This window comes from Netta rufina (assembly GCF_964035555.1).
Source record: "Netta rufina genome assembly, chromosome: 7".
NCBI classification, from domain to species: Eukaryota; Metazoa; Chordata; class Aves; order Anseriformes; family Anatidae; genus Netta; species Netta rufina.
Genome location: NC_140130.1, coordinates 5,894,554 through 6,181,353, shown reverse-complemented (window position 1 = coordinate 6,181,353; position 286,800 = coordinate 5,894,554). Strand labels below are relative to the sequence as shown.

Genomic DNA, 286,800 nt, shown 5'->3' with positions numbered 1-286,800 from the left:
CTCGGCATAAGGAGATAGTAAGATTTATTGCCTACAACTAACAAGCGAGAGAAGTGAGAAAACAAAGGAAAAAAAAACAAAAGCACCTTCCCCCCATCCACCCTCTTCCACCTCCTCCCCCCGAGCGGCGCAGGGGAACGGGGAATGGGGGTTATGGTCAGTCTACAGCACTTCTTCTCTGCCGCTCCTTCTCGGTCACTCTCGTCCCCTGTGCTGTGGGGTCCCACCCACGGGATGCAGTCCTTGATGAACTGATCCGGCGTGGGCTTCCCACAGGCAGCAGCTCTTCCAGAACTGCCCCAGATATGGGTCCGTACCACGGGGTCCATCCCTCAGGAGAAAACTGCTCCAACCTGGCTCCCCTACGGGCAGCAGCTCCTGCCGGGTCACCTGCTCCTGCGTGGGCTCCTCTCCACGGGCTACAGGTCCTGCCCGGAATCTGCTCCGGCAGGGGTCTTCCACAGGCGGCAGCCTCCGTCGGTGCAGGGCCACCTGCTCCACCGTGGTCTCCTCCACGGGCTGCAGCGTGGAACCCTGCTCCACCGTGGTACTCCATGGGCTGCAGGGGGACATCCTGCTTCACCATGGTCCTCACCACAGGCCGCAGGGGACTTCTGCTCCGGCGCCTGGAGCACCTCTCCCCCTCCTTCTACACTGACCTTGGCGCAAGGCTGTTCCTCACTCCCGGCTGCTGTGTGGCGCAGCGTTTTTTCCCTGTCTTAAATATGCTCTCACAGAGGCGAAAAACAACATCGCTTATTGGCTCGGATCTGGAAAACAATGGGGCCCTTCCCAAACATGGGGCAGCTTCTAGATCTTTCTCACAGAAACCACCCCTATGGCTCCCTGCTACCAAAACCTTGCCACGTAAACCCACTACAACATGTCAGATTTTTCTGTAGTCACTCGTTCCATAACATATTTTGGGGTGGGTCTTCTCAGGATTATTATGGAGGGACACCATCAGGGTCACTGGAGGCTAAAAAAGAAAGGTGGATGAGAGCCTTTGGTCCTTCTCCACTCATGAACATCTCCAAAGAAGCAGGCAGAGCTGCTGGCTGCTGGAGACCTCCTAACTGCCTTAAACTACTCCATGCTGGCCAAAACTAGGCCAGTGCTGGAAAATAGCTGAAGACTCAGGCTATTTGCAGTGCTGCCACAACCATGAATTCGACCGGCAGAGACAAAAAGTTTCCATCCATCTCTTGCACGTCCTAGGGCACAGCTATTGCATTTCTGAGAGCAATCACATCATTGGTGTCATTAGGATCTGGAACAAGAGCCGCATTCTCCCCTAGCTCCCTCCAAAATGAAATCACTGGCACACCAGCAGCTGCCCCAGAGCCAAAAACCCCAGCAGATGAAGCTCCGGCTCAGCATGAGCCAGAAGCACGGGGGCATCCAAAGCTGCCTGAGATCCAGGCGGGCTGAGGGGAGCCCCAAACCTTCCAGCAGCACCTCCAGCACACCGAGCATCGCGTCTGCCAGCAGCATGCACTGCCCCTGCTCGCCCTCTGTCCAGGAAAACAGCTCCCGAGTCAGAAGAGATTATGTGAGCTTTAGGAAGGTTGCCTGCTAGCTCCTGACATTTTCATTGTGCCATTTTATCTTTAAACCCAAACATCGTTTTTTCTGACTCAATTCTCCTCCAATTCTTAAATAGACTGTAATTTTTCTCAGTCATGTTCCTCCAGACTATCTTCCTAAATTAACATGTCATCTGTACAATTTTCAAATTAGTGCAATTTACCATTTCTTGATTCCATTCACTTTGTTCCTCAGGAATTTTCTGCTGCAAAGTGTGACGGCAGTATCTGAGCTGTATATTAAAAGCACAGAACTTCTTCCTCCAGCTTCAATTACCCAAACTCGCGTGTGATCCAAACACATGCTAATGCAGGAGAAAACCATCCACTCCTCTTACGTTCTTGTACAGTGCTGCTATAGGATCTGAACAACTGTATTTTAAAAATGTCTGGATTTTTTTTAGTCCCGAATTTTGTACTAAGCAAGTCAGAACGACCTCTGGAAATATCAGATGTGCTGCCTTTTTCAGTTTTCAACAGTTTGAAGCGCTAGCAATAGGATGCCTTGACAGAAGGGTGATAAATGTCACAGTAATACCTACAAATTAAAATAAACAGGCAATTATTAAAAATACCTTTGAATCTAACGACGAGCAAGTGGCATGATAATTAAATGCAAAACATCAGGGAATTACAATACAATTAAGCAATGCCCATATATAAGGTCACCCAACTTGAAGTGAGTGTTCTTCACAGCAAGCTGCTATGAGCAAAATGAAATTTCAACCTATATAAGCTACTGATTACAGTCGTACAGGTCTTATTACATCTAACACTGCAGCACTCTAGAGCGGTTATGCAGATATATTTTTGAGCAGTCTGTAGTCCAAACCAGGCAGTAGCATGCCATTTTGTTCAGTCGTTAACCCTTCTTTCCAAGCTGCTGTTCTCAACATCCTGCTTTTGTTATATTATGAAGTTATGCTAGAAATGTTTCTTCAACCTTGAGATTGGTTGAAAATGTTTCCTCATTCCCCTGGAGAATGTATCATACAAACCGGCTGGTAGTAATTTTAACATTGGATTTCATTTCTTCTTCACCTGTGGGTATTTTATTAAAATTCAAAGGTCGTCTTTTTATTTATGCCTTTTACAAGACGTTTTTCTCCTAAGTGATGCCTAGCATCAGAAGATCCCTAAAGGTTTAAAGATTTGTGTTTAAAAGAAATTTAATCCTAGAACTTTTACTTTGCAAGTATTTTCAAGCCACATTATCTCCATTTTTTTGAATTCTCGACCTATTTATTATAAATCCCAAGTTCTGGAGATTTTGTTTTTCCCAATTATTTTGTGCCTGCAACTGAACTTATTCACATATTGTGTAAACTTCACTAATTGCTTGAAAACTGACTTGTTTTAATACTTCTTCTATTCTTTTTAGAAAGTATTGGTTGCTTTGCCACTCACATTAAGTTCTTTTTTGAGACTGTCCCTGCTTTCAGTCTGGCTGCTTGTTTTTCAACACCTACCTTGACTCTCTCTGTGCCTGAAAAGACCTCTGTTGAATAACCGTATCTTTGTTGTTACAAGTATCAAGCCAACAATTCAGATTTAATATTATCTCAAAATATGAGTTCCCAAAATACAGAAGATATAAAACAAACATTAAAATCCAAGCTAATTTATGCCTTCACATAAAGTTTTTTATCAAAACATTTCTAAATCCTTAGACCTATTCTAACTCACAACAATGAATCACTCTGAATATCCTTTACAATCTGTTGATTTTGTACATTGAAATATAGGAATGTAGAGTTTTATTCATGACTGCATATTTTAAAACTTCCAGTTCCAGTATTCTTGAAAAAACATTTAATATATTGCCTTGGATTTCTCTTTTTTTTTTTCCATAAGCCGCTGTCCCTTCTTGACATCAAAAACATTTTAATTGCACCCCATCGTCATCCTTTTCTTTCATATGAAGAATACCTGGAACACTGTAGCAGAGGCGGTTGATTTCAGAGTTGAGAGTTTCCTTTGAATTTTCATATTATATATAATGCTGAGATCATTAGTAGGGCTTCGAGTATCCATTTACAAAATTTGCATTTCAGCTCTAAAACAGCACGTAGCTGCTCCATCCATCTTTAAAACCCATTGCACCACAAACAAAGTCCTTAAGTACTGCGGACTCCCCTTCCCTAGGGCACTCTGCTGGTAACTGGAGCTACACTGCAAAATGCCCAGGGAGCCTTCCAGCCATGCAGTACGATACCCCTTCCTTAGTGAGAATAAGCTGGAGGTCAAAAAGATATGACAGAGGGGGAAAAATGCAATATTCGTTTGGGGTTTGAGCACTCAGCATTTATAGTCTTGGTGAGAGGAAGAAATGCCGTGCTGAGCTGCTAAAAGAAAAGGGACATAAAAGACCAATGCTGGCTTTATTTTGGTGAGCATCCACAAGTGGCCACGAGTGGAGGCTTAGAGAACCAAGGTGACAATAGGGCAGATGCAGGGTGATATATTCCCCGTCACTAACTTCCCAGGGGAAGGCGCAAGCAAGCCCTTACTCTGATCCCTAAAAGAAGCTGAAAGCACATGCAGTGAATAGTCATTAGCATGCAGTTAATTAGCATTACTAGTGTTGTTATATTTCTATCATCTCCGCACTGAGGTGCCCCATTGTGCTGTGCCCTGCGCAAAATCTGAGCAAACTGAGCACTTTCCTCCCCAAAAGCTTACAATGCAAGCAAGAAAGCAGCAAAAATGAAGGAGAGGCAGGAGGGAAGCGATGGGGAAGCCTCAGCCAGGAGGCTCCCACCTCCTCCCCAGGCATGGCAGACACAAAGGGCTCCATGAATTTGTTCAAGTAAAGAAAATAAGGTGGCGTGGTCCTAAATGAGACATTTAGTTAAAAAAAATAAAATAAACTGGTGAAACCAAGCTTGCTGCGGGGATCTATATTGTCCATGAGATTTCCACCTGGGCTTCCCTGGGAGGGGAGGACACACGGGCACCAGGCGCTGGGGAAAGAAAGAGAGGGAAAAGAGACCAACATTGGGGAAAAATGGGGGAACATTGAAAACTGATTCTTGTAACTGTTCGAAATTACTCTACAATACACAGCTTGTATCAAACCTTTGGCCAAAGTGCAGTTTTTTCAAACCACTTTGAACTGAGCACATTTGGCACTCTAGTCCAGGTGTTCCTCCCTGGGCTTCCTTTTAGGACTACCCAGTACAAAAGGCAGTAGCACTACCCTGTATTTGGGTTGCCTTCTCCTCCAGCCTGAATTAGCCATAGTTTCTGCTGACACTTTGCTCCTAAAGGAGGTTTTAGACTTTCAAAATCGTGTAAAATCGGTGAGAGCAGGAAGTCGCAATGGCACAGGTTAGAGATCCCTGGCGCGCTCTGGGGCAGGCCAAAGGCACACATACTGCTTGTAGTTTTGGCTAAGTACCTCCAAGTTGCAATGTGGTTATGTCAGATGTAAAAAAGTCACTCGAATCTTTTCTACCACCTGAACTGCTGTGGTGAAAATTAAAATAATAAATCATCCTTTGACAGGAAGCAATTTTAAAAAGCAGTTTTAGATTTGGACTCTGACGACCATCGTGAGCTTTATGCACACCTTTCACCGCACAATTTAGTCAAATGACACTTGGTATAAACAGCAGAAAAATTAAGGGGGTTGAGGTGTGCTAGTTCCAATCCGGACGAAGAGACCAGTGTAGTTACTAAGATTTTAAAACATATCAGCTTGTCTGTTTCTGCTGAATTAACTACAAAAGCAGAAGTGCTTTTCATCACAAACATACCTCTGTGGACTAGCTGGAAAATTGAGCCTATTGATAGCTTGAAATGCGCCCACTGAAATACAGATAGCCTGATTAGTAAGCAGGAAGCCAAGGCACTATCCAATTTGCAGCTATTATAACTAAGCACATTACAGATGCTCTTATTTACATATCAGTACAATACTAATAAACTTGGCTCGCAGCTTCTGTGCCGCATTATGGGACACCAAACAAAAGAAAATACCAAACCTTGGCACGGTTGTGTGTTCCTGGCAAGTGAGTCATGCTGGGTTTTGAGCCTATTTCCAGACAGCGAGCCAACTTATGAAAGAGCTCAGAAAACACTATCTCTGTGCCCTTGTGAAAAGTGGCTTTAGTTTCAGGAAAAACCTGCACCCCTAGAAAGGAAACACTTTCTCAAACTGCAGAGAGCAGGGCTTCACTGCGCATCAGTGGCTTACAGAAGCTGTGCTGCAATATTTGCAGATGGGCACACCCCCAGTCTGCAGCAGACCCAAAATATTCGGTTTCATTTACCCCAAGAACAGGTTTAGATTAAATTAAGCAACCGCAGTATATGACAGAGGCACATAGCTACAGGTCAACCTAAAAGGGATAAATCGATGATACATCTGATCACCTTTGTAAAATCCAGATATTATGGTACAGAAGAAAGGACTTCGGGAGTTAACATCCCAAACCAGGAAAGTGTCTGGACTCACTCAAGAGACAGCAGTGTGCCATGTCCTGGCACCTGGTTCAGATTTTGGTTTCAGCCACAGCCTTACCGTGCAGGTTGTCAGAGGATGTCAAGTCTGGTGCTGAGCCCTGACCTCACTGACAGATGTCACGTAACCAACAAAGCTGTAGGAGAGACCTTTCAATCTCACTGAGGCAGAAAGCACCAGTCCTGCTCTAGTAAAGGTGTGTTTAAATCTGTATGGAGACGAAGCAACTCCTGCTCTGATAAAAAGCAGGCTGTCTGCACTTAAAAGGACAATAGAGATAAAAGATTAAACCTGTCAAGACCCTGGAGGACCCTGAAGTGATCCTTCTGTGAGAGCAGGGCAAGAGAAGCCTTTCTGATTAAGTGACTCTTTTGCAGAGACCCCCCAGCCTGGAGGGGTGAGCTGCAAGCAGAGCAGGGAGCCAGGCGAGGCAGGGCTGGATGGCTGCAGGAGAAAAGCTGCCCAGGGAGCAGAGGGGTTTGCTGTGATCCCAAAAACCACTGAGGCAACTGGCCACAAGTCTGGAAACTGGCAGAGAGCTGCAAGGACACCGTGGAGAAGAGGAGAGTATGAATCTTTTGTATTGTTCTGTCTTGTCTAGTCAACTCTGCTTCAAAAGAGCAGTTTATTCTAATGAGCAATCTAATGAAAACTGGCTTTTTTAAGTTAAAAAGCCTTTTAAGTCTTCTCCAAAAGCTCTGAGTACATCTGACTCAAAGGTTTGGCTAGCTGAGGGGTTTGTCACAAATCCTGAAGTACAATATAAAACAAAATTTGGGAGAAAACACTTCATTCATTGGGCTCCTACGATTTTACATTCCTTATCCTCAGCTACAATCGTTTCAGGACATTTCCCTTAATAAGGGCTCTTAATATGCTCCATTTACAGCCTCTAACTCACTGGTTTTATTCTGCCACGAGTAAGGAAACATTTACATAAACATTATAAAACTGTCAGCAACATCAGCTCTTCTTTCACCTCAAACATTTTAAAAGTTTATGGATTGGAGGTTTCTGCATGTTAGAAGTAGAGTTAAAGATTTACTACTGAAATCGTCTCGGATATTGCCCAGTGTCCCTCAGCCAGTTTGGTACGGTAACTAATGGCTGTACAAACTTGAGTTACATCCCAGGAAAATCTCTATGCTCGACACAAGAAGAGAGCCACAACTCTGAGAATAATGCAGACGTGAATAAAGAAAAGGCAGGAGAGGAAACCTACAAATCATTATTATGAATAACCAGGACAAAAGAGCAATGAGATTATCCCGCACACCTCACACACAGTACTCGACAGCACTCTCAGAAACAACTGCAATTTTCACAGGTTTTAGCAGAACACTAGCTGCTGCCTCAGTAATATGGTAAAATCACCAAGAGCAGAAAAGGCCCGCAACATATGCGCCCTGCTAGAAATATCTACCTGCATATTCCATGTCGGATATGTATCCATCCATTTGGACATATTACACTTGCATGTGCTTGCGGCCTCAGGTGCAGGTGAACTGCGCACCACAGGATTCAAGGGATGTTCTCTTATCCCATGCCCTTCATTTCTTTGATGTTTACGGGCCAAATTCATGCATAAGGTCTGGTTGCTGTGCTCCACTCCGGTGACGCAAAGCAATTGTAAACCTTGCTCAACTACTCGGTTAAATTGGATTTATGGCACCTTTGAATCTCCAGAGCATGAAGAAGCAGCTGGAGCCTGCCAGTGAGGCTGGCCCTCTGCTTCCCATAAAAGGAGGATGTGCACCAGAGGCGATCTGCTTACCCCGAACGCTGGGCTCCTGCTGCATCTCTTCTCTCTCTGGCTGCCTTTGTTAAAATGCTTTCACACTCTCTGAGCAGTATTTTACTCATCATTCAAGTGAAATCTTCTCTCTCATTTTTGCTTCATCTGGAAATCTTTCATTTTATGACAAATAATATTTGTGAACTGGTAGACAAACCTGTGGCTACGAGTACTTGGTGAAACACCCCAGGGTGTACCACCTGGCAGCTCTTTAAATTATTACAATTATATTACAACTCCGAGCAGAACTACCTTGTGGGGAGAACTCGGTTTTTGAGGGAGAATCAGACAGCAACAGCTAAAGCTGGGCTGTACCTGTGAATTCCAGTATGTTTTACTGGAAATTCACTGTTTGCTACAGTTAACCTCGGCTGTAACCAGAAGGGCAATAAAAGCTTCAGTATTTAGCAGGGCAACATCCCATGCCCTTTATCCCTTGCTCTCTTCTGCAAGTCACTTCACTGTGTCTGTGCCCTTATGATGCAGAGGACTTGAGCACCCACTGAGCCTTGCACAAACATAGTGGGATGCAGCAGCACTCCTGTCCCCAGACACGTTAGATCCAGACCTCCAAAGCACACAGCCCAGACAGCTGCAGCCTTATACAAACTTCCCTTACCCCCTGGCAGTTCCTCCCAATGCAGATGTTGATGAGCCTGAAGCACGATCAATATTTGAGCATGCTCCAACAGTTGTCAAAAATTTCAAGCAGCAGCATTCATACATTTTGCTGCCTTTTTTTTTTTTTTTTTTTTTTTTTTTTTGGATATTTTGGTCTCTTGAGGACCTTTAAATTGATCGTTTTCATCCAACAAACCTTTCTCCTACTCCCTGCGAAGATGTTTAGTGAGAACACTACATAAATTACCCAACACCATGAAGAGATAGTAGCTCAAGCTGTGAATGAGGAGGGTGGCCACACATTATGCCAGCCTTCTCTAGGCGCTGACATTTCACATTTAAGGTGTAAAGCTTTTTCGGTCACACCACTTCAGTGATTTTTACAAAATTAAACTACTACTTCCACTCATTTCAGTACTGAGCTGTAACTGCCCAGCACCACCGTATTTAGCTCTTACAAAATGTTTTCACAGGCAAGAGTCTCCCCCGCTTAAAAATGGCACCACTTAAAATGTCATCAGCCTCTACAGCTTCATACTAAACATTACGAATAAAGGAACTGGCACTGAAATACAATGCTTATGCTCAGCAGCTTACAGGTGAGGACTGGAACAATAACTCAGGAGAAAGTCCTTATCCTTTAATTGAGAGCTTCGCCGCCAGCCCAGAAGAGGATGTTCAAATGAGTGTCAACAACCCCATTGCTTACACACTCAGATGAAGAAGAACAAAAGAGGAAGCTGTGGAAAGGAACAAGGTGAGTCGAACGGCAGAGCGATCTTGCAATCTGAAGTAATGGTCCTTGAGAAGACCCACTTTTAAGAGCTTGGGTAGCAAAGCACTCCACTGACTTTTATTTTCTTTAAACGATCCACACACTTTCAAGCATAGCACTCGATGCAAGACAGAAGAAGGGTGTCAAGACCATGCAGAATTAGAAAATGATAGTGGCTAGGCCTACGTGATAAAAGGAAGAATACTTGGAAGAAACTTGATCTGCACCTGAAGTCACTGCAGGAATATTTGGAAGCATATAACCTTGCCTCACAAACCAGGCACCTGCCTGGAAGCGAAATCCCGATGAGTCACTTTCCATGCAAAAAGGGTGCCACTGGCACTACAGCGATGAATATCCTTGCCAGGTAAGAGGCTCACTCTCTCTCTGCCCATCTCCTCATCATCTAAAGAAGCAGACTGCTATTAATAGTACCAAATAATTGTTCAAGTCACTGGTGAATGCTTTTGTTTATAGCTTTACGATGAACTGTTTTAGCAGAGTAGCAATACGCAGCACTTCACTTAATACCACAAGATCCTGAGCGTCTGCACAGCCTTTAACTGCCCAACAGGCTGTACTTCAAAATATTTGTTGGTTTGGTTTAGCATCCTTCTCTTTCTAGCTGCCAAAAAGTTCTGAATAGATCAACTTACCAGCTCTGCTGCCCCTGCCAGCCAGAACACAGCTCCCTCCAGGTCACACCACGTGGCTCCATTTCACCATTTTGAAATAATGAGTTCCCCAATTAAAAAGGTGCCTTTGAGCGATGAATAGGTGGTATAAAACAGTCAGTACCCGTACAGAAGAAAAATGAGATTTGCTGCAATGAAAACCGTTATTTTTTGCTGCTCATTTAGAGAAATTAAAGCCAAGGAAGGCAAAGTAGAAAGGGATGATGCTGCTGGACCCACTTCAAATGTGTAAGAGTATAACAACATATCACATTTGGTTAAGGCTTGCTCTACATCATTTTATAGCATCCTCAGTAACTCTTGTCCCAGATGGAATAAATATTTACACACAACCTACACTGGCATACAGAGCTTCTAGATATATATCAGCTATGATATTAATTTAAAAGCAAATTTTTATTTCATTACTTTATGCACTGAAATACAGTATTTTCTGGAAGAAATAAAAGGCTCAGTCTTTGCTTTGGCACTCTGCAGTTGCATTCAGTAGGAACCTTACAACTGACAGAGAATGCTTCCCAGTATCTGGGGACAGGCATTATTTTTGGAGACATGGAGTCCCTGAATTCATTGCAGACCATGCTGAGCCAGCTTCAGAGCGCAACACGAGACTCATCTACCCTCATCAGGCTGAGGAGCATCTTGGGGAACAGAACGAGCTTGTAACAGCATTCAGCACCAGGAATGTGCTCCAAATTAAATGCTATCGCACACCTCCCTAATGCTCTTTGTATCCTCCTATTATCACAGACACTGAAGCATAAAATGATCAAGCTAATTTATTTATTTTTTTTTTTTTTGCTTTACATCATGCTATACCTTATACTGCTTTTTACAAGAACTGTTCAGAGGTTACAATCAGTGCCCTGTGTAAAATCACACCTTCCCAAATGTTCCTGTTGTCTGTTCAATCAACTCTAGCTCTACTTCTGCTCTGCCCACAGCCCCAGCCAACCACACAGTACTGATTTCCCAACATCCTTGATGTACTTCAAACACACTGGTCCCATCACCTCCAAGTTTCTTCTCAGAAATAAGTAACTCCAGGCTTGTAAATGCATTCATGTTTACCCATCTTCATACCATATTCACACACCTCCCTAAGCCAAAAATAAATATATTTATAATCAGAAATTTAAAAATAAGTCAAAATTTTGAGAGACTTGCTTCCTGTGCTGAGGAATTGGGTACAATGGCAGTGTTAGCTACACTGCCACGTTTACCTTCTTAAATCAAAGATACAGAGATAGATCACAGAATCACCTAGGTTGGAAGAGACCTCCAAGATCACCTAGCCCAACCTCTGACCTAACACTACCAAGTCCCCCACTAAACCAGATCACTGAGCTCTACATCTGAACGTCTTTTCAAGACCTCCAGGGATGGTGACTCCACCACTTCCCTGGGCAGCCCATCCCAATGCCTCACAACCCTTTCGGTAAAGAAGTTTTTCCTAATATCCAACCTAAACGTCCCCTGGGGCCACTTTAGCCTGTTCCCCCTCGTCCTGTCACCAGGCACGTGGGAGAACAGACCAACCCCCACCTCGCTACAGCCTCCTTTAAGGTACCTGTAGAGAGCAATAAGGTAGCCCCCTCACCAGCTTCGTTGCCCTTCTCTGGACTAGCTCAAGATATAGATATACTGCCCTCTGCCTCGTCCCTACAGCTGATCAGTGGCTGTATTTACACACTTAAAATTCACCTCAGTATTTAAAAAATAAGCATAAAGAATTCAGCTCAACTAGTTTTGTATTAAGGACACAGTGAGGGCCTACTGCCCAGCCTTTTTTATCAGTACAAATCTTAACAAATGTGAATTTCTAACTCCTGGAAATGCAAATTCTAACACAAGACAGTAATGCCTTCAAATATATACAAAATACCAGTGCAGACATTTGGAAATGTCGCCATACCCAGTACACCTTAGCAAGTATTACAGATAGGGCACCTCATCAGCTGAATGAAACCCTGCTGGCACCACGAGGTGCCTTCACAGAACTCAATTAATACAAGCTGCTTCCATATGCAGCTGCAATTTAGATTAGTGAATTAAAATCCAACCTTTTTCACTTGTAAATGTTTGGTAGAACATATTTGTTATACACCACATCAATGTCACATTGTGGGGACACTGCATAAAAATGTCTTTTTTGAAGATTTCAAAAAACTTTAGGCAGCAGCACTGCTCCTCAAGGATGGCAATGGGTTCACAGCCACATATGCGTCAGATACTTGAATTTCTCAAGTGAGAACAGCACAAACCAAACCTTCTGTGCTGACCTCAAAGTGACAGCAAAGCCCTGCCCCATGGATTTTTGTATGCACTGGAAATTTGTTTTCCACAATAAACAGCTCAGTAAAACAAGTATTAGGCGATGGCTGTCTCTGACATTTGACCTATTATCATCAGCTTGTTTCTACAGCAAGTAGCAGACTCCTACTTGGGAAATTCTTGGCTTATTCCAGCAGCTCCCCTGAAGTCACCGTGGTGCTTTTAGCATGCATCGCAGCTGCAGCGTTACACTGCATAGCTTTAAAGAAGTGGGGAAAGAGGCAGGGAAATCACAAACTGAACAAAAAGATGCATGTTTTTCAGCAAGCAAATGGAGGGAACATGCAAAAAGCAGAATCATCATGGTCAATCTAATAGTGTATGACAACTTCTTCACATTGATTTGTAACATTTTGAGTTCAGCCAAAAAGCTGAATACTCATTTTTCCTCCGTGTTTTAGCTGATGACAGTCTTTTTATTGAAATTGGGCACATACTCCTTTATCTTCCTCTAAATCCTCTCCTAACACTCACCACTTCTCCAGCATGTATACAACCCTTTTTTGATGGCAAGTAATGGGCCCAGCTGATCTCCATCAGTAGCCTCAGCTCCCTTTCCCCTTAGCCTGTGCTAAGGTCTGAGCAGCTTCCAGCATCCCGCTGCTCCTTCCACAATCAGCAGCATCTTCCCCAAACCAGGCTAGTCTTTTGGGGATCCTCTGCTGTCCAACCCTGCTGTAAAAACACTTGCAGAGCCCAGGCAAGAGGCAGAGCTCCTGGACACAGCACACACAGCTCCAGTGCCAGCCAACATGTGCAATGGGACACTAAAACGTAGAAAATACATGAATAGTTTTGTCTGTGTAACAGAACATGGACAGCTTACAACAAGCAGCTTGGCAGGTGGCAGGGAGGTGCACACCTCTGTAGCTTGACAATCCCCCATTTTGGAGAATGACATTCAAGAATTGTTGCTGGGTTTGTTATGTGCCTTTTTTTTTTTTTTTTTTTTAAATAAGCATATTCAAAATGTTGTAACCTATGCAAATTCCCTACTCCAAATGTGTCGTTTCATTTACGCAATAGTTGTGTGTGCCAGTTCCCAAGAACCTATAGCATTTGAAATACCACTTGTAGGTAAATTCAGCTCCATTTACACCAATCTGACTTTTCTGAAAGTGGCGATAAAGATGACAAAACCCGAGGGACTTGGGAGGATGTTAGACAGAAGCTACTTTGAATAATTTACATTCTCCCCTTTTAAACTCACCACTGCACAGGCGGAAGCCTAGGAACACAGTTTTAGTTACAGTTAAAAATCCACATCTTCTGCAGGTCCACAAGTCTTGTGAAAACTAACAGACATTTTACGTCTTCCAATGGGGAATGAACACTTTGCAGGCACTCACCTCACCATTTCCACCCAAACACAGCAATAAATGACATGCGGTTTGGTTCCATTTCCCATGTCATGATGGGGACAAACCCCTCAAGAAGGAAGCTTCAATTGGCCACACCTAGGACAAACATATTTGCTTTAATTCAATTAAAACGTCACTGATTTAGCGATGCAGCATCCAGTGTCCTTCCCCTCTCTTCATTAGTAAAAGAGCTTCTTGTCAGCATATGTTACTGCTACTTCGCCTCTAATCTAAAGCACGGATTTTGAGAAATACAAACTTTGTAACTTTAACTTTCCTTTTACCCCCGAATCCAGGAGGTGATTTAGAGCAGCAAATCACTGTAATTGCATCTGCTACTGTTGCATTTTTCTTCTTCAAAGCTGATTTCAGCATTTTTTGATGGCACAGGGTATAACGTTTTATTGACCAACAAAGAAACATCCTGAAATGCATTTCCATCTCCCTCCTATTGATTTAAGTCGAGCCTGGCAATCATTTAAAATCAAACACTTTACGGTCTGCAAGAACAACACGAAACGCATGAGAAAAAATTGTTTTGTGCACACATGGATGTGTCAGAAGCACTTGAAAAACCCTAAAACAACAGGTCAGACCCTTTACTTCAAACTCAATACGTGGAGTCTCACCCCTGAAGCATCGAATCCCTGCGATCTGTCAAAGCCCAACAATGAGTCAAAGGCTGGAAGACATGCCTTAGACTCTAAATGTAAGGAAATCAAGCTGTTTAGTTTATCGACAATAGATACACCTTTTTTTGGTTGTTGTTACCGTTCTTTGGGGACTGGATGTAATATTTAGACCTACAAGGGGTGGCACAGATCGCTGGAGAAAAAAATCCTTGATCTTTATTGAGTACCAGTTTATGAAGAGAAAGCCAATGCAAGGTAGGTGTTGGTGCCAACACCATGAGACTTCAAGTGACCCCATAGCATCTTCTCAGTCCTACACAGCATACCCTGATCTGTGTCCCTCCGCTGAACTGTGCAGTATCACACGAGCAGTTCTGCATCAGGAGGAGCTGCCAGAAAGAGCAAGATGACAGAGACATCTTCTCCAGAGACAAACCAGTCTCCGGGGATAATAAACACCTCAACAGCACTTTGGAGAGACCGGAGACTGCAGTGATGACTGAAAAACACTTTGCCACACGTACAGGTTTACTGTCAGACCAACACAGGAGGAACTGCTGGAAATCCCTTCCTAGGAAGAGTCAGAAAGAGCAAGATGCGCAGGAGGAGAAGGAGCAGGGTACAGATTCCCAACAGAAGGTCCCAGGTTTGCCAAGAAGTAGTAACACTCCATAAGATGAGGTACTTGCATATTTTCTCACTTACGCAAATGTTCTTCCCTGCTTGATTTGTACCCTGTATGATCTACCTCTCCCACTCCTGCTTTTACCGAATCGTAAAGAATACACCAGGGAAACACCACGAATTAAAATTTCTGTCATTCTTGTAAGTGAAGCCACAAAGAAAAACGTCTTGCATGTTAATCATTTTTGAAGCCTCGTAATTGTTTTCCAATGAAAGCCGATGATGGTGTGATAGCTCTCTGAGGACATATATTCAGTCAAATGACTTTTTGCCATAGTCTTATACATAAACTATAAGCCTGATGAACAGCCCCATACTCTAATAGCTGCTTTTCCACGCTACAGCCCTAAAAATGAAATTTATATCACACAAAGCTCTAAGCATCAAACAAACACACTCAAAGCTACACAGTAAAGGGCAAACCCCTTAACACCTCCCATTAAAAATCAGCCCATGGTGATGGAGATGGGGTTGGGCTCGCCTTTATAGGCATCGCGTACATGCAACCAGCAACGTGCTATCACCAACCACGTGAAGATAGGGGTTATTTATAATGAAGACGTTTCGCAGTAACAACTTTTTTCTTCAAGAAACCACTTCTATATTTACAAATTTTGTCCAATATGTGTTATTTTCTCTAACAGAAATCAGAATCGTATACACAAAACTGAAGCAAGTATCTAAAGCTTTACTTTAACTTAGGAAAGTTTCATGGAGTAGCAACAATTACCACAATACAACAATGCTGCTGTAATTGCTGAATGATATGGCTTTAATTGCTTTTGACATCAAATGCCACAAGCCCATCCTTGTGAGGCCAGGATATGTCACCAAATGCTTTGCAAATTTCATTCTCATCTGTGCCAAGTTGCTGTTAAAATTAGCATGTGTGTAACTAATGCAGTAGGAGAAGGCATGTTAAGTATAAGCACTCTGCCAAGGTAGAGGGAACACAACCTGTATCTGAATTGGATAATTTTTACAGCCAGGTTTCAATGTGAGGGTTTTGTTCACTTACAGAAGCAGGTTCTTGTAAGATTTCTGCTGGTATTACCTGGTTTCTGCTATGCCAAACGGACGTTCACAGTCTGTGAGACAGTGCCTCCACAGCACCATGGGTTGCATCGCACCAGCAGGAGAGGAGCCAGGAGATCCCGGCACCAGCCCTTCAGCAGAAGAGCTAACACCCAACCCCATTTTGCCAGCAACTGCTGAAATGCCAAGACCACATAACAGCAAGCAATGGAGTAAGAATATCCTCAGAACGCCATTTTGTGCTGCATCGAAATAAAATGGACTGAAAAGTGACAGGAGCAGGGGACAACCACAAGATCTGCCACATGTATCACATTAGAGGCTACCCCAGAATCCCAAGCCCCAAATGTCTCCAGAGCCACCATCTCCCCAGCTCTGGCAGGTCCAGACCTCTTGGGAAAGGACATTTAATATCCCAAAATTCTGATATCCTAGGGCACGGCCTCTCTTCTGATGTATGTGTCTGGACACCAGGCTGCAGCAGCACTACAAAATGAAGCTCCAGCAGAGCCACCTTCTGCAAGAGGAACTGATGGTGACTGCCTCCTCCTCCTCCTCGCTGCCACGGCTGCTGGGGCCCTGCTTCTCAGATCACCCCAGGCGAGACGATGGCCAATACACACGCATCAGCAAATTGGTATTAATGACTGTAACGTGCAGTGATGTTGACGCCATGATGCCAGATGGTGCTTTGAAAATGGTGCTGACTCACAGAAGAAAGAGCAATAATGAGATACTAAGCTACTAATAATTTAGCTTGACTCTAAATCCCAGAGTGCCATTGTCTTCCAGTAAATATCCCATAATACCCATCAAGGAAAGAACCAGACGGCATATAGCTGAGCAGCACAAAAATGCATCATGACTACCTAATGTTTTGTGCTTTTATATTGAAGGGACATCTCGCGTAGCAGATGTGGGGAGGAAGGAAGCAATCTTGCCAGAAATGAGAGAGAAACATTGGTGATCCTCTGGGGACTGCCCAGAACCGCGGGCACATCTCAGCTGGGCATCGTGTGGCATTTTGTGGTAGGTTGCAGCATTTTGGTAACCCACGTCTCTGACTCCCTCCTCCACAGTCACCGGCTCAGGCTTCTACATAAAACATTTTTAGTAATACATCCCATATAAGTAGGTGTGTTTTCAGGGTTAAGATTTGTTTTTCAGCCTCTATAAATCACCCGATTTGCTGTGCTGCTGATGATGATCCTGTATTTCCAAAGTTACAGGACGCCCATTAACACATTTTTACTACTAGCTGTGAAATTAAGTTCAGCTGCAGCAGCACGGGTTGCGTTTTCCTTCCAGCAGCTTTCAACACCCCAAGAATGACACTGTTTCCTATCTAAAGCCACATCCAATTTAAATGAGTGATTTATGACAATTAATGCAAATGGCTTAAAGAAGATTTAAACTACTATTAAGTGTCTATGGTAAATCAAATGTACTAATTATTTGAAGACAATCTAATCATTTTGACATGCAAATAAACGTTTGTGAACATATATAGACTCAAGAAATTGAAAATCATCTTCCAGATACAAACAAGTACTTAATGGTATTCCAGAGCAGCCTGTTCAGTTTGAGAAAAATTAAACTATTAAAAATTAAACAGATTTCTATTTAAATCTCAATTTCACTCCCTGATGGACTACATTATCAAAGAAATTGCTCATATTAACAATAAAGAAAGCATTTAGAGCAAAGAAGTACTCATTGGACAATTAGTAAATGCAATGATAGGCTCAGTCTTGTAGAAAGCTAAGAGGGAAATCTGCCTAAGGACGCCCAGGTTAGGCACAAGATATTTAATACAGCTGCCTCCTCTGCTGGTGTAAATCCAAAGACACCCCAAAGTCAGCTCACTGTCTGTTTCTGTATGGCAATTGCTCTGAAGGAGAGCAGAGGACAGTGAGAGGAGGCAAAATTGGCTAAAGCGGAGATTTTGGATACATCCACTACAGTTCGATGCAGGGAAGGAGAGGAGTCTAGGAAGAGGGTTGTTGTGTTCAGTGAGGTTGTTTTCTCAAGACAGAGACTCAAAGAAATTGTAAAGGCCCAAGAGCTCTCTCAACCTCGTGATGACAGATTTCCGACAGTCCCATTAAGAATGCAGTTAAGTGCCTTGAAAAGTAATGAGCTCCCATCTGTAAAGTCCTCCAAAGACGTACTAAGTCTGGAAAACCATTACTCTGTTATGCAAGAGCAGTCTCTTCTGCAAGGGCAGGTATGCATCACTTTTGAGGAAGTTTGGGAATCATCCTTACCAGTGTTGTCCTACTTCTTCAGTCAACTTTCACCATCAATAACATCTTGACAGCAAGGAACACATGGCAAGGCAGGCAAATTGCCTTTACCCAGAAGTCTCCCAAGCAAGGAAAAACAAAAATCTGTCTAGTTTTAAGAGTGATCAAACACTGACATCAAGTGGTGGAATAAATCCCCTTCCCTATTCCCTGTAGGGTTTCTCTTGGTCTGAAACTGCAGCTATTTGTGCCAGCTCTCCAGCTTTGAGGGACCTCTGAAGGTAATGGCCACTTACCGAGTAATTCACCCAGCTCTCCTCTGCAGAAAGCTTCACAGCTTGCTCTAACTGGGGGGGAAATGCAAATAAAAGGGTTAATTTTATGCATTTACTGGGAGAATTGTGCTCATTCCAGTGACAGACATCCATCATGACTCCTAATAACAACCAGAGTAGTAGATGATGTGTGTTTTTCTTCCTTAGCTTAGTGATTAGCTCTGCTCATTAACAACATGAGCATGGCTAATCAACACGAGTGGCTAATCAACCTGACTCAAATTAGGGATATTACATTTAGGAGCCTATCAAAGTGAAAGCTTCCAGGAAATAATAGCTGCTGGGCTGTCTTTTCCCAACACGTTTCCATTTACATCACGGGTCTTGAATGGGGGCCATTCATGAGGCTCTTAATTACTTGACAAAGCTCTAAAACAAAAAAATCTCCAAAGCACTTGCTAAATATGCTGAAGAGCTCTCTTTACGGTATCAACCACAGCCAATAGTCACCACTAAAACACTCTTGAATTGTGCTAGGATTTCAAAACCCAGATTTATATTCAGAAACCCAAATGGTGCATCTCTTCTGCACACACTGACAGGCACACCTCCCTCCAGCCTGCAGATAGTGATGTACACAAATATACAGCCATCTGAACAGAGATCCAGATTTCTAGAAAAATAGCTAGCCTTGTTAACTCCCTGGACCTTCACCGTTAAAATACACATCTTGCATCAGAAAGGGATTGCTCTAATTCACACTACTGAGGCCAAATCTGGATTACCATATCCAGATTTCTGCTCCTCAGCTTGGGAAAGACATTAATGCACAAGAATGAGTCTAGGGAGGGTTACCAAGGTAGCCAAGGGCTGCCATGGCACACACCAGGAGAGGCTGAGACCTGGGTTTGTTCAACCATCACAAGAGGAGGCTTGGGATCTTAATGCTCTCAGCCACCACAAATGAACAAGAAGTTCGTGGTAAGGGTTTGTCAAGACACTGAACGCCAACCAGTTGTGAAATCCCCATCCCTAGAGATGCTCAAAGCTCAACTGGACAAGGCCCTGAGTAACCTGATTGATTTGGATGCTGGAGCAAACTTTGAAGCTGGCTGAGTGTTGAGTGTGATGTAGGACCAGACAAGCTCCTGTTATCTGGGAGACAAACAGGTTGTTGTGATAATTTAACACACTTAGCAGCTACATTTCTACCGCAGGTGCTTCCCTACAGAAAAACAGTCTAATGCATAAATAAACAAACAACCTGAAAATTGGCAATTTTAGGTAATATATTAGTATTATGATTAGACCCCAGAGCCTCCAAAATGAAGGAAAAATATTCAACTGAAGTGGAAGGAAATGCTGAAAATGCAGTCCTCTTGCAAACATAAGCTGCATTGCCTGGCACCGAGTCTGGCTTTTGCGCATCTTAACTCCCTTCTTCCTCTATGCTTATACCACAGCTATAGATAAATATGCTGCTAACATATCTCAGAGCCATTTCACAAAAGCTTTACACAGAATTCAAACTAACGCCTGGCACTGTCTCCTTGGCATAACAACAAAAGGGATGAATATAACCCAAGCATACACAACTGCTGCAAAGCCAGGAGAAGCTCCCTCGATTTTAAGCTCTCTACTCCCAGTTTTTTCTTACCAGCCTCCAGTCGTGGGACTGCAGGTTCATTTACTGCATTTTGCCAGAGCTCTCATCATTTCATGTGTTTTCAAGGTGATGTTCTGTGGACTGCAGGATCTACCTGCCCTGAATTTCAGCTTTCACTCCAAGTTCAGCTGGCAAATTCTTGTTCTCTGCTACCTGCACCACCTCAGCCATGCTGAGTTCTTGCAAAAGAATCAACAAAGACTGTTTCAGTGAAAAGGACTTGAAAAGCCACAACTAGCCATTTCATGGTTGGAGCCACGGACACACACTGCCCGCTCTGAAAAAGCATGATTTACCAATAGCTATATAATTACAATGGGCAGAGACAAAACACTTTAACACTGTGGATGCTACTATGGTCTTTGGTATGAGTGCTGACTCTGTAAAACGAGGAGTACTTCTCAATACACAATTGGTAATGCAAATAATGGTGCGATTATATGCAGAAAATCTTTTCAGCATAATAAAAATGTTCTCTCATGTTCCCAGTGTAACAGATGTCCTGTTTAATTGCACTTGAAATGTGAAAATATTTAACATTTTGCATAATAATCAAAATAGGAAGTTGTATAAGCAGCAAAGTAAATGCCATCTTCCAGAAACAAGAAAAACAACACTGCAACGCTTTGTACCACGGTATGAAATAACTTAATTTTTCTAGTGATCATGAACAATAAAATGCATTACGTGCTAATAAAGTAATCTGCATGTCAGCATTTGTGAAGAAAACCAGCAATATATTATGCAAAAATTTCATGTTGTTACTTTCCCAATTCTCCCTCCACACAAAATAATAATTACGACTACTAATACCTCTTTATCTGGCTTCTTAGGCTGTTCGCATAAAGTTTCAAGACAATCAGCTCACTTTTCCTGGGTGGTTCTGCTGTATACACAGGCACACAGCACTGCAGGCATAGAAAATCCCAGAAAAAGGAAATCAGGGCACTGAGATTTTAATCTCCAAATCTACCAAAGATAGCCAACATTTAGCCAACTTGTGGTTCAGGTGCTTCCAAAGGCAGGCTGTGCTTTACTCACATTTCTTTAGGATCCCTGTCACCACCGCTTCTCCTGGCTGTCTACTCATAGCCACACTTCATTCACAAGGGATTAATCTGCGTTTAGCAGAACAACGGGGAGAGGATCCAGTCTTAAACCAATACATAGTCATTTAGGGATAAAACTCCTGGGCGTATCAGGCGTTAATTACACAGATCTCTGTGCACACACAAAAAATGAAAACTTCTGAACCCTGCCAGAGGAATCCCAATTCACAGAGCGGAAGAATGAAGCTTACACTGGAGGTAAGAAGTGCGTGGGGGAATGGTTATCATCCTCTTAAAGATGCTCTGAAAACTGCCTTCAGGAGTGATTAGCTCTTCCTATGCACGGAAGGAAACCGCTAGAAGGGGCTGGAGGAAATACGAAGATTAACAAATTAGACTTGATCAAAGCGTTTTCACAGCACGAAACCAAAATTCTGAAGAACACCCTTATCAGATTTTTTCCTCGGGACTCTTTAAAAATAGATAGTTAAAAGCAACCCTGGAAAAACTCAACCAGTTGGGAACAAACTGGTATTTCAGGAACTACTCTTGCCAGTCGAGGCGGTAATGCTGCTCTTAGTGCCTGAACACAAGCACCTGACTACTACTCTTTCACGGAATCACGGCACGTCCTGGGTTGGAAGGGACCCACGAGGATCTGCAAGTCCAACTTCTGGAAGGCTGCTGAGGTACCTGGTGGCCTTCCCTGCAAAACTTGCACCACAAAAAGGCTGCAAGGACCCCAGCCCTTCCTGTGTTTTCTGCTAGCAGTCTTTCTCCCTCATTCATGTGTGGACACAGTTTCCTTGAATTTCCTTGCGCTACTGGCATACCTGTGTAATCACCTCTTGCTGCTTTTTGTGGCCTTCATTTTAGCTCCAGCTGGTCTATGGCCTTGCTGGTTTTCTCTGTTACAGCCTGAGAAATGCTCTGAACTCTCCTGTTGCATATTATCATTTCCATTTTGTGTGTGCTCTCTTTTTGCCATTTACTTCATAGCAAAGCTCCTTGCTTAGCCAGACCTGCTGGTATTCCCAGCCGTCCTGCAAAACAACCGCTCTCAACCAGTTTTCTCTAAAAAAAAATCTGCTTTCTTGAAACTAACTGCTCTGAATCCTGCTGCTCACCTTCCCAGCCTGCCTCCACGTCCTGGATCCAGCCATCACCTCCTGGTCACTGCAGCTCCACGTGCCTACAGCCACTTGTTTCCACCTCTTTGGCCTGCGAGCAGCGGGTCAAGGTGAGCACTGCCCCTGGTTTACGCTTCCATTTGAAATTTGTCACACATGCTTGGGAATATAACTCCACAGACACATGAGGAAAGCCGCTTAACACTCTCCCTTGTAAGTGGGAATATGCAGCTTTCACCCTCATCCCCACCATCTGCAGTTCTCTCTCTGAGGGAATCTGGACCCAAGAAACACTGTTTGAACAGCAAAAGCTATTTTCCTTTGTAAGAAGACCACAAGTTTCCAGTTTCCTTTATTTCTGAAGCATCAGGTTGAACTGGAACCCCACAACCGTTCCCATATATGACTATCAGCATGCAAAGTGAAAACAGATCAGCACTAAAAGAAGATGTGAGTTCTCCCTTGCTCCACCAAGAGTTGCAGTAGCTCCCACTGCATTGCATCTATCAGACAAAATCTCCCCATTTCACAGCTTCCACTCCCCTTGACTACAGCACACCAATCCAGTATGTTCTGTATTAAATACAAAAGGGTAGAATTGAAACAGTAGTTGGACTCTGGACTAAGAAGATTTAAAGTTAAAGGTTTGTTCCACTTCTTCCCCTTCTTCAAATTCAAGTGGACTCCTTCACAGAAGGAATCAGATCCAGGCACATCAGGAATCTGGGAGACTTGGGCTGCTGAATCATTCTTCTGATGGATAATGCACATTAAAAAGCAGTTAAACACTTGTATACAAAATAGATTTTCTCATTATATAAAGAAAGATACTGGAAGCATATTATATCTTTTTTTTTTTTTTTTTTTTTTTTTTTTTTTTTTGCTAATCAGAAGAGTCTCTAAAATTGGTTTAAAAAGTCTGCAGTTCACCCCCGAGGTTATTTGTATGCCATGTAGCAGCCTGAATAAATTTGCACAACCGCTCATCTTTCAGAAAGGTAGGTTTAAACATAAATGGTGGCAGTATTTTTAACTGCAGCAGAGGTTTAATTATGAAGGATTTCAAGTAGCGCCAGAATGGGAGTTCATGAACTAAAGCACTTTTAAAATGTTAATGGAAAAACTTGACTTTTCTTTGTTATGACCAAACATAGCATGTTAGAGATCAGGAAGTACCAGGGACCTTTTTTAATTGGCAACGATCACATACAAAATCTTCATCCTGGTCTACAGTAATTGGGCCCAAATTCCCTTTAAGCTACTACCAAAAATGGTGTTTTTCGTGGTTTCTTACAGAATACAACACTTTCTTTTTTACCAGAAGCTTCAGTGGTGCTCTGCAGGGGGAGCAAAATAGAGAAGATTCTAATTTAAACCCAATTAAAGATCAGTCACTCCATGTGATCAATAATTGCGCTCGTTGAGGTGGCATTTGTTTCCCAACCTCACACAATGTCATGAATATGGAAAAGCTTCAAATTATACTTTGGTGTAATGATAGGGTTTCTGCTACAGGTATGCAAATGAAGCGATGTGATATACAAATCATGATTGTCAAATAGCTTTTTAATACCTTTGAGCAGCCCCAAGTTACGTAGGTTTCCAAAAGCTAAAGCACCTTGACAACCAGCAGAAAAATCACAAGTCACTTCGCCTTCTCCCTCTACGTTACAAAATGTCAGGCCTGGATCAGCTGAAAAAGAAAGATTTACCCTTCCCACCCCCAAAGTAACAGGATTTTAAAAGGGAAAAAAAATATCTCCACAGGTTCCAAGCTAATTAAACATTTACAACCATCTTGCTTAGCCTCCATGTTGTAGGAAAAGCTCTGAAATCTCAGGCTGTGCTCCTCCTTACGGACACCACCCTTCTCTTTCCTTTGTCCCAGCACACTCCGAAACAGTAAAAGTCTCATGAAGAGAGACTGAGGTGAATTGCAATGGATCAGCTACATTACACCACACAGCATCTTGAACCACCAAACTCCAAGACAATGAGATCCAACTGGGCCAATGGTCAGGGCAAATCCCCGGCTGGGAGTAGGATCTCTGGTGCTGGACTCCTTGTCTCACTCCTGCACATCTCAGGGTCTCCCATCGGACAAAGGGGCACAGCACAACTTCTCTTGCTGGCAGACAGGTTAGAAGGATAAACATGTTCCTACCCGTGTTGTACCTTGATGTGGAGATCGGGATGTTGCATGGGACTGTGCCTTACAGAAGTCCAGGCAGATGACATCAGTTGGTCTCCCCTTGCCAACTGAGGCAGTCACTCCATCACAGAAGGCCACCAGAATGTGTTCGTACATTAATAAATCAGACCAGAAAAGATTGGAGAAGTAAAACGAGGTCTCTCATCCTAAAAGCCCATGTATCAGTTGTCTCTGGGAAGACAACAACAGCCAATACATCTAAAAATTATTCCAGCTCAAGTTAATGACAAAACAGAACTTAGATACATATCCCACAAACACATAGGGGTAAAACACCAGACAAGTCACCCCACCTCCTTTTGAAATACCGGACAGACACTTTTCCATCAAAATCTGATAAAGGCAACGCCTCAATTTTTGATGGTACAGATAACAAGATAATCTCCCTCACTAGATTTAAACCTCTGAAACAAAAGCCAGAATCACACAGAATCACGGCAGAAGCAGCAATCTGAAACGACCTTGGCTGAAAAAAGAAATGCATTACAACACCAAGTCAGCTCAGCTACCAATTGAGGAAAAAAAGTAAACTGAAGTGGATTTATTTCTCATTTCTGTTGAACTGGGGATGTATTTTACTCTATCGTTGTATTATTTTATTTTCCAATAGTTTTATGCATTAGAAAAAGGTGTAGGGCTATTATTCCTACGCCCGTCCCTCTGTGCATAAGGCATTACACCTACACATGACTCACAAAGGCTCACAAATGCAATCATCAGTGCCACCGTGCATCACTACTTCCCAAGACAACAAGGGACACTAGAAACTACATCAGAGTAGATGATCACAGAGCTCCCTTTGGCCTTAAAAATAATAGTACTCATGCAATTTTTCACAGCAAGTCTTTTGGTAAATGCATAAAACACTACGGATGGATCCCAAGCAAGAAACCAAGAATTTGCAACAAAACAAGGCTAGCTTCTGTAGCTCCTATCCAGAGCCCCGATCCAAATAAAAGTCTGCAAAATGTGCACTGGATGAATCCTGGTGCGGTGACACTGCAGAACCCAACAGAACAGGGAAGCCTACCTTACAGCTTGCTCTCTTCCCGGTGTCCTCAGTAAGCCATGGGGACACACCGTGCTTGCTAGCACAAGTGCGCTAGCAATGTCTCACTTTATCTGGACAGGAAATTTTATGCCTGCTTTGATATAACAACTGCTCTGGGAGTAGGTTAAGTAACAGTCAAACGGGGATGAATTTGCTAAGATATCTTGGCCACCAACTAGATTTTGCTATCACTGACAGTACAAAAAACTTGCTGTCTGCAGCCTGAAATACCACTCAGGCTTTCTTTTTGAAATTTGCAGACAGAACTCTCAAGAGAGCTCAGTAATTTTCTTTTTTTCTTTTTCTTTTTTTTTTTTTTTTTTAAACACATCTGGGGCAAAAATATATGACTTTCCTTTTAATACTTTTTTCAAGTAGTTCACTTTTGCCTCCTGCAAACGCTTTTACTTTTTACTCTCACTGCCGATTTTTTCCTTTCTTTTTCCTCCTTTGGGTTAAAGCAATTAATAATAAAAGTTGCATGAAAGGCAGAACTACAGAGGAAAACCCCATGGCCTAAAGACTACGCTTGGAAAACACGTTCTTCAGCTGGACAGCATGTGGAGGCCCAGGGAGAAGACAGCAGTTAAAAATAACCAAATCTCTCAGCATCTGCAGAGACAAAGAGGAGTGCCGCTGCTTTACAGGCGCTGGGAATCAGCGTGGCTACCCCCACAGGAAACACCCACCCTGGTGGTATATCCTCGCGGGCCTTTCATCGCCTTTTGGAGGTACCTTTTCACAGTACTTACTAAGGCTGTTCTTTTCCAGGCATGTCTTAAAGCCCAATCAGAGGAAGGAGCAGCTCCAGAGGCCTCCCCATCCTGAAGGAGAGGCTTCGTGCCCACGCCGCATCCCTCAACCACCAGCACCTAGGGCAGCACACACACCCCTTCGAGCACAGCGACGGTCCTTTGGCTTCTTTTGCTCCTGGTTATTCCCAATTCAGAGGCACGGAGCTCTCTGCTCATGTCTGGCGCTCCGCTTCTGGTTCTGCATTCCTACTGTTGGCATCTGTAATAATTCAGGTGGTTTTTGCATTTCACAAATATTAAATAACTAATTAGCAGTGTTAATAAAACGGACCTTCTGCTTTCTGCTTCTGCTAATGACTGGGTACATGAGCTTGGCATTAGGTAAGAATTTACACACAAAGTCCAACTCCTGCTGTATGCCCGATTTAAGTTATAGCTGGAGGGTTAATTGAATACCCCAGTCCAACCTCCCTGCACAGGCACTGCATCGGGCTACAAGTAGCACTGCATCAGCATTTTGACTGCAGTTTATTCTTTAAGCAACTGCTATAAAAAGACTGATGGCAAAAAGGAAAACAGCATTGGGGGAAATATTTAAAAACAATGGCCCTGTTGAGATCACCAAGAAAGCTTCTATTTTAAAAGGCTCGAGAATATTTTCACACGCAGTGTGCATTTTTACCCAGCTACTGAATTTATTGGCAATCCTTGTCCAGCAAAGCACACCAACATCACGGCCCATGATGATACAGAAAAATTAACTGATTTAGATTAGGCTAGATCCGCCAATTTGATGACTTGGTTTTAGAAGCCATATTTTATCACACATCATGTTACTGAACAAATACCTGTTCATGCTTCCTATTCATGCCTAGAATCCTACAGGTCTGCAGAGTGAATAATTAGATGAATTTCATTTTTTTCCCCCCCACTGAATACAGACACTATTGTATTACCAGTACTCTCACAAACCCTCACGTATTATCAGCTTTATTTTTGCTGGTATTTCCACTGATACCTGATTGCTTGACACATACCAAAAAAAATATCTATTTTTACAAGAGTGACATAATTTTTGATTAAGAAGTGCCCTGATTCAAATTCAGCCAAACCTAAACCACATCAAACAAGTCAAACTCGAAGACTTGTCCATTCTGACAGATAATCAAGCTATGGAAGTCAGCTTTGACCTAGATGTCATCCTCTCAGGCTACTTGGGCTGTTATTGGGCATCTTGGCAATTGCTGCCCCGCGCAGACAGGAGAAAAGCTGCATCTTGCACTTAAGAAACCTGACCACACAACAAGATACAGGAGTCTTCCTCACCGAGGTGCAAGACCAGGGCAGTCCCTTCAGATGGTCATGCTGAAAGACAAACCAGCAGGATGCTCCAAAGAGGCTGACCCATGGCTCTAGCTGCCTATACCGGCTGTGCCAACAGGCCATGAACAACTATTAGAGAATTACACAATTTTAGCAATTCTCTGAACAAGTATGTCCCTTTTTATTATTTTTTTTAATTTCTCCTAAGCTTTTTGACTGTAAGCTTTCAAAACCCTCTTAATCCTTAGTAAACTACTAGCCTATTTTCAATGCAAAATGCATCAGAACTGTAAGTGTGTAAGAAGGAAGGAACTGATCCATGGAGGAGCGGTGTGAGGAACCGCAGCCTCAGATGACAAAGCAGGCATCTCCAAGCAGGGGAGTGATGAGGACAAAGCACTCAAACCCTTCTCACTCCACTCCCTGAAAGCAGCACGCCAGAGACAACATCAGCCTCGCTTTGCTGGGTTTCAAGAACGACAAGAGTTTAACAGAGCCAAAAGAAATCTATTTCTTCAGGCAGGGACATGCAGTGGCATCCAAATGGGAAGGCAATGGTTAGTGGTGACACATCTCTGTGCTGCTGGAGGGTTAGAAACTTGCCATTAACAAAGGGGACTGGCACAGCAAAATTTAGGCATCAGCTTCCTTCCTTAATGCCCACAGACCATAGTCAGGGGGAATATTAAAGACTCACCGATCATTGCTCCTTTTTGGTTTGTACTCAGTCCCCGATACATTCCCTTTAATGAGCATAATCACCTGTGCAGATGAACTCATCCAAGACCTACTGCAAGCAAATAAAGGCTGCAGAAGTCACCTGGCAGGAAAGCTGTATTGAAAAGTTGAAATTTTCTAAGTATTTTCTGATACAATTAATGCATTCAACAAGCATTTCTTGACCCAAGCGTGCAAAATCTAATATGGATTAGACAAGTTGAAGTAACTTCTCACCAAAAGGTATTCTGCATGCTACATAATAATTAAACTACTTAAAATACAATAGAAGTATAATTAAAACCAACCGCTTAAAATTCAAGGAGCTGAAGCCAACAGCAAGGTCAAATTTTGCAAGGAGAAATAAAAAAAAAAAACAAATGAGGAAGTCAGCCAGGATGGCTCCAGAATGATTTTGTAAACACCCTCTATTGATGAAGACCTAAAAAAACACATGAACAGAGAAGGACCTCAGGACGGAGCCATTTCTGTCCCCTGGGTGCTTGTTGGGATCCCAAATCAGCAGGGAGGCTGCAAATTAGTGATATGGTTTAGTGGAGGACTTGGTAGTGTTGGGTCAGAGGTTGGACTAGGTGATCTTGGAGGTCTCTTCCAACCTAGGTGATTCTGTGAAATACAAATACAATTTGTATTTAATTTGTATTAAACACATTCAATTTTACATATTGAAAGTGTGAACTTTTTCATTTAATAACATACGGAAAAAGTAACAAAGAAAAGTGAAATATTAATGCAGAGTGAAACTCAGACCCATGCAACTTCACAAGGGCTCCAAAGAACTAAAGCAAAACACCAAAATGAAAAACCAACAAGTTTCAGTGACTTCCCTAAATTGTTTTTTAAAAGACCCTTATTCTTCTTTGATTCAGACTGTCCCAAATTCAGCAAACAAGGAGTGTTCCTATACTGATGAGTCCCTCTAGTGCCTTCCCTCGCCAAGAAAAGAGCTTTTTAAATAAAAGGGGAAAAAAAAAAAAAAGAAACAAGCAGGAGATCATCAGCAACACCATTCCTTCAGCACCACATCAGTGCGTATGGACGATTAAGCTTAGCCTGTAGCTTAGCACAAGCTCCCAGCAGCCTTCAGCTGTGGGTCACAAATTACATATCTAAGCACAAGCATTGATTTCCAGACTAAATACACCAACTGTAAATTGAATTACAGCTGTAGGACAAATATCAGTAAGCCACTCTGCAGAAATTTGTATAATGTCACTCAGCCATTTAGCAGCTGAATCTGAAAGCTGTCTTGCATGCTTTTACTGCAGCAAGAACAGCTCAGACGAATTGTTTCTAAGCCCTTTAAAAATGCCAGCAAAACAGTACAAGGAAACAAAGAGAAACATCAGATCGAAGCATGTTTTTCATTGTTGCTTTTATGGGACGTTTGACAACCCAAGTTCTTGCATGGGATATTCGTTTGGTACAGTTGGAGATTGATAAAGGATCCCAATCCTGTGTCTGACACGCCATCTCCTCGGCTATATTGAGTTTTGAAGGTTTTCAGGAGCTGAAAAATGACTCCACCTGCCAACAGCATGTTATATTTATCAACTGACTGTCTTTGGGAAAATGAACTTGCCATTCTGTCAGAAATTGTCTGCTTTGGGAGGTGTGATTAGACTTTAACCACTGGCGTAGAAATGACATTCTTTCTTCCAGTTCATTGCTTTCCAGCCCAAAGGTTTATTCATGGACTACAGATTATATAATAGCTTAAAATGAATTGTGGGTGTAGCAACCACATATAAAAAAAATCAAATCTGATTGCATGTTTTGAATAAAAACTCACTTTTGCATGAAGGTCTGTGTTATGATGAATCTTTATCTCACTCGAACCTTAAAAGGAGTACATGGCTGGTGAATAGCAAATGAATTGAGCCTCTTGGTTTGCATTTTTATAAGGTATAAGAAGTTTGCAATGTATATGAAAGTCTATAGAGATGCCAGAGCAGCAGAAACTACACAAACACGAGCAAGAGACAAGGCCCAAGCGGGAAAAGAGGGTTTCTGTGCTCTCCTTTTTAAACAGGTCTCAGACTAGGAGAGAAAGGTAGGCTTTAAAGTTCAAAGATCTCTATTCGTACCTGCTCATTCTGCATAAAAGTTAAGACCCAAGGCCAGCTTAAAGGTCAAGGTGAGCCCTTCCTCAAGAACAGCCGAGAGCAGCAAATAAAAGAACATTTGAAACCACTTAACATTTAAGATTGCCCCATAATGTCTATTTCTTACTCCAGCTGGCAAAAGCGAGCTCCACATCCCTCCTAGACATTTTATCAACTGGAGGAGTCAACTGCAGAGAGAGAGACTCAGCAAACAGCTAGAGGCCAGACCTGGCGGAGCAACAGAGACCACGAGAGGCTGAGCACCTCTGCTGCTGCTTGGGGAGCTCCTTTGGGGTCACCTCTCACAGAGTTCCACGGCCCCATCAGCCTGTCTGGGGCCACCCCAGCCCTGCTTGGGCATCTGAGAGGGAACCACCATGAAGAACACATGCTCCCAGCAAGGTCACACACACCTTACAGGAGTACGTTCTTGCTGGGTTTTGCTGACATCTAAGCAGAGATTTGCAATTCTTGACTATTTGGCTGCCACAAGCTCTGGGAGGAGTTGTCACCATGCTTTTTGCCAGGGGTAGCAAGTGTCACTTCTGAACTCCGACTTCTGAGGCATCCCACCAGTCTCCAGTAGAGCAGATTCTCCACCAGTGGTCAGGCATGCTTCACTCCTTGGCCTCCTTTGTGGAAAAAGAAAATATACACGTATAGACAGATAGATAGATATTAGATACATAAGTATCAGCATATGCTCCCTATTGTATGGAAAGTCCTAAGAAATAAAAATTCTCTGCAGCTCTGGAGAGTGCAGATCCCAGTTATGATGATGCCCGTCTCAAATAACCAAGGAACACAATATAAAAAGGCTGCAGTTATTAATCCGTCACACACTGTGTGACAGCTTTGAAGATACTGCAGCATAACTCATTTCCCATCACAACAGCTAATCTTTCATAAGGCTAATACCTAAACACTAATGTTTTTGTTAGGTAAAAAAAAAAGACCGAGCCCTACATGTAGTACATAATCTCTACCTTGGGATGAAAGCAATGTGATTGTTTTCATTAACCTTTCATTCTTATAAAAGGGCAAAAATCAATAACAAATTTATTCAGGCAAGTGAAAGGCAATTTCAAGCAATTTCACAAGGGATTTCATTTCCATTGCTTTTTTCCTCCCACAAATTCTAATAAAAAATAATATGATCTGTCCAAATGTAAGACAAATACAAAAGCCAAGATACTGTCAGCGCCTCAAAGACACAGAATGAAACTGCCTCTTTACAGCTGGATAATTGTCTTGCTAAAAATATTGCTTTCTTTTGAATCCTAAGCAAGTCTGCGAGGCAGTGTCTTATTGACAACCCGTGAAACACTTTGTTGCACAGTACTGAGCTGCTCTCTTTTAAATAAAGTAGCTACGATACAGATTTCTTCCGATGACAAATTAAGCAATTTCTTTCTGGTGCACTTTGCCCTTTCGTGCTATGAACAGAGACTTAAATTACATGGATGTTGATGCACTTTCCAACTTTGCTATTTCTGTCATATATTCCGCAGCATTTCACCTCTTCAAGAGCTGCCTTTGAATTCCTGTTCCGAAATGCCTGACAAAAGCAATGATAAAAACCACAAAGTAACTCGTCGCCAGCTCCGTTTCCCACAGAAGGCAAAAACGCTGAGAAAGCACAATATATTATTAATAACTGCTTAAATTAATCTGCGACTTCACCTCTTTCCAGGAGTCCTCCGTGCATCCCTTCAGCATTTCCTGGGGTGCTGCCACGAGGGCCAGGGGATGCTCTCGCTGCCGGAGCAGCCCCAGCTTGGGGCATCGAAAACCATGGGGAAAGGGGACCAGGGGGGTCAATCAGTGCCACCAACCCCACTGGTTCCCCCACAGCCCCAAAATTCCCAACATGGTGTCTCTGTTTGTTACAGCATGCTTTTCAAACCCATCAAAAAGTAGAAACGATTTCAAGAAGCACCATCGTTCCACAGGGGCATCACTCGTCTTGTCGAGATTTTGTCTCCTTTGCCCTCTGTGATGCCAGAGGACAGTCACAGCTCATTTTAAAAGTCTAGCTGGGAAACTGTGAATTATTTACACTATTAAAAAAAAAAAAAAAAAAAAAAAAAAAAAAAAAAAGTATTATTGCATAAAGTTAAGCAGAATTTGACTACCAAACTACCATGCATCACCAGAGGTGTTTAGGATAAGTGAGACCAGCTCATTCTGGTGCTGCTCATCCTTACCCAGTTTCTTCAGAGGGAGACAACATCTAACTTCCAGTGCCTGAAATCAGAGATGCTGAATCCACCCAGCTGGCTTCCAAAAACTCTCTGCCTCCTCTGAGCAGTGCCACTTGAGCACACATTTCCATACAGCTGTGCCCAAGAAAAAAAGACAGCAACATACTTTCTAATACAGGAGGAGGAAATCCAGAGAAAGACCACTCAAACTCAAGTAAGAAGTACAAAAGATTCATGAAATTCTCCCAGAATGTCCCTAGGCCTTTGTGGTTTATGTTACACAGCTACGTGGGCAGCAACTCTGCACAAAACTGCCAGCAGGAAACCTTTGAGAATACTTTATGTAAGATAATGACGACCTTGGCATGGCAGCAGTATTAGAGAACCACTAAAAATGCAAGCAATTCAGTTTGCATCGGAGCTCAAAAAAAAAAGCCCATAATCAGTATTTGGGTTTATTTGCTGTAAATTCAACACACAAGATAATGAAAGAAATATTAGAGGGAACAAAAAGCTGCCATTTAAAGGGATCTAATTCTAGTAAATGTCTCCTTTCATCAAAAATCATTACTGTATTATTATACCACCATGTTATTAGGATGCTACGCAATTCACCCTCACCTAGAAGCAGGAAAAAAGTAGACAGCGACAAAACATTCTGGGGAAAACTGTCAAGGCTGTGTTGTTTTTCACTGGACTAAAAAAGGGCACAAAAAGCAAATACCTGAAGGTACAGGATGACTTCCTTAAAAGGTCTCACTTCTGTCTACAAGGGATTAAGAGTTTGCAGGCACGAGGAACCTGCCTTTGAGAGGTCAGTGGTCTACAAGAATGAGTCTACTGTTAACTACGGTTGGATAGGTTCATGATAGATTTTTTTTTTTTCTGATTTCAGTTATTTACTGAATACCTTCACAGAAGCATGGCAAGACTCTCAAAGAGTGACACTTTTTAAATAGTTACAAATAGCTGCTCCTGGGCTTAGATAAGTTGAAGGTGTGGTCATGCTGATTTTCCCACAAGACGAAACAACCCATTTCCTAGACCAGTCAAAGATCTCAGCAGTCTGTGCACCAGTGAGGTAAGCGACCTCGTGTCTTCATCCTACATAAAGCAAGAAGCAGAGGTTAGCAGGAGAGCTGCCAGACGGGTGAGAAACCAGCAAACACATGTACCTCTGGTGTGGACGTTGGCTGGGGATTTCTAAAACAGGTAATGCACCCCCCACAAAGACTCGGGGCACTAATCCTGTCACCCCAACACTATAGAGGTGTTTAACAGCAGCTGCTGCTACCCAAGCTCATCCCAGAAAGACAGCTTGAGACGGCAGCAGGCTGTACTACTTGGGAGCACCGTGGGCCTGGGGATGGGTGGAAGCTTCCAGCAGCAGCCGAGCCAGCAGCCAACCGCTCAGCAGTCCGACCCTCATACCACCTCAATCAGACAGCAACTTTTGAACCCAGCTTTGTTGAAGTAACAGAAATATACACCTTTTACCACCTAGTCTATCCTTAAAGAAGTTCAGAGTGCTGGAAACACTACGTTTTTGCATGCCAGTCTATTCTAATCCCTAATTTGCCATACAGCCAAAAAAAAAAAAAAAAAAATTCCATAAAGGCAATTATGTCTAGTTAAAGTTCTTTACCTGCCTGCAGCACCCACCTTGACAGAGGAGAACCATCAGTATTTATGGCCTTTCCAAACCATTCAGTGGCATCCAACCAGATCCCTCCTCCCTCGATCATATTAACCACCAAACTCTGTGTACAAATCACCTGCTTTCCTCCTCAGACGCAAGACAAGTTTTAAATTCCAGAGGTAAATTCCACATTTCTGGGAGGTGCCAATGCTCTTCCTGGCCCAAAATCAGAAACTCTGTCAAGATCAATGGATCTCTGCTCCTGTTCTGGGCTTACATCCTGCTGCGTTATCCAAATCCTGACGTTTCCAGTCTTCCACGTATCCTCCAGCTGGCTCAGCTGTGCATTCAAGTGTCCGACTTTCATTCTGCTTCATGGTGCATTGAATACATTACAGAATTTAGATTTTTAGGTCCTCGGGATATTGCTGTGGCTAATTTCAGATTACCCAATTTCGGAAATTCCTCTATCAAGCACAAAACCTTCCCGTGAGTAGCATCGAAGCTGCTGCCAGTCCCACCACTCCAAGCTCCACAGATGGGCTGAAGGACATCAGAAACACCCCAGCGACTCCGTGTCCCCTTGGCCACAGCAGCTGAGCATAGGGCAGAGCGTAAGCAGCAGACCTCACGGACCGTGGTCTTCCCAGGCAAGCCCCCAGCACTGCTGGCCATCTTTCCTGTGATTCACTGACACAAAGGGCCACACTGAAAACTTCAATTTTCAACAAAATTCAACAAAAAACTTTGTTTAGACTAAATACAATGTGTTTATATATACTCTTTCCAATGGAAAGCAAGGCGCACAAATAAGCTGATTATTGCTCCCCTAGTTGCACCTAGAGGATAAAGTTACTTTGCTTACAGTGTAGTCAGTTGAAGACATGGCTTCTTTTCCAAAATACAGACAGCAATTAAATTATTTCATGAACAGAGCATGAGCTGGGCTTCTTTTTTCATGACTAAACAAGCAATAGCTGGCATCCAGAATTAATTATTCCTCTTCTTGCACTTGTTATTCCATTTAGGTGTTTTTTTTAATTCCTTTTTGGGAGAAGCTAAGCTCTTCAAACATCCCTTTTGTCATGTCCAGAAGCAAAACAAGAACTACAGTTTTGCACAGGTGATTTAACAGTGGCATCCCCTAAGAGGTGGACACAAAGGAGAGAAAAGAGCAGGAGGCCACATAAACCTCCCTTAGCTCCATGGCCATGGGCACTTTTCAGTAAGCAGACCCAGAACACAGTGCCTGAGCTCTCTCCAAACTCCTCTGCATGAAAACATCATCGATTAGAGGCCCAGTGTGTAAGCAACAAGGTGCCACTCGCTGTCAGATACCCGACTTTTGGCTTTCCTACTAAACCAAGGCATGTGGGGCTTCTTTTGGGCTGGGGGAAAAGCTTCAGAAGATGGTGCTGCATTTAGGCACTTCTGGGACTTCTTGTGGATGAAGCATCTAAACTTTCTCTTAGGATCTAAATTTCTGTCCATCTCTACTTCCCATTTCTTGGATTAAAGCTTCCTCTGATCCAAACATGGCACAAAAAAAGCAGAAGTTGGGGCCTGTGTCATTTTAAACTGTGTAACAAATATACTCGTATAAAACATATGAGCACATTATGCAATAAACATATTCATAATGCTGAATTATACACCTCCTGTGCACAAATGTGTACAAAATCCTTGCAGATGTAAGGATAAAATACACTGACTACAATGTCATTTTGTGCAAGTATTCAGAAGAATGAATGTATTCCGGAGCTAACACCATGTAAGCAAAGCCTACTCAAGAAGGATTTGGAGGACATTTATGCACATCCTGATCCAACTGAAAGGAAGCAGCAGTAAGCACAGAGTGCTCCTTGACACAGGTGAGGATGGTTTTCTCCTATAGCTGAAGCAGGAACAGGACAGAGGATGGGCACCGTGCAGGCCATGTCAACCAAACCCCATATTTTCATCCTGAAGATACCAGGATTCAATCCATTCTCTAAACTGACAGCCAAAAAAAAGACCTTCTGGGTGCCCAAATGCTCAATAGCTGAGAAAACATTTGTTCATTTGTCAATATTTTCCACGTCTTTCTCATTTTCTCGCATCACAGTGTCTGTTCTTGTGGGAAATTCACTGGGAGATTAATCTTCTACGGAAATGTGCCTAAGATGGCCCTTAATTAACTTCCAAATTATTTATTCCATTATCTACAACACTACACAGTGTGTGCTTCTGAATAATAGCAGGCACAGCCCAACCATGCTAAGTCCCACATGTAACACAACATACGTGCTAAACTGAGAAAGAAACCTTTATTTCTGAATGTAGGTATGCTGCACAACGTAGCAGAGGACCTCCTTCTGATTTGCCTTTCCACCTTGCATCAATGGCCCTGCCACACAGCATCCTTACATTTATAATCACTTAACTGCCCACCTTCCACTGGTGGAGCTTGGCTGTCCATGCATCGCACACAATAAGCTTGTTACAGCCCAAAAACATACCTGAACTGTCTCCATGTCTCCACGGGCATATCCCATATGCCTTATATTTGTAGGCTTATTCTAAGACACACTTTGAAATTGGCAGCGATACACACACAATAAATGCTTAGCCAAAAAGCCCTGACGTTTATCCCATTCTATCTGCTCAAAGTGCTAAAAGGAGCTTCCTAATCCAGGATATTTTTAATAAAATGTTATTAAAAGATGACAGGAGGCATAGAAATATGCAGGAGTCCTTTTTAAAAATCAAAAGAGATTTTGTCCTCCCCTTGAGGAAGTTTGACTCTTTTACATCGTGTAGATTTACATACTGAATAGACCCTATCAGTTACACATCTCTCTTCAGTGCTCGAAACAGGTCATTAACTTGCTTTTTTTCCTTTTAATTATGAAGTCAGACAAATTTATTTTCTGCCTGCGTTGAACAGGGAAAAGACAAGTTACCAATTAACTCAGCATTCAAACTACATCACTGTCACCGAGCTTGAACTTTTCCAGGCAGAAGGTTGAGGCACGAGTGGCCTTCCCATTTACAGACCTGGCTGCGCCTGCTCAGCTGAAGGCACCCAAGTGTCCTGGAATGGGCATCCCCATGCACAGACTCTTCAGCTTTTTTTCCCTATGAAAAGCCAGCATTTCTGTTCTGCAAGGGACACGGGATCATTTCTACTGCGCTGAGCTACTCGGCACACAGTCGCTCTATTTCCAAAGCAGAGATTTACTGCAATTGCCAGGAGAAGCCAGTTTCTTCAGACTAGAATAATTATTTCCGCTGTATTTTTTCATCTGACACCCCGCTAACCACATTTGAGCTGCTTCTGCTCTTCATTCATCCGTTATGTGAAATGTGAGCTTCCCATATCATCACTGGAGAAAAAAAATAGAAAAAGAGCAACATCATGCAGCACTAATTCCCTTCCTTTCCTTCTCATGCTATTTTTGATCTTTGCATCATAAAAATACTTGGTGAATTTGCTAAATTAAAGAAGTGTTCATCTGGATGGGTATCAGGTTCGAATACTGATGTGCCTTCCCCCAAATTTTAAGCAACCTGAATGCTATCAGCTGTTTCATCTCCAAAGAGGGGTGGGCAGCCCCTCTCCCGAGGGTTTTTCTTGCCACCCAGCCCTGAACCAGCGGGTTATCTGGATGAAAGGGAAGGCTCACCAGCACTGGAGTACCTCAATTTTGACTCCTGCTGACTAGTGGCATGTGAGCTCAAAGGCTCCCAGCATAGCCTGAGCATTTTCCAGGGGGACTTGTTACAAGGAGCAGCTTAGCCAGCTCATCTGCCAGCCTCGCTCAGAAACAACTTAATATTCCCAGGAAATTTTCTGTAATTCTTTTTGATACGGAAGCGTAACACCAAAGATCTCACATCAAGGTTGGGTGATGCGTTGCTCCTCAGGAGCTGGAAAACAAAGCTGTTTTAAAGTGATCACAGAGCATCGGGTTTGAACATCGATGCTTGCTTGCAGGCTCACCATGGGACCATGCAAGGCTGGGGCTCCGCTGTTTCTGCTGATAGCAGCGGATCTCTGGGGAAGCCTGGGGGGGCTGTTCTGGATCCTGTTAAATTTACAGCAAAAAATAAAGCGGATTCTATCCCACCACAGCACTAAGAGAAAAATGTTTTCATCAGAAAAAGGAACAGGCCTTCAACCTCAGCTGGGTTTTGAAGTCCCGTCCCTCTGGTCAGCTCCAGACACCAAATCCAGCTGCCAGAGTTAAGAAATTCTCAAGTGACCCTGGCAATGCATAACAACAATGAGCTGCAATAGCAAAATTTGAGAAAAGACAGGACAAACAACCACGTTAAAGCTTCAGAACTGACAGCCACTTAACCAAAAAGATCAACACTTCTCCACGTGATTCAGAGGGTTTGTTCTCCAGGTCAGTGCTGCTTTGCTTTAGCTGACATACACCAAGCGTTACCTGAGCTTCACATCTTCCATCTCTGCCAGAAGAAATACTCTTTGCTGAAAGCTTGCTAGGAAATACAGGTGTGCTTTTACTACTATCCCAGACAGGTTTCTTTACTTAGTGGGGAATACAGCTCAACAGGCTTCTTGTAGAAGAAGGGATTTCTGACAGATACACCTAGATGGTTTAGACATTAGATACAAAACTCTGACGCCAAGTTGTGGGTTGCTTTTATTTTGTTTTTGTTTTGTATTTTGTTTTGTTATTGTTGTTTTTTTGACATTCAGCTAATGGGTGTGTAAGAATTTGCTTGCACTGGAGGCAAGTTAGGAACGAAATACGTCCAGAAAAGAAACCCACATCTTCTGTTCCCCACTCGCTGCTTTTTCCTTAAAAGAAATGTCACACTGTTGTTTGGATTGTGCTCAGTACTTAATCAATTACTCCTCGTAAGAGTGAATTAAAGCAGGGTGTCAGACACTTAAACAACCAGCCATCAATTAGTACTTTAAAAATGTAGGCCAGGTGTGCTCATTTCTCAGCACCAAGGAATCCAGGTCAGCTGATGCTGCTGTCCCCTGCCAGTAACGCTGATGGCTCTAGTTAGTCCTCACAGCCACGGTGAATACTCAGCTATTGCTCCTAAGGGCTGGCGAGGGAGAGCATGCCAATCCCTACAGACTTCAGTACATGAAGTACTACTCTATCTGCTTCTGATAGAGACTGTTTAAAACAAAAAGCAGGTATGTGAAAAGGGGGAAACCACCCAAACACCCCTCATGTTCCCTGTGCTGTCACACACAAGAAACGTTTCAAGTCTAGTATGAAAATCACATCTTGTGTCTCAGACGATGTCATAACCTGCTTTAAAGTGCCTTCAGAGATCTCAAGCTGAGATATATGAAAGCATGCAATGCTGACTGGAAATACATGACCAGAAGAAAAAAAAAAAAAAAAAAAAACTTACCTAGTGATAAATCCAACTCTACGCAGATGCAACACGCCACAGGTCACTCAGGGAAGCAGCCTTAAACCTGTGCTCCCAGGTCATGCAAAGTAAGCCCCCAGCTGCCCATCACAGCACCTTGAGTGATGAAGGGCTGTGTCTCTGGGGATACTGACCAGGGAGCAAGTGTCACTGGGGTTCACAGCAGGAGATCTTGTCCTCTGGAGACCAGGGATAACCAAGGAGTTTTCCAGGGCAAGCATGAAGATACCCAATGTGCAGTTATCTCGAGGGTGTGTGTGATACCCCTGAGCCCAGGTCATTATTTCTTGCAAGTTCAGCCTTTTGCTGGGCTTTGACTGACCTGTAATTCATTATCAGCATCATAAGTACTGAAGAAGGCAAGGTATTTTAACTGCATCCTGTATAAGCCCCCAGAAAATCAAGTCAGAGTGCTATCTCCTGACCATCTCGCTGTGAAAATTGTCCTTTAATGACCTACTCCTTTTGCATCAGCTCATGAGTGACATCGCTGTAAGAGCAAGCACCAAAAGTATGCCTGTGCTTGCGTGTTTACAATGCATGAGCCCAAGAGCTTAATTAATGATGACAGAGTTCAGAAGGCTACATGTAAGCAATGGACAATTTAATGCCATTTCTATTAAAGAAATATTAATTTCAGCCCAAACTTATCACTGGATTCGATACTGTTGTGCAAGGGAAACACTGCACACATCAAAACGCATGTCACACAGCACACCACAGCACATTACAGCAAGGGCCCACGGTGGGAAACGGGCAGCATTTGGGATATTCCCCAGTTGTTAGCTAGGAAAACAACAGGTGAACGTGCAGGACACGAGCCTAAGCGTGCCTGATGAAATACCACTTTTTCACATTCAATGACAAAAAAAAAGTCTATAACTTAACTGTCAATGCTTTTAGAGATATATCTGTCTTCTCCCTCATTCCAATCCATAAATTCTCCATAAATTTTATCATTTGACCTCCTTGTGGAGGATTTGTGGCATTTGAACAATAAATCAATAGTGTGTTATAAAACACTGGCTCACTGCGGAGGTTCACTGAAATGACACATTCAAGAGAAATTGGATTTGCTAGAAAGACTCTCTATTTTCCCTTCTGGGATAGATAGCATCTGACATTCAGCATCACTTCCAGTTTAACCGGAGCAAAGAAACTATCTGAACTCTCAATGACCACCACAGCAAAGCTGAATCAGAAGGGGAAGCTAAAAAAAAAAAAAAAAAAAAAAAAAAAAAAAAAGACAAGAAAAAAAGTGAAAATGTAAAGAAATGCACTTGGACTCTAAAATATAGAGCTTGGTCCCTGCTGTTGCTGCCTAAGACATCTTGCTGGAGGCTGAACAAGCCATTTACCTGTCCCATGTCTCTGCTTGGCTCAGTGCAGAAGGACACCCTCATTTCCTCTCCCCCCTCATTTTGGGCTGTAAAATTGATTAAAACGTAATCTTTCTTTATAAAGCAAAGTCTTTTTGTATTAGTAGCAAAAGGTATTACAAATACAGGGTAGCTCATGAGAAAGCATCTGATAAGACCATTTCTAATTATCTATAGCAAAAGCTGAGCGTAATCTTTTATCCTCATACTTCCTTCCTGCAAGCACCACGCTTGATATTCAAATACCCAGATGAAAAAAGTTTCAGTCAACTTTCCACTTAAGAAAGCTGAAAATCTGTCATTACCTGGTACTAGGAGTGGTGAGATGTCCTACAGGAGACAAATTAGCAGCAGCAGCACAGCCAAGAGCTCTCACAGTTCTCATTAGCAGATATACTTGTTAAAAGACTTCTCAGAGCAGCTAAATACCCAGTAGGCACCAAGTTTTTAATGGTCCAAGAAGGCAGCTGGCCAGGTTTGCAATATGCTGGAGGTGACCTGAGGGTGCAGTAATGTCAAAGTTGACTCCACTTTACTTCAGTAAACAACAGCCTGCCAGCAACTCAGCACCTTTCACGAGCAGTAAAGAAAAAAATGAAGAACCAGGTTAACAATGCCACTGGAGAGCTCATTAAAGTGTCTTTGCTTGGCCTTTTTTCATGGAATAAAAAATATGTAACTGAAGGGAAGGCTCCGGTTTATGGATCAATAATTGTTGCTTTGAGAGGGAGATTGGGAGAATGTGAATTGCAAGAGACTGTTTTGTACTCATTGCAACTGGCAGATTTGCATTGCAGGCTTTGCAACTAGACAATTAATATCAAAAACTCATTTGTTCAACAAAACAGTATGGTTAAAATTAGGTTTTAATAAAGACTGCTGCTGCTATATGACAGCACTACAGCTTCAGAACGGAGTTTGTCTTCTGCATTCAGTCACCAAAATCATTGCCCAATGGTTCCCTTTTGCTTTCAGCTGTGGAAAATGGAGATGGGCTTCATCTAAAGAGATGAACTTTCTCTACAACAAGCAGCAGGAAAAACAATTCTGCTGGAGAGAGGGAGCAAACCAACCAAGGAAAGCCAAACTGCTTTCCCCGTTTGCCCTGCCAGACAAACGGTATTGCTTTGAGCCAAATGGCAGACCCCTAACTCCCCAAAGAATATTCCTCGGACAGCAGTGGAGGAACTTCTGCTTCCAAATTTCCTCCCCAGCCTGGTTCCTTCCCTGTTACCACTAGCAGCACGGGTCATCTTTGCCCCACCTCCAAGCCTTCTTCCATTATTTGCCCTCTGAATTCATGTCAGGAGCTCTCCAGACTTGATTTCACCAAAAACGTCCATGCAATTAATATGCTGTAGCATGGGTCTTGCCACTACTGCCAACCAAGCAAGCGAGAAGAAACATTTCCAACACGTAAGGAGTTTGGAGAGAGCAGTCCTCGATACAAGGCTCCTCTCACCAAGCCTTTACGATACCAAGCTGTTGCTTCCTCTTCCGTCTTTCACACTCCTCAAGATATGATGCACCCGTAACTCATCTTCCTTTCCATCCCTGTCTTTTTTTTATCCTGACCTTCATCTGTCTGTAATCTTCTCTTCTTCCAGTGCCATTATGCTTTCCTTGAGTTGTCAGTCCTGCTGCAGAGACAGCTGCCACAGCAACTCCCCCAGTTGCTCTCAGCCGTAACTGAAAAGCCTCTTTTTAATTGAATAATAATGAAAAAATAACATATCCTATTATTTTAGCTGTGGTGACTTAGTTTTATTTCCTGGGGAATAAAACCTTGAGCAAGCATCCTCTGAGAGCTTATTGGTATTGTGCCATACCAATAGGATGTCCTGTACTGATCTCTATGGTATAATATAAGCACATCTTCCAGTAATATGTAGCCTGAATAGAAAACCATGAACTTCACTAAGAAACGTAAACCCACAGAGAATTTAAACGCTATTTTACGGCGGCCCACTATTTTTGTTTTAAAGAAGCCATTGCTTCCATCAGACCTCATCTCCCTGCACAAGATACTTGCAGCAGGACCACCCCAGCAAAGTGCTGCTCGTGTTGCACGCTGCTGCTCAGCGCTGGAGCACTGCCCTAACAGCCCACCAGCAGTTACTCGCCACAGCAACGTGCTAAATCTGCTGCTGGGGGCTGTAGTACCAGCTGGCAAACCTGCAACTCCACGTGCCAGCCCTCCGTTATTGATCTTTCTTAGGAATCTTTAAATAAGTTTGTTTATTTTCACATGTGGAGGGTTTTACTAGGAAAGCATTCATAGAAGGGCTCCAAAAATCCCACTTTCTTCCTGGGAGGAGGATGCCAACGCTGGCCTGAGCTCGATGCGTGTTTCTGGCATAGCAGGGGAAGGAGAGCAAGCCAAGCAAAGCCTGAGCCACCGCGAACATGCTGGCACCCATTCCTGGCAGTCGCGTGAAGCTCGTGCATGACTGCTGGATCCCCCTTTCCATGTGCCTACCGTCAAGTACAACAGGCTCTGGGTTTGCTTTCCCCTCCCTGACTTGGCACCGAGAGTCAAGTCAGGCTTCAGAGCCGGGGCACAGCGTGCCAGCTCTTGCAGACAAGTTGTAGGAGAGCGTGCAGCTCTAATGAGCACCTTGCGAGCTCAGTGCTGGTAAAGGCACACTGCTGCCCAGGGATTGTCTCTTTTTAACAGGGGTGTGTTTTAACAGGCAGACCTGCCACGCTCATCGAGCCACCGTCCCCCTCTATCATTTGTAGAGGGCTTTTACGTGGCAAGGGTTGGGTAGTGGGGCTGAGGGTCTGCCTCGTGTCAGGGTAGAGCCAGCTCTGCTCCAACAGGGCTCCGATGCTGATAGTAGGGAAAAATGCTGAGCAACAGCAGCTGGGAGAGAGAGAAGTGAGAGAAAATCCCACAGCCACCAGTCAGTGAAGCAGGAGGTCCCCACAGCCATGGAGAGGCGCACAGAGGAGCAGGGGAAGGGAGCTAGAGACTCCTGTGATAAGGAAGGAGGGTGAGGAAGTGGGGCTGACACCCCACGGCAGCACTGTGCCCCCAGAGAAGAGCTGCAGAAGCCCACACAAAGGCAAGCTGCCTGTTTCCAACACACAGCCAACAGCAGCAGAGTTCAGCAGCCAGCCACCACCAGGGTGGAGAGCGGCTCTTGTGTCAAGCTCTCCCCACAAGGAGGGCAGTGCTGGTGCCAGCCAGAAAGAGCTGGCACAGCCACAGCACCAGCCTTTCCTGAAGAACATTCGCCTCAGCAACTGTCTCCTCTGCACAAAAAACAGCCCATGGACTGTTCAAACCGGGCACGTGTCTGTATAACACGCTGGAAAATACAAGCCCTGTGCCTACCTGCACTTCTCTGGGAAAGAATTCAGTGCAAGAAACAAAACACGTGCCAGGTACACGCACCAGGGCTCGGCTGAGCGCCTCACGCTTTGGAAGAAGGACCAGGCTGTTGGGGGCACGAACCACATGTGTTTGTTATTTGTGGGTTGCCTGAGAATCCTTTTTTGGACTGGACTGCAGTTTTAAATTAACTTTATATCCCATGTTAATTTGTGTGGTTTCAGTAAATAAGAACTTGCATAAACTCAAGGGGCAAAAAACCATTTTCCTGCTATTTACTCATTCTGGTTCACTTATCTGCAGGATGTAAAAATTAAAAACAGCTACAAGAAAAAACAGCTAAAGGCCATTTCTTGGCAGAACACAGTCTGCATTCTCATTTGCTGCCAAGGAAGAGATTCAGGTGCAAGCCTACGAGCCAGCAGCATCCCTCACTCCCACTACTCGTAAGATGCAGGGAAACTTCCCTCAGATCTAAAATCTCTTGCAGAAAATAACTCAGTTCTCATGCTTTTCCCTCTGACCCCAGTGAAAGCACAGAGCTCGAGACAATCTCAACCCCAGGAAGGGTGCCTATCACAGGAACACGGATGGGGCTGGAAGGGATCAAAAGAGCTCACCTGGTTCATCATCCTGAGCTGACCTGACTGGCCAGGCAGTTCCAGGTAGTGCAGGGGGGATCACCTGTTTTAACACTGACTCCTTGGGAAGGCAACTTCATGTTATCTGTTAATGCCAAGTGTTAACAGATGTTTTGCTGCCTCTCAAAGAAAATGCTCTCATGTCTAAAGCAGAACCTTTGCAATGATTTGTCCTGACTACTTGAGATAGTACAGGAGATATGGTTTCACCTAACATGAATGACCAGGACTAAAATGTATATAAAATGTTCTACCCCACTTTCAGCCCTCGGAGCACGGTTCTAGTTAGCATCTGCTTCCAGCCACGCTGTGACGTTACAGCAGCCTGGCTCTCAGTGCCTGACGCTTTCACCTCCTCTTCACCTCATTTTAAGATAACACGTGGGTACAACTACTGGAGGTTGCAGCACCATACTACCGGTTGCAGACAGATCATCATTCTCTCCCTGAGCCAAGAAAGGGATCATCCAAGAGGCTGATGTTGTGAAATTAGTGCCTCCCAAGAGCTATCACTGCAAATACAAAAGAAAACGAGAATGCCAGCATTCTGGCTTGTTCCAGGCTTTGAGATGGTTTTCCCTGAGCTATCTCCCCCATACTGAGCTCCCCATCATGTTTCATTTGAATGAAAAACCACAGCAATCTTTTTTTAAACAGAAAACTCAAAGCAAACACAAAACAGCAACAAGATTTATATGCAAGCCTCCTCTTGCCCGCTGCATCCTAGTAGGTGGGTTCAAGGAGCCGAACAACTCAGAGAATGGCACAAACTCCTGGGTCCTTGTGGGCTCCTCTGAGGCCAGGCTGGCTGCTCCCAGCTGGTGGCTGTGATCTCCTCTCCATCACATCCCATCGCCGCTCAAACTTCCCCTGACAAATAGGAACGGGGCTTGGTTATGAACAGAAAGGAAGAAAACAGGAGGAGGAACAACAGATGCCGTATGCCATACCGAACATCAAGGCTCCAGAGCAAGGATGGAAAAATTCATTGCTAGCAGGCCCCAAAGCTTCAATATAAAGCAAAGAAGCTCAGGCATTTACCTGCTCAGCTCCCCAGGCCATACCTGCCCTCACTGCCCACTAACTGGCCTGTTCACTGGGGCCATGCACAGGCAGAAACACGAACACAGAGCTGAACCCCAGGGAGCTGCTGCCCCAAAGCACTGAGAGGAGAGTGGGGCCTGGCCGTGGTGCAGTACTGAACTGAAACAAAGCCAATCAACGAGGCTGTGAGCTTGGCAGACACTGTAAAAACTTTCATGAATTTTGCAGTTATCTTCTCATAAAACATTGTCTTGTCAAGTTGAAATATTTGGGGAAAAGAGCTTCTTCCATGAATATAAATAATAAAAGCGAGGCATGTAGGTATGTCAAGATAAAGCCGAGCACTTGGCCTCAACCCCAGCTCTGCTTCTTTCAAAGTCATCGGTGGGCCCCACTCCTCTCAACACATCCCAGCTTTATCGCCTGAATGTATCCAGAAGGAATCCAGGCCAAAACAGAAAAAGCTTGCTGAGTTTGTTTTAGCATTGTACCTGCTTCATTTATTTAAAAGACTGGGGGGGGGGGGGGGGGGGCGGGAAGAAAACCACAAAAAAAAACCCTGATCCCAGCCCTGCTCTGGTTTCCCATCTCTGCTCAGCCATAGGGCCGGTTTCCTTCCTCATTTCTATCAGAGAAGCCCCACTAAAAATGATAAATTTGCCACACTGCAAGGAAGGGAAAGCTCCTGTTTGCATAATCCTTATTACTAAGATGAGTCATTTAAAAACTTGCTTTCGAGAGGGTAAATGAAACAGAACAAAATACAGCAGAGAAATTACTGTAGCACAAAACTCTCCCTGGTGCCTCCTATTTGAGAGGAACGACGCTTCTGAACAAAACTGCTTCTTTTCCTGATTACAAAACATATTTCTTCACATGACTCCTCCTCGGGGAGGAAAACTTATTCTGGAAATCTCAGGCATTATGATCTGTTCCCTGAAGAATTAAGTTTGAAATCAACGCCAAAATATACCCCTGAGGACAATCCCTATTGATACTGCAGCAGATATTGAGGAAGAGCTCCTACTTCTTGGTCCCAAAGTACCGCTTTTTCCATTTATTTTTATTGCAGTTTGGAATTCCTTGTTCCAAAAAGGAGTTAGTGCAGAGGAGACAACTTAAACCTCTCGTGCCTGGTGCAGAAACCTTTTGGAAAGCCAGGAACTGCAAAGAGCAGCAAGACAGAGCACCCGCGGCTCTCGCTGCTCAGACCCACCTTCCCCCAGAGACGGGCACGCTTCCACGCCACCCACCAGCTCTTCCAGGGACAGTCACCTCAGGCGCAGTCCTAACACAGAGAGAAAGTGACCCCCGAACTGCACAATTCCTATTGCCAATGAAAGCTGCTGGGAAAGAAAAAAACACAATCAAGATCAAATCTATTATCATTACATACTTATTACACTAAGCTACACCATGACGCTTCAGACATCATAAAAACTGCTCCAGGAAAGAAACTCCTTTATGAAACCTGACCAACAATGCCCAGGCTCTTCACCAGCTTCTGCCTTGCTCCAGTTTAAGGCCATGATGCAAAGTTTGAGAGGCCTGAACTTACATCGTGATGCCAAGCTGTTGGGATCTAAAGACTACGACCTGCTTACAGTGCTGCTGCTTCAGAGAAACTGGGATTGCAGATTTCTGCACAGAGCCGAACATCCAGCTTGAGCCTTAAATGAGGAAAATGCTGCACTCAATACAATCCTTCCTAAAACTACACAAACAACGTGTATTATGACCGACGGCAACGTGTACGCTCTGCTTTGCTGTCTGAAAACGCTCTGTAGTTTTGCAGGGCAGCTCAGGGAGAGCAGTAATGGGGAAGATGAAGCTTTATAACCCTCTGAAAGTTTTGTTTGGTTGCAATCAGGAAAACATAAAACAACACATTAAGGTTTGGCCCACAAAGAATATCAATTCACACACTATAGCTGTTTGCACTGCTGAAAAGTTGCAATCCTTTTAAATGAAGTGTAACAGCAGTAATTGTGTTTCTCTGACTGAGCTAAGAGGCAAATGGCGCATGAATCAATAATGATGTGGCTTGTACACCATTTATCTCTTTGCGTGATCCACAGGAAATCCAATTGCATAATTACATTATTCACAGTCTGTCGAGAGCACAAAATAACTGGATCTTGTTAGAGTGTGCATTCCCCCCTGGCTGCAAAGGGCAGGTGCCCGCAAAGGGAGACCTGGCCGGCCACAAGCCAGTGCTTCCACTAATAACAGGATCATACTCCCCAAAATTACCAGTGCTGCCACAGGGACTGCATTTCTATAAATAGCTTCAGCACTCAGAAATTTGAGAGCCTCTAAGACTTCAGCTGCTCCAGAGCTGTTACTATGAGCATTACCAGTAGGTGTGTCCACTCCAGAAATCGTTTTGCTAGGCAGGAATTGGGACACACAGACACAGCTATTTTAACATGGTTATAAACCTCAAATTTAGACTCCCGAGAAAGCGGCAGGTATAGCAGGAAATTTGCAAACCCAAATTCTAAAACAACCATTAAATACTGCTGCTGAAAATAGACTACAATGAGCTGCTGGCCCAACCACACAGCCCCTTCCTCCAGGCCCTGCTGTAGATGTTCATTTCCCCACAGGCTAATTTATCTTCCCCCAGAACTGATACGAAACCACAAGGACCGACTCTGCTGACCCACTTAATTTAATAACCTGCAAGTTGCTGCACATCTCCTGTTGATACGGAGAGCAGTGAGCCCTGGCAAACGTGGCTGAGGCACGAGGAAACGGCTGCAATATCGAAGTTGAGCTCTTTGAGCTCAAGAAGTCTGCATTTCAGCTGGCTGCTTCTCACAAGAAAAGAATAATATCAAGAGAAAGAGAGAACACCAAACCATAAATGATTTAGGAATTAAAATTACCGCACGCTGCAGTTATACTGTTTGTTTTCTCTACAAATTGCCCACTTTGCCACAATCTGACCCAAACGGGGCCGTTACTGCCAGATGTACCTGAAACTCCCAGAGGGTTTCTTAGCCACGAGGGATGCTGAGCACTCTGCCAGGCTGCCCGCCCTCTCCCCCAAAGAACTTTCCCAACCCTGCAGTCGGATTTTCAGAGGGCATCTGCAGTTCAAGCCTCCTCGCTGCGCTCTGCTACCTGCTGTTCCTTCGCTGCGTCGGAATCAAATAAAAAGTAAGCCTGAAAATTTCATCGCAAATTATTTCCTTTCTTCGTCACAGAATAAGAGTATTCCCCGAGAAGCTGCTGTACCACAGACGAGTAAATGTCTCCTCGAGGCATAAACAGATGGGTTACAGGTCTCCATGTTTATGAAACGGGGAGAAATTTATTGCCTCATACATCCTGTTCTGCCATGGGATTATCACTTCAATAGTTGACCTGTTTAAAAAGTGATGCTGCAGTTTGCTGTGGCTAAAGGTGGTTACTTTTATCAAGAGGATGGATTAGAGTTACACGATATGAAAGCAGGATAAGAGCCAAGCCTTATGCTGTGACATTAACTTGGTTTTATTACTAGCCCTAAAGGAAAAATAGAAAATGGAAAAATTTAAATGTTGGAAAAAAAACATCTACAAGTGTTGAAGGATGAAGACTTGAAAAATTTAAAAGCAGAAGACAGGAATTTTGGGGGGAAGACAAATCCATTTATATCAATATTTTAATATATTCCTAGCTTTACCATAGTCGTTACTTGCAAAAGAGGAGTCGAACTGCTTTCCTATTCAGGATTCACGCCGTAAATCAGACCCGACCCAGGAGCCTGGCATCACAAGCCTGCACAGAGCTGATGGAGGGAACAGGAATTTTGTTCTGCGGCCATATCAACAATCCCATCCAAGAGATGGTTTCCCACACGAGGCCCCGTTTCAAGATGAACTATACCATGAAACACAGCAAGTTCGGTGAACACTGATCCACTGATAACCATGCCAAGACGCCGCCACTCGCTGCTCTCTCAGAACAAAACCCACGATAACCTCTGCGAGGAGGATGCGGAGGGCAGCAGGAGGCACACACACACCACCTTTCTTTGTTGCAGCCAGCAGAAGCGACACGAAGACAAAGGGAAGAGTATTAACGGGCAGCATCTTACACCAGCAAGAATTTTCATTAGTGTCCATTGAGGTTAGAAAATAAAGTTGGAGACAAAAATATCAAGTACGGTCTGCGCTCAACTCAGCCGAAAACACTTTTTTTTTTTTTAAAGAAATAACCCAGTTGCCTTTTTGCCAGCCATGAATGATAGCAAAGATACTATCACGTCTTTTATGCAGCTTTCTTGAAACATTAGATTTCATCCTAGTGTACTGCAACATTCGAGGTGATCTGGATTAAGGAGTCCAAAAGTTCATACAGGAAATCAAAAGCCGACAAAATTCTGTATGAAAAGTTATTTATGGAATCTGTCACTTTTTGTAGAAGAATGCATGTTTCTCAGGAGCACCCTCTCCGCATAAGGAAGTCTGCAAACAGGCATTTCACAAGCTACAGAAGAAGGGTGATACATGGCCTAACACCTGGCTGTGGGCACGCTCATCCTTCCCAGCGTAACTTGAAAAGCTGTTTTCCCCAAAATACTCATCTGAGAGGAAAATGAGCAATTCCTCTTGTCTGGCCTGAGAGCGAGCCTGCTGCTCAGACCAACATTACAAAACCTCAGCTTCAAAGAGCCCCAGGCCCTCCCCATTCACCGCAGGTGGCAGGGCTCCAGCATTCACCAGGCACAGAGCAACAGGCAAAAACCCTTGTCCAGGAGCTGGGTCCTCTATGACAAAAGAAAATTAAAAACTCATGAAGAAATGGAGACCAAGAAATAACTGCCACTTCAGAAAGGAGACCAGAAAGACCAACCTGCAATCTGTCTAAGAGGAAGACAAGCAAAGATGCACGGTGAATTCTGTCCGGGATTCATTTGTAATACTCTGTATTTTACCATAATAAGTACAATCATGATAGCTCTTGCTACATTTGCAGTGTTGCTCTGGGTAGCATTAGTATTTAAAATAATGCCTTGACAGATGGCCATTACAAAAGCTGCAATTCAATCGCAGGCTTCCATGGCACTTTGAGAGCAAAAGTTTGCTAGATTTATTCATGTCATCATAGCTCCACTATTAAATTTCAGGCACAGATTCAACTTTGGCCAAAGCACGCTTATAATGCTTATGACATCAAAATTCAGAACTCAAACAAGGTGAACACAAACGTATAGAGAACCTACCACCTATCAGAGGCACTGGGGTGTATAATACACAACGGTGAGGTAACTTCTCAGCACAGAGAGCTGAGGGAGAGCATGGAAAGGAGGCGCTCCCCAAGCTGGGGTGTGTGAAGTGAACATCAACGGGCTGCCACGCTGCTCCCTCTTCGGGATGAAAGACTCAATGGGTGCAGAGTGCTACTGGTGTGAAGGCACTCGGGGGCCACTCGAGACAGAAACCAGACACGAATTCTGCATGCAAAAGCAACCCTCTGCTCTACTTTGTAAACTTCTGCCATGTAGTCTTCTCAGCAATGTTTAGAGCTGAGAAAAGATGAAGCAAGAAAAGATGTAGAATAATTCACAGACCCCTCAGAAGTGGAAGATGGTCCTTGCACCACAGCACAAGGCACCTGGCCAGCACAAATGCAACAGTTCCCATAACCTTGGAAGTCCACGAGCTCCCAGTTGCTCCCGGCTGCTATCAGGGGCAGGACACGAGATGAGGTGGGCTTCTGCTCCGAGCCAGCACGGTCCTCCTTAAGTTGTTCTGTATTCCAAGCAGAGGACGTTGACATATGTAGGTCTTGACTGCAAGTACACAGAAGATGGCATCGCTCAAGGCAAAAAGCTAATGCTGATATAACTTACTTGTGTGCGCATGTTGCAAAATCTGTGCTGTGCCAATCCCCTCGTGCTGGAAATTGTTACAGCCCATGGCTACAGAGCGTGGGCTGTGCAGCACCAGCTCCAGCAGCGTGCCGTTTTTCAGGTTATGGAAAACCCAGCTCGGCTACTGGGTCATTTGTATGTGGGCCTAAACGCAATGAGGCTCAGCTAGTTGCTCAGGGCTAGAGACCTGTGGGAAAGATAACATTTTAAATTATTCAAATCAATGCGGAGGAAGGCTTAGAAGCGCCTGACAAAGAGTTACAAACAGCACATGTCCAACCTAGTTTGACTTAGCATGTCTGAAATCAGTGTGGAATAGAACAAACAAAGCAGCCCAAGTGAAAGCTGCAAACTTTGGGTACTGTGAGTAGTTCCAGCTGGAGACAAACAGGGACTTTACCGGGGGAGGCCCCACAGCCAGCCTGGTACCTCCGGGACAAGCAATTCCTTGAGTCTTCTGAGCTCCCAGCTCGTGTTTTCTTCATCAGAAGCATCACACTGCCCACGGACGAGTGTGCTCAAAGGACCCTTCCTTGTTCTCAGAGTATATAGACTCCACAGGGACACAGCTAAAGCAGAGTCCTTCTGTTTTAAAATCTTCCGTAAATCCCCCATTCAATTTTCTTGGGCATCAGCCAAGAAGCAATCGGCGCACACACACACAAAAAAAAAAAAAAAAAGGTGAAGAGAGAATTTCCCTTAATAAAAATTGTATCAGAAATTCCCTTTAAAACATTCTCACGCTACATTTTTGACTTCATCTCGCACAGCACAATTCCTCCCAATGTTAGAAATCCCTGTTCACCTATACCAGGATAAATGACACTGCAAGATGCAGGGGCTGTTAGCTTCTGGCACTGTTTTAAGCCAGCCTATTTAAATCCCATGGACAGCTGGCAATCCACTGAGATCAAACTCTTGCCTTTACCAGCACCAATGGGACAGTGCTGCCACATCTGCTACGGATTTTGCAAAATTCCTCTAGCTGGAGGAAAACAGAAGAACCCATTTTGTGTGCGGTTATATTCAGGGAACTTTACAGAAAAATTGCATTCTGGGCACACAGCGCTCAGCTATTCAAGTAGAAAGTTGGTTAACCAGACAAGTACAAGAAAAGATATCCTGGAAAAAGACAAAGTAAAGGAGAAAGGGAAATAAATATGGCATCCTGCCTTTTTTAAACCTGCACGCCTTTCCATCTTTCATGAGTTTAACCACAAGTTTTCCCCATGAACTCAGTGGTCCCCACCTGACGACCTCACACATACCTGGGCTGGAGACCTAGCCGGGAGAAGAGCTCTCGATTAACCACAGCACTGAAAGTGATGGAAAAAAGTGACAGCCCCTGAAGTCAATTACTTAGCAGAATGTAGCAAAGCACGAAATTGCTCTTCGGTGGAAAAATCCCAGCATTACACTGCATAATAGTGTTTTGTGCTGAAGAAGGTATTGCATTCTGTTTTCATTATTAACATCTGATAGGTATTTAAGGGATTTGAAAAACTTGAGAGCTCCTTGAAAAATAGGATGGTATTTTGCTGCTCAGCGTTATAATCAAATGCTGAACATCAAGCACCAAAAAAAGGCATACTCTGTTAGAGATATCCGAACAAACTATTAATCTTCCTATCCGTCTTGTGACAAAGCAGGAAATAAGTTGTCTTTTACCCATCCAAGCCGCAGCAGAGTAAGGAGGGAGGTGTGGGTTTGTTTTTCCCTAAATACCTGGGCAGTTCGTGTTGAGAAGTCCTTTCGTCACCAGTGGATAGTTTGCCCAGAGTACAAGGAAAAGCCCAAAGCAGAGTAGAAACTAATCTATTTGGAAGAGATAATCAGGGCTTTGTACATTTCCATGCCTCTCTTCATTATCACATCTTCCTTTGGCTTTTGTTCCCCGTGCAGCAAATCTGTATGCTACGCACAGCTCTTCAGGCAGCACAGATGCAGGGGTTACTGGTGCCAGGCGAAAAATGAAGTTCAATTCATAATAAAAAATGCTTTAAACTTTTTAAGCACGTGTCTGTGTGCCAGTTAACAATAAGCCCAATCTACCAAGGCCCTTCCAAAACTGACTTCAGCACCCCCTGGGGGTCAGTGCCCAGCCACCCCCCGACGCAGGCAGGAGCTGGATTCCCCCCTTGGCACAAAATGAGCCCAGGGGCTCCACCTCGCCTACCACAGCTACTGCAAAAAGCGCTCCCAAGTCCCCCACTGCCCACAGATGCTGTCATTTCTGCAGTACAAAGCCCCAGCAGCTTCCATCCCAGCACGTTAAGCTCAAGATGTGAGCTGAACTCACCATAACACTCCATGCTGCAGACCACTGCGAGGCCATTTCCACAATGAAGACGTGAGCTGTGGGCTTGCGTGGCAGAAGGGCACCTTCAAGCCATCCATGAGCTCTTACCCCAAAAACTGGCTGCGTTCACACGTTAAAGCTGATTTGGGACTCCATGTTACAGTATTTGGGTTTCTGTCAGTTTGGCTTACAGGTTTCCCTGCGTGCCCACAACCACCTTCTGACTGTGAGTTACTGGTCACACGTGCTGATGTCAATACCTTCATCTGCACTGATTTTTAATTGCATGCCTCAAATTGCCTAATCTCAGTTACCACTTACAAAAACACATAAAACTTTAACTCAAGTGGAAAGCAGAAGAAGCTTTGCATCCCTGTTTTTATTTTTACTTTAGCCTCTTAGGGCCAAATTGTATTTGAGATTAGAGGACAGGATTCATTTACATTATCATCTTTTAAGAGAAGTTCTGTGACATTATGCTATTCTACTTTTAGCAAATTATCTTCCAGAAATCTGCTTAACTGTCATGCTGCTTTAGCTTCTGTTACTTTTTCTCTAGGATGTTGTGGATGCTGCTTATGGGGACTTAGGATGAAGCCACCGAGGCCTGTAGACAAGAAATCCACGAGGGTTACAAAACAGGTTACAAAACTGAATTTCCTCTGATCCTCCTCAGCTGCCTCACACTGAGCGCCGTGGAGGCATCGCAGTTTTGTGGAAGGGAGGCTGAATCTATTTCACATATCATTGAGGCAATTGTTAATTAAGACTGAGCTGCAGCTGTTACTTGGGATCGTACACAGGAGGAGAAAAAAAGCCACAGACCAGGAAAAGAAAGTTCAGCTACATTCCCAGTAAATAGATTCACCTAGATTAACTGAGGAAGTGACTTGGGTACAGAGAGTAATGCTGCAAAGGTGGATCCCTGGGTTCAAATACGTCAACAGAAATTCACTCGTGACACCCCCGTGCCAAGAAGAGCTCCCATGGGCTGTGCTGATGTACACAGGAACAAGTGCAGGCAGCACCAGTGCTCAGGTGTTAAGTGCAAGTCTGTATTACCGCTCAGTTCTGCGCTGCAACCTTTCAAAGGGATCACTGCTGCCGAGTCAGAGGTTAAACATTTTACTGATATTACATTAAAAACACTTGGTAAGCTTGGGTACCTTGGGGACCGTTAATAGGTGATAGCAGCAAGCCCCTGGAAGGTCCACGTGGGCTTGACGTGCAGGTCTCCCTCCTGAGAAGTGCTGGGCTTTGCAAAGACCTGCTCAGGGTATGCAGCACGGAGATGATCAAAGGAAGGGGAGCAGACCGCCTCTGCAGACCACCCTTATGTGACTGACTCCTGTATTTGATGTTTGCTTCTGATCTCTCTCTCCTGACTGCTTGTGAAAGGACACATTATGCACCATCAAAGAGAGGAGTGAGATTTCTCCTTCAGCTCTCACCACTCAGGGAAAGCAAACAACTCTGAAATCCCCGTGCGTCAGCCTTGCACAAGCCCATTACTGAAACCAAAGACACAGGCTAAAGTAAGTGGGGCACCTTCCTTCGGGAAGGGTTTGCACTGCCTGCTGCAGGCATTCAGTTTGGGTGCAATTCAGGAGCCATCAACAGGGAGCCCAAATACTCCTCATGCTTTGAAATAAGAGGCAAAGGAGACTGATTCAACACAGCTAAGTGGGAAGAAAGTAGCTGAAAGCTACCGAAACCTGTGCTGAGATGAGTGCTCTCATCTCAAGAAGCTTACAGTTCAGATGTTAAAAAGTTATATGGATGCTTAAAAGCCAGTAACAACATTTACAGCAAACATATTAGGAGCAAGGTCAACACAGCCATTACTTCTATTGCAGACCATAAGGCACATTTCTCCTAGAGAAAATAGCTAGAAATCCAACAGTCAAAGGTGAGCACCAAACTGGGAGGCATTAGGGTGGGCAGTAATGCCTGCCAGAAGCCCCTCCATAATCCTGTGAATTACAGCGTGCACAGGGAGAAGAGGAACACAGCAGGGTAGATGCACGTATCCTGGTGTACAAACCTCCGACCTAGGGAGACTCCTGCGGAAACAAGGGTTAACCCAGCTCATGCCCTGGCAGATATTTGTCTGCCTCCGATAACCCCCCGTTACTTCTCAAAATCACCTCCTGATTCCTGCAATTGCAAATTCGGAGCAGTTTTTTATTGGGTAAGAGCGTTTGCCCAGAAGCTGCTTACATTTTGTTTACTTTCTCCTTTTCTTCAAGGACGTCAACATGAAAGATAAATACAATCTTTAGGCAGCGTTTGGGAAAAAGCACATTAGGAGGGTAAAATATCTGTGGACCTTCCACAGTGCCAAATATTTGTCACACTGCCTGAATCAACAATGGGGAACAGAAAATTGCTGATAATGTTGCACCCAGCTTCACCCAGACCTCTGAAGAGTAATCACCACAAACAAGCTAGAAGAAAAGTCAGCCTCAAATTTAAAAAAAAAAAAACATAGTCCACAGGCTGTTCATCAGGGTAGGGGGAGGAAGAGTGAGACATGCAGGATAATCACAAAATGTACATTTGCAAGCAAGAAAGAGAGAGGGCAAGTAATCTTTCCCAAACTCCCACTACTAGCTTGCACTTCAAAAAGCTTTATGCATATAAATTGAGAATAAAAACTAAAACTGATTCCAGTGTTTATTACCTGTTTCTAACACATTGCATGGATCTTTTAAGAAAACTTATTTCTCAGGAAAATCTCATTATAAGTTGTTCCATCTTCCCCATTTATTTCCCAGATAAATCGAGTGCCATCAGCGACACATTGCTGGTGGGAGAAGTTGATGCTCTGGGTTAGCGCCACAGCTGTTCAGGTGTAGGAAACACCGAGTTAAACCCAAAGGAGAAATTTATAGTTGTGTTTGACAGGCACTAAAGTGACAATAGATGCATATTAAGTGCATACAGACAGAGTAGGTGTCCTTAAATGTCGACGGTTTGCTCTGTTCCTTGCTCCAGCTATGCAGCCCAGCTGTGAAATGGAGGAGAGCCACTGATGTTTCCAGGGGCTGCTTGTACTGATGCAGCCATCCAGGCGCGTTACAACAGTGCCTGAGCTCACCAGCCCATTTTTACACAGGCCTCCAGGCAGCCATCTGATCATAAGGACATGCACTCAAACACTAATGACCTCAGTCCATAACATTTCAGTTGCCATCCCAGCGAGCAGGCTATGCAGTCAGAAGCAGGAGTTTTTTAAGTGCCTGTGCCACTCGGTCCCTGGTTTCATAAACCTGATGAGGGACATTCCAAGTCACAGCAGCAGAGCAGGCTGCTCAGCCTCAGGCAATAGTCAAGAACATGAATTTTCCCTAAAATTTTGCTGAAACGTCTTAAATTTTAGGCAGTCCTAGAGGGGAACATAGTTGTGGTTATGTTTTTGTTTGGTCTGGGTTTGTTTTCAGAAGCTCAGAAGCACTTGAAATCTCAGAAGTTACCAGAACACAGAAGTTATCTGAACATTTTGTTTCAGAAACTTCTTATGAAAAATATATTCGATATATCCCTGAAGACATTTGCTAGGCAAATATTCATGTCAGTTTTCAAAGACACTTCAGGCTATCAAATTTACTTTTTACTAGTATTTCATGTCCTCCTACCTGTTGAAGTAAATTCACTTCCATTTCCCAAGACCAGGTATTTACTTTATGCATGAAAAATAGACTGCAATTATTGTTAATTAATATTGTATGGATAAACAACCTCATAACCTATCTGCTGCTGTATGTGGGGTTATTATAGATTTTGTGACCTTTCAGCTCACGTCCCAGTGACTCTAAAACAAATGAAATCCGATGAATGCAATAAAATAATTCACCTTGCATGTATGGCTAGAGCTATTTTAAGGATTTAGGCAGTACCAGAGCAACTGAGCCCAAGGGCTGACATGCAAGGGCACTAAGCACATGAAAACCCTGCTCTGATAAAAGCAATGGCAAAAATCACCCAAAGTACCTAAGGAATGTGTAAAGAACGGATCTGGAAGGAAAAAATCATTTTTCACCAACTGGAATATACTACAAAGTCCTAGAAGTTGGGCCAAAGGACAGGGTTTAGCAGTGGCGCACTGTGTGGGGCTGCTCGTTGCACATCATTGCCCTGCCTCTGAAAAGAGGAAAACAACGGCTTGAGCTATTTGCAGCACGAAGAGAAAAATTACATTTTTAAAAATAAGTGCCAGAAGGACACAGCACTCCCCCAAGATCTCTATCCTGACATTTGCCAAGTTTTATATAACAATTCAGCTCTAATAACTAAGAGATTGACAGGTGAGTAAATTGCAAACAGTACTTTTAGGAACCTGGAAAGTCACACCATGCCCAAATTGCAAGTTGGTGGCTCCACAAAAGTTAGAGGACGAAGATCATTGAGAATACGTGTTCAGTGGCAAGAAAATAAGACAATTTCTTGGAGTAGTCAGGCAGTTGCATTGCACGTCAGGCATCAAGGGCTCCTTTTGAAAGATTTATATGCATGTTCCTGTATTTTCAGGGACAATGTATCCTGAGCTGAGGAACTCGGAAGCCCCTAGATCTCCGTTATTTGCCATACCAATGTTTTTCAGACACAAACTTCCTAGCAAGCAGTAACGCTGTCATGTACTGGGTGCCAGAGCTCTCACACAAAGCTAGTTTTGCCTTGATTCTCTCTGTGGCCTGTCATCAAGCACAAGTGATAATTTCAGACCCAACAAAGCACAAGCTGATATTCATCTTATGACTACACAGATTTTTTTCTTTCATCACATTTCAAGGTGAATAACAAATAACAGGAGTTAACTGCACATGCTTTATTAATGGCTTCTCCGTGGATAGCACAGGTTTCCTTCAGTGCAGAACGTCAGCAATAAGCTTCCAGCACTGTGACATATTTAGCTGCTGTTTTATTCAGGTTATGCCAGGCCCTTATTGTACAAAACCAGAAGCAATCGGGCCAAACAAAATAAAATTACACAACTTAAAAGGCTTAATAGTCTTTGTCAGAGAGCGTCTGAGAAAGCCATGGGCTTTGGAGGAGCTTGTTCAGCACTATTGGCATATTAATTGCTAAGAGGCATGGATGGTTCGGGGAGACTTGTCTGTAGGAATCATTTCAAAAGCCACTTGTTTCAGATTCGACTCAAAGGGGATTTTTAATAAACAACCTGACTGTTTAATAACCACAAAAACAAAGAATGATACTCAATCCTACCATTGTCTGTTCATTTTGTGTTCCCTCAGTTCCTCGGTGGCGTCTGGTCACTGTGGGAGGAAAAAGGAAAGAATAAGAATTAAGCAAGCTTTAAACCTGAGGCCATATCCTGCTTCTGCACTGGTCAAAATCCACAACAGCCCCAATGAGATCAGCAACATGCATACAAAAAAGATTAATGCTGGATGCTTTCAGACAGATTTAATGCTGTTCTAGGTGCGTAGAGGTTTTCATTTGCATAATATTTTCTTTATCTAGCCTTAGAGCAAAGAATGCAACCATAAACAAGGTGGTGATTGGGATGAAAACGCATTTGAACTTTTTGACACATAACCGAAAATAATAAAGGCCTAATTACAATTTAACAGCTTTTGTGAGAATCAAGACACGTCACATTTTAACTACACTACTAAATAACTACAGTCATTAACATGCACTGTAAGTCCCACCCCTCTTCCTTTCATTTTGGAATCTGAAAACAACAAATTAGAGATGGTAACGAGAAAAATGTTTATGGGGTTTTTACTAAATCTACTAGGCATTTCAAATTATATTTGGGCTCAGGATTCGTGTGTGATTCTGTTACTTACTCACCCTTACTTGGTGGCTTCCTGAAAGATTCCTGGGTTTAAGGTTATTTTTTTAAAAGCCCATGCCTGGTTTAAGAGTTTAACACAGACACGCTCCCCAGTTGAGCTGAAGGTTTGCTCAGAAGCAGACTTACCGCAGCCCTCAGCAGCCTGAGGCTTGCACCTCAGCTCAAGGGAGCCCATGTCAGGGCGGTGGCACGGTGTAGCTCCAAGTACACTCGCAGGCAACTCTTCTCCACTGAAGTTAATGAAGGCAAGCCACAATCTTTTTAGATTCTGTAAGAGTAAAGACTAAACAGCAGTGCAAAACAAAGAGCCCTGTTACCACGCAATATCCAGTCTCCAAAGCTTCTTGTTTATTCTGCATCAGTCCAAACTAAATCACTCACCCTTGGGCTTCTCTACATAGCCCAAGAACATATTTATTCCTACACAGCGTGCAGATTAATAATTGTATGCACTATGTGAACTCCCACTTATGCTAGGAAAAAATAATAGCATCCTAGCACTGCGAGTTGTTTGACCTAGTAGTTTATTTTGCACATTGTAATGATTTTGGAAATTATTTACTTAACTCTGTGGCTGCCATGCCCACAGAAGGGTATGTTAGTTTGCTTGGCATCAGCATGAGTTTAAGACAGAAGATGCTGTTTTCCTAAAAGCAAAATACTGAAGGAAAGACAAAGCATAAACCAAAGCACATTAAGTCTATCCTCCTCAAGAACCATCCCCTTGACTTTCTGTTAAAATGGCTCCACGCACCCTCCAGAAGCTCCGTGGGACTGCATGAAAATGAGAAGCTTCGCCTTGACTTCATCCTGTTTGAAGGCCCAGCCTCCCCAGGCCACCTCTTACAAGGCTGTCAACTCTTCTCCCCATTAACCACCCCAAATACCAGAACTGCCCCATCCCCCTCACCACCCCCGATTCACTGCGCTCCCACCGCAATGAGCAGGCATGTTTTGCCTCCCCCTCCCACCCATTTCTTTTCTGACCCGCTGTGCAAAGCGTTACAGAGCTATTAAATGTGCATTCCTCCCAATTACAACAACGATACGACACCGCAAGCAACAAAACTGATTTTTTTTCTTGTAATTGTCTTTCTGCTAACCAGTTATTTAGGCAAGCACTCAAGTAGGGACCTTTAATGCAATTTGTTGGTGGCCTCAAGTCATCTTACAGCTAAAGCAGGAGAGCCACAGGATCTGCATGCAGCCAGCATTTCCCTGCCTTCATGGCAGTGACCTATCCTGCAACCTCCATGGGCAGGCAGTTTTATTTCAGCTTTCATTAACACAAAATTAAAACAGAATGGACGTGGGAGTTCAGTGTTAAAGACAGCATTTTGGGGGCACACACCATTTAATGTCAAAGATTAAAGTCTTCCACAAATTAAACAAACATCACTTACCCATCCCTCACCAACACTGAGCATCCTTCTCTCCCAAAACAACCACAATAGAGCCCTTTAAAGAGCTCTATTTCACACAGTGGAAAGCTCAGGAAAAACATCTGATATGTTTTCATCTTCCAAACCTTCAGCTATCAACATAGCTGTCTACTGATGCTAAAACGAGTCCAACCACTAATGTGCAGGAATTGAGCCTCAGATTAATCCTTCCAGTTACGTTCATTAACTCAGGCTCGATTCTGTCTTTTTGCTAGCTTAGCAAAAACCTCCACCTCCAGACATAAAGGCCCAATCAATCCAACTTTGACAACGAGTATCTTTGTTTCAGCCTTGTCTTTTTTCTTTTTTTTTTTTTTTTTTTTTTTTTAATTCTACAATTCCCAGATTTGTAACACTTCTAAAGTTCTGCCTGTTGGAACAGGACTCGAGCACCAAGTTCAGCCTGCCACCTCCCAGCAGCTTTCCTCCACAAATCCCCCCGGGGCTTCCACAAATCTCCAATTAATTCCCAGCCTCCCTTGCCCTGTTAGCATCGATATGACCCCTGGGGGCTCCTAAAACTGCATTGGATTTTTAACAGGCGATTGATGGTTTCAGGAGAAGTGGAGTTGAACTGTTTGAATTCAGCCCGATGATAACCCATCACTCTGAACTTCCCCCAAAGCCTCATTTTCAAAATGATGGCAGCGGGTAGCTGAGCATGCCAGGATGAAAGCTAGACAACGACGTTTCCTCAGGGCTCACCCAGTTTGGTGCTCAGCCCAAACTGCTCTCAGTGCTATAACTGCCAGACCCGTCCTGAGGCATCCCACAGCACCAGCGGGGTCACAGGACAAGAAGATTTTGGGGGGTGCCCCATACTTTCCGTACCTTTAGAGGATGGGCGACACAGTGGATTTTGCCACACAGTTTTTGTCCTCGTTTGGTCAAGCAGAACTGAATGTAGACATTCCTGCTCCATTCGTGAGTACCAGGGGAAAGGACTCCAACCTCACCTCCCACCCAGCTGAGTGGGCTTTGCACCAGGCTCTGCAGAGATGGCTTTCCTTCCTACAGAAGTGAGTGGCCAAGAAGACAGTTAGGGCTGCAACCTCAGTAACGACGCTTCTCAGCAGCATCGGGACAACTGGATTGCTAGAAAATCCTGGTGATACAGATTTTGAAATTCTGAAATTCCATAGCCAACAACAACAAAAATGTATCAATAGGTCCATGCAGTTTCATCTGCCTTAATGCTGAACTCAAGGAATCACCTGCAGTTTCTGCTCAGCACATAATCCAGGATGCCACTCACGACTTCCCTCTTCCAGAAGCCAGAAACAATGATCTCATTCTGATTAGATGTAGTGTAAGAAACAGCTGAAAGTGAACAACAGGCTTTTCTGACATGCTAGAGCAAGGCAGAGGCTTCCACATACACCACCCAGAAGAGCTCAGCACCACCCCCAGGACAGTCTGGAGCCTCTCTACAAGGACCAAGGCACATACAACCTGACCTGCCCCCGTTGGACAAGGGGCTAGGGCATCAGGGTGGCATCGAGCCTCTTCCTCCACCTTCCCAATCTGAGAACAGCAAAGCCATAGGCTCAAAGCTGACACTGCCATGCTCACACCAGTGCAAAGATCCTGAGATCTCAGTCACTTTCACAGAATCACAGAATTTCTAGGTTGGAAGAGACCTCAAGATCATCGAGTCCAACCTCTGACCTAACGCTAGCAGTCCCCACTAAACCATACCCCTAAGCTCTACATCTAAACGTCTTTTAAAGACTTCCAGGGATGGTGACTCCACCACTTCCCTGGGCAGCCTGTTCCAATGCCTCACAACCCTTTCAGTAAAGAAGTTCTTCCTAACATCCAACCTAAAACTCCCCTGGCTCAACTTAAGCCCATTCCCCCTCGTCCTGTCACCAGGCACGTGGGAGAACAGGCCAACCCCCACCTCGCTACAGCCTCCCTTGAGGTACCTGTAGAGAGCGATAAGGTCACCCCTGAGCCTCCTCTTCTCCAGGCTGAACAAGCCCAGCTCCCTCAGCCGCTCCTCGTAGGACTTGTTCTCCAGGCCCCTCACCAGCTTCGTCGCCCTTCTCTGCACCCACTCAAGCACCTCCATGTCCTTCTTGTAGCGAGGGGCCCAAAACTGAACACAGTACTCGAGGTGCGGCCTCACCAGAGCCAAGTACAGGGGGACGATCACCTCCCTAGCCCTGCTGGTCACACTGTTCCTGATACAAGCCAGGATGCCGTTGGCCTTCTTGGCCACCTGAGCACACTGCTGGCTCATATTCAGCCGATGGTGGCTTTGCCACCATCAGGAGGCTGCTCAAGTGGAAAAGGAGCTCACAGTCTTGACGAAGGGAAAGCACTCACAGGATCAGAGCTGAAGTGTATTTAGGCTGAGTAAAACTTGGAGTTGACCAAGTGGTTCCTGAAAAATGCATGTTTGAACACACAGAATATTTGTTTCAACGCTGACTTTTTTTTCCTTTTTCCTCTGACTTCATACACATTTCCTCTGATTATACACGTCAAAGCATAGGAATCATACCTTGAAAATGACTGAAAGCTGAATTCTGCTTCTGTTCTGAGATCTCCACATGCAAAGAGGAAGACACAAATACATGAAAAATCATTTTAAAAAGGTGCTGTAAAGTTATTTTTACTAAAACCAACGGAACAAAGTACCTGAAAAACGTGATCGTGCTGAAATAGGAAAAAAAAAAACTGCAAAACAGCTGCAAACATCTGGAGGGTAACAGACCGAAGAAAAAGCACAGGCTCAGAGAACTAATCTTGCCAGAGAGCATATTCTATTTACTAGAGTTATAAAACTAAGGGCTGAAGGGAAAACTCATATTTACCTACATTGAATAGTCTCAAGAAGTCATACTTGAAAATTAATTCAAGCTGATGGTGAAACATGGTTATCAGTCCAAAAGCTACACAGAAAACTACAAAGTGTTGTAATACACAAAAAATGCATAAAAATTAAAATGTTCACGCTCTTGTGGTTTTGTTTTCTTGTTTGTTTCAATAAACTTAATCACCTGAAAAAGAAGCAATGGAACTTGATGTTAAATTAGTAGGCACTGCAAGGTTAGGCAAAGGAGGGAGAAGAAAGGGACCTAGAAATAGAAACACTGGCCGAAATGAAATAAAGCCATCACTGGAACAAAGGAAAAATGCTTTTTCTCTGAAATCAATGTCAATTTGCCAGGATCGAGATTATGTCAGTACAGAGAAGACAATAGTTTGTTGTGACTTTGCAGTGTTGCACACTTTAGATATGAAAGTAAGCTGATCAGGCTGAGTCTGTACAGGGACTGAAGAGCATCCAAAAGAGATAGCCCTGTCACGCCGATCCAGTACAGCCAAACCAAGTCTCTCTTGTAATTCTTCACACTGTATCCAGGATCACAATGCCAGCATACCAAAAGCTGCAACATAAGCAATACAAAGCTTGGTGTAAGAAACGTCTTGGAGAGCTCTCTTCAGTTTGACTCTGCTCTGGAGGCCAATGATCACAGCAGAGACAATGCATCCACTAACACCTGACAGGTTTTGTTGCTTCGTGGTTTATTAATATCATTTTAGGGGCCATTGGATGAAGAAAACACAGGAACCATTTGGGACTCCAGGGAAAGCTTCGTGATTGTGTCATCTATCAGGCAACAGGCCAGTCTCACGAGTAAAGCTACTCAAGCCCTAACACTTATTTTCTGTTCCAGCAGTTTCAAATGCTGCAAGAAAGGAAAAAGCACACTCTCATTTTTCTTAGAGGCCGTTGGCCCAAGTACACTCAAGTGTCCTTCTACATCTTTAATTCGTAAAATTCTTCAAGAAGAGGCAGCTGGGAGGATGCAGGAAGGGTGGGGACAGGGGAGAGGAAAAAGTAAAGAACAAACTAAATTCAAGGAAAGGAAAATTGAATGGCTGGTTAAAAGCCAGACCAGCATCTATCCCACAGCACTGCGCCACCATTTGCTGCACGGCTGAATCATGTGCTGCATGGTGCTCTACGTTCAGAGACCTTTCCTGCACAAACAACTGTGGCTTTGAAGCATTTTTGAGAATTGCCTTGAAAATTTATGATGCACTCAGCAGTTTGTCTGAATCTGTGAGATGAAAGCTTGGGGACAGAGAGGGGACTTCACTGAACTCGGTGTCACGAGGCAGATGTTTGTCTAGGGGGTAAAGAGAGTTCCTAACTGGTAGCACCACATTTGGATGTGCAGAGCATACCTTACAGGAACAAAAAGCAGCCTGGACTGCTGCATTTTTCACGACGGCAGTGATGCCGAGAGCAATTCCTTTTCTCTTTGTCTTGAGCACCTCGGAATAAGGAGAGCTAAAATAGAAACAGAAATTTTATCCAGAGTTATGAAACCAAACTAATTGTAACAAAAAGCGATGCTGCAAGGGGATTTTAAGATGCAGCAGAACATGCTTAGAAGCAGGAAGAGAATTAAGTGCTCTTTACCATCGTGAGTGTCGTGGCTAGCATCTCCTTGAAGGATGCACAGCTGGAAACCCACCAGCTCACAGGTACCATCCTGCAGAGCTGTCCACCTCCCGCTTGTCCCATGGGCACAGATTTTGGCACTGGAGAATGCAGCGAGTCGGATCAGTGAACGCAACTGACCAGCTATATGTGCCTCCCCCAAGGCAAAGTTCTAGCCAGAGAAAGAAAAAGAGGTCCCACAGAAAAAAAGAGCTCCTATCAAACTTGAAAGGCAGTTGTTGGCTGAGACACCCGGCCAGGTGAACTTCTCAGTCAATTATCTTCAAGCTCAAGTGAGAAAGACAGCACGATCTTCTCATCTGACACGCTGCACGTTGGGTTTCCCAGAATTAAATCTGGTTTGAGTTAGAACATCTTACAGAAAAACAGGGCAATTAGTTACTCAAAAACACTGATAGAAAGCCCTCTACAATGAAGAGAGTTGTGCCAAATCTTAATTATTCACCCAGCGGGGGGAAAAAAATCACCAAGCCTTATCTACTGAACCATCAAAAATCTGTTCCCTTGGAGACAGTTCCAGACCTTTACCCAGTCACCCTTGGAGTCCCCTTTTGTTAACTCCAGACTGAGCTGCTCAGGCTTTTTAAGGCAGCCCTGACTGCTCCCAGCTCCCCGGTTCCCCCACTGAGCAGGGCTCAGGGCACACCAAAGTCTTCCCACGCCATGTCCTGCCACGGGTCACACCAGCTCATCTTTTCCTCACCTCACTTCAGCCCTACTGCAAGGCACACTACGGCCGATTTGCCAAAGCACCCGGCCTGCTCTCACCAATGATGTGATCTCCTCGATATTTATCGCTTCAATTTTCTGCCAGATTAGAAGCTTACAGATGGCAATTATCGGTGCCATCTGAAAATTGCTATTGCTAATGATCCTACCAGCATTGCTTCCTCTTCAAATCACTGATGTAACCACAAAATAGCACGGAGGCAAGGCAGGAGCTACACGAAACCCTGCCAGGAAAACCAGCCCAAGCTTACAGGTTGATGACGATCGCATCTAATCACACCCTCTGCAGTCCCACCGGCCCCCACCAAAATGGTTTTGATGCATTTGGTGTTGGCTGGTTGGTTTCTTAATCAGAATCTCATGCCATTAACATCCCATAGGTAAGCGTGCTGTATCATCATCATCAGCTTTATCATCTGTGATCGGTTCTGTGGGTTTTATATGTTGGTTTTTTAATGCATTTTCTACCCCTCCGTGTCATACAAGCCACCGCTGCTATCTAATAACAGAACAAGGAGTTCTGTTACAGGAGCCTTCTCCAAACACACGTAACTACAGTCACTAGTGTTGAAAATAATTTACCTCCCATCTCCCTTTTCTTCCTTGACCGACATCAGTTTGTCTTCTGATAAAGATCTCTTACTCCCCACTTTCCTTTGCTGTTTTGGATATTTGGAAATTTGACTGTCACAGTATGCTTTACGCAAATTATCAGTGCATTTATTTCACTAGTAGAGCATACAGTGACTCTTAGGCAGTTCCAAAATATTTTTCTATCTGCGCACCCTCCTAGGTGGTTGACTAGTAGTCTTTGCAGCTCTGAATGAGCCTTTCAAAGCACTAAAAATGTACTTGGTTGGGTTTTATTCTATGAACACCACACAAATAATCAAGTTATGATCATTGTATCTCACCTACTTTCTCACCTACTTGGAATTTGCAATTCCACATTCCATTTGTAGCCTGTCAGAGCAGGGTCTAAATGTAGGTTTCAGACTTGTAAGACGTAAGAGAAAGTTTTCCAGCTCCCTTTTATTTTTTTTAAGAAGGCTCCTGTTTTGCCCAAAAAAGTGTCACCAGGCTCTTTGGGAGAGCTGGGCACTGCAGGTCCTGCCTCCCTACAAGGGACCAGTCCCTAAACCCAGCTCAGCCTCTTGTCAAAGAGAGGTATCCTGGCTTCTTCTGGGCTCCTGCCACCAGGGGAACAACAAACACTCCCAGACCCACTTCCAAAAGGCTGCAGGCCCCTCCTTAGCTGTTCAAGCTAAGGATGTATTTCTGATCAGAGCCTGAGACACGGTGATACCTTTCCTTGCAATGGCACTCATCGCTCGGGGTGATTCATTCCAACTCTGCAACCCAGGGGTTTTATATTCTTTATATTCTAACCATGCAGATGTCACTGTCAGGTTTCGGCAACACAGCAGAGCCGTAGCTGTGCCCAGACACGTGTTATCCCAGCCCCTCTCGTCTGTTGTTCCAGGCTCACAGCACTGATGTGTAGATGATTAAAGTTTTTCTTCTCCCTTTTGTGTCTTGACTAATTTTGTTCACAACATCTCAATTTTGCACTGGGTGAACACTCATTAGTTCCATTTCATCCACTTCTGTGCAAGTTTTAATACTCTCCTGTCTATTCCCTGCCTCACTGTAGAAAGCTGCTTGCCAACATGAGCTGAAGGCCAGCTGGATTCACCATCATCTTCCAGCAGTAACCGGTAACCACAGCATCAATCCCTCCTGCAAACTAGCACGCTCCTGGTCTGAAATCTGCAAATATTTCTCACCGAAACTGCTGATACATCCCAGGGTTCTGACAGCAGCACACAGAGCAGCTCCGCAGTAGCTGTCCTCAAGAGCAGAAGGAAAATCCTGAGCTTCATGAACTCATGCAACTTCTGAACTTCATAAAGCACTTTTCACTTATTTACACCCACAGCAGATAAATTCACAGCTTTAGATTGGATCCAACACGGTTTTTATTGAAGGTTAGCTGAGAATTGGAGCACTCTGACTGAGGCACCTTCCCTCGGATGGGCGCTTGCCACACTCAGCACCCTGCTTCAGCATCTGGTCAGGAGCAGAGGATTTCCCTTTGAAGTCATGACTGATCTTTCCTAAAAGAGCGATCTGTGAGAAACATCAACCTGAGTTTCAAAACAGACCTGATCTTTTCCAAATACAGAGGATTTTTGGATCAAGAAAACACAACTGCTCTACATGCAATTCGCCACAAAGGGAGCTAAAACAGTCGCAGAGCACTGTACAGAGCTGCATCTTTGTTAGCATTCATCGTTATTCCACAATACACCTGGGAAAAGGTCACAGAAGCCTTTCTGCACAGCATACTTCAGAAGTGGTTTATGTAACCGGGTCTTACTCTTCACCTACCTTGCTTAGAACAACAACAATTGAACTCTGGTAATGTCCACAGCATTACAAAACAAAATGGGAACAGTGGGCAGCACTTCGTCCCCTGGCAGGATGCTGTCCAGATGTAACTGGTGCAGGGAGCAAAGCAGTGCACCTCAGGGGGCTCCGACTTCACGTCTGCCTTGCTAGGTGGTGGGAAAGCTGTACAAGAAAAGGTAGAATTAGATCTAAACAAACAGACAAATGCCTGAGGGTGCCCTCAGGTAGCCTGGCCAGCTAGCTCCAAACCACGGGCGGAGCAGAGGGATCCCAAGCCACCTCTCCTGATGCGTTTTGGACAAGGGCTCAATCTGCCCCACTGCTAGGAAGTTTCCAGCTCCATACAAAGGTTTGTTGTCCAGTAGGGCCTTATGCAAGCTGAAAAACTGGGAAATGCCAAATTCTTGCTTGAAGTTTGATTTAACTCACTTCCAGGAGTCCTAGCTGAGGCTTTCACATCCTAGCACAGAAATAAAGGGGTGGCCCCAGCATCACAGGAACAGCAACTCACGCACACGCAGAGCTAAGCATGCACCGCACACTGACAGCAAACAGGAGCTGCCCACATTTGCCCACACTCCCATTCTGCATTGGTATATAAACTAAAAACTTACTGGTGACCACATAGATATGAGAAAAAAGTTACAGGCTAGCAAAAGCAACAACAATGTAGAAATACAACAGCAATCTTGTCTCAGAGCTGAACATATATAGAGTGAAAATAAACCGAAGGGCTCTGCTAAAAGTGACAGTCTAGAGATGAAAAGGTAAAACAGGAACGGGAACAAAGACAAAGGGATTTACTGCACATCTAGCACTGTACTGTTACTTCTTTACTGCAGCATACCAGGGGACTGAAGGAAGATGAACTGTGTGTGAGGAGGCAAAGTAACATTTCTGATGTCACTGACACCACAACAAGAAAATAGGAAGAGTTTCAGTGAAGACAATAGATAGAAAACAAAAATAAAATAAAATTAGTAACAAGCACAGGGTTAGCTTTTTTCTTACAGTAGCAGAAAACCAATCTGCTCTCAGCGCCTAAAGACATCATTGAACAGAACTTACAGGGACGTGCAGGTGAAAAAAATTAACTCAGCTGCTGCAGTTCAGCTCCCCTCCTTCCATGCTCCGACACACTCCGAGCCGCCAGAGACCGGCAGACTCCCCCGGCTCAGGGAATTAAAGCCAGGTTTGATGAAAGGCCTGAGCGTCGTTAGAAGCTGCCACCGAGACTGACAGATTACTTCGTGGTTGCTGAACTTAAACCAGCAGCAGCTGGAGCAGCCAGGCTCACCGAGCTGCCTCTCGCAGGCTGCTGCGCTCCACGCGGCGCGGGGGCACAGAGCCAGCCCTTGCTCGCTGAGCTGTCCCGCCGTGCTAATTAGAAAGCACAATAAAAGTTAAATTGCTTGTGTATTACACTGCTATGTGAGTTTGGGGAGGAAGATGTCTTCCGTTTAAGAAAACGGGGAGGGAAGAGGCAAAGTTAAGTGTTTTTTTTTTTAAGCCTTGTGTTAAAACAGTCTGCGGGTTTGAATTAATAATGCGTATGGAAATCGGGCTTCATGATTTCTCATTGCATTAACCTGCCACTATGTTGCTGGGACCGAATTCAGAGCATTCGTTTTGCTCTGAGCTTCATTACTGGCTTTGTAAGGGCACATCCATTTTTATCAGGGAGAAATCCAGCCCATTGTTCAGCAGAAGAGTAAAATTTATTTTAGTCTCCACATGAGCCATATTAGAACAGACTCATTTATTTCCTCGGTGCCCACTGAAAGCCCGCAAGCACTTCACATCTTGTTTGGAACAGGACAGATTTAGCACCCAGTTCTTGCTACACTTTCCTGCCCATCTTCTGACCCTCTTCTGAATTGCAATCACAGGATGAAGACACAACACTCAAATGCTACTGACACCACAGAACGCTTCTGGGGAAAAAATAACAGTAACTTTAAAAAAAAAAATCAGCATTAAGGTCTCGGGAAACTTAATCACTACTACTTTTATTACCTAGAGCAGCAGTCTGTAAGCTTTTCAAGCGTAAGAGCCATCTAGGTGGTTTGTTTTGTTGTTGCTGCTGGTTTTTTTGTTTGTTTGTTTAAGTTATTATATTTTTGAGGAGGGAGACAAACTAGCATTTTCATGGGGTAGCCAAACTGATTCCTCACCGGCAGGAGGTTAAAGCTTTAGGTGAAACTTGGCGCCTGCTACATTTATTGCTTCCAGTATAGTTTATGTTCTTGCTTAACATGCGTGAGAACAAGTAAAGGGGAATAAGGTATGAACCTTTTTTTCCTACAGTTTTGTGGTTTGCATTGTGCTGTCCTCCTGCCTGATGCTGGCACCTGATTCATCAGGCAGAAGAGCAGTCAGGATTAAGATGGGAATTGATTCCTAACTCGAATTAATCCGGACTAAGCTGACCCTCTCACTGTTGCTGAGCAGAGCTTCTCAAAGTTTGTGATCCTCTAGACCCCAGATAGAAACTTAATAGCTTTCCCAGCCTAAACTTGCATAAAAGTTTTGTTTTAAAACAAGGAGGTAATAAAACATAGGAAAGAAAACTTAAGACAGTTGATCCCCTTGATCCCAGGGAAAGCAGAGCAAAGCTGGGAAGGGCACGGCCTGGGAGGAGCTGCTCCGTCCAGCTCTCGGGAACAGGAGACATCCACCCTGGTCCGTCTTGCAGACTAAGTTGATGGGATTTAGAGAATAACTCAGGCTGCAGGAAGAACTGGGACAGTTTCACAGCAATTCAAACCGATAATTGCTGGCTGCCCCTTTCCATCTCACTTGCCACGCTGCCGCCTGTGCCCACCAATTAACACCTGAGGAAGCCCATCACAACAAACCTCTTCAAAGCATTTACACCGTTACAACTTCACCGCACAAGGCCAGCTCTGTAGTTTTGTTTGTCAGACCACTGTTCTTGCTGAAGATTCGGCTAAAGAAGCAAAGAAGCCAGAGGGGCACAGGAGAAGTGTGCGAGGCAGATTGTTGATGGCAAACAGGAGAGGTGCTCCCCCTGCCTCCCTGGCTGATTGCTGACTTGATTGCAGGTTGGAGTTAGCAGGGGGGGCTTGTCAGGGCCCAAGCATCAGCAAGAGGCAGAGGCTTTTTAGCTGACTGCATGACAGGCTTTGCTTTTAATCACTGCCAGATGACAGCCAACTGCTAAGCCTCATCACGAGCCCAGCCTCGGCTAAAAGCTTTGAGAGCCCGAGGAACCAGACAGCATGAGAAGAGGAGACAACACTGGGGCCTTTAAGTCCACGTTTTGGGAACTTACCATTGGGACCCGGGACAAAACAGGAGAGGGGCCTTACAATGTGGGCAACAAGGGAGGTGGCCAGGAAGAGCTGAGGTGATAAACAGCAATTTGTGTTTCCAGACAGAAGTGAGGGGTCCGTGTGACTTGCTAGTAGGTACTTACGTATATGTCCAAAGAGGGGAAAAGACAGGAGCGGCCGAGAGGGTGCCCTGGGAGACCTGAGAGCCACAGTGCAAGCCCTGCACGCTGATACACCAGGTTCAAACCTGTATCATCTGGGTAACTTCTAAACAATTAAGTGATGTGTGTTAAAATGAACATTAAAGTGCAGAGGAAAGATTTTTCTGACGCAAACAGAAGGGCCTTGTCCTTATTATATGTCTTTTACTAGTATTATACCAGTCTAATGGAACAGGCAACACCAAAACCAGGACTTACAACACTTCACAGGTATTTCCAGGCAGCTGCCAAGCCTCCCTCAGCCACTTGGATATCCACATTTTGTCCATCCCTTTTCTCATCTCAAGGCGTCAGTTCCAGGGCTCACATTTTCTACACCAGCACAGAGCTCTATCCCACAGCTCTGCCTTCAAGAAAACATGCACATTTTCTTATTTGCTACAACAAATGGTTTGGCATTGCAAAATAAATGACTGACAATACAAGCAACGCTGTTCCCACTCCACTTCAAATGCCAGCTGAAACCTGTGTTTTATTGTTTGCTCCCACATACAATACCTGGAGAAAATTAACACTTCCAACAACAGTTAGCTACCTTGAGGCAAAGCAGAAGTGCAAAATAAATACAAGTGTCATTCAAAAAATGGCAAATACTAGCTTTAGAAAGACTGGTTGCTAGCTCCTTTGTACTTTTCCTTACCTCTTAAAAAACAGCATAGAAGGTCTCCAATACTGTGGGTCAAATTACCGCCTGCAACATCACTGCAACTTGGACACAATCGTTCAAACACACAACGAAAAGGTACAACACTTGCCCTTAGAGTAAATTCAGGGTAAGGTTTCCAGCCACAGCAGACACGAGGAGCCTGGGTTGCTGCCACACAACACTGGGGCATGTGCCCAAGCCACTTCCCTGGGGCCAGAAAGGGTTGGGAACCTGGCTCAGTCACCTGCTGGGAGAGCGTCACGGGAACCAGAGCATGCCTGGTTTTCCCAAGGATAACCAGCATCACTAAGATAACTGCACTGCTACAGAAAGCAAGAGAATTCACACACCCAGATATTGATTCACAGCATGCAAGCCTCAGAGACCCACCTGCAGAAACCACCTGAAGTACAGCTTTCTCCTTTTTTTTTTTTGGTCAGCAAACAGTGATTCCATTTGATATGGGCTACATATAGTGATAAGACTGTATTTGATGCCATAATTTCTTAAACCGAGCCATAGTGAGGCCTTATTAACAAGATTTTATTTGTTTTCCATGAGGATCTCAAAAGTTTATCAGAAAGTCAGCATTACTGCAAAAAGAGAACCCACAGCAGCTCCCAAATAGGCCCAAAACTTGCAGGCTACTGGGGGAAAAAAAGATGAAGTCTTTGAGGGTTTTTTTGTTTGTTTGTTTGTTTTTTGTTTTTCTTCCAGTTGCCATTTCTTATGCTTTTTAGGAGTTAAGCACCAGCTTTTACTGGACAAGTTTTTATCTAGTTTAAGACAATCATTTGTTATTCAGTTTTGGTTTTTTTGTTTGCTTGTTTTAAAGCAGTGCTTGAAGGCTGTGGTCAGATAAGATAGAGAAATACTTATCTCAGTTATGGCTATGAGTGCAAGAGGTCACTGAGCTCTGGGAAATGCAGATTTCAAAATACCTGCTGTAAGCCCTTAAAGCCAGGAGCCCTCCTGGGTAATGGGGTATCACTAGCATGAGGGAAATGTGCAGAAAGCCAGAGGTAATATCATGGTAAACACAAGGATGGGACAAAGATGGCCAGAGAAATCCTGTTACTGGCCTTTTCAGCACACCAAGATACACACACACCAGAGCAAGGCTTCTTCATGTGCAGCTGAAGAAAGCAAAACCCTGGTTTAGCCTGATTTTTGCATCAGATTTTTTTTTTCTTGTCTGCTAATAAACTCATCAAGAACAAAGTTCTGGGACTGAACTCAACCATTTGACTTAAGCCAGTAAATTTGCCTGCTGGATTTCAGTGGATTTAGAGGAAACACCACTGCCTACTTGTATTTCTTTTATAGCTGCACGATGCTGCAAAGGTTTCCTCAAACTGGTTCTCCACAGTGTAGCAGACTTCTGATGGAGGAGGCTGAAGCTCACTGTGACACAACGAGTTTCATTACAGAGCAGCCAAAGACAGCTCTTGCTAACCCTCTCCAGGAAGCTGCCGCCTTGCACAAAGTCTGCCTTCCTTTACTTTTTCTTTACTCCAATACTTAAAGACACCAAAACCAGGCTGATAATCTGAAGTTCCTTCCTTCTCTAGAGATACCACAGAAACATTACTACAAACAGAGGGAAAATGCTATGAAGACAAAACTCAGATTTTAACAAACAGCCCCCCAAAATAGCTAAAATTTTTGCTCAAAACCTTGTAATGAATTGCAGCCCTTCAGCAGCAGCCCCCTTGATCCTGCACGTGGTTTCCTGCTGTGCACAGGATATGGACGGGTGCCTCAGCAGTGCTCTGGTAACGTCCTCATGTCCCCATGGACAAATGACTGAAGAGAGCAGGGGTGATTTTGCACAGCCTGGAAGAATTTCCTTTGCCTTTCTGGGTAAGAGTCTCAAGCACGGCAGATTTGCTTGTGTGCTCCCATAGAAAGCCCACCAAAATCCTTTAAAAAGGCAGAGCAGGAATAGAGGTTAGAGACCAGAATTTTCCATTTCTGTTTCTCCTACGATGCACAGAAGTAAAATGGCACAACATTTCCTCTAACAACATTGCCTTTAACGGGGATAATACAGTGACGAATTCAGACCAGACTCCAGCATGTTAATAATTGGACCCTAGCAAATAGATATTAGTTCTGCCAATCAAAAAGTACAACAGATATCTCCAGAAACTCGTGTTTTCTCATTAGTCCCTTATCTACCAAGCTGATCAGCTGACAGAGAAACATCCCTTTAAGACAACCACTTCCAAACAGCGAGGACTTCTTCTGAATCCTATTAAAAAATACTAAGTCTAGCTTGACTTATCTTGGTATCTTTAACCTTGAATTATAAAGGTTCTCAAAACTATCGGCTAAAGGATGTTTTATTACAGCAGGAGACATTATTACTACACAATATCCTGGCCACCATTACAAATGAGTAAAGTCTCATTATTTTTGAACGTTAACCTTTCTAAATGCATTTCTAGGCAGCATCGGCACAGACTGAAGATGAAGACATTGATAATAAAGGTTTTGAAAAATGGGGTAGAAAAAAAACTTCTCTGCTTCCATTTATTGCAAGTCATTTGGATAAAGCCATATCATGAAACGGCAAGAGATAATTCTGTTTAGAAAGGCAGAGTGAAATATTTTGCTATCAAAAACCACCAAAGTCAGCATGTCCCTAGCTGCGGATCACTGACAGAAGGGGCAGAGGGAGAGAGCCACATGTGGGCGGCCCCGCTCACACCGCAGGAGCATTGGGAGCCCTGCCTTGACACGGGGGTGGACAGCAAAAGGCAGCAGGGACCACGAGCTGTAAGATCCTCTCCTTAAAGGTGCTTTTCCCACATGGATCTGCGTTGTTCCTGACTGCAGTTGAAGCTTGTCTCCCCTCAAAGCCCTCCCTCCGAAATGCTTGAAACTTCCCAGCACGTTCCCACTCCTGCAGCACGTGGCAGGACACTTTCAGGAAAACCCTTACCCCTGCCGTACAGAGGAGTTTTGGGGTTGTTTTTAATAAGCTGCTTTTTAAAAAGCAATTTGAAATGCAGGATGAAGCAAGCACTGCAGAAGCAGCTGATGCACATCCCAGCTCTTTGGGCTACCCGGTAGATAAGTGGATACAGCACCACCACCACCTGAGTTAAGTTTCCAAAATGGATTTTCAAAGTGTATCCTGCCCATGAAGCTGCAAATCACACTCCAATTTGATGCTAAGTAAACAGGAGCACACAAATACCACAGATAACTTTTCACCCCAGGTATAATTGATGAAATGCCACTATGCACAGATAGGTTTATATAGGGCATTTTTTTTAAATAAGCCATACATGAAAGATTATTCAAAATATTTCAGCTAAAGTGTACTTTTTCCCTCTGGAGATCTTTAAAATATCACACAGGAGAAGAGCTGGCATAATTTGGCTTTGCTCAGCCCCAAGAAGAGAGGATGAAGGTAGAACAAAAGGGCAGGCTACAAAAAGGCGGCTGTACAAAGGCAGGGAATGCTCTGTTCTGCGCCCTCGTGGGCAGGGGCAGAGACAACCGAACTCAGCTGGGGCCAAGAAAATCCAAGTCAGGTATAAAGTGAAACTTTTGGAGACTAAGGGCAGGGCAGGACTGGACTGGGCTGCCTCATTTCCTCACCTGACAGTTCCCTGCTGTCTCCGAGTACCTCTCCCTCCCGAGGATGAAGGTGGTGGCTCGACGCCTTCGCAGGACAAGCCGCTGCAGCCAGGCCTGCCGTTTGCCATCGCCCCTTTTACATTTAACATGTTCTATGATCGTGTTCAGTTTAGGAGACTGCATCATCGTCCCCCACAGCTGCCTCTCAACAGTTTAATAAACATAGTACCAGAAGTCCCTTTTTTATAGATCCTTTAGCAAGGACAGAGAAATCCAGGCTGATTCACAGGAGTTGTGGTGCTGTAATTATTTTTCGTTCGATAAAGCTTTCATAGGTAGTAACAAATCTCCAGGAGCTAAATATAACGGATTGCCAGATTCCTTCCATCTTTTTTTGGCTCCCACAGTCCACAATCAGTAACAGCAGTGCTGTAGTTTGAACTCTTACATTACATTGAAAATAGCTATCAGAAATTTAAAGTCAATCCAAATTGTGCATCTCCCACACATCCCTTTTGCTAAGAAAAAAGAGAAAGAAAATAATTGAAGCATACGATGGTACAAAAGAACATCTAAATTGCCCCTAACAAGGGATTTAGAGCTTAGCTAACAGTGGAAGTCCCAAGCAGAAGTGAGGGACTGCTTGTGGAAGATGTGCAGCACGACAGTAACAGAGAGACAGCTGAAAAATGAAGATTTTGGAAAGAAATGCCTGGGGCAGGAAGACTGGCACAGCTCTAACCCACTTAAGAACACCATCTGGAGCTTGAGACGTCAGTCCATCCCCGTCAGTGCAATGCCTGGGACAGGAAAAAAAAGCAACAGACCCCACAATGAAGGGATTCTCCCAAGGTCTAGCAGAGGAAGAAACAGCAAAGAGCAGCTGATGCCAGATGATTCCCACACCTGGTACGTTGCCCCAAGTACCCTGAGAAAACCAGAGAGGCTATCGGCACACATCCAGCTCTCCCCTGTGGGCTGGCTGCCTCCACGTTCAGCACTATTGCATTTTGCTACTGAAACTGTATCATGGGGGGCGAAGGGTGAAGAAGGTCTAAAGAGACTGCATCATGTAGATACTGTACCTAGAGACACCCACCCCCACTTCTGGGGCACACAGAGCATGTCCTCGTTGCCTGTCACTTCACGTTTCCTTTTCAGATACCAGTAGCCACTTTCTTCTGTGATATTTTACATTTCACATGGGGAACTCCACATACATACATGTATACATATTTTAATGCACCCATCCCGAGTCCTTGATGTCAGCTGCACCACTGCCATCTTGGAGTATAAAAGCAGGAATGGGGCAGAGCTGACGAGTGGCAGCTCACTATTTGTTCTCTTCCGAAGTGATCCTGTTCAAGTTTTAAGATGCGCTATCATAACAGCTGCAATTTACAAAGTTAAAACTTAAAGAAAGCTCCATCTGATCCCTAAGATTGTTGCACATTTAGAAAGGATGCATTACAATTTGTTTTTGTTAGATAAGGCTTGGAAAGTTTAATTCATTTCCAGATTAGATTTTAAAAAACTGATCTATTAAATCTCTAACACCTAACCGTAATGGTCTGAGAAACTGAATTTCCACTTTTGCTCTTCTGCTTCTGTCTTCAACGAGTGCAGAACACCAAATAGCATCCTGCACGGATGCTCTTTCCTTCCCTCGCTGTAAGCAAAATGCTTTAACTGGATAATGACTTAAAATCTTACACCATAAATATTCTTAATTTACAAAATTTGACCCAGATATTGTACAGAAAATTCAAGTCTAATGATTATACCCAGCAACTTGCTTGAACACAGGGCTTTTACTCCTTCCGAATGACTCAACAAAACACACAAATGCTAAAAACACTGTAATGGAAGTGTAAAGCGTGCTGTCTAAAATATACTGTCCCCAGTAAGTTCATGCTATGACTCACATTTGTTACCCTTGTTAATGTAAAATAATGATAACAAGTAACCTCGTCTTTCCAGCGCGGAACAGCGATTCTAACTATAACCTTGTTGCTTTTCTCCAGCAGACAACTCACTCACTTATATTGGATTTATAGGAGAGAGCTGAACTCTGAAGAAATAAAGGACGTTTTTCAAAGTAGGAAGCAAGACAGAAGAGAATGTTATCTTCCATCAACGAACGTTATTAAACGTATTACCTGGCACTGAACACGAAGACAGTCACTGTGCTTCTGGGGGTATAAATCAGACATTTGTTTTGCTTCTGTAATTCCAAGATCCACGCGTTGAGGTGCTGAAGCAGACTATGTAATTTAACGTGAGCAGCTCTTTATTATATAACACAAGAACCTGAACCACATACGCAAGGGGTTGCATCCCTGCCATGCCTCCAAACCCAGAGGCTCCCTGGCTCGGTCTACACGTGGCAGATGACACTGGAGCAACCTGAAGGTAATGCCTGGTGAAAGCCAGCAGGTTTGCATGAAACACAGAGCAGCTCATGGCTATTTTGGTTAATACACACAATGCCAGCAGCATGCAAACCCCTTCCGTGACTGGTTTGTAGAGGGGAGTTTTCCATCCAAGGCACTTTCAGAGGAAAGGAGGACGAGACAAAAGCTCACCTGCAATGCATTCCTCTATGAACAGCGTAACATTCGTGTGCATTTCTCACCTGGTTGTGTGCACAGGTATTTCATCTGGGCACCAAACGAGGCTTGGCACGCACCCTTTCTCATTGTTCAGGCAGCTGAAAGCAGGACTCACACACACGTGTCACATTTCTGCTACAGGGCTGTTTTTCTTCCAAAATTCACTGTCCTCTATTCTTCTGCAAACGATCTCAGAGCCCCCTCACCACACCTCTCTGCTTCAAAGCAATTATCCAAGCTTATTTTACCAGCACGACCTGACATCCTTAAGCATGAAGAATTTCCATCTAAGCTGTAATGCGTTGATGGGCCCCATGGCTATAAAACGATGCTGGCACCACACCGCACATCCCCAGCAAGAGCACTGTCCTCTGGTACCGTGCCATCATTTTCTTTCCCTGAATTACGACAGGCCTCATCGAAAATGTAATGCATACAAATTGCTAGCGTTGCCATTTCCGCGCTAATGCCTCTTATTATATTTATCACCACCAGCTAATGATTCCCTGGCACCATTTACATGTTTATTTCTTTTTCAACAGGCTTTCAATGAAGCTGCAAAGGTTTCTCTTTTGTTGGGTAATAGAAATAATCGTCTCTTCTTTCCCATTGCTCGCGAAATTAATGGAATTTATTGCTGGTAACTCACTGTCACACGTACACAAGTATAATTCCATTGTTTGTTTTCTTTCCTGATTTTTTTTTTTGCCAGATACTAATTATATATTAATAAACTTAAGTATTTACACTGAGTAAATCAGCAAATGATTCCCTCGTCTTTTTTCCTAATTCACAGAGCAACTGCTTCACCTACTCCATCCACTTCTCCCTCTGAGCCTCTGCCACCCCAGGCAGCGACTTCTCCTTCCCTCCCCATCTGCAGTAACTCCTCTGAACAAGTTTGTGCATCCTCCCTTGAAGACCACCACTACCCTGGTGGGCTACGGAGAGATCAGCCTGGACCCCAACTTACTCCCTTCCTATGGGTCCAGAAACAGCTGCCCCAGCTCAGGTGCCCAGGAACAGGGGTGCTCGAGCCCAGTGCTGATCCAGAGGTGCCTCTAAAGATCCTTCTTGTCGAACGTCACACCACAACGCGAGACGAGAAGACACCAGCCAGAGCCAGCACCTCCAGCACCCTGAGCTTAAAAGGAGCACAAACAGCAAAGTGGCTCCCTGCCAGTATAACAAACCCAAACAAGCACTACTTATCTTCTTCTTCTTTTTTTAATTTTCAAAAGGCATATGGTGAAGAAACAAAAGAGCAAGACAGAGAACCTGCTCGCTGTCAGTTCGCAGGGGACCATCTGCTCTTCAGGAGATAGGCTAGATGCACAATAAATTGCAATTTAAGTTTCTGACACAGTTAAAAGAAAAACAACGTCGACACCTCTCTCTTTCAAGCACCTTTGGCACCAGCATACTAAATACTGGATTTCTGGGACAAGTCTGCCATACATTTATATCAAAAGGCTGCCAGCTCCCTTTTCCCCACTTACCTTTAGAGGGGATTATCAACAACACTTGATACCAGCAATAAACGGTGGAATTGGAGAGATGAGGGCTGCTGATAAGCACTAAGTCAGAGCCCTCAAAAAACATTTCTGTGCAACTAAAATCAGAGAAGGCTGCCTGGTCTTGCTTCCCAGCAGCCTTCTCATGGCTGTGGAATTACAGGTCATTAGCACACAACGCCAAAGATGCTGCACAGACATATGTGGATGTTTACCCTTATTAAATCATCCAGAACCATAAAAATCAGGCAAGGAGAGGTCTTAGAGGTTTAAAATCCCTAATAAAGGCAAAATACCACTATCTTGGCCCATTTCCTTCCCTCCTGGCATAGCGAGGCAACCTCCCTGCATGGCCTGACCCAGCTAGCTCACACGCAGGGACTGGAAGCGTTTTTCATGGGACACACACATCCCGTTCCCAGATTCATCCAGCAGGAGGCGAAGGCAGCCCCCTTAATACTGAGCTTGCTTAAAGCCACCTCAACCTCAAGTTACATGCTACGAGGTCCCAACCAGGCAGGGCCACCACAAGACCTGTATCTTCCATGAAGATATAAATAAAGGGGGAAATAAGCCTAATTTATGGTTGATTCAGACATTTCTTTACCCCACATCACTTTACCAGGCAGGTTTTCTGTAAGGTTTCCCTTGGGGGAGATTCTTACCTCGAATCTTCTCTCCTCTCAGCCCTTGGGCTACAGGCTGAAGCTCTGAGAGCATTTCATTTTGGCTCCACACTACATTTTGGAGCCAAACTCCCCCTGATCTAGGGAGGCTGGAGAGATCACATCCCTTCTACTGCCTCTTATCCAGAGGAGGACAGGATTTTTCCCCAAGATAAGCAGGGGCACAAAGCCTCCTTGTTAAACCAAGTGCCACCTGCAGCGCTAGGCAGCCCAACGGGACAGTGAGGGAGCAGTTTGCTCCTGTGCCTGGATTTCAAGCCAAAGTCTTTAGCTAAACCTTTCTGTTCTGCGTCAGCTTGTGCATGAGCAAGCCCTACAGACAGGTATCTGAACAGGCTCGATGTTTTTGGCTCATTACCTGCATCAAAGTAAGTTGGACACAGTGGTATGTAACCACCTTGTGGTGGCAATGCTTCTAGGGGTGACTCAATCCCTTGCCCATCTCTTCTAAATATGGGTAATAAAACCCTAACCACAAGCTAGAGAAGTGCTCAAAATTACTTCAGGATTTACTGTGTCTATATCCCTCACGTCCTCCTGTCATTTAAACAACAAACTGAGCAGGCAGGCTCCAACCTGAGCTCTTTTTTGTTCCCTTTCAAATTAGTATTCAAAAGCAGGTCACGTTTAGTAGATGCAGTGAAGATTATATTAGACTGTACTTCCGAGTCCTGCCTGAGCCACTATTATTATTCTTAGAATATGAGAAGGGCAGACTATTTTTATTCTATTTTAATACATCATGCAAGACCAAGTTTACCCAGGAGAGAGCAGTGCCTGAAACATTACTACGAGCAAGACACCTTTAACTTACACAGACTGCTACTGATCCATGACACCACCTTGCAATGTACCCTACAATACAACATACCTGGAGCAAGGCAGAACCGCTCTGGAACCATCATCTTCCTCCTCCTCTCCGTAACCACTCCACCATTCACTGGGGATGCTGAACCAAAGTCACTCCACCTGCTGCCCTGCTCTCCCCCAGACGTTGAGGTGCGGAGGTTAAGCAGCTTACAGAACGGAGAGCCTAGTGCTGCTTGAGTTCACTGCTCAGTAATGAGAATTTATGTACTGATTTAATTGGGGGAGGGAGGATACGAACTGAAATGCTTTGGTGACAAAAAGGATTGAATATTGAGTCTGTTCCCTTATGAAGAACTGCTGTGGCACTGCGCGTGCTGTGCGCTGCCCACCTGTAAGCTGGCTGCTCTGGTCTGAGCCACCGGGTCTCACCTTACAGATTAATGACAGCAGCAGTAAGAAGCCCTACAGCACAGAGCTACTGTGCTTGCTCAGCAGTTCCTTTGTAACTTCTGCATCTGTACTGTTTTATCTGAAGAGTACAGCAAGCACCTAAAAAAGCAGGGCGTATCTGTTTCGCTGTTCATCTGCTTGAACAGCTTTGCTCCTGGGTTCCCAGCAAGCCAGCTGCATTTCCATAGGCAAGGGGCTTGGAAGCAGCATACAACACCAACGGGACCCTGCTGCACCAAGTTTTCCTGGTCCCAAAGAAGCCCAATAAGAATCTTTCACTCCTGGGAGCAAACCTGCAATCATGCAGAGACCATTTCACCACAGGTTAAATTCATAAAGTCAGCGGGCCTGCAGCGATACGGGATTTTAATCTATTCCTAATATTTTATTTGTTGATAAGTCAATAAAACTGTCAATTCAAAGATAAAAGCTAAATGCCACGACTTCGCATAACACGTTTAGTCTTAATGGCTGTATTCAATCTCCTGTTGATTTTGGACCACACTTGGTAGAATAAGTGCTTTCTAATAAGTTGGTTCCAGCCATTAAAACATCGTTATAACACTAATGCATAACAGTTTACGCCATTAATTCTTCTCTTAAATGTAGAAATTAATTTTACTACATGGCAATTGAAACAAGCATCACTGACAGTGCTATTTGAGCTGGTAATGATTCATTTCCGTGCTCTTTTCAGAAACTATTTTGCAGTCGTTTCTTCTTGTTTTTTTCCCCACCTATGCGAAAACAACACATACTTTGTACTGTCCAGAGGTGGTAGAAGTAATCATTGCCAAAGCAGCAATTAATTGACTCAAAATAGTGAGGTGCTCTCCCTCCCTGAGGGCAGGAGGAGCTGAGCTGCACACAGTATCAAGATGACAAATATTTAAAGAATTTCATCAGTATCTATGCAGCAAAACACCATCCTGAGTCCACGCTCAGGCACAGTAAAATATTTGACTTGATCCAATTCGCAGAGAGATGAGCGTAACATTTTGATCAAATCCTTACTGATGGAATCAGGTCAGCTGAATTTTATTCACCCAAGCTGTGCTGTATTATTTTGGGGTTTAACTTCAATTGTTCGAGAAAAGAGACTGGACTGTAGAAGTTGGAGCCTGAGGTTTTTAAAACCATATCTGAATATCTTTTATTTGTAAAGCTATTCAGTGGGAACGTCTGGCTAGGCAACATACTTCTGCCTTCATTGCAGACTGCGCCTCACCTCAAACTTTTAAAGTAGAATTATTTTTCCTTCCTTTCCAGGTGATTCTCACTGCAGCCTGGGACTTGCTTGCTCCTGACTTGCCAAACCCAGCGGCCCCATTTATTCACAGCATCCTCCTGACACGTGGCCCTTCCCGCCCCACTCGCAGGGTTTTCCCTCGCTGCCCTGCGGTCACTGCCACCCCTCCCTGCGGCCCCGACGGAGGTACTGACCTCCATCGACCGCCTCGAAGAGGGCTTGATCTTATCCCAGCTCATTTCAACAACAAAATTACCAACACCACTTCCCGCCAGACATTTGATATTCTGTCTACCCTTCCACCTTCCTGATTTTATTCATTACCAGTGTTGGCAGCCGCCTGACCTTCTCCTTGGCATTTCTTAATTCTCCCTCAACTAGAGAGGGACATTTTTCTTTGTGTTTGCCATGAGAGGCATCAGACAGGCGATGCATGAAACAGCGCTGAAGCAAAGTCTGAAGTTTCAAACAAGGAACTAGATTATTCATTGCACATTAAATTAGAAATTTCACATCTGCTCTGAAGATATAGCATCAAAGTTTTCAATGAGAATGTTTTCTTATTAGCCTCTAAGTAAAATTTTTATCCTGCATTATCACAGCGAGTGGCTGAAACCAAAAGAACTTAATAAGCACCTCCCAACTGCAGGTCAGGCTCCTCGCTGAGCCCTTAATTGGAACGGAGTAGATCCTACAGATGAGCAGGCTCTACACCCAGGACGTATGCATTTTGCCACTTCTGCCTTCATCAGGGGTGAGTCGTGTCAAACAGTTTCAAATTTATTTGTTCCTGAATATCTGGAAGACTTTTTCAGGAAAAAAAAAAAAAAAAAAAAAAACACCTCACCTCCTCCCAGATTCGTTAAAGCATCTCTCCTTTCTTATGCAAGTCTAGTGCACCTTATGTGAACAAAACCAAATGCACAGCAACGCAATGAATACTTTTGAAGGAGTTTCTCCTGTGAGTTCTCACCTACAAAGCTGCAGGATTTGCTTTCTGAAATACAAACCTGAAAGCAGCTTGTGTTTGAAAGCAACTGGCTGAGAAAGCAGTGGTGCCACGGGCAATGTCCTGCTTGGTCCCGTCATCTCTTACCCCTTCAGTTGCAGGAAGGGCTTCTCCAGCTCCTGAAACCCAGGAAAAAGGCCCAGGGAGATCCTTCCCCAACACAATGTGGGTAGGAGACAACTTCTGACACTGCTGAGTCTTCATGTGCCCAAGTCATCCCTTGGAGCGTAACACCCCTTCTGAGTAAATTCAGAGAGTCAAAAATAACCACTCCGGGGTCCCACAGAAAAAAAAATAAATAAATAAAATAAAATAAAATAAAATAAAATAAAATAAAATAAAATAAAATAAATCCCACTGTTCATCAAAATGTGCAAGTTCCAGGGAAAGTAAGACCCAGCCAGAACAACTCAACTCTGGTAGTGAACCAGCCACACCTAAATTCTCTTAAAGCAGAAAAAGAGAAAGAATTGAGGAAATGAGCAAACATGACTGATTTTACTTCCCAAAAGAAGGAAAAATGTTCCCAGGGAAAGCAATCAATCCTAATTTCAGAATTAGCCTCCCCTTCAGGAGCATGTTACAGAAGCACAAGGCAGCACTACAAGCCTACTTGTTCAGCTCATAGCTGGGGCTCGCATCACCACAGTTATAGGGGAAAAAAATGGGGACAAGAGAAGCAAAGCCACCCCAGCTCTGGCCCCCTCGCTGCGTAGAAGAGAGCTCACACTCCAACAGCACTCGCAGGACATTTGGAGGACTGCATTTAAGGCTTCCTTTCTGTGAAATATACCCCAAGGAGCCCATATGGCAGCATCTTAGCTAGCGTTCCCTCAAGTACTTCTCTGGCAAAAGTGCCTATAGCTCAGGATTGAAAAGTAAATATTGACAAAACGACTTTTCTGCACTGAATTAATAGCCAGGAAAAAAAAGGAATCGCGCTCCTGCAGCTTCTAAGACAAAGTTCAGATAACAGCAGAACCTCCCCCTTTTATCAAGGCTGCACATCACAAAGGAAGATGCACACTGCCGTCCTCATTTCGCCCCGAGCAACAAACTTGTCATCCCATGGCACTGGATCACTGCGGGCAGCTGCGGCCAAGGAGGCTGAAGCTAACACAGCGCTTTCTCCCTAGGTTGCCTCGCAAAGGAGGCACTGCATGCGGTGTTTTCTTTCTGCTGACCCTATTTCTGCATTATCTGGGCTTCACACACCTGGATTTTTCTCCACCTCATTTGGAACACGTGCAGACAGTCATTATTCTGGGATGGGGCTTGCTGAATTAATTCAGCTGTACCTAGGCTTTTTACATTTACTTACTGAATGCTGACAGCACACCATGTTTGTTATTCACTCTTTGTTCCTGCAGCTGACTTGCCTTTCATGCTGTGCCGTGCACTAAGTTTTTAATCCTTATTTTTAAGGCCCCAACAGGTAACAGGGACACAAACAGGTCTTACTGTATGCAGCTTCTGAGCCACACTCTTTTTGGCACTTAGCAACCTTTTTCTATTTGTGTAAGGCAGCAGCTCCAGGGCTTTACTTTCTGGACCTGGATTAGCTATTCATTAACATGGCAGAGTCCGAGTCGTTCAGCACAAAGAAGTTCTTTTTATTTCATGTGTCAAACCGAGAAGAAATCACTCCCGCATTGCAGAGGTTCTCTCAAAACAGCGCCGCTGAATAACCGCTAAATCACAGCTAATCGGGGCTTTACAGGAAGCATTGCTGCACATGAAAGCAACTCTGAAGGGTAATGGACCTCCACTGAACTAGCAAATTCTGCACAGGTTAGAGAGACGCTTTACCAAGGCAGACCTGAGAGCTGCCCAAACATCTTTTTTGAAGGGAAAAGGATAGAAGGAACCTTGTTAATGCAGCACGGAGACCAGAGCATTGCGGGGATCCTTGGCGTGACAGAGGATGAGCCAGCAGTGAGGATGAGTCCCCCACATCGCTACGGCAGCCAGGGATGTTTTCCATCCCTGCTGGGGTCTTGCCGGAGAGCAACACGGCCAACACCAAGCGCCAACCAGATTCCCCTGCTTGCTGCCTCCTTGCAAAAGGTGGAGACACCCCGGTGAGCGCGCTGTGCACCTAACAGACAGCTTGAACATTTTTATGTCAGCGAAGGAAACAACGTCTCCCCCTATTACTTTAGCCAAGCTGTGCTCTGCTGGGCCTGGGGCTGGAAGGAGAGAACTCTGAAGAGACCGTAGGCATGCAGAAGAGGGAACTTGCAATCAAGCTGAATTGGATGTTAATTATAGGCATAGTTTTAATAACACAATGTTTAACAGCATGAAACAAGAGCCAATGCAAAATGGCTTTGAGCAGTGAGGACTCCAGAAAATAACCTTACACGTTCACCTTGACACGATTCAGTAACGTACGTGTAGCCCTGAACTGCCATTTCTGATCTTTGCTAATCTGAATTTGTGCTAGGTAGAAATCACAATCTTTCTAGTTAAGTTAGAGACCAACATGACAGAGCAAAGAGGGACACAAACTTTTACTACATGGCCCAGTATCCCACACTGCCCAACACTGAAGTACTCGGGTTAAAAAGCTGTTAGTGGCAACCTTGGGTATATACCGTGCCAAGAAAACGGCATTTTCAGTACCGCATTTGCGTAACTGCAGCCTTTTGTGGCCGGTGCCTCCCCGTGAGGAGCTGCACAAGACCACGTTACTGGTGCCGTAAGGAGGGAGCATGTGCTAAGGGAGGGCTGCAGGCTCAGGGTTTTGCTCAATTTCAGCAACAGAGCACAAAGCATTAGCCACATCGAGCCTGCGCAATATGATTAGATGCATCCAGCAACTGGAGCTGGGCAGAAAGCTGCTGAAATTCCCCACAAAGCGTTCACTAGCAGAGTGAGAGGAGTACCAATCAGCCCTAAAAGCAGTAATGACTGCCCCCCAGGTGTCAAAAGCAGGAGCGATTTCCTCCATTATAGGTTTATTCCATCGGTTTGCTTTCCTATAGCTCCCATGAAGGCTGAGTCACACTGTGCTAATTGCTGGGCAGAAATCTCAGTGAGGAAAATGCAGCCCCTCTTCCAAACAAGTCCTATTCTCGATTGACTTGAGCAGTACTAGTTACCCACACCACCTGTCCAGGGGCTGGACAGATCCATAATATCACTTGGAAAGTGTCAGCACCGCAGTATACAAAATACTGCCATGATTTTCATGGAATCAGTGGCCTTATCAAGTCAGAAGCCTCAGAACGACCCTGCTATCTTCTGGCTTTATGTTGTTACCTAAGGTCTGATTAGTCAAGAATAAAAACATCATGGCTGCTACATTCCCCTTCAAGCAGAGGCCTTGGGGAAAAAAAAAAAAAAAAAAAAAAAAAAAACACACTTCTGAAAATGCAGAAAAAGCAGGAAAAATGAAATCATTTCCCATGCAAACATTCTTTTTCCCTTAGCAGAAAGTGATGTTGTTTTGCAGATATCTTCTTTTATGGAGCAGGCAGAAGACCCATTCGATAATCTTCAAGACAGTAAGAGACAGCAGCAGCTGTCTTTTTTGACGCAAGGCAAAAATTCAGTAGAGATGGAATTAATCTGCTGCTATGACAGTCCGTCTGCTCCTTGGAAGAAAGGCAACAAATGAAAAAGTCAGAAGGAAAGGAACTTTCTGTTCGTAAGGCAAGTCGCTGACTTGCAGCCTTCTCTCCAGAGGACAGCAGGACCAACACCTGGGCTTAAAACCCACTCTGAAACGTGGGCAGCTTGTACTGAACAGGACCATCGGGGGCATAGATTCAGCTGCCTGTTTGATCCCAATCCCACAGCTGTGTTAAAAGCAGCCGTCTGAGGGTTTTTGCAAGGAATCAGAACAGGCAATGAAGCAAAAAAGAAATCAGGTGGAAGAGGATGAGGAGGTAGAATGAAGTCAGAGGATGAGAGGCTGCTTGTCTCAAGCAAGCTCCCTGCTGCTGAGTAACCCTGCACAAACCAAACATCGCGGCCACATAGGAAGAGAAGATAAAAGGCAGGAGATTGCAGAAGAGTTAGAGAAGAAGCAATAGGATTAAGAAGCAGCTTATATATCCAGAGGACACAAGCGACCCACATGTTGCCTGCCTGAATGACAGGTAAGATAGCAGCACTGTCGGCTGTGCCAGGGAGCAGGAGGGAGGTTCGGGTGGTCGGCCTTATCTGTGTCAAATGTAATCTGACAGGGAAGTGTCCGAGGAGAAACATCAACAGCAGAGATGGGTAACCCAGTGGAAGAGGACAGGCAAGAAATGGAGAAGTGTAAATAAACCCTTCTCTGGAGGTCAGAAGCCACCACACTATCTATTCCTCTATCCTCACCCCCAGAAACATCTTCCTGACACTTGCCCTTAGTGGCTCTTTCTGTAGCACGAACTCACTCTTCTCTCAAAAGCCGCTTCCCGTGCCTTGTCCCCATGCTCCTGCTCTCTTATGTGCTGAGGAAGGGCTGGCCAGCTCTGCTGGTGAGCACAGGCACCCACACCGTCTGGTGATGTCTGCAAGCCACACAAGTGAGTCCAAACTGTGCTCTGACTGCAGCTTTACACTAAATAGTAACAGCTACAGCCAAAAAAGCTCTGTTTCACAACTCCACGAGGAGCTTCCAGCTGCCACAAGGCAACAGGGCCAGTACAGTCCCACTAACATCACAGCTTCTCACAGCCTTCAACTCTTCTCACCACTAATTTGTGTACCCATCCCAGTGTCATTAAGATAGTTTTTGAGCTTGATTTTCTTTATATTAAATGATGTGAAACGATCTAGTGATATGAAACCACAGTGCAAATCTGTGCTGAAATTATCATCCTGCATCCTATTGCATTGCAGTCATTGGGTTAGCACAGCCTGCAAAGAGTCACTCAAACAGCACAGTGGAATTTCCACTTGTAACACAGCTGCGATGACACTGGAACAGGATGTCCATATATCTGCACTGAAACTGGACTGATCCAGTAATCACCATTCATCAAGTCATTTACACTAAGTCTCCACAGCCTTGCACAGAAAAATTTACCACTGAACTCCAGTGCCATGCTGCTTTATAAAGCCATTTTTCATTCTGTGGTCCTTTTCAGCTTGTATCTATTCCCTCACCATAATCTCACATGGAAATCTGGACAGAACTGTTAAAGACAGAAATTATGGCTTCAGCTCAACTAGCAAGGAAATGTATGTAGCAAAATAATCATAACAAGGCCGCTGCATTTCTCACCTGCTCGTTAGAACTTCACCTTTTATCTCTCTCAACACCTCCAAGCTCTATCTCCTACACTGTTAGCCTCCAAGAAGCTTTCAATAGTATTGAAGTCACTTTATAACAAGGAGCTGGGGAAGAAAACAGATCTATGAAGCATTTGATACAGTATGCTTGGTAACTTGTGCTGTTCATTTACCCAAAAATTCCACTTAAAAAAATGTTAAGCTGGAGCAGCAGCACATGCTGACCCCTGCATTGGAAATATGCAACATGCACCTTTTTGGGATAATAACGTGCTATGAGCAAGTGCATCAGACTCCAAAGTGTCATTAGCAGATGGGAAGCATCTTAAGGGCAGTCATCTAGGCAAACTCAAACAGATGATTGCTCTGAACTGCCAAAAGAATGAATTCTGAGTCAAGCTCACCCGCTGCGGCACCTCCACCCCAGTCATGCAGCCACAAGAGGTGCTCAGTGGGTCCCAGACAGGCATCCAAGTGCTGTGGCTCTAAGGCAGTGGGTCTGGACACAGCCCCACTTGGGAGGGGTCAGCAGAAACAATCCTCTGCGGCCTGAGAGCGAGCTCTGGCACCTTCAGAGACCAGGGAAGTGGGCATTCAGAGGGAGCCCAGCAGCACCAGGGAGTCCTCCTTTACCTGTCACAGCTTGCTCTGCGTTACCACAGGGTGGGCAACAAGCTCCAATACAAGAAAAAGCAATGAGAGATTGCTGGTGGAGAGAAAGGGAAATCTGGGGATCCCCTGCTCGTGGGTGCTGCCAGGTACAACCAGACTGCAGGTCCCAGCCATTAAATCAGGGACTGCACAGCTATATCCAGCTAGCGCCAAGAAACATGATAGTCACACCTAGGCTAACACATTCATCACTATGAACAATGATTTCCCTTAATTTCTTTGCCAGCACCCAGATCTAGTGCTATTTACAAAAACCTGGAGTGAAATGAATCATTACCTAAGCGACAGAAGGGAAGTGCACACCAGCACTACTGGGTTGGATTCCCAGCCCTGTCGCTGCCTCGCCGCGTGACTTCCAGCAGTCAATAAATCTAGCGGTGCTTTAATCATCCATAAAGTGGATATATCGTTCACTTAGCTTCACTGTCACCCAACGCGGCCAGTTAATATTCAAAAAGTACTTTAAGACTCCCAGATAATAGGATAGACTTCGAGTGGTCTCATTTGAGTCTTTAAGCTGGAATCCTACCAATGATATTTTCCAGAATAGCAAACCCTGTCCTACCTGATCAGGACTAAACCCAACAGAGATTAAGAGCCTTAAAGACTGCCAAAGGAATTAGCAGGAGCAGCACGAGCGCTCTGACGCCCGCGTGGGTACGGAGCACCACCTAGTGCTGCACAGAGCCCCTCTTCCTGCTCCCGTGTCCCTGCAGAGCAGCACCGCTCCTCTCTTACCTCATGGTGACAGCTATAAAGGCAGGGAAGAACCTGAGCGTTTCAGGTGCTTGGCCAACACGTAACAAATGTCTTTCTTGATGGCAACACCAGCTTCTTCCTGCAGTAGGAAAGGAAGGTGCCTGGCCTGCTGGCAGCAGGCACAGAGTTGAAACAGCGCTGGTGTGTTCACATCTGTCCTTCCTAGAGCAAGGCCAGCTGCCCGCTTCCCCCTGGTGCTTGCAAGGCAATGGGAAGTGTATGGTGGGGGCAAGTGAGGGCTCCCAAATGCCCTAATGATAGAGGCAACAAGTCGGTAGAAGCAGCAGGAGGAAGCAAGCAAGAAGTTATTCAACAGCTCTCACAGTCTCAAAGCTAAGATACTAATGGACCAAAAACCTTCAGCTGTCAAAAAGGTTAGCTAAGCTATCAAACGAGTGACTTGATTACAGCCTGTTTGTACTTTGCAGGAAAATACTGGGTACCGAGTTAATCTACAAGAAAGTCTGACAATCAATAGGTAAGAGCTGAAAACAGATTTAAAGGCAGGCAACATATTTTAAAACAACTTTAGCAATTAGTCACCGGGGCCAGGGGCGAACTGTCCAAGGAATTGCTATGTTCTCTGCCTCTGTGGCCTAAACCAGCAAATTATTTCTTTTTAATATGCTTTTGTCCAACATTTCTCCCTGAGGCTCAGAGCAGACGGTACCTGGGTTAAATGCAGGGCCCTGTGCTCATGCAACAGGACAATGGGATGAACTGGGAGCTCCCCCATAGCAGCACCAATCAATCCTCAAAATAATTAGCTAGGCTAACAGTGAAGTGCCAGTTTGCTCTTCACCTGGTGACTTGCTTCTTAATTCTGTGGCCCAGAAACGCTCTCAAAGCACACCCGGCACCTCGTCCATCTCTCCTGACTGCCATCCCCTCTGCTCCAGCTCGGGCAGCACTTCTGCCGAGCTAACCACAAAATACTTGGAGGAAAGCAAGCTGAAACAGACACGGTTTGCCTCTTAAGATAAAGAGGATCATATATTGTTTAGTTGAAGCACAACGTTAATAAGCTCAGCATGTTGAATTTGACAAGGATTTTCAATTGACATTTCATATTGTTTTAATAGAGCCCCTTCTTTCATATAGATCACAAAAACTAGTGATCGGCAGGAATCTGTGCTTCCAGGGAGATCATAACTTCTATTTTTCTATATATATATTTTTTTTTTAAACAGGCTCTGATAAAAGCTAGCAAAACAAGAAGAGACGGTACCCAGGGTCTGCTGGCATGACAGCACCTCCACGCACCCGTCCTGTGCTCAGACGGACGCACGGTACCTGTTTGACACAAGCACCGCCTTTTCCAAGCCAGCCCCTTGACGTGTCCCAGCAGCAGCACCAAAGTGCCTGTCCCCGTCACTGCCACCCCTTCACCAACCAATTTTTCTGTGGGGCATCAGCTGTATCTGGGGACCTGGCTGCACACCCCTTGCCATGCAGAGCTCCCAATTACCCGAGCAGAGCCCACAAGCAGCAGAACCGCAGCAAGAGGAGCTCCAGCCATGCACGGAGCCCGACCACAGGGCAATGAAATTAAACACACCCAGCAACAAGGCCTGAGTTCAGCAGCTGTAGCCAAGGCAACTTGCTTCCAGCACGCTGTCCTCTGCCCAAAACTGGTCGGTCAATTCTGACACGGTTTTCAAAAGCTGGGGTAAGCAACAGCACAGGCAGGAGTACTAACTTGTCCTCTTTATCCATGCCTGAGATGCACTTCACATCATCCATATGCCTATAAGGGTTGTGCAAGTGGCAGCGTGAGGAATCAGGGAGATCATCCTGTACACATGCACAGAGCAGGGAAAGCAGGATGTGGGGGTAAAAGTCCCACATCTTTCCACCTGAGGCTCCTTCCACAGCCACCACAGAAAGAAACTACAAGAATGGGCCTGCCTGCCACCCCCACCTACAAAGCCGGTCACACAAGTATTATTTTCAATATTATTCATGAAAATACTCACTGAAGAAAAAAAATCGAGTGAGCTGCGGTGCACTATAGTGCTACAGCCTCAAGTCTTACCTTTCAGCACTCCAGCAAAAGAAACTGTTTCTAAAACCCAATCTGCTCTGAGAGCAGGATCCTCAATTCATGAGATGAGATCAAATGTCAACAGGTCCTACAAGGAAGGATCCTACAAATGAAAGCTCTGTCTTAATGCCAGAAGGAGCAAATAAATATTTAGTACTCAATGTCAGATGAAACAAAGAAGTGAAAAAATAGTCAGTGACTCTTGCTCCAGCCTCTGTAACACATTTAGCTCTTGAATTCCTTCTCTACTTTTTTAACCCAGCAGATGTATAGTATTCTTCAAACAGGACAATTTTTAGCATATTGTAATGAATTTGGATGGTCTGGTTCAAGCTCGGAAAGCATCTTATTTGCACATGTATTTCGGTTAATAGTCAAATATTAATCATTTTGCCTCTGTACCACACGAAGGACTAAAAGGAAAAACAAAAAACTTGTCATGAATTGATAATACATCAGAGATGTTTATGAGCAGAACAGGCACAAAGATGGTTTGAATCAGCAAACTGTCTTGCACTGAGTCCCTAATACACAAAGCATTAAAAAATACATGTTTTCCTGGATCAGACCACAACACTCAGTAAATTGTCAGGCTCTGTCTGTATGAATGGATGATGCACATCAAGCCCAACGACAAATTCATTTGATGATCTTAAAGCCATGTTCAAGTCAAGGCCACTGACACTTTTCCCACTTAAGTGTGTAGATACTTGAAATAATCCTTTTTAAGTCAATGTGCTTAAATTTGGGCTTATAACTTATATGCTTAACTAGATCAAAGAATAATTGTAAAAAGAAACTCTTCAGTTTGTTTAATTTAAGATCATTCTCTGTGATAGGAATGCTAGTGGGAAAAAAAAAAAAAAAAAAAAAAAACAGTAAAAGGGATTTAAAATATCATAAACTGTCTCCTTTCAGTTAGATGTTTTGTTTGTTTGTTTTTTCCCATTGAACAGGTATCCTTTGCTGGTATTCCTTTGCTTCTTCCTCATATTCCTTGTTGAAAGTGAAGTTCAATGTGTTTAACTGTAAGATGCTTTACATTCTTTGTTTTCTGGTGGAAAAACATCTTTCCATTTACCATTCACTGAATTTTTTGGGTAGACCTTTGTGGTGCCAGGAGTTGGACTCAATGATCCTTATGGGTCCCTTCCAACTTGGGATATTCTATGAGTCTATGACTTCTGAATTTATGAGTTAGTCTCAGCAAGAGCTAGTGGTCAATGAAATAAAGTGCAGCCAGGAAATAGGCACTGCACTGTACAGAAGCATACAAAAAGGCAACACTGCTCAAAGATTACAGAAATGTGCTGTGACAACATCGCCAAATTGCATGGACTTGGGTGCACTGGAGCTGGAGGGTACAGACTATTTTCAGTAAAAGGCTGAGATCTCTATGACACACAGCAAAGTGGCACACAAAAAAAATGGCTTTCTTGGGCAATTTAGGGGGCTTTTTTTAAAAAAAAAAAAAAAATCATCTTCAAAGCAGCGATGGATCAATGGACCTGATCTCAAGCCAACTGGTGCCATTTTATTTTGTCACAGTAATGTTGCAATGTGTTGCCTGCTGTCTTACCAGCCTTAGCTGCACATGGTTTGCATACATCCAGCACTGCTGAAATATGAAATCAGAATCTGGCCAGCTCAGAACTGACTGGCATTTATATGTTCTCGTTACTGATGTATAGTCATTTAGGGGTACTCTCATTAGCAAGCCCTGTCTGGTGGGAAAAACGGTTTAATTCGCTTGTTTTAAGGCAGGTCAGCAGAAATTAGCATTTCAAGAGATTCATAATGAGGCCATACATGTTTCAGATAAAGTATAATAAGGACAGAAGCATCCATGACACACATGTGTGGCTCCTAAGCACGAAGCCAATGCAAACTCTCAGCCTGGTACTGGCCCTTCGAGGGCATGCTTCAAATAACACAAATATGCAGTGCTCCTGCAACGAGTCGCAGCACTGAAGAAGAGGAGCACACGTGCACTGCACGCATGTTGAGGTAGCAGGGCATCCCTCAAAACACACTTCCAAACACTCGAGCCAGAAACACAAGGTCCCACTGCCACGAGCACAAGCACCCAGCTCTTTCTGCAGCAGCACAGCCTGCAGCACGGTCCTTCCAGCACCTTAACTCAGGAATTTGTCCAAGATGTGTGCAGGGGTTTCACTGCAAGGGCCACCTTTTCCTGAGAGCACCTGAGATGAACTTGTGGAAGCGCCCACATGGTACTCACCCAGGCAGCTCCCCAGCTCACATGAGCTCTATAATAAGACTTCCTGATCCCATTTCAGCCGTTTTTTAAAGCAGGTCCCAATCTTCTGGAGGCATGCAGCTGCATACAACTCACACTTCCTATTTTCAGGAGCAGCAACAAACCAAAATAACTACAAAAGAGTGAACCAAACATGGATTTTAGGAAACAAGAAGATAAACCTAGTTACAAGCCTTTCAGTTTCAGGGAAACAGATGCTTTTGTCACAGCTTGGAATAGATGAGAAGCACTGAAAGTTTTTTGACACTCCAGAAATAGAGAGCTTGAATGTTAGTACAATATAAAGAGGTTCTGGCCTCCCAACAGAGCCTGTAACAAAGTTTATAAACCCAATGCAAATAAGCCGCCGTGTTGGTTTCTACTTCAATTCCACGTGTGGAACACCGACCTACTCACATTAGGAGGGAACATTTGAACAGAGCAATACAGCTGAGCTAGCCCACCAGCACAACACTAAGAGGATAAAATCCTGCATTTCAGGACATCCTTTGAAAATTCAGTCCTTGCCACCAAGGCCAAGTGCCAGCCACAAGCCCACCACAACATCTGAAAACGTGATTTTGCCAAAAATAGCAGAAGTCAACACTTCTAAAAGGTTTGTACTGGGTCCCCTTCACAGCGTTAGCTGTGTTAAATCCCACTTACTGCTTCTGAACACACTATGGCATTTCGATGCGCGGTGACAACACAGAATTGGGAAGTTCTGCGTCTTGTGGCTCACATTAGAGGCCGTTCCTGAATCAGGATGTGAAACAGCTTCTTCTTTGAGGTCTCTTCCATGGATACATGCTTCACATATGGTCCTCAGCAACACCGGGCTCCACACTGCTCCTTCAGTGCCACACAACGGCTTCCCCAGCTGCAGAGCACGGCTGTGGGTACAGGCTCCCTGCTCAGGAGGGTACCGTAGCTCCTTCTTGAAGAAGTGCTATCAGCTTGAATACCAGTATCTACAAGTAACTAACCTGGGCTTGTGCTTTTCAAAATTTGTTGTTTTTTGCTTTACCAACATGAAAGGTAAAAGCATAAAATACTCTCGCTACTTCATCTTCATAGCAGGATAATCAATGCCTGCTCATTATTACAGGGCAGGTGAGAAAACAGGAAAAAAATTGTTGTTTTGTCTGCCACGTCCTACCCCTGACATTCAATTGATTTCTAAACAATCAGTCTGGAGGGATGATCATTTACAGAAGTCAGTTTCAAGCACTGCATTACCTTGCCACAGCCTAGCTAAAAAGCAACCTCATAGTCATAACAGAAAAGACCTTTGATAGGTTGAGCATCCTGATTTTTTGTTGTTCTTTTCAAGGCAAAACTCGATGAAGCTTTAGGACATGTAAGTAATCAAACGCTAAGGCAAAGGGTAGTGTTCAGATGTAGCCACGGCGTAGGAGATGAAGCCCATTTAATTTCTAAAGGAGAAACAGACCTGCTGCTCATGGAACTGTGTTTACAAATCCGATCAGAAGTTGTACAAGAATGAACTCTCAGAGCAACACTGTTCTTCCACTGATGTACTCGGAGCTTTTTTTAAGTAGTTCTTTGGATTCTCCCAACCTGGTTGTCATTTTGAGAAGCTGTACTCAAGATTAGAGCAGCACTTCTCTTCCCGAAGTTACTTAACTTCTTGTGTCTATCCAAATACTTCACTGGCCCCTACCTTCAAGTACCTCATTAAATACTTCATTGTAATTATTCTTTCATCAAGACCTCTCTGACAATGTTTCTTTAACTAATGTATGAGAGCCTGTAGGCTCAATGCTACCGGCACAAGAGATGCACGAAGGTACAGACAGCAGTACAGTGCGAACATACCCCCAGTAAAACACACAGCAGAAGCAGCAACCATAATATGCACCTGAGTTTTAAGGAACAATCTAAGATTGTCTGCTAGATAATACCTTAGGATTCTTCTTCTCCCAAGAAGCAATTTCTTTCTTAAAAACCTGAAGTCAGCCGCAGCAGCCACAACAGCAGTCACTCCACACCTGTTACTGCCTGCTTTAGGAGCCAAATGACCCTAAAGGCAAGATCCAGGCTGCAACACTCCCAGGATCCCAACCGTTCAAACCCAACAGGTCCCCAGAGGCAAGCAAAGGTTCGGCATGCCAGGACATAGGCATTGCTTTTCGTTCAGCACAATGGGAAGCCTGGAACTGTTGCTCATGGGAAGCTCAGGGACACAAGCAGCCATGTCTCCAAAGGCGGCTGGGCTCCTGGGCATGCTTATGCACTGCACAGAGGTGGCTCAGAAGCTCCTGCTTAATAGGATCCAGAGAACAAAGCCTTTGCTCTGTAAAATCTCCATGCATACCCTCATAATCACAAGAGTGCAGGGTCCATCTTCCACCTGGCCATCCTTTTTGCCTCTTAAGGGTAGCAGGTGACGCAGCCCTGAGATGCTGTTTATCTGAAACTCCAACAGGGTTTTCATCGTGACTTTTGCCAGGGCACTTTGTGGACCTGATCTAAACCAAGATTATTCTGATAGTTTATTTCTGATAGACTTTATATATCCAACAGCTGCAACACTACAAATCACTATGGCTTTCCTAAGGGGTTTAGGGATTAGGTATCTAAACAGCTCCAAGGACAACACGCATCTTGGAAAGACATTTGAAGGATACACTCACTTTTGTAGGAAGCAGCCTGAGAGCTACATTTACATATTTGGAAAACTCACCGCAAAAATCCAGACTGACCACTATCATCTTTATTTGCGGGCACAAACCTGCGCCAAAGGGCAGAACGTCGTGTTTGTGGATCTGGAAGCAGATAGACACTCATTTGGGCAATCCAACAAACAAAATAACCAGCCCGAGCACTGGGACCCGGGTGCGATATAACATCATCTGCTAGGCATACATCTCACGCAACGCTGTTCGGGAAGCGCTTGCACTGCGCTGATACTGCTGCTGAGAGACTCAGATTTATAACAAGTGCCGGTTAGAGGGAACACCAATTTTGCTTCTCTCCAAAGGGCCACTCCATAATTCTGAAGTGAATCATCTCTGCACTTTATGTGCAAACAGGATCCCACAACACCAGCAATGGGTATGTGCAACGGCTCACTCAGAAAGAGTTAAGAGTACTACTGTAGCTGGTTTTGTTAACAGAGGGAAATGGATCTCTCTGCTGGGAGCATGACAGGCTGAAAAAATTACTGAAATAAGGCAGCAGCTACTGACAAACCTATTCCAGACCATCACAGCCTGATTAATACCTTTCAGCTTGTATTTAATTCCAGATAACTCTAAGGCTACATGGTAAAGGCTTGGTATAAACATGCCTTGAGGTCACTGTTGTGAGCAACGCAATGATCCCGAGTTATACCACAGAAACCTCATTACCCCTCTGCAACACCCTATGTTCAATATGAGCCAGTCTGGGATTTCATTTTCTTTAGACCAAAAAATCTTCTAGGGAGTCCTTCAGGCCTTACAGAGATTATCCTTCATCATTTTATTGATACCAAGTAAACAATCAGTCCCTGAAAAAAATGTATTTCCTGTTAGTGGTATTACAGGAATGGGGCATGGGGGTAGAGCTACCATGGGCAGCACAAGGACGCGCTCTCTGACAGAAACATCTCCAGGTTACCAGGCTTTGGCTGCAGCTCCTTACCTGTGCACAAGCTGTCGGTCACCACCCTGAGTCAGAACAGCTACACATGAAAACAACCTGCCCCTGAATTCATTAGTTAGATAATCTTTAAGGTGCCTTCCAACCCAAACCACTCTATGATACCAGGACAAGAACACCCCAGCTCACAGCAAAGGCTTTTTGCAGGCAGAGAGGGGCCCAAATGGCCATCAGAAATAGGCTCCAGGGCACCAATTCCACAACAAGCCAGCAAAAGCACCTCTGCTTGGAGTTAAGATCAAGGCTTGTTTAAGTGAATCTCGCCCACATCCTTCAGGAATAACACCCTGTACACATTCAGCGCTGTCTGTGGCATTCAGAAAGCAAAGGAAAACAGCTTGACTCACTGAAGACATAACCTTGCTGTGATGTTCGAGCTACGAGTCCTGAAACAGTCCCATTGCTTTTGGTTATGGTTTGCTTGCGCAGACTGCTGCCCACATTTCCATGCAGATTAAAAAAAGGCAGAAAGACAACAGGAAGAAAAAAACAAGCCCCCAGAAGGACACAGCACACAGCCTTTTCTTAACACACTGCCACGCAGACTGCCTCGGAGTGAGGAGGTGAGGCCCACAGGGGCAGGCACACAACTGCCCTTTCCCACTAATCAGCCCCAGGTGCCCTGCCAGCTCCAGCACCAGCCTTGCACACCTGCCAGGCCATTCACAGAAAGGTGGGAATTAAAAACTTTGCACCGAGTGCTTGCCTGAACAGCAGTGGGGAAAAAAAACCTCTTCTCTCCTGCTCACAGAGCTCCAAACTTTTGCTTTCCTTCCCTTCCTGCTAGGCAGGGCACATCTCCACCCGCTGTCACCCCCTGCACCACGGACTTCACCAGGGGATTTCCTTACAGCTTCACTGCTGATGCTCTTTTTTCTGCTGCTCCCCGCTTCCCAGCTCATCCCCAGCCCTGAAAAGAGCGGGCAGCTCCACCACCTCCCCACTCTGCTCCCTCGCTACAAAGGGAATTTTTGCTTTTTTGTGTTCCCACATCTCCCCCACTGACCTTTCCTGCCCATCTCTTATTAAGACAGCACTCACGTTCCAAGGCACAAAATCTGCCTAATGAACATGAGTAGAGTCAAGAGGCAAAATTAGTAACTTTATTCTGGAAATAACACTGTTAGAGAAAACTCCCAGAGCACTCAGGCCCTCAGGCTACATTTCCTAGCAAGATTTCCTACAGTAGCTGTCAGAAAGGCTGCTCTGCACTTTACATACAGCCTGCTCTGCTGTACAGAAAGACCCCCACAGTAAAATGGCTTTTAAACCTCAGGATCCCACAGCAGGAAAGGGCTGGTAACAAACAGCAGATGACAGCCAGGTGAGCATCCTGGGTCTCAGCACAAGGAGCTGCACTTGGTTTTTCTGGGCCCATTTTGTCTCCTCCAAGCTGGAGAACAATACCAGGTGGGTCCTGGGACAGCACACACCTCACAGGGGCTGAGGAATCACTGGCACACCCACCTGCACAGCTCTCGCACAAGTCAGGACCTCTGCACATGCTACTCCCAGGTGAGGAAGCTCCATCCAGACAGCCTCACGGCCTGGCCACAGATGTACAGCTTCCCAGAGGAGATGCCATCCCATTCCAAAGGCAGCATTATTTTCAAGTTAAAGTTCTCTACTTGAAGCAACTCCAGTCTCAGTCTTCTTTTCACCACAGCACATAAGCTTGCTTCATTCTTTACTCACAACTGATTATATTTTCCTGCTTTAAAATTTTGTTAAAAAAAAAAAAAAAAAAAAAAAAAAAACACTTCTGATGAGGTAGCTAGCTTTCTTTTGTCTATAGCATGAAAGTCTCTAGGTTTAGTTGTGTCAGCACATGGCTGTAGAGAGATAGGTTTGAACTGAACAGATTCCTATCTCTTTTACACTTACCTAGCAATTAGCAGATCTGAAACTGTTAAAACCCCAGGCTGGCTCACCAACACTGCTAGACACCATGCCACCAACAAGCTTCTTCCAGATTTCTGCAGCTGCTGCTCTTCCCTCTCCCTCCGCACAGCAGGTTGCTTTTCAAAAACCAATTCTTTGCAGGCAGAACGCTGCTGCCAGCTTATTCACGAGCAGCACCAAAGGGTGTCACTTGCATCTTATCTTCTGCAGCTTCCCTGTGCATTTGAAGGTTATTTATTCCTATGGCAAGTATCTGCAGTCCCTAGCCAAGGTCCTGAATGAATGCACACTCTCGAGCAGCCTGGCCCCGATACACAGAAACTGAACAAAAAGGCAGAGGATGAAAGGAGAAAAACAGAGGTGTGAGGTCAACAGCAAAGCCTCGGACAAAGCCCAGCTCTCTTGGGTCAGGCATGAGGGCCTTTATCAGCACCACACTCCTTGGCCTTGTGAATCAAAGGACTCTCTGGACTGTGTGCCTTACTTGGAGAATTCACTTGTTTCTGTGCTCCATCCCGCCGCTATTCACGCCTCGCTGACCTCTTCCTATCCCTCATTTCAAAACAAGCTCAATTCTCATGGTGCTAAAGCCCTCCTCCCTCCACCCAATTTCCTTCTACAAGGTGAGTTACCTCTCATCCCTTACTGCTAGATCTTTCAGAAGGTACTGCTAGAGTCTTCCAGGAGGCTGTGCATTTCTCCATTTCCCTCCCAGCGATTTTATTTTAACACTGTAGCTTAATTCCATATTGAACATCGGAATAGTTTATGACAGAGTTAATGAAACAAATATTCACAATAAAATCAGTAAGCAATATTTGAAAGCTTATGGAAGGTTTCAGATACTTTACCAGTGCCTGCATGTCTGAGAATCAGTATTCAGGAACAGTCCTGCCTGGGACCAGTCACAGAAGGTCCCTGAAACTCTCAGCCCTGTACCAACAAACCTTCTCCAGGTTTGGGAAGGAGCACATAACGTGGCATGTGCTGGTGCCATACCTCATCCTATTTCCCAGTCGATTTACCCCTGCCTCCTGGGGTACCTGAGAGCCTTTTGGAGCAGGCTGTGGGTGGCGATGTGCTATTTCCTGCGACACCACTGGGATCTCTTCTCTGAAACGACATGCCAGGGGTCATTGGCTAACTTACCACTGCAGATGCAAGACAAATTCCTCCAGGAACAGGGGCCTTGCAGGCCCCTGGGCAAGCAGAAGTGTCAGACATCACCAGTCAGCTTCACCAGCCCTGCCATATTTTATTTTTATTTTTTTTAAATCATGCATAAAGCTTGAGTCAGACCCCTTTCATAATTCAGCACGAACACAAAGATTTTTCAGAGCTTTCTCCTGTTTTGTTCTTGACTCATGACTACAGCACAACTCATTTCCCCAGTATGAAGAAAACCCACCAGTTAGCAATAGGACATGCACCAAGGCAACAGTGAGACAAGGTCTCAAAGGTGTGCCAGCATCAGGGAGACCTCAGTGGCAATGACCACCCCTGCACAGTGCACGATGAGGCTCCAGCGGCCAGACCTGCCACCCACAGGGTTTTTACTGTCACAGATTTGAAAAGGTTCCTACCTTTGCAGCTATTTTTCTGAAAAGCAAAAGTTGAGAGAAAGTAAACTAGAACTAATCACAATTTGTAACAGATTTTAAATGACAGAATTTAATCCTTGCAGATTCATAATTGTATGAAGCTCATCTTTCAGGGAACAATTTTAAAAGCTATACAGGATCTATACCTTCATTTCCTGTTTTAAAGATTCAGCTGGCCGGCTGCTTCAACGCAGATCTGCTGTATAATAGACATTGAAACACTAAGGGGAAAAAAGTGATAAGAGTAATTTTACTGAGCTACATTTTACAATCTAATTTTGTTAGCATCAAGCAAACAGATACGCGTGCTCACAACCTATACAGCTAAGAGCAATTTAGTGTAAAATATAATTTTGCATGACCTAATTACAAAGCTGTTTGCACAGATTAACTCAAATATATGATCTTCACATCTACAATGCTTGTCTTACTTTGTAAGATTTTAACACCATTATCTTTCATGCTAGCATCTGACAACACTTTCTGCTGCTGTTATATTAACTAGAAGCACTGCTATTTATTTTTGGGGAGCACATCCAGTCACCTTTATTTGTCTTCATATCCTCAGGAAGAAAGCAAAGGTGGGAAGTCTCAGCTTAATAGTATTGCCCAACCTAATCCTAAATACTAGGAATAGCCACGCGGATAAAGCTAACCTTACCTGCTTCAGAGAAAGTCTGTGTACATAAGAAAACCTGCAGAGTTTTTAAAGCTTTTAAAAACTTTTTTCTTGGCCTTTAGTTGCAAAACCCAGTTCAGCTGATGCCACCAAGCAGAGCCACAGAACACAGACAGGTGTTAGTGTAAGCACTTTAAATGCAGCAACCCCTGTTTAGGCAGGACCTCCACATGGACTCTGCCTTGCACAAAGTCACGGTTGGACAGGAACTTCTAAGGCTTGTTCTTTAGTTCTGGTTACTTCTCAACAGTGCTTTGCAGGGACTGGACAGCAATATTCACTACCTTTAGACAATGATAAGACTACCCAAGTGTTTCCATCAAGCACATACAGCTGTCTTTCAAAGTGACGACACGTTTCTCCTCGTGCAGTAAGTACCAAGACATGCCTTTGCTGCTGAGCAAAGCTGAGTATATCACACCAGCTACTGCGTCTGGGAACAAACCAGAACCCTTCACAGATCATCACTGGTGTTCCCAGGACTGGACCGTGACTCTGCTCACTGCTTCCCCACCACACACCTGCCTGAACTGCACTAGGATGTGCGCACCCCCCACAGGAACACACACATGCATTGTGTATGCCACACACATCCGCAGTACAGGCAGGTTTACCTAACGGACAACGGGCCTAACACTGCAGTTAAGATTGTTTCGAGAGAGGTTTATTCCAGCTGTCTTACACAAGATATACTTCGCACTTACCGCTTTCTTCCTCTGCTATTCTCCTCTGCAAGAGAACACGTCTCATACTGTCGGCACAATCAATACGGCTGGTTACATAAACACAAGTGCCCAGGTTTCTAGGAATTGCACCCAGCAACATCATAAGCTTCTGTCTGCCCCCCCAGGAATCCCAACTTAATACTGGGATTCAGCACAGGGAGTGAAGCTAGGGAAGCTTCTCTTCCACATGAGAGAGTCTTAAATGCAACAGCAGCTATGAACAGCCCACTCAGCCGTCTTTGCCAGGAGGAGATGCAAACCCTGGCCCACAATTCGGGCTGAAGCTGTGAGGAGCAGTCACCCTTTTGTCGGGTGCAGAGGCCAGCACCAAGCTGCCATACAAGCAGGCAGCAGCGAGACTGAGGTTTTAGAACACTTGTGGAGTCCCTAACAGCAGTGCTGTTCTGATGGCAATCTGCAGATCAGAGCTTCTCTTACCCCACATTCTCTTTGGGGAAGAAAGGGGAAAAAATCCCAGCTCCTGAGGCACCCACACACCCCACAGACACACATGGAGATGGCACGGGGAGCCCCAGCCACCATCACAGAATCACAGAATTTTCTAGGTTGGAAGAGACCTCAAGGTCATCGAGTCCAACCTCCAACCTAACGCTAACAGCCCTCCACTAAACCATATCCCTAAGCTCTACATCTAAACGTCTTTTGAAGACTTCCAGGGATGGTGACTCCACCACTTCCCTGGGCAGCCTGTTCCAGTGCCTCACAACCCTTTCAGTGAAGAAGTTCTTCCTAACATCTAACCTAAAACTCCCCTGGCTCAACTTAAGCCCATTCCCCCTCGTCCTGTCACCAGGCACGTGGGAGAACAGACCAACCCCCACCTCGCTACAGCCTCCCTTGAGGTACCTGTAGAGAGCGATAAGGTTGCCCCTGAGCCTCCTCTTCTCCAGGCTGAACAAGCCCAGCTCCCTCAGCCGCTCCTCGTAGGACTTGTTCTCCAGGCCCCTCACCAGCTTCGTCGCCCTTCTCTGCACCCGCTCAAGCACCTCCATGTCCTTCTTGTAGCGAGGGGCCCAAAACTGAACACAGTACTCGAGGTGCGGCCTCACCAGAGCTGAGTACAGGGGGATGATCACCTCCCTAGCCCTGCTGGTCACACTGTTCCTGATACAAGCCAGGATGCCGTTGGCCTTCTTGGCCACCTGAGCACACTGCTGGCTCATATTCAGCCGACTATCCACCATCACTCCCAGGTCCTTCTCTGCCTGGCAGCTCTCCAACCATTCCTCTCCCAGCCTGTAGCTCTGCTTGGGGTTACTGCGCCCCAGGTGCAGGACCCGGCACTTGGCCTTGTTGAACTTCATGCAGTTGACCTCAGCCCATCGGTGCAGCCGATCCAGATCCTCCTGCAGAGCTTTCCTACCCTCAAGCAGATCGCACCTAACTTGGTGTCATCTGCAAACTTACTGAGGGTGCACTCGATGCCCTCGTCCAGATCATCGATGAAGATATTAAAGAAGACCGGCCCCAGCACCGAGCCCTGGGGGACGCCACTAGTGACTGGCCTCCAACTGGACTTGGCTCCATTCACCACGACTCTTTGGGCCCGGCTATCCAGCCAGTTTCTAACCCAACGAAGCGTGCGCCAGTCCAAGCCAAGAGCAGCCAGTTTCTTGAGGAGAATGCTGTGGGAGATGGTGTCAAAAGCCTTGCTGAAGTCAAGGTAGACCACATCCACAGCCTTTCCCTCATCCACCCAGCGCGTCACTTTGTCATAGAAGGAGATCAGGTTCGTCAAGCAGGACCTGCCCTTCATAAAGCCATGCTGACTGGGCCTGATCGCCTGCTTCCCCTGCAAGTGCTGCGTGATGACTCTCAGGAGGATCTGCTCCATGAGCTTCCCTGGCACTGAGGTCAAACTGACAGGCCTGTAGTTTCCCGGGTCTGCCCTCCGGCCCTTCTTGTAGATGGGCGTCACATTTGCTAGCCGCCAGTCAACTGGGACCTCCCCCGATAGCCAGGACTGTTGATAAATGATGGACAGTGGCTTGGCCAGCTCCTCTGCCAGTTCTCTCAGTACCCTTGGGTGGATCCCATCCGGCCCCATCGACTTGTGCACATCCAAGTGCCGTAGCAGGTCACCAACCAGTTCTTCATGGATAGTGAGGGCCACATCCTGCTCCCCATCCCCTTCCACCAGCTCAGGGTACTGAGTATCCAGAGAACAACCGGTATTGCCGCTAAAGACTGAGGCAAAGAAGGCATTGAGCACCTCCGCCTTTTCCTCATCTCTTGTAACTAATCACCATCCCTAGGGATCCCAGGGAAAGAACAGGGGACACTACACCCACAGTGTTGCACTGCGCAGTGCTACTGACCAGAGGGCAGGAGTATCTTTTAAAAGCCTTTTCTGTCTTCCCTAGTAACTTCCTCTGCATTCTTCCCTATCCTACAGCCTTCGTTGAGGGTAAAACCTCCTTGGTAATTCCCAGGAAAGACGTTTTCTGGCATTTTCTGTTGTCACCTTTGCTTTCTAAACACACATCTGCATTCTTAACCCCCGCTCTGCTTGTCCCTGGATGGCCTGTGGAACAGAGGAAAGCCACCTCCTCACAAAATCCAACCTGACACCGTCTCCTGCAATACAATCAGCTGAGTTCATTTCTGTAACATTAGCTGATACACAGGCACAGTCCTGTAAATTAAGTCTCCTGTCTCAATCTACAAGAAGTTTCACTTATTTTGACTTGGAGCAACTGGAACAGCTACATTTTATCTCCAGAAGCTCTTGAATACCCTAGCAAACACGTAGTAAAATAACTCACATTTTATTTGCTAAAATTGTTGAAGCCTAGCAGATTGATCCATTAAGGGTCTTCTGCAGACACTTCACATCATGCAAATTGTTTCTTCTCTTAAGAAAAGGTTCCTATGGATGCCTTAAGCTACCTCGTGAACGAGCAACACCCATCCCTGAATTAACTGAATCACCTACTCTTTAAACCAAGACTGCCGTTGATAATACTACCCTGGGCTATGATATCACAAGCATCCTAGTGATTTTTCACTTCTTTACAGACCATAAGAGGTGCCAGAATGAACACACAGAATTTAGCCTACAGAGAGTAAAGCAAGGCTGGTACGTAGAAACACCATTTAAAAAAATCCCAGAAAGACACGGGTTAAGAGGCCGCACCAAAACTTTTGCTGCCTGCAATCCCTGTGGTAATAATGCAGCCTCCAATTTCACTGAACTTTGACAAAGACATGCGCCGTTCGCCCTGAGCCCGCCAGCTAACCATTGCCTGTTACATCCCGGTTCTGGCACTAAGAGCAACAGGGAACATGCTTCCATCTCATTAAATCCTACACATTCATGAGGTGCACAGGTTATTGGAAAACTTGCTGGTCTCTCAGGAAAGATTAGCAATTTTCAAAGTTTCATTCTGTGATAGCGCTTGCTGTGGCATATATAACGAGTTTAGCAAGCGCCTTCTATACCCAGCTTCTAGGTTTTTTTCCCCGTAAACTTACATCTCTCCTCCCTGCACTGTGTCCAAGAGGCACAGCTGAGGTCCAGATCTCCTACACTGGGCAACATTTAATCACTCTCTAGCCATAAGATGCTACAGTGACTGCGAAGGAAGAAAACGAGAATCAACATATGAAATATTTATATTTTCAAATCCAACCTGGAATCCAAACAGCATAACTATTTGATACAGGTTGAATCTTTACAATACTGTTCCCCTGGGAAGTAACTACCATCTCCAGGACTCTTCAATAACAAAGATTTCATTTGAGAAATTTGACATTAACACATTTAATACTTGTTAGGGAGAAGCAAGAAGTAGCTGCATTATCTGGCTTCTGTCACAACACTAGCTTTTTCTTTTTTTTTTTTTTGTATGAACCAAGAAATGGCCTAAGATCACCCTGAATGTTTGTCCTGGTTTAAAGCATTTTGAAGAGAATGCAAAAGTCCTTCAGACAATTATGGCACTTCCTTTCAATGCCTGCCTTCCTGAGGCGTGAAAAAGGACACTTCATTAAAGCATCTGGCTGAGAGCACCTCTAGTTTAAGTTTAATAAAGGCATGAAGCTAAACCAGGGTTTTTAGACAAAGGGTATCTCTTTAAAAAGAGGTTCTTTGCAGGTGTCTGAAACACTTTTTAAACTGCCATCTGAGTTTTAATGAGCAGCTACAAGAGTGATATTTGCCAATTTATAAGTCCAAATGCAATTTATTTATTTTTTAAACAGACTGACCACTAACAATTATGCACAGGCTGTGCATAATCTACTGAAATGGCAAAAACATGTCATTTTTGGAAGTTGGTGACCTAAACCGGTTATTCACTAATACCACCACCACAAGACAAAATGCCTTTTTGGAGTACAACATATTTGTATGTGTATGTTCTCTAAGACACGCAGCAAGGAGAGCACATCCATGTGCCAAAGGCCAGCAGCAAATAGAGCCTGTAAGGTCTGACACAAACTGGTGAAGCACTACTGACATCTAGTGCTACACAGCTGTTTGTTACCATTCATCTGGTGCTCTGCAAAAGCAGCTAGTCCAGTTTCAGCCCCAAAATTAAGTCAAAACTAGATCTGAGATAATGACAGAAGGAAATTTAAAGATTTTTTAAGAACCAAAGGCCAGTACTTTTTTTTCTTCCCTCCTCCCTCTCCTTTGCCTCCATCATAGCACAGACCAGAGGCCACATTTCATATGCATGCACAGTGAAGGCAGTATAGTGCCCATTATTATTGGGAAAGGTTTGCTTCTGTGATACCTTGACTCACATGACAGTGTTTGAGCATGACAGGTCAGGTGGACAGCAGCAGATCCCAGCCCTGAGCCCTAATTTTACCTGAGCTTGACCATCTTCAGTCTCAGGTAAGAAGCAACAGCCAGGGAGAAAACAGTCTGGAAGTGCAGTCAAAGCCTCACAAGAGGTCATCATTAGGAACTGAGCCCTTGACCTGCATCGCTTCCACTGTGGCAACTGGGTAGAGTTTCACTCCAGGACTTCAAACTAGATTTGCGTTTGGATAAAGGCTAGCTTTGCTAACAGGATATGATGTGATAAGCTCCAGGCTCAACCTTTTTGACAACTTCATTTTTGTTATAAGTTGCCCCCTTAATTAATTTTCAGAGAGCATTGCATTAATAATAGAAAGGAATTCATTGAGTAAGCAACAGCAAGCAAAACAGCACTGGGTGGCCGGGGAGTCTCGGCTCCGCCAACGGCGTGCACCTCACCCCCGCCAGGGTCCCTTTTTATATCTTGGTAATTCCGGGATTACGCAGCACATCCTGGTATATTCTGCAACAGCGCGCACTGTTGCTAGGGGGTCGTCTCTGTCCCCCTGGTGGTCGTGAAGATGAATGCCATAGTCTTCCTCAGCGTTGTGGTTCAACTTCTTTTTTCATTTGGTCATGTTGGCCCAGCGTGAGACAGGAAGGCAGGATGTTGATACACTAGTTTAGCAACTTATCAGGAGATGGTTACATGAACTTTGCAGCAGTGTCTTTGAACAAAAGAGGCAACTGAGATGCAGAAGGAGAGAAGGGGAGGGGGTTCTCTTTTTTGTTACATTAAGCAAAAGAATTTTCATAGTGTCTAGCCAAGTATTATACAGCTCCTTACTTCAGCAGGGAGCTTTTCCAACTCCCGCTCCTCAGACGGAACTTCTTGTTTTTATAATACAAAAGACAATGAACAAACATTTATTGTGGATTACAATTTTTATAACAGAAAAAAAAAAAAAAAAAAGCAATCACCACCACCAACTGCTTCCTCCCCCAGAAAAGACAAACCCTTGCACATGTAAAAGCCCTCCATGTAATACTTATTTTTTATAGTCTTGTATCTCCAGCATCCTTGCCATCCCTGCTCCTGCTTGCTGTGCAGTGGGGTTACAATCAGTGGCTTACAAGCACCAAACTATAGCTGTCCTTATGCCACCATCGAGGTTGCATTTCCAGAATGACTCAAAGCCTTGAAAACTCGTTTGCCTTAGAAGGAACTTGGGTCTGACTCGGTTCCCCCACCCAAACAAGTTCTCTTCCATCAAGCTTTTGAATAAGCAATCATTTTTGCAGGTGTATCACTTGGCCCACAGTGACTCATAGGAGACATTGCTATGCCTCCTACAGGTTTTACATTACTGCACATCACATATGTGAGACCAGACTGCTGTCTGGGAGCTTCTTTTCCATTTTTTACATTAGAACTGTCACATATGCCACAACTAGACACGCGTCAGAGCGGCACTTGCTCAAATGAAGCAGACTGAAAATACAAGAAGCCACCTTTTCCCAAAGAGAGCACATGCAGGCAACCCACAGGGGGAACAGGAGGGGGTATAAAGATGGTAGGTACACAGCTTCACTGCCCAAAGGTAAACAAAGCCACAGCTTCTCTTCAGCAGCTGCCAGCGCTTACCTGGCACGCTGGCCTCTGTGTGGCTTTGTGTGGTTCCAGGACTGCTTCACTCATCCTCAACTTCTGCAGACCTAGGGGTGCAAGACAACCCAAAGATTATATATTTATAAGTGTATGTTGCCTTCCCCCTCATTAACTGAGGAGGAAATTAAGTTTTCTGTCACGTAGGCCAAGATCACCAGTACACACAGCATACAACATGCTGTCTCACATACAAGATGGCAGCTGCTGCTCCCACAGACCTCTCCAGTACCTCAGTGGACATCCCCACACCCGAGGCCAAACACCCTGAGCGGTATCCCAGAGGATCCACAATCCTCTCTTTTGTCTCCCCACCCTCAATTATTTTTCCACACAAGAACATGCTTCAGAGGCAGCAAGTGCTTTCAAAGCAGTAAAATCGGGTTTACCCACCTGAACAGCGACAGGCACCAAAGGCTCCCTCACGGCCAGGGGTTCTCCTCAGAATAGCCCAGGCCCATCTCAACGCCCCCCAGGGAGCAGGACGGCTACACCATGAGGTTAAAAGATAAAATAAAATAAACTCTGCGCTTGTTTTGGGTGTAAATGGCGCATTAACCAGCAACGAGACAGTAATGGCTGCCAGTGCCGGTAATGGCTGCCATCAGCAGTGCCTTGCTCTCCTCAGGGCGCGAAACTGCCTCCAAACAGTTTTTTTCCTTCAAAAAACCCAGCAGCATATTTTACTTTAAAGCTTTTTGGTGAAAACAATTGGTTGTTCACCAAAAGAAATAGCGCGTTTCTTACCACGAAGTTTTCTGTCGGTATTTCCGACCTGGCTCCCCTCAGAAACACCAGAGCAGGAGGCAGCAACTCCCGCCCAGCCGCCCTCAGCTGAGGAAAGCCACACGAACCCAAGGTCAGCCTCTGACCCGCTGAGGGTTTAAACTCTGTGTTTTGTTGTTATTTTTCATTTTCTCCTCCTTTCTTTTCTCCCCTTTGAGTTTGTATGGCTTCTCAGCAGGCCCTCTTCAGAGATTTGCCAACGCTTCGACAATTAAGTCCTTCCAATTTAGAGACATCACACGGAAGAGTGCTGCTTTTTGTTGGCTTTGTCTTTAAACAAAGATCTTAGGGGGGTGGGTCTCAATTTACCCATTCTGTCACATAATCGGCCTTTTGAAGACAGCAATAACGCTTCAAAGACCTGAAAAGCCTTTACCAAAAGGAAAATATATAAATCCAGAAAACACTCCTGCAGCCTATAATTTGTAGTCTTACCTAATTTACTGTTTCTCTATTCCAGAAAGAGCTGGTATTTAGCACAGAAGACAGAGCTGACCTCCAGCACTGATGAAAACCTCTTGAACACGGCCAGCAGAGGCAAGGGTGAGTACAGCTCGCAAAGACTCACTTCACTAACAACATTTGATGCTTATAAAAAGCAGGGGTAAATCAAGCACTTCCCTTTCGTATCGCTCACTAATACATCTACCTTCACATGCCTGACACCACCTCTTTAAAGCTCAAGTTTTGCTTCAAGGAAAAGTTGTAAAGCTGTGCTGAGACACAGCTCCCTCCACAGGGCTTCTGTTGCTGGAGCCTCTGGGGGAGCCCTGCTGCAAGCAGCACTCCCCTCAGCCTCTCATCAGGAAGGAGAAGCTTTCCCAAGCAATTCCCAGCTTTACTGATCCCTTACTCACTTCATGTATTTCATTCCAGTGTCAAAGCAGACGCTGGCTCTTTCAGACTCCCTCGAACAAGAAGCAGCAGAGAGCAGAGCAGCGACCTCTATTTCCCATGGGAGGACCCATATCAGCATCTCACCTGTCCACCACCCCAATCCCCACAAACTTCTGAGTTGATTTTAAGCAGAAATACCAGTGCATAAGCTGTTTTAAAAAAAAAAAAAAAAAAAGTTAAGAATTTGTCACCCTCATATTTCTATCTCCATCGCAAAAGCAAACAGAAAATTGTATTTCTCACAAGATGAGAAATAATAATATGAAATAGAAGAGACAATATTCTGTTATTTCAAAAAAAAAAAAAAAAAAAAAAAAACACACAACAGGAAGACTTTAATAAGTCAGTTTGAGCACAAAGAGGAAAGCAGGGAGCTGTGGGAAGACCTCACCTCTACAAGACAGCACACAGGCATACCAGGGTGCTTTGCTAATTCAGCATTTTGTGCATGACAGAGCCATTTTCCTGATGAACTTTCAAACTGCTACGATGTTTCCCCTACATCAGTCAGAGGCTGCAGTCAGATAGGATGGCTGACTAGCAGCAGAACAAACTCGGGTCCTCCATAAATTAATGTAATAGCTCCCCCAAATGAAGAGAGGAACGTATTTCATACATTCTGTTGATGTCCAACAGTATCTTACCAGTAGGCCAAATAAAATAAAAAGACCACAACATATCATTAAAGAGCCAAACTGCAATACCTGCCTGGCTGCTCTTAAAGCAATACCTGCTTTAAAAGGAAGGGAGGGTGCTGCTGGTTGGGCCATTTGCACCTGAGCCTCAACAGCTGCAGTCATTATTTCTGACAAAATCAACTGAGTCACCCTAATGCAATCCACTCGGCCCCAAAGGAGCAGTCTTCCCATCCCAGCTGGGATAGCAGCAGGTAGTGTGTTCTCAGTGAAGGCAGCTACCACCTAACAGGTTACTCAAACTCTTCCAAAATAATCCCAGACATTAGTGCAGGAGTGGGAACAGGCTGTCCCATCATCCTGTCAGAGGGAGCTGTATATGCCCTGGCACCAATGCAGGAGGATGCTTTGGAAAGTTTTTGCTCTCCGCTGTTTAATTAAAAACACATTTTGTGGCTGCTATTTCAAGAACCACCAAGAAGGAGTGGTGGGAGGGAAAATGAGAGAATCAGAGAAGGAGAGAAAATCAGAATGACTTTCGACAGTCTCACTTTTTCCACAAATAACTCTGTTATTTTGCAGCATTATTAATGCTCCTAAAGGCTGAGAAGCAGCTGGAAGGCCTGAAATAGCATTATTATTTTTCTTTTATATACTTTTGGATTTCCTTAAAATACAAGCTGCCTTCCTTCCACAGTCTGGCATCTCAGTAGCCTCGTGCCTGTATGCGCAGACACGAGCTAGGGACAACCAGCCAGGGAAACCTTCCAGGCATGTGCTTTGCAGGGGGAGCCAGCAAAGTCCCTTTACTCTAAAAAATAGGGAAGACATTTGGGAAGAGTGGGGAGACTTTATATGGTTGGAATATTTGGCAGCATGGATCCAAGGAGAGGGCACTGCTGTAACGTGCAGCCCCAGTAGCTGTTGAAGACTCTCAAGTACCCCTTCACCAAGGGTGGGGATAGCCAGGTCCCACACAGTCTCTCTTAGCAACAATTTCTGATGAGATAGACTGCCAAATCAAATCCTTACTTACTATAAAAAAAAGTCTTTATTAAGTGAGAGAGATTTGATTCCTTGGTTGCACCTTATAGCTCAATACTACCCTTGATTTGCAGGAAATGTTGTATCCAGAGCCCAGTTGAGGAGATTTGGGAAAAAAAAAAAAAAAAAAAAAAAAAAAAAAGCGCCTTGAGCAACCTCCTATTAAGTTCTGTGTACCTGCAGGGGAGCTGGCTCCAAATTCAGACTCTGCCCACCAAAGAAGGTGGGGATTGGCTTCTCTGGCCATCTGCCCCTCTGCCTGCTAGAGGGAGGAAGGTGCCTCTGCTTGCTGGTAGGGGTGAGGAGCTCCCTGCAAGCCCATCCACCAGGAGGGAAATAAAGAAGTAATTAATCCTGGTGTTATTATTTCAATTCCTACTGACTACTACCTTAGTAAATAAGTACAGAGATTTTGAAAAACAGCGTTTTTCTTTTTTTTCCTCCATAAGTCAGCAGGTTAACAGGATGCTCTCAGGCATACTGCTAAGGTTTCTGCTTGAAGTCCTGCTGCACGGCTGGGCTGCTGTGCCTGCTGCTGGCAAAGATCACTGCTGCCATCCTCAGGGGCAAGAGGAAACACTACAGGCAGCAGCCAATGTCCTCTTGCTCAAAACCCTCTTTCCTGCCCCTGGCATTGCTGCTGGTTATCAGCTCATCACTAACCTCCTTCCGAAGGAACAATTTATTGAGGAAATTGTGATTAACGAGCTTCATCTGAGGGGTGGAGGCTCAATCAGAGGCAAAAGCTGAGGTTTCTCTCCCATCCCAGCTGCCAAATGCATCCAGATGCTGCAGCATCCCCCTCCCTCACTGCCTGCCACCTCATGAGGCTGCACAGAGGATTTGGGTGTTTGTCTGGATCCTTACTTCGTTCAAAGGCCGTGGCTCCTTCTGGAGGCACTGCACTGCCCGGTGTTCAGGGAGGTTTCCAGCAGTGAGTGGCAGAAGTCACACAGCAGCTCTGGCCCTCCACAAAATGCTGTCAGGATGTACAAAGCGTTATCCTTCTTTAACCACATCCCCACGTTAACCCAGGAGCAACGCCGGCCTGACAAGGTTGTCACCGCCTGCCCAGGTAAGAGGAGCATCGATTTGTTGGGATGTCTCACTGGGCAGCTCAAGGCATTGCACAGCTGAAACACAGAGCCCAGCTTATGCTGTCTGCATCTGAGTGCAAAAAAAACAGCAAAAAGCGATCACCACCAATGGACAGTCCTGGTGCAGAACAAAAATCAAGTCCACGAACAATGCATTAAAATTATTTTTAATAAAAATAACTTTAGGCCAAAAGCTTAAAAGCCCCATGGGGAGCAGCCAGCTCAGCCACAAGTTTTGCATCTCTTCATCCAGACCCATTCCAGGGTTTATCTTGCTGTGGGAGGAAGGAGTAAATCAGTAAATCAGCAGCGTGGCCTAAAGCTGCTGCCATGCCCGGCCTAGGACACGTCCCACACTAGCACCTGGCATCTCCTGGGGAAGCAGCTGAGGACCTGAGAAGGGCAAGAAGGAACACGATCAAGAAAAATTGATTTTGTTGGAAATAAAATCACCTTCCCTTCACAGCTGGCCATGCAGTGGCCTTTGCTACGAGCGCTGTGCGAGGGCAGGAGTTTAAGCAGCTGTCAGGATGTGCGTGGTATGAAGGCAGCTTTCGGTGTTAGCAGCACGGCGATTTGCTCTCGTAGTGCTGGAGCCTTTGTGCTGCTGAGAGGGGCCCCCAGGTTTCATAACCTCGCATTAAGGGGTAGCCAGGGACTGGGGAAATCCACAGACATTCGTCACAGGGGTCTGACCTGCAGACGGACCATGTAGGCTAAACACCATCCCTTTGCAGAGGAAAACTGCTTATGTCACACACACAAATTGCATCAGCAAGAGACGAGGCTGCCACAGACCAACACATCAGCCTCCAAACTCAGCACATGTGGCAGCACAGGGGTGCAGCGTGGAGACGGCACTGAATTATATGAGAGGACCAAAGGATCTTTTCCAAACGTATTCCAAGAGGAAAGCTCCCACTGATGTCCTTGAGACAAGACACCCCAAATATTCTGCATCTAGCAACACCAACCGCAGTGCAACAGCCTGAATTTTCTGTGCCACGTGATAGAGCCACCGAAAGGCAAAAACTGAGCCTTGGTTTCCACTGTGTGGAGAGTGGAATATAGGGCCGTGACCCCAACGGAGAGAGCCACGTTGGGATTTAAGGACAATACAGGTGACATCAAGGGAGCTCTTCTGCAATCCCTTGGCTCTGTTTTTGTGTGAATAAATCAGGGGTTTCTTACTAGCCCATCACGCTAGTGTGCTTCACAAGCAACAAAGTTAAAATTCTTTTATTTCAATGCACTCTAAGGGAAAATTCCCAGTTTCCTGCAACTGCTTTTCAACCGCCTGATTCTCTCCCACTTTTATTCTCCCTTTGTCCTCTCTTGAACCCAGCTGATTTCTGTGCCCGGGGAGCTCCTTTCATTTAAACCAAAGCTAACATAATTGAGGCCTGAAAGCGGCACCCTCCTTTCCTGCTGGCTAAAACATTCTGCATTATAGGGACCTCTGCTTCACTTCTCTGGCTTCCCACGCCAGCTGTCCTGCCAGCCACTCCAACGCACGGTGCAGCTGCTTGGGAGACCAGGTGAGAAGGAAGCTCGGAAAGTGAAAAGGGGTCGAGAAAGAAGCATAAATCAAGGGTGTGCTCAAGATTTCTGCCTTTGCTGTTCTCCTGGAGGTACACCAGCCTCCACGGACCAAGCGATTCATCGTTTTACTTCTCCAGACAGACTTTGCAAAGCAAATGCAGGTTATCAGTGTCAAAACAGCTCCTAGGCTTGCCCCAAGAGATGCTGAAGCTCAGAGGGGTTGGATATTAAGCCTGGCTGGTTGTCGGCCCCTCCGAGGCACCACCACAGAGGGGAGGAGATCTGGAGTCTGCTTGCTCCACGTCCAGTTAGACGACTTTTAATTAGCTTTAAGGATCGCTGTAATTTAATGAAAAGGATGTGTACAGGCCATGATTTGGGTTTAATTTGTTTAGCAACACAAAAGCAAAGAGAAGCACTTGTGCAAACTGCCCGGCTCTCGGTCTCGCCGTAATGCAGTCCATTTTTCTAATTTGCAATGATAATTTCAAACTCATAAAAATACATCTGCTGACCCAGACAGATCGTTACCGGTGCTTTGATGCCTGGATTGCTTTTTCCATTTTATCGCCCTCGTTTTCCTCGTGCAGACCACATAAACAGTTGAGCTGACAAAAGCAATTGATATGTCTTCCTTCCTTCATTGTAGAAGTATGGCTTTAATATGCAGGTTTAGTCGATATCAGATTTGAAAGAGAAGAAAGTAGGGAGGCTGAGGCCCCACTGTCCATTCACAGGAACATTATTTTTCTTTATGAAATTTGCACAACGCCGTATTAATAATTATTACTTAAGCTCGTGCCAATAACTGCAGCTTTATGGGCTGCTCTGGGGTTTTGCTACGTGTTAAGGACAGCAGCAGACTGGCAGCCAGTCCAGCTGCCTACAGGCCAGAGCATCCCACCATGCTTTAAACATGCTGCTTGTTTTCCCACAGGTGGATTAGAGCAGTGATATGACAAAGTAACATGGGCAGCGTGAACACCTGGATCTGCATCCAGAAAAAAAGAGGAGAGGAGAGAGGTCACGGGTGACCGGATCACGATCTCAAAGGATGCATCATCCCCAGCTGAGGCCACAGTGACTTTAAGTGGGGTAAGACCTAATGAAAGAGGTGTGATGCTGCACGAGGACCCGTCCAGCTCTGCTTAACACCAGTATTTCGAAAACTACACAGAATATTGAAGCTATGGGACGCCCGTTGCTTTGAGGTACCTACACCATAGCTTAACACTAACACTCTTCTTTGGATCTCTGTTTGTTCAACACAAATTCCCAACGGACTTTGATTGCCACTGAATGTGGTATTTTCCTGCAATTACCTCTCCTACCCACCAATTTACATGAACACAGATTGGAGAAGCAGAAAGCCACAGGAATGGCTTTTTGTCAGTGAAGGAGATGCCAAAACATCCTAAAGGAGCCTGCTCCAGTTGCAGAGTCCCAGTATTGGAGAAGGAAAGGTTTGTGTTGACTGAAGTCCAAGAAGTCACCATTTTTCAATGTAGCAGATTCTGGCTTGTTTCTGGCTTTTCTTTTAAAAAGTAATTTCACAAAATTGTTACTTTGGCACAGTATCTATTTGATAGCTTCCCATCTGCTTGCCCAATTTATATTTACTGGATTTGCTAACAAAATCCAGTTTTTATTGCTAGCCACATTGCAAAGCTTATATAGTTATGGGAAAATAGGTTGCACTCAATTCCTCCTTATGCTTCATCAATCCAAGCGTGAGCTGATGCAACGCCGGTGTCTTTGCTGCCAGCAGTGGGGAGGAACAGAGCAGCCTGCTGCAGGTTGCCCTTCAGATCCGCTGCACAATTTGTAGGTATTATTTATTCTGGTGAGGGTCAAACTAAACAGAGATGACCAAAGGAAAATATTGTTTTGACAACAGGTATTTCACAGTTCCTATTCCAGGTTACATTTGTCCTCAAATCTTGTGCAAAGAGTGGCAACGGGAGATGAAGAGCAACACATGATGTTTAAGTTAAGCCTCTTTAATGACTGTTCCTGTTTTCTTTAATGACAATCCTGTTCCCCTTCCCCAGCCACAGTCTTTCACCTTTTCCATTGCATCCAGAAAAGGCACTTGTCCTTCCCAGAATGAGCCAAATCAAGGCAATCAAGAAAGCAGAAAAGCAGTAATTATGCGTGGGCTTGGTTTCCAACCAGCTCAGCTCCCTGAACCAGCTCACTGCAGAAAGCCTGGGCTGAATTAGAGAGGGAGCAGGAAGGGATTGCCCAGAGCAAGGTGAGAGGGGGATGAACAGTTAGCATTGGTTAGCCATCACCCATGCTTCGTGCCACAGAGGACAAAAATAAAACTAATAGGTGTGATGGCAAAGACCTGCAGGATGGTCTTTGTGAAGAGCAGTGGATTTGTGCCTCACCTGGGGCCCATGCCCAAAGAGCTGTAACTCCCTGTCTGCCCTGAGGGGAATTGCCTTGCGGGGTGGCTCTGTGCAGTTCCCAGTTCCTCCCCATGTTGAATTTTGGCTGTGTAAAGTTCTCAGCCACCTCAGCTCCCTGAGGCTTCAATGCATAAACACAATTCAGATTTTTATGATATAAAAATGAATAAACACTCGATCCTTGCAAAATCATGCTTCTTGCTACTCTTCTCACCTCACCCTATTTTTACTCCTCCTCCAACTCTGGAGCATGGGAAGGAAGGCTGCACAGACCCCCTGGAAAATACTAGGGCTATGCAATACATTTAGAAGTTTCTGCTATAAGAGTAAGACAACACATTTTCAAATGTATTGACAATTAAAATGGAAGGCTGTTCTCCCAGCCATTCGGAATTAGGGACCTGATCATGGATGCAAAAGGGTTTGTAATCAATAACAAATGCAGCCCCTCTCATAGACCTGTACGTTTTCCAGCATGTTGTCTTACAGGATTATAAAAATTTAGATACCGATTTCTCTTTAGACCCCCTTAACACATGAGGAACAATAACCTTTCAGAGACAACAAAGGGTTAAAACTTCAACAAAAATTAGTTATGTGCCCAAGGCTTGTATAGTTTTTTTTTAATTGTCTTTTCCCCCAAACGATGGCCTCCTGCATAAACAATTTAATTATTTTACTCACAGGTATGGTGTAAAATGAGACCACTGTGTTCTATACTCCAACATAACTAGTGGGCATTGTCTGCGAATATCCCTTAGCTGGAAAATTGGCACCAACTGTTCCAATATAATTACAGCCATGATACCCATCAGCTGATTAATTTAATTTGTTTTTAATATCTGCAAAGCAATAACTACCTTACCATAGGCAGCAAATTCTTTCCTGTGAATTTTGTTATCAGACAGAAGTCTAACAGCAATATTGTCCCCTCCCTTCTAGGTAATTTGGCAGGTTGCAGCCTACAGTGTTTTATTTTCACAGCCTCAACCCTGTGATCTGCAGAAAGAACGCGCCTGCTTTGAATTTCTGACTCATTTAAATTTCACACAAAGCTCAGATTAAGCCCTCTTTAAGGACAACCCAAAGGTTCCTGCCTGACAACCCAGAGCACAGAGGTGAAGTGTAGCTTTTCCGTGTTCTCATCTTTGCATTCCTTTTGCTGCCTGCCTGCCTCCCCTCTTCTGAAAGAAAAGGGAGAAAAACAAGCCAGCTTAAACCCCCAAAAGATGGGCTTTTGCAAAGCTTTCAATCAAACATCAAAGGTAATCTTCAGGTTCGATTCATCTGCAGTGAAATAGCCACTTCCTATGTACTCATCAAGGCCTGAACTGCCCCAACTTTCTGAAAAATCCTGCTGGTTTTGCTCCATTAGGGGTATGGCTTTGTCCTTCCCAATCCTCTCTCTGTTCAGAGAATCGCTTCCTAACAGGAAAGAAGGTTTTAGGAAAGACTGGACTGTTAAAGACATCAAGTGTGATGCTGACCAACAATTCACGTACAACACAGCAAAGCATGGACTTTTGTCAAAAAGCCAAATTCTTTTGTTTCAATTTTTAAAGACGACTCTTGTGTACCAAGGCAGGTATTTGCAACGAACAATAGCAATGGGTGCCATGAAAAAATGGTGGTAAACTGCTAAATCCAATGTACACACGTACAGAATATGGGAAAGAAGAGAAAGAGGGGAATCAGTCGGTGCAGGTAGATTCACAAAAACATTTTTTCAAGAGTCTTCCGGTATTAAAAACAAACCAATTATACTTGCAAGTCACTTGCAGAAAATTTTAATAATTTGCCAAATATACAGCTATTAGAATTACCCTAAATATCAATTATAATTAAATTACAAAAGTTGGTAGATAGCATAGTACAATGCTCTATAAAATAAAGACATGTAATATTAACAATACCCCCTGCAGTCCGATAATGGCAAAAATAGCAAATGAAATTACAAACACATACAAATCAGAGGAGACCGAGTGACGGCATTAGACACTTGAATCAAAGAAACTGACACCAGACTAGATACATTCATCCCTCAAGCATAATAAATGTAGAACTTTAGATTTTAAAAAACAATTAACAACACAGCATCAGGTGCAATTTCACATGCTTTCGTTTATCTTCCAGTACAGTTCCCAGAGTATTAAAGTGCCTTTGTGCACTCTAGTTTCATTTATAGTCAGGTGCAATACACATATTTGGAAGTTAGTTCATAGGTCACTTTTTTCTAATAAAATAACTATTTGAACCAATGTACACAATTCAAACGGAGGTGTTTTAAAAGTACCTTTGTTCTTGGTGACTATTTTCTGTTGAATGTCATGTAACACAGAAATTAAACTCCAAATACACGGGGCCCATCTCCATCAAACAAGACCACAGAAGCTGTTGCTGGAAGTAGTTTTCTGTTGTATAATCCTTAGCTGTCTTCCTTTTCTCCCCTTTCAAACACTGCTAAAATAATCACATTTGTCCTTTTGATGATGACCTCTGCAGCTTTCACTTACAGATTGCCACAAAAACAGTAAAGGCAGCATTTGGCCTGCAACTACGGAGAGGAATGTACTTTACAAACAGCATCCTGCAACAGCCTGTTGTCATTTGATGGATATACATGGACAGCATCAGTCTACCTGCGAGATACTTGAAGACTTCACAACCTTTGGATCGTATCAGGAGGATTATCTGCGCTGCAGAACTGACCTGCTGTCCTATGCTTCTCATGAACTTTCACCACTTCCCACTACACTACCTGCTTAAACCCAAGCCTCAACATTAATTGCAGTAAGAAAAGGAAAACTTCATGCACGGTTTGGCTGTCACTCACTTTGCCCCCAAAATGTTCTCTGGAAAAACGCACACAAGCAAATGTCACAAAACCTACTATCTAATCCCCAAAGTATGTTCTGTACTAAAATTCCACTTCTACTTCTTCACGGTAGAAAGTGCAAAAGGGAAATGTATTTCCCACACTGAGGCATTTTGATGGCATTTTTCAATACCTGCACTTTAAGAGCAGTTATGGGGCACAAGTGTTTTGTTGTTTTTGTTTTGTTTAGGAAATCAGTTTCATTTTAAATTATTCTATAATGATGCTACAGAAGGTCACCTGTGGTACCAGAGCAAGGACTGAAGAAGGCACTCTGGAGGAAAAAAAAAAAAAAAAAGAAAAAAAAAAGAGGAGAATGAACAACAAATAACTTTAAACAGTCCTACCGCTGTCTTCCTACACCTGACAATGGTTCACATCATGAAGTGAAGAAACAATGAGAATGGTTTGTAAGCTTGGGCTGTGAACACCACTGGTGACATGCCAGTGCAGGTCACACCTTCCCTGTGCTGCTGTTACAGGCTCACACTCAGTACTGCACGATCCAGGCTCAAACCAGCCCGAGCTCATGGCAGGTGAGAGTGCTGCTGGAGCTCTAGATGTATGGTAAGCTAAAATTACTTAAACAAAACCATGTGCACTTTGTTAATCAAACAAAAGGGAATTAGTGGTTTCTTAATCTACTGACTTAGACTTTAAAAGTTTCTCCATGAAACTGTAGAGTTACAGAAAAGAACAGTCTGGCTATGCATTACAGCAGAAAAATAGAAAACAGTACAAGGTTCATGTGAATCACAATAAGTCTCAGTTTTAGTTCATAAAATGATTTGGTTAAAATACTTTACATGTTTCATAATGGTATAATAACTTTTCCAATGTACTTTATGCAACAAATTCCACCCATATCCAAAAATACCATATATGTAAATACTTATGTGGTTTTTGGTTTTTTTTACAAAACTGTATACAATTCAAACTCTCCTTAAGTAAGCCTATACACAATTCTCACAATCACCTAGGTAGAAAGTCTTCAGAATAAGAATATTCTCAGAGAATATAGGAACGACAGTGTTTCCATGCATCTTCCCTTTTGACAATTGATTCTGCTAAATCAAACTCTTATTGCTTAAAATCAGAACAGACAGGTTTCATCAATGACAACAGCACTCGAATACCACGCCAGCCTGGGGAAGAGACCTGCTTGCAGCTTGACTGGGCAGAAACACCCATCAGCCTCGTTACCAGTTCTGTGAAAATGTCCACGTAGCTGTCGCCTGTCCTGTACGTTTTGCACAGAGAACAAACGAGAGGCATCACTGGCAGGGAGGGAGATCGAAGGTCATACATACTTTTAGTGTCCAGAGTCTCCCTTTACATTTTCTAATTAATTCTGTGAAACATCTCCAGCTGTAACTGAAAACAATCCGATCTGATCAGATACAAGACACTACAAACACCAAATCTAAAGTGTGCAAGAACAATGTGAAGATAATGCCTTGGTGGGCTTAAATTCACATTCGGTACTATGCCAAAACACCTCTATGGCAAGCTTTATTTACACAATTTCCAATTAAAAATACTGTTATCTCTCAAGCTACACTTTAAATTAACAGAAATACATCCATAATAACCGTTTAAAAAAAAAAAAAAAGATAAAATGATTTTTTTTATTCAAAATAATCTGACAGTTTAACAATATTTCAGGTGCATTACAAACACTGCCATAGTCAACACAACAATCAATACTTAAAGAGCATTCAAACACTGAAGACACACCTTAAAGCAGAGACAGGAGAATGCGCTTACACTAAGAGCATACAGGTCATTTTCCAATAACTGACTCCTTTGAGGCAGATGTCTGAATTCTCTGGCACAAAAATGAATTAAAATCCAGAAGAGATGAATTACAGAGGACAAAAATTCAGAAGTAAAAATGTTTTCCCCTGTTTTTTCTACAAAACATTGTGACTTTTTATTACATGGCCACTATCAGCCTAGACTACCCTAGTGTTGACTAGTTACGGGATAAAACAACAAGATCATAACACACAACCCAGCATTAAAGCAAACAAAACCACCAACTCTTCCTAGAATATGGCTAAATTAGTTCACAGAGAGTTGGGAATATATTAACTATATAGTGCAACGGAAATACCAGGTGGAAAAAAATACTTTATCTTCATGATTATTTCCCCTCAGCCTTCACCATAATTTGCATAAAAATTTCAACACGGTGATACTGCCCCTCCTGCAAGCATCTTTCCCCACGCTTCAGAACATCATCGTGTTGCTAACTGATTGCTTTGGCTCCTCAGTGTATTGGCCAGTATCAGCTCTAACACTGAAATAACGTAGTTCCACGCGTGATACCCTGTTTCTTCCAATTAACCCAGGATCTAAAACGGAGCTAAAATTTCAGCTTTATTTAAAACAGCGTATTTGTTCGAAAGTGTTTGTCTCTGACGTAGAAAACAGATGTCAAACCAAGAACTTGCACAGCTGCATACACAGATGAGTGCATAGTGCAGAACGTCACACAGAGAGAGCAGCAAGGCCACAACGTCACATCAAGTCCACACATAAAAGCTGTATGTTGCCAATTCCCGAATCCATTCTAAGAAGTTTCACTCGAGGGGCCTGCTTAAAGCATTAAAATCTTACTTTACGTATCACGCTCCGGCGTGACTTGTATATAGCTGACTACACACGCACATTAGGACAGCCATGGACACCACACAGAGGAGACACACCATCATCCCAATCGCAAGTATTCCATATGAAAGCCTTAATTTTTCCTGTGAAAAAGAAGCAAGTGGGACAACTTTCAAATCATACGGCTTGCTTGGGTGTTCATAAAGAAAAAAAAAAAAAGCTGCTTTAGCCCAGGGTTAACAGAACCACAACTCCATCGAAACCCACAGAGGTTTATCTGGTTGCTCCAGGGCTGGACTGGATCTTCAGAGCACAGGATCCTTCAACCACATCGCTCATCGCTTCCAGCGGTGCTCCCCGGCGGTGGGAACCTGGAATGCTTCTTGCAAAAGTGGCAAACAGCTTGAGGAAATCTCTGTACGCTTACACAAAATGCTTCGTCTCCCCGTTCAGTTTGTTTGCTTTTAAAAGCAACGTTTTTTGGAGAAGGGCCATCAGGACAAACGAGCAAAGCATTCCCCTTAGTCACAACATCAGACATTCCATTAACAGATTGCCTTAATCTCCTAAACCAGATTAGCTCCTGGACTATCTCATGCTCATTTGTTTTTGTCTTCACTCTTTCTCAGAAACGAAGTTTCTCGAGCAGTTGTGCAGTTTAAACCTGTTACCACATTTTAGTCCAGCATTTTCTTAGCACCTCAACACAAATTGCATCACAGCTTGCCTGCAATGAACATCGGCTACGGACAAGCACCCACAGCAGGGTTAGAAGAACAGCGACATGGCCCCGATACATTGAGAAGCACTTTTTGATACGCTGGTTCCCAGGTTAGATGACTGAATCTAAACGGGATTTCCCTCAAAGCAGGGTTAACTCCAGTTATTCGAATACAGTAAACACAAGAGGGCAGTACGGAGGACGTCAGTCCCGTACTTCATAGTTTTCAGTCCATTTTCTAAAAACCTGTTAATGGAGATATGGCTCAGTGTCAAGGCTAAGTGGGCAAATGTTATCTAAGCTGAAGTCGTTACAGGAACTAACACAACCCCTGCTTACTGTACAGCTGCACTCCTTGGATTTCAGCCAGCCAAATATGCCGCATCCTACCAATTTGCCTATCCTGCATAATCTCAAGTATCTTCACCCTTTCGCATTCCCCAATTAACTACCAATTATTTTCCTGAGTGAGATTATAAAAAGTTAAACCCTTCTACCAAAAGTACAAAGACAAATAAAATAGAGTAGAACAATACAAACCCAGTTATACAGCATTACAAGTGCAGAAATTCGTCACGTTGTTGCTCTTCGTTATTGTTGGCCCCCAGTAAAAACCATAACAAAGAATCTAGTTATCCAAAATACTTTGAAGTACTGTGATTAAATTTTTCAGACCATAAATGTATCCCTCATCCTTTGCATTGCTAGGAAACACGTGAGCAAAATCTATCATTCGCACTTCTACGTTTATGCTTTCCTTGATCTCTGCTGGCATGTGACAGAAAACTTTTTCCAGTTGGGGTATAACGTTTCCGTTCAGATGCTCCTGGGTGATGCAAGTGCTGCTTTTCCACATGTTGTCTTGCTCCAAGTTCTCAACTTTTAGCGAGAGCTGACTGTGGTGCCTCTTAGAGTATGCCTTTTTGTGAAGTGCATAAAATTTGGACAAGCCTTTACTTACGGAGGCCTCAATTTTTCCATTCTCTGTAGAATTTATTAGGTGAATATTGTTATTATACTCCAGTATGTCTCCACCTGATAGCAGTCCTTTGGGCACTCCCCTCTTCTCTGCCAAGGTGACATCGCTCAACCGCACGGTTGTTGCCTGACACGAACCTTCGTAAACAAACAGTAACGAGCTTGCATAAAAGTTGAGTTGCTTCTGGCCCTCAAACCACGCCAAAATTTTTTCTATCTTCTGAATGCTGGCAGCGATCGCGTCTTTTCTCAGGCAGTACCCATTGTGGAAAAACTTTGCAATGCCTGGAAGAAACAGATGTTTTTGAGGATTATTTTCACCTCTGAAATGAAATCAAATGCTCTTCATTTATTTGGGGATGGGAATGATTCCTGATTTGAAGGCAGCATTCAGTTTCCTTTCCAGCACAGTTATTAAACGAATCAGAACTGAACTGAGGAACTCGGGCACTTTCAGTCACCTCCCCACACAGGTTCTGCTGTACAGAGCAGCTGGGCTACACATATACAGAGCCTGTGTTGGGCTTGGATCATAAAAAAATAGCCACTCTATCTATCAAGCAGTAGATGAACACGGTTCCTGCACTTAAAGCAAGCACCCTGCCCAACTATTTTGGGCAGGGACCCACTAAATTCTCCAGGGGATAAACAAGCTTCGGCAGCTCCCAGCTTCTTTATCACAAGTGACAGAGCTGACAAGCTGCTGCCAGCTCTAGAGAGGGGTGTGTGTCTGTCTGTCCTTCTGTCCCCATAGGGGGCAGACAAACAGATGTCAGTTAATGACTAGTTTGAAATGTTTATCACCAAATAGACATAGAGTGGTAAAATTTTTATTTATTGTTGGTGTAGAGGAAGGTAAGAATTGATTTCAAGTGAGATGGTCAGTGAAAAGTGTGTTTATAGCAGCTTTTTAATATTACAGACAGCACTTACTCACGGAATACAACCAGAAAAATACAGATTAAAAACATTAACACCTCCAAAATTTCTACCTCAATGGAGTATCAAGCCTCAATTCTGCAAAGCGATTGGATTCTACCACAATTACTCTCTTATTAATAGTAAAAGGGATGTGTGATGAGGAAATTCTTGTAACTGTTGTTACAGCCAACTGCACGTTTAACTTAGGGTTGACAGGTAGTTCAGATGATGCAGGGCATAGCTAAAGACCCATCTGGCAAGAGGAGAGAAAGAGATTTTCTAAATGGGAGCACAGAGACTACTCTACTTTTTCCACAGAGTTCTAAAATAACAGTAATATCAAATACCCAGCAGCACTGAGCTCTCTTACCATCCTTTACTGTTTCCTTCGTCAAGCCCCTTCCGTAGTGCTGGTTTTGCGTCTCGTAGCTGTCAGAAGAGACATGGTACACCTGCAAGAAACAAGAAGGTTCTTATTTAGAGCAACCAAGATTTTCTGCATGAGACACCTTACGGACAGGTTACAAATCTCTGCTACCACTTATCCCTTCTGTAGCTGTACGTTACTGAAGAGGTCAGCACTGCCCTCTAGTGCTCCGATCTGCAAAACAGTGCCCCTGCATATCTTGGGCTTAATCTACAGGTTGTATTTTCCTGCATCGGAAAGACATCATACTAGTTACAGAAAACATTTTACGTAGTACGTACCTTGCAGATCAATGCTAAGATGTGAAACCATCACATTCCTACTAATGTTGCTACAAATAATAATTCAGTAAGACTTAACGTGTTCATGCATTCAACTATTTTGCAGTTCTTAAAAACATAAATATTTGATACAACAGCAAAACAACAAGAAGTGCTATGCTGTGACCAGGAGTGCCCAGTACCCGAGACCCATCTGAAACTACGATTTTTGGCACAAATGAGGTTACATGAAATAAAGAGAGCAGCCGAGTGAAAGCTCGATTCCAGCAGGTACTGGTACAACCAGCACAACGCTCTCGCCTGACAGGGAGGCAAATCACACGGGTACAGTTTTGCCCATATCAGGAATTGCACAAGCTCAACAACTTAATTAAAAACTGTTTTACACAGAGACACATTTTCTCTCTAACTGAAATAATTTCCATTGTAGAAACGTGCCAGCCAGCCAGGCCCAAATATAATTTGTTTATGAGAGTGTAGACAATTCCTGCTTGGAGAAATAATGGTGTTACCAAGCAGGCGGTTCTCTCTGGCAGAAACTTTCTGCTTGGCATTTGTTCAGACCACCCAACCCTGCGGCACCCATCCCGGCTGCCGCGCTCTGCCCTCACTTCACCCGCCGCACAGAGAGAGGATCCCACAGAGAGCAAGTGGGGCTGCACCGGCGAGGCAGTGAAAATAGGTGCATAAAATTGAGTGGTATATAAAAAATAGTAATAACAACAACAAAAAAGCAGAATTCCCTGAGTTTTTTTGTTTGTTTGCTTGGTTTTTGTTTGTTTGTTTTGCAGTCTCCCACACCAAAACTTCTCTCCCTCATCCAAACCACGATGAGCACGGTCTGAAAACACAGGCCCAAACTCTTGCTTTGCAGAGCAGCTAGAAGGAAACGTCTCAAAAAATTCTCACTGTGACAAAAAGATGCAAGTAATTATACCCAGTGTCCCCAAGGAGCTCAAATCCTGGTGTGTGGAAACAGCGACTCCAGCCATCAGCCACGCATTGAAAGGGCAGTAAATAATTCTGATTGTGCTAAAGAAACAACAGTAGTAAGCCTGAGTGTTTCAGCTCGCTCGGTGGCGGGATTACTTCCCACTGTTACGAGTCCAACTTCTACTGCTGTAACAGCTACAGAAAGTGAGGTCCTGCTGCCTATAAATTCAGAAGAGTGCAATGAAAGAGGCGAGTTATTTTAAAAGAATATCTGACTACTGTGACTTTGGTTTCACTAAAACAATCATTCTTCTCCACTTCTTTTCTTTAAAGCATATTAGAGAGAGCATAAAACATACAAAGTCAAAGACAACTTATTTAATTACTTCAAGTACCAGAACTACTTTCAAAAGCTTTCAAAAACTTCCAAAATTTCAAAAAGAACACATGCAAAAGGTAATTAAATAAATCAAGAATAACAAAGTCTGTTCCTTGGGAAGAGGAGCAAGAATCTGGAGATCGCGTCCATGTTTTTACGAGCTGCATCTCGTTTCAGTGGCACCAAGCATGCGCGTTCGGTCGGTCTAGGGGCAGCTGCCTGCACACATCTGCACTGCAGCACGCTCACGAACACATAATCCTGTTTACCAGAATCTTATCTCTTACCCATAGGAGCTAACCGTTTCTGCGACACGGGCAGTTGCTCAAAAATGCTGATTAGGATCTGCAAGCTCATTTTCTTTTCCAAAAAAACGCTGGAACAGCGCATAAGCCCCCTGTGCCTCTGAGTTTCCCACGAAGCCACCCTACCTCTTCTCGTAACTTGCACAAACCCGTTCCCCCCAGTTTTAGAGGTTTAAAACTCTTATGTGCAAGTTTTGCATCGGCTGGGCATATTTAACTATACGAAATGGTTGGTGACAAACTGCTGAGCCCCACACATACCAACCAGCACTACAACGTACAGAGTTAACTATCTTGTGAATAAGCATGCTCAGAATACCCTTGGTTACCAAAGGGCTTGGCTGCAGTTCTAAGTTATTTTTCTTTTCTTGAAGACAATAGTATTGAAGGACAACACATGCAGGTAATCATGAAAGTATTCTCCACGTTAGCCAAAGAGCTGTCTCTTAATTCTCCTCAAAGCCTTCCCTCAATGGCAAGGACGTGGCTGCTTGAACCATTCCTGGACGACCTCAGCGAAACACAAACACGTTAAGCCCCGTACTGAAAGCAGAGGAACAGAAACCCCAGCTCAGATAGGAGCAATCTTTCACCACGTCTTGCTTGGTCCTCACCCCAAAAACAAAGGGATCGCTCTGCTGTAGCAGCACGAGGCCGAAATTGACTTCCAAGCCGAGAGGCTTCTTGCCTTACCGCGCTTTTGTTCACGCCGTCACTGCGGCTAATCTGCTCCCACCCCTTCCCAAAATGATATTTGCCTTTGAACCAACTTTTCTTCTGTAAACCTGTTGTTGCGAGTGCCTGTACTAGCCCATTTCTGTCAAAACGATGGCAAGTCCAATAAGTCACATCTGCAGCCTCAACAACAGCCAAGACATTATTAGACAGGAAAATCTCATTTCTTGTCCACCTGCCACGGCTCGTTACGCGTTTGCTCTGCATTCACATAAGGAGTTCCACTGCATAGCACAAGACAAAGAAAACGCATGAGATCTGCGAAACATCTCCTGTAAGAAAAGTCCTGCTTGATCAGGGATTTTTGCACATTCCTACCAGGCAAGAATGGAGATGTTTCGGTCAACAGCGTGTAGGCTCCTCCTTGTGCCTACAAGCACTCCCAGTTCAGTGAGGTTTCTGCATAAACAGAGCCGGAATCCAGCAAGCTAAAAAGTTTTTCGGTTTTAATTATTAATAGTAGGGACTCTGTATGGGCAGCATGTCAAACAATCCTGATAATTAGCTGACAAGGGAAATTATTTTTGGAGTTTCTCTTCCAAAAGCATTTGGCTTTTGGTTCCCCAAGAGGTGTTAAATTATTACTATTTGCATATGCAGACATTTTTGTACCATTTTTTAAATTATGGTGTTAGTACAGTGAGACAGTTTGGAAACCCTGCAACTGCAGCTTTAGAATGTTAAGTTGAAGACTGACTCCAGGAAAGCAAAGTATCAAACTTTATACAGTGTTATTTACACTAATTCAGCGCTGGCTTACATGGCAAAGCAGAAAAATACACAGCTGTTCAAATACTTACCTATGGAAACTCCCTAACTTGTAGAATTATCACTGAAATATGTATTTTCACACTTTTTGCTCACACCTCACCATTATCCCCATGAAATGCAGAGGTTTCCTTTATGTCTGAAGAAGCCAAGTTTCTCCGCAGCCCTGTGAGCTCTCAGGGACTTCTTCCTGCTACTACGGAAGACTTTAACACTGAGTTTTAATAAACCCTATCTTTAATAAATTCAGTAAGTTGTAGAATGAAATTATGTTGAAACCTATTCAGTGACAGAGAAGAACAATAACCTCCTAAATAAAAGAAACAGAGGCACTGCAGTTAAGTCATGAAGCACTTTTAAAATAGCGGAATACATTATTTTGGATTCCCAACACTTCCACAGAGCAGCTCGTTAGAATAAATTTCTCTTATGCCTGCTTTTTATAATAACAGGGAGAAAAAGGAGGCCACCTCTCATGTCACCCATCCCCTGCTTTTTTGTAACATCCAGGAGCTGTTATCAGCCATAAGGACACAACTGTACCAGCTGTCGTTTATCTGATGAGTCCCTCGCCCAAGAGGATGACAGATGAGCCTCCTGAACTCTAGAAATGAATTTCTGAAACATCCTTCAATTGACTGGCAGATACGGGACTCAGGGGAATTGCTGCACTCAGTCTTGCAGCACAGATTTGGGCACTGTCGAATTTGTGAGCATTTTCTTTTTAGCTTTTGTTTTGTCTTCCGCTGTTTTCTGAAACCAAGCTTGAATTAGATTATAGAAATATAAAACAAACAAACATAAAAGCCTTTTTTTTTTTTTCAAGGAAGAATAGGAATGCTAGATGCAAGATTTAATAGCTTTATTATTGTTCCCCTACTAAATCTTAATTGATATATCAGGGCTTACAAAAATTGCACTGTTAGAAAAGGTTCATACAGAAAGAAAATGGTCTCAGCCACGGTTAGTTTTAAAATATCTTGCAGGAACATGTGCTGTAGATTAGGAAATTTACTTTTGGAAACAGCTTTGATAAGGTATCTGCATTAATGTATGCAATAAATGTATGCAATAAATCATAGGCACAAACAACAGTACATGATGGATTATACAGGCCAAGTTACATAATCATCGCTCCGTGCTTTAAAAACATGTTCCACAAAAATTGTGAGCTATGTAACACTGCAATCAAGATGCTCTGAAAAAGGAAAAAAAAAATAACGTAGAAATTGGGAATTGTGGAATCTGAAAGGGCTGTGAATCAAGATCACAACCCACACATTCTGCTTTTATTCAACAGCAAATAGAACACTATTTTTAATACTGCATACGCTGCTAAGATGTTTCTTGTATATTTATGTCGACTAGTAAAACCATAATGCAACCTGTATTTCTGTTACTGAAACTGTAACTTAGAGTTCTGATTTATATTTGAGCTCTCCCTACTTTTGTAACAAACGTCTGTCCTCAACCATCTGACTGAAGGAACCCCTGCGCTGACTATGAAATAGGTTTTTAACAAATGTTACTGAAATGACTGTGCTTTCTAAATGTGGCTCCGTGCATTTCTTCTGCTATTCAGTGAATAAAGATGAGCATGCTTTAGCACATGCCAAATGCCAGAGCCACGTACATAAAACAAAGCTCTGCCAGTTAGATTATTATCATTTTTTAAAGGATAAACAGTCTGTATGGATGTATAACTAGATGATTACTTACTTATCAGTGTGTAAAAAAGCTGTATCGATGACTTTTGGGGTTAAAAAGGACTATAAATACATTTTTGTTTTTAAAAAAAGGTGTAACATCATTGCTCATATCTTTCTTCATGACAGCTTTTATGCTGTGTGCTTTAAAAGCACAGAGAACTGCATTTTTCCTTTTTTTTTTTCCTGCCCCCCTCCCCTTTCCTGCTTTTCCAAAATAGAAACAGTGAGATACCTCCTTCATCCCCAGTATTGCAAATAACTCTGAACCAAGAGATTAAAATCAAAACTCTTCTTTCTAGGTTGCATGACACCACGCAAACATGTTTGCCCAGCAAACACCAGCATCCCTTACCCAGCATGTTAGCTGTTACAGGCAGAAAATGCCTGTACAGGAGAGGTTTTACATCACGTCCTGAATCCTGGAATAATAAAGCAAGCAGACTGGCAGAGAGCACCCCGTAATCGAGAGGAGGCAAGCTGAGCAGAGAAAATGCCTTGTTTGTGAATGTGGGCTTTGCTAAGTGCTGCGTGAGGGGAGGAGGAACCTTTTGAAATCTTTCTGGAAAATAACTTCAACATGCAATTTGGTTCCAAACGCTCAAAACACATCTCATCTAGTTAAACACCGGATGGGAAACTGCAGTGCTTGGGGGAACCATCATTATAAACACAGCTTTAATTAGGGAATCAAAAGAATTTCTGCAACAGGATCAAGATGCCAGTAAACGACAAGGTTACAAACAAAACCACAAAATACGGTGGAAGCAAGCACCCCTTTTACGCTGTCAGGACACAAAGAACGTGAAGTACGTTGTTTTACGGATGAGATAAGAAAGGTTATGTAATGATACAAGCCTATAATCTTCAGCCTTCCTTCTCGATCCAAACTGTTGGACTGGTTTTTGACTCCCACATGCTCTCTCGCAGGCTTGCATAATTACTACTCATGACCACTATAATTTATAGCTGTAAAAGCTTATCTCAAGACAAAGTTAAGGCTGAGAGCCTAGGCAATTAGGTACAAAACACTGCAGGGAGATTAGAATTATTTCAGACAATGGTGCAATCTGGGTGCTGTTGCTTTCTAAGCAAAGTAGAGGCTTACCAAAGTCTCCAGCCATTTATGTTTGCTGATGCAGAGCCTGCAAAGCCCTGGCTTCCTCCATGCAAGTATGGCAACAAAAACCTCATATCAAACCAAAAATATACCCGCACCAGTTGTGGCAGGAAAAAAAATACTTCAGATGCCTTGCATCAGGCAATCCTTACTGACATTAACGCGTTTGTGTTACTGATCCATAAATGTTCTGTAAAGCTTTTCCTTATGCTTAAGTATTACAGCAGTCAATACACAAATACTCATTCATCTTTCTCCCTGTTTAAAAGAAGGAAATCTAACGGAGTCACTAAGGACATCTGAAGGTCTTTACCCATCTCAGACTAAGCTCCAACTGGCAGTCGTTCCTCAAGCACGTATGCTTCAAAGACATTTTCTCTGGATTGAAAGCTTGTTTAACTGCAGACTATAAGCAGCTATTTATAACCATGTATATCACCTCTGAAAAGCTAACTTACTCTTCCCTAAGTATAAAAATTACATTATTTTTATAAAAGCAAATCAAAAATAAAAAAAGACTTAGGACACAGACTGTTACTAAATTTTGAAGACTGGTCCTTTCTGTAAATCTCTGATACAAGCCTAAACACCAAAAAAAATGCTTTACAATCTTTAAAGCTATGCAACAAGAAACGATTGCAACTACATTCAGTTTTGAATGACTATCATCTAGCCCAACACCTTTCCTGTATGTGTGTATATACATAGAGAGAGGCTGCAAACAGACTCTCCGAAGGGGCACAGCCAAGTTAAACACTTGTGAAGAGAAGCAGTGTTTTGAAACATACTTCACATGACAGTTGATACCAGTACTACCAACACACTGAGATAACACTTTATTTACACAAAACTCCAAAGCATTGTCACTTGCTAGATAAACTAGCTGCGGTATCTGGTGTTGGACTACAGAGCAGAGCATAAGCTGAATTGGAAAAGAAAACAAGTCCTTACCCTCATGCCAAGTACCAAAAAGCCAATCTCTTCCATCAGTGGGTACTTGCTGACCTGCTGCTGTATCTTCTCAGCTGAAGCATATGGATCGTAACTTTTCTGCCCTATTTTTACGTCCATTATGCAAGGCTTATTAAACTTACGGGTCACATCTTCCAGTTTTAGATACATCTCTGTAGAAAAGACAAAACTTTGGTTAGCAGTGGGCAAAGCAAAATAATCACAGAGTTTCTGCTGAGCTTCTGTGGAGGAGGGAGAATAGTTAAAGGACTCACATGATGTTAGGCCTCACGTTTGTCTCTGAACACAGCCTAAATTACGGTCACTGGCAGCCACAAACTCCGTTGGCATTAAATTCTGAATGCATTCTGGTTTAGAAAATAATATATAATTAAAGAGTGCTAGCCTGGCACTCAAACTCAAATTATTATCCAGATGAAACTGAGGAGGAGCTGTTATTAAGGCAGTAACATACCTCAAATATCATTAATAAGCACATACACACACCGGTTACTCCGTTTTTTCAACGGAGACTGCGTTTTCTTTCTGCACGAGAGGGGTAGACTTCAAACTGCAATTTTCTCTGTCATTTTAAAAAGGAAATTAACATTTCATAGTGCAATGAGTCTCCTTTTTCTCCTCCCTCGCCCCCTTTCTCCTTGGGCACCTTTTGGGGACAACACTGCTCAAATCCTAGGCTGCCTCTCGGCCGCTTCCAGAAGTCCTTTTGGGTGGGTGGACTACAACAGCCTCAGCCCCTCGGAGTGCCTGCAGATTTAAAGGAGGATGTAAAACCTGATCAAACTGGTTCATGCTTTTCTCCAACATAGGTAAGAGATGATTTTCCAGTGTGATTTATGGCACTGGTTGTCAGAGCACACCAAGAAAACCAACTCCCCTAGTAACTGCCTACAACTCGGTTGGAGAAAGCGTGCACACATCTCCAACCCTTGGCAGGACACGATGTGTACGAAGGAAAGGTCGGGCATCAACACCCTTCTCATTCTTCACATCAGCTTCTGCTAAGCCTGCGTTTATCAGGCCCAAACCTCCCATAAAAATCCATTTTTCTTTTGGAGTCCAGCCTACTCCATGAGCATGTCTCCTTGGCTTTAATGCAATCTGCATACACACGGACGCTGTGTTCTTCCCCATTCCTTCAGCATAATCTCAGATGGGATTGCCAAAGAAAGCAAAAACCTCTGCAGTTAAATTTTAAAGAGGGAAGAGGGACAAAGTGCCTTGATTTCACAGCTGTACAGAAAAGTAACAAAGTCAGTTAGAGTCAAGAAAAAAGGAACAAATAATGTTCCTTTTTACTCAGTAAGTAGAGACTCTTCCTTAAAGGTATGAAACTGTTTTTTATTACTTACGTCCTATTTAGAGCTTCGATTTTTACACCATTATCACTGTGATCAAATGACCCAATTCCCCAAAGTACACGTGCATCAATCTGAGAAACAGATTTGATTTAATCCTTAGATGTTTGCCTTATCTATAAATGGAACTAAGCATGTATTTAACTGTATAGTCATGCCCAGGAAAGTGTGTTAAATCAATATACTATTCTAAAATCCAGTCTTCTACTAATTCAGTGCACCAGCTTACATTACTTTTCAGTGTCCTCAGGGCTACAGAATCAATCTGTCTACAGCAAAGAGATTTTGGCTATAAACTAGCTCACTCATACACAAGGTTTGTTAACTCTAACTGCAGGGATACCCAAGCTAAAATAACTCACACTTAACTTTGAGAAAGCCACAGACAGCAAACAAACCCAACATTTGCTCATCAGATGTTCCCTACAGGACCAACGCTCTCCCTATTAGAGAGCATATTCTGTATAAGCTGGACTGCAAGTGCCAATTCTTCTATTCGAAGTGTTCATACACAGGTCAAATTCAGTCAGATATTGGCAAAGCTTTCATTTTTGAGGTTTTGGGGACTGCTACTGACTCCAGAGGAGTCCTACAACCTCTCAGCTCTCTATTATTGAAACAAAAATAGTCAAAATCTAAGCATCACCTTTCACACCCAGCCTTTTTCACACTATCTAAGGTAATCAATGTATTTGTGGCATCACTCTAAAACAATCCAGGAAACAACTTCTAAATGAAATGTAAGGATTTCAGAACTCGGCTCGCAAAAGCACTGAGCCAGAGACATGGCATGGGACAGGGACAATACAAAAACATCTCAGGAAATGGCTGTTGTCCTTTACCACCGACCCCAAATGCATTGGATTATCTCATAAGCAGCTCCAGACTCGCTGTTACAAATACTAAAACTATCCAAATTGTACATTGCCACAAATTATTCAAATTATTTAGATGCAATGTTGTTTGTCTGAGTTATTTTGTAAACCCTAAACCATGTGTATGTAAAGTAGTGTAAGACATCTGTTTCCATAAAGGAACAACAACTGAGCCCATGAAAACAACTAGTTTGAAAAGCAGAACCCAATCTCCCAAACAAGCCCTTAATCTTCCAGACAACATGCAGGCAAGATAGTTCAGCTCTTTCCATCACAAAAATTTGAAGAGCACTCACGGGTATCCGCCATCCTCTGCTCCACTCATCCAAATCCCTCTTTTTAAGCATACAGCACCAAAGTTCAGCATTTCTTAAGATATTTAACTTTTTATTTCACCTTCCATTTCAGAGCTGCTAAACTAGAGTACCCCTCCCTAAAAACCTCCTAAAACATAACAATTACTATTAAAAAAAAAAAAAAAAGGCATTGAAATAGCTTTGGAACTAACATTAACCCTGGGAAATACTAATTACTTGGAAAAGTCTGTGTATTATCCAGAAATGACTCATCTCTCTCACTTTCTGGAATTATAATTTAAGTCTTCATCTCCAGCTAGCTGCCAGCTCAGTCAAGATTATGCCCCATCTGTTCAGAGCACACCCCCACTCTCAAAAAGCTTTTTGTCCTCGCGGCACTGAGTTATTTTTTTTTTCTGATTACAGCTTCAGAAAATGTATCAGGTGTTTACACATTGTTTTTTCCTGGCACTGTTTGTGTTGTGTTCAACTGTCTCAGACCCCAAAACCAGAGGATCAGGACACACCGGGATTTTTCACACAGCAACCCTTCTGGTATCTTGTGAAGAGGTAACCAGAGAGCTCTCCTTCCTGTTTTGTGAAAAAGACAAATGCAGATTTTTCAAGCAGTTCAGATTTTCTAAGTTATTATGTGCAATGCTCCTAGCCCAAAGTATGTCTGAAAATCATGCATTCACCAACACAAATAATTTTCTATTGCACAAGCAGATAAAAATCTCTGATGTAGATATGCTTCATACCAATAGATTACATTTCAACTATCTAAAAATGCTTTAAATTAAAGTCCCCTGCAGAGAAAAGAATTCATTGGGATTTTTGTATCTTAGCTTTGGTAGATAATCCTGAACATGTATTTCAAGAACTTAAACAAATCATTGCTCAGAGGCTTCTCCTCCCCCCTTTCTCTCTTTCAGCAGAAGAGAAAGAGAAGGGAAGATGTGGTTTGACATATTATTTACATATTTTATTGCAGTCCCAAAGGAGGCAAACCAAAAGACCACCAAAATTCAGCAAGTATGTATGGCACGAACCACTGCAGACTTCAGCACGTACATGCCGAAGCATTCAGTACTTGCTGGAGTCAGAAGTCTCAGAATAACTCCAGGCATCTGACTTCATAATCTGCAAGACACCTCTCAAAACATACGAATAAACAGGGGAAAAAAAAGCTTCAGCTGCTCTCAGCAGCAAAAGAAAACAAAGGTTTGAAGATGTCTTGTGTTTTTCTACCCTGTTCTCAGTTCAGGCATCAGAAAGTAGAGCCCAGTATGAAATGAGCAGTGGTAAAGTTCCTTGCAAAAAATATGCAGGAGCAACAAGTAGGCAGCAGAAAGCACAACTCTCAGCAAGAGATATAAAAAGCTTAACATGCTCCGACATATCTTTGCAACAACTTTTCCACTTGCTTATTAATAAATTCCCAACACATACAATGCCAGGGAGCCCTAAATTGAAATCCAATTGTCTCATTCCGATTTCAGATTATCTTCGGGAGATGGAGTGTCATCCCTCTCTCACCCTGGCTGCCATGCAGTAGCACTCAGTATGGGATTTCTGCATAACAAGAGTTATTTATAAGCTTTTAGTGATACACTATGTTGAATATCGCTCCATCTTTTCTACCTAGAGGATTAAAGTTCAGCAGAAGGAACTCTTTACCCATCATATGGAAACTCAGAAACGCGCAGAAATGAAGTTCAGAGTGGTCCTAAATTCAATTCCTGTTTTGTTTTTGCTTTTTTCTACAGGAAACCTGCAGTTCTCTTGTCTGGGTGAAACCCACTCAAACTCCCAACCCTCTTCCCAAGATAACAACTCAGATGCTACACATGCAAGACACCACTTAGGAAAGAACTTCATTGTCTCATAAATAAAGGAGTTTTATGTTAAACAAAGGTGCTTATGGCCATCCCCTCTCTCTGGGCAAGCAGTTGTTCCTGCACACAAACACTGTTGGAATGTATATAGATAGACCAGAACAAGCAGCACACAGCAGGGCTCTGGCAACCAACAGATTTATTTCATTTCATTTAAGTGCAGTCACCTACGCCCAGTTCCGCAGCAGAGAGGAGTTACTGGGTTCACTGCTGAGAGGCTGCCTGGAGCTGTGTCCCCACAGGACGTGGAGTTACTGACGAAGCAAAGGTCAGGGATCCAAAGTCAAGATTGCAAAAAGCTGCACATACAACCCTAATCTGAATGTAATAACTGGTTATCTTTGCAGCAGCTAGATTCCTTCATCTAGTGTCACGGGGACATGCCATAGCAGCTCAGCACGCCTAAGGTCCCATCTTTTCAGTGCTGCCAGAGATAAATCCACAGTTTATCTGGGGGGAACAGGGCACAAACCCCACCACTGATCTTCCCAAAATAGCCTTTCCATGCTCTCTCTGTACTCTGTGGGTCTACTTTACCTCTTCCTATTTTTGTAAACTCCATTTTCTACTTTTTATGCAGTTGAAACACAACTGTGGTGATTCTTCTCTCCTCTGGTGTCTTCTGCTGTCAGGCACTGATGCACAAAGGCAAATTCATCACAGAGGTTTTCCTCCACACCTGGCATCAGCAAAAGCGCATTTGCAAATGCAAGCTGGTCAACAGAGCACTTCCACATTGAATGGCCACCTCCTTAGCTTTGGACGTACCCCAGCACACACACGTTCTGCTGAGGTCCACAATCTCCACTGCACTTGAATTCTGTCAGGACTACACAAAGCTCATTCATACTGCAGGTAGCAGAGCTGGCAGCCAAGCGTTTTGTGTGAACCTCCACTGCTGCTCTCTATCAACAGAGCTCCCAATATTGCAGTGTTTTTTCAAGAACAAAAAAAAAATCAAAGTGTTGCTCTTCCTTTAAACCAGCTACTTCCATTCCTACAGGCTACTTCTCTACTGCTGGTGGAGACCTGCCAAAATTCAGCCCCATGCTGCACAGTGCTAGTTAATTCCCAATGTAAACTAGGGACATGTTGAATTACCATATCTCAGCTAGACCACACATTTTAAGATCCTACTCTAAGTAGGAAAAATTGATATGCAGCTTGGAGGGGACACTAGTGAGCTCCATGACACACATAAAATTAGGAGGGAAGGAAGAAGATAGCTTTGGTAGAGCTATGTGGGTTAGTGCCAAATATGAAAGTGTGAAGGCAAATCTGAGCCAAGAAAGCATTACGTACTGCCGCAGTCCTCGCTGCATTTATTTTTACAGAATTTAGACAGTGACTTTGGATGCTGCCTCACCGCTGTCTTGGGAAAACAAGTCTATCAAGGGACGGCACAAGCCAAAGAAGATCGAGCTGTGTTAACGGAGCACAGCTTCTAGTTTCAGTGCCTTTGCCTTTAAATAAACTCGAGCGCATCTTTTTGCTTCTGTATGTTCCAGAAGCTCCATCTCCCAATGTGAATAAGAAAGAGCAGAAGAAAAATAGTTGCTATTTTAAATACACATCAGAAATATCTCCATCTTCTCTTGAAGAGACAATCTTCCAATTGTCCTCCAAAAATACCTTTTCTTTCTGACTCCTAACATGTTATACAAAGTTAAGCTACCAGAGCTTTGTTTCATTCCAGTAACAAAGGATGACAAGCAGTGCTCTTAAACAAGGCAACTACCAAAAAATGCATTTGGTATGATATGGCAAGGTGATGGGATCCAACCTCTGGAGATCCAGTAGCAGATTCCAGCTTGAATGCCTCACCTCAGACCACATCCTGTCTCTTTTTTCCTTCTTACACACCCATACAGCATCTGTGTCCTGCTTTGACGGCCTAATCAGACAAACGGGCATCCAGCCCACCCCTCCTGCATGGTACAGACCAAAGCAGCAGCTCTGGGGCCATATGCATCAGGTTCAGCTACTTGCAAGACGTTTGCCATGTGAATGGCCATGCCTCGTCTACCCTGGGCCACGAGGATGCTCCCAAAGAATGAAGCTAGCCAGAGGACTGCCAACTGGAAAGTGTTCTTAGTGGGAAAGAAGCAAACAAAACAAAACCAAAAAGGAAAAAAAAAAAAAAAGACAGAGCTTGCAGCTGCCAAAAATCAGGCTCCCTAAGATTTTTCCAGGAGGTTTGGATTAATAGATAAAATTAGAACAGTACCATTTGGTGCAGTAGGTGGTGACCAGACACCGAAGTATTTTGGCAGATACTCCCGCAGCTCCAGAAGAATGCTGTCGCAACAGTCAGAGTCATAAACCTGAAATAAATTAAGGGGAGGGGGAGACAAATAATGAGTTTAAAACATTCACTTTATACTTCCTGTTGTCCCATAATTATCGTTTCCGGCAGTGTTTATTTTCATAAATTTAGGATTCCTACTTCATGTTTAAAAACATACAGGATGAAAATACGAATTATCACAATCTGAGAAAAGTGAGTGGAAAAATTGAAAGCATGGATACAAGTGGAAAAGATAGATCAACTCTAAGAAGAATGTATGGCTTAACTTCAATAAAAATCTTAACTGCAATTGTTAGCGTTGAAGTCTATTCAGTGAGAAGGGGGTCCTCCCATCCTGAACCCAAGGCTGTTTGGGATTACTCCACTGTATCACAAATCTAAAGCTTTATCAGGTAGAGCACACAAACTCAGACTGGGGAGCGTTTCCTTATTTCCTTCAAACAACTCATCCTGTAACGACTCCACACAAACAATGAACAATTCAAATGCATGCGTCTTCATCTGCTTAAAGTCTTTTAACATTTTTTTTCCCCAACTCCTGTTAAGAATACAAGAACAGTTTGCAAACAGCAGCGGGCTTATGTTGCTGAAGGAACAAACCTTCACACAGCTACAGCCAAGCCTGTATCTGCCATGGGACCGCACGACTGTCGCCAGTTTTCAACACTGATGTTAGAAGGGTTTCAAACCCTTTCCTTTGACCAGGTATCTTCCCCCCACAGCAGATCTAGTTACAGACACAGAGGACAGCCTACAGCACCAGCTGACTAACGTGGTTTTCTGACTAAGGGCTCCACACCCACAGTACAGGTTACAATTATTATCATTGCCTTTAGGAACCACTTCATCCCAACGCCCTTGCAGCTACCTGGGCTCTGATGCCCCAGGCTCGTGTCCTGCTCCAGTCCTGCAGGAGCTGCACAGCAATATCCCCAGACACCGCACACGGGTGACAGGGACAAGCCACAGCTCTGCTCTCCCCTCAGTGTGCAATGCACAGCAGTGCAGGCAGAGCACGCTGCGAAGTCAGAAGCAATGCGAAAAGAATAAATTTCCCATCTCAGAGCTCTGCAGAGCTGGCTCAGCTCCTGGCTTTGAGACTGACATTCAGCCACACTGGAGAACACCCTGCAACAGGAGCTACAGGCAGCTCACATGTCGGCATACACAACCCTACATTTCTGACATTAATACCTCTAGAGAGGAAAAAGCCCCGAACTTGAAGTCCAGCTGCTATTTCACACCAGACAGCCTCGGCTACAGCCACCGCTGCGGTGTGACTCTAGGCAGAGCCTCAAGCAGCAGGAAGATGAAGTTGGTCGGGGTGGGTTTGTGCTAAATTTAGTTTTCATTGCAGAAATCTTGTACGGGGCAAACTCAAATCTCCAAGGGCTACAGGTAACAGTGGCTTTCCCCCTGTTAAGGCAAGCTGCTAGGCTGATATTTTGCGTGCAGAGACAAAAAAAGAAAAACAACTTTGCTCATCCCTGGGATCAGCTGCTGCTGTTTATTTTTATTGATGCAACATTGCTTTGATAAGCATCAGATGTTGCCAGCAGAAGACAGTGATCTCCTCAAGAGACTGCGATGCAGCTTGTTCTAGAAGGGAGGAAGGAAGGAGAAAAAAATGCAGGTGGAGGGGAAGAGAGAAAGATCTGATGCTGGGGCAAAGACCCTCCCTTTGGCAGCAATCGCTGTCCCCACTGACCGATGCCACTGCTGGGCCAGGACTGGAGCACAGACTGCCAGGACTTCCCACTGTGGTTGTTTGCAGACAAGCAGCACAAAGCCCATTTCTGCCTGCTGCTGTGGCACCCCTCAGCTAACTGGCAAGGAATTAGGCTACACCCTGCACGAATACTCTTCTTCTAGGTGAACCCAAACAGGGCTGAGAGGCAGCGACCATCAAGGCGCAGCCCTGATGTGGCAACAAGTGTGTGCATTAAGGACTGGACGCTGAGGAGACAGCTGGAAGCAAGAAGTGCAGCAGACAAGGAGGACAAACGCTGAATGCAGCTGAGACACAGGCAAACTGTGTAAGAACGTGAGGGCTTAACTTACCGGCAAAACACAATTTTAGGAAAGACAGAGAAAGTAGCGTATGGGGAGACCATTAAAAAGGAAAGACTTGTTGTGACTCACCTTTGAAACCCTGACAGTAGGTTCCAGTGCTAAAGACTTAGCAAATAACTAACAGTATGCTTCTGGGCATTTCAAGAAGTGGGATACAACAGAGACGTCCAGGTAATTGGGTGTAATAGCCCAAAGTCAAGGCCAAACGAGGAGGAAAAAAAAACCTCCAGAAGAGGTATCTTCTACATAGCCCATCCTTAATACACTGATATAAGGCATTTTAAATGGAGAAAGAACTCACAGTAATGTAGTGTTCGGTATCGTTACCTCTGCATAACAGAATTAAGTGCATTACTTCTGTCTCTCCAGAAGTCATCTTGCTCCCTGAAGCAGTAATAAACTCCCTTTTTAAGTTTGACGTAACACATACAAAGCACTTATTTGACCTTAATACAGACCTCAATCTCAGCCTGTGATGTATTTGTATGTCAAACAAGAATAAGCACTCAGATAATGAAGATCAGAGGAAGTCATTTGGTGTGGGCAAAAGCAACAAAAACGGACATTTCAGGAATTACAATCATTCTTAGACAGAAGAAAACCACTCCTGCTCATTAGAAAGGGGCTAAACCAGCAACAACGGGCATTTCAGCTTGTTTCATCCAACCCACTAGCAAGCTACACCTTTAGGTGTCATTCAGAGTGATCAATATAAACGGGTATATGACAAAAACAACCCTAAATTTATAGAGGAAATACACCACACATCCCATACCCCGGAAGGTATTGCTGCTGACACAGCTGGGAAACTCACTGGAGAAGAGGTTATCACTTATCCTGGCACAACCTTTAGAAGTAAACCATTGTGCTTTCATTTATGTTAGCAATACTCCACCATTATTGGAAAAGCAGCTGCTGGGTTTTGCACGTAATGACTGGCCTGTTTCTTGAGCACACACTGAAAAACCTAAGCTCTTTCTGCTTTACTGTACATGACCTCTTCATCCAGCAAATCAAGAACTGCAGAACAAGTTGGCGTCAGTTCAGCCGGGGTAGGTATCCCTCCTACACATCACAGGACGCGTTCTTCCAACAGCACAAACTGGAGATATGAAATGCAGTTGCTGCTGGGCTTAAAAGCAAGTAAACAGGATGCTGACATTTGGAGGGCTCACAACATGTCCATTACAAAGTACTGCAGCTAACTCATAGGAAGAACATGCCCCAGATATGTTCTGTGGCAGCTCGATAGTCTAATAGACACCATGAAGTCATAATTTCCAGCTACTCAGAATGTTTTAATTCTGAGGCAAATTCACCCTCCCTTAGTTTTTAATCCAAAGTACACTCTGTTTGTTTTGCTAAGTCTGATCCAAACAGATTCATCTGTTTTTTAATGCAAACAGGGGGGCTGCCTGGGAGAATGGGAATGTTCTTTTCCATATTTGAAGCAGCATGACATTCGCTCTCCTTTGTTTTGTAAAGACTAGCTAATCACAGAAATGACTGAGGGAGGGCAGAACAAATGTTTAAATTTCAACAGGAAATTTAAACTAGTTCTGGCAGTACAGACCCATCTTCAAGTGTCTTGGTGGAAAGACACCACTTTGATTAAAATGTAGTCTCAACGCAATTTCTTCAAGTACGTAAAAGAGCCGATTTAGAAAACATGGATTTTAAAACATGCATTTATTTAAAAGCGATTTGAGTAGGAAACTAGAAATGCTGGGCCAGTCCCAACCATCCCCTTCTCTTGTTACCATAAGCTGTCCCTGAGCAGAGGTGCTGTCGCTTGCAGAGCCTCAGGGTACACAAGCAGCCACCAGCAGCAGGCGCAGAGCTCAGCTCCCAGCTTATTTCTTAGGGGGTTCCTGGGTGGCAAACAGCTGAGAAGCCACGCACTCAAATTAGCAAATACAAGATTTACAGATGATGGTGCAACCTTAACTCTGTCTCCCTGCGTGTACGCATTATATCACAGACTTTAATTACCTGAGTGTGCGCCACATTTCCCTTCGGACTCCTACATCACCCAGTTAAACCAGGCAAGTACGAGGGCCAAAAAAGCTGAGGTTCTATCAGCAGCTCTGCATTGAGCAATTCATAACTGCACAGCTTTACAACTCGGAAAGCTTTTGCTTCTTTTTCAAAGAAGTACCATCATGTTTTGACTTGTCTGCAGTATTTCCTTCTACAAATATGACTGGAGTTGAGCCAGCTCTGTTTATATCCAAAAAAAATCTGATACCAGAGTAATTCCGAAGTTAAATATTTACGAATGCTGTTGTACTAAATGCTACTTTAATGAATTGCTATTTTACTATCCAAAATATAGCTGCACTATGCATCAGATTATAGTCACTCACAGAAAGTACCTACAGAAAGACTAGAAAAGATTAAAACAATTCAGGATGTATTTACGTTTCCACACTGATCACGCAGATGAATTTTCAAATAAGAATGGCGTACACCTGCAACAATTCTATCCTCCTCCCAGGAGCCAGGAAAAAAAAAAAGTTACAGAAAGGAGCTGGCCATCTTAGCTTCCAAAAAATGAAGGCTGTGAAAGTAAGCTTTGACATCTCCCAAAGAGATACTTATTTGGCCATGTTTATCAAACCAGACATTTTCTAGCAATGCCAAAAAAAGAGTACGTCCTATTTTATCCACTTCCACATGTTTTATATAGTCAAAATTGGGCTGACCCTAGCGAGATTTGCAGCCTGAGGCATGGAATTATCCTCACAAGAGGAGAAGCAAACCCTGACCCATTTCCAAGGCTGTGGCAGAGCTTCAGACCTTCAGCAGCAGCAGCCAGAAGGCAGCAGTCGGGCACAACCACCAGCAGCAGCGCCCAACAAACCCCACTGCAGGGCTGTGAGCAAAGAGCAGCGGATGCCACAAGCAGCAAGTTCTCCAAAACAGCCAGAGATAAGCTGGGTAGGGACAGATCGTCTAGACCCCCTTCCTTTCCCACAGCCACGTACTTCAGAAGCAAGGCAGGAAATATTTGGAAGATGCACTCCACCCTACCCCATCACAAGCACCAAGGGGCTGTTTCCCTCTTCACAAGACAGCAAACTCCCATCTCATCTTTCATCCCACAAGACTCCCAGGCAACAAAAAATTAACAAGAAAGCAAGTTGAAATTATTTGCTTTACCCCCACACAGACCCTGCAGCTGCTGGAAGCCACCCAGCTGGGCACAGAGCAGGGTGGTGGGCATCAGGAAGTTCTCAGTCCAAATCACAAAGTAGAGATGATGTTTCATCACAAACCTCTTGCCACAGAACTGAGCTTCCTCCTGCCCTTCCGCCTCTCCTAGGTTCACAACTCAGGAATGCAGGCAGATGTTATGCCCAGCCTCAGCTCTGTAGGAAGCTGGAGTCTCCAACCCACTTGAGGGCTCTTTAAAGTCAAAGATAATTCTTCTGTCAACAAAGCCTGGCACCATAATCAGATTTATATATATATATATATATTTATTTTTTTTTAAAAAAAAAAGCACACTCTTGAAGAAGATACCAAGGAAAGCGTAGATGATTATATCAACAGCATGGACACCTGCTAAGCAGCCTTCTGAGTAGGTCAAGAGATTCCTAAGTTGAATCTAATTCAAAACACAAGACAAATTGCAGATGAAATTTGCTATTCCAAAACCTAAGTTTGGTTTATGTATTTGTACATACAACAGAGACAGAAGCATCATGCTTGTGCTTGGTACTCTCCGCTAGAAGCCAAATTCAGGAGAACATAGCCTAGTTGGTCATCTGATAAGGAAGTTTCAATTTTAACACTTCTCCCCCTACTCTTCCTTTTTTAGTTCAACAGCACTTACCATCCACCAGACAGCGCCGTAGTGATGCTGTCCTCAAGTCACCCACTGCAAAAAGTCAAGCCGTCAGCAGTCAGAGAAATCCAGCATATCTCAAGGCAAAAAGTCCCTTTGCTAGTCCATACCAGTCCCTTTGCTAGTCCATACCTTCCTCAAAGAAATACAGTACAGCCAGTTCTCATCTATCTGTACAACTATTACATGAAAATAACAGCTCTGTTACAGCAACGCTCCAAGTGGTGCAACGTGACCACTGCTTTGTGTGTTCAGGGAAGAAAGATACTGACCTGGTCAGAAACCACTACCTCGAGATCCTCATAGATGTAAAACCAAGCTGAGCAAGGGCAGCAGCTAGACTGTTTCCATCCAAACTTTCTGCTCCAAGATGTTTTGAACCAACTCCAACTATTTCTGAGTTTGAATTATCACTGGAACTATTGAAAGAAAAGTAAAATGGTAGAACAATGGGATAAAAAGAGAAATAAGCCACGACCACTGTCCCACTTTCTGTGAACATTAATTAGCATTACCCTTCGTTTCTGGAAAGCACTGAATCTGAAGATTCAAGCTAGGCTGTGAGAGAGAACAAGGGGTGGGAGGAACCCTGAAGCAGTTATATAGGCAAAACTTAATTTTGCATTTCAAAGAGATGGAAAGGGAAGACAAGTCCTGACAGACACAAGTTGGATTTTTCTTTTCCAGTGCTGCGAGAGGCAGCTCTCACAAAGAATGTACTGCAGCATTACCCTCAAGGTGCAGTTTCATGGTAGCTTAAACCAACCTGAGCCTGGAGGTGTTAGCATCCAGCTGATCCGCGTCTGTTTCACTCCTCAAGTTGGCTCACCGAGAAAGTGCCACGGCACCCTGCTGAAACTGCCTTCCAGGTACGTTCTGCCACCAACACTCCTGAAACACTTAAAGCCATGTCTTTATCTTCCCTTGAGAACATCCATTGGTGCTCGATGATATTTTGATAATTTTAGTCATCTAAGCTATTTTACTAACATCCAAGTAGCTGTTTTGTAATAGCTGGAGGCATTTTTGTGGTTGACTTGAATAAGTAACCCTTTGGAGTCCCACACCCACATGCCCTGAGCACAACTAGAATTTACAGAACCAGCTACAGGAACAGTAATAACAGTAAGAAACCTTAGCACGCCTTTGGGCATAGTCTGCTCCAGGCAGGCACGGAAAAAAACAAATCTGGGGAAGGGAAATGTTACACTTGGGCATGGCGAGTCAAGTCATTCACTTTGCTTTGTCTTCAGGGAGAGGTTTGTTTTTTTATATATATATATATATATAAATACACATATATATTCACACATACACACACTCACATACACGTGTTAGAAAACCATAAAGACACAAAAGCTAAAAAATAATTACTACCAAGTTGCTCTCTAAGTATTGGGCATTGGAGGAATTTCACCAAGCACGTTACACGCACAGCAAGACATTCAACATCACGCCAAATGGACTTTTCAGTTTACTGATGGTTAATCTGGTACCTGGATGATGAAGAACACCATACCAGCAGCTTACCAACTGTATCTCTTTTGGAAATAAGCCTGTGATGCATCAAGTGCTCTATTTTCTGCCCAACTACAACACACCTTTAGAGCTTCATCCTGATTTTGCAAGACTTACCATCATAAATGATTTGAAACTTCACTCATATTTGATTCAGTCTGAAAAAGTTAGTGCTTGCATTACCCTCGAGCATAGCAAGGGCACTGTACTGTAACTTAACCCAATTTAACATTCCATGGACGTGCACATTAAAACCCTGTATTTTTGCTTCATTTTCAGCGGGATCTGCTCTTGGAAAGGAATTTTCCTCAAAATCAGGCTCATAAGACAATGGGATTGTTTTTTTCCTGCATGCTTGCACAGCATGGACTGTAGGCAACCTGGTCTGTTACTAACTCCACCCAGTAGTTCCCTGCTAGCATCAAATTGCAGTAATGGCCTTTGACTGCCTCCTTTTACAGGCTTTTCTTAGATTTATTAAAGGGGACTGTAGATTATTGTGGCACACAATGTACAAGGAACACAGCAAAGAGATGCTCAGTGGACTCTTTAGGGTAATTTTCTACCGCAGAGCGTGGCCCTCCCAAACTTGTTTTTGCTGCAGGGTACAAGAATCACAAAAAAATTGCCACAAATTTAAGCCTTATTGTCCTGGTACAGCAGGCTTTAAGTCATTTAATAGTGACCTGAAGTACAAAAAAAAATCTGAGCGCTTATAGGACAGTAGAAGAACTCAGCAGATTATTAGACCTCATCCTTCATTCTCCTTAGACAACTCCTAATTTAAAAAATACACAAATACAAGCAGTAAGTATTTCACAATTTGGTCACAAAGTCATTTTCTTCTCGTTAGCTGAGGAGTACTGCATGTCCTTCCCTTTATTACAATACTTCTGTCTAGGCTTGTGGTTTTAAGTACAGAGCACAAGACAGTTTCACACACTGGTTTGGGAACTTCAATTTGCTTATATCCCCAGTGCAACAAATCCCTCCTGAGCATTTTCTCAGCAGGAGGAACGATGATGAGGGCAGACAGGGAGTGTATCAGAACATACTCACTATGTTTGCAAGCAGGCAACCTGGGTTACTGCAGTGCCACTACCTCTTCTGGGGATGCAGCAGACAATGATGTCCCAGAATGAGACACAGCAAATGCCAACATTTCAGGGTATTGAGCTACAGCTCTGGGAGCAGGAGTAAGGAAAGGTTCGGGCAAGGCACTGCATCCCTCATATGAGATGTTAAGAGAAGGGTGCATCCTATTTCTTGAAGCTTTGTCCATAGAAGACAAACACAGAACCTTTGCTGGAGACTAGATCACGGGATAAGGATATTTTAGTACACAACAGCAGCACTATGGCCATCATCCACTCCTTTTTCAGTCAAGAATAATCATCTAAATCACAACTATAAAACCAGTTAGCTGAGTTTATAAAATAGGGTAATTCATCCTGAAGCAAGACACGCTTTCCCTCCCTGATCCCTGTTGTCTTCTGTCACTAGCAGAGAACAGTTTACAGAACACAGGCTGCCTTATCGTGATTTGTGCTATATAGGCTGAAAGAGGGCTGAGCCTTATGAGTCAGTTCTTGCAACTCTGTGCAAAAGCTTCCAGGCCAAAACACATCTTTCAGGCTGCTGGCTCGATTTGATGCCATGGAGGGGGAGGGAAGTCACTAGAAGTCTTCTGCACTGCCTGAAGCTGCTCGAATACCAATTAAAATCAGATGATGCAAAAAGGAAAAAAAAAAAAAAAAAAAAAAAAGCATCAAGCTAATGAAAAGCTGTGGCACAAAAGCAACAACAGGTTATAGAGAATGAAATAAAATAAGGATAAAAGTATTGATAATGGTCCAAACAGGCATACTTCCTGCTCTTTTCTTCTCTGTACCCACAGGAGCACAAGGAACATTAATCTAAGTGGTAATTCTCTAACACACGTTATCCTCTGGTCACAAAGTCAAAGACTAACTGCTGCAAGAGGGACAACACAAGCTGCACAAACAATTTTCATTCTGCCCCATGTACAGGTTGTAAAACGGGTAAGCTCTTTAGGGGAAAGAAAACAAAAAGACGGGTCATCACCCTATTGGAAGTTTCATTATAATGCATCCAACACAAGTTCACAATAACAATCGTGCGGGTGACCATGCAACCATTACTTCCTAGCTTTCAAGTGCCTGACTCTCACCTAACCTAAATCTCTTTTACATGCTGGAGTTATTTGCGTCTCCTACATCCTGGCTTTGTTTTCCAGACATGTAACAAGAGCGAAAAACAATTTCTACTATCTACAGCGGGAACAGCTTCCTTGCATTCATGTAGTATGTCAGCAGGGCTCGAGCCCTGAACTTTCCGAGTGCTGCTAGAGCAGTTAGCAGAGCCGTCAGTAACTGGCAACGGGAGAAGAAATGTTCTCCAGAAGGGCCAAATGACAAGCCCAATTATCTTTTCCCAATGCTACGTGGGGTGAATCAGCTCTCGGCTCCCAAGCACTCAGGCAGAGGTAGGAGGTTGCCGGAGCTGAGATGGGACCGGGAGAACCCCGTCTGCCTTTTCACTCCAACCCCCAAAATTACAAACGTGCCCTCTGGGACAAGGGTATGTGAGAATCTGGGTAAGACTCACCTCACAACAGCCTTGGAAACATTACTAGTATTGCAGGTATGCTATTTGGAGCCATGACTTGGCAACAACACAAGCAGCAGCTATGACAATTCAGACATGCAACCACTAGCAAAGAGGGAAAAAAATGCTAACTTGCTGCAAGAAGTTTCTCAGAGAGGACAGTTTTTGGCACGCAGGATGAGGGGGGAAGGCGTACTTCATGCACCCCAACCATCACGCAGTCACTGCAGGAGAGCAAAAGGGCAATTCAAATAAAAGCTTATGGGGACATTTATTGATCTGTCAAGTGTAAATTCCCCGTTTATTAGCTAGTGAATTACCAACCTTTAAAATGTCAATATGCCACGCTCAGAACAGGTACGTGTACTAACAGAGCTTTTACAGCCCCGTGAAGCAACTGCCAGAAATCAGAAAATTAAAAGTGCCATCATTCCAAATAGTCCACCAACCTTCTGCTGGCCTGCTGAATGCAAGAAGAGAAACCCTCCATCTCTTCCTGCTGAACACAGAGCTTGGAGGAAACTGTAGCTGGGAAGCCAGCTTCAACAACTGTAAATTCTCTTCCTTAGTTTTAAATATTTGCAGCCTAAGCTCCATCTTTTTGTGCCCACAAAAGCAGCTGCCCTATTTAAAACATGACATTCCAGCTTCTTCCCCCTCTGCAGGGCACCAACAGGACAGTCGTTTCTGCAAAGCTACATTCTTGACGTGACAAATTAAGAAAAACCCTCTGCTGAACAGGAGAGCTCTTAAATAGGAAGAGAGTTATGTTAGCACACGGTGCTCGTAGGTCCAGCCTGGTATGGTTGAGGCAAGCTCTGTACACTGTAAAGCACAAAGGTTTTACCTCTTCCAGAGGCTGTGCTGACCTTTCCTTCCAAAGGATGCTTTTCTCACAGGTCCCAGCTCATCTGCCAGAAGAGCTGACTGTAGGAGGGCTGATGGGCCTCTTCCGTCTCCTGACACTGCTGGATTGAATCAGACTGCTTCAGCACGTACACGTGTGCCCTGGCATAAGGCAGGGTGAAGTTAAAAAACAAAACGGACTGAGAAGCAGCGTGCTTTTATGGATTTCTTAGTATGCACGTGTAGGCAGCCTACCATAAACACATACTACCTTGCAGCAATTTATTTTCTTTAATGGAAATGTAATATATACATAATGTGTTACACGGCATTTTCAAACATCACTATTTTTGTGTTTCCACATCCCTGCTCCCTCCTGAAACTCCTTTAAAAGCAGTCCTTCGCGGTGCCTCCGCCTACACATCCTCACCGAGTATTTCCATTAGATGGAAACAACTGATCATCGGCGTAGATAGTCCTTAAAAAACCACAACCCTTCTACATCAACTCCTTTTCCTGCTCTCGCTGTTCATATCTACTGAAAACAAAGTATTTTGTAGCTATTCAAGGTTTAAAAAGTCCAACTTTTTAATCAGATAAGGGTATTAGAAGACCTGGTAGAACACTTCACGGTTACACAGCCTATGTTTATACCAAGTTCATGCCCTCAGGTTTGGGAAGGGAGTTTGCAGAAACAAAGATAAAACATTATTATTTTAATTTGATAACTATTCATATTTACAGAATCAATAGAAAGTGGACGTTACCACTGGGAAGTCACACTCCACCACTAAGTTAAGCTTACTATACATAGCAAGTTACTAACAATGGCTACAAACACCTTATTATTCCACTCCATTTTACCATAGAAGCAACCCATGATAACCTTGTTATGCTCCATTTTTTTCCCTCCCTTGTAACAGAGAACCGTGGGAAGCCATTTCTCCCATCAGTAGAGGATGTCACATGCTGTTGTAGTGGTAAAACAATCTTGTAAGAAAGAAGCACGGTATTTAGAAGTTTGCCTTTTTTTTTTTTTTTTTTTTTTTTTTATAAACTGCTAAACTGAAGGTATTGTATCTGGAAAATAGGAAAGTGAGCTAATGACTCACTTTAGGTCAGAGGTTGGACTCGATGATCTTGAGGTCTCTTCCAACTTAGACAATTCTGTGATTCTGTGACAGTCTGAGTAGGAATTGCTACTAGGAATAGCACCCTGCTTTGTGCTCCGTAGGAAACACCCATCATTTGCCCACAATGGGGAAGCAAATTTCTGGTGATTTGCTCACACAGGCTATGGCCCTCTGTCATGTTCACAAGACAGCCAGCAGAAGGCCAATCCAGCAGGTCAGACCATCTTGTCCAGATAAAGACAATATCTACCTGATACCAGCCTGTTATCAGGTTAAAATTATCAGAGCCGTAACTCAAACTTGTCTGCTGTTGTGATACACCCCCTGCAACCTTCAGCCTGCGAGCACTCACCAGCACGCTGCCAGTCACCGCTGGTTATTGAAGACATTTCTGCCTCAGACCTGCAATAGCTGCTCTCCGGCTGACATGTGCAGCAACCAAGACACACACATCTTCCTGCTACCATGAACCACATTGGTGCTCAACTGCTTCAGCTGAGGAGCTTTGCCTGACCCCTTAGTGAAGAAGGCTTTGTTTCTTGCCCAGGTACGGAATAACTGGTAATATCAATACATGCAAAATAGTTAAAAGTGCTTATGAAGACATGGGTGCAGGAATGAAAAAAACATCTTGATTAACCTGCATACACTAAGGGGTCACCTTCTGGTTTGATCTTAACACGCTTGCTGTCTAGTCCTGGCTGAGTGGCAGTCTGGAATTCCTCAAGTCTTCACACACTTCATGGTGTAACAGATACATCTGATGAAGGCTCCATCAGAGAAAACCTTAAGAACAGCCTTCAGATCCACTCCAGCTTTGTCCTTGCAGAATGCGCCAACTCTCATTGCTCACCTGCACCAAAAGTCTTGACAGGATCCAGAAAGATTTAGTCTTCTGCCTCAAAACTACTTCTATTCCACCTGCATCCAGAAGACAGTCCTATCGTACATCTATCCAGAAGCACCGTTGCTGGATTTCTGCACTATTTCTCACCACCTTCTCTTCCCAACTGCCTTGTAAACAACCCCTTGTCTCAAGGAGCAGCAAAATTCTCCTTCCCCTGTTCTCTGGAGGTTCACTAGCCTATCCCAAGGTGCTGTATCTCTTTGTAGATCAGAAGATGCAGTGAGCTCAGTCACCAAAATGGGGCAGTCTTGCTGTTGTTCCTACTGCTTATCTGTTTAATCACTCAACTGACAGAAGGCTTCCAACATGAGGAAGCGCTGCTGACTTTTTAATAAGTCAACAGAGCTCCTCCATGGCTGAGAAGCCCAGCACAGCACAAGGTGAATGGCAATATGGGAAGAAAAGCCCTTCCCTCTTGGCAGCGATGAGCTATTGCCTCAGCTCAAGCTCTCTGTGAAACTGCGTACCTTTGGGTGAACCTCACGACCTGCAGTAAACCTCGCCTTGTAACAGACATATGGGGTGTTTAGGTTTCTACACCTGCATCATGTGATTCTTCCTGTGAACAAACATGATAGCAGTTAATCATTGAGGAGCAACAAAACCCCAAGACCTTTCTCCTGTACTTTCACCTATCCAGATACATGCATTTTCTCCCCCTCCTATCTGCCACAAAAAAGCAGTCTAGTCCCCACACAAGTAATTGCTATACAGCTTTCCCCTTCACCATAATTCTTCAGGAACGGCCAAGCCCCTTTTTACTCAAATGGCTTCTAATAAAAAAAAAAATTCAGCATCAAGAGTGACTTGGCAAGGCCCCAGAAGATATCACTGGAGTTTGTGTTGTTGCTCTTGGTACAGTCGAGACCTGCCTTCTTCTGCTGTGACAGGGTCTAGTCACAAGGGCACTGACACAGACGATTTCACCCAGGGTCTTGCTCACAGCTTTTTACATAAGTCTAAGCAGCAGGCAAAGCGATAAACTTGTGCAAAGTTAACATCTAAGCAATGGCCACGCTTATTCCTCTTACCCTCTGGCTTTAGACAGCAAGAGTACGTTACTGTATTCAAGGAGTTCCCAGAAGAGCAAGTAACCTGGTACTCAAAGGAGTCTGTTCAAGCTTTCTCTTCTAGTGAAGAGATACTGCTCAGCCTGGGTTGTATCATTCTTAACCTCACCTAAACGACAGCCCCTGTGAAACCTCAGAGAAATATTTACTTTTGGGTTTAACTGGCTCCCGCTGAGCTCCTACTAACTCAAGAGCTGTTGTTTTGTCTAGCAGTCCTATCACGAGAATTACCGAATGATGCTAGTATGCAAACACATGGTTAGCTTGGAGTTTGTTGTTTAGTCAGTTTTATGTGAGACGTTTCTGCAAAATATGCAACATCTTTTGGTAGATTAAATTAATACTTTTCAAATAAACCCAAACAACAACAACAAAAGAGTCTCAAGACTCCTCTGCCATCCTGCATGAAGATTTCTGCAGTACTTAGTAAGCCATGGAAAGGGATAACAGATCAAGACGATATGGAAAAGCATGTGGCAGACTATGATGTGCAGGTGGCCATTAAGGGAGAGAGACCCCCAAAACAGTTTACCTTCAAGTAAGACAACCATCAACAGCCTTCCTGGTTTGTGCTATTCAAGCGATCGATAAATCGAACTGAAGATGAGCAATGGGTTTGGTTCACAATGAAAATACAACAAACAAAAGTTAAAACTGGGGAACTGCACTTTTTATTGATGTTTTAAAGGAGCCGAGTTTTAACACAGTGAACAGAGCAATACTTCTAGCAATAGACCACACTACATGGATGTGTAAGACACTAAGTTTTACAGCAACCAATTCCGAGATGCTCACCAACGTGAGAAAGAAAACTGATGGGATCACACATGCCACCCTTTACTCACAGATGGGATCACACATTCCACCCTTTACTCACCCTTTACACATGAGGCTTTCCAATAAAACCTTAGATGTCGTGAAAACCCTCCTGTCCCGGGATCAAATAATCAAGCCTAAATCCTGCGAGTGAAGTAGGCCTGGTACAGGGACAGATACTCAAGGAGGAGACAGTTCTAGGCAGTTTGCAGATACTGGGACAAGACGGTCAGTGATGTACCATTCAGATATTCACCCTACACCTTCACAAGGGTGACAATAATGATATACTGTGACATGAACACCAGCCGTCACTCCACCTTTAGCGAGGCAGCTCCCTTGCTATGCAGGACCCTCACCTTGTTGTAGAACTCCTGCTCCCTGGGACCTCGAGGTGGTGGCTGCAGCTGCTTCAGGACAGTCCCATCTGGATGCTGCAGTATACCTAGAAGAGAAGCATTTCCTTCAAGGCTGAGTTTTAAGAGAGAACTTTGATTTTTTTTTCAAAAATAGCAAGCACACATCAGGGACAGCCTATTTGTTCAGTTCCACTGTTTTCAGTATACACACACAGTAGAGAAGAACTTGCCAGCTGCTATACAAAACCCTTAGCAGAGGTTTGCTTGCTCTTCTTCTACCCATCAGATGACTTCCTGGGTCTAATTCTGCTCAAGGCCAACACAGCACTGGGATTTGACGAGAAAAGTTCCACCCAAAAAAACACATTCATTTCGCTATGGAAGATTACACAGACACTCCCTTTTTAAATAACTGATAAGTTGTTTTTCCAACAGTGTTAAGAAGCTGAAGATAAAGGATGTAGTCCCAAGTTTTACACTTTTTCCACAAGCTGAAGTAGAAATATCTGGCCTGCAGACATATTTCTATACAAGCTGCATCGAAAGAGCACTTCTGCATTGCTAGAGGTAACACCCTTACAGCACTCCATGCTAATTATATACTGCTATTTCTATCACCCATAATTATAACACAATGCAGAGTTTCATCTCAGCTGGCAACCACTTTCATTGTGTCCCCCAAAAAGCAAAATATCCTCCCCAAACAGCCTTAGTGACTCTGCAGTCAGCAGTATTGCTGAGTAGACGCATGAGAAACTCTCCTTAATATCTCAGGGTATTAAGATATCCTTAATATCTGTCCATATCCAAAGATGGATATGGACAGCAATGGAGAAAAGTAATTGCGTCTCTGCGAACCACGCTCTAAGTTTCAAATCACCAGTTACAGGAGAAAATGAAAAAAAAAAAAAAAAAAAAAAACAAAACAAACACTTCTGGAACAGAAATTTTCTCCTTGGATTTATTCATAGTTTTTCATATAATAATTTATTTTGTTTAAAAGGAAGACAAAAATATGTCAGCTGTATCCAAAATACGTTCCATCTTCAGCTTACCACTTGAGAAGAAGCAGCAGAACAAGCCAGGAACTTTGTGACCCAAAAACAGTCTGCAGTTGTAACAGCAATTGTGTTTTCACCTTTTGGAAAGCATAATCTCTGAATGGGCTCTGTTGTGCAGACTTGGAAACTAAACAAAATCTTTAGAGCCTGAAATACTTACTGTAAAACAACCACCAGACTTTGTGAAGTTGTTTCATTAGTTGGCCATGCCAACAAACAAAGAGTGGTTTTAAAAATTTGTGTAAAACAACTCTCAAGTCAAGCTGCTTGCTAAAAGCTGGATTTTTTTTTTTATATACTTTCCAGACTAGATAAAAATATTACCGTGCCATGCCAACTACCACATCTTCAAGACACAACAGCTTCCCCCTGCCCTCCCCGTACCCTTTTACATGTGCTGGAAAGCACTTAGCAGGGTGCACAAAGTTTCTGAATGATGTGTTTTGAGTGAATTACTAGCGATCACAACATTAAAGGTTTTATAGCACTCCTTAAAGCCTGCATGTTGGCACTGGTGATAAGACAAGTGGACAGCCTACAAGGCACAAAAACCAGGCAAACATTCCTACAGGTAGAACCCATACGCTACTGGGCTGAAACCTGGGCTTTCACGCCAAGTTACAGTAAGTACTTTCCACCAGAACACCACACTGTGGATCAAGATGGATGACAAGATTTATTAGTTTAAGAGATTAAAACAGCCTGACGTTGTCTGAATCCCCTCATACTCTGGATTTCTTGACAGAACTGAGCACCTACCCTGCATCTGGGACAAAGGCAGGCTGGAAACCAAGGACTCATGTTTTAGCACTCACCCTGAAGATGAACACTCCATAAGCTTCTCCTGATCTACCACATGAGATATCTTCACTAACATCAGGACATTACTCATGGCTTTGTTTTAGGATTCCTACTTTTTTTTTTTTTTCCCTGCATGCACAGGGAGAGGCTTTGTTTTAATAACTGAAGTAGCAATTTAGTGTTTCTGAATAAGCAGCTGAACTATACCAAAATTAAAATTCTGAAATATCTCAAAAATGTTTATCTGTGGCTTTGCATGCAAAGCTTGCTAGCATACTGAAGCTCTTATCTACAGCAAACATAACCAATATAGATGCATGTGCGTTTTAAAAAAAAATTCAATCCATGTGCTTCACCCATTTTGCACAAACACGCTCTAAAAAGTAGTGTATCTCCTCAACTCCTGTCTCTCTCTACCTGCCTATGGAGAAAAGCCGCAACCCAAGGCCACAACCTTACTTACTACACGATTTACTGTCTTTGGGGGAAAGCACTACTGAACAGAGCATTCACCAAAAGGTCAAACTCAACGCCCAAAAGCCAGAGTGATACGTGTCCGTGCAAGGAGACTGCTAGAGCCCTGTCTTTGCACAGCAGTGACAGCCACAGGAAGCAAAGGGAAAAGGGAAAGGTTATTAGAAAGGAAGAGAAGCTGGTGACAAAGACATCTTAATGTGCACTTTAACCAAAAAAAAATAAAATTACTTCAAGTCCTTTCTATGTCTGTATGTGGGCACAGAAGGGAAGCCAAGCCCAGAGGACAGCAGTGACACGCAGGAGGAAGCTTGGCAGAACAAGGAAGGTTCTGAGCTTGAATCAGCAGACAGCTCAGACACTAACACCAGCAGGATACATCCTTCAAGGTGCATTTGCTATGTTTTGTGCATAGCAACAGATGCATCCACATAAAAAGAAGCACTGCATTTATAATTTTAGGCTTTTAAAATGCTCGAGGTTTAATGAGGTAGGAAAGGGTAGAATGGAAAACAGCAGGAAGGGTGACTACTGTAGGAAAAGGCAGAAAAGGCAATGGAGAAGGTACGAGACATGCTGGTCTCCTCACACAGACTTAAAATTATCACAGATCCTGGCGCACATATTGTCTGTGATATTCCTTACCAGAGCTATTAGTAACTACATATATCCACACATCTGGCCACTCACTTCATAACAAAGACACCACAGGGAGCAGCACTGCAGAATTATACATGACCCTGTATCTTTAGCATCTCAACTGCCTGTACTCCTACTAACAATATCTGTAAAGAAATAAAATGGGAAGATTCAGTTACAAAAATGAGAGAACTGGGAGTACCACAGAGCAGCCTCGGTCTGCACTTAAAGGTAAAACTCAAGTTTCTAAGAAGAGATCAACAGCGGCAGTACCTCTGCAGGAAAATGTCAGCCCTGCTCCTTCGATTTAATGGATCTGGTGTTACCTAACCCGTTTGATCAGCACCCACAGGAGAGATGATGTATCACCCAGGTGACAAAGATTCAGCTGATGGAACTCTGATAACAACTGACCTGCCAAAGGTGAGACTTTCCCTGGAGGTGAACCTTCCTCGCCTGACCCCACCCCATATTACAAACCACGAGCAACGAGGCCAACGTACAGCTCCAAGGACCCCCTTGATGTTTTATTGCCTCGGTGGCAGCGGGGACAGTTGGCGAGAATTACTCTGCTGCAGAGATAATCAGCAGCAAGACTCCATGAAGCTCCAGATAAGACAAACTCACGGTGCCATTCGTGTTGCAATTCCATCTACTGCTGGCTGAAGGGGCAGGAGGTTCCGTCTTTGGCCTGTTCAGCAGGGGCAGCTCCTACGGCCGGGGTTCAAAGGCAGCTTTACTCCTTCTACTCCTCACAGCTATTCTAGAAGGTCACCATGAGCACTGAATGATGTGTACCTCACGCTCGGCTCGGGGGCAGGTGTTATACCAAATCCAATGACTTGGAAGGGCCGTAATAACAACCTTTGGCAATGTTAGCTGTATGGAGGCCCCCCGCAAGGCACTGACCGCTGCCTACACTGAAAGGAACCTTTATGGGAAGACCTCAGTCCTCAACCTGAAATTAAAATAATAATTAAAGGCTGGGGGGAGGAGCTTCAGGAATGCTACATCCTCACCATACGCAGGTAGAGGATCTTGTCGACCTCTTCGGACCCCCGCAGCTCTATCACCGGACATTACAAGCTGACATTTGGGGCTTGCTCCTGTCACCAGATAAGCGAGCAATGACCGAGTTCTCCCATCTCTTCCAAACCCACAGCAGGCACTTGCGGAGCAGCGCCTGGAAGCAGGCAGACGCCTCAGGTCCTCAGCCACAGCACCCCCGGGGGCGCACACCCAGCCTCAGCCACCTCGGTCCCCGCTCCGAGGCGGCTGCGGAGCCGAAGCCGGGCCGGGGGCGGCTGGCAGGAGCCCGGCGTCCCCTCAGCACCGCCGTGCAGCCGCTCCCCCGCTTACACAACGCCTCCCGTCCCCTCCCCGGGCCCCCCTCCGCCGCCTCCCGGCCCGGCCGGCCGCCGCTCACCGCCTTTATCCTTGCCGTACATGTGCCCGGCCACCTGGTGCGACAGCGGCACGCAGCCGTTCAGCCCCCGCCGCCGCCCGCCGCCCTCCACAGCCGCCGCCGCCGGGCCCGGGGCGGCGCCGAGCGGCGGCTGGGCCTCGGCCTCCTCCGCCGGCCGCGGGGGCTCGGTGGCCATTTCCCCGGGGACGCTGCCGGTGGCGGCGGCCGGGCCTCAGCGGGCGCTGCGTGGCGGGGCGAGGGCCCGCGGCTCCATCACCCCGCAGCCCGCCGAGCCGAGCCGCGCCGCCCGCCCCCGGCGCTGAGGCAGCGAGCGGCCCCGGCGCCGCCCCGCTCCGCCCCGGCCCCGCCGCCCCGCTCCGCCCCGGCCCGGGGCCGCCAGGGGTCGCCGCCGTGTGGTGCGGGAGGCCCGGGGAGGCCGCGGTTCTCCGCCGGTTCCCCCTCAGGGGTTGCTGGCGGGCCGCCCCCCCGCGGCCCCTCGGGCGCTGAGGGGTTTGTTGGGTGCCCCTGTCAGGCCTCTCGAGTGGAAAAGGGCCCTTCAAATGGCTTATGGGGCGCTGAACTGCCACCAGATCAGGAGCGGAGAAGGGATTAATCTCTGACCTGAAGTTTGCCCCCAAGGGGAAGGTGAAGCCCTGGATTCGCTCACAGCACCCCACAGCCTGAGGCTGTATTACCACTTGTTCCGCTATAGGGCAGGGATCAGCCCTATTTGCCATCCTGCAATTCCTGCTTTTGCTTCTCAATGTTCCTTTCCTTTCTAAAATAAAACGAACTCTGCAAATACCAGTCCTGCACTTTTTATAGACTCATTAAGGTTGGAAAAGTCCTTCAAGATCATTAGGTCCAACCGTCACCCTACTACCAATGTCAATTTTTACTACCAATGTCGATTTTGCTGCCATATCCATCAGTACCAAGTCGTCTTTAGCATTAGTAGGGCATAGGAACAGGAAAACAAGGTGGAAGATGAAGCCGTATCCATCTGTATCTTGTTCAGCATTAGCAGGACACACAAATGGGAAAACAAGGCCAGAGATGGAAAATGAATCGTAGCAGATATACGGTATTGCCACAATTTTTATCATTTTATAAAAATTGGCTGATGGACAGAGGGAATCAGCACAGGTGTTAGAGGAAGGATGACACAGTGAGCTCAGGTATTATGTGCCCCCTCTTCTCCATCCCATGGTTGGGAGATGTGGCTGGTAGGCCTTTACGGTTATTGAGGGGATTTACTGGGGAAATTATAGTGTCGGAGGAACAGGAAAGTCACAGGGGAAACAAGGTTATTGGTGTAGGGTGAGTGAGAGGAAAGAGGATGGAGTATAGATTTGTGAAAATCCAGTTTCATTAGACCCACAGAACAACTTGTTTCACTGACTATACTGACTAAAAAAGCAAGATCCTTTCTGAAGGAGCAAAACGTGACAGGAAAGTTACATTTCTCCCTCCTAAATGTCCAGTTCTCATCAGGTAGTAGTCTCCAGCCATAAAGACAAGGAGCCGGATGGTTGCAAGTGGAAGCTCCCATCTTCAGTTCCCCAATGCTGGATTTTTCCACGGGGATGCTGACGCAGGAGAGAAACTCCACAGCTTGGTGAGCCCTCGCACCAGAAAATTACTGGGGAAAAAAGGCACAAGAGGTACATGCCTGGCAGAAATAACACCCCCGGTCTTGGCAGCAGCTGCCACAAGGTTCGGATGCCGACCTGAGCCTCCGGAAAGATTTTTTTCCCTGCAGAAGTGTGAGACACTTCGGCTGATCGGTATCTAAATGTACAGAGAAAAAACACAGATGTCATTTTAGACTTGAACCAGTGCCATCTACCTGAGCTTGAAATCTTATTGGAAAAAAAGAGCATTAAAAGGCTAAAAAAATGAAATTGAAAAGCTCTTCAAACACCTAGTCCTGAACAAATAGCTTCTAGATATCCTTAAAGCTAACAGAAGTGGACCTGGAGGGGATTGAAAGAAATACAAAAGCATGAGTAATTGGAATAAGTAAACACGGACTATTTCCTTTTTCCTGGTATTTGCTTTAGTCAGATTTATGCATATAGAAATCAAGTGACGTGGGACTCTATCTTTCTCTCACTCATTCCACCCTCATGCTTCTGCACATGGAGTTCACTAATCTTATCTGGGAGCTTATCCTAAAATAAAACAAGTGAAACCGAGAGAATACCGGAAAAGATAAATAATTAATTTCTCCACAGAGTGTGATTTTGTAAGAGCTTGCGTCGAAAGCTGAACCGACCAGCAAGATTCCCAAGGAAACTTCTCGGCTCAGGGCTGTGCAATTGCACTCAAAAAGAAAGCGAAAGGGGCTGCAAAGAGCTCCTACAGAACAGGCAGGCAATTGGGAATCCACCACCAAGCAAATGCATTTGGTGAAAATACGCTTAATTCTGGATTACTCCTTCTCTCTTCTGCTGAAAAACAATCGTACCTCAGTCAGCCTGACCAAAACGTAAATGCCACTGATGCCTAGAAAGTATTACGCATGCATTTAGTTTGCAGAAACTGCTGCACACTGCAAGAGGGAGTCTCTCCAGCAGGCTGCAAAGCTCCCCCAAACTGAGTAAGGATTACCAGAGAATCACTTTCTGCTGAAATAAAGCCCTTTTTCAAAGAGAACAGCTAGTTAATAACTAACCGCAAGACGCACGGTAGTTTAGTACAGGAAATAAGCTCATACTTCAGTGGAAGAGCAGGGGGACATTAGGTAAACACTTTAGAGCAGCTGGATTTTGGCCAAAATGCTCCTGCTCTAGAGGTGTGCTGACAAGGGGCACCGCCAGGTTTTTCACCAACTCTGAGCGTGTTTCACTGCTGCTTGTCCTCCGTTTTGCCAAAAACACCGCTCCTCTGCCAGGGACCCGTCTTCGTGGCGGGGTCTGAGCGAGAGAAGCGAATCCTGCTGCCCACAGAGCCACTTCCTGCAGCGCGCGGCCGCGCTTGCGTAGCTTCTGGCCGCCAAGTAGACTGCAGCAGAGGCGACAAGGACTGAACGCACGGTCCTGATAAGAAATATTAGTCAACAAAACCAGCGCTTCTGTGGACAGACGAGGGCATCTGCAGCGGTGCTTCTGCGAGCAGGAGGGCCCATCCTGCTCAGATGGCATTCGGTAGAAATTGCAGCAGCGTGAAGGTTGTAGCCACGTCGCTTTCTTCTCTCCATTCCACAGCAGAGGCAGTGCTGTATCACACCCTCTTAAAATAGCTTGAGGTTTTCAATTCTTTAGTAAATTCACAGCAGCTCTATGCTTTTTTGTTCTAAAGTCTCGGTTACCTTCAACTGTTGTAGCTCTAAAGCTCACTGCGCTATCCCATTTTCTTTCCCAGCCACTGCCTTTTCACTTAAGCATCGGGTCCCACAACAGGAGCCTCTCTGATTAATATTTTACTTGGCCATGACTGATGCAACCTCTCTGACATTACTCTCCGCCCTAGCAACCAGGTACACCTGGGGTTTTCCAGTGTGAAAACAGAGCGACATTGTCAAACAACAACCTACACTCTCCGGAGATAATACAGAACCTTTAAAACATTTATTTTGAGGTTAATTCGTTGTGCATTTTGCGGATCACCTCTTTTACAAACTGAGCTGCAGCTTTACGTTTTGGAAGTCCGTTTTGTATTAGAAAGTTCCAGGGACAGTAAAGATAGGGGGCTAATTTCAATAGTTTCTTTCTTCCTCAAAGTTATTGGACTTTTTTTTTTTTTTTTTAATGTGTCATTAAATAAACCAAGCACTGGATTTGGAGGAAAGGTTCATTTTTGGACTGAAAGGAGGTTAAAGGCTGGGCAGCAAATAGAAGGGCTTTCAGGGTGGAGAGGAGGCCGCAGAGGGTGGGTACCGAGGTCAGTTTTATTCATCATATTCATTCATGACCTGCAGAAGGAAGTGTGCACGGAATCGTCAGGTCTGCGGATGCTCCTGACCTTGGGGCAGTCCAACGAAAGGCACAACATTGGCACAGGAGCTTCTGTGTGGATCAGCCTAAGATAACACATGTAAAGAAAAATAATCCACGCCAAGCTGAACCTGGAACTGGCTGTCACTGCCCAGGAAAGAGATCCTCAAGTCACTGTTGACAGTTGTCTGAGATCATCAGCTCAGCGTGCATCTGCAGCCAAAACCAGCCAACAAAATGTTGGGCAACATCAGGAAGAACATTGAGAAAGACAAAAGGCATCACTGAGCTGCTTTGCATAGCCCCAGCATGCCGTGTACTGAGTCCAGCTTTCACACCTGGTCTCTCATGGAGGATAGAAGTTACCATTATTTAATCAATGCAGAAGATGGAATTACACCATGATTTCAGGAAACTTGGTTTTGCTGCCTCCAACCCCAGCAAACAGCCAGGAGAGATGTATAGCTTTGACATCTTGGGGCAACAAGTTACACTTAGTTCTGAACAGTGGTATTAGGGCAGTGTCTTCAGTACCATCACCTGGTCTGGTGGATTGCAGGTAGCTAAAGACTACTCCCCTTGCCTTTCTAAACAAAGATTTTATGAGCACAGCCTTGTATCTCTACCAGGGCATCGCTCAGGTTTTACAAATGCATGATGGCATTTTACCAGTCACATCCTAATGTTTTAAGATAACCCTGGTTCTTGGTTTAAGATGATTAACATGCCAAGAGGTTTATTTAAAATGCCTCTTTGTCTTTCCCTAGAGGCTAGTTACATTGCCTCCATGTGCTGTAAAATTAAATACCTATTTATTGACTAAACCCACTGCCAAGTGGCATTTAAAAAATAGGTCTCTTCTACTCAACGGTATTTTTTGCCTGAGCTTTGTCTGCAAAGCAAAAGAATTTCAACACTTAAAAAGCAATTTAACCCGCACAGATGTTGGAGTCAAGAAGAGATGGAAAGAGCAAGATCACGCTGTTTAAAAAGAACAACAAATTCAATAATTACTGAAGCCTAAGTCATTTCTGGCCGTTGTTTTGGTACTCAAGTCTAGAGCAAGAGTGCTGGCTGTGAACAGACAGTGCGTCTTGACCACGTTTTATCCATGTATGGTTATATTTGCCAGCTGCAGAAAAGTATTTGAGAAAAGTTACGCAGTCAGTGACCTTCTCATTCATTCTGCTGCGTTCCTGTTGCCAGCTGACTTGACTGAACGGCGCAAGCACTCCAGCTACCGAGCAGATCCTTGCAGAATGCTGAATTTTGAATGCTTCACACATCAGAGCTGTAATTTCTGGTGTGCTCAGGAAGCTCCACATCTATGCACAGGCTTCTCCTGGAGAGCAGAAGGCACTTTTTTTGGGTGTGTGTGTCTATAAATGTGCCCAAAGCATAGATGAGCGAAGTGGACTGAATTCTCCTGTGCTGCAATGACATAAGCCTGCTGCAGTTTTACTAGCTTCAGGAAGAATACAGGTAAACACTCCTCTTTATTACAATTTCACAACTAATTAAACACTTTACAAGGATAGGCATGCACGAACATTGGCCTGCTAACAGGGGACCCACGGTGTAAGCGTACGCTGCTTTCTGTGCAGTCCTGCAGCATTTCACAAACTGGGGAGGGAACACACACAGTAAGCAGCAGAGGTCTGCCCGAGGCACATAACCCCGCAGGCTCCAAGGGAAAGATTTTGGATAACAAATTAGCCTCATCTCTGGAGCTAATGCAGAGCCACTTTGTACATCTTACACTTCACCCTATTAAGAGGGATAACGAAGTGTGACACATTGTCTTCTGTGCTTTGATTTACCCCATTGATACTACCCAGCGATGTTATGTGGCATTAAATCTTCTCTAGCTTGCTCCTCGCTGCCCCGATACCCATCCTAAATTAATGATGGCTGGAGGAAAATGGTCGTTCTCCTCAGTGCAAAAGAGTCATGCTGACACAGGGAAAAGACAGCAGAGCAAGCCTGGGTGCACAAAACTTTTTGGGGAACGGTTATCCAAAGCTGCCCGACTTAATACATGACAGTGTTTGTAGTATCTGACAGTGTCAGTATCTGCAGTGACAACAGAGGAGGCATTTGGTCTTCTCAGCAGGTCCGTGGGATGTGTCTGACCGGCCCGAAATAGCGATGCTGAGCCCCGATGAACTCAGGCTGGTGGCAGCCGCGCTGGGGCCCAGCCCCACCACCGACGTGCCGCAGGGACAGCACGCCCTCCTGCCCGAGCCAGCCAGGGCCATGGGTGGGTTTTATCAGCCTTGAAGGCAGCTTCAGGAGCTCAAACAAAAGCTAAGACCTGTGTGCTCAGGATGGGGAAAGAGAAGCCAGCTGACAAGGTTTCTTTGCCATACCAATGTTTGGTTTCACGCCTACGTGGCTACCCTTCCTGCTATTATAAGATGTTCTTCCGTTAGCGCAGTGAGCAGCGATGATACAGCACTGACTCACGTCTCGACGTCTGTAGCTGGCTGTATCACACTTCAAAGGAAAATCCCCGGGCAGCTGCTATGCGATTCTCTGGCATAAATTTCACAGACCCAAACCTCTGCTGCAGGCTGCCCCGACGGCCCCAGAAAGAGGCCCCAAGCCCCTAGGGTATCCCGAAGATTTCAGGAGGGTCTGTGGCCAGCTCTGCTGCTGGGGAACTGGTGATAACCACCAGTTCCTGGATTGAAGCCTCCGTGGATGAAAAGCTGCTTTGTGCCAAGCTTCTTTCTGCAGCACTCTTAGTTCGATACCTGGGCTCAGACAGGCAGCAAGCTACTGAAAAAAAAAAAAATAGACAAATGCAAATATAAAAACCCCTCCAGAGCAGCACTCTCCACGTCGAGCCATACCAATCGCACAGCGTTTGTTTCCTCCTAGCGGGAGAGCGTGTGATTGCAGCGCTGCCCTCCGCCGCTGGAAATGAGCCATTAGAGTAATGGTGATAATTGAGCACGCAGAAAATACTCTACAACCCACAGCTGCCTCCTCCTCAACACCAGCAATTCCAGCAACGCTTTGGTATTTGACATCCAGACTCTTTTGGTGAGTGAGACTTGGCTGCTGCAAAATCAGCATTTTTCTTTGTTTCACCTTCCACTGAAAGGTAATGATGTAGAGTAGAAATATACTCTGGGACAGGGATCCTTCACTACTTTCACTTGTACCACAATTGTGTTTCAATCTAATGTGAAAATGCACATTTGCAGACAAATTTCTTGATAGTTTAAACCTGGCAAAGATCTAACCAATTCGCCTCCCCTCCTAGAGGTTATTTGAGGAAAACGCTGAGTACCAAATTTCAGGGACCACTAGAGCAGGTAATACTCAGTCATACGACTATAATCTATTCTAGTAAAAAGGCAGAAAAATAAAAGTATTTTGTGGAGCTCACTAAAACTACTGGCAAGCTTGTTTACTCACGTTCGGGTTCTCTCTTTTCACTATCAAGTTTAAACAGACCATGCATGCAAGTAGCAGGAACTTTTTTTAGGTACAGCAGAGAAAACTGTATGTGCACTGAAATAAACTCTACTTCATGTCAACATTTGTAAGTGTGACACTTCTCCAACACAAACTCACCAGGATGTAAACCAGCAAAGACAGCTTCTGCATCCTCTCCTCTTGGGAAGAAGCACTTCTCATGAAACCCTCTTCTCTGACACTCAAGCACCCAGAAATGTTTTACAAGCAAACTCCAGGACTCGGGACATTCGTCTGAGACTTCGGGACTTTATCTCTTAAAACACGACTGTAGTTTTCATGGAACATTTATTCAAGAGCAGCTGGACTGGGCTGCTACCAGGAAAAGAAGTCTCAGAAGGAAAACCCAACCTGGACACAGGTTTATGATTACAGCAGCATGATTTGTGGTGCAATTCTCCCCAGAAAGAAACAGCACACTGACGAGAACACAGACAACACAGCCTTGAGGTTAAGATGAACTCAAATGTGTATTTGACAAAAATACAGAAATATCCAGTGCCATAGTCTAGTAGTACAGAAATAACTTTGTTTTGGATAAAACAAATGTTTTTGATAATTTAAGGTTAAAACAACTTTCTATGTGCATCAGTACTTGGCCAAGTAAAAAATATCAAGTACCTTTACAGTCAAGACAGGAAGAAAATGAGACACTAAATATATTTGACTGCAACTTCTTGCAAGTAGAGGTCTCTCCCAGACAGTCGTTGCCCCCTGCGTTGCACTCCACCTGCACACAACTTTCCTTTACTTCTGTGCCACGTTCTCTACTTGCTGTGCCTTCTGCCAAAGTTTGAACCGCTCAGCTAAGACCTCAGCCTCTGAAAGTCTCACATTGAGAATATGCAAAATGTTTTCTTCAGTTTTAACCAGCTGTACCGACCACACCCTTAATAAAAATAAAACCTCTATCGCCCCAATCATCTGGAAGGATCTTTAAGGGGTCCAGGTTAAAATTTCAGCTTCTTGACGAGGCCTTTTCTCTAGCTCTGAGGTAGTCTCTCCCTCTGGACATTGGACATCACGCAAGCTGCAATTATGCTAGTGGACCAGGTTTAATACACAACTGCCCTCTGCCACCACATTCTTTGGGTTTTGCTTTGTAGTAATTTGCACACTGATAAATCAAAAGCTATTTATGGAAACCAACATTACAGCCATTAATGCAGCTGCGTCAGATGAAGCAGACAAGTGCCATACAACAGGAGGATGAGTTCTCATCTCATCCTTCCTTTTCCATATGTTTCTAGCTGCCACCAAAGCCTGTCTGTGTCTGTTCTTTTGGTAAAATTAGCTGATCCACATTAGCAGTTAGCCCAGGAAGGCAGGAGCTATTTAAGACACATTGAGCCTAAGGGCACTTAGTAAAGGTGTGCCTGCTCCCTCTGCAGGAGGAGGAAGAGTCCTCCACAAGCAGCTGGAGCAATGATGAAGCAGACAGTAACAGTGGGTGGGTGGGGTTAGTTTTTATTTTAGCTTCTGGGATAAGTCAGCATAGCCTCCCTGTCCTGTGGTCTGGGGAAATTAGCTCCACTGCTAGAGAGTGCAAGTGAAACTAAGGCTTTCTAGCAGCAAAAAAGAAAAAAAAGGAGAAATCTGGCCACTCCTGCCCACCACTCTGAGCACTTCGTGTCCTTCCACTCATCTGTTACCAAAGCTCTCACAGAGACCATCTAATCCTACTTTAGACACAGGGCTGCTGTTCCGGTAGTATGTTTTCCACACCATATGGTAGTAGGGTCAAGTTTCAACAGGGCTGTTAAATCAAAGGTGAAGCTGCCCTTTAGCCCCAGCTAGCTACAAGCATTTTACATTTTCTGTTCAGAGCAGTTTTAAGTGCCTTCTTTCGTGGAAGCCACGCAGAATGGTAGTGTTATAGGCCAAACGGGACATCTGCAGAAAACGCAGCATGATCAGAGGTTAAGCTACATTTTGGCACCATGATTTCTTTCCTGCCGCTGCCTTTTAAGTAGAACTCTATCCAGATCCATGACTTTCAAACCTCCCCCAAATTTTAAGATCTCCCTTCTGAATATTCCTTCTGCTGAATGGCCTCAGAGTAGTACACATGTATTTGAAAATACCAATAACTATTTTCTCAGGTACATTCTGTGCGTCATTTTAGGTTCATACTCAATGGAAGGGTACACACACTTTACAGGACAAAAAATTAAACCATGACTATTTAGTAAATTATGCATTGTAGTGATTAAGACAAGACAAGCACCAGAAAAAATACACATGCTGAAGCCTGATGTATCTACTACACTGGAAAGTCTTCAGTGACATGACAATGAATTTGTGGTTTTTCCCCCCAATCACAAGCGAGCAGAGGATTTGTCAGACATTCATTTTGTAGCTTCCACTGTCCACTCTACGCCTCCTTCCTCTTGATGATCAGCGGCCCGACATTGTCGCCAGTTTCGTCGTTGTGCTTTGTGTGCGAGCCATCGCACAGTGGGAACTGAAATGAGAAAGAACAAGCACATCTAAAGTACACCCGCAGCCAGAATTAAGAACCCATGTTGAGAAGTTCATCAGAACGTCTCCTCGTTAAATCCACCCTGACTGCAGACTGTCACTTCTGCACCGGCACTTCAGGGCTCCCTGAAGTTTGGCTGGACACCGGTTCTGTCCATGTGAGCTCCGAGTGGACAAGGGGCTTGTTATGAAAACAAAGCAACTCAACTCCACGCTGTTTGGTGTTCCAACTTTGGGCCAGCACAGGGAAAACGCAGCCCGAGCTGACCTTCAACTGTCACCTGTCTGGAGAATCCTGCTCTCAGCCTTGCCCCACACTCTGTTTTCCTGAGCAACAGCCAGAGCTGAGCACAGCTACAGATGGTAGGTGGGGAGAGGAAAAGAAACGGGAACAAATCCTGATTTTTTTTTTCCTGGTTTTCCTCGGCATATGATAAGAAAAGGACAGCTTCCCTGGCTCATCTCTTAGTTGAGAGACACACCAGGAGATTAGTCCTGCCTCCAGATGGCTAGTGCCAAGCTTTCTTTGCTTCATCCCGATAGGGCTAGCTTATCTCAGCGACACAAAGGTCCACTTGCGCAAGCTGGATTCTACATCAGGATTCTGACCTGGTGATGGAAATAAACCGCACTTCCAAAAGACATGTTTATTCATCAGGGGCTTCTAAGGGCAGCTCTGAGGAAGCAATGTGAAGAAATGTTTGTTCCATTAAAGAACTGGAACAGCCTGGCCGAAGCAAGACCCAAAGGGACTCCTTCAGCCAGCTGTAACTGCCCAGCTCCTGGGCTGCTCTCAGGAACAGTCTTTTCATCTGCAAAAGCCAAAGGACATTCTGCAAAGCAACAGGGGTTAGGTCAGACCCCATCGACTCCCAGGGACGAGTTTTCAGGGCTGTGCCTCTTCTGCAGAGGACACCCTAGAGACAGTGACTTAAATCACACCCGTGTTTTGCATTCGGTTTCTATTTTTTTTTTGCTTAGAAGTAGCTGGAATCAAAGTCAGACATTAAGCTTGTGCCCCTAGCACACAATATCCCCTCACAGTATAGTCACCATCAGTCTTTGACACGCCAATGTTCATGCCCCAGTCACAGCCTTAAATAAAACTGATGCCCCATCATCTGGGCTTAGCTAGAATAAAAGATTTCAAATGGCTGCATGAAAGCAACATAATGAAGACAACAAACCAGTAAGAAACGTTCTCAGAGTTCTAAAAATAAAGCCACATGCCTGTAGGGTAGGGTGGGGGCAGGCCAAGAGGTGAGGGTTTTTTAGTGTTTGCTTTTCACAGTTACAGAATGTCAAAACCCATGCTATAAATGGCAGGTGAATTTTCCAAATAAAGACCACCCCCTATCCCCCCCAAAACTGGAAAATACTCATGCAAGCTGATTCATGCAGGGACTTTTGAGACAATCAATTATTTTTGACTCAATGAGGAGGTACTGACAGCCACTTGGCAAAAATGAGGGCAAACCCAGGTGTTTCCAGGCTAGCTGTTTCTCCAGGCAACACCAGAGACTATCGGTGTTCTTAGGAGCACTGCTCCAGCTTCCACCAGACACAGAACATCTCACGTGCCCCAAGAAGGCAGGCCCAAGGTCCAGCTGCAGTGATATCCCTACTTCAGGTGACAAAACTGGCTAAAACTTGCTATAAAGCAAGATAGCAACAGTGGTCAAAGCTCAAGCCCGGAGGGAGCTGTGCAGTGGTCTGGACAGCTCAGCTCAGCTCATTTCCCTTGGCACTGAATGGGTTTGTTTCTTCTGATATTCTGCAGCAGCGTTCCTCAACCTGCAGCCTGGGGACTACACCCACCTGGAAGACACAGACTGCAGGACGTTGCAAATAAACAAATTAAGATCCCCCCGCTTCAGCTCACAAGCACAAAAATGTAGAAGAAAACAAATGTTCTAACTTTAGACTAATTACTGTTTGGTTTTAAGACAAAACCCTTGCTTCTGCAGTGATAATTTTCAACAGTGGGGTTTTCCATGAAGCGTAAGCACTGCTATGATGTCCCTGATTAAAATCCTCATTATTAGGCAGCAGCAGAAGAAAACAAGTGCCTGCAAAATTTTCCACTGAGCTCCTTAATGCCTTTACAAGACCTTTCAGAGCAGAGTTCTAGGAACAGGCTCATTATAAGGCAGCCCCCCTCTACTTCCTTTTAGTGTCCGATTACAGCAACCTCAGCAGGACAGCACGTTCCTGAACTGACAACACCCCGCAATATATGGCAAAATGTAATTAACCAGATTTTTATTTCACACAACCAAGATAGAATCAAGCAATAACTAGAATAATTGCAAGAGCTGCAAACCTTAAATCCAGACACTAATTTTCCCTTTCTGTTTTCTAGAGGATGAAGCAGAAAATGTAAACATGGATGGTCAGCTTAGGATTTTTTTATTTTATTTTATTTTTCTGGTGAAAAGCACTGAAGGAGCTGCATACAGTACAACCTGAGTAAATCTGAGTTTCAGCCTGAGTTAAACAACCAACTGCAGATACTTACACCTGCCTTTTTCCTCTACCTTTTTCTTCTCTGAAGTGGTTGCACTCAGGGCCACTTCCAACTCTGGGATGTTTGCTCTCCGTTGAGATTTAACCCAGAGACAGCATACACGTGCATACTACCTGCATGCTGCACAGCCAGCAGCACTGCATCTAAGTGCACACACCTCCCCACTGTACTATCCTACTGTATGCAATTTGGTCTGTGGAGCACTTGTGGCCATAGGGGATAAAACAACCTTGCTTTTTGGTTCGGAGCAGAGATGACAAGCCTGCCTCCGCAGGAGTGCTTCGAAAATCCAGTCTACGTACAGCTACAAATGTCTAGGCTTTATCCTCAAGGTGATGAAGCTCTGGCAGCAGCAGGAACCCAAAGGTACAGTACCTGGAGAATGGCACACCGCAGCCCGACTGGAGCAGTCTCGAGGTATGAGAAGCCTGGCACTGAACTGGGTTTCTAGGCTGCTGGCCTCAGTTACCTGGCTTTGAACATTTGTATTATTTCAGCCTCCACACATTAGCACCCTGACTGAAAAAACTGCTCTGAAATATATGCTAGCTGTACGTGGACCAGGCTACTCATACAAGCCTTTTTCTCTTATTACAGGCCCTAGAACTACTGCTACAGACACACTGTAGAGATCTCGGTTGCTTCAAGTGTCTCACATTTCTATTTCAGATTTAAACCTGCCCTTACGGTGCCATTGAGTAGCTAGGTTGTCATGCTGAACACTGATGTGAGGCAACTCATGTTGCCAACTTCACAGGCAAGCAAGTTGGACAGACCGATGCCAGGAGAGACTCTTCATTTCCCAAGAACAGTCTCCAGAAGTATGCCAGCATGATTTCACTGGTTCTTCCTTAGGATTACCCATAGAACTATGAGCTGCAAAGCTACCTCAAGTCCATCTTTCTGCACAAGCTTTTAACCACAATGACTTCCTTTTAGATTACTCCCATCACCACTGGAAACCGTTCATGGCTGTACTGATTTGTGAGGCAAAAGGCAGCTATCTACGGTCCACAGAAATACTGCACAAATAATTCAGGACAGAACAGCAGCGCCAGTAACACCATCTGTGCAAGTAAGGGTCTTCCCGAACCAGTTCTGCACTCTCCCTGTCTGTATGATTTAACGGTGAGCTCAGACATGGCAAGTGACCATTTGACACCAGCCCCTGTATACCAAGAGACTTCTGGATGGGTTTTGGTCATTCACACCATGAACTAGCAGCAAGGAATCTTCTGACAAAGGAAGCTTCCAAATTCCTCCAGTAAAAGGCATTTAAGGTCCTCTCAGCCTGTGGCTCCTGAGCTCTTCTTCACCTGCCAGCAGACCAGTAATTTTGGATGTGTGTCAGTAGCAAAATGCAACCTGTTGTTCATGACTCATTGCTCTATACCGCAGCTGTCCTTTCAAGCTGTTTGCTTCTTCAGAGCTAAAGAAACACTGCTCACTATTAGCGCTGATCTGCAGACTTTACTCTCCCTAAATCTACATAGGATTTTAAGGATTCAGTTACTACTACATCTCACTGCAGAACAGCTGAGGTGAAAAGAAGTTAGTTTCCTCTCCATGAAGCAGTCTGAAAACAGTTTTATTGAAAGACGCACGCACGTCAACAAAATGGGGCTATTTTTTCTTCTCTTACCTTCTTGGATCTCCAACAGCGACAGTACACAGCCTTGTCACCCAGATCTTCCATATCGAATGCATGGACTACCTTGGGGTTATCCTTCTGGATATGGAGATTCACCATTGCTTTGCAGCACTTGTCTTTAGAGAGAAATTTTTTGTAAGCTAGATACCCGACAGCAGCTGCTCCAGCAGCTAAGGAGACTGCAGCAATCCATTCAACTAGAAGAGAAGCAGAAAAAGAAAGAATGTCAGGCTTTTGAGCAAAACATTCAATTCTATCAAAGCTACTCAAAGCAGTAAATATCTCTGCGCTCACAACAACACCTCCGTCTTTGCAAGTGACCTTTCTGTTCTGTGGGAGAAATGCAGGATTTTAGAACAAGAACATTTTCTCTTGATGCTCAGCCAGCTAATTTACTCCCTTCCACTGATCAGAGTTCTCCTTCACCCCAGTCCCTTCCCTGTAACATCAACAACCCAAACAGATCCCTCAAGGGTATGAGTACTGAGTAATTTATTTTATTTTTTTTAAACACATGCTATAACCAAAAATTTCCGAGCTGTTTGGCAATAGGGAAGTTATTTAAAATATTACCACTTTATAACAGTAACAAAAACCAGCTTAGATTAAATCCCTGCTGAGGAGTACAGGTAAGAACACAGATCTGAAGGGATTATATTTAAGAACAATAGCACAAATTTAACTGGATTATCCTGATTCTCTGAAATACAACCTCCACTAAAACAGTTTTTTTCCACCACCTCCATCCTCACTTTTTCCCCACCTCTAGTTATCGCTAAAAACTTTGCAGTCTCGATCGCTCATTTTAATTTGCTTTTCTGCAACGTTTTTTCCTATTTTTTGTGGCTCTATTGTTTTCTCTCTGTCCCATGAAAACACCCTGGACTTTGGCCTAATGGTTCAGACCATCTAACAACAGTACATGGAATTAGACAAACACTTGTATGCTGAAATGCAGTCCCAGTAAGATTTGGGAAGAGGGATGGAGAATCCTTGCTATGTGCCTTACTAAGAGAAAAAGATGCATAAATCCTTGAAAGTTTGTTTCCTTAGTAAAAGGAAGCAGAGGGGACCAGCACATGCTGACACCTCCCCTGCAAGTGAGTGACAAACTTGCCCCATAACAGGGTTACCAAGTTAAAGATGGTTTTCTGCATTTTAATATCAGATGACTGAGAGCATGTTTCCCTGCTCAAAAACTTCTTAAAACAATAAAAGACCCAGAGAACATACAGTGAATTCCATTTTTTTATACCCATCCAGTGAGTTCTAATTTCTTTATCTTCCCATTGCAGACTAGCATGAGCAATGTATTAATTGTGATAGTACAGGGTAAGAACTGAGGAGGTGAAGTTGAAGAAGTGATTCCATGAAAGTCAGCGTTAATTTTGCAACACAGCCCAAACCAACCTGTGAGAAGCAGCAAGGTCTCCCAGGGGAAAGCACTACAGCCTGTAGCACCCTTTCCCCTTCCTGCTCAAGCAGGTTTCCAGGAGCCGAGAGGGGCTGTTGAGGGCAGGAGGCACCCAGGCAGCTCAGGGACAGGCCGGGTCTGACAGGTTCAAAGCAATTCACCAGAAAATGTGAAGTGCAGCTACAACGATGGCCAGGAAGACAGAGGTATTGCCCAGAGCGGGCACCAGAGTACAAGATTCTGGCCATAAAAACACTTCTGTGACTACCAGCTGAGCAGGAAGGTCTGCACTAAAATTCACTGTCCTCCAGCACATTCAGAAAGAGCCAGCCTGCACATCTGCAGGTAACCCAGACCCCTCTAACCTCATAACCATGCACAGTGCAGTCAGCCCAGCAAGCAGAGATCATTAATTTAGAATACCTGACATCTTATTTTTAATTTCTTCCTTACTTCTTTTCCTGAGGCCCAGATTCATCTGCTACACAAATCCAAACATTTAAAGAAGCCTATCCATTACATTTCAGCATTGGCCTAATAAATGTCCTTATCTGAATTTATAAATGGAATGTCTCTCTTCTAATGAGATCAGCCTGCAAAGTTTCCAAGGTAGCAAGTCATCTTGTCAACCGTGTTTCACAAATAGATTTGGAAAAGCTGGAACGCCCGTTTAATCTTTTGTACTAAATCATAAACTGCGTTTGCGAAGGAAAACAGTTTTCAGAACTTTTAAAGTACTTTAAACGCTGTCTCAAGAGGCCTCCAGCACCAATTCAACAGTTTGCTGCCAAGCTCCTCCGTGCACTGCTTGAAGAGGCTCCTTGATACTGACGTGCAATGTCAAGTTTCTTTGTCTTCTCTCATTTTTTTTTTTAAATAAGAAGATTAAGAGCAACATCTGAGATATTATTAAAGAAATCCTCACTCTGGTGCAATACAAAAACTCAGTGTCATAAGTCACGACAGAACAAGACACTACAGGCCCACGTAACATGGGAGAAAATTTGCTTCAATGCTATAATCACTACACAATGGAAAAGGCTTGGCTGGAGCTCCAGAAAAATTAATACACGAATGAAAAAAGGGAAAATAGAGGTAAAGAAATAAACCAAAGTCCAAGGAACGCAATCCCAGGAGAGCAGAAATAAACCAACAAGGAAAAAAATAATCAGAAGATAACAGCAAGAAGCCAATAACGAGAATTTAGTTTCTCCTCCATTCTTTGGGCATACTCTAAGGAACAATAGGGTTGGATCACACAGCTTTTCCTTCCTCCACTCCCTCCTCAGCCCGAAAATTACTCCGGATGTTTCCAGATATAGACAGCAGAGGCACTTTTAGGATCTACCAGAGAGCTCGGACACGTTATCAGCAGGACGAGCACGCATCTGCCAGCTGCGCTGCCAAGCACACGGGGAAAACGAAACGCTCTTGGCTCCCCCGGCAGCACACAGTCCTGGCTGCCACATGGCTCACTTTACTTGCCCGATTTTTAAGCTACATCTGCTGGTTAAGAAGTGCTGATGGTATTTAGAAGTTGCCTATGGAGCAATGACTCCGTATATGAAAAACTCGGTCTTCGGAGGGGCTCCTAAATTTAAAGTCTCGTTCTCCTCCTTTTCTTGTCAATGAAAAAAATTGCTATTGCCCAGGCTTAACAATCGGGTAACGGGACTGGAACCAGTAACGGGACTGGCAATGCCCAGTGCCACCACACCGCCGCCCGCTGAGGGCAGAGGGGGGACGCGAACCCGCGGCCCCTCAGCGCTGCCCCCCACCCCCCCACCCCCGCCGCCATTTTGTCAGCGGGGGTCCGGCGGGGCGGGGCTGCGCCCCCTCCCCCCCCTTCTCTTCTCCTTCCCCCCGTCCCCTCGCGTGTCGCCGTCCCCCCGCGTGTCCTCGCCCCGCGTGCCGCCGCCCCCACGCGTGCCCCTACCCACCCCGCACGCTGGAGTTCTGCCCCAGCCCCATGGCTCCCGCTCCCGCTCGGCCGCCGCGCAGGGCACACGCAGCTCCGCGCCTGCGCCGCCACGCCCGCCCGCCCGCAAGATGGCGGCGGGGACCGCCCTCAACATGGCGGCGGGGCCGGCCCTCTGAGGGGAAAGGGGGCTTGGAGCGGCCGAGGGGGGCTGGCGGGGCCTCGAGGGGGCTCTCGGTGAGGGTGAAGCGGCCTCTGGGGCCCGCTGCAGGCACAGCAGGGGTGGCGGGCATCGCTAGGGGGGTGTAGGGCTAGTGGCCGTGGGTGCTGTGCTGGTGTATGGAACTCCTGGTTTTTGCTGTAGAGAAATGAACTGAAGAGCAGTGCCTTCAGAGAAATAGCCTTTTATGCCCCACATGCAGGTATTGACCTGAGAGTCTAGGCCTTTATTTGAAAAAGTAACGCCAAGAGTCCTAAAGGACTTGTGCAGCTAGGACCTACTTAACCTTATGAGCAATAGCCTTTTATACCCCGTACACCCAGGTATTGACCTTAGAATCTAGCTCTTTACTTGGGGAAAAAAAATAAATAAATAAATAAATAAATAAATAGTGCCAGGAGTCCTCAAGGACTTGTGAGGCTGGGACCTACTTTTCTGCCTGTTAAGCAGCACACCTCTCCTTTTTCTACCCTACAGCATCTCGGATGCAACATCCATCTGGTACTGGTGGGTGGCTGCAGTTACAATAAAGCCAAACACAACATCCATCTGGTACTGGCTGCAGCTGCAGTAAGGCTAGGGCTTCCTGCAGGCTAGCTGCTTGTTCTTCATCCCCTGCCGTGCCTCCCAAGGACGTGACCTTCAAACACCTTTTCATAGAATCATTAAGGTTGGAAAAGACCTCCAAAATCATCTGGCCTAATCATTCCTCTACTACCGACGTCACCCACTAAGCCATGTACCGAAGCTCCACATCCAACCTTTCCCTGAACACCCATAGGGACGGTGATGCCACCACCTCCCTGGGCAACCTGTTCTAATGCCTGACTGCTCTTTCTGAGAAGAAAAGTCTTATTTCTAGCCTAAACCTCCCCTGGCGCAACTTGAGGCCATTCCCTCTAGTCCTATCACTAGTTTCCTGTGAGAAGAGGCTGACCCCCAGCTTCCTTTCAGGGAGTTGCAGAGAGCAATAAGATCCCCCCTGAGCCCCCTCTTCCTCAGATCCCACTTCATATCTCCGGGCTCCCCACTCAGCACTCCCTGGGCACCACCAGAGGGCACCCCCCCCCCTCCAGGACTACATTTCCCAGCGCGCCCCGCGGCAGCGGACACAAAGAGCCTGGTTCCCCCCCCCCCTCCGCCCCTCCCTCCGCGGCGCGCGCCGATGCCGTTCCCCGCCCGCTCCGCCCCGGCCGCGCTCCCCCCCCCGCCGCAGCCGTTGCCGCCGCCGCCGCCCCGGTCCCCTCATGGCGCTGAAGCGGATACAGAAAGTGAGCGGGGGCGGGGGCGGGGGGCTGCGGGAGGCCGCCGGTACCCGCTCGGTCCCCTCAGAACCCGGCTTCTGCTCCTCAGCCGTGCCCTTCCGCCCTGAGGGGGGGTGGGGGGCGGTTGGCGGTTTGGGAAATGTCTGGTTTTTGTGTTTTTTTAACAGAAACGTTCGGTTAGCGCTGGGGTGTGCCCGCTGTGGGGGAAAGGGGCCGCTGCGGGCTCCCACCGGCGGCTGGCGGGGGGGGCTCTGGCTGCAAATCTTGTCAACAGGGCAGGGTTTTTGTCGCCCGATGCCAAATATGTAACCGGTGCGTGGCACGGTGCTGGAGCCCTGCACCGCACACCGCAGGCACAGCGGTGGCTCCTCTCCAGCTTCTGCGTCTTGGGGGGGTTATTCCTTTTTTTTTCCTGGTCTTCTTCGCTTCTCGCCTTCTCTCTGAGAATCCCCTGACCCTTGTGTTAGGTTTGTTCTGCATACCTTCTTTCCTCTTCCTTTTCTTTCTTCCTCTTCTTTCTTTTCTCTCTCTTTTTTTTTTTTTTTTTTTCTCCTTCCAAATCCTTTCTGTGAAGGTGAGTAAAGGAAGTGGGAAGTCTTGTAGTTTTCTGACGTTTTTGAGGTGAAAAAGCCTCCTTTAGTGGCGTCCATACGTCTTGGAAAACCCTAGCTTTCTTTACTGCGGTGTTTTCAAACTTTAAGTTCAGTAGATGTGAAACCTATCCTGAAGTTAGCGTTTTGCATACCGTTAGCCTTAGTAGATTCTTCCTCTGTTCTCTGAAAGTCAAGAAGTGCCGACTTCAAGTATAAGATTTCCAGATTGTGCAATAGGCTTTATCTGAAACATGAAGAAATTCTGGAGTGGGAGCTACCAGGAGAGTTGAGATCGGTTTCAGTACTGGCTACCGCTTCTATTTGTCTGCAGAAAAGACCATTACTGTTTTTATTATTATTATTATTATTATTATTATTATTTTCCTTAATTGCTATCTGCTGCCTTTCCAGGGTAAGAAATAATTACTGCTAGAGGGATTTGTCCAGCAGCCAGGCTCCAAAGCAGTATCGTAACAAGCCACTTGCTGTGAAAGAAGAAAGTGTCAAGGAAGTTATTACAAATGGAAGATAAAAATGAAGGGGAGAAGTTTGAAAAGACAAAATATCTTGATGTCAGTGTAGTATGTAGAGCTTTCCTTAACATAATGAAATGGGGAAAAACTAATGGAGTAGATGAGATGTGTTTTTATGAAGGTTTGTTCGTCCTGTCCAGCTCCCAGATGTTTCAGACAGGCTGTGAAGGTTGATAGCTGTGTCATATCACGAGGGTAGGAGGCAATAAGATCTGGAGTAGAGGAAATGCTGTAAGGATTTTATAGTTTGAGAAAGTGCCTCGGGGACCTCTTTGGAGAACAAAGCACTGTCAGAAAACACAATGGCATTGCTTGGGAACTTGTCGGTCTAGACGTAGTGCCTCTGGTTAAGCCTGGGTGGTTTTAGAGTGGCTCAGAACTGTGCTTTAACACAGCTGAGGGATTTTGGTGACAAGCTTGGTCACAATAATTTTGGGAGCTTGCGTGGTCAGAATGATAGCACCTACAGAGGAAGCACAGCTGTAACACGTGTATACTAGAAAGTGTATTTTGTCCCGTGCCAGTTGGGACTCCAGTTTCTAAATAGTATTGCTGTTGTGATTGTGTTATTTCATCTTTTCTTTTGTTGGTCTGCCTTGAGGGGCTCCTCAAAGGACAAGCTGCAGACTTGAGGGCTCTGCACTAATAATGGAAGGATGCCTTGTGCTTGGGAGCTTTCTTAAAAAATATATAAACAAACAAAAAAGCAAGTAAATAACCAACAAGCAAGCTGATCATCCAGGTGTGTTCATCTTAGTGCTGAGGGTGGAAGAGCAGTGAGGATGTCAGTACTAACTCAATGACAAATTAATCTCAGAGTTCTTGGAAGGATGGGGGATTCTTGCTCATTTTAAGCGGAGGATCTGGATTAGTTGAACTTGTCAATACTTTGCTGTAGCACGAAGGAGAGGCAGTTGTGCTTCTACACTGTCAAAAACTTCAGTCTGTGCAGTGTATGTGTTGTAGAATACAAGTTCCTTGGGGCAGGAGCTGCTTCCCCGTAGTCTGTGATTCAGTGATGAAAGAATAACCTGATATTTTGTGGATGTTGTAAAATCCAGATGTTGCAGATTATGAAGAGAAATAGTGTAGGTTTTTGCAGAATAACCCTCCCCAGCTAAGAAATCTTTATTACTACTACCCCAGGATACTGAGACACTTGGCTTTTGTGCCAAGTAGAAAAAAATTCAGACAGTTGTGTTAGGGACGTTATTGAATGGGTCAGTTCTGCCCATCAATCCCATGCAGGGTCATTTTTCTGAGATTCCTGTTGCGAATACTCTGGTTACCTACCTAACTGGGGGGTTGTTATCCTGTCAGTTCAGTCTTACAGCTGGGGAGCTTGTTTTCATCATAAATCCTGTACTTTTGGATGCTCCTGTAGTATTAATGAGCTGCTGCTATTTCTTATGCCTGTTAATGGCTCAGACTATTTTGAAATCTTTACAAAACCAGTATTCACTTGCTCTAGTTATCAGCATAAAAATAAATCGGACTTTTTTTTTTTTTTGGGTAGAAGAGATTTCGAAGGCAGCAGCCACGTATTTTCTGACACATTTGAAGACTGGTTTAAAAATAGCTGTTGTTTTTAATCTTGTCAGTGCATAGTGCTGGATTGTTTTTCTCCCACAGCTCAGTAAGAATGGAAGCATTCAAACATCAAAATTTACCATTCAGCTATATGTTTGTTTGTTTCAGCGTTTCATACATGCCTAGTCTAACAGGACCTAGCAACTCAAGTTCTATGTTGAAAATAACTGTGGTTGATTAAATTAACCCAAGTGCAAGTGTTATCAGTAATTGTGGTTTAGGTTCTGACTTTGTTTAGCGGGTAATAAATGTGCTAAGAAAACTTTTTCAGTTCTGTAATACAAAGTATTTTAGTTTGCTTCCAAAACATTAGCTGTGAAATCACAGCAACATATTTTGTATCAAACAGTGTATAAAACCAGATAGATACTCTATCACTAAAACTTGACTTTGTATCGAGACGTGATGGTAAATGTTTTACATTTCCTAAATTTACAAAGAAAAGAAAATCTGTTAACTAGCCAAAGTCTAATCAGTGCTCTAGCTGCTTTTTGGACAGATGGTTCCAATCACCATTAATAGAGGAGCAGCAGTGAATGTGTCGACTTGATAGAAAGTACAGTGCTTTTTGTGCAAGAAACGAGGAGCATAGCTGGCAAATTTAAAAACCTCTATTTTAAATAATGGTGTGGAAAAGGGCTCTGGTTGTGGTTTCATGTATTTAAAGAACTAAAATAGCTTTTAGTGATGCTGCCTGCGGTTTATTTCTGTCTTCTGATAGCCTGCAGACTTTTTTTTTGGACTTTTTTTTTTTTTTAACTGCAACAGAGGAGAGATTTTTTTTAATTTTTTTTATTTTTTGTACTATGCTTAGAATATTCCCTGTTGTCAACGTATCTTTTCCAATCTTATTTTTGTAGCTTTTTAGGAGAGAATCCCTGTCTCCTTGTGAAGCACAGAACTGCTAGACTGGCCTCCCAGTCTTCACCAGCTTTACGATTTATGAAATATATTCTGTCATGTACTTTGTCAATGAGTGCTAGTCTGCACGTTCAGGCACATTTCCAGCTTACACAGTTTATTGTGGTATGCGTCTTACATCTCTTAAACTTGATTTTTAAATTTTTGTCTCATGCTGCACATGAGTCCATGTGTTCTAGAGTGTGCGTGGGTGCAGTGAGGTGATAATTTGGAGGCTGTGCTGTGTCCCTCCCCAGTAAATGCTGGCTAATATTTCTAACACTGTGCCACTCTTCCTTTATTAGCTTCACCCGGTCATGGATCCTGCCTGCTTTTGTGCTCTGCTGCTGTCCTCTGGTTTTAAACAGGAGAAGTAGTTTGCTGTTACACCTGTTAATTGCAACCAGCCAGAGGTATAGAATTAATCATGTTTTGTTCTACTAGGTAACATTTTTCAGTGTTTGAGAGGATTAGAAGGTTTATTACTAGCAGTGTCCACAGCTTAGCTCTTTTCTTTATACAAGTTTATTGTGGCTGTGCTGGGACAAAGCGTGGCACGCGCTGAGCTCCTGATGGATGCTTTTGTGCCGTGACATTCACCACTGTTTGAAATAACTAATACTTCTGCTTGCAGCTCTTGCAGACAAAACTTTATTCTTTTTGTGTTCTCTCAGAAGATGTGGCCTTGGTGTATGCTGTAACTTGCAATGTTGAGTTTCCCTTTTGAAAAGGAATCCACACTACTTTGAGTTACAAATCTACTTTTTTTGTTTAGCATACACGCATCAAAGTCTTGCACCAGCATTTTCTGTACTGCTGACTAAAAATATCCGTGCAGACAAGGCCTTGAGGCAAGCAGACCTGCATCATGCTGCAGTGTTTTATAATCCATAAAACATGGACAAAACTGCCGGAACCAACTCACTTACAATTACAGAAAAATCTTTAGCGTTGACTGTCTGCAGCCAGCCTTCCGTGCAGTTTTTCTGTGCTTCTTGATGAGGTTTCAGCACGTTGTGCTTAGTAGCTCTTCGGACTTCTCGGGCTTCCTTTGAAGAGCATCTTTGCTGCTTTGTATTCTTATATTCCACACCTCATTCTTTTGCAACAGTATAAAGTCTCAAAGCAGTTTTTGTACCCCTGTTGTTCTAGGGAACCATCGCAGCTCTTCTGTGGTGTTCAGCTCTGGATGCTGGCAAGTCAGCATGACTTGTGAGGGATATCTCCTTACAGCATTGCAGGAGGTGTAGGAAAGATCGAAGCCTAAATTGTACAGCTCTCCAGATAATTTTGCTTTGAATGCCAAGCTTGAACAGCATAATTAACAGTACAAAGCAAAATACTTCTTTGATTTTTATCACAGCTTGATCTGAGCTGCTGTATGTAAAGGCTCAAACTGTTACTGTCAAATTCAATTCACAAAGTTTGATCACATTACTATTTGTATTTTCAAAGCCTGTTGGCTTTAGTACCCCATTTCTTATGAACGGAAAATATGAATGCAGCTTGAATTGTCTGCAAAAGCCTTCTTAGTATATCTGTGACCGTCACTCTCATTCAGTGAACTTGGCTGAAGAAAGGCTCTTCATCACTACTGGGGAAATACTAATGACAGGACTGGACTGGGCTCATCAAGCTGTTATTAAAAACATGTTTTTATGGGGGACAAATTTCAGTGCCTTCAGCCTCAACAAATTGCAGGTGTGTGCCTGAGGAGCCTTTCCCAGTTCTTACCAGTTCGGAAGTATTCATGTACATATGAATGAAAATCAATTTGTACGGTTTTGGGGATGTTAAGATCTCAAGGAAAATATCTCACAAATGGAAGTACTGCTACAGACTTGTGACTCTAAAATTGCTTGCCCAGCAGCTGTGACGGTGGGTTGCACATGTAAGGAAACGTGTATACGTATTTTAGAGTCTCTGGATTAAGCTGTGTTTTTCCTCATCGTTACCTTTAATTTAGTAGTCAGACATAATTGCTATAAAACAAGATATTTTGGTTTTGAGTACTGTACTTTGGCCAACAGTCTCATGTAGATGACTTTGGTACTGTCCGTACAAAACTTCAGCTTCTCTTGTTAGATCTTGGGCTGCAAGTTAGTGCAGACAGAGGCTGGAACCGCTCCGCTGCTGGCTGAGTCTCGTGATTCCAGGAAATTTGAGACTTGTTGACTTCTTGTGCTGGCAGTGACTGGGCTTTGCATAGGTCACGCTTCTCTGTATTGCTCCCTTACTGAAACTTGAATCCGCAGATCAAAAAGGGGACTAAAAGGCGAAAGCAAAATCCTCTACAAGTACGGTGCAAGTCTAGCCCAGAGCGTTGTTTCTGGAGCGGCGTAGAGTTTCACCAACGGGATAAAGCTGGGTTGGCGAGTCACACGAGCTAGCGACTGGAGCTATTTCAGTAGAGCGAAGAGCCCTCATGTCTTCAGTCACACAGCTGAAGGCATGCCGTAGCAGAGCAGTAATGTTACTGCTTGCTCAGAGGTGGCTGGATATTCGTGGTGCTGCCTTTCCTTGGACCTGCGGCCAAGAGTTGACCTACAAGAAGTGTGCCTGAGTTTAGGTGCTAGGCACCTTGTCCCTGGTGAAGTGGGCGTCTCGGGGAGGGCACTGCACAAGTTGAAATGCTTGCTGGCTGCTGTAAACGGATAAATATATCACAGCAGTTGGAAGTGTGGAGTTGTAACCCTTCACCTTGTGCATAAAGCCTGGTCACGCCACATATACAAATTTTACACGACTTAAAGTTTGTTCTGGTTTACATGTTGATTTTTTAAATTGTTTTCTTGACTAATAATTTTTTGGGTGAAAGTGCTTCCACTGTTAGTCTTTAAGCTAAACTTAAGGAGATTGTTGCAGGCCTTCTCCTGTTTGTTACTGAGTTAAATGTTCTTGGTAATTAGTTGAGTGACTTAGGACACATTGTTTAAGCTTATTTCAACTGAAGTATTTACACATGCTTGTTAGACTTAAAGCAGCATGGTTCCTATCGGCTTGGAATTGGAAAAAGTACATAACTTGTTCTTCGTGTAGTAAAACTTCAGATATCAAAACTTGTATATTGAATTTAATAACAAAAATGAACCTGCATTAATGCCTGGCTTGGTTTGTGTTTGATGTAGTGTTGATGACATAAATGAAAAGCTGGGTATCTGTGTAATTTAAATTATTTGGGACTGTTTAAACTTCTGTAAAATAAATCAGTTGACATGCAAAAGTTTCTCTGTACGCTTCTCTCAAACTTCAACTTTTTCCAGGTTTCTCTAGTAGTCACTTTTGAAAGAAAGCATGTAGAGAATCAAATCAAGTTATGTTCAGTAAGATGTATAGGTGGTAATTTCCTTTGGTTCTCTAGTTCACTTAGGATCCTTTGCTTTCCTATATCACCTTTAGGCAGTCTGAAAGCATTTTATGAGCTGGTTTAACTCAGCTAATGGATATAGATGAGGCCAATACACGAACCTTTTATAAAATCAGAAGCTAAAGGAATAGTCAGATGAGCACAAATTTCTAAATTAAGCAGTTAGTTTACGGGGAAATCAATAAACCCTTTTTTTTCTTGATTTCTTTCTGCCTCTAATTCAGAAGATCTAGTGTATTACAAACTTGGTTAAAACTCCCATGCTTTCAGATGTTAATCTGTATAATAATGCCTTCGGCTGCAAACCTATCAGGAAGAAATCTTTCCATTATCAATGGGCACTTCACATTTTGATTTCTTTAAAAAATGTTATGGATCTATTCAATAAATTTCTGTGTTTTCACTTTTGAAGCGATGCTGCTCTGCGGTGTGTCTGTTCATGTAGATACACTTCAAATATTTGTGTTTTTCTTCCAGGAGCTAAGTGACCTGCAGCGAGACCCGCCGGCCCACTGTTCTGCCGGACCTGTTGGAGATGACTGTAAGCTCTTCATAGCACCTTGCCACGGCTGACCTTTTCTGGTGAAGGAAAAGCTTAGAAAATCTCTAATAATTTTATCTTTTTGATTTGCAGTGTTTCATTGGCAAGCAACTATTATGGGACCTGTAAGTATAATAGTTTGTTCCCCCTAGAAAGTAGACGTGTTTCCTTTTTTGTTACAGAAAAATTCATTTGGGTGTCTCTTAACATGGTAGTTAAGTTCAGCTGTGCTATGTACCAATTAAAGATTTGGGGTTTGCACTGTTGTTTTTAGTAGTCTGGCACTCATTTCTTCTTTAACTATTCAAAAAAAAATTCTGTAGTCTTCTTTCTGAAATTTCAGTTGACTGATTAAGCATCCCTAATGTTTGAATTGGTGATGTGGGCTGCACACTCAAGAGCTTGCTTTTCAGAGATCATCATTTCCGTTCTGAAAGAGAAATAGTTGAAGTAATCCTGTGTTAAAGTTGTGAACTGTAAACAAGAGTGGTGTTGCACAAGGTGATTTGGGGGCTTTTAGAACTGATTGAGGGCTGTGATGTGGCTCTGGCAGAAGCTGATGGCTTTTGGGAAATGTCATCCCCATTTGTGGGTACTTTTGGTTTCTGTGTGAGAAAGGCCTTTTTTTGGGTTGAGTGAGATTGCTAAAGATGTGATTTATGACTCTTGAAGGACATGACATAAGAAAGGGCAATATATATTAAGAATGGAACATTCTGAAGGAAAATTGGAAAGGGTTTCAGCAAAAAGAATGAAGAACAACATGACCTGAGGGAAGGGGTGTTTATAAATACCACGTCAAGGAGCTTTGTATTCCTAGTGTTTTCATTTTGGACTTGGTAATTTTGAAAGAAGAGCTTTCGGTTCAGATACTGAGCTGAAAATTTGAGACACTACTTAATCCCGTGAGATGCAGCATCACATGGTGGAGAAAAGTGAAATTGTGGCTAATTTGAGACTATTTCTGCATTTCCATCACAGCTGCTCTGGAGCAGTAAAAGACCAGTTACTAGTTGTCAGTGATGTGATGGAGTTTGTGGTGATGCAGCAGCCACTCGAATTATTGTGACAAGCTTTTCTATAGGATACTTGTATTTATGCCATTGTTCTTTGACAGCTGTGTTCCTTCGCATACAGAGTCATTCTGCTCTTGCCCTTCTGCACTGCCTGAAGGTGAATGGCAAAACAGCAAAGAATATCAAAGAATATAGAGTTAGGAAAAGCTTGTGTGCTGATTGCCATCAGTAATGTCTCTGTTCTGAATGACTTTGACCTTACCAAGGGCAACACTAGCACATAAATCCCAACTTAAATTCTTTTTTTTCCAGCTCACAATTCGCCTTTCATACCTTGTAGTGGAAAATAGTCTTTTCTTCCCTTCAGGTTCCTCAGATTTCTCTAGTTAAGGATAACAGTGAGCATCTCTTGCCAACCCTTCTCAGACATAACCGTCAATGGGAAAAGCTGCACCATCAGCACTTTTGCCTTGAGAAAATAACCTTGTCTCGATAACATAAGGAAATAGGGGTACACATCCTGTACATCTTCTGATGGGCTGAGGGAAGCACAGGACTATAGCTTTCCTTCAGAGCTCGCTTCCTACGTGTGGAAGTAGAGTAACCTCTTCTGTCTGCACATCGTCAGTTTGATTTGCCTTCCTCACCAAACACAGTGTGACTTCACTTCGCCTTCTCCTTGGCACTGAACTTGTCTGATCTTCAGCTTATTTTAACTTTGAAAAGTCCATTTACTATGCATGCAAGCAGTCGTTTCAAACCTAACTGTGAGTGGCAATCTTCTCTGATGTTACCTAATGCTGGCTTCTTAGCGATACCGTATATAACCTGCCTTATGTTGCAACACTGTCTGCGTTTTGTGTGCATAAGACAACATGTCATAGGGGCCCATTTGTGACTTTGCTTCTTCAATTCATCTCTAAAACTGCAAATTTTGCTCATTTCTAAGGTAAATGTTTTATAAAAAAATAAAAATAAAAATCTGCATTTACTCCCATAAGAAAACCCCAAACTTCTCCTGCAGCTTTGCTGAGACTGAGTTCCTGTCTTGCTGTTTTAAACTTCTTGAGTAACGAGAGAGATTTTTCTTCTCCTTCCCTTAATTTGAACCTGAAGCGCTGCTCTGTCATTTAGCATTAAGACTTTTTTCCCCACTTTTCTAGTAAATAAAAATGAAAGATTTCTTCAACAGCTGACTGCAACAAAGTTATTTCTATCTATTAACTGTGTGCAACCTGGACATAAACCTGTGCACATGTTCTCTAACAAAATGCATGTTCACAGATTTGTACAGGTCACAAAGATGTTGTGTGTTTTAAAACTCCCTGATGTCATCATGATCACCTGAATTAAGTTGGAAAATCCTACTCTTTGCATCTGCAAAGAGAAACCACTTCATAAGGTAAGTATATTTGTAGCTTAACGATGGAGGAAGATCCTGAAAGTAGCAGAGCAGCTGTGGTGTTGTACTGAGACAGGATTTGGAAGACCTGCTCTTGGTCCCCTTGGTGCCGTGGAGCTGAGCTTCCAGGAGTGCCTCACAGCCCAGATACTGAGGAGGGAGCTAGTTTGGAGCTGATGGATCAGCAGTTTTGTAGCTCCACCAGTCAAACGCTGCTCCTCTCCTTCCCCTCCCTGAGAAGGGCAGCGCTCAGTAGCCGCGTTGTGCTACTGCAGTAGTAGCCACGGCTGGCTCTACTGTAGCGTCGCTGGCCAGTGGGAGGGTTTGGTATCCTCAGTACACTGTGGGCTGCATACTGGGGATAAAAAATGAGTTTTCTAAGTTACTCATCCATTTGGGAGGTTCTCTGCATTCAGAAGAGAAGCTCCACAATAACTGAAATACATTAAGGGGCTTTGTTTCTTTTCTTTTTTTCCAGCCTGATAGTGCATATCAAGGGGGAGTATTTTTTCTCACAGTACACTTTCCAACAGACTATCCTTTCAAACCACCAAAGGTAAGTCCTTTGTCTTCAAACTTACACAGTTTTTAGGTCAAAACTGTGTCTATATTTTAGCTGTCTGGGGCTTTCTTTTGGGAGTTGAAACCAGAAGGCCAGTGACAGGGTACATAGGGGATGAGCTGAATCCTAAAGCTGGGTGATAGGATGAGAGGTTGTACAGTATGCTGGGTTGGATATGGCACATCGAATATGACTGGAAATGAAGGGACACTGTGAAGACTTGCAGCACTTGCAGGGCAAGCAGGCGATCAGGCCCAGTCAGCATGGGTTTATGAAAGGCAGATCCTGCTTGACGAACCTGATCTCCTTCTATGACAAAGTGACGCGCTGGGTGGACGAGGGAAAGGCTGTGGATGTGGTCTACCTTGACTTCAGCAAGGCTTTTGGCACCATCTCCCACAGCATTCTCCTCAAGAAACTGGCTGCTCTTGGCTTGGACTGGCGCATGCTTCGTTGGGTTAGAAACTGGCTGGATAGCCGGGCCCAAAGAGTCGTGGTGAATGGAGCCAAGTCCAGTTGGAGGCCAGTCACTAGTGGCGTCCCCCAGGGCTCGGTGCTGGGGCTGGTCATCTTTAATATCTTCATCGATGATCTGGACGAGGGCATTGAGTGCACCCTCAGTAAGTTTGCAGATGACACCAAGCTATGCGCGTGTGTTGATCTGCTCGAGGGCAGAAAGGCTCTGCAGGAGGATCTGGATAGGCTGCACCGATGGGCTGAGGTCAACTGCATGAAGTTCAACAAGGCCAAGTGCCGGGTCCTGCACCTGGGGCGCAATAACCCCAAGCAGAGCTACAGGCTGGGAGAGGAATGGTTGGAGAGCTGCCAGGCAGAGAAGGACCTGGGAGTGATGGTGGATAGTCAGCTGAATATGAGCCAGCAGTGTGCTCAGGTGGCCAAGAAGGCCAACGGCATCCTGGCTTGTATCAGAAGCAGTGTGACCAGCAGGGCTAGGGAGGTGATCGTCCCCCTGTACTTGGCTCTGGTGAGGCCGAACCTCGAGTACTGTGTTCAGTTTTGGGCCCCTCGCTACAAGAAGGACATGGAGGTACTTGAGCGGGTGCAGAGAAGGGCGACGAAGCTGGTGAGGGGCCTGGAGAACAAGTCCTACGAGGAGCGGCTGAGGGAGCTGGGCTTGTTCAGCCTGGAGAAGAGGAGGCTCAGGGGCAACCTTATCGCTCTCTACAGGTACCTCAAGGGAGGCTGTAGTGAGGTGGGGGTTGGTCTATTCTCCCACGTGCCTGGTGACAGGACGAGGGGTAATGGGCTTAAGTTGAGCCAGGGGAGTTTTAGGTTGGATGTTAGGAAGAACTTCTTTACCGAAAGGGTTGTGAGGCACTGGAACAGGCTGCCCAGGGAAGTGGTGGAGTCACCATCCCTGGAAGTCTTCAAAAGACGTTTAGATGTAGAGCTTAGGGATATGGTTTAGTGGGGACTGCTAGCGTTAGGTCAGAGGTTGGACTCGATGATCTTGAGGTCTCTTCCAACCTAGAAATTCTGTGATTCTGTGGATTCCAAACGTAAAAAGCAATTTCATATTACTTGTTATTTTTTCACTTTTTTTTCAATTCCAGATTGCTTTTACAACAAAAATATATCATCCAAACATAAACAGTAACGGGAGTATTTGTCTTGATATCCTGAGATCTCAGTGGTCACCAGCTCTGACTGTATCTAAAGGTAAAGTCACAGATATGCTAATAGTTTTATGAATTTGCATACGCTGCCATGTTTTTTTTTTTTTCTGGTGTTACTACACTGTCCAAGGGTACCAGTGAGAACAAATTTATCCTGCATGTTACAGCAGCGGTAATTCCATTGGAATCCTTGTTATGATCCAAGATCTCACACAGTTTATTTGGAGTGTCGCATGACATCATACATTATCTGCATGGCAAGGAAATGTTCTAAACCAAATTGGGTGAGATAAAAAATGTCTAATTAGGCTGAAGTGCAGCTTCTGTATTATAACTGACTGCAGGCAGAACTGAAGAGAAACTTCTGAACAGAGCTGCAAAACCAAATGAATTTGGATGTAAATGGAAAACCCCAATACTGCCATGTAGGGAAGCCTCTTGGATTGCTTGTGATTGCCTGAGCATGCTTATGTGGGCTAAGATCTTAATTACACTTTATTTTGAAATTTAATAAATTTTTGGATTCCTCTGTAAGATGAATTTTAAAACATAACTGTTCTCTAAGTCATCAGTAAAAGACTTAATAGAATACTGTAATCTTGTAGTTAAATTTTTCTCAATTTGAACACTTGATATTTGGAACATTGTGGTTATGGTTAATTAGTTCTTTTGTTGTAGGCATTTTGTGTCACTTCAAAAGCTGCTTAAAATGTGGCTGCAGTTTTTCTCACCCATATTCGAAATTCTTAGCCATGATCTTAGTCATATTACAGACAGTTATCATATTGCTCAAAAGATTAAACAGTATCACATCTTGCTTTTTTTTTTTTTTTTTTTTAAGCTCTCTAAACCATGTATCTGTTTTAGAACAGTGTCAATGCATTTGGGGTATGAGCAAGGAAAGCATTGTTAGTCTTTGTCCCATAGAAATTGCTTTATGCAGGTGCAGTTGTTATAGATGATTGGAAAAACAACTTCTGCTCATGCATACCAACCATACACAATAATTTCAGTAGCTAAATAAAATACAATTTTAAAGGTGTTTTCTCATGTCGCTGTTGAAGATGTGAATTACTATTGCATGTAGCTCATGCTAGCTTTCCACAGAACTTGCTTGTTGTATTGCTGAGCAAAAATTGCTTCCTAGTTATTCAGAACGTATTTAGTTGGCACCTAAATCTTGTTTACCAGTTGGTATTTATCTGGTATCTGAGTTTTCAGATCTTTAGCACTTTTCTGTAAGTGTGTTTACTTTTTTTTGAGTGTTCCTTCAGCTCTAAAGAAGAGCAGTCTGCAGGTCTTGTGTGATTTGACTTGACCTGCTTTTAACACGTATACATTTTGTGTTTCTTGAACTGGAAATCAGCTCAGTGGCTCATGGAAGAAATTTCTCATTTACGGTTCTTATTTTAGTGGATCAAAGGATTATGCCATACTGATAGCACCTCTGATCGGTGTCACTGAGTGTTGTAACCTGATTTTCCAATGTTACTGGTGTATTTGGCACCTAATAAAGTGAAGTATGTCAGTATGAGGCTTGCTACTGCTGTAAATGAATGTTAGTCCAAGCTTTTTTGTAACAAGACAAAGCAAGGGGAAAAAAAATCATATTCTACAGCAGATTCTTACTGTAGCATCAAATTCCCTTTCACAACCTATAGTGAATTGTTGAAGTGAGTGCTTTTGGTATCCATGTTAGTTCTGAGTTTAAAATTGAAGTTACCTGAAATATGTGTGTTGAAGGTGTTAGAAAAATCAAATGTCCTCAGATAGATACCAGGAATCAAAACTAGAATCATACGTGAGTACCTGCATAAAAACCTGATAAAATGTTTCCCCAAGTGGAAGCGTCACATCCATCAAATCAAGTGAAATGCTCATATGAAGGAGAGAATAACAACACAGAAGTGGAGAAGGATGTGCACAGATCCAGTGTTACATGGTAGTGTAATATTAGTGATAATTTTAAATAATTGAAGATGTAAGGGCTTCGTTTGAACGTTGATATGTAGCTATGCACTCTGTAGTTTAATTTTCATAGGTCAAAACATGGGAGAGAGATAATTCCCAGAGGTATAAGTGCATGGATTGTGAGTTCTCTAGGCTGTTATCAAGTGTTGTTTAATGCCTACATAAAAAAAATGGTGCTGTATTAACGCTTCTGAGCAAAACTGCTGTCCAAAACCTTAATACTGATATGCATTCTCTTTCTAGTCTTCCTTTTTCCACTTTCTGTGTGCTGGAATATATTAAAGGATTATAGAAATGAACTAACTTGTTTAATCTAGTGTCTCTTTTATTTAGTTTTATTGTCCATATGCTCCTTACTTTGTGATCCTAATCCAGATGATCCTTTAGTACCGGATATTGCACAGATCTACAAGTCAGACAAGGAAAAGTGAGTATGACATAATTATGTGTATTTATGTGCATGCTACTTGCAGATAGTGATTGGCTATACAACTGTTTACCTTATTTAAAAAAAACAAAACACAAAACTCTTTACATAGATTTCTACTGTATAGAGGATTAGATATTTAAATCTTGAAAATATCTATTGGTAGAATGGCAAGCAGGAACCTGTAGGTGTACACAACTGTTGGATATTTAGTTTTATGCAAATAAGTACAAAAATATCATACATTTATGCTGTGTGTTAATATTTATTTTTCATTACATTAAAAAAAAAAAATCCCACGTAAGAATTATTTGTTGTCACAGCTTCATGAAGATTTGAGTATTGCTTTTACATTCAGGACTGGATAGAAAAGGAGGGAGGCAGAAGTCACATGGAAGTTTAAGGTCTAGTATTCTTCACTTGAGTGAGAATTATTGAAATGATTTTTTTTTTCTGACAGTTCAAAATCTGATACAATCAAATCATGTAAGCCACTTTTGAAATGCTTGAACTGTGGCTTGTTCTGCAAAGCAAATTGTTCTCAAGTTGAGGATGTTGTGCTTCAGCTTCTGCCCACTTGTGTCTCTGGTTTTATCCATCCACTTAGTAGTATTTTCAGCCTCCTGTTTGTAAAGGAAGTGAACAAGGGATATTTCTCCATCTCCACAACTTGAAATTGAATCATTGTAACAGAAAGTAGGGGAAGATTGAATTCTTGACTATAGCTCTGTCTCTTTATGGTTTTCACCCACTGAATTTTCACTATCCTGTTAGATTTGGGAAGTGAATAATGGGGCTGGTTACCCCTGAGTGTATAACTGAAAATCCAAAGACTTGGATGAGAACATATTCTTAAGAGCAAACTAAGTTAGTACAGGAGTTGGTATATTGATCTTGAGAAGTGATTTAAAAAAATAAATACATAAAAAATTGCCAGTGTTTCCTCTGGAGGACATAGAAAAAAGCGAATCTAGTCTGAAGAGCAGAATGTTAGCAAGTTCAAGGACCAGAGGTAAAGTTGCGGACTCTCCAGGGATGCATCCTTCTGGGAGTGCTGGTTAACTTCATACCAGAAGGAAAAGACCTGACACTTAAAATCTAGTCGGAAATGCTTTTCAGGAAATTTTCCTTTCAAGTTCTGAAATGTAGGTGGAAGTGTAGAATGGAGAATAACATCGCTGTGCCTTCCATCTGCATCCTTTCCAATGCCAGTTAATGATGCTGAATTTTATGCAAATTAAATGTGTGAACTTTGTTAGACTTTTAATAGCATACACATTTGGGAATAATTGGCAACAAGCTCCTGTTAATGTACAAGTAAGGAAACCAGCTGTGAAATGCAAGCTAAGCATGCACAAGGATACTCATTTAATACAACCCTGTAAAATTGGTTTTAAGTCTAAATAGCTTTGAGAGGTAACCTTAACTGAACACATAGTGCATATGTTTCTTGGTTCTTAGACATTTTAACTTGGAATCGATGCTAAGAGATTAAAAGCTCAATAATGTCTGTATGAAGTAAATACGTGGGCCGCTGTCTGTGCATCACTAACAGCTCTTCACTCAATGCCTTCTTTCTGCACATACAGATACAACAGACACGCAAGAGAATGGACTCAGAAATATGCAATGTAAACTTGTGAAGACTTTTTCATATACCACAGAGTACTGTAAATTCTAGTTTTTTTTCAAACTTAGAAGGAAATGGAGCACAGTTTACTGTTTTAATGTACCATAATGCCCCTTGAATTTTTTATTTTTTCACCCATGTAAGTGTGTTTCTGGAGCAAGGGAAAACAAACTTCCAAAAGTAACCTTAGGACTGTGATAAGAATATTTATCCTCTTTGTATGCTTTGCAGAAGACATTTATTATGGTTTTTAAGAGTTGGACATCTGCATCTTCAAACTGTAAGATCCATAATGCAGTTGTAAAGCAACCAAATTATTTTTGCTGGAAAAAAAGTAGCTGTTTTTACGTGATAAATACTGTATGTGTGTCCTTAAGATATGTTGTCCGTTTCATAAGTGTGTTCAAATTTCATTTTGTTAGTTCACTTATATAATATGTATTTTTATTGTATAGACTAAATATATTTTATTTGCCATGTAAGTCATTTCATTTTAGACTTACTTTCTTGTGCACAGTATTGACAAGATACAACTGCTAGTAATGAAAATAATTGGGATATCCTGCCCGTTAGGATGTCCTAATGACTGACTGCAGATTTCTTAAAACCTAAAATGATCTTTGCACTGTAATTCTTTGTACGCTGATTATGGAGAAACACTTGTTTTTGATTCTGTTGCATACTTGACTTAATTTTATTGCAATGTGAACTAATTGCACTGCTATGTAGAAAGATATGTAACCTTTTTGTTGCTATTCACGACTGATTTTTGACATGTGGGCAACATAACACTCAGACCTTTTACAAATCTAAATGTAGCCTTTTCCATATAAATAAAATGCATTTTCTACTATTTGTCTTGGCTGTTTTTTAGAATCATGCATACCCTTAAAGTGCTTGTTCTAACATTAGGGATTCAAAATATGAAGTGTGCATGTGCATTGTAGACAAAGGGAGATGAACCCATGCATCAGATACTATTTAGATCTGTGTTGCAATTAACTTTTATGCGAGATTCAGCCTAATTTCCTTAGCATGTTATGCCCACTGCTTTATGTAGGATTTCAACCTGTTTAATCACCTACTACCTGCATTTTAATGTATGGAGGAAATACCACAGATGCTTGAACATCAGATGTGCCAGTTAAGGGGGCCTGTTTGCAATACCAGAATGTCATGGTAAACTTCTCACACTTGAAGCTAACTTAACACATTAACTGGTTTTGTGCATGCACACTCGAGTAACAGTGGTGCTGGCGAGGGGTGATCCTTCCTTCGAAACTAGATGAAAACCAGAACAGCTCCAAGGGCCTGCTGTAAATTCTTCTCAAGTATCTGACAGCAGAAACGTGACTTGTTTTTTTTCTCTGTGCCTTGCAGATGAAGCAAAAGTGACTTGCAGTTGGGAAAGTTGTCATCATAAAATAGCTCTGTAAGACAACAAAAATGGTTTTTACGTGTTTGTAATGAATGCTAAACTGGAATTTGGGGTGGGGGAGGGAAAGCATGCACTGGCCCTAATGGCGTAAGTTGGTCTCATGCAGGTAAATGTCACTTCAGCGCTGATTTTATCTGACATATCAATGAGTTCTGAAATGGAAGTTTGGTGGAGGGTGGCTCTGTTAGTTTTTAAAATATCTGTTCACTTCAGACTGTAAACTGAAGAAATGTTTCGGTTTGTTATTAAAATGAGTGTTTTGGTACACGTGCTCTAGACTGGCAGACGTGGTGGTTGGATCCTTGGAGCACACTGTGATGGTTGAAGAGCTTTTATTTCTGTTAGCTGAGTAGAAATACGCCTGTAGAAGTGATCTAAATGTTCTAAGTACCTCTCCTGAGCCATATGGAAGTTTGACGTGTCCTCCGCTGTGCAGACTGTAAAGCTGGGGGCTGTTTGGAGCGGGTTGTACTGCAGCCGGTCCTCCTGTGTGAGCAGCTTCCCATCACCCTGCGAGATCAGCAAGCCGAGCACCTCTGATTTCTGTCTCCAGCTCATTTTCCAAATGCAGTGTGTGACAAAATACACCGTGTTTGAAGTCTTCCTTCCTTTGGCTCTCCGGGCTCGTTTTACCCATCCTCCCCCCTCCCCGCACCCCTCTGCCCCTGCCTGCAGCCCGAGGCGCTCCCTCTCCCCTTTCCCCTTTCCCTTCCCTCCTCCCCGGGCACCGCCAGGGGGCGTGGCCTCACCCGAGGGGGCGTGGCATCGCGGCGAGGTCACCTTGGCGACGGGCGCGCGCGGGGAGGCGGAGCTTCCCTCAAGCCCCGCCCCCCGCCCCTGACGGCGGCGCCGTCGTCCCGTGGTGCCCCGCGCGGGCCGAGCCATGGCGGCGGCGCTGGCGGCGCTGGGCCGGGCCGCGGGGCTGGCGGCGGGCCCCGGGCGGCTCCTCAGGTGCGGCGGGGGCAGGGAGGGGCCGGGAGGGGCTCGGCGGCCGTTAACGGCTCGGCGCTGGCCGTTAACGGCTGGGCGCTGAGCGTTAACCGCCGCTCCGTTGCCAGCAGGGCCTGCGGCGCCACCTGCGCGGCCGAGGGGGGCCTGTCCCGGCGGCTGAGCTCGGCGGAGCGCCCGAAGCGGCCGCTCACGGCCTATTTCCGCTTCGTCGGAGAGCGGCAGGGCCCGCTGCGCCGCCAGCACCCAGGTACGGCGGGGCGGGGGGCCTCAGGTTGCGCCAGGGGAGCTTCAGGCTGGAAATGAGGAGCCGTTTCTGCTCAGAAAGAGCAGTCAGGCGTTGGGACGGGTTGCCCAGGGAGGTGGGGGAGTCACCGCCCCTGGGGGTGCTGAGGGAGAGGTTGGACCTGGTGCCTGGGGACGTGGTCAGTGGGTGATATTGGTGGTAGGAGTGGCTGGGGCCAGATGAGCTTGGAGGGTTTTTCCCCAGCCTTAACGATGCTATGAGCTAAGTCAGCTTGTGTTCAACAGCTTCATTGTGCTTCTGCCTCGTTGAGATGACTGAACTTTACGTTTGAGGTGGGGCAGAGGAGATTTCCCCCTTTTTTTTTTTTCTAATGAATCAGAGGGAAATCCTGGAAAGGATTTTTCAGGAAAAGAAACACTTATTTTCGTTTTGTGCCCACCTCAAATTCACATCTAACTGGAAAGCTCATCGAATGCGTTGATGGCTAAAGAACAAAACGATCTCAAGTCACTGCAATTTTGTTTGTGGGAGAAAGATGACATTCAGCAGAAGTAAGGTTAAAGAAAAATATTGTAGCTAAAGGGCTTTATTCTAATAAAGGTTAATTAAGTTTGTTGTACGAGGTTGTTGAGATCACTTTATACTTGCTTTAAAGAATCCAGCAGGCTCTTCTGCCAAAAGTTGGGAACTACAAATTTTACTTTTGGTCTCTGCCCCCCAGTCCTGCTCCCATTTCAGGTCATCTTGTGTTGTAAAAAAAAAGGATACAGGCAAAGAAATAAACTGTTATAGAGCTGAAATGCTACTTCAGTTTGCAACTGTACGTTTTGTTGTAGTGTGAAACGTAAGTGGGAACCCTCCTCCACTCACCCTAATTAGTTTGCCTCGCCTGCCATGCCAAAGTAGTTACTGTTATGAAAGGAGGAAAATACATTTGTACAGGAGAAAGATAGTAGTGACAGCCTGCTTCAGGAAAACTGAAGAAGCTTACAGAAAATGCAGCATTGATCTTGACTTTCTTGCTTCCTCATTTTAATACACAGAGCTGAGTAATACGGAGCTGGTTAAAAAGTTGGCAGGTGATTGGAGGGAGTTGCCAGCATCACAGAAGCAGGTAAGTTTGTATCTTGTTTTATGAACCATAATTATACATGGGTGCATGCATATACAATAATGAAAGAATTGTAAAATTCTACTTGTTCAGTGCGTAAGTTAGGAGAGGCTTGAACTAAATGTTGATGAAAGGACCGACCTCTTTTACCTGATCTGATGCTAATCAGAGACCTGATTGTCAGGTAACTTCCTTTGAGTCTTATTTAGTTGATTTATTTTTTGTTCTAGGTAGCCAAGTTAAGAGTGACAATTGCAAGGGATAGTGTAAAAGAACTCTACAAATACAGTTGCTAATCACTACAGTAAGTGCCAGTTATAGGAAATTAACAGGTGTTCTTCCTTGATCGAAGTTAGCAATGAGTTCCAGTCAGGAATTGATGGCAGTTAGTTCCTTTTCTGCCTAAACAAGCGATACCTTTTGTAAGTAGTATTTGAGTGCTCTTATACCCTAGCATTTTAGTGCTCTTAGGTCCTTTCTGAACTTCTATCTCTGTGTGCCTTAGTGTAACGCGTGTCTTTTTGTTTGTATGTCTGAAATGGAGAAGGGGATGGTGCCTTTTCAGATCTACATGTACGCTTGGTAGCCTGGCTCAGCCCCGCTTGGTGCTGTAGTACTGAGACCGTGACTTTATGATGCTTCTGTACCCAGCACTGGTGGTTCTAGAAACGTGTTTGGCAACCAAAGCATTGGTGTGCTGCAGTGGGGCGTAGTTAAAGAGCAATTGTTTCAGCTGAGCTGCAGCTTTTCCTTCTTGCATGGAAAATTATTATTGCATAGAGCTGCATCTGAAGATCTGTCAGCTGCCTTGTTATCAGATTAACTAAGATAATTCACGGGGTGGAGCCAGCTTTTAAATCTGGGTTCTTCTCAATCCATTCGGCTAATCAAACAGATCTGATACTTCAGTCTAAAAATCTTAGCTACTTTTTTTTTTATTAGCAGGTTAGAAGCGTTAGCTCGTGTAATGATCACGTGCAGGGATCTGAGAAAGCAAGGAGGTGGCAGGGAGGGGTTAGAAGGGATTGCTACAGAAGAGGAATACCAGACAGTGCTGATTACTGAAACTCAGCAGGAATTGAAGTTTTTACAGAAGTACCCTTCTTACCTCGCTGTAGGTGCTTGTATTTGATTTTTAATGTTGCATTGATAAGGAGATTGGGCTGTGTCGGGATGAATGTTTCAGATGGCTGTTTCCATTTTCTAGTAGTTTTAAAGGCACCACACTTAGATGAATGAAAACATCTGGGTAAGGCTGATGGTTGTATGTTTGTCTTGTAGGTTTATGAGGAAGCAAGAAAGGCAGACTGGCGAATATATGAAGAGAAGTTGGCTGCATATAAAGCACAGCTAACTCCAGCCCAGGCTGCGGCTTTGAAAGAAGAAAGGAGGAAACGACTGGCGAAAAGAAGATCGTTCAGGAAAAAGAGAGTCAGTATTTTCAACTCTAGGTTTCTGTTCTCTCAAGGAAACTGAAATCTGTTGGGTATACAGAGAAGAGTTAAATGCTTAGAATTTACTTGAAAAATAAATACATAAATTGCTGCTGGTGTTAGCAGGAATTTTAGTGGCTTTCCTGTGCTTGAAGACCAGAATGAGCAGGATATATTTGTACTTCTATTTAGCCTCTCTGCTTTTTTCTTCCTCTTCCTAAATCTGCCTGAGGAACAACAGGTAGTAAGGCGTTTGAACCAGCAACACCTCCCTGCCTTGGGAAAACAGCCAGAAATAGCTTTTCCCAAAGAGTTTATATCCGTTAGCTCGTTGGCAGCCCCTGTGAGGAAACAGCCTTCCTGCCTTCCTCCCAGCTCTGCCTCTTTGCAATCTGTGCTGCTGCTGGCGTGTAGAGTTAGGCCTATGTACATGCCTGGCTGTTCGTGTCCTTCATACAGATCATCTTCCCGATTTCCTTGTAGCCTGTTTATTTATAAATCCTAAGAGACAGAACCATCTGTAAAGGTACAGTATTATGCTTTGCCCGGTGGCAAAATCAGTTGGAGGGTTTACTTACTGCCTATTCAGTTCTGTGAATTAAGCTGCTTGCGTGATGCTTCCCTAATTGACAAAAGTAAAATGAATGTGGTATAAAGGAACCCCTACTTAGAGGAAGGTTTTAATCCAAATGATGCCTGCACCACAAGGAATTTAAGTGCCATACCTAAGACCTAAGCAGGTGGTAACTTGTAGAACCCCAGCTATAGTGGGAGTGTGTTAGGGCTGGAGAAAATGGTAAGTGTCAATGCACCCCTAACCTGCTGTGCTGCCTCGCTGTGATCCATGTAGACAAAGCACTCTGACACAGAAACTAGTTCTTTTTCCTTGGGAATCCGCTGATTCTGTTCCACCTCACCTCCCACCGTTTGCAATCTGCCTTCCTCTCTGCAAGCATACAGAATTTCACACCAGCAACTAAAGCTGTATGAAGATAATAGGAAACCTCTCATCGTGACTTTCTTGCTGAGTGGAATTTAGTAACAATCTTTGGTTTCTAGATGACTTTACTGAAGTAAGAGTCAGCTCAAAGGTGTTTTTTCCTCTTACATCTGTGAAAAATAAAGATTTTAACTTTTCTTAATTTAGTTTATCATCAGACGTGACAAGTGATGTAAATAACCAAATCATCTTGATATATGGTCCAGTTTACTGATTACTTAGTGATTATTAAATCACTAAAAATTTAACTTCATTATTTTGTGTGTGCAAAATATGAATATAAGTGCTAAGTTTAGTTTGGAAAAACGTATGCAGGGTAGATTGACTAACTCTTCTTGTTGTTTTTAAAGGAATTGACTGTGCTTGGAAAACCTAAAAGACCTCGTAGCGGCTTTAACATTTTTGTGTCAGAAAACTTTCAAAAAAGTGTGGGAGTTTCACCTGTGGTAAGCCAGTAAAATTTCTTCATTTCTTCTTAAAACAAACAAACATGCGTGTGTGTGTGTATATATATATATTTATATATATTTATAAGTGCCTTAACATACTATTTTATTCAGAAAGTCTGTCTTGGATTCTGTGGCTTTCAAAGTAATGTTCAACACTTCAATATCTACATTTTGCTTGACTAAAATCAATTGTAAATCAATTAATCTGTTTGGTCTGCCTGCTTTTGCTGCAGGCTGAGTAACTTAAGCTACTTTGCGTGTTTATTAACTGTAAAAGTGTCTGAGATGATGCCCAGCAAGTTGTCAAACCATGCCATTTACTATTTACCTAGGTTAAGAATATGTAGTATTAAACCTACATGAGTTCCTGCTTTTTTATATTGGTTTATACCTGGCTTTCATCTGTAACCCTCTGCGGTCTGTCTAGCATTAGAATAATACTAATGTATTGTGTATTTAATATCCTGTAGGCAAAGTTGAAGCACTTATTTGAAACGTGGCAAAATCTGCCCAGTTCTGAAAAACAGGTATGTTTGCAGCTTTCCATGAGGCTCTGATCTAACTGGAAAATGACAAATTTTAGTCAATAAATCGTTACAAAACCTTGAGTTAGATATAACACTGACAATTATGAACCAGTGTTATACTAATATAATATTGACAGATGATATAGAGGAAACTACTCTGAGATCTTATTTACATGTCTTGAAAAAGATAGTCATTACTTTTATTCCAGTAGTGACCATTTCTTTCACAGTGTTGATGAAACGTGAATGGGGTAGGCTGGGAGTTTTGTATGCCTGGAAAAGGAAGGTGAATGGGATCGAGGGAGGAAGGTGGAATAATTTGCAACAATTAGATTTATTTTTTTTTTCTGATAATATTTGTAAATGCCAGCATAGTAAAAGTGATTTTTGCATGTAGTTTATTAACTTTGGTTGTGTTGGGGATAGTCTTCTGGCAGTATTCACAATGTATTTGAAATGCAAATTTGCAGATGGGTATATGAAACACGGAGGAGTGCTATACCAATAAGAAATCTCTGCATTTTTGAATTATTCTGTACAGTCTGTCCTTTCTCTTGAAGGCCCTTCTTCCAGATTGTTTTGAATGGGTGCTTAGAACATATGTGAGGTTCATATTCTTTCTGCGGGGGGGGAAAAAAAAGATGCAGAAAAAACTATTCTTGTTCCTTACGTAAGCCTGCTCTCTCAAATTAGTAATCAAATAAAACACCTTAGTAGTAACATCGAATAAACTTCCTCTTTGGGAATTGCCATGTGTTCACATCCCCAAAATTCATTGGTGGGATTTTGTGGTTTTGTTCAAGTTCGGTGGTTTGTTTTTTTTTTTAATCTTCTGGAGGTGAAAGTGGGTGCCTGCGATACACATGGCAGTTAGCCAGACACAGCCCCTTCCACAACTGCAGAGGTGTGCTTGTCTTCCAGCCATACCTGCAGCTTGCTGAGGATGATAAGGTTCGGTATGAAAACGAAATGAAGTCCTGGGAAGGAAAAATGGCTGAACTTGGACGTCAAGATCTGATACGTTCCAAAGAACAGCAGCCAAAAAAGAAGACTGCTGAAACTGCGCAGGAAGCTGACCGAGCCAAAGCTCCACTACGTGGAAAGAAGGCAACATTAAAGTTGAAAAAATCAGAAGAATAAAATAGTTAAGTATTTTATATTTCATCCCCTTTGGCTGTCATGTCTTTATCCTGCTGTGTTAATGCTGCGGTCAGCATTAGCACTTAAGTTTGGAAAACCCATAAAGGGCCCGCTGAGAAGTTGGGAAGGAAAAGTTGCAAAGGAAGGTGATCAGGTAAGAGAAAATTCGGTGTTTCTTGGAACTGACTGAAATAATCATTGCAGGTGTAACCTGAGTTGTGTAACAGTAATCGGTTAATCAAGCTGTGAATAGTGGTACTCACTGACATTAGCAGAGCTCTCTTATAATGGTAGATATCCAATAGCTTTTATAAGGTTTTTTTATGAAAGCAAGAATATTCTACAACGTTACCATCTTCTGTGAATAAGAGCTGAAATCTGAGTAGACACTGCTGTTTTTTAATTCCCTCCATGGTATTGGTAGAGAATTTATTCCCTCCGTGGTATTAGTAGAGAAGGGAAATGTTCAACATTTCAAGAAAAGGCACAAGATATGTAAAATACTAACTTTTATGCATCGACCTTTTTGTACGTATCTGTCTGTGTATACCACTTACATTGCATTTAATTAAAGACCTTATGAGTTTTGTATAAACAGATCTATATTGGAGTGTTTTTGTTTTTTTCCTCTGGCTTTGTTGGGATGCAAACACCTTTGCTATCCTAGTGTGGTATTTGGGACAGCCTGCAAGGAAAACATGTCCACTTGGGTTTGGGATGTAATAAATACAGACTTTTGGAAGAGCTGCTTGGTTTTTATTTCTCCTCGTGCCTCTCTGAGCGAAAGCCTTGGAGAGAATGGGTGCTTATAGGAGGAAAAGGAGCTTTTCCAGGAGTCGCTTTCCCCTGGGCGGCAGAACCGAATGCGCCCTGAGGTCACAGCGCTGTTTGTGTCACCCGCAGCTCCCGGGGCAGCTCCGAGGGGCGGCGAGAGCCTGGAGGGGGCGTCCTCCGCCTTGGGCTCGGAGCTCGCCCCTCAGCGCGGCCGCTCCCCCTCCGCTTCCCGCCTTCCCCTCAGCGCCGCCTTCCCGCCCTCCCGCCCGGGGCATGCGCGGCGGCGGTGGCGGCGCGATGGGGCTGCTGGAGCAGTGCGAGGCCGCTTTCGGCGCCGCCGACCTGTACCGGGCCCTGGGCGTCCGCCGCGGGGCCTCGCCCGAGGAGATCCGGCGGGGCTACCACCGCGCCTCGCTGCGCGTCCACCCCGACCGCGTCCCGCCCGACGACAAGGAGGAGGCGACGCGGCGGTTCCAGGTGAGCGCGGGGCGGTGTGCTGCTGCCTGACGGACAGACTGACCGACCGACTGACTGACCGGCTGCCCGGCTGTCCCCGCAGATCCTGGGCAAGGCCTACGCCGTGCTGAGCGACGCGGAGCAGCGCGCCCTGTACGACGAGCAGGGCCGGGTGGACGAGGAGGGCGAGGCGCTGCGGGCCGAGCGGGACTGGCAGGAGTACTGGCGGCTGCTCTTCAAGAAGGTCAGCGCGCTGCCCGCCCCCCCCCCCCCCCCCCAGCATAAAACCCCTCGCGATTTAACCCAAAACGCCGCTTTGCTGCTTGGGTTTCGCGTGTTGTTCCCCACCGAGCCGCGGGTCTCCTGAATGCCCCCCCCCCTCTCCTGCAGATCAGCGTGAAAGATATCGAGGATTTTGAGAAGACCTACAAGGATTCGGAGCAGGAGCTAGCAGATATCAAGGCAGCGTACGTGGATTTTGAGGGTGACATGGATAAAATAATGGAGTCTGTGCTGTGTGTGGACTACACGGATGAACCGAGGATAAGGAAAATCATAGAAAAAGCCATCGACTGCAAAGAAGTCCCGTCCTACAAAGCTTTCATCAAAGAGCCTAAGCAGAAAGCCATGGCAAGGAAAAGGCGGGTAAGTACCAATCACAAGGAAACACCGTATATGGTAAGTATTTATTCTCCCGGTGAAAATAAATGAAATCTTTTTTAAGGGAAATGTTTGCCACAGGATTGCTGAGTTACAGATCTTGCTCAGCATCTTTGACCTCCACCACAAGTCACCTGTGTTTCCCAACTCCTCTCCAAAAATACTCTTTCCACTAATTCAAATTGCTGTGAAAGGTTTTTGAGTAGTGACAGGCTGTTGCCTGTTACTTTCTCCTCCTATTTCAGCATTTTTCACTATGGCCTATTGGAGTTTAGCATGTCCCTGCATTTGTTTATATAGCTGCAAGTTGCTGGAGTTCAGGTGAGTGCATGGGAGAAATATAATACGCTTGCCTATTGGCAAATGTGAAATAACACTCTGGATAAATGAACCTCTTCTCCAACCTACCGTGGTTTTTTTTTTAATTATTTTTATTTTTTTTGACACTTTGTACAGTATGTTATGTGCATGTGACAGTAACCTTCAACTTAAAGACCATGTAATGGCTGCTAGGACAAAAAAAAGAGGGGCGCAGGGGGGGCAGGGATGGGGATGTCATCGTGTTCAGCTCTGTGCAACAGCAAAAAAAACCTGCCCTGCTCTACCCAAGTGGGGAACCAGAACAGGCTCTTTGATCTGTGGCCTCACTTGGAAACTGTGTTTACTTGTGGCTATTTGTATACAGATGCAGAATTAAGTGTTCAGCAACTATTTTAAGTACTCAAATAACATGCAAAATACTTTCCTAAAAGCTAATTTGCTACTTCAGGCAGAAAAAGAAGCAAGAGAGGCAGAAGAGTGTAAACAAGAACTGGGCCTTGGTGATGGAGAAGATGACCTGAAAGCGCTGATTCAAGTAAGGCTTTTAGCATCTGTTGAAGATACTTGTGGTACTGGCTTATATCTGTGTTTTCCCTGAGCATCTCTACAGTTTGGATCTTTGCAACTCTTCTTAGCTTCCTGAGGTTAAAATGTGACCTAATGCTAACTACATACTTCATTTAATAGGCAAGAGGACGGTATAGATTTTATTATCTGCATCTTTTTAAAAATTAACCAAGTTATTTTAATGTGCTCATCTTTACTGTATACACAATCAAAATACTTAACTTTTAGGTGGTTAGACAGGGAGTGTTAATGCTTTTTTTTTTCTTTCTGGGGGATTCCACAAGGTTTCAAAAGTTGATCAGTATTACTGTTCTGCTTTGACGTTTTGGGGAATGAGGAAAGAAACATTCTGTTCAGGTTTTGGTTTGGTTTCCAGTTTTGCCTTTCTTCATGTCCAGTGGGATTCCTAGGATTTGACATGTAACCATTCCTCAAATTGTATTTGAGTTTGGGGTTTAAACTAGAAATTGCTTTGCCTTTCCTAGCCTTAAGTTGTGTATTTTTATGGCCTTATTTACCTCTGTTTTGATACTTGCAGAAGTCAGGTGTAGAGCCCAAAGGATACATTAGGCTTTTGCTTAACAGAAGTACACCTTCTGTAGCCTGTATTCCCTGCTTAGTATGTTCCAGGGTTTTTTGTAGCTATCTAACTTCATTAGAACAATCTGTATTGAGCAGTAATAAAAGGTTTGTGTTTTTTTCCCTCCCCCAGAGCAGAAATAAAGATCGTAAAAAGGAAATGGATGACTTCTTGTCCCATCTGGAAGCAAAATACGGGAACAATCCTAAAAAGGGAGGAAAGAAGACTGCAGCCAAGAAAGGGAAGAAATAAAGGACTATGTAGGCTGAAATGCGAGATATTATCTTGTATGGGACCATGTGGATTTGGGAGAATTTCAGAGGTTTTCTGGACTGCTGTTTCAGAGCATGTGCACCAATTTGCTGTGACTGGGAAGTAGGGCGCAGAATGCATCGTGAATGACAAAGCATTCTGGTGCTGCTGTTTAAAATTCGTCGGTGCTTTTTAGTTAAGATCAGATTCTTGGCTGATAGTTTTGTTACAGCAAGGAAGCGATGAGACGGTTGGAATGCCTGTCTGTTTATTAAAGTCGTGTTGAAGCGTGTTCCCTCTAAACATTAGGGGGCCATTAGTGCTGCTGATGGGAAAACAACGTCATCCTGCACCTTCAGGGTCCTCAGCAACAGTTCCTGTGGCTTCTGACTTAGAAACCTTCTCTTTTTGTTTACGCGTTTCTTTTCTAACAAACCTTGCGAAGCTTTTAAAGGTCTTTGCACTTCACCTCATCAGGTGTTTTTCAGATACTCCAGGGATTTTGTAAGAATCCTTTTAAAAATTGCAGATTTAATAAATGAAGATTTTGCAGAATTTTGTGCTATCTTGCTTCCCCAGCCCTCTGTTTCCTAAGTAATTGCTCAAAACAAACTGATTACATTAACTCTTCATAGGGTTTTGAGTCAAATGAATACTGTACACTTTTACTGCATCTACAGCTATAGTGTTAATTGTGCTGGTGGTTGACAGTGGCCTGTAAGTAGACACCTTGAGAAGAAAATAACGCTGCAACAAGTATGTAAGTGATTTTGCAGAAGTTTTCCTAACATCTAACACGCTGAGCTGATGTAATAAAGTTAAAAGGACAGAACACGGCAGTTCTGTGTATTTGTAGGGTTTGTGATGTCCCACGACAAGGAGCTCCAAAACTAGGAGGTGCGTGTGTTATTTCAATGGCATCACACCCCAGGCACTGTACGATGGTGGTGGTTAGTTACTAATGCCTCCTGGCTTTGTGTGCAGTGTTTTTCACCAGCTGTTACTTCAGAAGTGAAGTACTCCTGGAACACGTGCAAATATTTTGAAGGGTTTTTATTTCAGCTCTTTTTAAACCACTTTATGTATCGTGGAGGGGTATGAAGTTGAAGGGTAACTCTCTTCAGCCTGCTGTAGCTCAAAAGAATAAAGCTGGCTTTATTTTGTGGATCATTTCTTAAAGGCTGAAGAGCCACAAGGTGAACACTTACTTCTGAGTTGAAGGTCCTCATCACTTCAGTGACAGAATTCAGAAACAAGTTAACAGAGCTCCCTTGGGAAGCTGGAGGTAGAAGGGGAACCCTGTTCCCATTTACTTAGCTGCTTTAAACATTATTCTGGTTCTGAGTTGAGTAGATTGCTGTGTTGCTTAGCACACAGGCCTTGAACACAGCTTTTGCTACACAAAACAGGTATCTAACAGCGCAGGACAAGTCTCTGGTGTCAGCCATTTGAACAGAAATCAGAAGTTACCTTACAAGAGACTGCTTTCACTTCTGTAACTTACTGACTCCCCTAAGCTATGAAATACTACATTACTAGAAGTCTGCTCGAGTTTACGTATTTTTGTAACCGACACACTAGGGCTACTGAAAAACAAGTCCCTGAGGAATGGCACTGGTACAAACAGGATGCTTATCTCCAGCTGAGATAACTGAATTCTACACTACACAGTTTTCTGATAGCCTCAACAGTTAGAGAAACTTTTGAAAGGGGTTAGTGACTGCAGGCTACTTTCTAGCATCCATTTAAAGAGATCTAGATTAAGATCAAGGCTTTTTTTTTTCCTCTGGAAATGCAAAGGAAGGAGTTATCCTATTTACGTTTGCACACTTCTGCTTTGCTTTCTTTTCGATCAGAGCATGCTTGAACAAACTGGACTGAAGAATGTGAATCCGGATCAAAAACTATCAATCAGCTGTTCTCCAGGTGCAACTAATACTTGCTGGACTGCATAGCTTATGGTGGAGAATTAGGGGAGCCACTTCAGAAAGCATTCTGACAAGTTCTTTTCATTATGAATTGTAATTTGGAAAATATTAATGATAAAGAAATGTAGAAAAAGTGCTTTTAAATGGGATTATAATGGAACAACCATTTTCTTGCAGTGTCCTAGCTGTTAAAGTACACAAGTGGTTATCTTCAGCTTGTCTTTACACTTTCTTGTAGTCTGGCTTGGGAGTAAGACCTTCAGCTACTCATTTATTTTGAAAAGTTTCCATTTCATGTTTTTGTTTTCCCTGGAGCCACAAGGGCAAGGAGCTGGTATCTCTAGCATGTCTGTCACACAGTGCAGCGCAGGTCTACTAAAAACAGTGTTGCAGCTGTGGGCTGTGGAGCTTTGTGGCGGAGTGCAGAAATACACAACTGCAGGTTTATTTTAGAAAAGGAGACTGACCTAGTGTCTGTGGATTTACCATAAAACACCTCGCCAGGAAGACAGCATGCTTTCTTTGGATACAGTCTGGACCTACATAAAGCTATTCCTTTTCCCACCTTAAACCTTCTTCAGACGCTGAGGAAGAGGTATAAGTATATAACACAGGAGGGTTCGGTGGTATGCTACCCCTAAAGCTGTCAGTTCTCTTCATCTGTTTTGCTACCTTATTTTTACACAACAGCATTAGCATCTGCCCCAAGTACTACAGAATTCATAACTTGTCTAAGTTGAGTCGTAGAAGCAGTAGCACATGCAGTGCTTGCTTTTGATAATACAATATTGCTTCGAGTATATAAATATAGCTTTAAACATAGCTTTAAAAACTTAAATTACTACTGCTAGAGAAGGCCTGATTTATCTTTCGTAGAGCTGATGGACGTATCAGCAGGTCCTGCAGTACCTGCCTGTAACAACATGAACCAGTCACAAAACACTAATAAATAATGGGAAAACAGTAATGATTTAGAGTATCTGCTAGATTTTCTAGGAGTTACGCTTCACTGTCCACTGGAGTACAGCTTTTCCTAGTGGTAGAAAACGGAATGTGCAAGTATATCCCTTCTAATCTTTGGCAGTTGCTTCTTAGATTTATATAAAAAAATAAGATTATTCCTAAGAAGGGTGTTTGAAGACTCTCTGTAAACAACACTGATGTTGCTGAGAATGAGAGGTGGTTCGGGACTTTCTGGAGATGGATGGACGGATGGATGGATACTTCTTCATGACACGTTAGAACCCATGTTTGTTTTTTGTGACTGATCCACTTCGACTTTGAGCTTTCACAGAGCCATGTGGATGAAGACCTGATAAACAGAGATCATGTACAACCTTAAGATTTCTACAAGGTATTAAAACTAAGTACCAAATGCAGCTCCTTCATCATCTTAATGCTAAAATGAAATGTTTTTTTTGGGTACTTATTCTAGCTATCCGTCAGTAAATCAGTAGCTTCAAAAAAGATTCAAATAACTTTCAAGGTATTTTGCTTTCCTTTAGCGAGAGGCTTTCTTAAGAGGGAAGTAATCGCATATCAAACAACATGATCAGCTGGAAATTGTAAGTTTTAGAAGATGTGACTGTCCTTCCTACAGGGCGAAGTCTGTGCTTTCATCATTGCTGCATTTCTGGGATCTGCTGCGTTTCTTCATCTCTATGAAGTATTCAAATCTACAAAGTTTTAGTGTTTTTTTTTTTTTTTTTTTTTTTTTGCCAATGCAGCCATCATAAAACTCATTTTGCATTTAAATATGTTGATTCAGGGAGAGGGGACATACTCATTTTAATAGTGAACGCTCCTACCTTGATTAAAACCAAGTTATTTCAGTTTAGTGCCTTTATTAAACTCAGGCTGCCTCTTGTACCACTTGTACTGGTGGTGGTTGGCCATTTGGCTATTAATCAAGCTAAATGACCCCTCCCATCCTCTAATAATCACTTCTGTGCTTGCTACCTTACCCCTTGTAGCTTCCATTAACTTTTGCAGCTTTAATGCTACCTTTTTAGCGTGCTGTTCTTATCTGAGACCTCCAGTAGAACTCTCGTTGACAAACTATTTTTCAGAAATGCATCTCATGCCCAGCTCTGCGGAGGTGAGACCTGATTTTGTAGCTCTCACCCCGTTACCCTCAACACAATGATGGCATTCCAAAAAGCTGTTCTAGGGCACGAGGGCTAACTTGTGTAACAAAAAGTTAAAATGCAAAATTGAACTTTGAAAAACTTCCTCAATGTAGGAAATGGGCGCCCATGCAAAAAGCCCACCTCTTGCTCAATTTCATTAAATGCCATAACTGATGGGCATACCTGAATCTGTTGATCCTCTGCTTGGCCAAGATTGATTACTGTGATCGATAACAGTGCAAGAACGGCGACGCTGGGGGTCCGGCTGTAAAGACAGGTCAAGTTACTTACGCTTGCATGAAAAAACCCGCAAACATCAATATAATACAACTGAAAACTACTTGAATGTACTTATTTCCTGAGATACCTGATTTGCAAGATGTTCTAAAGGTTTAAGTAGAGCTTTTACATGTTTAAGGAAGGTTAAATCAAATTCAGGGGTAGAAAATACAGTTTTCTAACACTTAGAATGACCACTCAAGCATTTTGGCGGGACTCTTACTACTTCTAAAAACTGTTGTCCTTCAAAGCAGATTTTTAGAAGGTTTGAACATTTGTAACTAAAGTCAAGGATGTTGAAGTTTTATGCAGAAACTAAACCATCAGCTATTTAAAAGCTGCTGTTAAAATTTTAGCTTTGGAAGCTTAGATAAAAAGTCCTTTTGTACTCTTTTATCTGTGAGTGTAGCTGTAGAAAGCACTTCCTGAAGTCTATGTAATAAAGCTTGAAAGCATCCTCTTTTACCCCCACCATTCTTACAAAGCTTTCAAAGATGATGCTAGGGTATCAGTACAGGTGATAGATTGAATGTTATACCTAATGTAAGGCTTAGCTTATTGCAGAAACATCTCAAATGTCTTTAAGATACTTCAAGAAGAAAGTAGCACCACCACCTGCATATAGGTGTAGTTAGGAGCTGGCTGGGAGCAGTACAGTAGGACCCATGCCCCCCCAAAAAATGACTCTCTCTCTTCTAAGATCCAAACAATGATGTTTTTGCTAACCTGTGGGTTTCTAACCCCGTAACAAACTTGATGGCACCAGTCACCTGTGATATTTGGTTCTCAAATAACGTTTATCTCTGTTAAGTGTCAAAGCACCTGGTTCAGTAAACAAGGGTGATTTGGTATCATTTGCCATGCTTTACCAAGAACACGTTGGTTGTTTTAGGCCTGGAGAAATGATCAGGTAAGAAAAGCCTCTCGTGTAGCTGCTGGTGGTTATCTTCATGGGTCGTTACACTCTGAGCTCGACTGGAGTTCCCCCGAGATTTCTGTATTGAAGGATGATAAAGTTACGATGACTTCATATTGCAGCAGTGCATTTAAATTAAGTACCCTAGGAACTGAAGTTAATTTTCCAAGTCAGTTATCCTACTCCTACTTATGGGAAGAAAATTGTGGCATTTATTGGTTACTGCATTCACCTCTGGAGGATGATGCTGGCCAAATCTGATGCAGGATTTTAGTGCATGTATTACAGCTGCTGTCACGAGACAACGAACGAACTGGAACTCTGGGGTTTGGTAACTGGATCAGCAGTAACTACAATTTCAGAGTGTCCAATAGTAAAATTAAATAGTTATGCCTATTACCGTTTGCCTCTGGGATCCTGCGGTGCCCACGCGCTCTGCCACGTCCGTGGTACTGATGGGTGGTAGGAGATTATTTCGGCTCAGTGGCAGCGGGGAGGGTGAGGTCAGCTGCTCGTATGCAGTCAGACTGAAACGCACCAGTAAGAAAAAGAAAAGCAAAGCTTCTATGTTTGACATCGCGAAACATAAAATATTGACAGCTTGTTTGGCTTTGTTTAAGCTAAAAATGTTGCAACTAAGAGCAATGCATGCAGAGTTTTGCGGTGAGATGCTCGTGTTAGGGCTGACTACTGGAGACTAGATTTTAAAAAAGGAGTTCAGTGGGTAAAGTTTGGCAGAAATCTAATTTATTAACAACAACTTATAGTCTGTAGGTTGTTTAATATTAAGCTGATAGGCAAAGCGAGTCTGAAAATCAATGCCGAGCAGAAACTATCACAATCATGGTGATGGGGATATATAAAAGCAAGTTGGTAGTAAAAATGCTCATCGTCTGCAGTTCAAACGGGCATGCTGTGTGGCTGTACTGCAGGATGAAGGTGTATATAGAAAGGTGTTCTCTTGGGCAGCTGCTGTGCAATGGCAGAATCGTGACTGCCCATTCCCAGAGGTGGCATTATTATCTGCTCTTTTTTAATAACCTTTAGGGCTAAGTATTGCTTAATGCTAATTTCAGCCCAGCAACTGAAGATGAACACCTAGCCTAGAAAACAGGAGCTGCTCATATACACATATATATTTATTTAAGAGTATATAATCCCTGTGATTAACTAAATGCAGTCAAGATCATTTATACCAAACAAAATGGATATATTCTAGACATTTTTTGTTTGTATTAAATCAAGGAATTCACATTCTTTCCCTTTAACTGAATATTCTTTAAATAAGCTGGGTTCTCTGAACGTGGTAATTTGCTGAGAGAAACTGGTTTTGAAACATACATTCGAGATCCCCTGAAGACATCGTCCACAGATCGCGGGGTCCCAGTACGAGAGTTGCTCATGTTGATGGGATGCAGGGTACGTGGTGGTGGGTTCTGCCTTCTCGCGGACCTTGACAGAGATGATGTACTGAGCTCCAGAGGGGGACGATTTGGCCACGTTCTGTTTGGGAGGATGGAAGTGGAGCCTGGTCGTTTGTCATCCAGGTCCCTAACAAAAGAAACAGAGAAACAAAAGAGTGTTAATATGACCCTGCTTCCACCGTACTCATCCGCATGTGACATTACCGATGTTACATGTGGACACAGATGATGTGCTGTTGTTTTTGTCACATAACCATATAAAATTTATGGCTCAAATAGATAGGGAGTGGAAAAGAAGAAAAAAAAAGCCTATTACATATAAATACACTTTTTTAAAAAACTGAATTATGATCTTTTTTGATTGAAGTTGTCATATATATTCTATGACTAATTATAGCTTCTATACTAAGAAACATTGCAAGAGTTTTCACACCCATAGCCTAGATCTAATGGAATTCCACCTCTAGGAAATGAACAGATCATTCTGAGCTTCATCTCTTTTTGGGATGTCAGTGCTGCAGCTGTTCACTAAAGAGATAAATCAGTAGCAATTATAGAGAAAATCTCTACCAGAAGTATACCATTTCATATAGGACAAGTATATTAGCAAAAAGAAAATAATTGAGAATTACTTTCTCTGGTATAGAAAATGATCTCATGCTCTTTTGGGTTGAATCCCTCTGTCTGTGGGAGTGCTCCACTTAACAACAGACTAAATCTATAGCTCTTACAGTGTTTTCTCCATTATAGGCAGATTCCTTTGCTGTAACTGGATCCCATGGATCACTATCAAGCCATTTAGATTACGTTGAGAGCCGCTACTTGAGCTTTGAGAGAGATTTACCTGGAAAATTAAAAAAATTATATATATACATATTGTTTGAATGAACAGTAATGAATTACTGTTTGGTAATGACATACGCCCATATTTATACAGTTTGCTAATCATTTTGAAGGAAAGAAACCCATTTCTTTCAGGACACTGAGATAAATACTCAGTTGTTTTATTTCTGCCATCTAGGATGGGCATCTTAGTATTACATTTTTCCTACAAATTGTAGTGCTTAGCAAATGTATCATACCATGCTGTCATATTAAATATTTTCCAGCTGAGCCTCTCATTTTCATGACACAGTCTTCCAACAATGGTTATAATCAGGAGTTTTACAAAACTATTTTTTTCAATATATTTTGACATTTATTTTATGTCAAGAACAGAACTGGAAACTCCTCTCCTGGAATACAGACTGATCTGGAAAAACATCAAATTCCACCCACCATAGCAATAGCACACAGAAAATAGCAGAGCTTCCATTGCTCCAGCATACGTACTTGTGGTTTTCTTCTCTTTTTGGTTTTACGGCCACATCTGGTTTTGGGGCACTACATGTACAGTAACAGAAATGGGAGGAAGACACAGGGAAGAAATAAACAAGAAGTAAAAAGGAAAGAGTTGAATTAAAATGGAATGAACAGAGATAATGCTTTGGTGCTCACCACTCTAGGAGCATATAATCTAAAGCAGACCACACACAGTCAAATTCAGTGTCTGGGGGGAAAATAAACAACCGTCTTACAACTTTGTGGGGATTTGTTCTTTATTCCTTCATCAATTAACAATGAATAAGCTAGTGAGAATGAGCTCTCACACAATCTTATATCTCACAGTTTAGTTTGAACTCTGTTAGATGTAGAAACAACCGCATCATTAATGGGCAGTCACCACATGGTAGTCCAATATGTATATAAAATACTAAGTTTTAAAGAGAAAAATAGGAATTCAAATTTGCAATTGAGGAGTAGCAGAACTTAAGTGGTTAGGAAGGACAGTCAGCATCCATGCAAAATCTAAACTAGTTGTATATCTGAACAGTCCCCTGCCATACTTGCATCTTTGCTCAAGGTAGTATTGTATTGATTCATCTATATGCAAACTGGCTGGCTAAAAATACTTAAAATACTTACCAGATTTGATGTCCCTGAGGGCATTTTAGTTTGTGGCACGCGAGGCAACGACACTGGCGGAGGATCAAACTGCAAAGGGCTTCCAGAACCTGGTCGGATTGTTTCTACTGTTATGATGTTTTTCTCATCATCTGTGCAAACCCAAAGAGAATCCCTGTCAATACAAACTATTGCTGTTGTACTGTGCACAGTACTGTAAATCTTTTTTTTTTGTTTTAAAGAGGAGTCCTCTTGAACACAAAACTCTGTGAAATCTTCTGATAGCATGTCTCACACTGCTAGCAAAGTGAACAACCTTTTTTACCCTGAAGAGCTGCTTCCCAAATGCATCTTTCTCCCGTTAAATCCTTGCAAAACTGAGTAACTGAAATCCCCTTTTCTATCGTCAGTTTAACTGTGATCCTTACCAGAGGCTGATCCTTCCCAGTGTCTGCGGACTAACTCTTCCATGCAGCCTAGGACTTCACTCCACACATCATCAAACACAAATGTGAGCACAGAATCCTTCATGCAGGAATACGGAGAGATAGGAGGAAACCCTAGTTTCCGTCTGTCAGAGCAGAGTCCCATTTTCCTCTCATGAAATTCCTCCTCCCTGTAAAAACGTGAGCTTTATACGTACCATAAACACGGTATCTCCTTATTGTGTGTGTATATATATATATATATATATATATATAAATTGCATATATCTCCTGCAATTTTGTGGCAATTATCTAATAGGATTAACACATTAGCTAAGGCTGTATTTCTGCTGTTTCCTCTAAAATTGAAATAGGTCAAGGCAGCTGACCAAATAGGTTGAAGACATTACTTCAGGAGAAATTTCATATGTAGCACATAATATTGTTTTCTGAGAGCCACCAGAACAATGAACAGTAACATCAAATGACTTGAAAAAGCAATTTTTTCCAGTATTTCTGGAATACTTACTGGCACTCTCATATCTTCCAGAATCCACCACTGACCTAAATGAGAAATGACTGAGACAATTGCCTTATCAACTGAATGCCTTGGTTTCTCCATACAGACTGACTGAAAATGATATTTGATAATATCATTTTATAAAATACTTGATGAATAATAAATAATTTACAAAGGAGATAAAAGTCCCATTTAAAAATGAATGTTAGCAGTTACAGTCGTATTTGTTCATCCCATTGTTAGGTTCCATATCACTACAGAACTCTGAAGACAAGAGGAATATTACTACTCCTGACTATCTAATACCACTCTCAGCCTACCGCTTTAACATCCAGGAGGTGCTCAGGGCAAGGGCTTAATTCAGTTGTAGATATTTAGACATAATCAGAAAGAGGAAAAAAAGGAAACAAAAACAGTTAATTCACAGCTGCAATGGACCTTGGCCACAGACTCCTCCACAATTGCAAGAGGTATTTTGAAGTTTAAAACCTAGAAGACAACTGCTTGAAAAAGTTTTATGTTCATCTGCCAAATTTTTAGAATGAAGAAAAAATAGTGATGCAAGCACAGTTGTTTTGGCTTTTGTATCTGTTCCTTGAATTAGTACTTAACAGCAAAAAGCTACAGACCTTGAAATAAAGGAGATACCACTAGAAGAAGACATATTTTACCAAAATTTTATAAAGGCAGCAATATTGTTTGCTGCATAATTGTCTCTCTGGCCTGGTCAAAGAATGACACCTACCAGTTTGAATTTCACAGTCCACACAGCTAAGAGGCTTTATTTATTAAAATCAATTAAGTAGTTAGCAGCTGACATCCAGAGTTCCTACCCAGGCCATATGTTCATATTGTTCGGCTGAATAAAGTAGCAAAAAGAATTAGTCTTTACATCACTCTTAATCCCTTCTTTTTAAGATAAAATTAGTGGTATTTTTTTCTTGGCAAGCATCAAATTCACACTGATTCTTAAATTACCACTGAAAAACTGTAAAGGTACAAAATCCCACCCAAAATGCTTATCTGTACAGTGCAGTAGAAAGCAGAGAAGCATGCTGCTAGTGCACGACAAACAACAATGAATTTGACTTAGTAGAACAAATAAATAGCATTTAAACAAGTTTTAAATATGCCAGTGTGTAGTAGGTTCTTAGTTATGATGGAATTAACTATTTAAACCAGGAATAAAAATAGCTAGTATGAGAAACTATGTAAATTTTTAAAAAATATAGCAAAATAAATTGCTCTAGGAGACAGATAAAGAAAATTCCCAGTGCCCTGCCAACCTCAGGCTTCTGAAAGTTCTCAAGAGGAAAACAATAATTAAAAATATCATCAAATACTTTACGAATCAACAGCAAAACCAAATATGTAAGCCTTAAGACCAAAAATTCTGGGACACTGGTATGATCTTATGCTCAGTACTTACACATCTCTGCAGTCAAATGCTAAATATTCCTCCATTACACCTTCAGAGACAATTATTCCATCTTCACCTTCTTCGCTCTCTGGAGAACACAAGGTTGGAGATTTGGAACAGTCGGCCTTTTTGTGAACAGGACTGACAGAAAGAGGCACCTTCTTGCCAAAAACACTAAATCTGCACAGGCGACAGTTTTCAGAAAGCAGAAATGAAAAAAAGTTGTTATTCCACTTCTGATAGCAGCATTTGGTGAGCCAAGAGACTGAGAGACAATGTGGTAGGTAAGGCCAGGTATTGGAGAGCCAACAAATTTATGCATTACAGTAAAAATTCTTTTGATTTGGATATTTTAAATTCTTGCTAAGGAACCTGAAACTTCAGTAAAGCAATAAAAGCTAATGAAAAAAAATTAAATTAAGTTAAAAATCTCTAAAACATTTTAAAAGATTAAGCAGCACTAATGTACTATTTTGCATTTTTAAAGTACTGCACACATTTAGCACATGACTAACAATAAAACCAGCCACAACATGTACATATATAATACACAGTATATACATATCCTTTTAGAAGTCAGCTAACAAAAGGTATTTCTGCTTAGTGACTGGTTTCCTGCAGTGAGCAACAAGGACACCTAGATGGTCTTGCTATTCTGAATGTACTTTTTTCAGTTAAAAAGGAAAAGAAAATAAAGTATGCTACGTTCAAAGTTCAGCCTAACAAGAAAAGTTAAATCTTCACTTACTGCTCACAGTTTAAGAAGCCAATTGGCTGCTGTGCACTGAGAGAAAAAAATTACCTTCCCACCTTTGTAAAGCCCGGACCAACTGCTGATACTTACTCATTAGAATCTTTTTCTTGTAATGAGCTTACATCGGATAAACCTAAACTGGCAGAAGCTGAACTCGAATACCATCCATACCCTTCATCTGTGGGGATTACTATCTGCTTCCCCACAACCCTGCCAGGGCAAAAGCAAAGGATAAATACATCAGAAAACACAGAAAGTAAGATTCTTTCACTGTGTAAGAACACACAGCAAAAAATCCTAAAAATTCTACTGGGAAGCTCTGCAGTTTTCTTAGGAATAGTTAAGTGTGGTTTTAGTTTTTCCTACTACAGGTTGCTTTGAGTCTGTTAAATCCATTAAGAAAATTTTGCTCGTTTTTTCAGGCCCTGCTAATTGTTAAACTTTTGAATATGGACAAAACCATTCAAGAATATGTAATGAAAATTTCAAATTGAAGCTTCCAGATAGCCATAAGGACTGGCTGAGTGAGGTAGTAGGATTTTTTAAATTATTTTTAAGCTCCCGGGTTTTAGTTATAACATACATCTTTTCAAAGAAAATTTTGTTATATTAAGGTTAACTCAGTTGCAAGTAGCAACAATCCTCTGGCAAGGAACCAAATTAAGATAGTACTGTTTATTAATGACAATGGCAGGCATAGTAACAGAGTGACCTTTTTATCCCTATGTACTATATAATTGCATAAAACCACCCTGCTGTTACTGTTGTTTTAAAAGCAGTTGTTACCAGCCCTACCCCATTATAAATCCAGGACAGTAATGACATTAGCCTATTAATAAAATACCTGAGATGAGGAAAGTTGGATGTCCACTGCTGGCATTCTTCCTGCAGTCCCTCAACATGTACACTTTCTTTCTGTTCATAGAGCAGCTCATCAATTTGTCTGAACATCTGCTGAACTCGTTGCGTGGCAGCTTTATCAAATTCCTAGAAAGGAAAGTTATCCAATAAAGACTTGTTAAATCTTCCAAATGCTATTCACTTCTTTTTTTAATGTTGAAAAAGACATCTGTTTGTTTAAAGCTTAGCAAGTCTGGTTTATACAGAAAGACATTAAATAATCTTACCCCTAGATATAAGGCAGGCTGCTGTTAGGACTCATGGCAGCCACATAATAAGCTTACAGTGACACAAAAGCTATTGAAATGTTTTGAAATGTCTATATTATTATATTAAAAACATAGTAATTTACATAATATAAACCCAAACAGGAAGGATAATTCTCTGCAACATTTTAATGAAATGGAAAATTTCTTGTTCATAATGACCACAGAAAACAATAAAACAAAACACAATGCAGACTGGTCTGAAACACTGGGGAAGTGAAGGATGCTCAGAACCTCACTTGTTCTCATGTAGCTAGAAAATGGGGTTGGTTCCTGAGAAATTGAAATCTAAACAGTCCCATCTCCATCTAACAGAAGGCAATGGCATGCTTTGTTTCGGCAGATGGGGAATTAAAAAAAAAAAAAAAAAGTAGCAAAAATAATCTCTTAGAGGCTTACTCTATTTTAAGAAGCATACAAGGTTCCAGAAGTTTTCAACAAAATGAAGTTTGGTAAACTCACACCAAGTATCTGCAAGTCATCCACTTATGTTTTGGATTCCACAATAACAGCATTTGTTATGTTGTATATATACATTTATGCACTAAGCGATTTGTATTTCCAGGCCATTTTGCCCGTCTCTTGATTTGTACAACTTTCTAACAATGGAGTTCTTACACGACTGTCTTGAATAATTATTATAATTTGCATTCCTCTATTAGATTGGTAATGTAGAATATTAACTGAATAACATGAACCTAGTTTTGATCTGATAATATGGAAGGGGAAAGTCAACAGGATGTTTTAAATCTATTTATAGACCTGATCCTTGTTTTTATTGTGAAATATATTTACAATCATATTTCAAATACCTTTTTACTCATGGTGGTAGATTTGGTTTGCATGATTATGTTCTACTCACATCATAGCCCCAAGACAAGATCGAGCTGTCTTCAGTGGAGGTTTCTGCATAACTCGGACTAGCAGACCATGAATTCCCACGATCGGTCGGAGTAACAGGAGGGTAATCTGATTCCTTCGAGATTTCAGACTCACTGAAATGTACACATTGAGGCAAAAAAAAAAGAAAGAAAAAGCAATAACACCACAATGACAAAAAAGCAGTTAAACAGCCTTTTCATTCTGTACAAAAAAAAAAAAATCAAAATAGTTCTTAGAAATCCTTCTCTACGAGAGTTTTCATAGGGTTAATGTTTACTTTAGAGGCATTTAAGCAGAAGCCATAGTACACAAGCAAGTGTATTAATGCTAACTCCTAATAACCTCAATGATGTAGGACATCTAGGGGTCAAGGAGAACATCAATTTTCTCCAATCTATTGTAGTTAAGTTGAATACTATTTCTAGTTCCAATTCTACACTGCTCAGGAATTATTTTTCACTTTTTTCCACTTGCTTCTGTCATAAAATTACATGACCCTGGCTATTTATGAGATGGGAACAAAACACAGCTACACACTTATTATGATGTCCAAAATGGAAAGGACACATTCTGAAATGCTACGGTTCTGAGGTAAAGCCTAGGAGTACCAAATGTATTACTTTTGTAAATATAACTCCACACAAAGGGTATTGTTTTTTCCATGGTCTCCAGACAAAGATCCGTTTTCTGGTGTGACAAATACCTTGAGATCTCTCCGTAGTTTTCCAATGTGGGTGTGGCTGGGTGCCCCTCATCTTGTGCATCTGGCAGCGGATGATGCCGCAAGGCACGTTTTGTAAGTCCTTGTCTAAAAGAAAGAGCAGAACTTGATGTTACTGACAAGAATAAATATCTACACGGCTCCCAAGTTTTACATGGCTTTCTGCTTACTGAGGAATGCACTGATTTGCATACCTGAATCATTTCTTATTATTAGGGTAATTCAGGTTACCAAGGCTTTATTTTTAAAATACCAAAACTAACTCTAGGGTAAACACAGAGTTAAAAGGTATTTGCCTAAAAAAATCAGTGTCTTCCTTTAAACGTAAAGCTCTGTCATGAATCCCGATGCAGCTCTCTATAAGCAGCTATCATGTTGTTGTCCCCAAAGGGGACTTGTGATCAGGCAGAACAAGCGTGGCCTCCAAACTCAGCAAATTAGGAGCAGTTATTTGCTAGCTTATTGCTTTGATGAAGTTTAGGTGCCTGGAAAGAGAGATGGGCAAAGTCCCAGCAGCGGGAGGAGAGCCAACAGAGGTATCCCGAGCATCGGCTGAGGGAGCTGTAAGCGAAGGAGCCCTCCCCTCAGCTCACTTTCGGCGCAAAGACATTGAACTCGAGATTTAACCACGTTCCGCATCGTATGTCGGCGACTACATACGTTGCCCACGACGGGTACAAACGCCTCACAGGGCTGCTGCCCGTCCCCGCCACCCCTTAGGGCTGGCCCCAGCCCCTCTCCCCAGCCCCAGCTACGGCCCCGCCACCCCCAGCCCTCCGCGGGGACCCTGCCTGGCGGCGGCCACTCACGACTCCAGAGCGCTGGGGGGCAGCGGCTTCCGCGTGTATCGCGACATCATCGTGCGGCCGCCTCAGCGCCGCCGCCATAACACCGCCTCCTCCGCGCCGCGGCCGCCATTACGCGGCCGCCTCAGCGCCGCCGCCATGACGCGGTCTCCCTGGCGCCGCCGCCATGACACCGCCGCCACAGCGCCGCCGCCATGACGCGGTCGCCTCAGCGCCGCCATGTCGCGACAGCCTCAGCGCCCCTCAGAGGCGGAGCGCGGCCGGCAGCGCGGCTCTTATGGCGGGGGACGGGGCTCCGGGCGAGGACGCGGTTCGCTACCGCCTCTTCGCGGTGGGGCCCGGAGGCGAGGAGCTGCTGCGGGGCTGCGCCCGGGATATCGCGGAGCGCCTGGCGCCGCTGCTGGCCGCCTACATCTGGCAGCGGCAGCCGTTCCGCCTGCGCTATGTGCCGCCGCGGGGTGAGCCCGGGGGGAACGCGGCGTGAGGGGCGCTGAGCCGCTTCGTTTCTCGTGTTTTATCCTGTTTTCTCTCTGCGCCCGGCCAGGAGACACGCCGGAGCACCTGGGCGGCAGCACGCGGTTCGGGGATAACGTGGAGGACGAGTGGTTCGTCGTGTACCTGCTGCGGGAGATCACCAGGGCATGCCCGCTGCTGGCGGCCAGGTGCGGGCGGGGCGGGGGGCGCCGAGGGCACCCAGCCTGGCCCCGGGCGGCTTCACCCTCACGGAAACCCCTTTCTCCTCGGCCAGGGTCGACGACAACGACGGGGAGTTCCTGCTGATAGAGGCGGCCGAGGTCCTTCCCAAGTGGCTCCGTCCGGAGAACAGTGACAACAGGGTGCGTACGGCCCCGGGGCCGCCTTGGAGCCTCTCAGCCCAAGTGGTCTGGAAAGGACTGGGCAGTGTTCTCCTCGGGATCGTTCTTGCATCTATCTCAGCTTCCTAGCTCAGAAGTAGCCACTGGTGTTTTTTTCCTCCCGTGTTCTCAACTGCTCAGCCACGAGGGTTTGCTGCCTGGATGATGCTTTTATTCCCCTGTCATGTTCTTCAGCGGTTAGGTTAGGCTGTCTGGGTCTCCTGAAGCAAATCTCCAGTTGAAGAGAGACTTGGTGTTAAGGAAGTCAGATCTAGTGAAATACATATAGTATTCTTTTTTAATTTATTGGTTAGATCATGGTTTCTGGCACCTGTATTTATATCATTATCCCATTAAAAAAAAGTTGTTCCCTGTGTTATTTCATTATTTGTGCTTCAGTAATCTGAGTTTAAACAAATAGATTCTTGTATGAAACAAAATTTTGCATTGCTTGGTGTGTGACTGTTCTTACCCTGTCTGATGAGACTGTTACTGTCTGCCAGGTGTTTTTTTACAAAGGAGAACTGCACATCATTCCACTGTCAGAGACTCAGGAGCAGGAGGACTGTGAGCCATCTGCTGCCTGCCCAACAATCTCACAGGCGTTACGGCTGTTGTCCACCCGGTCGGAGGAGTTCCTGGCTGCAGAACCCATTCGAGCAGCAGTGTATAAGCGCATCAGTGGGTATGTGGATGGTTTCATTTGGTTTTCTGTTGGTTTACTGCTGTGATACCACACCTGACAGTTGCAGGAATTTCTGTTCCTTCACATCCTTCTTGTACTGATTGGTGAGGAAATGTGAAAGTTGTGCGAGCTTTTAGGAGCCCATTGGGGAAATGAAGAGGATTGCAAACTGCTGCCTAGAACCAACATGTTTTTCTGAGCATCAGGTAGTTACAGGTGAGGTTAGCTTGTGCGTTATTTTCTGCAAGGACTTGGCAGTGTGAGCCAGATGCACTCAGTGCAGTGAAGGATACTGTAGAGCTGGACGTGTTAGTGAAGTTCACAGTGATTCATCTTAACAGTGTGTGGATTAAATTTTTATTAGCCGTGTATTTCAGTTTTTTTTTAAAACAGATACTTCAAATGGTAGACTAGCTGAATTTTGACTTTATTTCAAAATAACCTTCTGGCACATAGAACAGTTTAATTTTAATGTGAAAACGTGAACTATAATTAAAAAGGAGTGGTTTGGGCATGCTATGTACTTAATACAGTGTGTTGCTATTGTATGATGCAGGTATCCAGAGAAAATTCAGGCCTCGTTCCACCGAGCCCACTGCTACCTTCCGGCAGGCATCGTGGCAGTGCTGAAGCAGCGCCCTTCGCTGGTGGCTGCAGCAGTCCAGGCCTTTTACCTGCGGGATCCTGTAGATTTACGAGCATGTCGCACTTTTCAAACTTTCCCTCCAGAGCAGCGTGTGATGACCACAGTAAGTCATCCCTCTAATGCAGCTTGTTGTCATTTAATGAAGTTCTATGGTCGAGTTAGATAAACACATGGATTTCACTTTTAAAATAGTATGTTTTCTAATATATTTTTTCATGAATATACAGTTGATTTTGTAAATAGCTTTTCTGCCTTCAGATTGGCACTGACTTTCAACTGAAATCAGAGGATGCTGCTAACAGCTTGTTTTCTGAAGAACTTGCTGAGTAAACTGGCCTGCTTGTGTGATCTGAGCAGTTTGGCAGCATTGCCAGCCAACATGGAGTTGCCCCTAACTGCTCCTTGCTGCTGGTTCCTGGGCTTGTCACCTCCTCAACTGTAGTCGCAGTGGTTTCCTGAAAGCTCTTTTATGAGGTGGAATATTGACCAAGCAATGTTGCACTTCCATATGGTGCTTTGCTCCTAGACTCCTGAAAATAAACTTGAGTCAAGTTTTAGGCTTCTGGGATGATTTAGTTTTGGATTTTGAAATCTTAGCTTTAGTTTTGTGAATTAAGGAGCCTTTACATCCTTACCTATAAGTGTGTGTGTATATATATACATACATACATATATGTATACACACACACACACACACGTATAGATATATATATGCACACATACCTTTCTGGCATAAATAGTGAGGATTTTTTAATGTATTTAGATTGAACAGAGTTCATGTTTATTTAGGAGATACTGGGAACTTGGAATATTTGTTGTGAAATCTGAAAAGTGACATGTCTTAAGCAAATATATGTATTTTGAATATCGTCCAAGGTATTGTCTTAATATAGGTACTTTTAAAATACAGTTCAGGTGGAACTGTTGGGAAGTTGATGCCCATACAGAGCACACTCACCAGTGATTTTTTTTTCTTTGCTTTGGCTTTTGCAGGTTACATTCACCAAGTGTTTATATGCGCAACTTGTGCAGCAGAAGTTTGTCCCGGACAGACGCAGTGGATACACCCTGCCCCTCTCATCTCACCCTCAGTACAAAGCATATGAGCTGGGCATGAAACTGGTAATTATTTTGTATGGATTTTCTATTTAGTCTGTTTGGTGTTTGCATGTGTCCGAGAAGTGACTCTCTGCTTGTAAGTTGTCTGCTTGTACAGAAAAATACGAGCAGCTTGGCAGATCCCATTTTTCTGCAAATACAATACTGTGGGCGATTTCTCTTACAGAATAGGTCACTCCTGTACCTCCACCCCTGGAAACCATCCCAGTCAGGATTCACATGGTTTTATTTCTGTTGCTGAGCTGGTGTTAAGCCCAGTTAGTTTTCTTTTAAGTAATATCAACAATGGTTTCCATCTTAGGATAGATGAGATTTGTTTTAGCCTCTGCCTGAAGCAGTTCATCCTTTCACATTCCAAGTTGCTGCTTGTGTTTGTGCAAGGAGAAGTTTCTGTGGACTGAATTTGCATTTCAGTTCTGCCTCCTGTGTGCTAAGAGTGCATCAAAACTGCAAGTGCCGTGCCTCAAGTGCCAGAGCTCATAGGGGGGTGGCTAAACACTAGTGCAGCCCATGACCCTGTCCTGCACCTCCTGCACCAGGCACGTCCAGCTCCTTACGGTGCATCTTTGCTGCACAGAGAAAACGTAAGCAGTAGCTGAGATGGAAATGGGTTGGGATTGGTGTGTGTGAAGTGCAAAGGGGTACTGGTACAGTGTGCCCTGGGGCCCTGCTGCAAATAGAAATGCAGCCACCTGTTTTCTCACAGATAGCAAGATAACAGGATAGCAAGAGGGTTTTTTTTTGTTTGTTTGTCTTTTTCTTCTGAAATTTCCTGTCCTGAGACTTGTGCCTCAGTGCACCGGGTTTGTATCCACAAAATGTGCAGGCTAGGCAACTTGGCAGTTCAGCACAGAATATAAATAGAGATGAAATGTTGGCGCTTCCTTGAGGAGTAGCTGGTGAACTATAGATCTGTATTCTGGGTTGCTTCTCAGTGACTTGCCCCTGTAGACGAGCTTTGTATGTCAGGTAGCAGTGTCTTGCTTTGGAAGTTGGAATCTGTCTTTCTGCAGCAATAATGAACCATTTTGACTTGGCAACCATCTTTGGTATCTGTGTCTCAAATGGCGGAATCAGAAACTCGGTGATAGGGAGTTCTTTATGCAGTCATGCACTTAAATTTCACATCTTGAGAACAGTTTGTTGTTGCATTGCTTATACAGGCTCATGGCTTTGAAATTCTGTGCTCCAAGTCCAGTAAAGCATCTCCTGATTCCAAGAGAAATGAGTTTAGCGGTCCTGTGTGGGAGAGATTCCTCAATGGCCTGAAGGAGAAAGATTATTTCAAGGTGAAGTACTGCGTGTGTGCAAGTGCACATGCATGCATCGTTTATGCATTCCAGAAGAAAAGAAAGGGAAAAAAAATGTATTTTAGCTCTTGAGCTTGTGTAAGTACTTAAAGCAGGTTAGGAAATCTAATGTTTCTGTCTATGGAAAGTGAATGAATATCTCTAAAGGAAGTATGAGCAGTTTGTTTTAATTTCTTTTGGAAATTAGAAAGGGAAAAGCAGGATTTGGTATGAATTCATCTATCTAAAGAAAGGGGAAATACACTCAAAGAAAGGAAGGCACAACATGGTTGTGTGTCAATATAAATGTTTTCACTGTTTTTTCTTTCACCTGCATGCATCAGTAACTAAATGGTCTTAAAATTCTATGTTTAATACCCCCCCCAAATCTCATTTGGACCCATATAAATTACTGCAAGTATGAATTGCAAAGCAATATTACCTATATGGATTTTTCTCAGCACTCAATTTTTGTGACACAAACAATTGTCATTATGAAATCTGGCTGTGAAAAGGAAGTGGAGGGAGAATTGCTTATATTCATATGTATGACTTGCATTAAACAGGGAGAAATGGAAGGCTCTGCAAAGTACATGGAGCTATTGCATATGGCAGAAGATTACTTCCAGCAATCTCTTACTAAGGAAGAAAGGTAAGAGCTACTTGGAATCAGTGATAACACAGTACCTACAAGTACTTCAGCCAAGGTTGTTTGTTTTTTTTTCAGTACTTTCTCAAAAAAAATCAGAACATTTTTCTCCATTGTACACTTAATGTAGCTGCTGTGGCTAGGGCATATGAGTATTGATTCCTCTGGATCACTGTTAGTAGAAGCTACTGCTTGACTAGCTATTTATCTTGTTTTTTTGAAGTGTTAAGCTATTCCAAGTGAGTTAAGAGGTAACGGAAAAAGCATTATTCATTTCATTGGTTGGCTGTGGAACTTGTTTTAAGTTTCATTGAGAAGCAGTCCCAGTGAATGATAAATATGAAGTAATCTGTCTCCTTTACTTGAGACAGGCAGCTGGCTTTAGACTTCTCCAGAAGATCAAGTCCAAGAAATAAATCATTGCAAAAATATTTGAGGATTTGCCAGTTCATAATATCTTGACTGTTACTTGCTTGAAGTTCCAGTTTGTGCTGTTTGGGATCTGTCTATCCAAAAGTTTATCAAAACAAAGTAAACATTAGGAACAAAGGAAGCGGAAGAGAAATGGGCTTTGGAGTCATCATCAAGGAATTACAGCAATTTACTGTGTTTTATTTTGGCTGATACTGTCTGTGTAGTAACCTGGTACTTCCCCACGATTTGCTTATTTTGACATATTCGTGTAGAAGGAGTAATGAGGAATTTGCATGAAAACATGCATATGGAGTGTGAGATGCCATTGGCATTGTTATCTGAGCAAAAATTCATTTCAGTAAGCTGAATTGTTTTTCTTCTAGCTGTATTGAAGTGAGTCCAGGTGATGAAATCTTGTCATTGCTCCAGACAACAACCTTTGATGTGAAGGAATTTGAGAGGGAAGCAGCTTGTCTTCCTCCGGAGGATGGTGAGCAGGATGTAGCAGGGGTGGTGTCTTCCTATCCCCAGTTATGATTATTTATGGGGAGAGAGGTGGAATGTTCAAAAACTGTATCAATCTCTGTATCTACTTAACTCACCTCCTGTCCTGAGATTGATAGACGTGGTATTTGAGGGCAGCCATTTAAGACTGAGGCAGCCAGTGCGTTTGTATAAGCCCCAAAGCCTTGGGTTGTTAATTGGTAAGATATGCAATCCAGTTCCTGATTTGATACCGCTAGGTCAGGAACACTATGCACGCATGTGTCAGGTCAAGTACTTTGTCCACCAGATAGAAAGTTGTGAAACGTTACACGAGATGAAACTGATTCCAATACTGACAGCACAAAGTTAATTAGTATCTGGCCCATTCTGATGGCCCACCTAAGGCCAAATAAATGTTGCTATTAGATGGTTTTACTCATTTAATCAACATGTAGCTGGTGCCAGTGTGCAGTACAGGTCACAACTGTATTTCTGGATGATCTTTTAAAGCACTAAAACCAAGTCTGAGCTTTGTTTTTCTCAGCCTCTCACTACCTCATACCTCATGTTATCAAGTATGAGCATGAAAACTTAATCCTGCAAAAAAAGTGAGCTACAAAATACTAGTGGTACTCTCCACCATCTAGGTTGGGACGTGTGGGCTAGCAGGCATGTGCACTAATAGAAAATATGTCCTTTATTCTTTGAGATGATAGTTGGCTGGAGATTTCTCCAGATGATCTAGAGAAGATGCTGAAGGAGGCAACAAATGAGTTCCATCCTTCCTCAGATGAAGAAGAAGAGCAGAAATACAACTTGGAAACAGTTGCTGAAAGTATGAAGGCTTTTGTGTCCAAGGTGTCAACGCACGAAGGAGCGGAAATGCCATGGTACTTGTATTTTGAAGTTTGGGGTCTGGTGTGGGATGTGTGTTCATTCTGTTAGAACCCTTTCATCTGTAATGCAGAGAATCGAGGTTTGAAAGTATTGATGCCTACATACTTCGAAAATTACTTGGTGACCACTGACACTGGTGCAGGTAGAAGTGGTGGGAGATGCTGTATGTTTCAGAGCTCTTACTTAGCTTTGTGGGTTTGTTTTGGTTTTAACCCTTTTAATTCAAAGGGTTACTGCTTTCTCTTACCATAGTTTCTAGCACTGCTGTTAAAATGTACACCTTAAGACAGATCATTTTTGCTGAAGGTTTTCTGCCATGAAAGAAAAATGATTCAAACTGCTAAGATGGCTTTAATGAAGCTGTACAGAAATAATGTGTAACTTAATTTCAGGGAATCTGAAATTATGACTTGATTTTTGTGGTACAAATCTATCTAGATGTCCTGTAGAAAATAATTTTGAACATGCTGTGCCAGTTTCTGCACCAAGGCACATACTGTGCACCTAGAAGCAGGAAAAAAGAATCACTGTGCATCCCTCTCGTTGTTCCCAACAGTGGAAGAGAAGTGCTCATTGAAGAGACTTGACTATGTAGGCAACAGCAGGATGCAAATAAATTAATTGTTGGGCTTAAGAAAGGGGGTGCGAATGTCATTTGGACAGGCCTTTGATTTTAAAAACAGAGTTAGGTAGTAGAATATTGTTCAGGTTCTTCTTAATAACTTCTATATTGCTGGGTAAGCTATATCAGGTGTGAGGGGTTTATGCTCTTACGGCCCTTTCTAAGCGGTGTGAGAGCAGGACTTTGATAGCATTAGTGTCAATGTCTGATGTAAAGCAAGCTTCTGCTGTTATTTAAAAAAAACAGCAATTTTTTGGTTGGTTTAGGCGACCAAAAAAAGGCCAACACTGAGCTTGATGAGAGACCAGAATGAAGCCTTCAATGTTCTTCCTAGGCAGGAGACCTCAGAGATTCTCATCTACTTAACTCTTTATCTAGGTTATGACACCACCACTTAATTCTACAAGGATGCCAGGCCTACTTACTTTGGTAACATTCAGTGTGATTTTTGTTGGGCCAGTTAGAACAATTAAAGTTGGTTTTCTTTTCTCCTTCAGCCTAACACTCCTCTGCTTGCTTTTTATTGCTAGTTCACACAGGCCACGGGTTTCTAAGCCCTTTTTGAGCCATCATTTCAAATGTCCTAGGCTTAAGAGAAATCGATATGTCATTTAGTCTGTGTCAAGCTTATGCAAGCCTAAAAGCTTATTTTAATAATAAAATATCTTTTATTTCAGGTCATCTGATGAGGCCCATGTTACCTTTGATGTAGATTCTTTTACAAAGGCGTTAGACAGAATTTTAGGTGAGATTGCTCCTTTATTTCTTTTGTCAGAATATCTCGTAGTTATTTAGTGTCTCTGGGTTTTCTGATGACCTGTGGGCACTGTGCTGATTTGTTTGCTGTCTGTGCTTACACAAAATAATAATCAGGGGCAGACTCAGAAGAGCTGGATTCTGATGACCTGGATGAAGAGGAGGACTTTAACTTCTCAGACGAGGATGATGAAGACTTAGATGCTGAAAATCAAAGGCAAAAGCAGAAGCCTAATGAACTTATAGGCAGTCTCAAGTCATATATGGAGGAGATGGACCGTGAACTGGCACACACCAATGTTGGGAGAAGTTTCACCACCCAAAAGAAAGGGGTAAGTATCACTTGAGTTCCTGTTTGTAGCACTGTAATTTCAAGAGCTTTAGTAGGAAGAAGAAATACACTAAAAGTAGTAATTCCAGGTAGTGCGATCAACGTGTGCCCTCTAAACACATGCTAACTAATTACAAAAAAAAATAAAACAAAATCCTATATGCAAACAAATGTGCTGCAGTTGCGATGTGTTTTTTTTATTATTATTTGTTATTATTTCTTTTTTTGAAACAAAAACTTAGCTAAGCTTTAACTTGCATTGATTCCAAGGCTTGGTTTCATTTCCTTGCAAGCTGCAGTTTGACTTCTTACGTTTCCGTAGCAGATTAATCCCATAAGAAACTGAGCCAGGACTCACTCACCCTCTATGTCCTTCTCTTGGCACTTAAGCTGTATGATAGAAAGTGCTGATTTCTAACTGGCATGAGCATTTGTTGATTAAATTCCCGCCTCTCAAGGCAGGTTGGAACGTTCTGAACTTAGTTGGCAGCAGAACTGCTTGCTTTTTTGCTTTCTTTTGTTTTCTTTTTTCCCTTCTCTTGTGGTTAGTCTGTATGACTTGTCTTGATGAAACATTTTATTTACTACAGGCAAGTTCTGCTAAAGGAACTACATGTCAAGATGCTGGCCCCGATTCTGAAGCTGAAGATGCTGAGTTGACACCAGTTGATGTGGATACGAACCTAGTAGCTAACCTGCTTGAATCCTATAGTGCTCAGGCTGGACTGGCAGGTCCCACCTCCAACATTTTACAGAGCATGGGGGTGTGTTTACCTGAGAATGCAGATCAGATCGGTTCTAATAAGGGAGCAGCAGAATAAGAGACTGTCTTCATTCAGAAGACGTGGCTGACTGGGGAAGGAAACACAGAAAGAGAGTAGCAGTATTTAGAAGAAAAGACAAAAGGTTTGAATTTAAAGCATTTTATGCATTAGTTATGTGTGGCTTTAAAGATGCAAAGTGAATTTACGTGGAAAAGCTGTCTTTGAATACTGTCATGGACAGGATTAGGATTTTTCCAGTGCTGATATATTTTCAGAAAGCTGCAAGATGATGTGACTTGAATGAAACTCTTACTACAAAACCCATCTTTAAGGTTGACATTCCAATTTGCTGTACTTCTAAAATGTCCTTTGCCCGTTATGAGCTGGTTTCAGTATCTGGAAAGTAGTTCATGGTTTGAAAGTGTTGCTGCGTACAGAGGGAGACAGAGAAATACCATGTGATAGAAACAGTATTCTCTTACAGATTTGGGGACACTGATTAAATAAATGTTCAGCAGACTCTGAACATTGTAGCTTTTCAAAAAAGTACAAATGCTTCATTGTAAGAACTTCTAATAATTGCTGTAAGAATGTTTTTTAATTAATTAGGAGTATTTGAAAGGTAATTGAATATTTAAATACTTTTATAAGTATTTTTTGAATTTATTTAAATAAAAGAAGTGCAACTTGGATTGCTGGAGCTCATTTTTATTTGAAGGTATGCATAACTTCCTCAGCACAGTATCGGAAGTTCTTGGAGTTAAAGCATTTTCATAATGGGGCATTTTTTGGATTCCGTTATTGCTGAATGTTGGTAGCGTGCCAGCAATGTGTGAGCCCAGTCTGAATGGTTTCAGTTGTGTGTGGGTTGTTTCTTTTTTTTACATACAGAAAATGTAGCCAAGAGCTCAGCATGTTGCTTTCACATAGAACAAATAATCTATTCTGGATATGGAGACTTAGTTTTAACCAGATAAATATGAAAGAAAATACATAGAAATTCCTGTGTTACAGAGAGCAAGAAGGCAGACCTGCCAGAGTTGAACTGGGTTTCTGCAAGTCTTTTCTATTTTTCTGCACAACAATTAAGGAAGTATCTTAGCTGGTAGAAGAGAAGCTTGCTCCTGAAGGTATGCCTAGCTGCTTTTAAAGGATCGAGTTGTTATTCCTGGTATCAAGGTCTGGAGTCTGTTTAGTTCAAGTCTTTGTTTTAAATGTTTGGCATTATATTACCTGACAACGCAGCAAAAGCTGTTTCCTTGTTCAGAGTGGACACTTGTTGGATGACAAGTTTCAGTATACCATGAAGTTTCCTTTGCCAATGAAGCTTGACAGAAAATTCTTGGAATGTGACACATCAGCACAATTTCACTGAAATTCCTGAGACCACAAAAATTTACCTGGAACACTTGCTCGCTGACTTCTCTACTGATCTATATTATGGTGTGTTTTTTTTTTTTTTTGCATTTTTTTCTGTTTGTTGGTTGTGGTGGCTTTTTTTATTTGGTTTGTTTTTTGGAAATGATGACTATGTTGTGAAATGCTCCAATACAGTGTCAAAAACACGGACTTTCAGTAGGTGAATGAATGAAGTGAATGCGTACAAGGAGTGTGGTGGCTGTGCTACCTCCACATCTGGCCCCTGTTGATGCTGTGTGAGATACTTTGTCAGCAGCTTCTGGAGAGTACTGGTGAGCTGGGCAGGTATTAGAGATGGAAAGCAAAATCAGGGGGTACAAAGATGCTGCTACAACCAGAGGAGTTCGGATTGCAGAGTGGTGAGATGAAATAGGATGGGATTAGACAACTCTACACTGGAAACCAGAAACTGAGTAACAGTTCTTGAATTGAGCAGGCAAAGATAACCAGCAGGTAGTGGCAGAAAATGGGTGTACCTGAATGTTGAAAAGGATTTAGGTTTTAAGAGGGAACATAATGGTGAAGCTACATAACTTTCTCCACGGAGTAGTTTAATCATCTTAGATACTTTCAAAAATAATAGGTACTGCCAAAAATCAGTTCAGTTTGAAGAGTGTGATCAAGTTTGAACTCTCCTTGGCCTGTACTGTACGAAGGGTCAAAAATGGATCAAAAGACACTTCTAATGTATTATCTGGGGAAAAAAAAAAACAAACTTCTCATGTTCAGAACAAAGCAGCTCTTTTGGAGGCACTTAGCTGCTCGTGCTTCATTGGGTAATCTTACTTTGCCATCAGCTGGCCTGTTATTTCTGTGAGGCTGTGCTTATCCCAGCTCGTTACATTTGTTTAGCAGTCTCACAGTGGAGACCTTCAGGACGGGAATTACTCAGTAGAATTTGCCATCGAAGAATAAGCACTTCCACTGCTTTGAAGTAGTGTATGAGGCATTTCTGCTTTCAATTTTGAAAGAATATTTTCAGTGGAGGAAGCCTGATGGAATTAATTAGGGAAGACAAGTGCAGCATGGTTCCCTTTCAGCAGCTTGCTATCAAAGTTTCCATTATATTCTAAATTTGTTTTAACTAGTACTGCATTCCAGCACAGTTTATTCACTTTGCTCACTTGAGTATCTGCCTTTTGTACTGCCCTGTTTATCCTAGAACTCCTGACCCTTCCCAGAAATGCACTCTTCTTGTTTGTGGCTTGCTCTCTGGAGCCCCAGTTCTGAATGGAGCAGTTGTTGACTGGTACGTTTCCAGCAAGGAAACAAATAACGCCTCTTTCATCTTGTAGAGAGGAGATCAGAATGAATCCCAGGAGGTGGTAGAGACCTTTAACTTGTGAAAACTCTTCTGAACACCTGGGCTGTTTGGCTGTTGCCACTGTTCCCACTACTCAGCTTTCTGGGGGAGGTGGGAAGCCAAGAAAGAGCCTCTCATTCCTTTGAGCAGAGGGTGTGCAGTTCGGCTCAGAGCTCAGCAGCTCGCAGGCCCGCCGTGCTTTCAGCATGAGTCTAATTCCTTTGTGGGTGTTGGGGAGAAGGGGTCACTGTGTTTAACTCCAGCTGGCTCTGTGTAGATGCAGCTTGGTGCTTCAGTCGGTTTCCTGCAAGTAAACTGTTTAGAGACCTTGCTGTGTGAGTGGATGTCAGCCTCCCCTGGTGCCATGAAGGATCTCCTCCCAGCACAGTGCTTTTCTCCTGCTCACCTTTCCATCCCTTCCAAATGGAACGTAGGAATAGCAATTACCACCAGGACATGCTCTTTGAGATGGTGGCAAAGCAATCTTTATGAATGTTTGCACAGCTCCTGCTGCAGCTACTGACGTAATTTTTTTTTGAGAAACTGATTCTTACTTTTAATAGCAGCAGGAGTCAGGGCTGGCCCTTTGTACCATCCCGTGGGATGCTGCAGCAGCAGCTGCCCCCCCCTCTGCTTTTATGTCTTGGAATGGAGCACGAGTACATCTGTGCTGGCAGGTCCAAGATGGAAACTTATGTCTTTCTCCAACTTTGTTTTATTCCCCTAAGAAAATATTACCGCAGAGGGCAGTTGGGATTCTTGGTATAAACAACTAAATACACACCCACTTTAAAAACAAAACAAAGCCTGAACTGCTCAAGAATGCAAAGAGTCCAGAATGTGAAGCCTTAACTGATGTGCATTGACTGTGTTCCTCAGCCACCAGCAAGATTCCCACCTCGTGATGATGGATAAGATTTCCTCTTACAGATTCCAGGCGCTGATAATGAACTCAACAGCAAAATCTGTGCCTTTAGGGCAAATGACTGAGATTTTTGATGCAGTCATGTCTGGTGTATGAACTCTTATGGTAACACACAGGCAACCTGTCCTTTGAAGTAGGACAGAGACGTGCAGATGCAAACATGTGCTGGTTGAGCTTCCAGACAGGGAAACCGTCCTGTGGAGTGCAGTACTGTGACTTCTTTGGATGTGAGGCTGTAGCTAAGGAGCTGAGTCATCTGTGGAGGTAGAAGAAATCCTGTGTGTTACCTCTGCGTCGAGTGTGGATTGCCAGTTTGAAATAGAGCCTGTACTGAAGCGGGTTGGTCTTCCCAGATGGAGGACTTCACAAGCACATGAGGATGGGAAGTGAAGAGGGAAGGTAGGCCTTTGTTCAGGATAAAAAAAATATAAGCAGGAGACTTGAGCACTGTTGCAGATAGGAGGCATAAAAGGAGGCATTTCCAGTAGAGACGTTATAATTTGGTGGGGAAAAAGGAGTCATGAAATCGAATGGCTGCAGTGATGTTAATCTAACGTAGTTCAGACTAGCTGCTTTGTTTGTCACTCGGTGAGGGCTATTAACCTTACCTGCAGTTACAGGGCCACAAAGTTACGGAGATGCTGAAGGATTAAATGTGAAATGAAACTATCCCGTTGACTGATGATGCCCAAAGGCTGAGAACTTATTTAAGAAATACACAGTATGATCCCTTCTCTTTTCTGTAGGTCTTTCTTGTCTCTTTTTTCTTCTAGTTTAATTCTTAGCAGTAGCACTCCCTTTGGCAGTTCCAGTTTGGTCTTGAAATGGAATATAACCCAGCTTTGGCATTCTCCACGTTGTGTGCTGACAACAGCCATATTTAACGATCATATTTCCTTCAGGCCATTGCTTCATACTCCTCGAGACTGTAGACATTTTCTTTCACTAGTAAAAATTCTCCAGGTTCTCGTTGCTCATAGCAGAGTTGCTGAATTTTGCGTGGTTTCTGTATGCTTTTGCTGGGTTCATGTTACACAAATCAATCAACAGCGTTTCACAGATGAAGCTGCCTAACTGCTCTCGTCCTGGTCCAACACATCCTCATTTAGCATCCAGATTGCTGTGTCCCCTGCTATGTATGAATATTCAGCTTCTCACTCCTTAGATGATCTTGTTGAGATTCTTACACTTATTCTTGAAAACTATGCATGAAATTGCTGCTGTCCCTATCCAAAACCTTGTCTCTTCTGCTACTAATCTCCTAGAAAGTCTTCTCGGTTCCCTTGTAGTGTTTCCACTTGGAGTAGGTCCTTTTTGCAGTTCCTGCCATTACAAAGACCTTACTGTGTATCACTCTTTTTCCCACTCACTTTAAAACTTAATGAAAAATCTTGCTTCCCAACCTCCCATTCTGGTATTCTCAGTAGCTGTGTTTTGTTCCAGTGTGACATTTTGCAGGGAGTGTTATGTAAAAGACACAATGAATTGTCAAATACCTGCATGAGGACCAGTGGGGAAGGATGCTCCATCTGCATTCTCCGTTCCCATGCTGCTACTGCTCTCCCTGTGGGGAAGCTGGAGAGGCTTTGTGCTTCTGTTGCTGTGGCCTTTCTCTTATTTGAGACAGCTTCAGTGTCTCCATGTGATGATGATTCTGGATCTCACAGAGAATGCATCTGATTGTCTACAAAACGCCACTGATGGGTCTTAAAGGAAGTGCAAGTGACACCGTTTCTAGATGAGCAGCCTGGGCTCTGATTAACAGAAGTAGGTTTGGCAGCGCTCAGTCGTGCCCAGGTGTGTGCATTGTTGCATGAATGACAGCTGGCACCATTTTTCCCTTACACAGATGTGTGCCATCTGTTCCTAAGCTGAAGAGTGAACACATTTGAAATGGAAGCTGAAGGCTGGGGCGGCTGAATTCACTTCAGCAGGGCTTCAAACTGGAGCACAGAAATGCCATTTGTGTATTTACAAGTTGTTCTGACAACCTGTCCCTTGCAGCTGTCGGAGGTGGGCTGCTCATGGTAACTTGAAAAACAGTTGCCTGAAAAATGACTTTAACATGGCCCTGTTGTCAGGGTGTTCTGTTAAGGGCTGCTGTCCTCTCAGGCTGAACACTGGATTCAGCACGTGTCCCTCGTGTCTCAGAGCGTGCTTTAAGGTGAGATCATTTCTTGATACAGGAGCTTCCTCCCTGACCTCCAGTGCTGTCTGCCAGTCACAGTGGATGAGCAACCGTCCTGGCAGGAAACTGTGACCTTTCTGTGCAGCAGCGGGGCACCCAAGGTGATGGGAGGGCATGTGTTAAGCAAAGCAAATAATCTCAGCCCTCATCATAACCAGGCAGGATTTTTTCTGAGCTCCCTCAGTCAGAGGTAGACAAGAGGTGTCATGTGCCGTGGGTACTGCAATCCTCTGCTGGCACCTGTTGGAGGTGAACATACCTTTTATGCTGTGCTGATGAAGGTCAGTAGGCAGGAATGCTGCTCTGAACCTGCCTGTGGTTCTGGAAAACTGTCTAAAAACAAAACAAAAAAAACAACTTGTAATGAATCAGATCAGTGGTATTTGCTGTCTGTCCATGTATGCTGCTGACTGACTGAGAATAGCACCATGTAAACAACTGGGAAGCAACGTGAAGGGCCACAGGGTGACTGCTTTATAATGCTAGCTCTTGCTCTAAGTTCAAGCCCCTGCAGTTTCTGAAAGCCACGGTGTTTCTACGATTGATGTAAGTTAATTGTCCCCAATGAGAATTAATTTAACAGATGTGTTTTTGAGAGAGTTATGTTGCTACATCCCTTTTGCCTGCTTGACATCTTTTACAGGGAAAATCCCTGCTGTGTTTTGTTGAAGAAGCATCTGTCAGGAATCGCCTCTTCCTTTTTCCAGGTCACCTCCCTTTAGGGTGCATGTTCTGTCTTGACTGCAGTGAGTATTGCTAGTTTGTGAGGCAAATTCAAGTGAGAGCAATGTCTCTCTCATCTTGTTTTTCTGTCCTGTTCTTAGCTGTATATTGCCTAAATTCACTCCTGCTTTCTTAACATCAGGAACAGAAGCCACCATTGTTTCATGCCTAAGTCAAAAGGATATGGGTTAAAGATTTTTTAAAAAGCAGATTAAAACATAGGGCCCTTTAAATGGTATGGCAGGAACTGCTTTGGAGTTGCGCTTGCTCTACAAAATTGTATAAAAGTAGGTTGAAAAGTATGATTGATTGATTTATTGAAAATCTAAAGGAACATACAGACATTTACAGCTGAATTTTAAAAGGCGAGTCAGAAGTAAATGAGAAATTAACTTTGCTTTTCCTCTAACAGGAACAAAAGGTTGATGAAATCAGAAAAAGCCTGGTATAGTCAGAATATGAGTAGAGCTGCAACTCTGAGAGCTCTGCTCAAGCGTGTGGGTATCTGGCAGCCTCAAATCTCTGCATACATACTGCAAATTAGAAAAACAGCCGCATACTCATAAAGTTCAGATTGCTGCAGAATTCATACAGGCATTCCTCCCCTCTCTCACGTGTACTACTTTTTGATGCTTTTACTTTTTCGTCCTCTTTCTGCCACAGAGAGCAGATCACAGGATATTCAAAAAGTACTGAGCACATCAGTAAGGTGCGTGTTGTAAGCTGGAGCAAGCCTGGGCCACGTTACTGAATGCATGGGGGGAGTTGGGAGGCCAGTAAGAAGAACTAGGAAGGCACATGAGAAGCTGGAATATCCTGCTGGTTCTATCTAACTCTACAATATTTTCACTGCAGAGAAGGGAAAGAAAGGAGCGAGGCTGAAAACAAAAATGGCACATTCCAGAGATGAGAGAGGAGGAGATAAATGATGGGGGGTTAAAATGGTGAGATGGAAGAGAGAGCAGGAGGAACTACCACAAAGAGAGGAGGTGAGACCATTTCAAAGGAAACTGGATACAGGAGATCGCAGTTAAGTTCAGAGGTGTGGGGGTTTGTGTGGAGTGCCTGGTTGGGTTGGAGGGGAGGTATAAGCAGTGCCCCTGTGTACCAGACTGCATTCCCACTGGGATGGCTGCCAAATCTGCCAAACGTGAAAAACATGCTCTGACACGGGTCTTCTATTGCTGAGAGTTAGTAGGGGTGGAAAAGCTGTTTGCACATGCCACCATGGCCTGAGAGAAGCCCCTCCCAGACTCATGAAGTAAAATTAACCTGAGAAAACGAAACGTGTCTGAACTGTGTGAGACGATCTTTTTTACTTACTGTTCAGATGTCAGGACTTTTGCAATTTTACAATTTTTACAATGCTCAAAAAAGTCCTTCACCTGCAATAAATCTTAGTGCCGGCAGACAGCAATACAGCCCTGCTTCCCCTTCAAGTATTTGTACTGCTGGCTTTGCAGTCTTGGCATTTGAGCAGTGGCCAAGTGAGCAGGAAGGACTGACAGCCTGAAACAGCAGCAGATCCCTCCATCTGCCTCTTTTACTAGGCTCTCCTTTCCCAGGCTCTCTCTTTGTCACTCTCCCTTCAGAGAAGCGATACTCCTTTATCAGTAAAACAAGAGCAGTTCTCCAGGCAAGCCCCAGATTTTTGGCACAGGATGAGAGGCACTTGGCCTTTCGGGATTTTTTTTCTGTTGGAAGTGCAGTCTTCCTTGCAGCAGTTCCTCTCAGCATTACTTGGGTTCTTTAACGTGCTCGTAGGTTGATTTGCTCTTCCACTCTCTACCACCAGGTAGCTCTGTTCTCTCTTGCTCAGGATGGAAGTCTCACGCTGTGCCTCACTGGTAGGGAAAATGGTGTCTCCACAAGTATTTTTAGTTGCTCAGACAAACCATCAAAATAGAAGTCTGCTTAACATTTGCAAAAAATTAACATGTTTTATACAAAACTGGAAGAACTGATGGAAAGGGAAACAGAAGAAAGGGAGAGCATTGAGGCAGTGGCTTTTCTATTGTGTTTTGTTGTTTTTTTTTTGATTGTCATTCCATATACATGTGAACACTGAAAGGCTACTTTCCCTTAATGTAAAAAAACTGGGTTCAACCATCCACCCAGGAGTTCCACATGGATAAACTGGAGGAAAAGGGGATGTAACTGCCAGGGGCTTACTGTTCTCCTGATTGCTGGGCAACACCTGCAGCAGATGACACTTAAGTTTTGGGCTTTGGGACTGAGAATTTTATTGTGTATTTACTGCAAGTTGTGGGATCTCCAAGGTCCAGTGTATGAGGAGTTGCCCAGAGACAACCAGTTTAGAAATGGCTCTGTACATCTGTGCATCCAAGTGTAAGACTGCCATCAGTCTGGTGCTACCCCCACCGTCAGACACGTTGTCTTCAGTAGCTTTGGAAGCTTTTACATAAAGCTTCTGTAATTCTGGCAGAGTCGCAGACTTGATGAAGTCTTTACACCTAGGTCGGCCGGGAAGTCTGCTGTTTAACCCACTCGTTGATCAGCTTGTGAGCAATGGCCTGCTTGGGAGGAAACCAGGGTAAGAAACTACCATCATCTTGCTTTGAAGATGTGTGATCTCTCTTGAGCCCCTCCAAGACTTCCTCCAGGCCAAACCAACGAGCTTCTTCCAGTTCCAGGCTGTTCATACTGATCTGGAAAGAATTAGGAGAGTGCCAGTTCCTTAAATCAGCTTTAAATGTGGGCAGCAGTGCCTTGTTCTTGCCCCCACAAAGATCCCATGCTAGAATGCCTGGAGTGCTTAATCCACGCCTGAATTAAGTGTTGATGCCAACCCAGGGGAGGACGTGCCTATTGGTTTCCTTAGGGAAGCCACAAATCAGTTAGCCTTATTCCATCGTGGCACTGGCCTGCAAAGGACCAATGAGCACAGTAATTAATGTAGCAGAAACTGCTTTTTCATAGCAAATGCGTTATTAATACTAAAGTGTGCCTCCTCTGCAAAGTTCAGAGGAAAAAACCATCGGGACGCTGTGCTCTGTGCTTGTACATACAGCGACCTGTGCCAAACCTTGCGTGTTGCAACACAAGACATGATGATTTTCAAGTCTCATATTCACTTGTAGAAAGCTAACTGAAAACAGCACTTAGAGAGGCTCTGATGCTCTCCAAACTCAAGCCTGTGCACCAGACTAGCTTTTGCTATGTAAGGCGGGTAGTGAAATGCTTCAGGGCAACCCGAGCCTGCTCACCTCAGTCTGCTGTCCCCCCACCAATGCGTGACAGGCGATCATTAAGCAGCTGCTGGGAAAGGGCCAGTGCTGGGAGGCCGAGTACTGGAAGGACTCCACCTCCAGGCCCACCTCTTCGGCCACCTCTCGCCGCAGCGCCTCCTCCACACTTTCACCTGGAAGCAACCACAGGTAGGTGAGGACAGCCTGGCCTCAGGGCAGCAAACCGTGGCAAGAAAATGGAAGTAGGCTCATTTCTCAGGTGTTCCAGCCCTGGCTGTTGGAGCAGGAGCTCTGACTGTGCCAACCTGGGATTGCCTGTCATCAAGATGCTCGATTAAAATCACCCATGCTTGCCTCCCTTAACCAGAGGCACCAGACACGCTTTTGGTTCTGTCTGTATGCATCTGGTGGACAGAACATTGCTGCCCCTCTTCATCATTTCCCTTTTTAAGCTGTTTTCCTCCTAAGAGGTCTGAGTTTCTCTCTTTTCTGAGCCAGAGACATAAAAGAGACTAAGGAGTATCTGGGGGCTCTAACCTGGGGAGTCTGTTACCTGAATATACTACCATGGGCTACAGCAACTGATACATACCCGTAATTCTCCTGTTCTCTTCAGATGCATACAGCTATTTGGAACTCTGATTCAGTATTTTTTCCCCCAGTATCACGTCTGTGCCCTTCCTCCTTTGTAAACAGGCCTTCGGTTGATGTCCCACAGTTCTGCCCCCCGCAGGGGCTGAGAGCCCGCCTTACCCAGGTCACAGAAGCCCGACAGAGCGGTGTACATCCCCTGAGGGAACGAGGACTGTCGTGTAAGGAGGCACCGGCTGCCATCAGACACCAGGGTGATAACCACTGGAGACATCTAGAAAACGCATCAAAATGCAGAGGAAGAAGTTCAGACCAAACAAGTAAGTGCCAGTGGTTCCTTTTCCTAGCTCCATGAGCGTCCAACTACATGGAAAGAAATCCTGCTGCCTTGTACAGATTCCTCTCCGTACAACTGCTCAGGTGCTTACCTGTGGATAGTAAGTTATGCCACTGGCATGGCAGACTCGCTTGCTGCCAGCTAGGTTTTTCTGAGTGGGCTGCCCAGTTTTGCTACAGTACTGGTGGGACTCATGCCACCGGAGAAGGGCCTGGGCCTGTGAACACCAAGAGAAATACAAATTTACACCTGGAGCAGTCTCCCTGAGTGACTCTGTCTTTTCCCCATCATGCTGTTACATGGATAAATTCTGAGTATGTCTGGAAGTCTACAAAAGGTAAACAAAATGTGGGCACTGCTTTGAAAAATGGCAGGTTTTGGAATCAGCGTTTCTTGCTTATTGCTTTAGCATCCAAATTGCAGCAGGTCAAGGGAAGGTAGGAGAAGAGTAATTCCTTATTGGGATGTAATGGGAGCGGTTGAGTTTCACACACAGGTCTTTTCTTAGGGCTTCCAAACATAGGGCATCTGGATAGGAACTCACAGCTTGTAAGTGAGCAGTTTTAAAAGAGCAGCTCTGAGGGAAGACCTGTAAGGCTGTTCTTGGAATTCAGTTTGCCAAGAAGAGTACAGAAAAACTGGGTACAAAGTGGGATTGCTGTGCCTGCTGCTGCTGAGATCAGTATATTTCATGCTGGGCATACAGCAGGTTGATGCGAAGTGGTTAATTTCTGCAGTCATCTTTAAATGTCTGTGTCTTCCCATTGCAGCTTGCTTTTGGGACAGCAAATTTGGGAGAATTGCTGTAATTTTTAGTGCCTACTGAAAACACACAGTATGTACCTCCATAATACATATTGAATCATGGAACAATACGGGAGACAAGGAAATGTTAGAAATCACTTCTTAAAAGTTAAAATAGTAATAGTATTTCTGTACTGTACCGAGGCCAGCAAAGGAGAATCCTTCACATCCACTACAAAGAGAGCCTTTCGTAAGTCAGTGAACAATCCCTGAAGTTCAGACTCAATGACTGATTTTTCCAAGGCTCCTGCTTAAAAAACAACGACAAATCTCATAAACTGCAGTTCTTGTCCCAATTTTACGCCCTGCATTGTTCCGGTGTACAATTTCTGGAAGTTCCCATGGAAGTGACATCACCTCGGTGGTAACACATGCCCAAATGTTAAGTGACCTGCAAACAGCCCACCTTTACTAGCGCACACACAGGGACAGCAGGGCAGCTTTGTGGCTCTCAACCACCGTGCTCACAGCAGCTCCTACAGAGACTCAACTGAGTTCTCTTGAGCAGTAAATATTGACCCAGCGTGGAAAAAGGATGCTGCCTCAGCAGCACTTTCATCTTAGTGCATCAAATGTGATGCCAACACAGGTGGAAGCAGAGTCATCCCAACCTAAATCCAGGGCAAAGTGTGGTACGTGCTCGTCTGAACAGCCGATCAGCACTGACTTCTCCATCCACTGTTCAGTCTCTTTCAATTTCTCCAGGATCCTTTTCATCTCTGAACAGCAAGAGAAAGGGGAAGAAAAAGCTGTAAGGGAAGAGAATTTGTCCAAACATGATGTTCTTTCTGCATCTCTCATGTGAGAGAGGTGCCAGACAAATTGTTCCACACCAAAGGAGACTAGAAGCCTGGCTCTGTCCTTAGCTGTTATATCTTTTGACCATGTTAAATTAAAGATGCAAATGTTTTAATGCTTGGGGAACAGCTTTCCATTCTGTTTCTCTCCTACAGCAGCTGATACCTTTCTCTCAAAACTTCTCCCTGCTTTGCTGGTAAAACCTTGCTGCTTGTTTTCTTCCCAGCTCTTTCTCTTCAGAAGTTACGGTCCCAAATGTTTAAAGTGGATAATCTCAAACCAGATCACGCATGTATTGATACTGTATGTATGTGAAGAGCATGAGCTCACGTCCACATGCTTAGATTTTAACTCTAAATAGCAGTTGTTTACAGCTATTTATCTGTTATCTGTTGTTAACAAATAGCATGCTGCATATAACGGGATATGCCATGCACATCTTGATAGATTTTTCAGCCCCATGTCAGGTATTGCTTATTGCACATGAGCCTGTATCGTTTGAGCTGCGTGATCCAGGAGATGCCTCTTTCTGGGCTCCTGCTTACCTGCCGCACTGAGCTGTGGTAGCAAATATTTCTTCCCAACCTTCTGCAGGAAGGGTGAGAGGTTGTGAAAGAGGTAGAAAGTTCCTGAGGTCTGAGCTTGTCTACAAAAGTCGTCATCTTCCTTTAGCGTATTTAAGTATCTGCAGTAAGAAAAGAATGGGGAGGATAAATTCAAGATCGTGCTGGGATTACCTGTGCTGCACTTATTTGGACACATTTACTTCAGGCAGAGCAGACAGTATGGATTTTGTCTTCCACAAGCTTCTAGGGTGTTTGACAGCTGGATCTACTCTTTGGTGGCCTGTAGCTTCCAGCAAAGGTGCCACCTGGCAAAGAATCCTGTATTTCCTCCTAGCTAGGACAGCAAGCATAGGCAGTCATTGAACTGTTACAAGATAAACCCCCGGGTACATTTAGGTAGGGCTGCTTGTGACAGTGGGCAGGAGTGCCAAACTGGTGCTGGTCTTCTCAGTGTAAACAAGACTTAGGTAAGAACTTACCTCATTTTTTTAACATAGGTGGAATGAAACCTGCAGAAGAGAGAGGAAGCTCTTCTGTACACTGCTTGATAAATCGCAGCCATGACCAACGCCCACAAGTAGCTGTCTCTGCCTAAAAAGAGAGGCACAGAATAGAAACAGTGGCCCTGCAAAGTTGCATTTGGTTTAAAAGCCGCAACAACACAATGCTACCAGAAATCTCCTGCTTACAGTGTCTGCAGAATGCTAGCATTTACTTTCTGAAATGCTTTTTAAAATGATTGCTTTGGTCTTAGTCTCTAGTCACAAATCAAACCCAGTTCCAGCACTTTTTAAGACAATTCCAAGATACCTCGGTTTGTTGCCATCTGTGAGTGTGCACAGAAGGTTTTAAGAGTGCTGTAAGATGAGGTTAAGTATTCCTGTCTTCAACTCCTATACTGGTGGGATAAAGAGCAGCTAAAGTAGCTGCTCTCTTGTTTGTTTCCTACGCAGTTGTAATGGCCTCGATCCAATGGAACATCCTATTGCAGCACACAGTAGGGCTGTGGGAAAGGCAGCAATGCCAGAAGAGAATGAAAGACAAAATATCAGCTGCGGAAAAGAATTCCTGGAGCTAGACGAGAGACAGCAGTCGCAGCTGAATTGGATCATCTCCAACTGTCAATGCTTTTTGTGCCAAAGGATCCTACCACATTTTCAGCTCAGGCAGTCACAGACTGCAGTTTGAACTCAGTGTCGGGATGTCAGAAAACAGCCAGAAATGCCACCATCTCTAGCACTCATCTGAAATAAAAATGAACCGTGATTCACCATCCTTAACAATTGCTTTGGATATTTCACTTTCCAACTACAGGTCCCGAGGCCCTCGAAGGAGGAGGAAGTTACGTTTGCTTCGTTTCACAGACCGAGACACGTAAGCCAAGCCAAGGAAGAGCCTGCAAGTCCTTCCCTGCAGTAAGGTCAGTGCTGGCTCCCAGGCCTGCCCGAGCAGAGGCTCCTGTCAGTAAGGGGAGGCAGCTTCTGCACCCAGCAGCCTGGAGAGGAGAGGTGATGTCAAGTTCCCTCGTGGCTTTTGCCATCTCTGCCCCAGATGCCTCTCTCCCACTGGTGTGGCGCCCACCAGGAGGTCCCTGGGGAGGCAGGCCGGGGAGCTTGGCACGCCGCCCCGGATAGAGACTGTGCCTGAAGCCGCTTTGTGGCGGGGCGATTACGTGTCCCTGATTTCTCCACCCCCGCGTCTCGCAGAGCCTCGTTTGTGGAAGCCTCCAGCGCTACAGGCAGCCCGTGTTGTGTGGAGGGGGAGTTTACAAACAGCGCCATACTTTGCTCTGGAATGGGCAGGAGGAAAAGCTTGCACCTGGAAGGGTGAAATGCAGCGCACGCACAGCTTTAACCCCTTCCTTTCTCAGATGCACGCTGCCAGATTTGGGTAAGGATCACTGAAAACTCAGATGGTAAAAACTTGATCTGAGGAGGCCGGCCCGAACTTCCCTGTCGTGCCTGTGAATCCCATCTATCTTGTACAGCCTTCTTGTACAGGAGGTGCACCTAGGTCTGTCGTTTCCCAAGCGTTTTTCTGACTTACTGTGCTCTGTGCAGAAGCTGTGCTACCTCCAGCAGCAGGAAACCACTCCGAAAGTCCCCCGCTGACCTCAGTTTGAAGCACTGCTCCTGCAGCAAACAGAGGAGCAGCTGTCTCACTGAGTTGCTCTTCCCCCCGGGGGAGCTCTGGGAAATGTAGTTCTGCACGGGCTGCTCAGAAACCCTTGACACAGCTAGAAGGGTGCCTGCTCTGGATTCTGATCAGCTCCCAGAGGTAGTGAGACTGAGAGTAAACTCTGTTTTTCACAGCTGCTTCAGAGACCCATGTGCTGCATTTTGCCACACAGAAGTTATTACGAGAACAGTGCTACTGCAGTAATTTGAGCTGTTCTTACAGAGCACGGGAGTTCGTTCCTTTTAGCTCTGTTAGTTTCTTCTTCTTCTTCTCTTCCCTCCCCCCCTCCCTTTTTTTTTTTCTCAAGCTTCTCTGTTTTTGTATCATAAGAGCATTGCATAAAGCTGAGGACCATATGTCCTCAAACAGGAAAATAAGCCAAGAGCTGCATGTAGCTAAAGAATGGAGCTGTTAAGCGTTCAAGCACCCAAACCTGCATCTGGATTTGCAAGTGAATAGGTTTGATTGGAAAGTGCACTCTGCCAAGAGACATGTCAGAATAATGACAAATATTTTTCATGCCTTTAGAACTGAACAAACAGGATTTCTCTCGAACACTGAAAACGTTATTCTGGGTTGGAGCCTACCTGTGCCCATATTTAGCACAAAGAGAATTTTATAAACCTATACATGATTTCAGCACAGCCTTTTGCTTTTTGGTCATGAATTGAGACATTTTAATTGAGGTCTCAGGCCATGTAATTTGAGAGCAGAGCTTGTAAAAATAATGAGTGGAGTATGCAGGGAAATACCACTCTTGTTACCAGCATCACTTACAAGTTTAGGTTTAATTACGCTTGACTGCTATTTATATGCTTCCTGAAACAGAGCAAGCCCAATCTTATTAATCCACTAGGCTAATTGAATTAATGGACAAAACACATCTTCCCTTAATAAGATAAAGGACTGAAGTATAATCTCTAAGGGAAGCATCCACCCTGCTGTTAAACAGATCTGTTGACCTTAATTGCCTGCAGAAACGTTGCAAAAAGTGCTGGTTTTAGAGGGCAGCAGCTGGAGGTGGTACTTTGGACCTCAAATCTTGGGACAGCCTCTCAACAGGTCACTTGGAAGTGCACCTCTATCCACAGGAAGGACGAAAGGCCAGAGCACGATGTTGCAGCGTAAAGACTCCCCCAAAGGTACTGCAGTGCTGTAGCCTTCCATTGCCACGTGCAGCTGACAGAAATCAAGGATTAGCCCAATCATGTATACCTGGCCTCTGTGCTGTGCCAGGACATGCAGAGAAAATGGGATTAGTCAGTTCTGTGACTGATGTGAGTGGTGGGAAGCCATGCGGTCTGAGAGAGATTCCTGGGAACTTTTCTAAGGGTCCATACACTTTCTTGTGATGCTGCAATACCAAATTGAATATTTCTGAAGCACGTAAGTAGGGCAGACAACTTCAAAATCAACAGAAGCTTTCTCATCACTTATTCTCAGAAGTATTTAATTAAGGAGCACAAATATCAGTTGTCACTTTAGCACTGAGTTTCTTTGCAAGTGTTTCTGAGCAGGGCTCCAAGCTGTGTAGATTACAGCTATAAACTGTCTGTGTTGTATCTGTCCCCTGCAGACATTAGGCTTCATGCTACAAACAATCCTGTGAGTGAAGTGAAGGCCTGGCCATACAAATCTCTGACAGCTTCCTGTAGTTTACTAATTTGAGCTTTGGCAGGCCACCAGAGGAAGTGAATCCCTGAGACTCGCCTGATGCAAGAAGAGCGAAGAAAAGGAGCAGGCAAGGAGGCCACAAGCAGTGGGAACAGCTACTTGTTATATAGAGGAGGTTACAAAACAGGCAAATCTTTGCTCTGGTATTGCCAAGAGTCTTTTTTAATCTGGGTTTGTAATATACTTGTATTGGCATTAGCAGTTGGTAAAAGATTTTCAAGCCAAAGAAGTGGCTGGAAAATGTAATTCTAACCTAATAACGGCTACACTAGCAATCTTGCTTTTTCTTGCTGTTCTGTTTTGTGTCTCTCCAGCTGCCCTCAATAAGCAGAAACAAGCATCAGAATTGCTACCAGCTGACTCTTGCACAACAACTGTTAATTGCTTTAAGTACCTAAAACTGGTAAGCTCACATTGAAAATTTATGGTCAAGCCACAAGAAACCTCCTGGTAAAAAAATGCTTCTTTTAGGAAGAGGCCAAGGAAAGACAAACCACTTCTTTAAAGAGAAAGTTAATGAGTAGTCTTTCCCTCTATCATTAAATTTTAGATGCAGACTAACCAAAACTAGCTTTGCTCTAAAATTAGCCTTGTAGTCTATACCATGTATATAAGGGACTCCTGCAGCTTCTGATACTCAGGGTGGGGAGCTAAGAAGAGAGAAACTGTTTAATTTCATACAGCTGATGGCAGCCTGTGCTCCTAACACTCTACAGGTGTAGAGGACACATTAACATCTGAGTAACCTTTTAGAAGGATTTGCTCAGTTCAGCTTTTTGGGATTAGTTGTATCTTTGTTTTCCTCCCTGCTTCTGCTGTTGGTTAGGGAAGGTCCTCCAACCCTGGCCAAAAAATAAAATTGTGTTTTATTTTTTGCACTGCACAACTGATGACATAAAATCTGCGGTTAGTAACTTAATTTTGTCAGCAATGTAGTCTTTGGTTTTGACACTGTTTGAACATGCTTGGAAGTTGATGAGGCTCCCTCTCTTTCCAGAGGATAAACCTAAGTTGTCAATGCACTTGGAAAAGTGAAGCAGTACTGTGCTTTAACTCACTGTAATATAAAAATGTGTCTTAAACACTGCATGCAGGTCACAGCCTAGTGTCACCAGAAGGTTTCTGAAGAGCTGGAAAAGATTCAGAGAGGACAAGTGAGAACAAAGATGTGGCATGCTGCTACAGTGAGAAGCTAGGTCGGCTCTCGTGCTGCAGCCTGCATAAGGATAGATATTTACTGTTGCTGTCTCTTTCTGTGCAGGAACCTAGTTGATCAAATCTAAGACAGTGGAGCCAAGTTCCCAGGGAATAAATGGAGATGATTTTCCATGCCCTGGCTGGAGGGGCACAACTGCTGGGTGAAGAGTGGTGTGGGTGCAAACAGCTCTAGCTCAAGAGGAGGAACGTTGTGCAGAGAACTCTGCTGAGGGTTTATAAATAGTTGGACCACATCAAGCTGAGAAAATCCCAGTTACAAGTGTTTGGAGGCTGCCAGCACTGTAGGCATGAGGGGCTAAATAATGCTTTGCTGTGAGTCAGAGCAGCTATGCTCTTAGGGGGTCTCTTGTGCCTCGTTCTTGTTCTAGAAGGATCTTTATTTTAGTACCCTTCAGCGTAGGACCTGCAGAGTGCTTCTGCAGGATTGCTCAGAAGAGGAAGCAGCATGCTGTTAGGCTTGCAGTTGCAGCAGGGGAGGCAGCTTTTGGCCACATGCTGACAAATATAAGCAAGCCTGCTACTAAATGAACTAATAAACTTGTGGCTGTTGGATTCCTCCTGTCTGCCTTTTTCAATGCATCTGAGCAGCGCAGAAGATGAGGGGAAGAGCAGTCAGTCTCGCTAGGAGGAAGCTGAACGCCTCTACAGCATGTGAGGTTTTGCCAAATCTCCAGAAGCTGCAGTTAAATCTGCCTAGCTATTACGGCCTCTTTGGATAACAGGGCTTTAACCGGCCGCCTCAGCTCGAGGCTTGTACAGCATCGCCGCCTTTCCTGTGAGTTGTAGGAGTTGTATTGCTGTTGGAAAGCAACCAGAACGAGAGGGAAGGAAGGTTTATTTTCTGACGGCTACTTCCACTCACAACTGGCTTTCTAGCTCTGGCGCAGGGGCTGCGACCCCTCAGGCACCGCCCTGCGGGAGAAGCCCCTCACCCCTCACACGGGGCAGGTGCCTCAGCACCCGCGCCCCCCTCAGGGGCTCGAGGCCCCCTCAGGCAGCTCCCGCCTAGCGCCATGGCGCCTGCGCACTGCGGCGGGCGGCGCTGTGACCGAGCTCACGTAGCGCGGGGCGGGGCGGGGCCGGGCGCGAGGCGGGGGGCGGGGCCCGCGCGCCTATAAAAGCGGCGGGCGGCGGCGAGCGGCCGTTAGCGACCGTTGGCAGCCGTTGGCAGAGCTCGCGCGGCCCCTGCCCGCCCCTCAGCGCCCGGCCGCGACCGCAGGTGAGGCCCCGCCGCCTGCCGCGGGCTCGGGGAGGGAGGAGGGGAGCGGGGCGATACGTGGCAGGCGCCCCGGTGTCCCGGTCCCTGCCGGCCGTTACGCAACGGGAGCCGGCGGCCTCCGGAGGGGGGCGGGAGGGCGCCGCCGGGCTGCCCCGGGGCTGAGAGGGACGGGGGGCGGCGGAGGAGATCGCACGCCCCCGGGGGAGTTCCCGTGTGGGGGGCAGGGCCCGAGCGCGGCGTGCGTGGTGAGCGCCGCCCGGGGGTAAAGCCGCGGTTGGCTCTCCTCTCTCCGGCTTTGGGCCGCGGTGAGGCAGCCGTTGGGCGTGAAACCCGCCGGGTGTCTGACTTGGGAGGCTGTACCCTCAGCGGGTAGCTCGGTGGGACCGAACTTGGAAGGGAAAAGTCCAACGTGGAACCCTGAGGATGCTCTTGAATAAAGAGAGCATAAACGTGTTGGATGTGCAAGTCTCATTACAGCTCCCCTCCAAAGCTGGGCGATTTTGGGGAGGAAAGATATTTGAGGCTCGCAGAGAAAAGGTGCTGCTGTTAGGAAAAGGCTTGCCCAGCATCCCGCTTGGCACGCTTTTCCCCCTGGATTAGGGAGAAGAGCTGCAGAGGCACTCAGGTGCTGTGAAGTGTTCCCCTCTTTTGGATAGGTAAAGATTCCCTGCTCGAGGCTTTGGCAGATGGAAGAAGCTGCGTTTAACATTATCTACTTCTTGTAACTGACAGCTTCTTCCGAGGCAAAAGGCTGTTCAGCCAAGTGTGCAGACAGTGCTCTGGTGGGGATGGGAGGGAAAGGCAGTGACTTCCCCGGTGGTTTGGGAAGCAGAGACCTGCCTTTGGCCTAAGAGGTGTTCTCCACTGTGCTGTTCAGCACCCATTGCTACTTCAGGATCCTCGCTGCATGCATTTAAATGTCTTGGACCATTCCACAGATCATTTCATTTTGACCTAGAGTACTCTGTGCTGCTTCTTAGTCACATGCTGACAGAACTAGTACTGATTTCTTTGTTTTCCTGGGACTGAAAGCAACAGGAATATGCCTGAATTTGCCTGTACTTAAAGTATTAATTCTGCAACTTCAGCAGTGATTGTGGTATCAGTCTCTCCTAGATGATAATTCATTTAGCTGTGGGCAAGCTGCACCGTTTCTTGAACCATTGCCCTGTTAGAAGCAGCTTCCGATCTCTGCCCTTCACATGGGCTGGTCCATCTGGCAAACCACATGAAAAGCTTGTGCAGCGGTGCTCACTGCCTCATCCCCCAGCAAAAACCAGCTGTTTGGCGCGGGGTGGTTCCCTCTGCTGATGGACGGGTGGCTCTGTCTGTGATGGGTCATCTCCAGGCTCAGCTGAGGCGGGGTGCGAGGCAGAACTGCTGCTCAGCTCCTCTCCCACGCCAGCGCTAACGAACAGCGAGAGCTGTGCGTGGAGCCAGAAGAGAAGGCAGCTATTAGACCCGGCGAGGCTTAAACACGGTTGCATGAGGAGGGCCTTTAAAGCCTAGCTTTCCCAGCTATGGTTTTGAGGTGTGCGTTTAGATTAGAAAATACCCAGTGCAGGTTGAAACCTGTAAATGACAAATTAGGAGTGACACTGTGGAAAAAGTGGGAGGGTAAACAGAAGATGAGAGAGCTCTGCCTCCACGTTGACATATGGACACAGAAAGTTGGTTGTTTTTTTGTAAAGTGTCCCAATATAGAATATACTTGAATGCATCCAAAAATATACAAATTGAAATATATGCCAGAATATACGTGTTGAAAAAAAACTTATTTTATGAATTAACTCTGTTTAACAGAAGAAAAACTGTAAATAAAGTCTGCTGAAACAGCATCTTTGTCATTTGCACCCTGTGTTTCTGGGCAGTTCTTCCAGTAACTCGGGATGGACTCGCTGTTCCCCTGGAGAGGAACAGCCTTTCTGCTACTGCTGAGCAACCCGGGATCCAAATTCAGCCTAAAAGAGCTCTTATCTGTTAATGTGTTTCAGCTGTTGGTCACTGGGATTTTCCTGCTTTCTTTGTAATCGCCCTCAGTGTCTGAAAATGTCTTAGCTCTATAGATGCTCTGCTAATCCTTGAGCAGAAGGATAAATAGCAGGATAGCCTTCTGCTTGTTGTGTCTAATAAGATAAATGCTCTGCTGCACTGCCGCTGCTCGTTGTCTTGGCTCACAAAGTCAAAACAAGTGGGCTCTGGGAGGGCTGTGTCCATTCAGCCTTACTGTGCAAGAGACCTAGAAAAAAACTGGCTTCCAGTCCCTGCTTACAAATCTGTGTACCAGCAGCACTGTTCAGAGTGCTGTCTTCAAGCAGATAATAAATGAAACTTAACACACCTCCCCAGTGTTACTGACTTGGATGTTGATTCTCAACACGTACTAGTGAACAATTTCTGTCTTGCAGAAATCTGATAATTAACATCTTAGGGATGCGGTATAGTGGCAGCTTTATATTCCTTTCAAAATAAAAGCAGAAACAAGTCCTTCGGATGTACTGCCAGCCAGTAAAAAGGACCAACACAGCAGTAGAAGCCTTATTGAAAGGAGTACTTACCTTACAACTTTGTAATTGAAAAGAACCCATGCATGCCATGCAAGCAATGCCATGTTCTTTCGGGAGCGGTGATTCTAGAAAGTCTGTTTTCTCATTGTTTCAAAAATGGATTTAAAAATGTGTGAGAACTTAAGGAGCAGGATTCTGATACCTTCTGTACTGTGACTGTTAAATAACGCTGACAGCCGCATGTTCTTGGTACTTGGTACCTAAGGACTGTGGGAAAGTTCTTTCACTTGGAGGTGTGTTTCCGAGCAGGCCCTGTCCTGAGGCTCACGTTTGGTCCCTGTTTGAAGAGGAGAGGTTTGCTGCAGAGGGCAGTGTTGGTTGTTTGTGGCACTGTCCTTTTCTCCCCCAGTCTCAGCTCTCTTTAGCTGATACTTTTACATTAGAGTAGGTCACTTGGTTCTTACCTTAATAAAAAAAAAAATTCTTGGATGGCGAGGAGAGCTGTGTAATAAGTACTGTTGGTCAATCTCTTCAGCATGGCTTTGGTTGCTGTGAGGTTTTATCACTCTGTAGTTAGCCCTAGTTATAGTTTTCTTTGCATGAAAACTCTTTTTTTTTTTTTCTTTGCTCTGTTTCCACTTGTAGAGCAGAGACAAAATCTGTAAAAGTCCTCAGAAAAAAACTACCTTAAAGTTTCATTATTTGAAATGATGTTTGTTGCCTATCCCTACTGTTTGGGGAATCCTGGGCCATGCGTGGCAATGTCATTCATCTCATTGCTGCTCTGTTTTGCTTGTATCTTCATGTTTGTTTGTTTTCCCCAATCATTTTTTCATGCTCAGTCACATTTTACTGTTTCAAAGCTTAGCAACCATACTTCTCCCAGAGGCATAGGAATCTCCTGTGTGAAAGCTGTCAGCCGGCCTCCCACTGAAATCAGGCCCAGAGCCGTTCATCCTGCGTGTGGGCAGTAGGTTTCCTCCTCTCCGCCACGCTCAGATGCCATCTTTGTGTGTGCCTGAGGGCCGCAGCTGAGGAGGAGAGCCAGACAGCCATAACATGGAGAGGCTTCTCATCCCTCTGACAGGAAGAAATTAAGCCTACTTATTTGGCAGCTTGTGTGTTTGAGAGATTCCCAGCATCTTTCTTAAGTGAGCTTTATTTTCTTTGATTTGGGAACCTGTGGCCGATCCTTTTGCAGAAGTTTTGGAAGCCGTGCTACTTAGCAACTGCTGTTAGGGCAGCCAGCGCTTGGCTGGCCGCTGCCTTGGGCTCTGCTTCCAACTCTGAATTCTGGCCGGAGGGAAGTCATCTTGGGTGGCTGACAGCTGCTACAGCACTCTGAGGCCTCGCAGGAGACACAAAATAAAACAAAATAAAGAGTGAAATTGGGAGCGACCTCTGGATGTCATCTGGTCTGACCTTCTCTTGAGCTTGGAGGGTAGGCAGGCCTGGCCTGTGCAGTTTGAAATTCTTCCAAGAATGGGCAATCCTTTCTCTTGGGGCGACCTCCTCCCATGCTCAGCTGCTGTCACCGTGACGAACTTGTTCTTTGTACCTAAATAGAATTTCCCTTGTTGCAATTTGTGCCTGTTGCCACCCGTTCTTCTGCAGTGTGTCGGTGAAGGTGGCAGGAGGGAGGAGGGCTGGAACAGTGTTCAGAGCCAGCCCAGTGCTGGAACAGGCTGTAAAGAGGAGGAAAAGCATTCCCAAAGCTTGGACAGGCTTTGGTTAGGGAACCTCCTGTTGTGCAAGGTGGGAGACTGTCACCGGGAGCGGTGGAGGGGAGGAGACGTAGCTCTTGTCAGCTCTTGTCGTCAGCTGGGTTTTCATTTTGTCACTTGTTTATGTTTTAGGAAACAGGGCTCCTATTGATTAATAGTAAAAAGTAATGTCCTGGAGCCTTCCTTGTGTTTCCCTGAGCGCAGTAAACAAATAGCTCAATGAATTCTGAGTACTGATAGCGTGAGCAAATATTTACCGCGTAGTAGAACTGTTTGTGCTTTGTAATTGATTCACAGATGCATTAGCGTGCCTACTGAATGAGCAGGAGGCTCAGCTCTCTGCAGAGCAAAATGTGAATCAAGCGGTTTGTAGTAAGAGTGCAGGTGTGCACAGTGGCCTTGTGTGCATGGGTACAGCTTTCCTTAAGGAAAGAGTGAGAAGAAATTTGTCTGCAAGAAAACTTTGGGATGTGATCCGTTAACCTGGAGCAATTACTCCCTTGGAGGCCAGGTTTAACGAGGCTCACGTTAGTCACAGGATAAATAACTAGAGTTGTACAGATGTTATCAGCAGCCCCGGGCTATGCTGACAGCTAGGTAAGCATTACAGGCCGCCTGCAGAGTTGGATTTTTGTTCATTGTGTTTAGGGCTGGGCTTGAATGGTTTGTCTTCAGGTGTGACTTTGGCACTGGCCTGAGTTTGTTTGCACCACGTGGGAGCGGCACACTGCTTTTATGTTGATCCCTACTTGTGCTGTCAGTTCAACCAAAAGCGAATCGCTTTCCTCCCTGAGCAGGCCAAGCCACTTTGGAATGTTGCTTTCCCCCCCCCCCACCCCTCCTTTCATTAATTGTATTACCTTTGGAAGAGTTTCTCTAGAACAGTTTCTGTTTGCACATATGGTCGTTTTGGTTTAGCTGAGGAGATAGAATACACTTTTGCATATGGAAAAAACTAAATCTCGTGAATTCCAAGAGAACCTAATTACTTCTAAAGCATTCAGTAGTGAGGAAATCCTGGTCTGTCGTGAGGGTTCAGGCTCTTGGAAGGCTGTGAACTTGGCAGCTGTCCGTGGGAGAGAGCGCTGCCTGTGTGTGCCTGCCCTGGGCTCCTGCAGCGGCTGCTGTGGACCAGCCCCTGGGGAAACCTTTCGTGGTGGGGCTGCTCTCAGTGGGGTGCTGGCGTAGTGACAGCGGGCAGCTGAAGGGCAGGAGTGTGCTACAGCCTCACTCTGGGCTGCTTCTTCAGGGGCTTGTTCCTGCCTCTTCCACTGGCCTCCTTTGATCAAAGGCAACTGTTTTTTTCCTGGGTGATAAACTTGTCATTATGTGTTTTTATTTGATAGGATATTTTCCTTGAGTGCCTGCTCTTAGCTGTCCTGAGATTTTTGTGGTCTTTGTGAAGCAGCCCTGGCTCTGTCTGTAGTGTGTCACAGATGGCAAAATGATGAAGAATGCTTGGAAAGGCCCTGTCACCAAGCTCTTCTTTCATCTCTTGCCACAAAATCCAAAAGCACCAGCAAGTCTGCAGAACGGTGTCAGCCCTCTTTGGGAGCTGCTGTGCGTGCTCAAGCTTATCAAGGGTGGAACTGCTGCTGAATTTTGCTGCCTTGAGAGCTAGGGGCAGCCCAGAGGGAATAAGCTGTCTCTTCCAGAGGCAGAGTCAAATTTGGGGTAAAGAGTGATGCTTTACCTACTTTGTTTCTTTTGTAGGTCCGTGGTGAGGTGACAGCTGTTGACCTATGGCCATGGCATTCCCCAAGATTTGGTATTCTATAGCTGTTGGATTTCTGCTGCCTTTTTCTTATGCCCATACGGACTTCTTCACTTCCATTGGTGAGACATGCCTCGGTCTATGTGCTGTGGGTGAAAGAATTTCTTGATGGCTGTCAAAGCTGATCCTGCGGGGATGTGTTAACGGAGCTTTAATTGGTACAGAACCAAATCCACTTCCTAGTTCTCAGGACCTGATTGACTTCTTGCCTTTGAGAGAAAGATGCTTTGAATTCAGTTGGTCCAGTCAGTCTGATGACCAAGGGTAGGCTTTGTATTCGTTACATATTCCCATGGGTAGTAAATTACAGACAAAACATTGGTGCCGACTGTTGCAGATACATAGAAGCAAGCAAAGCAACTGCTGAAGGTACCTAATGATACCTGTCTGTCAGCGTACTCTTTTTTTGTGTCCTGATGCCGTGTGACACAGCTGCATCGCTTCATGGGGAACCTGCTGGCTGCCTGCTTGCAGGACATGAAGCAGCTATTAACTAATAAAAAAGTCTGCCTGAGGTCCCATCAATGTCATGCAAGTAATCTTAAAAATAAAATGCTGGGTTAGTATTGTGTATCAAAGATGAAGTCTTTGTATATTTCCTTAGTTTTGTCTTTATTTGCTCTACATTATGTATGCTCAGATAAAAGCTTACTCTGTTGCAAACTGTTTCCTTTTCCAAATGAATCCTGAATTAGTTCTAATAATAAATATGTGATATTATGCTAATTGCCATGGCAACAAGTTTTGTCCAACGTGAGATTTTCTTCTTTCAAAAAACTGGCAAGAAGCTTTACTCAAATAGTCCTTCAGGATTACTTAAATAAATATGGAAGGACTTTGGGAAAGGAAGAAAGGGAGAAAGCAGAAGAGAGGAACTCCTCTAATCTAAGTTCTCCTTTTTTTTTTTTTTTTGTTTCTCCTTGTCTAACCATGCTGTTCTTCCTTTTTCTAGGTCATATGACAGACTTAATTAATACAGAAAAAGATCTGGTGGTATCACTAAAAGACTACATCAAGGCAGAAGAAAGCAAGCTGGAACAGATCAAAAAGTAAGCAGCTTGTTTCGTAATGCTAATAGTTAATAATTTGAGTCCACCCTTATGTAAAAAGTGTTTCTCAAGGCTCGTTAAATTTGAGGAATTTTGCCTCTGAGGCAAAGATTGAACTAGAAGCTTTTCCTGTTTTTTGTCCTAAGTGATCTCCAAGCCATAGGTTTGTTTTATGGAGCTTTCTGATGGTGAAATCTGATCAACCTGCTTTCTGTATGGTGTCTTCACCTCAGAGCTCCTGGTTGCATGTAGTCCCCAAGGTTGCATGTAGTCCCCAAGGGGAAGTAGTTCTTCCTGACGATGTGCTCACTGGAAACAAAGCCAGGAGTGAGTGTTACAAGGGCTGCACTGACACATACGCCAGATGTAAAAGCTCTAATCAGCATTGGGGTGGCCGTATTGCCCACGAGTGCTGAACCAATGAATACCAAAAACCCACTACAAGAACAGTCTCCTTCTACATGCTATATTTTGATTTAAGTGTAAAATGCATGATATCTCAGATTTTATCGGAGTTAGAAATAAAGTTTTTGTATTGCAGAACAGGATGGTTTCCTGGCTTTCAAAAATGTGTATAAATCTGCAGTGAGGGTGATTAAGCCATTTTAGGTAGATGCATGAATTTTATTTTAGCCTTTTTGGGTTATATCCTGCCATCCAGGAGGAAAGGTAGATCTGTCAGACTGCATTTATTTTTATCACCTAAAATACAGAGTTGGAATTGCTCACAGGTTTGGAATGTCATAAGTATATTCTTTACAGCTGGGAACATGAAGTTTGGATAACAAAACTATGTAAATATAGCTTATCGTGTAAGCCTCACAGCTCTGTTTTTATTATATTGGAGGTGGCTGCTCTCAGGGGAGAAAAAATTGAAATAACTGTCAGAGAGAAGCTGAAAAAAATGCCAGCATCTTTTGAGTTGGTTGGGCTCTGTGCTTTAGCTCAAGGACATTGGTAGCTTGCGTGGACTTAAATAAACTTGCTGAAAGCTGGTAATCCACTGAGATGGGGAGGATGGCTCACACCTTGTGGGTGGCTTGCGGTTGAGGTTTATGTGAAACGAGACTACGTGAAAGAAATCGTGGCCTTGTGGTTGTGGCGGACAGTTGCAGGGACTTTCAGCACGTTGTTAGGTTTGATCATCATGCAGTGGAAGATGTACAATGGGATTGTGCGTGTGCAATGTGAATGGGCAAGTTGTTGAAATTATTTTCTTCAGCCTTCAGCTTGCCAGAAGCTGCGGTCGCTCCACAGGAGCGCTGCGAGCATACTGTTTGGGAGGGAACCATGTCAGCCACTTTGCTGCTGACAAGAACAGCAGATGGGCTTTTGTTGTTTGTCTTCATGTTGTAGGTCAGCTTTGTTTTGGGCAGGGAGGGGAAGCTGGGTTATTTGGAGGCGGGCAACAATGGCTGCTTGCCCATTGCAGAGTGTGTTGGGGTTGTGGATGGATCATATCACTGGAAGAGTGAGAGAGGTTCGCACTCTTAGAATTATAGCACCAGAAACTTGATCTGGGCTCCTCATCTGAGATCCTGACAGCTACGTGTTCTTTAATGCAAGTTTACAGTGTGGAAGGCAGTGGTGCTTACCACAGACTGAAGAGCACGTGTCTAGAAGTCAAGTACATTTACAAAAAATTATTAAAATGTGGATAAATGTGCTTTGGTATTGCTTGAGAATACATAATGAACGTTTTCAAAATTTTCATTGCTTGAAAATTTATAATGGCTCTGCTGGCATTAGAATAGGTTGTCTAGGGAAATGGTGGCATCACTGTTCTTGGCGGGTGTTCAAGGAAGGGGTTGGAGCTGGTGTGTAGGGACGTGGTTTAGTGGGTGATGTGGTTGGACCAAACGATCTTGAAGGTCTTTTCCAGCCTTCATGATTCTGTTACACTAATGAGAGGCTAGAGCCTGAGCTGGAAAATGTCATGTGGAACGTGTGGAACCAGGTAGAGGAGGCTGCAGTTTGCTTGGTCCTGCATTTTGGCCACCTAACCTTACCCATAAAAGGGGCCTAGAAGAAAGCTGGAGAGGGACTCTGTCGGGGAGTGTAGCCATGGAACCAGGAATAATGGCTTTGAGCACATGGAGGGGAGATTTAGATGAGATGTGACTTGAGGAAGAAATTCTTCACTCGGAGCACAAAGCGCAGGTGGGAATTAGTGCTGGAGATGCACCTTGCTTCTGTTCTTCTCCATAAAGAATGGGATGAAATTCCCTAAAAAGCAGTGTTAAAAATAAACCCAGGGCACAGGCTGGGAGGTGCAGGGCAGTCCCTGTGGCCAAGGGGCAGCCTTTCTCTCTGGCAAGCCAAATGGCCCCGGGGAGCCAGCCCCAGAAAAGGGGCCCTCAGCCCCCCAACCCTCCTCCTTGTCCCCGGGAGGGCATTTTCCAGGCCGCTCCCAGCACAGCCACCTTTGGCCACGCATAGGCCACTCCATCGCAGAGGCTTGCTGAGGCCACCGTGGCCACCACTTTGCTGCAGGCCCTATAAAACAGGCCCCCTGCAGCTGGCCCAGCACTCGCTGAGCATCTGGGCCCTCTGACTGCCAGCTGGGGCGGCAGGAAGGAGACGAGAAGAGCAAGGCGAGCAGCAGGCCTCCTTGTGTGCGAGGACAGCCATGCAGTGCGGTGAAGCCCCCTGCTCGTAGCTCAGGCTCCATCACAAGCATTAGCTTGGAGCCACCAAACACCATGGACATCCCGCAGGCTTGCCTGCAAGGTGTCCTGGCAATAAACAGCTCTTGCTGATTCTCAGGGGCTGTGTGAGTGCTTCTTTTTGGGGGGAATGGGCTAAAGTGGCCCCAGGGGAGGTTTAGGTTGGATGTTAGGAAGAACTTCTTTACTGAAAGGGTTGTAAGGCATTGGGATGGCCTGCCCATGGAAGTGGCTGAGTCACCATCCCTGGGGGTGTTGAAAAGATGTTTAGATGTAGAGCTCAGTGATCTGCTTTAGTGGGGGACTTGGTAGTGTTAGGTCAGAGGTTGGGCTAGGTGATCTTGGAGGTCTCTTAGGTGATTCTCCTAGGTGATTCTGTAATATGCAAAAATAGAAACCCAAGTTCTTGAGCCTGAGATTTAGGCTGTCCCTAAAGAAGATTTAAAGGAAAAAAAAAAAAAAGGTGCCCTTGTGTTCATTCCAGAAGTGCTTTAAATACAGAAAATGTGAAAGCTTGCAATTTGGGATTTTTATTAGCCAAGACTGCTGCATGGCTTGACATCGACTTTGTTGTCAGGCTTTTTACAACAGATTTTAATGAATATGTATTTTCACTGTAGATGGGCAGAGAAATTAGATCAGCTGACAGACACTGCTACGAAAGACCCAGAGGGGTTTTTGGGACATCCTGTAAATGCATTCAAATTGATGAAACGGCTCAACACAGAGTGGGGTGAGCTGGAGAGCCTGGTTCTGAAGGACATGTCAGATGGTGAGTATGCGTGTAGTAAAAGCAACAATCACATTATAATTGAACTTACTGGACCATGTCTTTCACAGGTAATGTTCTGAATTAAATTTATAAGTCTGCTTTTGAGATGCTTTAATAAAAAATGTTTAAAAAAAAAATTCCTAGCAGTCCAGCCATTTTGCTATCAGTGTGCTGTCATTGGAGTTCTACAAATAGTTAGGTAAACTGGAGTGTTTAACCTGAGTAATCTCTTTGGAGGCTTCAAATTTTGCAAGGTACCAGGGCTTGCTTTGTGTACGCTTCCAGGAAACTAGTCTGTTAGAAAGTTTCATCTGTAAGTCTGACAACTCCATGGAAAAGATAAAAGGGGGAGGAAAAACCTCTTTTGAGTGCAAAACAGCGGGGGTTGTCTTTGGGTATGGTCAAGTGCTGTTGCTGCTGACGTGCCCGGTGTTGTTAAGGTGTGATGGTGTGAAACCTGAATGTTGGCAGAGACTGAGCATTTGTGGAACAAATCTGAATTAGTGTGGAAAACACTTTGCTGCCTCTTTTCCTGCATAAGAGTAGAAGCTCTTCAGTAGGCAACAGGACATAAAATAGCAGTTGACCATGAGCAAGATTTTTAGTGCAAGGAAGTTGGGCTAATTATTATATTTCACCTATGCAAATGTTTCAACAAGTAGCTAACATCAGGTGTAGGTTTGTTAAACATTAATGAAGCATGGAGCTTTCAGAAGAGTCCAGTGTTAGTCTCTGATAGGAACTCAGTGCATTCAGCTTCCCAGTTGTTGCTGTGAGAGACTGAATGTGCCAACTGAAAAGATGCCTCACCTGCTGGCCAGAAGCCTGGAGCAGTACACCAACTTCTGAGTGGGGAGGGGATTGTTTTGACTGATTTGTGAGGAAAAGGGAAAATACCGGGGGAAGCGGAGCATAGTAGAAGTAAGGCTGCAAAGGAGTGGAAGGATATGGTATTTTTTAAAGTACAAAACCTTTCCATAAACAGATAACGTTATCAAGCCTGAATAGTTAAAAAGGAGTATTAAGAATGGGGCAAAAATCATAAATGTGGCTAGTTCATTGTTTTGTGGATGGTTTTGCAGCTAGGTGTTGTGTGGTTGCGCTTTGTTGCTAGGAATTGGAATTGAATTTGTCTGCTTTTGGTCATGTGGCATACTTTTCAACTGGAGGATATTAGATGAACTTGACAGTTTATTGGCACTGCACTTGGCGAGGTAATGTTATACAACTTGTCTTGGGACAAAGAAGTCAAGTAGCAAAGTCACTTTTCTGAAGAAAAAAAAAAAATGGTGTCAGTGGCTGTTTAGACATAGGCCATTGGGGCTGACTGCTCGTGCCGTTCCTGTTGGTGACTGTATGTATCAAGACACTGGTTCTGCTTCCCCTGACAGCACAAGCAGCCCGTGGGCCTCCTGGCTGTGCAAAAGCAGAAGGGGGAAACTGGGGCAGCTCTCCCCCAGAGGAGAGGGTAATGTGTCAGCTCTGCTGCAGGGCCCTGCAAGCAGCAGCAGAGGTTGCACGCACATTCACCAGCAAGAAATGGGGCCCTTTTGTAGCAGGGCAGATAGCTGCATGTGATTAATGACCAGGCAACGGTCCCGAAAGAGAATAGTGTTTCACTTCATGCAACCTGCTCGTCTTTCATTCCATAAACATCACCCTAATGCTTCTTTAAAGAAGCTTCCAAACCTCTTAAGTTTTTCTTTTGGTTGTTCCTTTGCTTTATTTTGACAAGCAAACTCATGCATTAAAAAACGGCAGTGCTGAAATGTGTTTCCAGTTCAGTTCAGGATAGTGTGAAGATGGCTCTTGAGAAACCTTTGTGTGTTTTCTCAAGTTTCTGTGTAAGCACATTAATGCCCAAGTCCCCAGAAAGCAGTTGGCTTCCTAGTGCCTGTTAGTTGCCTCAAGTCTTGTGAAAAGCTGTTTGAGGTTAGATGTCAGCATCTTTGTTTTTCATCTTTATATTGACCAGCATTAATCTTTACATGGTTACTCTTCATACAGTTTATTTTTTGCATCCTAAATTGTTTTTAAATTCAATATTACTGAATGAAAAGCCTTTTGAGAGGCAGATTGCATGGAATGGTTACAAAAGCTATAGATATAACATTGGTAACATTCCCCAGGTGGGGGTGGTCTTTCTGTTGTGTGTAATTTTTTTTCCATGTTAAGATAAAAATAGTTTCTGAGTGGAACCTGAGCAGTACTCCTGTTCTTTGGAAACAAACTTTCAGTGTTTTTTGGTGCTGTGTAAGGCTAATGGCCTTTCCTTAAATGTTAGCTTTCCCTGGAGGAGGGAGTTGTTTCGTGCATCACGTTCGTAGAATTCCTAGGACAAAGAAGGCCAAGTGTTTCCCTGTCATTTCAGGCTTTATCTCCAACATGACTATCCAGCGGCAGTTCTTCCCAAATGATGAAGATCAGACTGGTGCAGCAAAAGCCCTCCTGCGGCTTCAAGACACATATAATTTAGATACAGATACCCTCTCAAGAGGAAATCTCCCAGGTAAGAGTCACAGGCATAATTTGCAGAACGCACTGTGAACTTGTGCTCAGGGTGCTGATGACAAATCCTTTCACTGTGTTCCGTCTTGTTTGACTATGCTGTGTGAAGGTAGCAGCAGGAAGCTTTTGAATTAGCTAATAATTTATGAAATGTGGTGTGATGTGGCTTGTTGACTGTTGGCTGATGTAGGTGTAAGTTATAATTTGCCACACATCAAGAGAAAGGAAGCTGTCGCTTCAGGCCGTGCTGGTAAAGAGGCACCCAGGAGGGCCTGACCCGCTCTGGTGTCCTGTCAGGTCCGCTGCTGCGCCGGTTCTGTCAGAAGCTACAGCTATGTGGCTTCCCTGCCTGCTGGGCTTTTTCATGCCCGCACTCAGAGTTCATGGGGCTGAAATGCCCTTCACAGGATGCAGGCTTCATTCTGAATTTACACTCTGTTCTGTCACACTAATCACATGCTGATTTTCTGCTTGTGCTAGAACTTGAAGATTTCTTTAAAAAAAATCTGCATCTTCCTTCTAGTTACGGTAAGATAAATTAGCATTAATAGGTTTTAATAAGAAATCAGTATGCTTGCTTGAGTATTTTCCTTGTGTTGAAGTAGTTGGGCAGTGGCAGATACCATGTTTTGTTGCACAATGCAATGTATTTTAACAATAACTCTATTGTTTAATATCCCTGTCCCTCCCATTGAAAATATGGGCCTATCAGGTCAGAACTTCTGTTTCTTTGAACTTAAGCTTCATAAACTGAAAAACAAAGACAGGGACCGTTATCATATGCATGCAAAGAACCTGAGCTTAACAAGGTAACCTTTAGCAAAGGTTACTTTGGTATGTCCTCTATACGTAGAGGACACTCTTCTTCCTTGCCAGAAGAATCTTCTCTGCTACTTTTTAATCTAATTTCTTCTGTTCAAAACCAGTATTGTGCCAACTGGCAAAATATCAGCTTTGTACAATCCATCTGTGTTTTTGCAAGCACTCATTGTGGTCAGATGCCTAATAAAATTAAGGGTAATTGGCTTTATATGTTATGATGTATAACCTTGCTTTTGGGTTTAGTTCAAGACTGTCTCAAAGAGCTACAGATTCAGCTTACTACAATAAGTAGGGTTTTTTTGTTTGTTTGTTTTAAAACAGCCCAAAAATAAAGACAAAATGCTTTGGGTGGACTGTATTTTCTTGCTTCTTGTGAGGCAACGAGCTGTCCAAACTGCATATAACAAAGTGTAATCGCAGAACCCAAAAACTCTAGAATACAGAAGAAAATAGGTTGGTCTCTTCACCTTTAAAATTACAGAGAGAAACATCCCACACAGTCACTTGTTTGTGCTCCTTGTCTCCTTTCCCAGGGAATTTTCAGTTGCTAGGTGGCCAAGTTTTGATCAGAATCTTAACTACTGTTGTATTGCTTACTAATTCTCTGTTGTGTGTTACAGGCTATGCTGTTTCTTTATCTTAATTATTAGGGCATATTTTCTTAGCACCATTCTAAGCTGCCTTTTCAGGTGTGGATGTTATGTCACTCCTAAATGTACTAGGGTATGACTGTGCAACCTGCTACTCTTTCCAGAGGATCTCTTTGTGCCTCCCTGAGAGCACACACCAGCACTGTACCTAATTCCCTAAGCTTTGCATTATCTTAGAGCTTGCAGGTGGCTTTAGGCTCAAACCTGGAATCACTGACCATCCCAGGATGGACCGCGAGATGTTTAATTAGTGAGCAGAAACAAAGGTCTGCAGGATATTCCTTTTGTTGGACTGTCTGTTCAGCTATTTCATCTCTTAAGGCATTTCTTCAACAGAAGAATTCCCCTGTTGGAACACAGCAGTGAGAGCTGCTGTTAGAAATTCAGGATGATTAAAATGTAATCAGAATTTTAATTTTAGCTCCTTCTGGGCAGGTCCTGGGCAAGAATAAAAATTCCTTCTTAGTCCCTCCTTGTCTTAGTTTCCTTTTTTTACTTTATCTCATGTATTTTTGTTTCCTTTTTACAAGATGAAATTCGGTTTTTCAATGGGCCTTCATCTACAGTGGCAAAAATAGGAATCTATAATTTGCTTGCTAGTGCTTTAATCTTTCAGAGGTCCCTTAAAATGGTTCTAACATTGACTTCAAAAATCTTGAGTAGCTGGGAGTTTATGGATGTTTTCTTTTTCTTCCTCCCCTGAGTTGTTGCTAACAACATGTGCTTCAGGAATGTTCTGAAAGCAATAATACAATGCCATTGAAAACAGACGTCGGGAACTTCTTATTTAGCTTACTATTACTCTGGCTTAAAGTGGTTTGTGTTTTGAGGAAAGAGGATTTATTTTATTTTCCACAAATTGTAAAGACATTTAGCTAGTCGCTGGCTTCCTGGCAATGGAAAACTGCATGTAGCCAATTACGTGTTCTGTCAAGGGTTTACAGGTTTTAAATGCTTAAATTGAGTCTTCAACAAATAGCTGTCACCAAAGGGAGATGCTGAAGACCACAACAGGAACAGCAATAAACTGTGCCGTGAAGAATAGGAAATAACTGAATGTAACTCTGGGGAGTGATCCTGAATTCAGTGGAAATCATTAGTTTTGTTTTGTTTCAAATACAGGTGTAAAGCACAAATCCTTTTTAACAGCTGAAGATTGCTTTGAGCTGGGAAAGATTGCGTACACAGAGGCTGACTATTACCACACCGAGCTCTGGATGGAACAAGCTCTGAAGCAGCTGGATGAGGGAGAAGTGTCTTCTGCAGATAAGGTCTACATTCTGGACTACCTGAGTTACGCCGTGTATCAGCAGGGGGATCTGGGCAAAGCAATGATGCTCACCAAACGCCTTCTCGAACTGGGTATGTAAAAGAGGCCTGAAGCTCAGCAAGGTCTAGCTCTGTGACTGAGCATCTGTTAGATTTGTACTGAGGACTCTTGGTCTTCCTGGCTTGTACACGTGCTTTTGGAATAGATTATTATTGAGCATTAACATCTTAATGTAGTTTTCAGTCAACTAAGAGTTACATTACCATACGTTTTATTTTGCTCTGAGTTGAAATGGGCAATAACATTCTAAATGACCATGTCAGAAAGTGTCACGGTTAAGGATTGCTCTCTTCCACAACCAATGCACCTTCCAATACCAAAATCTCTCCAAATTATTTAAATTCAAATCAAGCATACTTGAGCTGAAAAACTTGGAAAAATAAGAAATACAGAATGCAGTGCAGTGGGCTAAGATTCAGTGCATTTTATGAAATATCTAAGGTATTCATGCTTCTGTAAATACTCCACTGATTTCCTATGTAAAGGATGGGTTGGGAGATTTAGAGCTAAACCTAATCTTTACAGCAAAGGCTAGTGAGAACTGTTTATTAGGGAAGTGGAGTAATTTTTGTAAGATTAGTGGTTGTCAGAAGCTTTGTCACCAGAACTCTTAATTCCCATCAGGGAATTTGTTGAGTTTAAAGCCAGTCATGCTGTCTGGGCTCTGCCTGGCTGTTGCTGTTTCCTTATCTCTCCCTCCCTCATCAGATAGGCTGCAGTGGCCAGCCCCGGTCTCTTAGTGCTCGGACCCCTGTGCCTCAGAGGATCCCAGCCTCACAGTGAGCAGTTTCTTAGCTGTGAATGAGCTGAGCTTTGCTCTGACAGTGCATTGGGTGATTTTCTAGTGATGAGTAAGGATGTGTGCATACTGCAGGCTAGCATTGCTTCCAGCCTATCTGAGAGTTTTAACTCTTCTTGTGAGGGCTCTCAAACCAGATTAGGTGTTTGTGATTTCTGTTTGAATAGCAGTGGTGTTCACCTCTTGTGTTTGGGTTTGTTAATAGCCTCTTCTGAACGCTTCTTTGCAAGTTGTAGGCCTGCCAGTGACAAAGGTCTGCTTCCTTTTCAACAGATCCTGAGCATCAAAGAGCAAATGGGAACATGAAATATTTTGAATATATCATGGCCAAAGAAAAAGAAGCCAATAAGTCCAGTACAGATGCAGAAGACCAGACAGAGAAGGAAACTGAGGTTAAGAAAAAGGATTACCTGCCTGAGAGAAGGAAGTACGAAATGCTGTGCCGTGGGGAGGGTCTCAAAATGGTAAAGTGGAGTAGACTGTTTTCACATGTATGACACCAACCGTAACAAAACAATGTCCAGAGTTTGTATGTGGCGTGGAAGCAAGGAAGCTGTTGTAGCAGTTGGCTGAGTACGTAGAGCTGAGGATTAGCATGTGTTGGATTTCTTCCCTGTTTCCTTCTGGCCAGTAGAGAAAAAATATTACTGTAGGCTAACTGAAATTCACTAAACAATTGTAATTAACTGAATGTGGATGTTGGGAGTCTAGATTGATATATGGTATCGAATGAAAGTGTTTGTTTTTTTCAGTGACAAAATCATTTTTAATAGGACTAAATGTGTAAAGTACTGCCTGCTGCAGCATTACAGAGTAATATTAATTTACCTGAAGCACTGATTTCTCAAGCTTAAAGCATCTCTTACTTTTGTAGCATAATACTAAGGTAGGGAATGTGAACTGCTCCAATCTCTTGTTCTCATCTAATGTTTGTTAGCAATATTATGGAAGTTTCCTGATTATCTTGTTTCATCTTGCTTTCAGACCCCTCGGAGACAGAAAAGACTCTTCTGCCGCTACTATGATGGAAACAGGAATCCTAGGTACATTCTGGGCCCCGTCAAACAGGAAGACGAGTGGGACAAACCTCGAATTGTTCGCTTCCTTGATATCATTTCCGATGAAGAGATTGAAACTGTGAAAGAGCTAGCAAAGCCGAGGGTAAATGCCTTACACTTCTTTGCCTTTTGGAATCTCGAGTTCTGCTTGTAGTTTTCTGTGCGAGTGTGACCATCTCCTCTTGAATGCAGATGTGTGTGCAGTGTGCTCACACATCGCTTTTCTCACCTTGTAGCTCTTGGTGATATACTCTTTATAGGAGACCTTGGGGAAGCTGGAAACTCTGTGTAGCTAGGAGAGCCAGGTGACAGCAGTGCAGACTTGTCAGGCTCTTCTGGTGAGCACAATTTTGGTGCATGCTGTTTCAGATGAGGAGGAGAGTGTTGTCTAACGGAAAGCAAACATCCTGCAGCTAGGTTGCCTTGAAGTGTACCTGGCATCTGATGGGCTTCCTTTTATTTTTAAAGTCTGTAGTTGCCAGGGCTGTAACATGGAGAAGAGAGTCTTCTAGGGAAAGGGAGGCACTCCTCTGGTCCTGGAATGCCATATTACTGTGTAGACAATAACGAATAGCCCATTCAGTGTAAAATTGACTGAGATTACCTGCAAGTGAAAGAGCTTTAACAAGGCAATGCTTAGCCAGCTGTGCTCTGCTTCTGACTCACAATTCCAGCTGATCAAATCCTATTTCTGAATCCAGATCCCAAGGTTCTTGTTTTTGAAGGCCAAACAAGCCAGGCCAAATCAGCTGTCAAAGTAAACAGGAGTGTCCAACATGGACAAGAAACTGAGTGGCCATCTGTATCCAGCTGGCGTGACTGTGCATCACAAGATGTACATTTAGGAGGCAGTTAGTGAATTTGATTTGTTTTTCTACCAATTACCAGTTACTTCTAAAATAAGATTTAAACTTGTCTAAACAGATTTTTCCTCCTTTCTGTAGCCTAAATGTCTTTTGTTCAGAGAGAGCTGAGCAAATGAAGATTGGGGGAATAAATACATCAAATACAGGACAAACTGTTACCTCGGTCTGCTGCCAAGTAAAGCAGCTGTAAGTTACACATAGGCACATCACAGATGGGGCTGCCCTTGGTCACCACACTGAGTACTAGGAAGCTAGAAGCAGATTTTAAAGCTTTCTAAAGGCTGATGCATTGTATTTCTGAGGTAGCATTCAGAACCATAAGGAAGTATGAGTAACCTGTAAAACATCTCCTCCTGCAGGCAGCCTTGCTGCAGTTTGTCTGTTGCTGATTAAGCCCCTTTATTGCTGCAAAAGCTCTGACAATTACGTCTGTGGAATGTGACTGAATCATCTTTATGGCGTAGAAGTAAGGCTTAGCACTGAAAATAAAGCCTGTAAGGAGCTCTGAACACATGGTGACTTTAAACATCAGGACTGGCCAAGATGCTTGTCTTCCTATCAGATGTTCAACTTGTGGCAAAGACTTGCAGATTCACAGTTCAGTTATGTGAAAGCATTTTTCTGCTGTTAGTGTTCCACATATTTCCTACGGCCGAGGCCTTGTAGGGCTCAGTAACCAGTGCAGCAGGAGGATTGTGTTTTTGAGGCAGAAAGATTGTCATCTGCCTTCCTGGTGCCAGGGATGTTCTACTGCCGCCTCTCAAAAGCCACGGCTGCATAATCTGTGCCCAGCCTTCTGCTGCTCTGGCATAAGCTGGCAGGAGGAAGGCTTATTATTCACCTTGGGAGTCTCTCTGGAATCACAGTTTGTGACTTGATTCCTATATGTGTCTGCACGTGATGAGAGGAGAGGCTGCATGTGAAGAGTCCTTAATACCTGTTCCTGTCAGTAGGGAAGGAAAGGCCCTGCTTTACTTTTTTTAACAACAGAAAAATATTACTTGGTACGCTGTGTTGAGCCTAGAGCCCACTGAAATGTGGAACTTCTCCCAAAGTATGGAGAGTGCCTGACATTACAAGAGCAAAATAAAATAGTGCACCTAAGGTTCTTGATCAGTGTTAACAGAAGGGATGGTGTCCAGTAAATGGAGTGCATTAAAGGGCAGGGTAAAGCCTTGAGCCAAGAATCTCACTCTCTGTAATGTAGGAACACAACCTAAATGTAAAATACACGTAGCAAGTTGTTTTTGTTAGCAGTCAGTGTTAAAGAAGTTCACCTCAGTGCTGAGACTGGTACAGAAAGATTCAGAAGGTAGGGTTTTATTTGTCTTTCATTTATACAAGACTCCAAGCAATGCTGCAATCAAGTTAACTGTAAAACTCATCTTACATGCACCGGACAGAGTGTGAACAAAGGACCGATTGTATGAGTGTCATAATGCTGAATTGTTTCCAGCAGCTGTTGCAGTATGAAGAAAATGAAAGTTTCTAGTTTATTTTATTCAGACAGCTGCTCTTCTTGCTCCAGAAGTGGAAACATTATTTCCTGGAAAAGTTGATCTTCTCTAATGCTCTGAAATATATGTATGTATACACACATACATATATAACACACACACACACTTTAAAAAAAAAAAAAAAAAACAAAAAAAAAAAACAAACAAACAACTCAAACTCTCTTTTAGTAAAAGCGGAGACTCCCCGTCCTGCCCTGTCATGGCTTTGTGACTTCCTACCCCCACTCCATAAAAGACAAACCACCGCAGGTGGTGACCGGGTGGCTTGCGTGGGGCCTAGTGTGACATTTCCCCCTAGGCTTCTGAATGGTCGGATTGCTGTGATGCAGTATGTGCTTTGTAATGCAACTATTCTGATGGTTCGCTTCACAGCTGAGGCGAGCCACCATTTCAAACCCCATAACAGGAGCCTTGGAGACGGCACATTACAGAATTAGCAAAAGGTAAGAGAGCTCTATGCCAGATGTTTTGGGCCTGTAATGAGTACGTAGATTCTGCTCATTATGGGGAAGAAAGAGGTGGTCTAAAAAGACAACTTTGGCTTTGTAGTCCACCGCTTTATTACATGCAGATCCTGTAACAGGCTGTTACTGCTGAGTTTCTCAGTCTTTTCCTTCAGCTAGAAGTTCTGGGGGTATATTTGATGATGATGATTATTATTTTTGGGTCACCTTCTCAGTGTGTGTTCTCAAATGATAAAATACACAAGAAATAGGTCTGTAATTCATTGTCCAAAATATACGATGCTACAGAACCTTCAGTGTGGACTCTGCATTTTCTTTATACTCCCTTTCCCGTTGCAGGTCTCAACAGCCCAAAATTGTCCTTTCCTCTGCAAAATCTAGCAGCCCACTTCAAGTGCCTTTACAGATATAAGAGATGCTTGAAGTCATTGCCACGTGCATGGCAGCTGCAGCGGCACACTCAACGGATGTTCATTAATCACACAGAATATCACTGTCCAGTACAATTCCTGAGTCCTACCTGGGCTCTTCTACCTGCTGCTGATTTGGTAGAAAGCAAGCCTGTTTTTCACTGGGCTCCCCATTCCTTCCAATTTGTTGATAAAGTATGTCAAGTGTTGAATTTAACAAATGTGTTCCAAAATGGGCTTCAGGAGAAAACCTGGCTGGTTATAAAAAAGAAACTGTCATCCCCACCTCCTGACAACCCTTCCTGTTTCATTAGTGGTGATTAAAGATTGGCTGTGCCTTCCTTCTGCGTCACACCAAAAGTCTCAATGGATTTAAACTTCTGCATGAAGAGGAACTGTCTGTGAAACTCAGCATCATAAATTATTTGCAGGAAGTCTCTGAAGGAAAAAAGTAAAAAATAAAAAAGGAGGAAAAAAGTGAAAGGACAATCTAACCAAATTTTTCCAACCAATTTGTTTTGATTTGGACATGGCAGCTACAGCTTCTGTTGCCGTTCAAATATTGCTAATTTAAGAGCATTGCATACCATCCAGACCAATCGGAACCCTTTCAAACACCTGTGGCTTGGCAAAAAAGCAGCCTACTAGGTGGGTAAGCCCTTGTCCTTTCTCTTTTTGTAGCTGAGCCGTGCTACTGTTCATGACCCCGAGACTGGGAAACTGACCACAGCACATTACAGAGTCTCTAAGAGGTAAGGGGAACGTCTTCCGAAGGTATACTCAGTCCAAGGAAGTCTGTTCTGTCGCTGTTGTGCTTCATCTCTCCGTGTGGGGCAAATAAGGATTCTGCGCAACGTTTTTGTTAGTCTCTCTTTAGAAGAGAATGGCCTGGAGTGAACCAAGCTGTCTTATAACAAAGCATGTGGTCATCTGAAATAGAAAGTATTTCTAGATGTTAGTGGTAGCGGAAGTGGAAGCTAGCACGTTTGCTTAGCATGGCTTGTCTGGTGCGACTAATGTACTAAAATGTTGGCAAAGCGCAGGGTTCTTCTAACACTAGTGGTGGAAGGCTGCACGTGTCACTCACCTGTACCAGTGATCTGCAGTGGTGATGATTGCTGCATAAACGTAGGCATTGGGGAGCTGCTGTGACTCACAGGAGTAGCGCAAGGCAAAGCTAGTCGGTAACCTTAAAGGATTTCTTTGTTTGACGTTAAATGATTGAAAGTAGGTGCTTTCATGGAAAACCAGTGTTTCTTCAAATTCTTTGAACACAAACCTGAAGTTAGAACGGCCAGTAGTTTAAGGATTTTTATTTATTAAGTTCTTTAAGAAGTGCTTCAAAATACAGCACAAGAAGTTGATTCAAAAATGATTGTAACTTTCATAGAAACTAGAAAAACATTGTAGCTGAAAGGTGCTCCTTAAAATCATGCTTGTTACAAGTAGTGGCAAGTTAAAACTTTTTTTTTTTTTGTACACTGAAAAGTGCATTGCACCTTCAGCAATGTGCATTTTAACTCTTCAGAGCTCCTGAAGGTCGTGGGAGTCCTTTGGGAACTGCCCAAAGTGAGCTCTTATGTATTTGCTCCTTACAAATGACTTCCATGGGTCCTCTCCAGAATGGAACATACATCTTCCTGTTTGACACGTGTTGCATGTAATGTTTTTGTTTAATTATTTTGAAGTCTGTTCATGTCCTATTCTGGTTATCTGTGACAATTTATTTAAATAAAGTTTTCAAGTCCCAGGATTTGTCCTCTGTGCCCCAGACCACAGGGGGGCTTTCGCTGAACAAAGTTGCTAATCCATTTGAACGTACCCTCGTGGTTTCTGTCAAACTTGACATGCTAATAATAGGAATTAGGGAAGGTGAGTAGATTACTAATTTAAATTGATTGAGATATATACAGAGGCCCCTATTTAAATTAAAAATCCTTAATGAAAAGACTTCTCATTTAGAGTTTTGATTTTTCATTAGTGTTATGCTTTGGGACTATTGCAAATGCCATAGTTGGAGGGGAAAAACCACAGCTAGACAATACTCATCCCTAAAAGCTGATTCCCTTATGGGTGTGCAGCCAGGTCCCATTTGGCATCACTTCCTCATTGGCTTTGTGACATACCAAAATAAGTATTCTTCCGAAGGCTTTAATCTGGAACTAGGCTGCACCTTGCCTAGGGACTGTGCTGCTGGCTCTGTGCTGTGCTGCACACGTGGAATAAACCTGGTGCTAACCAGGTGAGCAGGCACCTGGAACCTGTAAGGTTTGCTGCTCAGAAAGGTGTTGCTCGGGGGGTTCCTTCCAATGTACCACTTTGGTGGTACTCAGAAGTCAACTGAATTTGCCAAGATAAGTGCTTAAAATCCTTTTCTCATTGGAAACCGAGTTAGAATTGCAAAGAGAAGTACAAGTAAATGGGGCATAGTGTGCTGCAGTGTGAAGACAAGTTTTTGAGGCTAGCAGTGGACTTTAGAGGTGGGAGGGGTGTGAGGGACTTCCCTTCTCATGCCTCTTTCCCTCACCTTTGCATTCCTGTGTGCTGATTGATTATGATGAGAAAACTCGACACCTCAAACTATAGGGGGAGAAAAATTGCCATCCCCCTCAAAAACAAACACAAAACCAGGCTGATTTTGGAAGGCTTCTGCTGTTAATGCTGGATCACTGAACTTCTCGTGGGGAGCCACTGGTAGAAATGTTCCCCTGTTCAGGGCTGTTTGAGCTGGTTTGGATTCCTGATGAATCATTGCTCCTGAAAACCAAAAAATGCTTTCTTTATTTTTTTAATAGCTGACTGCTTTCCCCCGTCAAACATTCTTTCCTAGCAAATGCACTTCTAAATTACAGCATTCCTCCCTGAGAGGACTACTGTTCGCTGTGCAGTACGTGGCAGGCTGTATAAAAGGGGGCACCTTGCCAGCAGGACGAGGAGCACCGTCGAGCCGTGCTGTGTGCAGTACCAGAATAAATTTGGCCACTCTGACACTGCTTTTAAAGAAGCTTTGTTTCCCTTTCCTCCCAGCAGCCAGTCAAAGCCTGTAGCATATGTTAGAATTCCCAATTCAGAAATACTAGTCTGTGCTTTTATTCATTTTGTTATCCCTCTACTAACATTTTTTCACTCACTAAGTACGTTTTAGAAATTTCTTAAACAGAAATGAGTATTTTGTGTGACTGCAAAAGCAGCATTGACATTTTGGTGCCGTGGCTGAGGATGCAGCCTTTGTAATGGCTGGTACAGGTCTGACTTGTGCAGCTGGAGAAGGAGGCGAGCTTTTGGTTTGATGTGGTGCTTACTGAGGAAATATCAAAGCCTCCAGTAAGCAAAGTCACAGGTTGAACTCCTGTGCTTGTGACTTTGCAAGAAATAAGCACTTCCCTTTTTGTTAATAAGGCTTCTGCCCACAGTGGGCTTATGGGCGTCAGCTGGTGAAAAGTGCTGGAATGCTTTCTGTTGCCGGTTATCTTGTCAGCAAAGGAACCAGATCTACCACGTTTATATTGAAGAGTAGAGTTTGTGTGCACTTGAGTGTGGACTAAGCATATATTAAAAGGGAAAAAAACTCTGCTGAGCACAGTTTAGGGTTTTATAAATTCTGCAGCATGTGCCACTGCTGAGGCAGTCTTTATTTTGTCTGACAGACAGGAGCAGGAAAAAAGCTTCTTCACGGTGATGGCATACCTGCTGGAGAGGCCTCGAGGCAGGCTGATGGTAGCACAGGTCTAAGGTTGAGCCTGGCCCCAAAAGAGGGGACAGCGTAGGGTGGCTGGCCACAGGTGTTGGGGGCCACCAAAGTCTGTGGGACCTGGAGAGGCAGCAGGCAGAGGCCTGGTGACTGGATGCTCAGTGCAGGCTCTGCGCGCCCTGTTGGCAGCAGGACCTGGAGCTTACAGGCTTAGCGTGTGCTGGGAGGCTGCAGGTGGAGCTGTGGGGACCTGCTGGCCTCCCCTCCGGTCCTGCTGCCTCCAGCAGAGAGGCTGGCACTCGCACTGTGCTTCCAGTTCCCCATTTCCTCCACCTCTCATAGACGTTCTTTGTACCCGCGGGCAATTAACTTACTTTATTTCTAAAACATGTACAGTACTTTTATTTCATGAAAGGATGCAGTATTCACCCTGCGGAGGGACTCAGAGCATTCACTGCAACTCTAAGTAACTGATGGAGTCAGAATGCTTGCTTTTATTGTTTTTTCTTAAAGCCTGTATGGTAGACTAGGCAGAGGGAGCTAAAGCATAACCTCTGAAGGCTTGGCAGGCTTGCCTGACGGCTGCGCTGGGGCTTCTCTGCTTTATGGAGTGGGAGCTTTGCGTTGCTTGTGGGGGCTGCCTGTTCCGTGGGGCTGCGTAGCTGCTTTCTGGTCGGGACGTGCTTTCCATGAGTGGTCTCTGTGCTTGCTCCTGAAACCAAGGGCAGCTGCATTGTAACACCTTCTCATGCTAACAGTGTTCACAAATGGATGACTCTTTGTGCCTGTGCAAGTCTTCTATATAGAGAGTTCTTTTTTTTTTTTTTTTTTTTTTTTTTTAAATTCAAAAAACAATTCCATGCTCGTAGAGATTCTGTAACCTGTGTCAGTGTCTTGTGTCACGTGTCATGCTACTGTTCCTCCCAAGCAAAGTGGTTTGGTGGCTGTTTTTTTATAAATACAAATGTTTAAAACAAACAAACCTTTAATTTCTTACAGACATGAAAGTTCATTTGTGTATAACCGCTAGTATGTACTTGCCAGGTAGGCTCTGAGCATAGGTATTTCTGTCCAACAGCCTTGTAAAAGCAGCAGGAACCACTGATGAGACCAAAAGGCTGAATCAGACACTAGAGAAAAGGCAGACCTAGCCGGCTCCATCTTCCTGCAAAAAGAGGACAAATGGGTCCAAATCGTTAACTTTATAATCCATAGTAGCCACTAGTAGAGGTCTTCCAAGCTGCACAGAGAAAAGGTGTAGCATGCTGAAAGAAAGAAAAGACCAGCTAACACGAAGATGCATTGGCTAGAACTGGTTGAGTAAAATAAGAAAAACATGCAAAAAGATGAGAGCTTTTTTTTTTAATTAAAAAAACGGGCAGATGTAGATGAAATAGGTGGTGGGTTTTGTTTTTGTTTTTTTTTTCAAGAACAAAGTGTTTATCTTGTTAACAGATCAAATATGTGTGTGTTTCTATGTAAGCAACTGGATGTGTTCACAGCTGGTAAGGGGCTGGGGGGATGCATGGAGCTGTGGTTATACCTGTGTACTATGTGTGTGTGTGCTTGTCTGCCACACACCCCTGCTTGTGGTACGTGGCTGCTTTTGGGTGCCGTGGCTGCTTCCCAGCCATGCAGCCTCAAGACTGAGCGACTGCTTTAGAGTAGAAAATGCTACGCTGGGTCTGGGTTAAGGCAGTGTTTCTTGTGGAGCCCTGCTCCTCTATTTCTTCACACCTTTAACTGCTGGCAGGTTCGCCAAATATTTTAAATGCAGCTCTTCTAGCCAAAGAGTCCTAATTTACAAACCAGAGGCAGACGTTTTGAAAGTGTCTTTGGAACTGACAGGCTGACCTTTCACTTTCATATTAACAACAACAAAATCTCCTTTAAAAATCACTGCGTACCTGAAACGTATGTTAAACACTGAATTTGTGATGGGCTGTTTTGGTAAAAATTTTTCAAGAGGGAAAAATGGTGAAGAGTTTTAGGCATTACTTAATTGTTTTCATAATGATTTTGTACAGTACCATCGCACAGGTAAATAATGTGACATAAAGGGCAGAACACAGAGCACGCACCTGTAGGTGGATGCTGACACATGGAAGGAACTGAGTTACAGGCCCACAGACTCTGTGTGCGCTAAAATAACTTACCTATTTTTTTCCCTACTGCTGCATCGAATGTATGCTCTGAACTAGCTGGTTGGAGTGGGTAAGAGCAAATCCGTAGTGTCCTGCTGTAGAAAAACACCTAGAGCTGAAATTCACTGCTTGGAGCCCTTGCTTTGATTATTTGATAGTCTTGTATGGGAAGTAAGGCCCGTAGTTTTAGAGCTGCCTTAAACCAGTGTTGTACATGTTCTCTCTAGAAAGCACATTTATCACCTGCAGATCTTTGTAATGCCCTAGAAATATTTCTGACTAGAATGCCCTAGAAATATTTCTGAGTAGTCTACTAAATTTTAGTAAGCTACACCCCAAAAAATCTCCAATTTGAAGTAATCCCACATGTTGCCTTTATACTGGCTATGACTACTGCATTTTATTAACTTATTGGTTATTTCACTTAGTGCGTGGCTGTCTGGATACGAAAGCCCTGTGGTCTCTCGCATTAACACAAGGATACAGGACCTAACAGGCCTTGATGTCTCCACAGCAGAGGAACTACAGGTAATAACTGTTACGGGTATGGCGGTGCATGTCAGCTAGCATTTCACTTTGGCTGGCTGCGCATGCAGAATGGTTCGCACTCGCTGCTGAGGGAGGCACAAAAGCTCGTTTAGTCCACCGGCAGCTAATTTGATGGCTGGCTGGATCCAAGTGCCAGGGGAGGAACGACTGTTCTTTTTACAGGGAGGTAGAAACAGTTGTCTTTGCACAGTGGCACCTGCTGTAGTATGGAATGGCTTGCTGTTGCTGCAGGGAAATAACAGTAACCGAAGCCCCTGATATGCATTGAAATGAACAAATTAGTTTTTGTTTATGCTCATAAAGCAGTTTTGTTGCTGTAGGGTCAAACTCTTTTTCTGTGATGACAGTGAAAAGTTCAGTTTGACTGATGCTTAAGGAAATGGGAAGAGGATGGTTGTTTAGATTTGCCATCCTTGGGCCTAGAGGGCCAACAGTGTCTGTTCTCTGTAATGTAACCCAAGTAACCTTGATTTTAAAAGTGCTTTTATTTATCTGCTCAAGGCTCTTAAATGACCAGCTAGTATGCTGCTTCACTGATTTTGAGGCAGTGGTAGTGCCTAGAAAGCAGGGTTGTGGTTCCAGGAAAACTGGTGTTCTGCTCCATCAAGCCTGCTGCTGATAAAATGCCCAAGCCTCTGGCTGAAAATTGATGCTATGAATGCAAAGATGACAAAAAAAAAAAAAAAAAAAAAAAAAAAAAAAAAGGACAGTGGGTCTTCTTTATAGACAAAAAGTGATTCAGATTTGAATGCTGTAAAAGTGCCATGAGCTATTTTAAAAAGCATTTAGCTGGGGAAGTTTCTACAGATTACAAAATACTGTTCTGCTTTGGGAGGTGGGGGAAGGATGTCCTGGTGTGAAACAGAGCGAGCTGCTACAAGCAGCAATGCTCAAAACAGTTTGCACCTTACAGCCAGGGGGGTGCAGAGGGGGTGCACACACCTGAGAGAACAAGGGATGGCAGCGGTGACCAATGCGCTGCAGGATGGAGAGGGACGGGGAGGGGGCCGGAGCCAGTCACAGTAACAGCGGCTGTACAGGGTGCTGGAATCCTTACCTGGTGTAAACAATGTCCAGTACCAGGCTTGGATGCTCTGCAGCCAGACATCGTGGGGCTCCTTGGAGCATGCTGCTGCCCAGGGCTTCAGGAGTTCCGAAAGCTCTCCCATCAGGGGACAAGCAAGTTCTGTGACCTGAAGGTCACAGGAGCAGGCACCCAGAAACAGGAGCCTGTCATGAGCCATCAACTGGGATGGCCAGGGGAGCGTTCAGGAAGGCTGGCCTGGGGAAGGGAGGGTGCAGCTGGAGCTTTTGGGGGCTGGAGAGACCCCAGAGTGCAGTCATGTCCTGGCTCTGCACTGATGCAGTGTCTCAAGGAACTTGAGCTTATTTCTGAATAAACACAGGAGGACATTGCTGCATCTGGTGCATTTTTGCTGACAGAAACTTGTGCTTTCCTATGGCTTGACTTTGAAGCTTCATCCATCAAAAGGCTGTAGCTGATGGTCACACTCTTGCCCTTTCTGGATAAAATGCAGCTTTACCAGATTTTGTGCTTCCTTTCACTATAGGTAGCCAACTACGGAGTAGGAGGCCAGTATGAGCCTCATTTTGATTTCGGAAGGGTAAGTCCTGTTTAAAGTCTCCGCCTCTTTCTTCTTCACAAGCACTGTGTTTCTCTTTTTCAGGTGGCAAATTATGGAGTGGGAGGACAGTATGAACCCCACTTTGACTTTGCACGGGCAAGTAAAGAGATGGAGGAGAGATAGTCACCTGGCGAAGCCTGGGCCTCTTGGCTGTGGCACAATATTTAATCTTTAACGTATATTAAATTTTATAGCTCTTCAACTTCTCTAATCCATGTTAGTGGAGAAGCCCTCTAAACCACCAGCTGAACTGAGAAACGTTACAGGTGTTACGGAGCAACAAGGTTTTTTACAGAATGAAATTTAAAAAGAGCTGTTCTTAAGGAGATGACTGATGCTTCTTACCAGAGCAAAGGGCATTAGTTGGATTCTAAAACTGGAGTAACATTTAGAACTGTTAGCTGGCAGTGGAAAGCCCTGTTGTTTCAAACCACTGCAGGCTATACAGTCAAACTGTGTAAGTGCGTGGTGTATATCCCGTGCTCCTGACGCGCACAAGATGGTGCCTGCAGCTAACACACAGCGGTGCACTGAAGCTGCCGTGCCCGTGGCTGCAGGGCTGGCGTTGCTGAGTAAGGCAAACGTGGCTGCAGGGGCAGGAGCTCGATGCCCCTTCCTATGAGGAAGGTTTTGGAGGCAGGGTAAAAAAAAAAAAAAAAAAAAAAAAAACTTGCATCGCAGCTTACCATGCAGACCTGCAAGGGGGGGTTCTACTCAGTTCTTCTCATTGTACAATCCTTATTTTATTTGAATTAAATTCCCAACCTATTTTTCTTCCAGCTTAAATCTCAAACTGCTGGAAATAATGGCACTGAATTCAGTTGGTTATTTATTGGGCATACTTATTCGTGATTTAACACTTTGAGATTAACCTTGCGCTGTGAATCCAAGCCACCAACTATTAATCAGAATCTCTGCTCTGTAAGCACATGCTCAAAGGCACCGCGAGTGATTAGCAGTTGCTGTTTGGCAGTGCATGGGTCAGTTTCTGAAATAATGCCCCATTGCTGAAATGTCAGCACATGCAAGTAGTGGTCACAGGAGGCAGGCTCTGGAAGTAAGAAACAGAGGTGTGACAAAAGCTGGTCTCGTAACCCTCCTGTGGGGGTTCTGGTGTTTTATTCAAGTGATGCCCCCTGAGCACGGCGCTGGGCGGGCAGCCTCACAGCCACAGTGCCCGTTCCCGTGCGTTTAGGTGCGCACATACCTTACTCCTGTGCAAAGCTGCAGGAATGGCTGTCACAGACACTCTGTGGCTAGGCGAGCGCACCGCTTAACGAATGAATCACTTGTTAGGTTTTTAAGGGCACTCTGAAAACTGTGAGCCAGGGTGTGCGCAGCAGCCTGCTTGCCACAGCTGCTAGCAGGGGCAGCTCCTGGGAAAGGGCCGGGGCAAGGGCAGAGCAAGCCCCAGGGCTGGCAGCCGCCCTGAGGGTGCGTGGAGCTGCTGCTGCTGCTGGACCTGGGATCCAGGAGCTGCCCTCACTGCTGTTCCTCTCTGCCAAGGACAAGAGGCAGCAGTCGCTGTAATTAAATAATTAACTTTGTGGCTGAGAAGATTTATATACTCTGGCAGTACAGTTCTTACCTATTACCAACTTTGGCTTAGGACTTGACTTCCCTGTGCTGTAGAATTTTAAAATCCCTTGTTTATCTAAATTAATAGGTACACTCATCTTCTTTTCCCCTCCCCCCCCGTTGCTGCAAATATAGGGATTTAATTAATTTTTCTGCATGAGTTTGTCTGCTGCTGGCTCTGCAGCTGTCTGTCATTGGTTCCTCTCAATAATCAAAATGAAGTGCTTATTAGACCTGCTTGCTTTTATTCACAGAAAGATGAGCCGGATGCTTTTAAGGAATTGGGAACAGGCAACAGAATTGCTACTTGGTTGTTTTATGTAAGTGATATATTTCTGTCATGTGCTATTGCCAAAAATATCTATTGCGGTGTATTCTGTACAGTGGAATGATTTCATTACTTTTTTTTTTTTTTTTTTTACTCAAGTGACTTGCAAATGAAGGCAGCCAGTACCTTAGTGGTAACACATACGGGTATCTTCTTACCCATAAGTAATGGTTTTTACACGTGTGCTTAAGGAGGGGTTTTTCACTCAAAGGGGCAGTAGCAGCTTAAAATATTGGGCTATTTATTTTCATATCTGCATCAGTATTTATAGCGTGCTCCTTGTCAGAACATTTGAGCATGTAACATTTGGGTAAGGCTGGTGGTTATTGCACCTTGAACCAAGTGTGGGGGTAGCCCTGTTTAATGCTGTTAATCAGGCAGCCTTTGATCACTATGTGGGAGGCAGAAATTAAGTTGTTCAATAATCTAATTTTATTTTACTAAAACGGGACATTTGGGGAATGCAGTGGCTTGCAGCTTACCTGTGCCTGTTCCCACCTTTCCAGATGAGTGATGTGTCAGCAGGGGGAGCTACTGTCTTTCCTGAAGTAGGAGCTAGTGTTTGGCCTAAAAAGGTAAGAAGGGTTCATTATCCATTATTATCCGGTGTAACCATTCCTCTCTCACCTGTGCAATAATACAGTGGATGTAAACTCAAATGTTTAAAAGGAAGCTTTAAACTGACTTTATACAAAAGATTAGAGCACTAATCATGGGGTACTTACAAGTGCAGCTACTGGAGCAGTACTGGTGATTCCAGGGCCCGCTGATCTATTGCGTGCTAACTCATAGTTAATGTTTTGGGCTTAACTGCTGCTGATGCATAGACTTTGAAAAGTGCTTAAGGAAAACAATACTTCAAAACAATTTTTAAAAATATGCTGGTGTGTAAGTAGATTGGTCTTGGGGCATTCACAGGGAATTCTCCCTGAAATGCTGTGTTCCCACTATAGCTTTTCTTTCAGAAAGCTCACAAATAAAGTTGGTCTTTGCTAACAAGGCTGCTGCTCATTTATAGTTATATACTGCCTCGCTTTTCTAAAACTGCTTGCAGTTGAATGAAGTCGGGTTAGGGTCTAAAAAAAATAATTAACAGACAAGGACATACACACAGAGTGAGTCAACGGAGACTCAATCGGTAGGAAAGTAAGTGTTTGAATGTGGAAAACAACCTTCAGTTTAAAAGGAGTATTTGAAATCTGAACATACCTTTACTTTAGTGTTAAGTTGGTATCAAGTAGAGCAAAACGCTGAGGGTTTCCACTGCAATTTCCAGGGAACAGCTGTATTCTGGTACAATCTCTTTCCAAGTGGAGAAGGAGATTACAGCACGCGGCATGCAGCCTGCCCAGTACTAGTTGGAAACAAATGGGGTGAGTGTTCCTTACGTTGTTCTTGCTTCTCGCAATCTGGAGCTCTGGGGTTTGGTTGGGGTTTGCTCTGGCTTGCTTTTCCTTTGGGCTTGGTGACAGAATGAAGAGCAGAGAGAGCCATTAGACTCCTGTAAGGAAATCTACTTGATATCTATGTCATTATCTCTCTCAACACTGTTATTTTATATATATATATTCACACATAAAATAGTATATATTCATTCCATCTTCATATTTATACATCTGTAAAAAATACAATGTACTTCTGTATCTACTTGAGTAATCTCTCATAGTTTTACATCTACTGCAAGTTTTTTATCTTGGATTTATATATTATAATATTTAATGTAATATTAATATATTAATTATTTGTGTGTGTTAAAATACTTAAGAAAATTAGGAAAATCCAGTTATTTACCAATAATAGCACAAATGTAGCTTAACTAGAAGGACGAGCCAAACAGATACAGTGATCACGTACCTTTATGTCTTTGCAGTATCCAATAAGTGGCTCCACGAGCGAGGACAGGAATTCAGAAGGCCGTGCACTTTATCAGAGTTGGAATGATGCAGACTCATCTTTCTTCTCTTCTATATTCAGTCTGTGTAAAATGCACACATCTCCTACAGTTTACAATTGACTAACACTCCACTACAGGTTCAGTCTCCAACTACACCAGTGTTTCATCTGTGGACAAAACAAACATACTTTTAGTTCCTTCTAAAATACCCCCTTAAAGTTTTACAAACGGATTATGTTGATTTTTAATGCCCATGAGTATTACAGAAAGGAAAATAAGGACAAAATACAGATCAGGGCCACAACTGACAGTGTGTTACGTGTGGTGTTCCTTCACCGCACCCCTCTGGATCAGCGCAGAAAGCCGGTGGGTATTTGCTTTAGAGTCCTCGCAACTGTCAGTCTGCTGATGGCGGGATGAGCGCCGCCTGGAAGAGTCAAGGGGAGGGCTCCTTTCTAAGGAAGGCTGAATTAAACCAGTTCGTATTCCTCAATTTCCAGACATCTGACTCCTTGCTTTTCTAGAGTACATGACCACTACTGCTGAAAACTGTGGGCATGGTTTGTGTTTCTCTGGGGAACAGGTGTCTCATAGTCTATTTTAGCCTGTTTTTCCACTTCCCACAAAAGCCCAGATTTTTTAACTGTCTTCTTTCTTGGACTCTATGGTGAATTTGGCTCTTAACCTTGAAAATGTGAGCCAGCAGTTGTGTATGCTTAGATGAGATGCTTTAGCAGTGTAATGTCAAACATGCCTGCATCAGCACAGCCTGACAACTGAGATTATGGCCCATCTCCTCTCTATTTCTTTCCTTTGTTGTTTGTCCACATAAAAAGAAACAAATGCTGCTTTTATTCCTAGTAGTAACCGCTTACATCTGTTCCTTGGGCAGTGGGGATGGGAATGTTTCCATCTTCATTAATCAATCAAAGTAATTGTGCCTTAGGACACTGGAATTTCAAATCGGTTATGAGGCTTCAGGTGATGAGGTAACACGCAGTTATCACAGAACACTCTCCACCCTTGTCCTCCCAGTTCTTGAGTTTTTGTGAGAAATAGTTGGCCTATTTATAATCCTAAATCTTTTTAGATGCTTTTTTTTTTTCTGAATATTTTCACTGCCATGGATGCTGAGCACAGCTGGCAGCAGTGCCCTACCTTTAGATGCCAGAGGAGGTTCCCTCTCTCAATAGCTGGTGTTGCTCAGCTGGCAGGGGCTGCCTGCACTGCAGTGATGCCCCCGGTGCTGCCTCCCCCTCCTCAGCTATGGCTGGGAAGGGGCCTCTGCAGAAGCCCTGGTGCTGTTTGCTTCACTGCTTCCCTTCCCTGAGCCAGGCT

The 286,800-nt window shown here is 43.8% G+C and overlaps 9 protein-coding genes across 13 annotated transcripts; 5 read left to right on the top strand and 4 right to left on the bottom strand.

Moving 5' to 3' along the window:
* Nucleotides 1–121,520: 121,520 nt before the first annotated feature.
* Nucleotides 121,521–162,048, bottom strand: IPMK (inositol polyphosphate multikinase). The gene is made up of 6 exons (XM_084290344.1): nucleotides 161,788–162,048; nucleotides 157,387–157,472; nucleotides 142,106–142,202; nucleotides 135,431–135,603; nucleotides 128,196–128,277; nucleotides 121,521–127,189 (listed from the first exon to the last, which is right to left on the bottom strand). Exons 1-6 carry the CDS (start codon nucleotides 161,960–161,962, stop codon nucleotides 126,555–126,557), a joined length of 1,248 nt encoding a protein of 415 aa, XP_084146470.1. The 5' UTR covers nucleotides 161,963–162,048; the 3' UTR covers nucleotides 121,521–126,554.
* A 7,593-nt stretch (nucleotides 162,049–169,641) lies between these two features.
* On the bottom strand, nucleotides 169,642–179,307 carry CISD1 (CDGSH iron sulfur domain 1). Its single transcript, XM_084290360.1, has 3 exons — nucleotides 179,204–179,307; nucleotides 175,841–176,046; nucleotides 169,642–171,654 (listed from the first exon to the last, which is right to left on the bottom strand). The coding sequence occupies exons 1-3, from the start codon at nucleotides 179,232–179,234 to the stop codon at nucleotides 171,565–171,567; spliced, it is 327 nt and encodes a 108-aa protein (XP_084146486.1). The 5' UTR covers nucleotides 179,235–179,307; the 3' UTR covers nucleotides 169,642–171,564.
* Nucleotides 179,308–180,560: 1,253 nt separating this feature from the next.
* Nucleotides 180,561–198,551, top strand: UBE2D1 (ubiquitin conjugating enzyme E2 D1). The gene is made up of 7 exons (XM_084290358.1): nucleotides 180,561–180,672; nucleotides 188,127–188,190; nucleotides 188,284–188,315; nucleotides 191,087–191,164; nucleotides 192,745–192,850; nucleotides 195,112–195,205; nucleotides 196,795–198,551. Exons 1-7 carry the CDS (start codon nucleotides 180,649–180,651, stop codon nucleotides 196,838–196,840), a joined length of 444 nt encoding a protein of 147 aa, XP_084146484.1. The 5' UTR covers nucleotides 180,561–180,648; the 3' UTR covers nucleotides 196,841–198,551.
* Nucleotides 198,552–199,106: 555 nt separating this feature from the next.
* TFAM (transcription factor A, mitochondrial) lies at nucleotides 199,107–205,872 on the top strand. Of its 2 annotated transcripts, none has more exons than XM_084290628.1 (7): nucleotides 199,107–199,224; nucleotides 199,335–199,471; nucleotides 200,512–200,582; nucleotides 201,861–202,010; nucleotides 203,363–203,458; nucleotides 203,932–203,988; nucleotides 204,910–205,872. In XM_084290628.1, the coding sequence occupies exons 1-7, from the start codon at nucleotides 199,157–199,159 to the stop codon at nucleotides 205,126–205,128; spliced, it is 798 nt and encodes a 265-aa protein (XP_084146754.1). In that variant the 5' UTR covers nucleotides 199,107–199,156; the 3' UTR covers nucleotides 205,129–205,872. The 2 variants fall into 2 exon arrangements, with proteins under 2 accessions (XP_084146754.1, XP_084146753.1); XM_084290627.1 differs by having other exon boundaries at nucleotides 199,142–199,224; nucleotides 199,332–199,471.
* A 312-nt stretch (nucleotides 205,873–206,184) lies between these two features.
* Nucleotides 206,185–211,882, top strand: DNAJC9 (DnaJ heat shock protein family (Hsp40) member C9). Its single transcript, XM_084290342.1, has 5 exons — nucleotides 206,185–206,379; nucleotides 206,462–206,602; nucleotides 206,749–207,003; nucleotides 207,788–207,874; nucleotides 208,619–211,882. The coding sequence occupies exons 1-5, from the start codon at nucleotides 206,200–206,202 to the stop codon at nucleotides 208,736–208,738; spliced, it is 783 nt and encodes a 260-aa protein (XP_084146468.1). The 5' UTR covers nucleotides 206,185–206,199; the 3' UTR covers nucleotides 208,739–211,882.
* On the bottom strand, nucleotides 211,840–224,221 carry FAM149B1 (family with sequence similarity 149 member B1). The gene is made up of 15 exons (XM_084290341.1): nucleotides 224,056–224,221; nucleotides 223,229–223,333; nucleotides 222,506–222,638; nucleotides 221,322–221,464; nucleotides 220,568–220,687; nucleotides 219,733–219,903; nucleotides 217,787–217,974; nucleotides 217,380–217,510; nucleotides 216,747–216,797; nucleotides 216,146–216,258; nucleotides 215,332–215,541; nucleotides 214,391–214,517; nucleotides 213,944–214,069; nucleotides 212,979–213,060; nucleotides 211,840–211,978 (listed from the first exon to the last, which is right to left on the bottom strand). Exons 1-15 carry the CDS (start codon nucleotides 224,103–224,105, stop codon nucleotides 211,905–211,907), a joined length of 1,824 nt encoding a protein of 607 aa, XP_084146467.1. The 5' UTR covers nucleotides 224,106–224,221; the 3' UTR covers nucleotides 211,840–211,904.
* Nucleotides 224,136–234,256, top strand: ECD (ecdysoneless cell cycle regulator). Its single transcript, XM_084290340.1, has 13 exons — nucleotides 224,136–224,510; nucleotides 224,597–224,714; nucleotides 224,801–224,888; nucleotides 225,410–225,591; nucleotides 226,148–226,340; nucleotides 227,231–227,359; nucleotides 228,520–228,645; nucleotides 229,212–229,297; nucleotides 230,092–230,198; nucleotides 230,904–231,084; nucleotides 232,391–232,458; nucleotides 232,587–232,801; nucleotides 233,391–234,256. Exons 1-13 carry the CDS (start codon nucleotides 224,219–224,221, stop codon nucleotides 233,619–233,621), a joined length of 2,016 nt encoding a protein of 671 aa, XP_084146466.1. The 5' UTR covers nucleotides 224,136–224,218; the 3' UTR covers nucleotides 233,622–234,256.
* Nucleotides 234,257–242,019: 7,763 nt separating this feature from the next.
* On the bottom strand, nucleotides 242,020–248,585 carry NUDT13 (nudix hydrolase 13). The gene is made up of 9 exons (XM_084289829.1): nucleotides 248,474–248,585; nucleotides 246,907–247,018; nucleotides 246,407–246,546; nucleotides 245,675–245,782; nucleotides 245,204–245,313; nucleotides 244,351–244,476; nucleotides 244,085–244,196; nucleotides 243,350–243,504; nucleotides 242,020–242,791 (listed from the first exon to the last, which is right to left on the bottom strand). The coding sequence occupies exons 2-9, from the start codon at nucleotides 246,987–246,989 to the stop codon at nucleotides 242,597–242,599; spliced, it is 1,029 nt and encodes a 342-aa protein (XP_084145955.1). The 5' UTR covers nucleotides 246,990–247,018; nucleotides 248,474–248,585; the 3' UTR covers nucleotides 242,020–242,596.
* A 4,016-nt stretch (nucleotides 248,586–252,601) lies between these two features.
* Nucleotides 252,602–285,955, top strand: P4HA1 (prolyl 4-hydroxylase subunit alpha 1). 4 transcript variants are annotated; one of them, XM_084289707.1, is made up of 15 exons: nucleotides 252,602–252,716; nucleotides 258,661–258,783; nucleotides 259,674–259,770; nucleotides 263,057–263,208; nucleotides 265,580–265,717; nucleotides 268,311–268,550; nucleotides 269,591–269,781; nucleotides 270,302–270,478; nucleotides 274,314–274,384; nucleotides 279,896–279,995; nucleotides 281,705–281,758; nucleotides 283,495–283,560; nucleotides 284,075–284,143; nucleotides 284,845–284,941; nucleotides 285,439–285,955. In XM_084289707.1, the coding sequence occupies exons 2-15, from the start codon at nucleotides 258,690–258,692 to the stop codon at nucleotides 285,507–285,509; spliced, it is 1,617 nt and encodes a 538-aa protein (XP_084145833.1). In that variant the 5' UTR covers nucleotides 252,602–252,716; nucleotides 258,661–258,689; the 3' UTR covers nucleotides 285,510–285,955. The 4 variants fall into 4 exon arrangements, with proteins under 4 accessions (XP_084145833.1, XP_084145835.1, XP_084145834.1 ...); XM_084289709.1 differs by lacking the exon at nucleotides 281,705–281,758 and adding an exon at nucleotides 281,588–281,641; XM_084289708.1 differs by lacking the exon at nucleotides 274,314–274,384 and adding an exon at nucleotides 273,131–273,201.
* The last annotated feature ends 845 nt before the right edge of the window (nucleotides 285,956–286,800 follow it).

Bases quoted from the DNA above. Each gene is read 5' to 3' on its own strand.
- NUDT13 (XM_084289829.1), bottom strand. From the start codon at position 246,989: ATGGCTGCGATTTATCAAGCAGTGTACAGAAGAGCTTCCTCTCTCTTC. The intron at 246,547-246,906 runs GTAAGTTCTTAC...TTCTTACTGCAG, and splicing joins ACCTATGTTAAAAAAATGAG to ATACTTAAATACGCTAAAGG. The intron at 245,783-246,406 runs GTAAGCAGGAGC...CTTGCTGTTCAG, and splicing joins ACCACAGCTCAGTGCGGCAG to AGATGAAAAGGATCCTGGAG.
- TFAM (XM_084290627.1), top strand. From the start codon at position 199,157: ATGGCGGCGGCGCTGGCGGCGCTGGGCCGGGCCGCGGGGCTGGCGGCG. The intron at 202,011-203,362 runs GTCAGTATTTTC...TTGTTTTTAAAG, and splicing joins GATCGTTCAGGAAAAAGAGA to GAATTGACTGTGCTTGGAAA. The intron at 203,459-203,931 runs GTAAGCCAGTAA...AATATCCTGTAG, and splicing joins GTGTGGGAGTTTCACCTGTG to GCAAAGTTGAAGCACTTATT.
- ECD (XM_084290340.1), top strand. From the start codon at position 224,219: ATGACACCGCCGCCACAGCGCCGCCGCCATGACGCGGTCGCCTCAGCG. The intron at 230,199-230,903 runs GTGAGCAGGATG...TTATTCTTTGAG, and splicing joins TTGTCTTCCTCCGGAGGATG to ATGATAGTTGGCTGGAGATT. The intron at 231,085-232,390 runs GTACTTGTATTT...CTTTTATTTCAG, and splicing joins GAAGGAGCGGAAATGCCATG to GTCATCTGATGAGGCCCATG.
- UBE2D1 (XM_084290358.1), top strand. From the start codon at position 180,649: ATGGCGCTGAAGCGGATACAGAAA. The intron at 191,165-192,744 runs GTAAGTCCTTTG...TTTCAATTCCAG, and splicing joins ATCCTTTCAAACCACCAAAG to ATTGCTTTTACAACAAAAAT. The intron at 195,206-196,794 runs GTGAGTATGACA...CTGCACATACAG, and splicing joins TACAAGTCAGACAAGGAAAA to ATACAACAGACACGCAAGAG.
- CISD1 (XM_084290360.1), bottom strand. From the start codon at position 179,234: ATGGGGCTGGGGCAGAACTCCAGCGTGCGGG. The intron at 176,047-179,203 runs GTGGGTAGGGGC...CTTCTCTTCTAG, and splicing joins GCAGAACTCCAGCGTGCGGG to TTGAATGGATTGCTGCAGTC. The intron at 171,655-175,840 runs GTAAGAGAAGAA...TTCTCATTTCAG, and splicing joins GCTGTTGGAGATCCAAGAAG to TTCCCACTGTGCGATGGCTC.
- DNAJC9 (XM_084290342.1), top strand. From the start codon at position 206,200: ATGGGGCTGCTGGAGCAGTGCGAGGCCGCTTTCGGCGCCGCCGACCTG. The intron at 206,380-206,461 runs GTGAGCGCGGGG...CTGTCCCCGCAG, and splicing joins AGGCGACGCGGCGGTTCCAG to ATCCTGGGCAAGGCCTACGC. The intron at 207,875-208,618 runs GTAAGGCTTTTA...TCCCTCCCCCAG, and splicing joins ACCTGAAAGCGCTGATTCAA to AGCAGAAATAAAGATCGTAA.
- FAM149B1 (XM_084290341.1), bottom strand. From the start codon at position 224,105: ATGATGTCGCGATACACGCGGAAGCCGCTGCCCCCCAGCGCTCTGGAG. The intron at 217,975-219,732 runs GTAAGTACTGAG...ACGTTTTTACAG, and splicing joins GCATTTGACTGCAGAGATGT to GGAGGAGGAATTTCATGAGA. The intron at 211,979-212,978 runs GTATGCCCATCA...TCTGTTTATCAG, and splicing joins CAGAGGATCAACAGATTCAG to GTCTTCATCCACATGGCTCT.
- P4HA1 (XM_084289707.1), top strand. From the start codon at position 258,690: ATGGCCATGGCATTCCCCAAGATTTGGTATTCTATAGCTGTTGGATTT. The intron at 259,771-263,056 runs GTAAGCAGCTTG...TTTTCACTGTAG, and splicing joins AAGCTGGAACAGATCAAAAA to ATGGGCAGAGAAATTAGATC. The intron at 269,782-270,301 runs GTAAAGTGGAGT...TCTTGCTTTCAG, and splicing joins GTGGGGAGGGTCTCAAAATG to ACCCCTCGGAGACAGAAAAG.
- IPMK (XM_084290344.1), bottom strand. From the start codon at position 161,962: ATGGCCACCGAGCCCCCGCGGCCGGCGGAGGAGGCCGAGGCCCAGCCG. The intron at 157,473-161,787 runs GTGAGCGGCGGC...CTTCTCTTCTAG, and splicing joins GTACGGCAAGGATAAAGGCG to GTATACTGCAGCATCCAGAT. The intron at 142,203-157,386 runs GTGAGGGTCCTG...AATTTATTTCAG, and splicing joins AGCAGGAGTTCTACAACAAG to GTTTATGACTCTGACTGTTG.